Source organism: Notolepis coatsorum (assembly GCF_963971535.1).
Source record: "Notolepis coatsorum genome assembly, chromosome: 13".
NCBI lineage: Eukaryota > Metazoa > Chordata > Actinopteri > Aulopiformes > Paralepididae > Notolepis > Notolepis coatsorum.
Genome location: NC_140177.1, coordinates 127,979,017 through 128,267,374, shown reverse-complemented (window position 1 = coordinate 128,267,374; position 288,358 = coordinate 127,979,017). Strand labels below are relative to the sequence as shown.

Below are 288,358 nucleotides of genomic sequence, written 5' to 3'. Positions count from 1 at the left end.
AATATCGAGCATCCCTAAAATTAAGACATCATCCGCGTATAATGCTATCTTATGCTCCGTTTCTTTTATATTAATACCTGTTATATTGGGGTCTTTCCTAATTGCTTGGGCTAGCGGTTCAATGAAAATCGCGAACAGGGCGGGGCTACATGGACAACCTTGGCGTGTAGGGCGATCGGATTTGTTAACCGACCGTTTACTTTTATTCTCGCTGTGGGTCTTGTATATAGTGTTTTAAAACACCTAATTGAATCTTCCTTGAATCCTAACCTTTCTAGTACCAAGAATAAATAGTCCCAGCTCACACAATCAAACGCTTTTTCCGCGTCCAGACTTAATAAGGCAGAATAAACGTTGGTTTGTTTAATCTGATTCATAATATGTAGTGTTCGTCTTAAAGGGGAACTATCTTATAAATGGCCTTTTTGAGTGTTTAGCATTGTTTCCTAGCTATGTGAACTTATATTAATATGATCTATGTCTCAAAATTCTCATATTGGCGCATTCTTCCAATTCTCCTCTCACAATATTCACCCTCACTGAACTGAGTCGTTTGAAAATGTGCCTATATGTGATGTCATATAGTCACTGCTGCATGTTAATGTTCAGGCGAACACGGCCACACACAGTGGTTTAGGTGGCACCTGCAGCTGCGGCTGCAAAACAGCTCGAAATCTTGAGGTAGAAAAATGCTGTTTTTGAGGACTTGATTAGAAATACAAAACAATGAATAAAAAAAATATATATATTACAGAGGTGTTCCATAGACTCACAGGAATTGTGTAAAAGTGCCCAAATTGTTATGGTTTGTAACCGACCCCAATCGCACAACACAAGACAGGTATGATGGTTTGCCAAGAAACAGATATTTATTGAGAGACAGGGAAAAAAGGGCACTGTCCCTTTAAGGGAGAACACAAATACAGGAATATAACAAGAGGGGAAAACTAGGTGCCTTTAAGAGGCGGGCAGGAAAAGGGTACACTAAGGGAAGGTTAATGAACGCTAGGGGAAACATTAAAGGAACGCTAGGGGAAGGTTAAGGAAACAGAGGAACTAGAGACTAGGAGATGTCGGGACAAGGAGAGCTAGGGAACAGGAGAACTGGGGACTAGGAGAACTAGGGACAAGGAACTAGGTGGAACTAGAAGGGGAGAACTTGGGACCAGGAACTAGGTGGAACTAGAAGGGGAGAACTAGGGACAGAGGGGACTGAGGCCCGCGGAGGCGGGCTGGGGAACAGGGAGGAACTGGGGACTGGTGGGAAAACATCTGGGCCGCTCTGCAGAACAGAGGAGAGGGTTAATATTCAAAAGGGAACAAACAGAGCAGATGCAGAACAGTCCAAATAAGCAAAGTAACAAAGTAATAATATCTTCGTGTGACAAACACACAGGGGGAGATGTAATGTCCAAAAATACTATCTAAGTGAGAACAAAAACAGAGTGGGAGATGAAATGTCCAAACTACTAACTAAGTGAGAACTAAAGGAGGCAATACGCTGGGTGAGTGACATCACAATCAAAACTCACCCAGGCGTATGCGTAATGGTACAGGAACAGCAGCGAGACGGGGGCAAGAGGCATTACGCTGGGAGAGTGACATCACAATCAAAACTCACCCAGGCGTATGCGTAATGGTACAGGAAACGCAGCGGGAAGGGGGCAAGGGGCATTACGCTGGGAGAGTGACATCACAATCAAAACTCACCCAGGCGTATGCGTAATGGTACAGGAAACGCAGCGGGAAGGGGGCAAGGGGCATTACGCTGGGTGAGTGACATCACAATCAAAACTCACCCAGGCGTATGCGTAATGGTACAGGGACAGCAGCGGGAAGGGGGCAAGGGGCATTACGCTGGGTGAGTGACATCACAATCAAAACTCACCCAGGCGTATGCGTAATGGTACAGGGACAGCAGCGGGGCGAGGGCATCGCCACCGGGTGGCTGGCTGTCCGAGCCGAGGAACAGAGTGCTGGAACAGTGGCGGTGGCGAGGGTGTCGTCCACCGGGTAGCCGACTGTCGGAGCCGAGGAACAGAGTGCTGGAACAGTGGCGGTGGCGAGGGTGTCGTCCACCGGGTAGCCGCTGTCGGAGCCGAGGAACAGAGTGCTGGAACAGTGGCGGTGGCGAGGGTGTCGTCCACCGGGTAGCCGACTGTCGGAGCCGAGGAACAGAGTGCTGGAACAGTGGCGGTGGCGAGGGTGTCGTCCACCGGGTAGCCGCTGTCGGAGCCGAGGAACAGAGTGCTGGGACAGTGGCGGTGGCGAGGGTGTCGTCCACCGGGTAGCCGCTGTCGGAGCCGAGGAACAGAGTGCTGGAACAGTGGCGGTGGCGAGGGTGTCGTCCACCGGGTAGCCGCTGTCGGAGCCGAGGAACAGAGTGGCGCGCCACACCTTGGTGTGCGCGTCGGAACCGAGAGACGCATCGGGGTGCGTCTGCGAGGAGGAGTGTGCCAAGCACGAGGATCTTTGGAAAATGCGCGTTGGAGACTGGAGAGCGTGCCAAGCCCTTGAAGATGCGCGTTGCGCGCTGGTGACTGGAGAGCGTGCCAAGCTCGAAGGTCTGGAAGATGCGCGTCTGCGCTGGTCTGGAGAGCGTGCCAAGCTCGAAGGTCTGGTAGATGCGCGTCTGCGCTGGTCTGGAGAGCGTGCCAAGCTCGAAGGTCTGGTAGATGCGCGTCTGCGCGCTGAGGTCTGGAGTGGAACACTGGAATACCTCCCGTAGAGGATTAGAGAGCGCAGTACAGTGTCTCCCTCCAGGCAAACGGCGACAGGTGGCGAAGGCTTGAGCGCATCTGGCGCGCTGGTCTGGAGTGGAACACTGGAATACCTCCCGTAGAGGATTAGAGAGCGCAGTACAATGTCTCCCTCCAGGCAAACGGCGACAGGTGGCCAAAGCTTGCACCTCGTCTCACGCCGGGCGCTGGTCTGGATGTGCGTCAGGACGACAGCTGCGCGGGGGGTCTGAAGTGGATGACTGGGATGCCTCCCGTGGAAGTCTAGGGAGCGCAGACCAGTCCCACTCTCAGGCAACGGCGACAGCAGGCGAAGGCTGGAGCATACATCTCTACGCCGGAGAATCAATACAGCATAGGCAGAACAGAGGACCTCCCGAAAGAGTCTAGATGTTTGAGAATATGATACGGCATGTTTACAACACGACCCCACCCCGAAACGAGGGGAAGTGCCCTGGTATTTAAAGCCCACAGGGGAACTAATTAGCCTGCCACCACAGGTGCGAGAGGTAATTGATAATCGAACAGGTGTGGCCACTGAGAGTAAAGAACGAGAGGGTGGGGGCTAGAGAGAGTGAGTAGGGAATTCCTAACAGTAGGCTTAAAGAAGACAGAGAAAGTTGGAGAGCAGCGGACAAAACCTCACACAAATAGTGAAAGAAATAGTAAAATAGTTCCCCTTTAAGTTATCCTGGGTTTGGCGACCAGATATAAATCCAGTTTGGTCGGTGCTTATTAGGTCTGGCAAAAACTGTTCTAATCTTTTTGTAATAATGGAGGCGTACACCTTATAATCCAAATTAAGGATCGATATTGGTCTAAACGAACTACATAATTCCTTATCTTTACCCTCCTTGGGAAGTACTGTTATAGTCGCCTCCCTCCAGGAGGGAGGGGGGATGCCCTCTCTAAGAGTGTAGTTAAATGAGGCCACCAGCAATGGCATGATCTCCTGGCGAAAAGCTTTGTACCATTCTGCTGGAAGGCCGTCACTACCTGGCGATTTGTTAGTTTTAAGATTATATATTGTCCTGTCTAACTCCTCTATAGTGATTTCTGCAGTCATAATTTTGTTCTGCATTTTGCCAATTGAGGGCAGGTCAAGAGACCTCAGGAATGCAATAGTGGCTTCACTATCTATTTGTGCTGGTTGTGTATATAGGTTTTTGTAGTATGATTCAAAGGCCTTCTCTATATCTCCCAAATTACTGGACACTACTCCAGTTAAGGGATCTTTAATCTTATTAATTGTATTTTGTGTCTGTTGCTTTCGCAACCTTCTGGCCAATAATCTAGTAGCCTTTGGGCCTGATTCATAATATGTTTGATGTAAAAATCTAGATTTTTTCTAAATGTCATCTTTATAGACTTCGTCAATCAATTTTCTTGTTTCCCTAATTTGCTGTAGCAGCTGACTAGTTGGAGTATTTTTATGCTGTTGCTCTATAGATGTCAATTTTTGGATTAGATCCTGATATTTGCGCTCTTTCGTCTTCTTCAGTGTTGCTGTGATGGCAATCATTTCCCCCCTTAGCACAGCTTTTGCGGCATCCCAAACAATCACTGGATTAACCTCACCATTGTCATTAATCTCTATATATGTTTTTAATTCTGTCCTAATACTTTCAACAATTGTTTTGTTGTTCAATATTCCTGTGTTAAGCCTCCATAGTGTGTTCCTTGGCCTACTATCCAAGTGTAAAGTCATATAGACTGCAGAGTGGTCTGATATGTCAGTAGTTCCCAAAGTACAATCCCTTATCCTATGTCTATCACCTCTAAACATAAAAAGATAGTCAATTCTTGAATAAACAGAGTGAGGAACAGAATAGTGGGTGTAGTCTCTCTCAGACGGGTGGAGATCTCGCCATACATCAAACATTCCTAAGTCTGTGAGTGAAGCATTAATTATTTTTGTCTGTGGAGTCCTGTTCACCCTATGGCTTGTAGTGTCCAGCTCACGACTAAGAATAGTATTAAAATCTCCCCCACAGATTAGTATCCCCTCAGACTCCGCTGCTATCAGACCAAATATGAATTTATAGAAACCTTTGTTGCTCCCCGGTGGGGCATATACATTCAGCAGCGTAACCAAGTTGCCCTCTAATTTGCATTTTATCATTACATAGCGTCCTTCCTTATCATTAGTTTCTGTCATAAGTTCAAAATGTAATGAGTTAGGAATTAGTATAGAAACACCTCGTTTATGACCCGATCTAAACGAGCTATAGAACGTATTCCTATATCCATATTTCTTGAGTTTCTCGTGCTCCATCTGAGAGAGATGAGTTTCTTGCAAAAAGATAATTTGAGCTTTTTCACGTTTCAATTTGGTTATGACTTTGCTCCGTTTAACTGGGTTAACCAGACCATTTACATTTATAGATACCACCTTAAAGTTTCTACTCATCTGTGCTTTAACAACTTAAACCTGACACTGTCAACCCGGAATTCACACATTACTAAACATGAACAGTTAGACATATACACATAGAGAACAGGTGTAACATTAACAAAAACAATACTTGGCTTCCAAAAACAGACGTTCGCTGGCCATCCCATGGCTTAGGTCCCGTTGGGGTTGGGGGGATAGACTCCACTCAAGTGCAGGCCCCCGCAGAAAAAAAGGAGCTATAAAATAAAAGAGAAAGTGCCTAGTCTACCTACAGCGTGCCTGAGTGACTCTCGTCGGTCTTTCAATAATCAAGTGGAGTCTGTTAAACTATAAAAAAGGGAGACTAATAGTCATCCAGTCATTTGGGTCAAGGGGCTATTCAGCGTTCACGTGAATAGCTTACAGCTAGTCCGCATTAGATCCAACAAAAACTCGGAACGTCTAACGTTAAGCGAGTCAAAACAACACAATACAGCCCATAGTCCTTAGACATATTCGGGCAGTTTACTCACGTCACGTTGAATTAACTCACCAGTCTTATTATGCTATGTATTTCTCACCCTGAGATTTATTTGCTGGTGGTACATTGAAAGTCCTGCAGTCTGTTCTTTGCTCGTTGGGCTATTCCTCTCTCCCTCTCGCTTGCGTCTCCCGGGTGTCTCTCCTTCTTTCCAGCGCGCTGCCACGGTTGTCCTCGCTGTAGTCGCTCGTCCTGGTCTGTTCTAGCAGCGCGGGGGGCTGGCTCCTCCACAACGACTCCTCTCTTCTTCAGATCCTGTGCGGCTTCCTCGGCGCTGTCATATGTGCGTGTGCCGGAGTCCCAGTGGATTCGGATCTTAGCGAGGGGTGTCTGGAACCGAATCCCGTTTACTTTCAGTGCCCTTTTGATGCCGCCATATTCTCTTCTCCTCTGCATCACCGCCGTCGCGTAGTCATGGTCAAACGAAAAGCGTTTGCCCTCGATCTCGATCTTCTTCTGCCAGGCTTTACTGATGACCATCTCTTTGGTAGTGAATTGGAGGAAGTTTATTATAATCGACCTAGGTGGTGCATCGGGTCCTGGCTTTTGAGCCAATGCTCTATGGGCCCGCTGGATCTGCAGGTCGGTATCTGTCGGTAGTGAGAGCTCAGCTCTTAGCAGCTTATCAATAAACTCCGGGAGAGGGCAGTCTTTTTCCGTTCCCTCCGGTACGTTATAGATGCGCATATTTGTTCTTCTGGACCTCCCTTCCATGTCCGTTAGCGCTTCTTGCATGGCTCTCTGCTGTTCCAAAGACATGAAGAGTGTTTCCTTGACTGTCATATTCCATGTTTCTGTTTCTCCGATGCGCACCTCTGCCTCGTGTATTCTGGTGCTTTGTGCTTTGGCCTGTAGTGCGTTAGCTCTCAGTTCTTGATTAATTTCCTTTTTAAAATCTTTGAGTTCTGTCATCAGTTCTGTCTTTAATTCTTCTTGTGTCGTTTTCAAGTCGTTCTTCAGTTCTGTCTTAAGGTCGCGTATCTCTCTGCTAATGTTGGCAAGTCCCTCTTGAATTGTTTCAGTCGTGTTTTCACCGCCGCCATCTTCACCCATGTTAGTTGATCTTACTTTGTCCATCTCGCCGTTTTCGTCGTCTTTCTCCTGTTTTTTACAATTCCTTCGACTCCTTCGACTCATAGTTTATGTCCTCTCACTCATTTCAGAGTATTTCATTATTGTTTTAGCTTTTCTTTTGAATTTGGAGAGGTTATCTTAATCGACCGTCGGGAGCTACAACTTCAAGCAGCCATCTCGTGTGCCTCTCCCTACGGCAGTGGGCCCACATGTTTGATTTCCTTTGAGTGTGATAACGTGTTGGTTCTTTAATAATAATTCCCATTTAATTAACCCTTTCCCTGTGGGGAGGTTACAGACCTGGTGCATCATAAGTAAAGCCTTAGAGAGGTATTATTCTTGCCATATAATTAAAGGCTGATAGAGGTATTATACATGGTACTAACCCAGATGTGGGTGATGAGTCGAGCACATTGGAATATATTATCCCTGGTACCGAATAGTACCAACTAACATAAAGGCTTAAATGGGGTTCTGTGTGCGTGTCCATTCCTGTGCCCAGTATTAGCCATTTTACATTTACATTTAGTCATTTAGCTGACGCTTTTATCCAAAGCGACTTACAAGTTCTGTGCGACAAGACAGCAAGAAGGGTATAACTCTATCAGCTGAGTAACAATGTTCATCAAAGTGTTGCGTGTTACAGTGTAGGTTAGTTTATTAGGACAAGTGCATGACATTAAGGTTAGTCGGGGGTTAGATTTTTTTTTTTTTTTTTTTTTTTATCATTTCAGATAATGGTTGAAGAAGTGAGTCTTTAGTCGACGGCGAAAGATTGGACGGGATTCGGCTGTCCTAACTGGGATGGGTAGTTCATTCCACCATTGTGGGGCAAGGACTGAGAATAGGCGGCTTCTCTTTGATGACCCTCCGGGAGCTTGGATAGGAGTAGATCTGAGGCGGCCAGAAGACGCAGAGCGTAGGGGTCTTGAGGGTGTGTAGTTAGAGACCATTGACCGGATTTTGGTGTGGGTAACGTTGCTGCAATTAACCCCTTCCTATTCCACCTTTCCCTTCTTACTGTAAGGTTTCTAGTGTCACTGAGGGAGGGTACTGCTTGCGGGGGGAACCAAGTTATTTATTTACAATTCAGTCACTAGGTGTGGGAGGGTTAAAGGAGTAATTGGGGGAAGTGAGAGCGTGTTGGGGAGTACTGCTGACCGCCCTGGAAGGGAGAGGAAGACCAGAGTACCAGACCAGGTTGGTAAATCCCAGGCCCCATTCACTCCCACTGCCAGCCTCCAGTTGATGCTCCAGACCCAAAGACGGAGGTGCAGTCAGACAGAGATCTACTGTGTCTCGCTACCCAGTGGCTGTGCACACCCGTTCCCACGAAGCAGGGATAATCCACCCTGCTACATTTGGCGTCACGAACAGGATACACATCCTACTCCACTCCCTCGTACGTGACGACCAAGAGACCTAAGATGTCGGAGGGCGACACCCCGAAGCCGGAGGTCAGAGCCGGGCCGTCCCGGGCAGAGCAACGAGACGACCCACCGGCCCCTCTCAAAGAGGAAGGAGGGGAAGCCGAGACGGTGCAGACCGTGGCCGCAGAAGTGGAGTTCCTAAGGGGTCAACTCCAAGACCAGGCGGGCGTCCTGGACCACCAGCACGAACACCTGGAGCAGGCCAGGCGCCAAGAGTCGCTTGCCTTGGCACAGGCCATGATCCAACAGCTCCCTCCAGCGCCCCTCCCGGTGGTGTACGTCCAACGAGAGCGGAAGTGCAGCGAATTTGGAGGTGAAAAAGAGAGGGGGGAACTGCCTGTGGAAGACTGGATCCAGGCAATGAGGACCCATCTCTGTGCCAGTCGAGTGCCCGCGGAGGAACAAGCGGAGGAACAAGCGGAGGTCGTACAGCTTCACCTCAAAGGCGAAGCAGATGGTACGCTTCCTGACGGAGGGAACTGTCCCCGACACTGAAGCCTTGTTCTCGCTCCTCGAAGAAATCTATGGGGACAAGGTCCCGGTCAGCGTTCGCCTGGGGGAGTTCTTTGACCGAAGACAGGCCGCCGGCGAGACTGTGCGCCAGTTCGCCTATGACCTGCAGGAGAGGATCCGTCGCCTATGACGTCGGGCGCCTGCACAGGTCGCCGACGCCGCCGCCCTGCTGCAGGAGCGGTTTGTGGTGGGCCTCAGAGACGAGGCCCTGAGGAGAGAAATGCGGAAGTACATGAGGGAGGACGGGACGCGGCCGTTTCCCCAGGTGCTGAAGGCGGCGATCGATTGGTCGGAGGACGAGCTGGTCCTCCCCTCCGACAAGAGTGCCCCCGGGGTTTAGTCCACGCCGCGGCCGCAGAGGGACGAGAGGCCCCGCTGAGCGTTGACACACTGCAGGAAGCTATTAAGCAGCTCAAGGCAGGACAGGAGCGGCTAGGTGCGCGCCAGGAGCAACTATTCCAAGCCTTCCAACAGGAACGTGACGCGCCCCGGAGAGGCGCCACCGGACGGCGACGCCGGGATGACGTGACCGCCGCCACGCGGGAACCACCCCGCCGAGACGGAGAGGGCAGGCTGATCTGCTATGCCTGCAATCAGCCGGGCCACATCAGCAGGGATTGCCCACGCCCAGCCTCTACTCCCACCCCCGAAGCTCCGGGCCCGTCAGGGTACCGACCCGGACCACGAAGGGCAGTTGACGCCGTCGTAACCGGAGTCGCCGACTCGGCCGCGGAGGGCACCGAGACGGGGAGTGCCTCACCCTAGACGTCCAGATCGACGGGGTCGAGACCCGCTGCCTCTTCGACACAGGCGCCGAAGTCACCACCATGAATGAGAGCCACTTCCGAAGACACTTCCCGCGGTCAAGGTTGACCCCCTCCAACTGGATCACCCTCATCGCCGCCAACGGGTTGGAGATCCCAGTGGTGGGGTGTCTCTACGCCGAGGTGAAGTGCCTAGATATGACATTTACGGGTAAATGCATATTCATACTAAAGGACGATCTTGCCCGAGTGGCCCCAGGAGACGCCGTCCAGGGACTTCTGGGCATGAACGTGCTCGGCGGGGTAGACGGCCTGTTCAAAGGGATCAAGGGGATGTGCCTGGCGAGCCGAAGACGAGTCGACGCTAGGAGCATCGCCATCCGCCGTGTGGTCGCCGCCATGGCCCAAGAAGCCAGAGAGTGTACCGCCCCGGGAAGAATGGGGTACGTCAAAGTGGCCGGCAGAGAGCTGGTGGTCATTCCCCCGCACAGCGAAGTGATCGTCTCAGGCCGCTGCGAGACGACGGCGGGGATGCGGCGTCCCGTGATGCTAGAGAACACGCAGAGTGCCAACCTGCCCCCCGGACTACTGGTGGCGAACGTGGTGGCATACGCCCGACAGGGAAGAGTGCCTGTGCGGGTGTTGAACCCGACTGACGTCGAGATGGTGCTCAGACCCCGGTCCAGGCTGGCGGAGCTCCACTTCCCCCGTCAAGTGCGGCCTAAAGAGAGGGTGACCGTGGAGGAAGTAGACGGAGGCGTCCGAGTGACGGCGATTGAGGCTCAAGACAGCCCGCCAGAGGTACAGCTGTACGGGAGGATCCGAGGGCTTGCCGTGCCCGTACAGGCGAACCTGCAGGATCTCACGCCGGCCCAAGTGAGCCGACTAAATCAAGTATTGGAGAAACACAAGGCGGTGTTCTCCGTAGACGACGGAGACTACGGTTACACGACCACGGTCACTCACTACGTCCCCACTGGTAACGCACCCCCCGGTCAAGCAACGGCACCGCCAAATACCGCCCCACGTGTTTCAAGAAGTAAAGCGGCACGTACAAGACCTGGTGGACCAGGGTGTGCTGGTAGAGAGCTGCAGTCCGTGGGCGTCTCCAGCCGTGATCGTCATAAAGAAGGACGGCTCCGTGTGGTTCTGCTGTGACTACCGCCGTCTCAATAACGTGACGCACCGAGATGCGTATCCCCTACCTCGTATCGAGGAGTCCCTAGACGCCTTGGGGCAGGCCAAGATCTTCTCCTCGCTCGACATCACCGCCGGCTACTTCCAGGTGGCGGTGAAAGAAGAAGATCAAGAGAAGACGGCCGTCACGACGCCCTTCGGCCTCTACCAGTGGACCCGTATGCTCTTCGGCTTGTGTAACGCACCCGCAACCCTCCAGCGGTTGATGACCGCCGTGCTGGGGGACCTGGCCTTTGACGTCCTGCTTGTCTATTTAGACGACGTCTTAGTGTTCGCCAGTGACTTCGAGAGCCATTGCCAGAAGTTGGACCTGGTGTTTGGACGGCTGCGGGAGCATGGGCTCAAACTCAAGCCCCGAAAGTGCTTTCTTCTGAAGACCGAGGTCAAGTTCCTGGGACACGTCGTCTCCGCAGCCGGCATACAGGTCGACACCGACAAGGTGAAGGTGTTGGAGGACTGGCCGGCGCCACGATCAGCGAAGGAAGTAAGGCAGGTGATCGGGTTCCTGTCCTATTATCGGCGGTTCGTGCCCCGCTTCGCCCCGGTGGCCCAGCCACTGCATGCCCTGATGGGGAAGGAAAAGAAGGGGTTCGCTAAAGGCCGGCCCGAGGCCTTCAAGTGGACTCCGCAGTGTCAGACGGCCTTCGATCATCTGCGGGAGTGCCTCTTGATGCCTCCGGTGCTGGCCTACCCCAACCTCCAGCTCCCCTTCATAGTGACCACAGACGGGAGTTACTTGGGACTGGGAGCGGTACTAAGTCAGAAACAAGAGGGCGTGGAGAGAGTCATCGCCTTTGCGAGCCGAGGTCTGCGTGGGTCCAAAAGGAATGACCAAAATTACAGTGCATTCAAGCTGGAACTCCTCGCCCTGAAGTGGGCAGTCACTGAGAAGTTCCGAGACCTCTTGATGTACGCCCAGTTCACCGTGATCACCGACCACAACCCGCTGAAGCACCTCGGCACGGCCAACCTGGGAGCAGTGGAGCAGCGCTGGAACGCTCAGCTCGCGGAGTACGACTTCGTGGTACAATACAAGCCTGGTCGACTCAACCAGAACGCCGACGCCCTGTCTCGCATGCCGATGCGGTCAGAGCCTGAAGTGGAGGACACCGAGAAAGACTTCCTAACAATACCCGCGACCGGCACTCACACCCGCCAGGGTCTACCGGAACGACGCCCTTCGGCCTCTACCAGTGGACCCGTATGCTCTTCGGCTTGTGTAACGCACCCGCAACCCTCCAGCGGTTGATGACCGCCGTGCTGGGGGACCTGGCCTTTGACGTCCTGCTTGTCTATTTAGACGACGTCTTAGTGTTCGCCAGTGACTTCGAGAGCCATTGCCAGAAGTTGGACCTGGTGTTTGGACGGCTGCGGGAGCATGGGCTCAAACTCAAGCCCCGAAAGTGCTTTCTTCTGAAGACCGAGGTCAAGTTCCTGGGACACGTCGTCTCCGCAGCCGGCATACAGGTCGACACCGACAAGGTGAAGGTGTTGGAGGACTGGCCGGCGCCACGATCAGCGAAGGAAGTAAGGCAGGTGATCGGGTTCCTGTCCTATTATCGGCGGTTCGTGCCCCGCTTCGCCCCGGTGGCCCAGCCACTGCATGCCCTGATGGGGAAGGAAAAGAAGGGGTTCGCTAAAGGCCGGCCCGAGGCCTTCAAGTGGACTCCGCAGTGTCAGACGGCCTTCGATCATCTGCGGGAGTGCCTCTTGATGCCTCCGGTGCTGGCCTACCCCAACCTCCAGCTCCCCTTCATAGTGACCACAGACAGGAGTTACTTGGGACTGGGAGCGGTACTAAGTCAGAAACAAGAGGGCGTGGAGAGAGTCATCGCCTTTGCGAGCCGAGGTCTGCGTGGGTCCAAAAGGAATGACCAAAATTACAGTGCATTCAAGCTGGAACTCCTTGCCCTGAAGTGGGCAGTCACTGAGAAGTTCCGAGACCTCTTGATGTACGCCCAGTTAACCGTGATCACCGACCACAACCCGCTGAAGCACCTCGGCACGGCCAACCTGGGAGCAGTGGAGCAGCGCTGGAACGCTCAGCTCGCGGAGTACGACTTCGTGGTACAATACAAGCCTGGTCGACTCAACCAGAACGCCGACGCCCTGTCTCGCATGCCGATGCGGTCAGAGCCTGAAGTGGAGGACACCGAGAAAGACTTCCTAACAATACCCGCGACCGGCACTCACACCCGCCAGGGTCTACCGGAACGGACCGCCTCATTGTGCACCCCCGCCTCAGTCGCCCGCGATGGCTATGTCATGGTCCCAGCGGAGGAAGTACGGGCCCTGCTGGGTCCCGAGAGACCGACCGAGACGTGGGAGGTCCCAAGTGTCAGTGCACGTCTGATAGCGGCACAGAAGGGGAACAGCGGATATGACTGGGCGGAAATGCGGCAGCTACAGGCGGGCGATCCCGAGTTGGGTCCCGTGTGGCAGGCGGTGACACAGGGAGTCCCTCCCACTAAAGTACAGTTGAAAGAAGGAGACCCGAAACTCTGCAAGTTATACGGGCAGTGGGAGCGGTTCCGTCTGCACCAACAAGTACTGTTTCGACACGTCAGTGATCCCCGCGACAGGGAGGAGGTTCTGCAGCTGGTGGTGCCCACGGCCCTGCGACGGAGGATCTACGAGACCCAACATGAGGATGGGGGACACTACGGGGGGCGAGGGACGGTGGACCTGATGAGGCGAAGTTATTACTGGATCGGAATGGCGGAGGAGGTGAAGAGATGGGTGAAGCAATGCAAGCGATGTGCATTAGCCCGGGACGTGTTTCCTAAAGCCCAGGCCCTGATGACCTGCACCAACGTGACGGCACCCATGGAGGTCCTTGCCATGGACTTTACCGTGTTGGAAAGGTCGGCGGGTGGCTACGAGAACGTACTGGTGCTGACTGATATGTTCACCAGATTCACTATTGCCATACTGACCAAAGATCAGACGGCGAAGACCACCGCCGCCGCCATCATCAAGCACTGGTTTGTGTATTACGGCTGCCCTGCCCGACTCCATGCCGACCAGGGGCGAAATTTCGAGTCGAGCGTCATCAAGGAGCTCTGCCGACTGTACGGAATATCCAAAAGCCGCACCACGCCTTACCATCCTCAGGGGAATGGGCAATGTGAGAGGTTCAATCGGACTATGCATGACATGCTGCGTAGTCTGCCTGCAGAGAAGAAGCGAGACTGGAAGGAGCACCTACCCGAGTTGGTACTTACGTACAACTGCCACGTGCACTCCTCCACGGGATACTCCCCCTTCTACCTGCTCTTCGGAAGAGACGCCAGAATGCCCCGAGATGTCCTGGGGGGCAGAGACATCATCAAGGAGGGGGCGGAGGACCTAGACGAGTGGGTACAGAGTCACCACGAACGACTAAAGGCCGCCGCGGAGGCCGCCGAGGCCACGGCGAAGCAGGCGTCTCATCGACGCAAGAGGATTTATGACAGGAAGAGCAGAGGTGCACTCCTGCGGGCCGGGGACCGGGTCCTGATACGTGACCACCGAACCCGGGGCCGTAATAAGATACAGGACAAGTGGGAGCCTACGTCTTATGTGGTGGTGAAGCAGAGCCACGAAGGGACACCCGTGTTCACAGTCAGGCCCGAAGCAGGGGGTCCAGAAAGGACCGTGCATCGAGACCAGCTCAAGACCTGTCCTTTCCCGGCCTCCGACCCGGAAGCGAGGGCGAGGGCCCCTCGACAGACCCCTGGGGCACTGCGGAGCTCGTCCGAATCAGACAGCGGAGCTGCTTTCGAGTGCCATCGGGAACCGCATCCTAGGGCGTGTAACCACCCCAGGCCCTTGCGGGACACCCTTGAAGAGGCAGTGGACGCCGAGTCAGAGGCGGAGTCGACCCCCTCAGGAGAGGATGGGGAAGACGGCGGAGACGGAGTCGAAGAGGAGGCTGCTGGCGGTCCACCGATGGCCCTGGAGGGCGAGGCTGTGGTCAATGACCCGCCAACGGGCACGGAAGAATCCGACACGGAGTCGGAGGTGGGGGAAGTGGAACCCCCCCGGCCCCAGAGAAGCACCAGAGGTCGGCTACCCGCTCGGTATCGCCAGGACTACGTGCTCAAGAGTGTGTTTGTTGAACAGTGTGTCCAACTCATGAAGGAGTGTGTGAAACTGTTAGCATAATGTGTGATTGGCGATCTATCTGTGAAACTGTTGGTCTCAGGACCGTTTTCATGCATGCGTTGGTTGGTGTTTCATTGAGTTAACTTGCAGGGGACTTAGCAAGTTCAAAGTGGGGGGAAATGTAGCACCCTGAAAATATGGCTATTATTCAGAAGTGCTGACTTGCCTTTTATCTCCCCTGGTGCACCAAGACATACTAACTAGTTTCCATTAATATTCTCTCGGACAATGACGCGGGCTTCTCCTTTTCTACCGGCTGGAATATGGATTATAAGCAGTATCACTGGATCATATTCACCCATCCAGTTTTCCCTGTGTGGCTAGTTGGCGACCAGCAGGGGGCGGTGGCAGGCAGTGAGCATACGAGAGCGACGGGGGAGGAAGCAGGTGAATGGAGACGGAAGAAAGAGAACGAGCCTCTTCGAGTTTGGACTTTGATGTGATCAGACGTGTCTCGACAGAGCCCCCGTTGTGGAGCACACGGGCGAACGTATTGAACTTGAGTATATTACGTTACGGGTTATCCTAGAAGAGTAACCGTAGTGGAGCGTTGCATGTTTTCCCCACTGAATAACCCTAGTGATACAACGAGTTATCCTAGAAGAAGTGCGGTATAACCAAGTGTGGTTTAAGTTAAAGATATTCCCTCTAGTGAGGTGCCCCGCCAGCGTGGCCTGAAGAGGACCGGTGTTTAGAGACACCCTGCGTCATTATATATCACGGCTAGCAGGAGGGCTGTTTGGGACCCAGAGAGTAGCTTCAGTGTAAGGTAGGGCAAGTGTATGGCTGCGCGTCTATCCAGCACCGGCCGTCAACAACCAGTCTTCGCCGGCGTGGATGTCTGCTCTGCACCGGCGGTCTTCAGCCCAGCACGGGAGTTCTTCCCGTCCAGCAGAGGCGCCATCATCCAGCACACGCTCACAGCCCGCTACTGCTTCCTCTGCTCCAGCCCCGCTTGCTAGTGCCCGTGACGAGAGCGTTCGACGCCATCTTGCTACCCCGAACAGTGGGGGCGCGGTGAGGACGCCATCTTGGTTGAGTACATCAGAGCGCCAGTGCGCCGGATCTTATTGCACAGTACACAGTGTAATGCGGCCTACGGGCGAAGCTAATGGTTGCTAACTACAGTTCATAGGGGTACCCCATATACATTCTATGTCGGCATTAGTATAGGACTCTTGTTTTGGTACAGTGGGCCCACATTTTTTATTTCCTTTGAGTGTGATAACGTGTTGGTTCTTTAATAATAATTCCCATTTAATTAACCCTTTCCCTGTGGGGAGGTTACAGACCTGGTGCATCATAAGTAAAGCCTTAGAGAGGTATTATTCTTGCCATATAATTAAAGGCTGATAGAGGTATTATACATGGTACTAACCCAGACGTGGGTGATGAGTCGAGCACATTGGAATATATTATCCCTGGTACTGACCCAGAGGTGGGTGTAAATAAGAGTCTATAAGGTCTTGAGTTACAAACGGAGTAATAGTAGGACTTCATTCTATTTGACCATTCTTATTAAATCCTTGTAACCGAATAGTATCAACTAACATAAAGGCTTAAATGGGGTTCTGTGTGCGTGTCCATTCCTGTGCCCAGTATTAGCCATTTTGGTGTGGGTATCGTTGCTGCAATTAACCCCTTCCTATTCCACCTTTCCCTTCTTACTGTAAGGTTTCTAGTGTCACTGAGGGAGGGTACTGCTTGCGGGGGGAACCAAGTTATTTATTTACAATTCAGTCACTAGGTGTGGGAGGGTTAAAGGAGTAATTGGCGGAAGTGAGAGCGTGTTGGGGAGTACTGCTGACCGCCCTGGAAGGGAGAGGAAGACCAGAGTACCAGACCAGGTTGGTAAATCCCGGGCCCCATTCACTCCCACTGCCAGCCTCCAGTTGATGCTCCAGACCCAAAGACGGAGGTGCAGTCAGACAGAGATCTACTGTGTCTCGCTACCCAGTGGCTGTGCACACCCGTTCCCACGAAGCAGGGATAATCCACCCTGCTACATATGCATGTGGTGCAATCTCTTTAATAATAGATACATATAAAGTGTGTTAAGGTGAATAAAGTGAGTGGTAAGGTGAGTGTTTGTTAAAAGTGAGTGTGTATATGTGGATGTTTGTGCAGTGTGTGTAGATGATGGGTTGTTACATAGTGTCATTGTCATTGAGCATCCTGATGGCCTGGGGATAGAAGCTCCTTCTGAGTCTCTCTGTACTGGCCATGAGTCTCCGGTAGCGCTTGCATGACCGCAGCAGTTCAAAGAGGCAGTTGTTTGGGTGACTAGAGTCTTTGATTATTCTCTTAGCCTTGGCCCTGCAACGCTTGTTATAAACGTCCTGGAGAGTGGGAAGCCCACCTCCAATTGTGCGCTCGTCTGAACGGGCCACTCTCTGTAGTCTGCTGCGGTCTTGTGCGGTGCTATTCCCAAACCAGGAGGTGATGTTACCAGTCAGGATGCTCTCTATTGTGCATGAGTAGAAGTTCTTGAGGATCTTCTGACTCATTTTGAACTTCCCTAGGCGCCTAAGGAAGTAGAGGCGTTGCCGTGCCTTCTTCACTACACTGTCAATGTGTGTGGTCCATGTCAAGTCCTCGGATATGTGGACACCGAGGTACAGTCGATACTGAGGGGGCTGTAGTCCCTGGCCCTCGACCTCCTAAAGTCCACAATCATCTCTTTCGTTTGGCTGACGTTCAGGGAGAGGCTGTTCTCCTGAGATCATCACGCCAGGTCCTCTACCTCTTCCAGGTAGGCCCTCTCGTTGTTTGCAGAGATCAGGCCTGTAGTATCTTAATAGAAGAGACCGTGGTAGTGCTCAGTTGTGCTTTATTCACAGTTGGGTATTTGATAAGTGCTTGCATAAGCCTCGGTCAGATTGATAACCCCATAACTCATTGGTCCGCATCTCAACATCAAGCAGCGTCCTGCGACGTCTGTGATGTCCAGGACTCAATGCGTCCACAAACTGGCAGGGGTTAAACCCAACCGACCTAAGCCCACACACGCACCACTCCGTCCCCTCCAGTCAAGCGGTTGATTGATTGGAGTTGCGGAGTATTTTTATTTTATTTTGCACTGAGAAGGACTTTTCCTATTCATAGGATGTCCATTTCACTTATTCGGTTACACGTATTATCACTGTATGGCTTTACTTGATAATCACATTTATACAGAACCCACCTTTAGTCCATATACATATACATTTTTCTCCTTAGGCCTCCGTCTGGATAAAGCCACACTTCTAAAGTTTTTTACATCATAAATCAGGAACATTACGGGACCGAGTGGTTGTCGGCTGGTTAAAGGGTCGCTTCTAAAGTCTTTTCATCATAAATCATAAAGCAATGGGTAAAGTTACAATGCAAACACATTTCAATGCTTACCCGTCCGTCTTTCAGTTAGAAGAATGGATGCAAAAAGGTGTATTATAAAAAAAAAAATGTTTTATTTAGAAAAAGCAAGTTACAGAAGGGACTTCATTGGAAATGTCCAACTTAGTTAAAAGAAGTATAAAACAAAAACATCTCATCTGACACGGATTGTGCCTGCTTGGAAAATCTTCAAATCTGCCTGAGAGGAAGTGAGTTAGCCTTTATAAAGGAATTCAACATCTCTTTGTCATTGGTTCAGATACAGTGATGCAATTTTACTAGCCAGTCAACGCACAATACGTAGGGACTAGCTCTCCTCCCATCCTACTCCACTGGGCCGTAACTTGAAAAGTAATTGTAACGTTTTTGCTGGAACAGAGCATGTCTGTTCTGCTTCCTCACTGTAAGGGTTAACTTCCTGACTCCCCTTCTTCCTCCATGGGCCTCTTTCGTTCTGAGACGAGGACGAGGCAGACTGCCGTAATATATCTTACCTAGCCCAACACATACTTCAGATATATACAGATACACTGATTGATCACACATCATATATGTATTTTGTAGTTTAAAGTATAATATGTATGTATATTTTTTAAGGCTGTCAAATATATCGCGTTAATATCGCGTTAACTCCCGATTCTATTAATGCCACAAATTTTTTTAACTCAAGATTAACTAAAAAAAAGAAAAAAAAATTTATTTTTATTTTTTTTACTAGACTTCACTCAGGTGTATTATTGATGCTCTCATTGATACTATGTTTGTTTCTGAAGTGTGTGTGTATGTGTGTGTGTGTGTGTGTGTGTGTGTGTGTGTGTGTGTGTGTGTGTGTGTGTGTGTGAGATATAGAGAGAGAGGGGGGTGAGAGAGATGAGGAAGGGGCAAAAGAGAAAAAGAGCTGGGAGAGTGTGTGTGTGAGGGAGAGAGGGGGGTGTGTGATTAATCAGCCCTTGTGTGTGTGAATGTAACAAGTTCCTAACGTTTTCTTTCCCCTATTATTTCATGCACACTTTATTCATTGTTTTAAATTATTATTTTCTTTTAAGTTATTTTGTGCATCACTCTGTTTTGAATTTGATGCAAATTTGCAATGCATGACGGTCATCCTTTTGTGTTAAATGGCTGCACAAAGCAAGCATTTGTTGACTCGCATGTTGATAAGAGTATTAAAACTTGGAACTTGAAAAAGATCTGTTTAAGGTAAAAAAAAAAAAAAATGCGATTAATTTGCGATTAATCGCGAGTTAACTATGGACAATCATGCGATTAATCGAGTTAAATATTTTAATCGTTTGACAGCACTAATATTTTTGTATTATAATGTATAAAGGGTTAACTCTTGTAGGCAGAGATTCACTCCTCTGCTCACATCCCAGCCTGTGTGTGGGTTACTCCCTTTTTTTTGCACATTCCAGAGAGAGGGACAGAGAAATGGACTCTGTGCAGCTCCATGCATTATCAAAAGGTTTCTGTTTCCCGTCTGACTGCATATTAACTGTAGTGTAGTTTTAAAGTGTATAAAGAATATACAGGTCACATACATAGCTCCAATCATACACAACAAACACAAGAACACTATATGACTTGTGGCACTTAACATGTGTTTACACATAACGTGTTTCTACTCAATTCCTTTCTGACTGGGCGTTTACCAGCCAGAAGGCCTATCACATCTAGACACATATAGTAACATATATAACCCATAAGATTTAAAACAAATATATACAATAAACTGATTGATAAACTGAAATTGATTCCATTGATTCCATTGTCCAGGAAGAATCTACAGACATTCCCCATAATCATATATAAGATCAGGATGTCATACTACCCAGTGTCACTTAGTTGGCTGTGACACTTTACACCCCCTCTGTCATCCTGGTCGGTCATTTTCCATTGTCTTAGTAGCGTCTATACCGGGGGACGAGATGGCGACTGCGGGGTCACGTGGCTGTGACTCTCCACACCCCCTCTGCCATCTTGGTACCTTGTTACCCTGGTAGCCGGCGGGAAGACTTGCATCTGTTGTTCCCTGGCTGGACGGCTCGACAGGATAGGGGTCACGTTGTTGCTTGGTATCCGGCGGGAAGACTTGCATCTGTTGTTCCCGGCCGATGCACCCAGGTTGTTGTCGTCTTGGTCATCTTGGGGTCACCCCCTCTGACCTCTTGGATCTCTCCCATAGTTTGAGGTAGGTTGAATTGTCACCCCACGGGTCCCCGAGAATTGTAGCAGCAGTCCTTTATTGAAGGGTGGTTGGCCTGGTCATGTGACCCTGTCCGTAGGCCTTGCAGGACATCACAGATACAGTCCACAGAGGACTCATTTCTTTTCTCTCTTTCAGGTCCATTCAGGGCTCTCGTCGCCCTGTAACCTGGGTCCAGGCCGATGTCTCTCTGTCCGGTCTAGGAGGTCTAGGAGGTCTGGGAGGTCTGGGAGGTATAGGAGGTCTGGGAGGTCTGGGAGGTCTAGATGAGGACCTTGAGGATGCTCTGGAGCTTGACCTATCCCGGTCTTCCTCCATTTCCGAGTTCTGACCTGAGTCAGTATATTCCTTCTTGCCATTCGCTGCGTCGTCCACTGACTCCGGGGGACCTCCCCCCGTCTAAGAATGTGGCACTGGTTCAGGTTTTGTCCCCTTTACCAGCGCACCTTTACCAGCGCACATTGTTCACAGGCCTTTCGGACTGTTATCGCTCTTTGTTTGGCTTTAGGTATGAGAATGTTGTTAGTTCTCAGGTATACCAACATCCTCTTACTTCCGGCATGTCCAAGGTTATCATATACCTGCCTGATCATGTGAGTAGCCTCGTCCTGTTAGCAATGGCTAGTTAGCCTGCTATTTGCTCCTGTTCGCAATGGCTATTTCAGCCTGCTATTCACAAAGTAGAGTTTTTTCTACTTAAGTTCTGACTTTAAGTAAGCATTTAGTTACTTCAAGTTCAAGTGACTTTAGGGCTCCCTAGCCCTGTTAGTCGCGAGTAAACGCCACTTCAAGTGGTTTCTTATGAACCCTCTCTTGTTCCAGATCTCGAGCACTTAGGAGGAGTCTTGGTTGGAGAGGATTGCTTGCTGATAAGACCAATCTTGAGTAAGGTTTTAACTCAAATTTGTAATACATTTTACTCCAGAGGCACCTGACCGCAGTTATTTCAGTTCATATTCTTTCGGCTTTTGATACCTATTCAATTAGTATAAAGCCCAACTCACGGATGTTCTAAGCCCCAGAACCTCCAATCCGTTTTGACAGACCTATAAACCAGTGACTCGGCCGCCCAAGCACCACAGCGTCCTGTATGCTGAAGCTTCCGAGTCCCCACAAATCTGATAGGCCCGTCGGATATAGAGACCCTGATGCTCGCCCTGTCCCCCCGCGTCAAGGTGCTAAGCTTGATGAGAGTTTGCAGAGTCTCAATTTTTATCCATAGGCGCTGGTGAGTGTACATCTCACGCAGCTGATATGGTTGGTACAGGTGCTAACCTACCAGATGGTAGCTGTCAGGAAATCCCCTTTGCATGAAATAGATTACAAATTCTTTCGTCCTCTTTACTCTAGTTTAGAGAAAAGACGGACATCTTTACAGTATTTGTGTTGAGAAAGCATTTTGACTTGGTCATACAGCATGCATTCCGTCCGTAACTGGTCTCGGGACCATGCTGCGCATTTGGCTGCAAGACGGTTACCCCCTGGTACACCTATGAATAGCTTTTCAAGCAGTAAGCCTGATCTTTGCCTAGGTGTTCCACGTATGACTGATTCTGCTGCAACAGTGAGAGACAAGCTCCCGTCTCGCACCTGTGGGATTAGTTTCTCCACCATATTTTCCCCTGGATCTTGACCGGGGATTCTTACTTCCATTTCCATCATTTGGGCCATTGAAGCCCCTTCGGGGACCTCCAGTCCTTTGAGGTGTCTCAAAATGCGAGCGGCCTCCGGGTCATCATAGAGAGGTGACCCATGGAAAATCTGAGCACACTTATGGATATAAGCAGCCTGGGTCTCCCCTCGAAGCATTTCTGGGGCTAGTTTTTTGAGCACTTGGGTTTTGCTTAACAATTCTTGTGCTTTGTTGCTTTCTCCATATTGGGTGCTGTCATGCAGACTCCTGCCTGTATGTGAACTCTTTCCTCTCGGTCGGTAAATGTCTCCGGGAGATTGGGCTAGTATGGAGTGAGGGCTCACTTCCGGTCGGTGTTCCTCTGTGCTGTGTCTCAGGGCTCGGATTGGGCTTATGGACGGGGCCTCGTTCAACCAGTTTCTTTCTCTCCTGGCTATTTCAGCCATGGCCCTGTCTAGCTTGTACACCTGTTCACGTAGTATGTCATAGCCTGCATGTAAGTGTGCATGCTCGTATGGTTCTGTTACCCCAGGGTGAGACAACACTTGTTCTGCCACGGGTGACCGGGCTAAGGCCTGAGCCGTTCCCCATCTCACGGGATATGCTGGCATAATATCCCCTGTTTCCTTTCCTTCCAAGTCTCCTTCACTCTCTTCAGAGACGTCCTCCAATCCTGAGCTCCAGGTCAAGCCCGAGGTTGACTGAAAGGTGGTGCCTTTCAGAGTAGGCCCCTTGCCTATAGGTCTCAGTTTGACCGGTTTCGCTCTCTTGTTTCGAGGTCTAGGAGGTTCGCCCCTCGGGTACCGAACTCTCTCCCTAGATCTTGATCGAGATGAAGACCTGGAGGATGCTCTGGAGCTTGACCTATCCCGGTCTCCCTCCATTCCTGAGTCCTGATCTAGATCAGTATACTCCTGTTTGCTACTTGCTGGGTCATCCCCTGACTCCGGGGGACGGCCTAGAAGTCTATGGATACTCCTGGCCTGAGATCGCGCAGGTTCCACCTTTTCAGGTTCGAACTGTACTGTCGGTCTCCTGGGTGTGGATGATCTCCCTCTCTCCGCTGCTCGGGAGGAGTTCTGGGAGTTGGACCTTTCTTTCCTGGGTACGGGTCCCGACCCCTTAGGGTTCGGAGGGGGAGTGAGAGGTACCAATGCAGGCTCATCGTCCTCGTCTTCCTCACCCTCCCCGGCTCTATCCACGGCCAGGGTTATTGCCTCATGGTCCCTAGGTTCCACCATGAGACGGATCTCCGTGTGCCCTGCACTCCTTAGGCTTGAGATCGCGCTGATTACGGCTTTCCCCAACCATATGCCTCTTTGGCCATATCCTCGAGACCTGCCCCACATCAGGTTTATGGCTAGTCGGTAGGGCATGTCCTTGTACCATGGCCAGCATAGATTTCCCTTTTCTGCAGTAGTTCCTTTATACGGGACACCAGTCTGTCCCAGTTTATGTGTGAGGACTTTATCTCCTTGTATTGGTCTTGGCTTAGTGTCACATGGACAATTTTCTCCGCGTGAAACACCTCATAATCACACTCTGTGATTACTGCCTTGCCTGGTTTCAGGGGCTTTTAGGTCCTTTTTTCCATTACCTGTTTCCTCAGGTTCCGGTAGTAAGAGCCTCCTGCCGTTACCATGCTGGTTTCCCATCTACCATAGTTCGTCAATGACGGTCCAGTGAAGGTGAGGATTGACCATGGTGTATCAGAGTTATCGGTCCAGACTGGGTAGTTAGTGACTGTTATGTTTGGTGATTGTCTGTGAGACCTTGTAGATGTCACTCTCACCCCTGAGTGTTCACCACAGGGAGATATATAGGTTGCTCTCGCTTGCCTCACTTCCTCGTGAACACGTGGTCCTGGGCTTATGCACTGCAGGGAGTGATCTCGCCCTGGTGTGGTTGATCCCCCCAGTGTCGGGAGGTGTCCCCTGAGTGTATATTCTCCCATTTCGTGTCCAGAGGGGGCTCTCATTGAGGGCGGAGCCCTCTTATCCATATACATGGAAGTGGGAGCAGGCAGTGTTCGGCCTGTCTCCTCATATATCCTTCCTTGTCCTGACCGGGGCCACGTAATTTGAGCCCTCTGGTCTGAGTCCTTGGTGTTCCCGAGGGACAGACTGTCCGGTTTCTGTACGCCGGCTCCTCCTGAGCTAGCGTCTCTAGCATCTGTTGTGCTAGCGTCTTCCGTGCTAGCATTTCTTGTGCTAGCTTCTCTTGAGCTAGCATCAGCTGCGCCAGCTCCTCCTGAGCTACCGTCTCTTGCACTAGCATCTGCTGTGCTAGCGTCTTCCGTGCTAGCATCTGTTGTGCTAGCTTCTCTTGAGCTAGCATCAGATGTGCTAGCATCTGTTGTGTTAGCTCCTCTTGAGCTAGCGTCTGATGTGCTAGCATCTGTTGTGCTAGCTTCTCTTGAGCTAACTCCTTCTGCGCCATCTTCTTCTGAGCTAGCGTCTGCTGTGCTAGCTTCTCTTGTGCTAGCTTCTCTTGAGCTAGCGTTGGTTGCTAGCTCCGGCTATTTAGCCTGCTGTTAGCTCCTGGCTTTGTTAGCCTGTGGTTGGCTAGTTAGCTCTTGGCTAGTTAGCCATCAATTCACTCCTGGCTCGTTAGCCGATGGTGAGCTAGTTAGCTTCCGTCTGGCTAGTTCCAGCTCATCTCCAGTTAGCTCTGGCTTGTTAGCCGTCAATTCCCTCTTGGCTTGTTAGCCTGTGGGGAGCTAGTTAGCTTGCATTCCTGTGAACGGCCGTTTTGGCAGCGTGTCACGTAGCCTTGGGCTAGGTAGCCATCCAGTTAGCATTCAGGTAACTTGTGGCTAGTTAGCCTGCATTCCTGTGAACGCGCCGTTTTGGCAGCGTGTCACGTAGCCTTGGGCTAGGTAGCCATCCAGTTAGCATTCAGTTAGCTTGTGGCTAGTTAGCCTGCATTCCTGTGAACGGCCGTTTTGGCAGCGTGTCACGTAGCCTTGGGCTAGGTAGCCATCCAGTTAGCATTCAGTTAGCTTGTGGCTAGTTAGCCTGCATTCCTGTGAACGGCCGTTTTGGCAGCGTGTCACGTAGCCTTGGGCTAGGTAGCCATCCAGTTAGCATTCAGTTAGCTTGTGGCTAGTTAGCCTGCATTCCTGTGAACGGCCATTTTGGCAGCGTGTCACGTAGCCTTGGGCTAGGTAGCCATCCAGTTAGCATTCAGTTAGCTTGTGGCTAGTTAGCCTGCATTCCTGTGAACGCGCCGTTTTGGCAGCGTGTCACGTAGCCTTGGGCTAGGTAGCCATCCAGTTAGCATTCAGTTAGCTTGTGGCTAGTTAGCTTGCATTCCTGTGAACGGCCGTTTTGGCAGCGTGTCACGTAGCCTCGGGCTAGGTAGCCATCCAGTTAGCATTCAGTTAGCTTGTGGCTAGTTAGCCTGCATTCCTGTGAACGGCCGTTTTGGCAGCGTGTCACGTAGCCTTTGGGCTAGGTAGCCATCCAGTTAGCATTCAGTTAGCTTGTGGCTAGTTAGCCTGCATTCCTGTGAACGGCCGTTTTGGCAGCGTGTCACGTAGCCTTGGGCTAGGTAGCCATCCAGTTAGCATTTAGCTCGTTCCTGGCTTGTCAGCCTGCATTCCTGTGAACGGCCGTTTTGGCAGCGTGTCACGTAGCCTTTGGGCTAGGTAGCCATCCAGTTAGCATTCAGTTAGCTTGTGGCTAGTTAGCCTGCATTCCTGTGAACGGCCGTTTTGGCAGCGTGTCACGTAGCCTTGGGCTAGGTAGCCATCCAGTTAGCATTTAGCTCGTTCCTGGCTTGTCAGCCTGCATTCCTGTGAACGGCCGTTTTGGCTGCGTGTCACGTAGCCTCGGGCTAGGTAGCCATCCAGTTAGCATTCAGCTAGCTTGTGGCTAGTTAGCCTGCATTCCTGTGAACGGCCGTTTTGGCAGCGTGTCACGTAGCCTTGGGCTAGGTAGCCATCCAGTTAGCATTCAGTTAGCTTGTGGCTAGTTAGCTCTTGTCTGGCTAGGGCCAGTTCACTTCCTGTGGGCAAAGCACGAAATTATGTTGCACTTGTAACTCCCCCCAGAGCTCTATAAACATTACGTTACCCTTTAGTTGTGAGTAAACGTTGCTTTAATCACAAAGATAGAGCTTTCTATTCATTTGTGATATCCCCGAGTAGAGCTTTCCACTCGAGTCGCCAGTAGAGCTTTCTACTTGAATTTTTTGTCAAATCTGTAATTAATTTTCGGCCGTTAGCACCTATTCAGTTAGTATAAATGCCCAACGTAGGGACGCCATGATAAGTGCTCGCATAAGCCTCGGTCAGATTGATAACCCCATAACTCATTGGTCCGCATCTATACATTTTTCTCCTTAGGCCTCCGTCTGGATAAAGCCACACTTCTAAAGTTTTTTACATCATAAATCAGGAACATTACGGGACCGAGTGGTTGTCGGCTGGTTAAAGGGTTGCTTCTAAAGTCTTTTAATCATAAATCATAAAGCAATGGGTAAAGTTACAATGCAAACACATTTCAATGCTTACCCGTCCGTCTTTCAGTTAGAAGAATGGATGCAAAAAGGTGTATTATAAAAAAAAAACTGTTTTATTTAGAAAAAGCAAGTTACAGAAGGGACTTCATTGGAAATGTCCAACTTAGTTAAAAGAAGTATAAAACAAAAACATCTCATCTGACACGGCTTGTGCCTGCTTGGAAAATCTTCAAATCTGCCTGAGAGGAAGTGAGTTAGCCTTTATAAAGGAATTCAACATCTCTTTGTCATTGGTTCAGATACAGTGATGCAATTTTACTAGCCAGTCAACGCACAATACGTAGGGACTAGCTCTCCTCCCATCCTACTCCACTGGGCCGTAACTTGAAAAGTAATTGTAACGTTTTTGCTGGAACAGAGCATGTCTGTTCTGCTTCCTCACTGTAAGGGTTAACTTCCTGACTCCCCTTCTTCCTCCATGGGCCTCTTTCGTTCTGAGACGAGGACGAGGCAGACTGCCGTAATATATCTTACCTAGCCCAACACATACTTCAGATATATACAGATACACTGATTGATCACACATCATATATGTATTTTGTAGTTTAAAGTATAATATGTATGTATATTTTTGTATTATAATGTATAAAGGGTTAACTCTTGTAGGCAGAGATTCACTCCTCTGCTCACATCCCAGCCTGTGTGTGGGTTACTCCCTTTTTTTTGCACATTCCAGAGAGAGGGACAGAGAAATGGACTCTGTGCAGCTCCATGCATTATCAAAAGGTTTCTGTTTCCCGTCTGACTGCATATTAACTGTAGTGTAGTTTTAAAGTGTATAAAGAATATACAGGTCACATACATAGCTCCAATCATACACAACAAACACAAGAACACTATATGATTTGTGGCACTTAACATGTGTTTACACTAGGGATGTCCGATATTATCGGCCGACCGATATTATCGGCCGATATCGGCAGTAAAATGTGATATCGGAAAATATCGGTATCGGTAAAAAAAAAAAAAAAAAAACAATAACAATATTTGTTATATATATATCCAGTGAAATTATTAGTTACCTGAAATTATTCAGTTTTTTGGGGGGAGAAACCCTGCATATATCGGTATCGGTTGATATCGGTATCGGAAATTAAGAGTTGGACAATATCGGAATATCGGTATCGGTAAAAAAGCCAATATCGAGCATCCTTAGTTTACACATAACGTGTTTCTACTCAATTCCTTTCTGACTGGGCGTTTACCAGCCAGAAGGCCTATCACATCTAGACACATATAGTAACATATATAACCCATAAGATTTAAAACAAATATATACAATAAACTGATTGATAAACTGAAATTGATTCCATTGATTCCATTGTCCAGGAAGAATCTACAGACATTCCCCATAATCATATATAAGATCAGGATGTCATACTACCCAGTGTCACTTAGTTGGCTGTGACACTTTACAGTATTCATACAGGTAAACAGTGAACCGCAGCCAGTCCCTCTGGCTGCTACCTTATTCTGACACAGAGCGCTCCGGGGCGCCTCTGGTTCATGTAACAGTAACCAATGATAAGCAAGACACGTGACACCTTAACATCAGGGGAGTTGTAGTCCTACACTACACTACACTCCTCCCCTACCCTGATTCCTGAGATTACAGATCTACAGATCTAATCTGTCTGGGGGTTTTGCATTTCGTTTTGGTCTACTACTTCCCCTGACCTGAGGACCATCAGGCCCTAGTATTACTCGCTCTTCCGTTTCAGGCTGTGGTAACTTAGTTGACACCATTTGATTCACATGTCTTTTACATACTTTGTTCTGAACCTCAACCATGTATGTAACCGGGCCTAATGGCCTCACAATCCTCCCATGAACCCACTTTTCTCCTTCCCCTCCCCCATAGTTTTTCACCAACACCCGCTGGTGAGGTTGAAATTATTGGACCCTCTTCTGCGGTCCCTCCGGACTCCGCTGTGTGCTCTGTTGTCCCGTCTCTGCACCGCTGGGCTGTATCAGCGACAGTCTCGTTCTCAGTTTCCGTCCCAAGAACAGTTCTGCCGGTGTTTTACCCGTCACACAATGGGGGGTGCTCCTGTAACAAAACAAAAAGTCTTGAATAGAGTGCTGCGTTGTGATACTCTGACTCTTTGCTTTTTCCAGCGCCTTTTTCAGATTCTGCACCAGGCGCTCTGCAGCCCCATTAGAGGCAGGGTGGTACGGCGGCGACCGTGTGTGTTTCACCCCATTGTTCCTGAGAAAGTCCTGAAATCACACAATCACTCTCTACAGACAGTTCTGTACGTCTCACCCAGTATGGTTTTAGTTCCTCCTCCGTGACATGCTTAGGCCACCCTTTCTGTGTGAAATCTTTCACTGTTCTCATTACTGCATCACTCTTGGTGTGCTCTGCGATCTCTCTAGCAGAGATAGGGATCTCATCTAAGAACGAGACTCTGAAGTCCGGGCTACACTCTTGTGCCTCTGCCTGCATCGGTAACCTAGATAATGCATCCGCATTCCCATGTGTCAGGGCGGCCTTATACTGAATATCGTACTGGTAGGCTGCTAGAATTAGGGCCCATCTCTGCAGTCTTGCTGCTGCTAATGTGGGAACACCTGTCTTAGGTCCTAAGATCTTGACCAGTGGCTGATGGTCTGTACAGAGGGTAAATTTTCGACCATACAAATATTCATGGAACTTTTTTACTCCAAAAATTATACTGAGGGCCTCCTTCTCTATTTGCGCATAATTTACCTCTGCCTTGGACAAGGTCCGCGAGGCATATGCTATTGGCTGCTCACTGCCATCTGATAGCTTGTGTGATATCACCGCCCCTATCCCGTATGGGGAAGCGTCACAGGCCATTATCACTGGTAACTGGGGGTCAAAATGCGCTAGCACTGGTGCTGCTGTCAGCATCTTCTTGGTTCTCTCAAAAGCCTCTTGACGCTGCTTTTACCAGACCCATTCCTGTCCTTTCTGTAGTAGTTCTGTCATAGGTTTTATCTGAGTAGATAAAGAAGGCATAGTAGGTTAACAAAGACAGAAACGCCCTCAACTCTGTGGTGTTTTTGGGCACCAGGGCCTTTTCGATGGCCTCCGTTTTCTCCTGAAGGGGGTGTAACCCCTGTGCATCTATGCGATAGCCCAAATAGCACACACTGTCCTGAAAGAAAGCACACTTTCCCTTGTTTACTCTCAGCCCATATTGATCCAACCTCTGCAGTACCCTTTCTAGGTTTTTCATATGACTGTCTGTGTCATTGCCTGTCACCAATATGTCGTCTAGAAAACAGACTACCCCATCTAACCCTTGCAGCACTTGATCCATTGTTCGTTGAAATATGGCTGGAGCGCTGGCTACCCCATAAGGCAAGCGATTGTATCTGTACAACCCTTTTGGTGTGTTGATTGTTAAGTATTTCTTGCTCTCCTCTTCTAATTCCATCTGCTGATATGCCTGTGTCAAATCTAGCTTTGTAAAATGTTTCCCTCCTGCCAACTTGGCAAATAAGTCTTGTGTTCTGGGAAGAGGATATTGATCTACATCCAGAAATGGATTTACTGTTTCTTTGTAGTCCCCACATATGCGAACCGTGTTGTCTCTCTTTGGAATATTCACTATGGGTGCTGCCCACTCACTGTGTGGCACTGGAGAAATAACCCCTTGCTTCTCCAAGTCATCTAGCTGTTTGTTTACAGCTTCCCTCAAAGCATAAGGAACAGACCTGGCTTTGCAAAACCTAGGTTTTGCATGTGGGGACACATACATTTTAGCCTTAACCCCTGTCACTTTACCCAAACCATTGCCAAATACCTGCGTATATGTCTGACACAGGGACTCCACCGGATCCCCTATCCTTGACCTTAGACCAGTCTAGGTTTAATGGTCTTATCCAATTACGACCCATGAGTGCAGGACCCCGCCCCCTGGCTACCACTAAGGGTAACTGCAACTTCTGTTCCCCACTCTCAACTGTGACCATTATCTTCCCCATTAGCTCCAATGGCTCATCTGTGTACGTTTTCAACTTAGTCATACATGGAAGTAATGTTAAATTTTTTAACTTGGCATGGTACATACTGTCTGATATGACTGACAACGCGGCACCTGTATCCACCTCCATACATATTTTCTGATCATTACATTTCTCCAACACATTGTATGGTTTCTCATACTCACAATCCATATTAGGTCGGACTGTATACAGTCCCATTTGAGTCTGTTCTTCTGAACCGGACCCATACTCTGCCTGTTCATGTTCAGTCTCTGAGATCATGTTGACTCCTCCTCCTCGCCCGCCTCTGTGCTGGGCCGCGCGCGTTGCTCTCCCTCGCTGATCTTGTCTGTTGAATTGGCCCCTCTTCCTGGCCCCTCTTCCTGCAAGCCCTCTCCAGATGCCCTGTCGTCTTGCAAAACCGAAACTGGAAATCCTTGTAGCGACAATCTCCCGCCGAATGTCCTCTCCTGTTGCAGCGGTTACATTCCGACGCATTGCCGCTCCTCTGCTCTGTTCCTGCTCCCGGTGGTCGCCGTCCTCCCGTAGCGCCTTCCCGTTGTCCTCCCGTCATCTCCACTCTGTCGGCTCTGAACTGCGGCTCTGGCACAAACCTTTTCATGCTGACCACGGTGCATTCATAGTTGTTGGTGATCTCCAGCGTCTTGGTCCACACTAGGACCCCGTCACAAGCTGCATTCAGCAGCTTACTGCGCAGATCGTTACTTGTGATACCGCAGATAAACTGGTCACGAAGCTGCTCTTCCATTGATGTTCCAAACGCACACCAAGAAGCCAATCCTTTCAATGCCGCCACATATTCCGTGAGCGATTCACCAGAGAGCTGTTTGCGATTTCTGAACGTATACCTCTCTGCTAGCACATTCTTCTTCGGTGAAAAATAGGCTCTCACTGCCGTTAAAAAGTCCTTCAAGTCCACGTCGCCTGGCCTGTCCGGCGCCACCAAATCCTTGAGCAATGTAAACGTTTTAGCTCCTACCACGGAGAGAAACACAGCCCTTTGCCGGCCTGCCGCTATGTTGTTTGCGATGAAAAACTGCTGAAGTCTCTCTTCATAGGCTTCAAATGTCTCTATCGTCTCATCAAACACCAGTCCCGTTTCTAGACTGTACAGCGCCATTCCTTTTTGCACTTCCCCGCCACGAGTTTCAAGAGAAAAAAAAACGTGGAAGCTAGCTTGACTATTATTCTTTCTTCGGCTGCAAGCCTACAACCTCTATTTCCGAGGTGGACACAAACGTGTGTTTTCCTTTATCCTCGTCGCCACTGTAGTATCTTAATAGAAGAGACTGTGGTAGTGCTCAGTTGTGCTTTATTCACAGTTGGGTATTCATACAGGTAAACAGTGAACCGCAGCCAGTCCCTCTGGCTGCTACCTTATTCTGACACAGAGCGCTCCGGGGCGCCTCTGGTTCACGTAACAGTAACCAATGATAAGCAAGACATGTGACACCTTAACATCAGGGGAGTTGTAGTCCTACACTACACTACAAGGCCCACCACGACTGTGTCGTCGGCAAACTAAGTAAACTAACTAATAAGTTGCAGGTTGAAAAGGCCCTCAGATCTGAACCTGGCTTGCTGATAACAAACTATCATTACACCTGGGTAAAACAGAATCCATTGGGCGCCCTTGTGGCGCACCGCATAGTGCCTCGCACACCTACGCGGCCATCCCAGGTTCGCCTCCGGCTCCCGGCGATATTTGTCGCATGTCCTCCCCACATCTTCTCCCGTTCTCCCTCTCCTCTGTCGGCCTTGTATGGCCTATAAAAGCTGTAAAAATGCTAAAATAAATCTTTAAAAAAAACATAATCCATTCTCTTTGGATCAAATAGCAAACTCAGCAAGGCCAACAGCTTATCTGTTACAGTGGGTGACAATATTGTCACAAGGAAAGATGAAATTACCTACCTGGGTTCCATCCTAGAGGCAAATCTTTCCTGTGACAAAATGGCATCCAATGTAATAAAAAAAAGTCAACCAACAAACAAGATTCCTGTACCGGATCTCCTCTCTGGTAAACAAGAATACCTTGAAGACTCTAACAGGAGCACTCATTCAAGGGTACTATGACTATGCTTGCACCTCATGGTACCAAAGCACCTCAAAAGCCCTAAAAACAAGGCTACAAACATCACAAAACAAACTGGTCAGACTACTGCTTGACCTTACTCCTAAAACCCACCTTACCCCTGCCCATTTTGACAACCTAGGATGGCTTAGAGTAGACGACAGAGTACAGCAACTTGCAATGGGCCTGGTCTACAAGATACACTACACCACTAAGATACCCATGTACATGTCGAAATACTTCCCAAAGGTCAGTGAATTCCACGACCACAACACCAGAGGGAGTTCCACAAATCATGTTCAACCCACATTCGGCTCAAACAAGGGCCTAAACACGTTACATATCGTATAGCTTACACTCTGTGCCTACTGGAATATATCCCATATCAGTCTATATACTGAATACATTTCTCCACATGTACCTATACACACCCATCCGCCTGGCCACACCCCCATCCGCTCCTCTACATAAGCAGGGGTGTGGCCATACTAACAGCTCCTTCCATATTTTTCACCACTGCGAGTGTCTGTATACACCACTTGAGTTTAGTGTAAAATGGTTACGTTGAAGAGAAGGAGCTGCGTTGACATTATGTTTTCTCTCTCACAATTTTTCGAGGAAATACAGCGATAATGTCTTCGCCACCGGAGTGTCTAGAAGATGATGATCATTCTGACCTCCATTGGAGCTTCGTAGTAGGGGCTCGCGTCGCTGAGCAATCCCCGCCGGCATTACCTCCGGCTCTGCAGTTGGACACTTTGCTTGGGAGGCGCTCTGCAGTGTGAGGGCTGGCGGCCTCTCTGGGGCGGGGGATGTTTTTGCAACACGGGCGCCAGGTGTGTTGGTTGTGGGGGGAACAGCTACACAGCTTACGAAGGTCCTGCTCCAGGCTGGTATCCTTTTTTCGCTGCCTCTTAGCGGCGTGGAGAGGGTTCTGGTTTGATGCCCACGTTAACATGAGCTCCTCATCGGGAGCTTTGTTTACCTGGGACCGTGATTCCGAATCTGTGGTTCAATTCCCCGGGTCTCTGGACAAACGGATACCCTCTGTCGCCGCGCTGGCCCCGTTTTTTTCAAATAAATGAAAAGCACCCGGTGCGAGGGAGGTGAGCTTGGTGTTTCATTATGAGAATATCTCCATGCTCAAGTTGGCTATAATCCACGATGGACTTGTTGCCGGCACCGCTATGGTAAACACCGTTCAGTGTCTGAAGTGTTGGCCTGTATTGCTTTCTCACGTTGTACTGTTGTTCAGTGGTAGCTGCTTAGCTTGCTTCTTAGCCGGGTTGAGCTAACTGTTAGCCAGTTAGCTGTTTAGCTACGACGTTAGCTGCCCGTTACGTTCGCTCGGCTGGGAACGTTAGCTTGATGCTATCAGTTAGCCTAGAGTTAGCTGTTAGCTTGTTTGGGCGGTGGGTCCCGGAATTCCCCCCGCCATAGAGTATGTCACTGGGTGTGTTTCTATTGGTTGTGAGACTTCCGTGAGTTATTTTCAGGCTCCATGTTGTGGACCTCTGTTATGCTTGGTGGCTCCCTCTGTGATGTTTTAGATCGACACGCGTACCTACCCCCCTCCTGGGACTGGGGATGGCGGCGTGATTAGGACATGGGACTGGTTCTGGTCACGCCGGACCAGGTCAGTTAACCCGTTGTCCGCCGGGGGCGCAGATCTGCTGTTCTGGTACCCTGAGGAACTTGTGCTTTTTCGGGGGGAAAATGCCGGGTCGGCCCGGGCGTTGCAGGGTTTGATGTTATGGAGGTGTTCGTTGTTATGTCACTGCGTGTTATCCTTCACTGTTGCTTGGTCCATATTGTGTTGTACCTTGCGCTGTGCTAAAGGAGCCTGGTCCTTCTCCATTCTTTTTTCGCCCCTCTCTTCTCCTGCTTGACAGGGCTGGGAGGGGGCTGTCGAGGTGGTTCTTGTACCCCTCTGGCATCCCTGTGTACATCCCGGTCCGCCGGGCCCAGGTCCGGACTTGTTCTCGTCTGAGACACTGTGAGACACTGTGTATACTCGCAGTTGTGTTTTGGAGTTTTTTCTTGGGGGGGGTATAGGAACAACCGCCTCCTGTTAGGTGGTGGTTGGTTTCCAGGTGTGTTGGTAGCGGAGTCGACTCTCGGGTTAGGCCGGGCTTGACCCCGTCTGCCTGCGAGTGTGCCCCCGCACCTTTCATGACGTCTGCCAATCGTGTCTGCCTCTAAAGGGTCTGGGTTTTTTGTGGAGGCTGCGACATGGTGCACAGCATACCATACGCCCCTTCCACCGGGGTTTTGTTTTCGGCAGACCGCTTTGGCGCCTGTCTAGTCCGCAGTGCTCCAGGCTCAGGTCGAGTCTTTTTGACCTGTTACCTGGATTGAGGGATCAACCTCTTTGGGGGTTGTCTCCCCGGTGCGCTGCCTGGTCCCGCTGTGGGTGTAGCCTCTTGAGTGCTTCAGGGCGGCGTGCTGTAGGGGGGAAGGGGCTGCTCTTGGATGGGCCCTGTCCGATACGCTGGCGATGTGGGGGGTGGTGTCACTAGTGACCGCCTGGTGGGGTCTCGATGCTGCGGCGTTGTTGGCCTCACCAGGCCCCCTTTTTCCGGGGGGTCCTGACCCTTCCTGGGGCTGGGTCCTCCTTCGCACTCCGCTGCTACGGCCTTGCCACAGGGTTGGGTTTTTGCCCTTGACCCTGTGATATTAGGGGTTGTGACCGGGGTTTTGTTTCTTCCCGTTCGTTCCCTAGTGGCATGTGGGTTGCGCGTTTGTGTAGTCGTGGGTTCTTCTGTGGGAAGGTAAGTCCCACGGTCTGCTCACCCTGTGCGTTTGAGTTGCTAAACCCTCTTCGCACAGTCGGATCCGATTCCCTCCCGTCCTCCACTAGGGGGTCCGGGGGCTCGGGTCCTCCCCGGTTCTGATGGTTGTGGGGTGCCTCAGCGGGTACATTTGTCGAGCTTCCGCTCTGCTCAGCTCCTGTATTCCAGTAGGCGCAGAGCATAAGCTATACGATATATAACATACGGTTATCCTATAACCATAGTTATATGAGTAATAGCGGCGCTCTGTGGTCTTTGCCTTGGTGGTGAAAGACTTGGGAAGGAGCTGTTAGTATGGCCACACCCCTGCTTATGTAGAAGAGCGGATGGGGGTGTGGCCAGGCGGATGGGTGTGTATATGTAGCAGAGTGGATTATCCCTGCTTTGTGGGAACGGTTGCTGGCAGTCACAAGGTAGCTGGACGCAGTAGAGCTCCGTCTGACTGCACCCTCGTCTTTGGGCCTGGAGCGTCAAACTGGGGCCCGGTAGTGGGAGTGAATGGGGCCCGGGATTTACCAACCTGGTTTGGTACTCTGGTCTTCCTCGCCTCTCCGGGGCGGTCAGCAGTACTCCCCAACTCGCTCTCACTTCCCTCAATACCTCCGTTAACCCTCCCACACCTAGTGACTGATATGCCTAAATAGATTCGTTCCTCCCGCAAGCAGTACCCTCCCTCGACGACCACTAGAGACCTTAATGACTGGAAGGAGAAAGGGTTAAATAATAATAATATTACCCGCATCAAAAAGGGTTAGGGTTAGACTCAATAATGGACACGCACACACACAATTCCCGTCTTAGTTCGTTTAGTGTTACTTATACTGGGCAGTGACAAGTATTACTGGCAGTGAGTCAAATGGCATATACTATCATTATTCCTAATTACTAATAATTATAATAATAACACATATAACACTTATACAATAATACCTTCCTCTAAGGCTTTACATATTACGGCAGCATTAATGTACCCCAGGAAGAAACAGCTTTAACGAGACGGGAAATTAAGAGGCATGACCATACACGTTATTACACTCAAAAGAAATGAAAAGGTGGGCCCACTGTACCTAACAAAAGTCCTAAACTAATGCCGGCATGTAATGTTTATGGGGTACCCCTATGAACTGTGGTTAGCAACCATTAGCTTCGCCCGTAGGCCGCGACACACTGTGTACTGTGCAATAGGATCCTGAGCACCGAAGCCCTAATGTACTCAACCAAGATGGCGGCCTCGCCGCACCACCGCTGTCCGGGTGGTAAGATGGCGTCGAACGCTCTCGTCACGGGTGCTAGCAAGCAGGGTGGGACAGAGGGAGCAGTAGCGGGCTGAGAGCGCGTGCTGGGTGATGGCGACCTCTGCTGGACGGGACGACTCCCGTGCTGGGCTGAAGACAGCCAGTGCAGAGCAGATGCAGAACGCCGGCGAAGACGGCTGCTGACGGCCGGTGCTGGGTCGACGCGCGACAATACTCTGGCCCTACCTTAACTGAAGCTACTCTGTGGGTCCCAGACAGCCCTCCTGCTAGCCGCAACATACAATGACGCAGGGTGCCTCTAAACACCGGTCCTCTTCAAGCCACGCTGGCTGGGCACCTCACTGGAGGGAATATCTTTAACATAAGCCAACACTTGGCTATACCGCTTGTCTTCTAGGATAACTCGTAGTATCACTAGGGTTGTTCAGTGGGGACATGCAACACGCTACTACGCTTATATTTCTAGTATAACCCGTAATATACTCAAGTTCAATACGTTCACCCGTGTGGTCCACAACGGGGCTCTGTCAAGACACGACCGACCAGATCCAAGTCCAATGTCGAAGAGGCTGGCTCGCCTCACTTCCGTTCCCGTTGACTTGCTTCTCCTGCTGTGTCTCTCTCGTGCGCTCTGCCTGCCACCGCCGCCCCCTGCTGGTACCGCCAACTAGCCCCACAGGAAGCACTGGGTGGAAAGAATATGCTTCAGTTCACTGTTTATAATCCATATTCCAGCCGGTGAGAGAAGGAGAAACCTGCGTCATTGTTCGAGGGAATATCAATGGAAACTAGTTAATATGTCTTTGTGCACAAAGGGGAGATAAAAGGCAAGTCAGCACTTCTGAATAATAGCCACATATTCAGGGTGCTACATATAGGTACATGTGGAGAAATGTATTCAGTATATAGACTGATATGGGATATATTCCAGTAGGCGCAGAGCGCCGCTATTACTCATATAACTATGGTTATAGGATAACCGTATGTTTCGCAATTATGCCACAATAATGTGGAACGCCCTACCACAGCCGTAAAATAATGTGAATCCCTACCCACCTTCAAAATCGTTCTAAAAAAGCACCTACGGGAGGCCGTAATTCGAAACTGGCCCCTGTAAATGTGCAACCCCCCCCCCACCCAATGTACAGTTTCCTCCCCCTCAAATGTATATATTCTCTTTTAGAAACTCTGTCTGTAAATAAACAGTACTGTATATTTGTATATATTGTATGTCATAGATGTCTGGATGTAACAGTACTGTATATCTGTATGTTGTGTATGTCATAATAAATGTTATGAATTGAAAATGGGGGACCCTGATGTAAACAAGAAGAAAGTCTTTCTCTGGTCTGCATCCCCTTAACAATTGTGTGTATTGAGCCGTACTGTATTGTACCCATTCTTACTTACTTACTTATCCTCTTCGTCCCGGTTGGGGCATAAGGCCGGAATCATACACTGCCACTGAATCCTGTCTCGTGCTTTGGCCTGTGCTTCGTCCCAGGAAAGACCCATCTCCTTCAGCTTCATCATCACTGTCCTTCGCCAGGTGTTCTTTGGTCTACCCCTCTTTCTCTTCCCAACTGGGGTCCATCTCAAGGCAACTTTGGGTACCCATTCTGCAATCTGTTAATACAATTTTCAATCAATCAATCAATCAATCAATCAATCAATCAATCAATCAATCAATCAATCAATCAATCAATCAATCAAGAGGATGGTTAGGGTTAGGAATTTACCATAGGGGGGGGTTAAGATAAAACCAAATGACCATCCAAATGAATCTTTTCCTGAATGATATATTGTTAGTGGCATACATAGATAATTGTTTTAAAAATACTTTTAAAAGACCCAATGAACAATTATCTATAGAAGATAGGAAAAAATCTTCATATGATGAGAGATCAAGCCCTTTGTTGGGGCACAACTCATATCATTTGAATGCCCCCAAAATGTTGTGGCTTGAAGCACACAGTTGGATGTACTATTGGGAAGTAGTTACTAATGTAAACGTTAGACACTGGCAGTATATCACATTGTCCTGACTAGCATAAAATGTAGTCACTAGCATAAAGGTTAGCCAATCGTGGGACAGTGAGTGGAAGGGGGTGTGTCTTCTTACTTATACTTGCTCTGCTTCTCATTTTCTGTTCAGTTGTCATTCGATTTAGCTGGAACAGGGGTCAGCAACCTTTACTATCAAAAGAGCCACTTTCCCCCCCTCCCACAAAATAAAATGCTCAGGGAGCCGCACAACCTATTTACCCTTAAAATGAAGATAACACAGTGTATTTAAGCATTACATCACGCGCAGGAGTGGGTTGTGAAAATTAGACCATGCCTAGGGGTGGTCGTTAGACCCCCCTAGGCATAGTCTAATTTTCACAACCCACGACTACAAGTGGTGTAATGCTTTTATACAACTGGCACATTCATCCAACCTTATTGCTATACAATAAACACACATTAATTGAAGATTTATTGAAAAAACCATTCGCCAGAAAAAGTAGTTCCCAAAAAAAAAAAGAGAAGTTGCCTCCATGTGGAAGCAGCTCGGAAGTGCATCCAACTGTTCTCAGTAGGACGTCCAACAAACTAACACATCCAACTGTCTCTCAACTAAGACATCCAACAAACTAACACATCCAACTGTCTCTCAACTAGGCATCCAACAAACTAACACATCCAACTGTCTCTCAACTAAGACATCCAACAAACTAACACATCCAACTGTCTCTCAACTAGGCATCCAACAAACTAACACATCCAACTTTTCTTTAGTTTTTAACCTACTTTCTATAGAACTTCATTTTTAGATGCTTCTATAGAAAGTAGGTAAAACAAATTAAAAAAAGTTTTCTTTGCCCTATAGGAACTTTTTTTTTATTACATTTTTTTTGTAAACCTACTTTCTATAGAAGCAGCTGCAGGGAGGTGCGCTGTTTTAAGTGAGCATGGGTTATTGAATTCATTGATTGATTGATTGCTAATTTTATTACTGTCCGCCTTGTTTCCAACTGGTTAAGTTTAGGCCCTCTTTCGAATTTGGTTAAGGTTAGAGTTTGGAATCAGGGCTGGTGGTCTATCGCCCTGCTCTAAAGACAAACTCTAACCTTAACCAACTTCGAAAGAGGGCCTAAACTTAACCAGTTGGAAACAAGGCGGTCAGTAATAAAATTAGCAATCAATCAATCAATCAATTCAATAGTCCACGCGCACTTAAAACAGCGCACCTCCCAGGGCGGTCAGGTGGCGTAACGGAGATTGCGTTCGTCACCAACCCTGGAGCGGCTGGATTCGCCTGTTCAAATCCAGCTCACAGCTCCGGGGTTGTCACCAGCTTGGCTGGCCGTTCACACTAATACAATTGGCTGTATTAGAGGGTGGGAAAGCTGGCGGGGTGGGTCCGGGTCGTTGTAAACAGCGACTCCTACAGTTCGGTCGGGGCGCCTGCTCACCCTCTCAGTGAGAGTCCGCGCTGCCAGGTGAAAAGAAGCGGTTGATTGGCTAGACGTGTGTCGGAGGAAGCACGTGGTAGCCTCCACTCTCCCAGACCGACTGTGGGGGGTAAGTGCGCAGCGACCAGGAAGGGGATTGGGAATTGGCATAACGACTAACATTGGGATGGGAGAAAATCGGAGGAAAAAGGAGGGGGAAAAAGATAATAAAAATAAAAAAAATAAAACAGCGCACCTCCCAGCTGCTTCTATAGAAAGATTTTTTTTTTTTTTTTTTTTGCAATTAATCAATCAATCAATTCGCACGATTTTTATTTTGTTCCACAATGACTCATGACCCATCAATTACATCATCCAACATTGTTTAAGCAACTAAGACATTCGCCGTGACAGAATAATTTTCCATTTAGTCGTTATGACGCTATCAACATATCCATTCGTAAAGATTATTGTCCGCCATCTTGTTTTTTTCTAAAGAGTCGCACGGCGGAGTGATAGTAATTCGGTTGTGGGCGGGTCCTAGGACCAAGAGCGTGGGATTATGAAAAATAACTATGTGTAAATTGACTGTTTCAGCCAATCAGAATCGAGAAATTTGCATGCCGTTGTATAAAACGTTTTATATATCCCCAAGCATACCCCACATTTAGCATAAAACACCTGACAATTGCATACCCAAAGTAATTTGCGATTTATTATACTTTATACTTATAGCACACAGTTTGTTGCATTAATGGGATTATAAAGCAACAAAAAGAAAAAATTTGACTTTTTATTGCTGTTTTTACCTGTTATAACAAAGGAAAACGATAGGTTATGTAGATAACCTAGTTATATTAGTATTGGCTAAGCGTCCCGCTCTGAGCCTTACGAGATACTCCTATCTCCTGTGATACCTAATGTATCTCCCACGAACAAAAACACATGCACCCCACCTGTATGGGGCCCCGCCCCTTATGGTGGCACCGCCCATATAACCATGACCCTGGTCATGAAACACCCTTCCTCGCCAAAACCCGTCCCAGGAAAAGATCCCTCAAGAGGGAACTCAGGGCGCGCAGAGCGGGACGCTTAGCCAATACTAATATAACTAGGTTATCTACATAACCTATCGTTATATTTCGTATTGCATCGCGTCCCGCTCTGAGCCTTACGAGATAATGGGGAAGAGCGGGCGCGAGACCCGACAGATGTACCCCCTGAGGACCCGTAAGCCCACATCAAGGGGTGCGGGGAGCCCTGTCACCCCATCCTTCCTAACGAAGGGGGGGCGCAGTCAACTCCACCTGAATGCGAACAAGAGGGAGCCAGAACCCCTTGAACACACCGTACAGGCGGAACCACGTGTGACTCAACACACTGCGGCCCATACCCATACACTCCTGCTACCCGACCAAAGGACGGGAAGCAGGAAAGGCCACAGACCCCAGAACCGCCTGGGAGACAGAACCCCCGGTCATGTCCATGAGGAAAAACCTTACAAAGGAGCCCGGGGAGGACCATGAAGCTGCAGCACAGATGGCCTCCACCGAGGCCCCACCCAGGAGAGCGGCAGAGGCAGCCACCCCACGAGTGGAGTGCGCCCTGACGCCCCCAGGGGGATCCTGCCCAGCCAGCGTGTAGCAGAGGGTAACACCCTCGCACAACCAATGGGACAGGCGCTGCTCCGACAGTGCCTTACCAGCACGAGCCCCACCGTAACAGACAAAAAGCTGGTCGGTAACCCTGAAATCCTGAGTACGGCTGAGGTAAATCCCCAAGCACGGACTGGACATGACAGGTGAAGGCCCGCATCTAACTCACCAGTGTGAGGAGGAGGACGAAACGCCTGAACCACAATATCCCGGGAGCGGAAGGAACTCCGGATATTCTTAGGCACGAAAGCAGGATTAGGTCGCAGAGTGACACCGCAATCGGTCCGAAAAGACAGGCACTCTGGATGTACCGAGAGAGCACAGAGCTCACCTACGCGTTTAGCGGAAGTGACAGCCAGAAGGAACGCGGTCCTGAAGGACAGCTGTCCCAACGGCGCCCGCTCGAGCGGCTCAAACGGGGCCAAGGACAACCGACCGAGGACCAATTGAAGATCCCAAGTCGGAGCCAAGGAGCGTTGCACCGGCTTAACGCGTCGAGCGCCAAGCAGGAAACGCTTCACAAGAGGGTGGCTGAACAAGACATCCCCTCAAACCCCTCATGATAGGAGGATATAGCTGCTGCATATACCCTCACCGTCGAAGCCGACAGTCTATCAAGGAGAGACTGGAGGTAACTAAGGACAGCAACCAGGGGGCAGGAGACTGAGTCCTGGCCCCCCGCCTTACACCACACTTGGAACATACGTCATCTGCCCGCGTAAGCGCGACAGTGGAGGGAGCATGCGCATTCCAGATGGTAACACCATCAGGATCAAGAACCTGCGCCCCTCAACGTACCCGTCCCAACAACTGACCTAACAGATGTATGGCGGCACGGCATCGGTCCCAGACCTGCCTGGCCATGTCCAGACGCAATCCTCACCCGTCAGGATGTGGGGAGCCCTTAGGCCGCGCAGATGGAGGACGCCCATAGCCAGCCGCCCGCCGCCTGGTGCAGACAGGGGGAGCGTACTCCTCCCTGTCTGTCGATACACGACACTGACGTCGTATCGTCCGTCCTGATCAACACCATTTGTGGACCAGAAGGACCGCTTTCAACACCAACACATTGAACGTAGCGCAGACCGGGCAGCATGGTTTGCCAGCTGCCCCCTACTGCGTTGGCCCGACGCATCACCAGCGAGGGAGGCGTCGGTGAAAACGCGACGTGAGACAGCGCCGTAACCGTCCTAGGACGGAACCTCCCGAGCGTGTTGACAACACGCTCTGAGATGGATGCACATAGCCCTCCAACCGTTGACTGGGAAGAGGAATACTCTACATCCAGTCTACAGCAACCCCAGGCTGGTAGAGACCTGCCTGGTACGAGACCTGACGATCCACCTTGACCGCGAAGGACCAGAACGTCATCAGGGCAGATCCGTAACCCCGGATGACGCAGAGGCCCCAGTGCGGCCTCCACGCACTTGGTGAAGATGCGGGGAGCCAGAGAAAACCGAACGGCAGCCTCTGGTACTCATACGCTAACCCTGCAAAGGAAGCGTAGGTAAGCCCTAGGATGGAAGATCGGGGATGCGCATACGCATCCTACAGGTCTATGGAGGAGAACCAGACCCCCACCTGACAGTGTTCAACAGGTAGGAGACGATCCAAAAAATGCTGAACCTTCCCATGGGACAGGTCCAGCCTGGGTCTTACACCCCTCCCTCCCGACTTCTCGGGCAGAGAACACCGGGAGGAGAACGCCACGACGATGGCTTGCTTCGTCCACAGAGATTGGATCTCGTCGACCAGAGCTGTCCCTGCTGGAGACCCCGACAACAGGGTCTGTACCAAACCTGAAAACGGGTGGGGTTGTGTAAACACAAGTCCCCGCCTCACCATTCTCTCCATCTACCTCGACATATGGTACTGCCGTAGTCATATGTGACGACACTCCCAACGCACCCGCCGTCACGTGGCGCAGGTCCGCCAGGAACTGTAGATAGTTGGCCCGGTCCCCCCCGCTGTGCGAAGACAACCCTGGAATCGTGCGAGGAGCGCGTTCCGTGTCGGAACACCTGACCCTGACACCACCCACGAGGCAATCGCACCCAAGGGGGAACCCAGACAGAAAAAGGGCCTGTCTGATACGGGGGGCTTCCGATCAAAAAAGCCCCCCCACTGAACACCCCTCCAGAACATGCTGAAGGAGTTGTTCTGCAGCCGGACATGCAAGGTGTAAGGCCCCCATGGGTTCCTACACACCGTAGCCCTGCAGTGATATCACTACCACCCCAAACCATGTGAGCTGCGACCACTTGCCAATATTCCAGGAGTGGGAGCACCAACATGATACCTGGCCTGGCGAAGGCGAGGCCGGGGAAGCCCGCACTGTGTGCCTCAAAAGGTTTCGAGCCCCCCTGCTGACAACACTTAAGTTGACAGACGTAACACCAGGCTCAACCAACACAGTTCAAGGTGTGGGAGCCGCTTGACAGCACAACATTCTCACGGACAGACCCAGGCTCAGCCATCAACTGGGTGTCAGCCCCTGTCTCCATGAGAAGCGAAGAATGGGGCCGCATACGCTTCAAGAAGGTTCGCGGCCCGCAGCCAAAGGAACACACCCAGAGCCCCGCTTCTGAGGGTAACAGAAAGCGGACTGAGCGGGGAGCGGGCTGCTCGCGGCAAAATGACGACGGAGTGGTTTACCAACACCGAAATCACCCAAAATGGCCGATCCCTCGGCCGCCAAGACTGTCGGCCTCGCGATACCCTGTCGATTCTCCAACCAGGGCACCACTGGCGGGGGAAACATGGCCGCCTGTCGAGGGCCCCGTCATCGCCGCTGACGAGGCCGTGCTCTCTCTTCTTCTGGCTGCGCGGTGTGAGGCGGTGTAGGGCCTAGGACAATACCGCCCGCGCTCCAGCAGAAGACCAAAATCCCCTGCGGAGAGGGGAACCCTGAGCGGTTATAGCTTGCGGCTGGGTCAAAGCTAATAACGTCAACAACCTTGCGCGATGTGTCGACGTCGGCCGGCCCTCAAGGCCCCTCCACCAGACACCATTTCTTTAATAGAAAAAACACCAATTCGAACACAGTTCTAATCGTTGCCAATTCCATACCGTGGCGGTACAAGCCTTAACAGCCCACCAGCCACTCGCCAGGCCGACCCATGGTGTCGGCCGGGCGGGGCATTGTTTCAATATATCAAAAACAAAGGACTGACGTTAACATGGAGCACCAGTGGTGATTGCAAACAGCACCCTCCACTGTGGTGTGGACCATGAAAAGGTTAAATGAATAAAAGAGCTAAACCACAAAAACTGTAGAATGAGCAAACCCATACACACAAAGTTTAAGGGGAGACGGACCAGACCCGTCTTCATTCAAAATATTCACAACAGAACACCAGCCCTAGTTTAGCCCATTTACCAAAAAAGGTAAACAAAGCCCCCCCCCCCGCACTACTCCCCCAGTATACCGATTGACCGTCAGTATGAATGGTTTGAGAGGAGAGAAAGCTGTAGCAAGACAGACCTTCTCATAGCAGAGTGACAAAATGAAACAATAGCCCCCTACACAGGGCCGCCCCAGGAGATGGGGGCCCTCGCGTCTAAAACGCACAGGGCCTCACATTTCTCCCAAGCGGCCCTGCCCTTATACTACTGCAGCCTAACGCCAGGCAATGTGGAACCCAAGACAACAATTGCCTGTGCACAGACACGCAACATGTTTACCATGTCGGCTGGACCCATAGCCCCACTACCCGACGCCAACCCAGATGGGAACACCGTTCAACAAACCCTGCCGGAACACAAGGTAATACCTGGCTAGAACCTAGCCACGACCTACCCCGTTGTCAACCCATTTACCCGAAAAAGGTAAATAGAACTCAAAACCCCACAACAGCTACCGACTGACCTTCATTGATGAACCGGGCAAGAGGCGGGAGAGTGACAACATCTCACGGCGGAGACATTAAAACAGCATAGCAATTAGCAGTAGTGATAGCATGCGGCAGTAGCGATAGCATGTTAGCATAGCTTTAGATGTTTTAGCAGCACGCCCAAGACAGCTTGGAAACCGTTCCCTGCAGAGAACGTTCACCAAACCATCTTGCCCCTGGCGCCAACACACAACAAGGTTGTGTTAACAACACAAACCAGCATTACTAACACTAATACCCATGCCTGAAGACACAGGGCCTACCTGAGTACAAGCTGGCCCGACAGCCAGCCTTGTACAGCTGAACCTCGATGTGCAGTCATCAAACGAGGAACATCACAGGCCCGTCGTGTCGCCGAAAACATGCGTCGAAGATGCCAGGGGCCAGCAACCTCCGGTAAGCTTCCAACATTATTAATCTTCCTTAATCTTTTCATTCCGCTAGCTCGTATGGTGCACGCATCCAATACGCTGGGACGAAAATAGAGGAAGGGTGTTTCATGACCAGGGTCATGGTTATATGGGCGGTGCCACCATAAGGGGCGGGGCCCCATACAGGTGGGGTGCATGTGTTTTTGTTCGTGGGAGATACATTAGGTATCACAGGAGATAGGAGTATCTCGTAAGGCTCAGAGCGGGACGCGATGCAATACGAAATATAACCTCAAACTCTTATGAAGAGGAGAAAGAATACTGGCTGTGTAGACCTATTTTTAAATAAAACACAGAAGAGGAGACAAAACACTGGTGTCTGTAGACCGACTTTGAAATAAAACCCTGAACTATTCAGGTATATTTGAGTCCTTCCCTTATTTGTGGAACATTTATAAAATAAAACGTAGTCCACTTTGAAAAAAAGACTACCATGTGTAGACCTACTTTGAAATAAAACACAGAAAAGGAGAAAAAACACTGGCATCTGTAGACCTACTTTGAAATAAAACCCTGAACTATGCAGCTCTATTAGAGTCCTTCCCTTATTTGTGGAAAATCTATAAAATAAAAAGTAAATTTTTCGTTGTTCGCAAATTTTGCACCACATATCAGGCATACAGGTATAAGCCTGCATCGTTAGTCGTGAATTAATCTGTCCACGCTGAATTAAACCCTCTATTTTCCTCAGATTTTCCTTTTTTTGGATTTATCCATGGTTAGCTTACTGGGGGGTCGGAAACTCAAGATTAGTCACTTGCAGACGGCAGGGAGAGGCACGGGATGTGACATACTGTATATTTTAGTTGATGAAATATTTTTGTTGACTAAATATCTTAGTTGATGAAATATTTTTTCATTTCAGTGTCACAGTATGACATCGATCTCCAAAATAATAATAAAAAAAATTTAATATTTGACACAATTCCATTCATTGTGCTAAGCTATAGGCACACAGCCCTGTGGAATCCCGGTGTTAGGCCTTTACCATAGACAGAGGATGGTTGGAGTTAGACCTTCACCATAGGGGATGGTTAGGGTTAGGTTCAGGGTGGAATAGGTGAGATTGTCAAGTATCCAGTTGCAGACGGAGGGCTTGCTGTCGAGGTCCTTGGTTTTCACAAGGTCACAGTCTGGAGATGAGTTCGGAGGGGATGATGGTGTTGAGCGCTGAGCTAAAGTTGATGAACAGCGTTCTCACGTAGGTGTTGCTGTCGTTTAGGCGGGAGAGGGCGGAGGGTAGCGCTGAATAAAACTTTGCTATATATTATTTCAGTTGGTGAACAAAGAACTGATAGACTTGACACTTTAGAAGGCAAACATGTTTGGCAGTCAGGATTTATTTACCACCGTCAAGAAAATTGTTGACATAAAAGCAAATGGGCTACAAAAACGGCATCCTCAAACACAATGCAAAAGAATTACATCACATTCAACTTAAATGTCAGTAACTTAGCCACACAAAATACAATTTCCACACTCATAAACGTGTATGGGGTGGGGTGGGGTGCACTGTGTACACTCAATGAAAATGTGTTATTTGATATGTTCTTCACATAAAATGTGCCAAAAAATCATTAACACTTTAATCGCCGAAGACGCTGGGCAGCGTCTTTCCCCGCCATGCTTATTCTGCCGAAGACGCTGGGCATCGTCTTTGATATCAATATTTCAAAAATCTGTGATCGAAATCATATTTCTCCCCCGGAGACATGATATGTACTGTTGAGCCCCTCTCAACTCTCCAACGGTTCAAGAGCGCCATCTGGTGGCCGATCGGCGGATTGCCAGGGCGGAAACAGGAAATGAAAGCTGGTGCTCATTTCAATTCGGTCCGATCACTCGGTAATAGTCTCAGGACTCGAGCTGATCACAACGGATAGCAATCCGTTACCAATAACTCGATAAACAACATGATTTGGACGTATATACTATTATAAAACCTGGAAATGGATCGGATATTTCTACATCCCATAATAGGAATATTTCAGTTCCACGCTCCAGCGTTATTTTTCAACGCGTTCGATACTAACTGCTCTAATGATCATATCACCCACACTAGATGAATGATATAACGTTGGCCACGGAATTATAAACGACCCCCCGCCCATCCGGTCAACATCAGATCATACTTAGTAACTCCTAGAAGCACGTCCAGTTGATTTTTTTTTTTATCTCGCACAGATTCCTATCAAACTGTATTTCATCATCAATATAATGCATTTGGGGCTATAAATCAAGTTCTGGAGAAAGCTGCAGAAAACGATAAAAACACTTATACTTTTGACCGTATTTTAGTATGAATATGTGAATGAAAAAGTATAACGTTGCTACATCCTGAACAATAGATATAGGACGTTGAATGGGCCATAGTAATGTCAATTTAGCAATACAATTAAAAAAATTATAGCCCTGCAAAGAAGGGGAACTTCTCCATGTTAAATAGGGCTGGCGAGGGATGGTAAATTATGAATTTAACCCTGGCGATCAAAGTGTTAATTGTATAACTTCTCTTTTAGTGAACATTGAAAACGGATACCACAGACCCAAACACCACACAAGGGGACAACATTTTGAGAAATTAGCTTACCGTCTTCTCCAGAGAGAGACAAGAAGATAGATACCAGTTTCCCCTCTGTGCGTTCACTAGAAAGCTATCTGGCTGCACATTAGCCTAGCTTAGCACAATGATTTGATTTGATTTGATATTTTTTATTTTCGTGTCTTACATACAGATGTATGCCCAGCCCATATGGGCTTACAAGACACATAACAATAAGTATATAATAATATACTTTACCAATTACTTAACAAATGACATAGACCAACATGGCCATAAAAAAAAGAAAAATACAAGAAAATACAATAAAACGTAATAATACTCAATGTAAATAAACAGAAAAACAAGGTGAATTCAAATACAATTATATAGGATACAGTGTGTTTTGTCTCAGGTGCCATGCCTTCTCCAAAAATCCTGCAAAACCGAAGATGTCCTCCACAAAAAAACAACTCAACATACAGCTCTCAGACTGCCAAAACAAATCTGGGTTTACAATTTGAATTTTTTCAAATAAAGCCCTCCTCAAAGTGGTGTACAAAGGGCAATAAAAAACAAAATGATATTCATCCTCCACCACTCCCAGATCACACAGAACACACAACCGCTCCTCCTCAGGTTTACCCTGGAATCTACCCACTTCCCACAATGAATGGAAGCAGACAGTAGCCTAGGCATTGTCCAACTAACACCTCTCCCGAAGGCTACTGGTATCTATCTCCTTGTCTCTCTCTGGAGGAGACGGTAAGCAAATTTCCCCAAAATGTTGGCGTGTTCCTTTAAACAAAAATCCAGATTAGGCCCTGTAACAGGGCCTCAGCAGTCTGGCATCCTCTCGGGGTGGGCCGACTGGCAGGTGCTGGGCGGGGTGAAGATGGCAGGGTCGCTAATGCCCAGCTGGAGGTCGAAGAAGCGTGTAGAGGTGGTGACGCTGAGGTTCCGGGTGTAGGTCTCGTGCACCGGGTAGCAGTCCTTCAGCGTGTACACGCCTACCCACGCCTCGTCTGGGGGAGAGAGGTGTACCATTACATAGAGATATGATATGGTTTACCATCTATTGTTTACGTTTACATTTACATTTAGTCATTTATCTGAACGCTTTTATCCAAAGCGACTTACAAGTTCTGTACGACAAGTCATCAGGAAGTTCAAGTTTTTCCAAGTTCAAGTTTCTTTATTAGTTGTCATACAGAAGTACAGAATACTTTTATACAAAATGCTTCTTTCTGTTTCGCTCCAGAGACTGTGCTAGACAAAAATAGATAATAAAATAAGTATAGCAAGTATAAAATAGAAGTCAAGTACGTAGACAAAAATGTTCAGTATATACATATGTAGCAGGGTGGATTATCCCTGCTTAGTGGGAACGGTTGCTGGCAGTCACAAGGTAGCTGGACACAGTAGAGCTCCGTCTGACTGCACCCTCGTCTTTGGGCCTGGAGCGTCAAACTGGGACCCGGTAGTGGGAGGGAATGGGGCCCGGGGTTTACCAACCTGGTTTGGTACTCTGGTCTTCCTCGCCTCTCCGGGGCGGTCAGCAGTACTCCCCAACTCGCTCTCACTTCCCTGTTTACCTCTGTGGACCCTCCCACACCTAGTGACTGATATGCATAAATAGATTTGCTCCCCCCGCAAGCAGTACCCTCCCTTGACGACCACTAGAGACCTTAATGACTGGGAGGAGAAAGGGTCAAATAATAATAATATCACCCGCATCCAAAGGGTTAGGGTTAGACTCAATAACGGACACGCACACACAACAATTCCTGTCTTAGTTCGTTTAGTATTACTTATACAGGGCAGTGACAAGTACTACTGGCAATGAGTCAAATGGCATACACTATCATTACTCCTAATTACTAATAATTAGAGTAATAACATATATAGCACTTATACAATAATACCTTCGACCCCAAGAAGAAACAGTTTGAACGAGACGGGCAATTAAGAGGCATGGCCATACACGTTATTACGCTCAAAAGAAATGAAAAATGTGGGCCCACTGTACCAGAACAAAAGTCCTATGCTAATGCCGGCATGTAATGTTTGGGGTACCCCTTATGAACTGTAGTTAGCAACCATTAGCGTCGCCCGCAGGCTGCACCACACTGTGTAATAGATCCGGAGCATTGATGCTCAATTGTACTCAACCCAAAATGGCGGCCGCGCCGCACCACCACCGTCCGGGTGGCAAGATGGCGTCGAACGCTCTCGTCGCGGGTGCTAGCAGGCGGGGCTGGAGCAGGGGCAGTAGTGAGCTGAGAGCGTGTGCTGGGTGTTGGCGACCTCTGCCGGTCGGGACGCGTGAATATTAAAGGCAACCAACTTGTGTTCAGCTTTTCGTTCAGCGTTTCTCTGATTGGCCACACGGCCAATCAATCAATCCACTAGCACACGCCCTTGCGGCAAGAGAGACGCGGCAGGAGCGCTGGTCGAACCAGCGGTGTTCTGTTGTGTGACTGTACTACAGCGGTGTTCTGTTGTGTGACTGTACTAAACTCTTCCACCACATGACCGACATTTGACATACAGTACACCTCCTATCTATGTTGGGATTATGTTTGGTCATGACAAAACAATAAAAATCGCTACTGTTAGTAATGCTGCCACCACCCACTTCAATGACAGAGCTCTCATATTTGCGAATGCATAAACTATATCTTAAATTATGGCGATGTGTCTAATATGGCTGTCGCGAAGTCATTGATAAGCGACAGCCATATTAGACACATAGCCATAATTTAAGATATAGTTTATGCATTCGCAAAATATGAGAGCGCGCCGCTGTCATTGAAGGGCTTCCTACAACAGAGCACCGCCGCTGCTGCTGCTGAAGCTGTATCAAGCCGGCGGCGGCGCACGGAAGCCGGGGATAAACCACCGCGTCGCCCCGCTGGCGCTTCAGGCTCAGCAGCCCCCACGGGCGAAATAACATATAACGTTACAGTTCCACACTGATGTACAGTGAGTGTCTAATATGGCTGTCGCGAAGTCATGCCTCTCCCTCTGAAAGCCCATCCACGCTGTGTATCATAGAGACATAGAGCACTGGGTTTTATCACTGGAGATATATTTCTCACTCACCATTGTATTTTGCGCCATCTGACAATATCATAATGATGTGTTTTCTATATTATATCCACAATCATTCATCTAAAAAATTGTATGGGCTTTGATTAAACATGTAACCTACACCTACTGTAACTTACTGTACCTCTGCTTCCTACAGCACAGCAGGTAATGGCGTTAATCAATGGAACGCGAAACATAATAACGTTACGCTTTCTAGTTCAGCGCATTTCATAACTGTATGGGCTTTGTTTATACACGAGTGAATCTGGTAGTTGGTTGTTAAAAACCCGAAACATAATAACGTTACGCTTTCTAGTTCAGCGCATTTCATAACTGTATGGGCTTTGTTTATACACGAGTGAATCTGGTAGTTGGTTGTTAAAAACGCGAAACATAATAACGTTACGCTTCTAGTTCAGCGCATTTCATAACTGTATGGGCTTTGTTTATACACGATTGAAACAGCAGCCCAACACAAGTGCGTTGGAACAGCAGCCCATGGTACACAAGTTGGTTGCCCGCGCTGCCGCTCGCTTGCGCTCCTTGGATTTCATTTGGGACGTGGGACGACTGCGCTTGCCTGCGCGTGGGGGCGCGGCCAATCAGAGAAAAGCCGAACACAAGTTGGTTGCCTTTAATATTCACGCGGTCGGGACGGCCTCCCGTGTCGGCCTGAAGACAGCCGGTGTAGAACGGTTGTAGACAGCCGGTGCAGAGTCGACGGCGCGCATCCATAAACTCGCCCTCACTCACACTGAAGCTACACTCTGGGTCCCAAACAGCCCACCTGCTACACGATTATACTGTGGCGCAACGTGGTTGACTATACCACCGGTCGTCTTCAGCGCCTCGCGCTAGGGTTGCACTGGAGTCGATATAGCCGTTAGCCGCATGCTATTTATACCGTCACACTGCTACTATAACCCGATAACTATGGACGTCAGTCCTGGGGCTCAGTCTCTCTTACTCACGCACTATCACGGATACTCTTATGATAACCCGTCGCTCGCTTCGGCGGGGCTCTCCGGTGGTTCTTTAACGGGGCTATTCCAAAGCACCTCCCGTTGTAGCTGCGACCGTTCACGGCGACATCCCAAGCCGAAGAGATCTTCCGGTTCTTCCTTCCTCCAGGTGACTCCCTCTGTCAGCCACCGCCCCCTGCTGGTACCGCCTACTAGTCACACAGGAAAAAGGACTGGGTGGATCGAATATGAATCAATTTCTGCTTATAATCCATATCCCAGTGAGTAGAACAAGGAGGAACCTGCGTCATTGTTCGTGAGAATATCAATGGAAACTAGTCAACATGACTTTGTGCACAAAGGGGAGATAAAAGGCAAGTCAGCACATCTGAATAATAGCCATATTTTCAGGTTGCTACATTTCCCCCCACTTTGAACTTGCTAAGTCCTCTGCAAGTTAACTCAATGAAACACCAACCAACGCATGCATGAAAACGGTCCTGAAACCAACAGTTTCACCATGGGCGGCGGGTGTATAAGGCTGGGGCAGGCTGTGCCTTCCCAGACCAGTCGACACATTATTTTTATTTATTAAAAATAAAAAAAATAAAAATAAAAAAATTAGCCTTTATTTTTTTCCCTGTGTGTGGGGGGGCTGGGGTCCGTGGGGGGGCTGGGGTCCGTCAATGGATAGGTGTGGTGACACTTAACATTCCAGACGGCCTGAATACACTGAAGACTGGCAGGAGCACTCATTCAAGGGTACTATGACTATGCTTGCACCTCATGGTACCAAAGCACCTCAAAGGCACACTAAGGGCCCTTTCTCACTCACTCTATTCGTTTCTATTTCGTTCCGTTCTGCCCGTTCCGAGATCTGATCCGAACTCCCCCCCCCCCTCTAGTTTGTGTACACACTTCAGTCTGGGTGCGCTCTGGGTTTTGTTTACGGTTTGCGTTTTGAGCTTGTAAGCTTGCCGTAGTCGATGATGTCACGCTCGAAATGTAAACACAGGAAGTGTTAACACGGAGACTGGAGAATGGATGTTGATATAAAGAAACAAATAACTAATAAATATGAAGTTATATTTGAACCTCTGTTGTCAAGCCTTGTCAATATAACCCACCCCCCTTTTCTCACGAATGGAACTCTGTTGTAGAGTCCGCTTTTGATCATTTTGCAGCGTTAACAATAACGCTAAGCTAACGGCTACCGCTAGTTAGCTTTATAACCTTTTACTAGTAACATTGCTCGCATCGATTATATTGAATGTCATTGATCTACTGGTCGACCACGGCCGACTGGTTGGGCACCACTGGTCTATAGAAATAAATGCATTGAACAATGTATAGACATAGCAATGGCAAACAAAATTGCCAGGCCTAACCGCCCCCACTCAGCGCGCACCTGAGACCACCTATTTCAGCGGTCCAGGTTCAGCGCCCCCGGGGACGAATCAGCGGGGGGCGGGGACGGGGGACAGCGTTCTCACTCAGACAGACACACCCTTTTCTGATGCGAGCCGGCTCTGATTCGACACAGAGCAGTGAGTGGGAAACCACCCTAAGGAGAATAGGCTGGTTTTCAACACAGTTACATTTTTCAGGAACACTGTCTTTTCATCTCAACCTGTTTTCTTATACAAAAAATTGTCAGATGCAGTCAGGTTCATTCTTATTTTACTAGGTCAGCTGATAATGGACAGATTATGTTACCACGTCCAAAATCAAATGCTTTAAAGAGGACTGTTGTTTATCGTGCCATCAATCATTGGAATAACTGCCCACTGAACATAAGTAAATTGAATAGTAAAGTGTCTTTCAAATACCACCTGAGAATGCACTACTTAAATATGTGAGCAAAATATTCTGATTCTAATGAGGTCTACAATGTTTTACTGTTTTTAGATTATCATTGTTAATTGTGATTGTCATATGTATCTCATGTTGTTATGTTTTGTGTTGTCTTTCTGTGTGGACCCCAGGAAGACTAGCTCTGGGGTCGGCTGACCGTCAATAGGTGGACACTTAACATTCCAGACGGCCCTGCAGGCAGGAGCCCCCACCCACCCCCACTTCAAAACATGGTTAAAAAATAACTTGTCAACAACATCCCTGCAGAACTCTAACACCATAATGCTTGCCTGTACCTAATATGCATAGCTGTCAACATTTCGATTTGAAAAAACATGCAGGTTTTAGCCACGCCCCTTCTCCTGGCCCCACCCCCCCAGCCCGCCCCCTCCCACCCGGCCCCGCCCCCTCCCAATGGAGCTGCCTCGTCGCTGCTGGTCAAAACCGGTATTATTTTGTTTTCCTACTGTGTAGAGTGTAAATGCTATAAAAATACAGTAAATTACCTTTTATCAAAATATTAACCATTAAATAAAGGTTGTAATCTGTAAATGCATTTGATTTTACTGTAATTTGACAGTATTTGGAAACCATAGATGCCAGACATTTAGTTTTCTTGCAGCTTTTTTTCTTACAGTCTACAGTCAGTGAATCCTAAATCTCCACTAGGCAACCACTTAAAGTTATCAGTCCAACAAGGACTGGGTGAACTAGTTGCTACATTAAATTAATCAGATACCTGGTTGAAAGTGAAATGCTGTGAACATCCCTGCATTAAGTGTAAGACAAATTCAGTATAAATTCAGTTTATGTAGTAGTAGCATTAACATGTTCATATTTATTGAAATCTTACAATTCATACATAAATGTTATGATGAATTGAAAATGGGGGAAGAAGTCTTTCTCTGGTCTGCATCCCCTTAACAATTGTGTATTGCACAATACTGTATTGTACCCATCTGTTAAAGTTAGCAATCAATCAATGTATTACCAGTGTCTTTATACCTTCATCACTGTAGGCTACATATTAATACGACAACTCAAGAAGAATCAAGAGGTTTATTTGTCACATACAGTGAAATGCAGGTGGTCACGCCCGCATTGATTGTGCAAAATGCAAAAAAATATAGGTAACAGGATATGCATGATAAAAAAAGACATGCCATGTTCCTGAAAAAGCTATAAAAAATACCTATGGTCATTAATTTAGCAGTGGGAAATGGGAATATCATTTTTGGAACAGTGTGTGTGTCTATTATGTCTGTGTAGTATGTCTGTATTGAGCCGTACTGTATTGTACCCATTCTGCAATCTGTTAAAGGGGAACTCCAACATTTTGGGAAATTAGCTTATTTAACATCTTCCCTGGAGTTAGACAAGAAGATACATACCTTTTTTGTCTCTGTGCGTGCATTTAGCTTTTGGGAATAGACGCTCCGTTAGCATAGCTTAGCTTCATCACTGGAAGTGAGGCAGGACAGTAGCCTTACAGTGCCTTACAGTGTATTGCAAGGTCTGACATTGACCAAACTTGATATGCATGACCTTGGTGGGCTCTAGGTCAACTCCTGAAAAGGGGGTCAATGTCAGACCTTGCAATCAAAAGTTAGGGGGCGCACTGAAATTATGGCAAGGGTTATTAGCCCCCTAACTTTTGATTGCAAAGTCTGACATTGACCCCCTTTTCAGGAGTTGACCTAGAGCCCACCAAGGTCATGCATATCAAGTTTGGTCAATGTCAGACCTTGCAATACACTGTAAGGCACTGTAAGGCTACTGTCCTGCCTCACTTCCAGTGATGAAGCTAAGCTATGCTAACGGAGCGTCTATTCCCAAAAGCTAAATGCACGCACAGAGACAAAAAAGGTATGTATCTTCTTGTCTAACTCCAGGGAAGATGTTAAATAAACTAATTTCCCAAAATGTTGGAGTTCCCCTTTAAATAAAGTTTTCATTCATTCTACAGAGAAAAATGATAGAAAAAAAGCCAATGCGATTTTGTGTTTTTCCTCAATATCTCTGCAATGCCTGCGAGTTACCAGTAACTGTATTTGTCATACCATGACAATTCACGACAACTTTTAAAACGGATCAATTTATTTATATGTATAAATCGCATTCAGGAAATTGGGCGTCAGTGGAGGAATGGGAGGAGGGGACAGTGGAGGCGCAGAGGCGCAAACGGCTGTTAGTGTTCACCAACCAACACATTTACACATTCCTGCATTTGTATTGTTTTATCCACAGAATATTTGCAAACCTTTTGTTCCAGAGACAAAAGCCACAGAGTGGGCAATCAAGAGACACTGGCTAAGTTGATTTGACACGCTCGGTCCGCGGCCGCCTCGGTGCGTCAGTCTACTCAATCCCCTGAGCTCTGAGCTTTATCCGGTCGCGTCGCTGTCTTCTTCTGGTCGCAACGGTCTGACTTCCTGTGATAACGGTCTAATCTACACTGCTGCCACCTGTCGTCACGGAGGAGAATTGCACCCATTTTGTAAAACAAATAATAATAATAATAATAATAAGTACAAAATACGTACCAATCCGTGAGCCGTGAAGAGGCCGTGCAGAGGCCGAAAAAACAGGAGAATCCCGATAAAACCGTGAGTGTTGACAGCTATGCCTAATATGTAGAATTATTGTTTGTTTGTACATTGTCTGTACATGTCTGATGTAAATATTTAGCATTTATATATAAATAATATATGTGGGCATACTGCAGAATTAGGCAGCCTGTCTGTGTGTGTGGGGGGGGGGGGGGGGGGGGTCGCCCGACGGAGGTGTCAATGGGTAGGTGTGGTGATACAGTTGACATTCCAGACTGCATCCAGTACTGTCTGTACCAATCACGTCGCACGCACCCGTTTGTATAAACATCTGAATTCGAATGCATTCGCCAGTTGGTTCCAGGTCACAGCACACAGCAACGGCTGCACAAATGCAAAATGGATATACGTAATTGCCTACGATGCCAAGACAAAACGTCGCATATTGCTGCATTGAGGTAAGACTGATTGATTGAAATCATATTGAATGCCTTAATTTGAACACATAATTTGCACTACAGTATATCTCACGAAAGGGGATAGGCTCGCTGTAGTCTAGTGTGTGGGTGTGTATAAATTCAGGACCATGGACAGTAATTCATTTGTGTCACCACCCCCCCCCCCCCCCCCCCCCATTCTCGCCCCATTACAGAAACACAGACGAAAGACGAGAAGAGAGACAGTCAGACTGGCGAAGAGAACGCGCAGCCCGTTACTGATTTAATTTGCAAATAAAATTTGCAATATTGACTGCAACTGCAACTACTGATATTATTAGTATTTCATAATAACCTACATGTCTGGTCTTAAAGGAAGGAGGAAAGTAAAAGTCACTTTAAGCAAGGAACAGATGTGGTTCATCTTGGAAAGTTTATTTAGATAAGTATAATGACGGAGTTAAAATTATATATTGTATAATAGTGTATATAGGAACCAGTGCCGTCTCAGGAATTTAGCATGTCTATTTTTATCATGCACATTATGTCTTCTTAATACCGTTTTTATTTTATTATTGTATTTTGCACAATCGATGACCACCCGCATTTCACATGACATTTCCCTGAATAAACCTCTTGATTCTCTAATAAATGTCCTTGAATTTGAAACAAACCTTGTTGTGTTGTTATTATATATCCTTTCTAATACTATTGCAATTGTATAGTTAGTTCATATTTCATGATCAGTGAACCGTTAATCATATTGGATGTCGCATTTATCTGCATTAAGGTAAGACAATGGTTAATATATTATTGGATGCCTTCATTTGAACACTTAATTTGCACTATATATAAATGAGTGGGGCTCGCTGTAGTATAGCCTAGTAGTGTGTGTGTGTATATGAAATCAGAACCCCTGGACAGTTTGCGTGCAACCAAAAATAAAAGGGGGCGTTCCTTTAAGAGCCTACCCTGCCCTAAAGCGCACGCGCCGCCTATGAGTTTCACACATAGATCGACAATCACACATTATGCTAACAGTTTCACACACCTTGTCTCATTAACACACCTTAGCACATAGTCCTGGAAATACCGAACGAGTGGCTGACCTCTGTCATTCAGCTGGGGCCGGGTTCGTTCGACCCCCCTTGCGTCTGACTGTCAGATTCGTCAGTCCCTGCCGGCAGGTCATCGGCCACGGCTTCGCCCTCCGAGGCCTCCGATAGGCCGCCAGCGGCGCCCTCTTCGCCCCTCGTCTTTGCCGTCCTCTCCCGAGGGGTCCGACTCCACCTCTCCTCCCTCGTCCGGCGCGTCTTCAGCGACGACCCGAGGGGTCACCACCGGGTAGGGCGTAGGTTCCCCCCTGGACTTTCGGTCGTGGATGCGCTTCGCTGTGGCTCCCGCGGCCTCCGCTGCAGCCTTCCGTCGCTCCTCCTCCGTAGGTACAGCCTCTGGTTCTGACCGCATCGGGATGCACGACCGGGCGCCAGCGCTTCCGTTGGGCCGGCCTCAGTGGTGTCGAATCCTACGGCACGCTACCACACCTCCCCCCTCAGACCATGGTCTGGCGGTCGCCAGGTCGGACGACCCGCCTGCTGCTGTGTGGGTGGCGCCCTGTACTGGTGGGAGAGGAACCTCACCGCCCGGTGCTTCCGTTGGGCGTGATTCTCCCATTGCGCGGGGGCACTCGCGACAGATATGGCCGGGCTGTTGACAGGTGTAGCAGATCAGTCTCCCATCCTTGCTCCGGCGGGGTAGTCTGCGCGGGGTAGAGGGCACGTCGCCCCTCCGTCGGCTTCCGGCGAAGCCTCTCTGGGGTGTGTCTCGCTCCTGTTGAAACGCCTGGAAGAGCTGCTCCATGCGCGCGCCCAACTGCTCCTGGCCGGCGAAGAGCTGTCGGATGGACTCCTGTAGTGCGGCTATGTCCAGAGGTGGCTCGCACCTCTTCACGGCGATGCCGTGTATCACGCCCCGGGCGGCACCCCTCGCGGGGGGCAGGACCACCTCCTCTTCGGACCAGTCGGTCGCCGCCTTCAGTACCTGGGGAAACGGCCGCGTCCCGTCCTCCCTCAGGTACTTCCGCATTTCTCGCCTCAGGGTCTCGTCTCGGAGGCCCCCCACAAACTGTTCCGGCAACAGGGCGGCGGCGGCGGTGACCTGGTTGGGCGCCCGACGTCGTAGGCGACGAATCCTCTCTAGCAGGTCGTAGGCGAATTGTCTCACAGTCTCCCCGGCGGCCTGCCTCCGGTCGTAAAACTCCCCCAGGCGGACACAGACAGGGACCTTGTCTCCATAGGTCTCTTCGAGGAGCGCGAACAAGGCTTCTGTGTCGGGGGCGGTTCCCTCTGTCAGGAGGCGCACCGTCTGCTTCGCCTCGCCTTTGAGGTGGAGCTGTACGACCTCTGCTTGTTCCTCCGTGGGCACTCGACTGGCACGGAGATGGGTCCTCATTGCCTGGATCCAGTCCTCCACAGGCAGTTCCCCCTTCTCTTTTTCACCTCCAAACTCGCAGCAATTCCGCTCTCGTTGGACGTACACGGTGGAGGGGCCGGTGCGGGGTTCGCGACCGTACCGGTCGAGAGCGACCCGATTCTTCTCAAGGGCTCGGTCCAGCATGCCGGCTTGTGTGTGGGCTTTGTTCGCCAGGGCCCCCACCTCTGCGGTCAGTTCCTCCATGCGTTCGGCCTCCTCTTTCTTTACCTCGGCGGCGGCGTCCTGGCCGTCTCGTTGCTCCTTTAGGGCCGCCCGAGTGTAGCGCTTCTCTTGGAGTGCCTGTTCGATCAACTCCTTCATCGCTTCGGCTTGCTGCTTTAGTAGTGCCGCCTGAGCCCGACACTCCTCCTGCAGCTCCTCAAACTTCGCCGCCATCTCCTGCGCGGCGTGGGTCTCCCCTTTGGGCATCGTGGGTCTCTCTACGGGTCCCGGTCAAGGGAGTAAGTTAGGATGTTGATCCTGTTCGTGACGCCAAATGTAGCAGGGTGGATTATCCCTGCTTAGTGGGAACGGTTGCTGGCAGTCACAAGGTAGCTGGACACAGTAGAGCTCCGTCTGACTGCACCCTCGTCTTTGGGCCTGGAGCGTCAAACTGGGACCCGGTAGTGGGAGTGAATGGGGCCCGGGGTTTACCAACCTGGTTTGGTACTCTGGTCTTCCTCGCCTCTCCGGGGTGGTCAGCAGTACTCCCCAACTCGCTCTCACTTCCCTGTTTACCTCTGTGGACCCTCCCACACCTAGTGACTGATATGCATAAATAGATTCGCTCCCCCCGCAAGCAGTACCCTCCCTCGACGACCACTAGAGACCTTAATGACTGGGAGGAGAAAGGGTCAAATAATAATAATATCACCCGCATCCAAAGGGTTAGGGTTAGACTCAATAACGGACACGCACACACAACAATTCCCATCTTAGTTCGTTTAGTATTACTTATACAGGGCAGTGACAAGTACTACTGGCAATGAGTCAAATGGCATACACTATCATTACTCCTAATTACTAATAATTAGAGTAATAACATATATAGCACTTATACAATAATACCTTCGACCCCAAGAAGAAACAGTTTGAACGAGACGGGCAATTAAGAGGCATGGCCATACACGTTATTACGCTCAAAAGAAATGAAAAATGTGGGCCCACTGTACCAGAACAAAAGTCCTATGCTAATGCCGGCATGTAATGTTTGGGGTACCCCTTATGAACTGTAGTTAGCAACCATTAGCGTCGCCCGCAGGCTGCACCACACTGTGTAATAGATACGGAGCATTGATGCTCAATTGTACTCAACCCAAAATGGCGGCCGCGCCGCACCACCACCGTCCGGGTGGCAAGATGGCGTCGAACGCTCTCGTCGCGGGTGCTAGCAGGCGGGGCTGGAGCAGGGGCAGTAGTGAGCTGAGAGCGTGTGCTGGGTGTTGGCGACCTCTGCCGGTCGGGACGGCCTCCCGTGTCGGCCTGAAGACAGCCGGTGTAGAACGGTTGTAGACAGCCGGTGCAGAGTCGACGGCGCGCATCCATAAACTCGCCCTCACTCACACTGAAGCTACACTCTGGGTCCCAAACAGCCCACCTGCTACACGATTATACTGTGGCGCAACGTGGTTGACTATACCACCGGTCGTCTTCAGCGCCTCGCGCTAGGGTTGCACTGGAGTCGATATAGCCGTTAGCCGCATGCTATTTATTCCGTCACACTGCTACTATAACCCGATAACTATGGACGTCAGTCCTGGGGCTCAGTCTCTCTTACTCACGCACTATCACAGATACTCTTATGATAACCCGTCGCTCGCTCCGGCGGGGCTCTCCGGTGGTTCTTTAACGGGGCTATTCCAAAGCACCTCCCGTTGTAGCTGCGACCGTTCACGGCGACATCCCAAGCCGAAGAGATCTTCCGGTTCTTCCTTCCTCCAGGTGACTCCCTCTGTCAGCCACCGCCCCCTGCTGGTACCGCCTACTAGTCACACAGGAAAAAGGACTGGGTGGATCGAATATGAATCAATTTCTGCTTATAATCCATATCCCAGTGAGTAGAACAAGGAGGAGCCTGCGTCATTGTTCGTGAGAATATCAATGGAAACTAGTCAACATGTCTTTGTGCACAAAGGGGAGATAAAGGCAAGTCAGCACATCTGAATAATAGCCATATTTTCAGGTTGCTACACATAGCTCTATGTAGAGTAGAAGTAACTGAGTTACCATACAATATACTATACAGTGCAAAGCAGAAGTGGGATGAGGTACAATTTAGGTACAATATAATTTACAGTAAGGTGTAATGAGGTATGGGTTGTAGTGCAAATTCTTTATCGATAAATATAAAGTGTGCTTAGGTGTACTAAAGTGGTTAAAGTGGGTGCTGCAGTGAGTTGTATGTTTAAAGTGAGTGTGTGCGTGTGGATGTGTGTGCTGTGAGTGCATTTGATGGTTGTTACATAGTGTTATTGTTCGTTGAGCATCCTGATGGCCTGGGGATAGAAGCTTCTTCGGAGTCTTTCTGTGCTTGCCATGAGACTCCTGTATCGCTTGCCTGACCGCAGCAGTTCAAAGAGGCAGTTGTTTGGGTGGCTCGAGTCTTTGATAATTCTCTTATACCGCTTGTTGTAAATGCCCTGGAGAGTGGGAAGCCCCCCTCCAATTGTGCGTTCGGCTGAGCGGGCCACTCTCTGTAGTCTGCTACGGTCTTGTGCGGTGCTATTCCCAAACCAGGAGGTGATATTGCCAGTCAGTATGCTCTCTATTGTGCATGAGTAGAAGTTCTTAAGGATCTTCTGACTGACTTGGAACTTCCTTAGGCGTCTGAGGAAGTAGAGGCATTGCCGTGCCTTCTTCACAACACTGTCAATGTGTGAGGTCCATGTCAAGTCCTCGGATATGTGGACTCCGAGGTACTTAAAACTGTTCACTCTCTCAACCGGTGCCCCGTCGATGCTGAGGAGGCTGTAGTCCCTGACCCCCGACCTCCTAAAGTCCACAATCACCTCCTTTGTTTTGCTGACGTTCAGGGAGAGGCTGTTCTCTTGACACCATCCCGCTAGAACCTTGAGCTCCTCCAGGTAGGCCCTCTAGTCATTTGCAGAGATCAGGCCCACCACTACTGTGTCGTCAACAAATTTGATGATTGTGTTGTTGTTCCGCTGTGCCACACAGTCATGTGTGTACAGGGAGTAGAGGAGGGGACTCAGAACACAGCCCTGGGGGGCCCCTATGTTGAGAGTGATAGATGAGGTGCAGTTGCCTGCTCTCACCACCTGGGGTCTGCCCGTCAGGAAGTCCAAGACCCACTGGCAGAGGTCATAGTTCAAGCCCAGGTCCCTGAGCTTGGCTATGAGTTTGGAGGAGACTATGGTATTGAATGCTGAGCTGTAGTCGATGAACAGCATTCTCACATAGTTCCCCTGCCTCTTGTCCAGGTGTGATGCTGCTGTGTGCAGCACATGGGCTATGGCGTCCTCCGTGGACCTGTTGGGGCGGTATGCAAATTGCAGGGGGTCCAGGTTGATGGGGAGGGAGGAGCAGATCAAATCAAAATCAAATCAAATTTATTTATAGGGCCCGACAACACACGTTAATGTCCCCATGGGCCGTACAGGTCTTCTTTAAACAAGTCAAGAAGACAACATAACAATAAGTCAAGAACAGAACAAGAACACTAGATGAATGCAAATAAATGAAAGAATGCAAGCACTCCCAGACATACCCCACGCGAAGGTAAGGAAAAACTCACTAAAACCTAACAATAGGGAAAAAAAGCTCCACAGGCAATGTGGAGGAGAGAAACCTTAGAAGGGCCGTTCAAGGGGGGATCTCCCTTCTTAGATGTCGGTGATAGTAGTGTTGCAGACGGACAGTTGGTAAGCATGCACTCATGTGTGTGGTGAAACACAGATGAGTGCATGCAATAGCAACTGTACATTTTGAAAAATTAAAGATAGAGCTAATAGCGATAGCAACTGAACATTTTGAAAGATTAAAGATAGAGTTGATAGCGGATCTATTTGAGGCACAGGGGCGGCGCAAGAGGGTCACGTCCTCCCCGTCTTAGTCACGGGACATTCAACACTCCGGTCGTTGCTCAGGGACAGCCGGAGACAGGGGGAAGGGGGGTGGCGCAGAGAGGGTCGCGAACTCCCCGACATCATCGCGGGACATCCGGCACTCCGGTCACCACTACGAGACCTCCGAAGACAGGGGGGCACGCAGAGGGGGTCGCAATCTCCCGGCCTTCGTCACGGGACGTCCAACACTCCGGTCAACACTCCAGGACAGCAAGTCATAGGAAGACAGGGAGACGGGACAGGCGTTAGACAGCTCATGAGATTGTAGTAGGCGGATGTAGCCCTTCACTAGCTTCTCAAAGCACTTCATGGCTATGGAGGTGAGAGCTACAGGGCGGTAGTCGTTGAGGCAAGCAGGCTTGGATTTCTTGGGTACAGGGATAATAGTGGACTTCTTCAGACAGGTGGGGATGATAGCCTGTTCCAAGGACAGGTTAAATATGTCAGTGAATACTGGGGCCAGTTGGTCGGCACAGACTTTTAGGACGCGGCCGGGCATACCGTCCGGTCCTGCTGCCTTCCTGATATTCACTTTCTTGAAGGTCCTCCTCACCTCATGTTCTGTTAACCTGAACACTGAGTCTCCATCAGCAATGTCCCCCCCCTCCATTGCAGTGGATTGTAGGCTGGTGCTGTTATTCCCAGCCTCAAACCTCACATAGAAGGTATTGAGATCATTTGCTAGGGAGATGTCACTGTTCAGCTTGAGGGAGGTGCCTTTGTAATCTGTCATCGTTCTGAGGCCCTGCCACATAGCTCTAGAGTCAGCCTGTTCATATTGAAGTTCAATTTTATCCCTGTAGCGCCTCTTTGCTTCTTTCACTGCCCTTCTCACGTTGCATGTCGCCACCTTGTGGTCATTCATGTTGCCTGCCACAAGCCCGGCGTTGTAGGATGAGGTACGTGCTTTCAGAGCCTCACAGACCGATTTGTCTACCCAGGGCTTTTGGTTTGGGTAAACTCCAATTGTGGTAGTGGGGATTGTTTCTTCCACCAAAGTACTGACAAAGTCCAGCACTGTCTCCGTGTAGTCATTAATGTTATCTGTGTTGTCACACAGGGGGTCCCCCAAGGCTCAGTCCTTGGCCCCCTGCTCTTCATCTGCTACATTCTCCCCCTTGGTCACATCATCCGTAAATACCACCTCAACTTCCACTGTTACGCTGACGACACTAGGGCTGTCTTAAATGCTTCGAAGCTTCGAACGTTCGATTCGATGGCACAAGCTTCGAACATTAAAAAAAAATCGAAGTAAAAAAAAAAAAAAAAAAATCAATTTTTTTTTTTTACTTCGATTTGTGTGTGTGTAGGTGTGTGTGTGTGTGTGTGTGTGTGTGTGTGTGTGTGTGTGTGTGTGTGTGTGTGTGTGTGTGTGTGTGTGTGTGAACTACCCATCCCAGTTAGGACAGCCGAATCCCGTCCAATCTTTCGCCGTCGACTAAAGACTCACTTCTTCAACCATTATCTGAAATGATAAAGAAATTAAAAAAAAAATCTAACCGTGACTAACCTTACTGTCATGCACTTGTCCTAATAAACTAACCTACACTGTAACACGCAACACTTTGATGAACATTGTTACTCAGCTGATAAGAGTTGTACCCTTCTTGCTGTCTTGTCGTACAGAACTTGTAAGTCGCTTTGGATAAAAGCGTCAGCTAAATGACTAAATGTAAGTGTGTGTGTGTGTGTGTGTGTGTGTGTGTGTGTGTGTGTGTGTGTGTAGGTGTGTGTGTAGGTGTGTGTGTGTGTGTGTGTGTGTGTGCGCGCACCTTGTAGAATTCAACACATAAGAAAGAAAGATACTGGGATGAATAAACAAAATAGGAAATAAAATGTAGAAATGCATGCAATACATAAATAAATATGAATCTCCATATATGAAATATAACATTTAGATAAGGTGCTACTGAGATGTTTTGGTGAGTTCTTTGTTTTTTTGTGGAAGTTGCCCTTCTTAAAAATGAACATGAACATTCACTGATAATTGGTCTGTAGTGGAGTCTACAAGGTCTACATTGCCAGACCATGTAGAATCCGGACCTTGTAGACTGACATAATTCTGTGCATAGTTTAGTCTACACAGGCCATATTTCAAATAATCAAAATCTTACTTCATTCATCTTAAACATTCTTGATTTGGGGGATTGGTAGTTCCCATGAAATCTGAAGTTGTTCAAACGACAACAGCGATCCACCTTGAATTAAATCACACAGCCGAGTGAAACCTTGTTGGATGAGTCAGTCACGAAAGGGGCTACTTAATTAATTAATCCAACCCACTTTATTTATAGAGCACATTTAAAAACAACAACGTTTACGAAAGTGCTGTACAAGTCCCACAACATAAGATAAAAAAATATATATATATTAAAAAAATAATATTAAAAAAAAAAAAAAAAAAATCGAAGCTTCGAATTAAAATCGAAGCTCGGCCCCGAAGCTTCGATTGCCAAAAAAAGCTTCGAAGGTCAGCCCTAGACGACACCCAAATCTACATCAGTACACAATCCCCCCACAGCCCACCCCTCAGTCACATCGAATCATGCATCACCGAACTCCAAACTTGGATGACCCACAACTTCCTCAAACTGAACAGTGACAAGACTGAACTTCTCATCATTGGCACCAAAACCACCCTCACCAGATCCGGACCCATCACACTCACCATCAACGACTCCACCATCACCCCCTCCCCCCTAGTCCGTAACCTTGGTGTCCTCCTTGACCCCACCCTCTCACTTGACCCCCACGTCCGCTCCATCGTAAAAATATCCTACTTTCACCTCCGCAACATCGCAAAAATCTGTCACTGCCTCTCCCCCCCCGCTGCTGAATCCCTCATTCACGCCTTCATCTCCTCCCGCCTGGACTACTGCAACTCCCTCCTCACTGGTATCACCTCCCGCTCCCTCCATAAACTGCAAATGGTCCAAAATTCAGCCGCCCGCCTCCTCACTAACACCCGGTCCCGCGAACACATCAATCCTGTCCTCCACTCCCTCCACTGGCTCCCGATCAAACACCGCATTAACTTTAAAACACTACTCCTCACCTTCAAAGCCCTCCACAGCCTGGCCCCCCCCTACCTGACTGATCTCCTTCTCCCCTACCGCCCCACCCGTTCCCTCTGGTCCTCCTCCACTGCCTCCCTCACTGTCCCGACATCCAAGCTTAAAAACTTCGGAGATCGGGCCTTCTCTCGCACTGCACCCCGACTCTGGAACTCCCTCCCCCAGTCCATCAGAGACTCCCCTACACTCTCCACCTTCAAAGCTCGCCTCAAAACCCACCTGTTCTCCCTTGCCTTCAACCCCCCCACCCCTAAACCCCCCCCTCCCCTCCAACCTGATTGATATCTGTTCCCCCCATGGTCTCATGTTCCCTTTGTTTTTGTTTCTTTGTTGTTTTTGTTTTTGTTTCTTTGCTTTCATTTCTTTGTTTGTACCCCTGCTCCCGACTACTGTCAGCGACTTCGGGTTATTGAGAAGCGCTATATAAATTAAATTAATTATTATTATTATTATTATCTCGGAACACCCCCCAGTCTGTACACTCAAGTGCAGCCTGTAGCGTTTCCTCTGATCCCACAGTCCATTTCTGCACCTCTCACGAGACTACCGGAGCGTGTTTAAGACTTTGTTTATATTTTGGGAGGAGGAAGATAGCGTTATGATCAGATTTGCCGAAACCACTGGCAGAATGAGATTTGTAACCACATTTAAATTGCGAGTAACAATGGTCTAAAATATTACCGCCTCTGGTGTTACAAGTCACATGCTGGTAGAAGTCTGGCAATACTCTTCTCAGATTGGCGCTATTGAAATCACCCACAACCACAATAGCAGCGTCAATATTCGCTGCTTGGATTCTATTTACCTCATTGTGTAGCTTGGAGAGCGCGTCGCCTGTGTTTGCTTGTGGTGGAATATACACTCCGATCAAGATGATCGACGTTAACTCTCTCGGGAGAAAGAAAGGCCGGCACTTGATGGATATATACTCCAGATTGGGGGAGCAGTGGTTCGAAAGCTCCTTCACGTTGCCTGGATCGCTCCAATTGTTGTTCAACATGAAGGCTATTCCACCACCCCGCTGTTTTACGGATTCTTCTGTCCGATCCTTGCTGTGAATGAAGAAGTGATCTGCCGGGTGGATAGCGTGGTCTGGGACGTCCGGCGTCAACCACGTCTCGATGAAGCAGAGAACGTTACAGTCTCTAATGTCTCTTTGGAATTGAATCCTTGCTCTAATGTCGTCCAGTTTATTGTCTATTGATTGTACATTGGCTAGCAATATACTGGGCAGTGGCGTTCTGTGCCGCCTGGCTCGCAGTCTGTTTCGGACACCGGCTCTCCTTCCTCGTCGCCTGGATCCTTTGTTGTTGCGTGGGTCGAGGTATGGTCCTGATGTTCTCAAGATCTCAGCAGGCCATTGTTGTTGTTCGGAGAGCCGATCCAGAGAGCAATCCAGTTGGTAAGTTTCCCGTAATCCAATGTCTATGAGTGACTGACGGTCATACACATTAAATGCACCTACAGTTGGTACAAACAAAAAACTCTTAAAACTATAAATATTAACAAAAGTAAGCACAGTCTCGACGGAGCGCACAGAGAGGCAGCCGGTCTTAGCAGCGCCATCTTATGGTGACGAGGGCGGGCACGAGGAAGGGCACAACTCTATCAGCTGAGTAACAATGTTCATCAAAGTGTTGAGTGCTACAGTGTAGGCTAGTTTATTAGGACAAGTGCATGACAGTAAGGTTATATATATATTCTTTTTTTTTTTCATTTCAGATAATGGTTGAAGAAGTGCGTCTTTAGTCGACGGCGAAAGATTGGACGGGTTTTGGCTGTCCTAACTGGGGTGGGCAGTTCATTCCACCATTGTGGGGCAAGGACTGAGAAAAGGCGGCTTCTCCTTGATGTCTACTGTTTGATGTACTGAATGTATGGAGTGATGCAGTACATACAGTATATTCTACCGTCTACTGTTTGATGTACATAGTACTAAATGTCTAGAGTGATGCATACTGTCTATTGTTTGATATAGTACCAAATGTCTAGAGAGTGATGCATATAGTCTACTTTCTACTGTTTGATTATACATACTAAATGTCTAGAGTGATGCATATATTCTACTGTTTGATACATAGTACTAAATGTATAGAGACTTGGCGCCTGTCAGCTCCCCACATTTTTGTCTATTTCTCTACTATTTATTGTTTCTCTCACAACTTTCTTTCCTTACTTTTGATTGATTTAACAACGGATGTGGGTGTACGTCGTTTTTTTGCTATTGTAAATAACTTGCAGCCAGCTAGATGTTATTTTAATATTTTCTTTTGTTGGTAGTTTATAATTGAGTGGCAACCCATTTTCTATTGTTATTTCTGTTGTGCATTTTGGCATTCTAGTCCCCTGTTACACCTTAACCCTTTCACTGCCACACTACAGAAGGTTAACCCTTTACTATCACACTACCGACGGTTACCGTTGGTAGTGTGATAGTAAAGGGTTAACCTTCTGTAGTGTGGCAGTGAAAGGGTTAACCTGCTGTTGTGTGGCAGTGAAAGGGTTAACCTTCTGTGTATTGTCACAGTGAAAGGGTTAACAGTTTGGTAGTGCGGCAGTGAAAGGGTTAATCTGTTGCGTTACTGTGTTGGGAATTTAAAGAATCCAAGTCCAGGTAGATTTCCTCAACCTGCGATATTGTTCCCCCCCATAACTTGATCCAGACTTACGCTTGCGAGCCGGCTTCCGGTCGGACCACTCCTGCACCTCGATCATGTCCCCGGGGCCGCCGATGAAGTACTGGTCTTCGAAGGTGGAGTTGGCCGGGATGTCAAACGGGTCCCAGGCCTCCGTCAGCGTGACCTTGGAACACTGCTTTGTCTTCTGCTCGATCTGAAACATCACGCCGCTCTGATACAGGTAGATGTACTCAAAGAACCTGGAAGGAGGAGAGAGGATTCAGACCCAAAAACAACTGAGACATCTGCTGTCATCAGGGTTCGAAATTAACGGGGGCTCGGGGCAAAATGCCCTTGAAAATGGACAAAATGCCCCCGAATATCAGTTAAGGGGGGCAGAAAATGCCCCCGACAGTTTACTAATTATATATATAATTATATATATGATCTACAGTGCGAGCATTTCCCTTGTATTTGGCCCTAATAATATGTGTGTGAGCGCCACCCGGAAAAATCATTTACTCGAGACGAGTGACGATTACAAAACAGCTCCGCTGTTATAATAGTCCCACATTACACAAGGCGCATAAACGTCCAATCACAGTAGCGCCCGAAAACAAAGTCACGGTACCGGCTTAGGCAAGTTATACATTCAGAATCAGACAACGCAAAAAAATCAGCCAGCCATGAAGCCCATTCATTTTTATTTTGAGCAAAAGATAGACGAGGAGAAAGAGAGGAATCCGGCTGACATGGCTTTTGAAGTGATATTCGCACGTGTTTTTGCGGGTCCAGTCCCCACGGTATGTTGACAGAATTCGCAAAACACCTTATCGACTGAAGCATAAAAGTCATTAGGATACTGCTCTGCTCTGAATTTAGGGCTTAGTGGGGAATTTCTTCCGACGTTAACGTTAACGACGCACCGAAGCAGCTAGACCATTTCTCCGTGTTGTGTGTAACACGCAGCGGTCCCCGCCTCCTCCCTCCTTGCAACAAACGTTCCACCCAAAAACGGAATTTCTATTTCATAATGAATTAAATAATTGTATAAAGAATTTTCAATGTTCTGTCATCTAATAATATATTCCATTACCTTTCCTATCTGTATCAAAGTCAAAATGTTGGTATCATAACAACACTACAACATACAAAAGCAGCTTGACAACCGATATCCTTTGCGTTTGATTGATTGAAAACTTTATTAACAGATTGCAGAATGGGTACAATACAGTACAGCTCAATACACACAAGTTAAGGGGATGCAGACCAGAGAAAGACTTTCGTCTTGTTTACATCAGGGTCCCCCATTTTCAATTCATAGTGTGCACACGCACAGTATAATAATGCATGAGATAAATAGTTAATAAACTCTGTGTTACTTGAACAATTTTCACTGTGCTCCTAAATTTCTTTGTGTGCTCCTAAATTTTTATTTAGATTTTATTTATTAACATTTTATTTAGGAGCACATGTGCTCCTTGGGAAAAAGGTTAGCGTAGAGCCCTATATATGGAGACATTAACATTACATTATCAAACATAGGGACGAAGACTGTAAAAAAAAGTGTCAACAATGTTTTATAATCCTTATGTTAATTTTCATCATAAAAATTCAGTGCCCCCGAAATACAAAAAAAAGCCCCCGAAAAGCAATTAAGGGGGGCAAAAAAAGCCCTTGAAAAAAAATGTTAATTTCTAACCCTGGCTGTCATGGAGTCTGCACTTAACCCTTTCACTACCACACTACCAAAGGGTTAAAGGAAGATGGCAACATTATGGGAAATGTGCTTACCATCTTCTCCAGAGTCAGACAAGGAGATACCAGATTTCTTCTCGGTGCGTTCAGAGCTATCTATCAAGCTAGCCTAGCTTAGCATAAATGTATGGAAGCGGAAGCCTAGTTTAGCATTATGACGAACCAGAGGTTTATCACATAAAGGGAGTCAACACACGTGATAACAATTGAACAAAGAGTTTATTTAATCCTATCTAAACAAATAATAATCGAATTAAACAACAAAGGTATATATCAGAATGGACAGAGGTTCCAAGTTGGTTCACTTGGTGGTAGGTACAACCTGTCCTGTTTGATGGGGTAAGCAGATGGGAGAAGCAGACAGAAGGGATTAGACAGGGGAACATATATACTGGTTCTGTATCGTTAGTGGCTTAGCTTGGCATCACTACTGCACTATCTCGCGTACGTGCACGCGTACTGAATAAACCACAAATGTACCTCTAATACCAGTATTAGTCTGACCACACCCCACATCAGCTTACCTTCATAAGCAGGTGTGTGGTCACCTGCTCTCCTCCTTCTCGCTTTCACCACAAGGAAGAAGTGCCTCGGTAGATCCCCACACTTGACACCATGATGGAAGAAATTGGATTAGGAACAGCTTTGGGAAACAAGGATACGTTGACATCATATCTTTATTTTCTCTCTCACTATTTTCGAGAAAATACGGCGATATTGTCTTCGTACTGGAGGGTCTGGAAGATGATGATCATTCTAAAAACCCTCCACCGGTTTTCGTATTGGGAGCACGCCGCTGCATGCTTCTCAACTGCAGTTCCTTGCTGTGTTTGTTGGGGTGAAACCTGTCAGGCCACAGCTGAACTGTCGGACATGCCGCTGTTGTGAGAAGCGGTGCGTTCCAGGTTGGGTGAGTAGTGTTTGCTGGCGGGCTCCACTTGTCTGTTAGTGCTATGGGGGCTACTTGACAAAGTTTATGGAAACCGGCCCCAGACTGGGGTCCCTTGTTCAGCCACCTAGGCGACAGAAGGCCTTGGTCTGGAGACCATTATAGTTTTAACTAGTGGGCCGCGACCATTGACACTGGTGATCCCTGTGTGTTCTGGACGAGTGGATTCTCTCTGTCACCGTGTTAAGGCCCCATCTTTCATATCCAAATGAGAGTATTCCTTCACGAGGGGATATGTGCATGTAATGTGCGATAGCGGCAGATTCATGTTCAATGTCAGCTACACAGGCCAGTTGGTACTGTGCTGATCCGTCGGATGTGGTAATGTCACCGTTGTGAAGCGGTGTGGACATCTTGTTTTCTCTTTTCTCTTAAAAAGTGAGGAGAGGTTCAGAACGGCGGCCTGTCTGGGTGAGTGTTATGTCATTGTTTACATGTTCATAGCTTACGGTTAGCCGGTCAGCTGTTAACTGCTGCGTTAGCCTGCTGGATCGCTGCATGGCCTGCTTAAGGCCTACTATTAGCCAGTCGGCTGTTAGCTGCGGGGCTAGCATGTCGTGGTCGCTAGGTGACGTTAGCTTGCTGCTATGGCCATGGCCTGGCGCGGGGTAGCTTAGCTTCTCGCGCGCCGCCGGGAGCTCGCTTCTGATCGCGTGCGTCGTTAGATTGGCGTCTCGCGAGCAGAAGCAATAGCACCCGAACGGTTGGAGCAGCCGTTAGCTTGATGCTATTCTGTTGAACGTGCTTTGATTTTAACATGTTTTACACTCTTGACCACGACGTCATCCTTGACAGGGGATGTTCGTCGACCCTGCCCTGAGCCTGGACGGGGATTGCGTCAACAAAGAGGACTGTAGCGACTGGTTGGAGCGGCGACGCTGCCCGGATCGAACAACACAGGACGGCTGTGTTCTACGGTGTCTTGTGACTGCACTTCGCTGATCTGCGTTCCGGGTAGGTACGGGGTTGGCCAGACCTCATAACACGTCTTCTGGTTTTACTTTGCTAAATGTATTGTGAATAACGGTGTTTTTCCCAAAACGTGTGTTGCTGCAATGCATTTAGGATACGTTGCGGGTTGTGTGTGAGCTGTTTTTGTCACTGGCAGTTAGCTTCTCCGTGCAAACGGGATGTAATGATCTGGTTGTTGTGTGAGTAACACGACCGTGTACTCACAACTAAGGTAACTAACCTATGAAGCTATGCTTGGTGACAAGTGAGTAAAAGAATATTCTTTCTCAGACTGTAATGACAATGAACAGTGTGTTCACACATTAACAGGTTTTCCTGTTGGGGGCGGAGCTGAGCGATCATGGAGTAGACGTGTTTTCACATGAGCTCCCTTCTACCGTGCTGAATATACGTTTCTCCCCATTAGTCTTTATTTTATTTTTATTTGTTTTTTATCTGTTTGCTAGGTCGTCGTGTTTAGTATACATTCATCAACTTTTTTCGACTTTCTACGATGGCGGGGGTGGAAACCAGAGCCATGAAAGAATTAGGCACGACACCGACACCGCCGAGCATGGCCGTACCGTCTCCCGCTGTCGGGGAGTTAAGCGAAGCTGTGCTCTTGGTCATGACCAAGCTACACGCAGACTCTGAGACACGCATCGCTGAAGCACAGAAGAAAGTACACGCAGACTCTGAGGCACGCATCGCTGAAGCACAGAAGCAAGTGCTGGCGGATTTCTGTATCAGCCTCCGTCGTGAGATATCAGAAGAAATACGGCTGGCGGTAGTCCCGCTGACAGACAAGATGGAGACGATTCACGCTGCCTCATCGGCTAATGCTAACGAACTAGCCATGCTAACGACGGAGGTATCATCACAGTGTGAGAAGATGGCGGGTCTTGAATCCGCCCTGCTGGCTAGGCAGGCTGAAGTCAACAAACTACAGTCGGCGATGGAGGAGATGCAGTCCCGGGATAGACGCCACAACGTCAGGATTGTTGGAGTACCGGAGACCAGCGGTGAAGGCTGTCTCTCTGAGACCATGCCCGAACTGCTGCAGAAGATACTAGGGACGGACGTCCTCCCCTCGCCTCCTATCTGTGAGTCGGCCTATAGAGCGGGCAGGTTTTCTCCCGGCGTGAACAAAGAACCGAGGCCCATCATAGTCAAGCTGAACAGACTCCAACAGAGAGAAATCATCATGCGGTCGGCTCGTACCAGAAGGGGTACTCTGAGGTTTGGCGATCACAAAGTGGCCATTTTCGAGGACTTTACACCGGAGGTTCAAGCTCAGAGAGCCGAGTACAAGGTGGTCCTGACTAAGCTATGGAGACTAGGCCTGAGGCCCACGTTATTCGCTCCCGCGAAACTATCTGTGTTGGAGAAGGTCGGTGGTCAGCGTTTGTTTTGGTCGTTGGCTAAAGCGAAGGAATATCTCGCGAAGACACCCGAGTCTGTTGCTTGATATCTATGGAGGGTGAGTGACTTGGCGGTTTGGGCCTATATACATTGATTAGGTCGACTATTCACAAACACTTGCTGTCATGCCCAGACATGCTAACTGTCCTCTGCCCATCCAACTAGCGGGGCTTCCCAATGACTTCTGTTACTTGCTAAAGCTGACCTCATGGTCGTACTTGTGTATCGCCTCTTTGGAAGCTAACGAGCTAGCTGAACAATGTACATAGTAGGCTAACGTGCTATCCGGATTCGTCACTAGCTTACGCGCTAGCCTCGGGCTAGCCAGCGGGCTTCGACTATGGTCTGCGCTGAGACATTCGTTAATGGTTACGTATTTTGGTTGCTGTTGCTGTTCAAAGGGACATTGGTTTGCACAGTTCAAGAGTGACCGAGTCCCTAACTAACTTCTGGTATGCTTTTTATTTTTATATCCAGGTTGTTTTGAGCTTTGGTGATCCAAAGTAGATGCCAAGGTCGGTTGAATATGCATAAACAATATTTGATAACAGGTTGGGTCGGGTATGGCTTGCACTTAATGGCTATATGGTTATATGGCTTGCACTCTAGCCATTACCCTCTCTTCCTTTTTTTTTTTTTCTTTCTTTCCTATTGTCGCTGTTTTTATGTCATCTATATGCGCGATTTAAATGTGATCCGGTTCTACCTTGGACTAACTACTGACTCGCCTTAATTTTGTTTTGAATTTTCCGTGAGGCACTTATGCTATAACGTTGATACATTAATATGCAGACTCCAGGGTAGATGGTTACAGGTTGATGCTGAGTAATTGTATAATAATTAGTGTCGCTGTTTTAAGGGCAATTGAATGAGCAATTAACCTGTGACCCGAACCTGCCTTGGACTATCGGCTGGGATGCTTTAATTTAATTTTGTATTGAATTTTCCTATATGTTTTAATGGCATTTGAATGAGCAATTTAAATGTGATCCGGTTCTACCTTGGACTAACTACTGACTCGCCTTAATTTTGTTTTGAATTTTCCGTGAGGCACTTATGCTATAACGTTGATACATTAATATGCAGACTCCAGGGTAGATGGTTACAGGTTGATGCTGAGTAATTATATAATAATGGCTAATTTTTCCATTATAGCTGTCATGTTAGGGCCAAGGTTCATGTTGGCTCTCGAACGAATATACATAAATATGTGATAACAGGCTGGGTCAAGTTTAACTTTGCTTGCACTTTAGCCATAACCCTCTTTTTCCTTTTCCTATTATTGTCGATTCTTACATAGGTTATGTCATGTCAGCCGTTGTGCCTGATCAGAGGGACTGCTTCAGGGGTGCACTTTAACCATAACCCCTTTTTTCCCTTTCTTATTTTTGTCATTGTTTAATTGACATTGTTCACACAATTTTGCACAATTAACCTGTGACCCGATCCTGCCTTAGACTATCGGCTGGGATGCTTTAATTTAATTTTGTTTTGAATTTTCCTGTACCCATTTGGGCCATAACATTGCGACGTTGAAGCGCAGATTCGGAAATAGATGGTTGCAGGTTGATGTGGAGTTATTATTTAATAATGGCTATTTTTACCATTATGGTTGTCTTATGTTAGGGCCAGTGCTCAGGTGGTTTTCGACCGATATCTTTATTGAATTTAATTTTTATTATTATTTGTGTTTATTGGACTAGTGGGGGTTTACTCAGGGGTTTAACTAGAGGGGGGTGGGAGTGGGAAGCGTCTTATTGATCCATGTCTCTAGTGGGAAGTGATAGGAAGATGACCATCCTCAGTGGGTGGGGCATAGGGTGGGGATTGGAGAGTGGGTATAGAGGAACTTATAGTAGGACGGGTGGGTTAGGGTTTAGAGTAGAAGGGGGGGGGGCTGTAGCTGGGGTGGTATTTTTATGTGTTCTATGTACTGTTGTCTTATATATGTGTAAGTGTTCCTCCTCTGAACTCCTGGGATTGACCGTCCGGGCCCGCCGGGATCGGCACCTCTGTACTCAGCCTGGCTGCACGGGTATGTTCTCTACGCACTTATACAAGCTCGACCATGGCTAAATTGAATATTTTAATTTGGAACGCAGGAGGGCTTAACGCCCCACACAAGCGTGCCAGTGTCCTTTGGCTATTGAAGAGGAGAAATATTGACCTTGCTCTCCTTAGTGAGACGCATTTAATGGTAGGTGACGTGTCAAGACTGGCAAATCGGCAATATCACGTTATCTCCGCATCCTCAGCCGATGATAAGACGAAAGGAGTAGTCATAGTTACAAGACGTAACCTTGATATCAAAATCTTGGATGTATGGTCGGACACGGAGGGAAGGATTACTATAGCAAAAGTTGAATTCTTGCATAGGAAGATGGCTATAATAGCATTGTATGCTCCTAACACATTTGATTCAGCGTTCTATAATACAATCACGAAGAATATGTTGGAACTTAATGGATACGCTCTCATTGTGGGTGGCGATTTTAATGCGTGCTGGGATGCGGAGATGGATAGGTCTGGGCCCTCTGAAACGAGCGACCAGAAACGGGCCTCTAAGGCCCTCAGGATGTGGGCCAAAGACACGGGGCTCTCAGACCTCTGGCGCTTATGCAACCCCACCCTCAGAGATTACTCTCACCTGTCAGCCAGACACAAAAGCTTCTCTCGAATTGACTATGCATTCGCGTCCCCTAATATGTTTGATAGTTTCGATGTCTCATTGGTTCCCTTGGCTCTCTCAGACCACAAGGGGATTTTCCTTACGGCAACCTTTGGCAGGCTCTCCGCAAGAGCTCCCAGATGGCGTTTTAATTCGACCTTGCTAAAGAACGATGACTTCTGTTCTGAGTTCAGGAGTAAACTAGCAGAATTTTTGCAGATCAACGTTGGCACAGTAGAAGACCCTAGGGTCCTGTGGAACGCATTGAAAGGATTCATCAGGGGTCATGTCACACTATTTGCCTCCAATTTGCGAAAATCCCGGTCAAAAAAGCTAGAAGGACTGGAATCATTATATGCGGACCTATACGCATCCTTGCAAACTGACTATAATGAACGACTAAACACACAACGTAAGATAGTCAAAAAAGAAATAAACTCCATACTTAAACAACAGTCTGAGTTTTTGATACATAGGACAAGACAAAATTACTATTTTCACGGCTCCAGACCTAGCCATCTATTGGCAATGAAAATACGCTCAAATGATCATTTCTCAGATATCCCCTCGATTAGGACGAGCCAGGGTGCAGTCACTACTGATTCGAAAAAGATCAATGACACTTTTAAAGAGTTTTACTCACAGTTATATAGCTCAGAGGGTAATCTGGATGACTCTAGATTTGAATCGTTCATCGGCGGGCTTGAGATACCCCACATTTCTGAGGAAGAGGCCAAGGAACTGGGGAGACCGATTACTCTCGTAGAATTGAGGGAGACTATTGTTGAAATGCAGAGGGGTAAGGCGCCAGGCTGGGATGGTATTCCACCCGAAGTGTATTTAGCTTTCTGGGACCAACTGGGTCCATTGATGCTCGATATGATCAATTACGCTATCGAACAAGGGGAGTTCTCAAGAGATGTCAATATGGCGTTGATTTCTTTACTTCTCAAAAAGGACAAAGATCCCAATGATTGTGGTAGCTATAGACCCTTGAGTCTTCTCGGGGCCGATTTAAAGGTGTTTGCCAAGGTGCTGGCCCGTCGCCTGCAGAGATTTATGCCTGTATTGGTACACTGCGATCAAACTGGTTTTATCCCGGGGCGTCTGGCTGCAGATAATCTTAGGAGGCTGTTGCATGTAATCGATAACAGTAAAGACAATACAACTCCATCCACAGTTCTGTCTTTGGATGCCATGAAGGCGTTTGACAGACTTGAGTGGTCATACCTGTGGAAGGTACTTGAGGTCATGGGTCTTGGAAAGAGTTTTATTCATATGATTAAAGTCCTGTATGCCTCGCCGTCTGCGATGATACTGACAGGCAAAAACTGTTCCACACTCTTTCCAGTCTCCAGATCTTCTAGACAGGGTTGCCCTCTGAGCCCGGGACTGTTCGCGCTTTCCCTCGAACCTTTGGCCCAATTTATTAGGCAATCGGAGGACATCGTCCCCATAATGGTCAACAATACTCCACACAAAATTGCTCTCTATGCGGATGACCTGCTGATTTTCATGGACGACCCCTCCCGGTCGGCCACAAAATTATTGAGGATAATCGACGACTTTGGTAAATTGTCAGGTTTTAAGATTAACTGGAACAAATCAGCCTGCCTACCTCTTAATGAACTGGCCAAGGCGGTACGACTACCAGCTGATATCCCCATAGTAGAACATTTTAAATACCTGGGCATAGAGATATTCCCCACGCTGAACCAAACTACTAAGTACAACTTCACGGGTACTTATGATAAAATACGCCAGGATCTAGACAGGTGGTCGTCCCTTCCTAACTCCTTACAAGCCCGGGCTTCCATAATCAAAATGAACATCCTGCCTAGGATAAATTTTATTAGCTCAATGCTCCCCCTGCCCCCTCCAATAGACCACTGGCGCAAGGTACAATCGATGGTATCTAAGTTTGTCTGGAATAACAAACGCCCGAGAATCAAAAGGGCTACTACTCAACGTAGGAAACAAGATGGGGGCCTCGCAATCCCTGATTTTAAACTTTATTTCTGGTCCTTTTCACTGAGACCTCTGATGTGCTGGCTAGACCCTGTAGAGGCTGTATCGTGGCGCTCCTTAGAAGCGGCGGCGGTGTCTCCGCTAAGATTGCAGGATGTAGTGTACTCCACTGTCTCTATTGCGAAATGCCGGCTGAGGTATGGACCGATCATAACTCACGTGATCCAAACGTGGCGTAATGTACAGAGGTCGTGTGGGGTTAAATGCCCTTGGCACCTGGACTCTCCAATTTTTAATAACCAGCAATTACTTGTTGGACACAAGCCGGTTAATATTCCTCAATGGCAAAGGAGGGGAGTGCATACTCTGGAGGATATTTATGATAAGAACGGCCTCCGTGCGTTTCAGGACTTAAGAGAATTTTATGATCTTCCCGGCGAGTCCTTCTTTCTTTACCTTCAACTAAGGTCAGCACTGAGGGCGCATGGCGTACCGTGGGCTCAAGCCTTGCACCCACACCCCTTCCTCAGGCTCATAGTGGACAGGACGACATCCAGAGGGTTTGTCTCCGACTTTTATACGCTCTTAATTCAATCCACGTATAAAAATTTATCATTGGATACAATCTGGCGTGTGGATATCCCGGAGTTGGACCCCGAGTTTGACTGGGATGATGTTTGGGCAAATGTGGCATTATCTTCCCGCAACCCCAATCACCAGCAAATTAATTTTAATTATATTCATAGGACCTATCTTACACCTAGGAAGCTATTTGCTATGGGACTGATAACCGACTCTCGGTGCACTTTGTGCTCTCAAAAGGCCACTGGCACTTATATGCATATGTATTGGGATTGCCCACCAGTGGCCCGCTTCTGGAGGTCAATAACGGACAAACTTTCAGATCTGTGTGGCTTAACTATCCCATTCTCAGCTGTTACGCTACTCCTGAACGATATAACGACACTACCCGCGTCCGTACAACTGAAAAGGGTTGTCCTAGCGGGCGTCACAGCAGCGAAGAAGCTAATAGCAATGAGATGGAAGGAGCCTGAGAAGCTTACAATGATTAACTGGTCCCTAACTCTATTGGATGTGATTTATCTTGAGATATCCACAGCCCGGGTGATTGGGGTGGGGCAGGCTGGAATTGACCTGTGGTTCGCAGCAGCTGAGAAGGTAAAGACCGCAGTGTGCGGCTGAGCGGGGTTGGGGTGCGTGTTCGGGTGAGTCCGGCGGTCTCTTGGGAGGGGGAGGAGGAAGTGTTTTTGTCTGTCTTGTCCCTTGTCTTGTCATCTTGAGTTTAGCTGGGGATATTATGGGGGGGCAGCTATTTAACTAGTTCTTCACTGTTTGGCCACTTTTACACGGTCTCTGTGAGTCTATGGAACACCTACAGGTTTTTGTTTTTTCATGAAGGTTCATTGCTCTGGTTTCAGGTCGTGTTCCCCCAAAAAATGGTCCTTGTGGTGGGTTGGAGATGTACGTTTTATTAATATGGGGTCACACGGCCGGGAATCGGGACTGAACACTGGGAAAGACCATTTATTAGATAGTACCCCTTGGAATTAATTTAGTAGGTTGAACTCTGGTTTCTTTTCTTTTGTCTGTATAATTGTTAGTCATTATTATTATTGTTTTTGTTATTTTCTTGTGAAGTTCTATGTATTGTGATTGTGGTTAATGTGTTGTCTTGTTTCGTGAGAATGTCAATAAAAAAATTTGATCAAAAAAAAAAAACAGGTTTTCCTGTTTTAACTGGCCGTATTGAGGGTAAAATAGGAGGATTGTGTTTTCCCCCCCGGTTCCCTGGGGACTTTATCACCTCCTATCAGACATGTTGTGCATTAATTGTGTCTTTTGTGTGGTAGGGATACGATGTAACTCTTAGCTTGATTGCTGAGGTTGTGCTAAATCTGCTGGAGAAACTTATTTCCTAAAGGGAAATTGGTTTGGTTGCTGTCATGTGTGCTTAGCAAGGCCTGTGGTCGATACTAATCAAGAATGATGTATTCTCTCATTGTGAAAAAAACGGCGTTCCTCTGTTGAGTGTTTTTGCCATTTTTTGTAGGTGATGATGGGTTGTGTGTGTCATGTGACCTACAACTGGGTTGTACTGGCCACAGAAGCACATGTGTATGTTGGACCGGGGTTCTTAGAGCCCTCTCTATTCTGTGTTTTTCCTTAGTAAAAATCAGATGGCAGGTTAGCTCATGCGCTGTGTGGAGCTGTGAAACGCTTCATAGAGCTGACTATGACTGTGTCATATTCTCTTTTTGTCGTTACGTCGTATCATGGGTGTGGGGTCGTAAAGGGGTGAACTGGTAACCTTTCCTCTCCCCATTGTTCTGTCGGTCAGGGGTACACCCCCTGTCCTTCAAGGTTCCCGTCACGTGGCGGTTCGGCACGTTACGGGGGGGGGGGGGGGGGGGGGGGGAGGGACTTCCTGGTCCCACGGCCTGGTATATTGGGCGTGTGCACCGCAGGAATTCCCCCGCCATAGAGTACGTCACCGTGCGCGTCTCTGTTGGTAGGACTTCCGTGTGCTGTTCAGGTCCATGTGATGGATCTGTTTTCAGGGGGGGTGGTCAGGGCTCCTCCTCACCAAGCGCCTATTCAGGCCTTCTGTGAGTTCGGACTCCTTCTTCCATGTGAGGAAGCCTCCATCAGAGTACAGAGCCTTCCTCCTCAGATTGTCAAAGTGAGTGGACCCTCTAGAAGGGTCCTTTTCTATTGTATGTATATTCGATTCAATTCGTTTATTGAGTGTGTATGGGTTGAGTGCCTCTTCCCCGGAGGCCCTAAAACCAGTTTTTTACATGGCTCAAGGTGCAATATATTCTTTTCAATCTGTACAGCTCGCGTGGGAAGTCTCTCTGGGGATCCCCGTCTCTTCCTATGGGAGGGTGGTGGGATGTAAAAATGTGAAATTTTTTTACCCCGGCTGTGTAGACTGGGATACATACTGTTGATGCTTCCTTCTTTCTATTCCAGAAGTGTTGGAGTTAGGGAGTGTCACACCCCTCTTGTCGTTCCCCTGGGCGCCTTGGGGATTCAATGACAGGTCTAAATAGCCTGTTCATTGATGGGGGTGTGTCCCGACGCACGTATAGTGCTAGCTCGCTGTAAACAGGCGATTGACTGGCACGCCTTGGTTGCTTGTGGTTGAAACAGCGTTTTTATAAAGCAACTGAGATGGGGGTTTTTCCTCTTCCGACGACCACATCCCATGACCTGGGTGGGTTGTCGACGGATTCTCGTTCATGTCTGGGGGATGATGACGGGATGGATCTGAACATATGTAGTGGGGTCTCACGCCCTTGGGGTGGGCCACCAGGCGCGGTTCGTCCGAACGTCTGGGTGGCGCCTTCTTTTCATGTTAAGATCAACACGCATATCTGCCCTTCTCCTGGAGTAGGCATGTCGGCGTGGTTAGGGCACGGGACTGGTTCTGGTCACGCTGGTCCAGATCAGTTGAACCCGTTGTCCGCCGGGGATGCAGATCTGCTGTTCTGGTACCCTGAGGGACTTGGGCTTTTTTCAGGGGGAAAAATGCCGGGTCGGTCTGGGTGTCACAGGGTTAAGCGCTATGGGGACCCTGGTTGGGTATGTTTTTACTCAGCACTGTCGTCATGGCTTACAGCCATGCCATTCTGTACGCGCTCGATCTCGTCGGATCTCGGCCGCTACACAGGTTGGTCCTGGTTAGTACTTGGTTGGGAGACCGCCGGGGAATACCAGGTACGGTGTGCTTAGGGGCTGGTTCTCCATTATTTTTCGCTCCTCTCTCACGCATGGCGAAGAGGGGCCTGTGGGGGTGGTTTTTTGACCTCCTCTGGTGACCCTGTGCTTCCCGTACCGCCAGGCCCGGTCCGAAGTGATGTTTGCGACCCGTAGGCCTGGGTTAACCCTTTTTGGAAACTGAAACACTTGTACTGCGGTATAGCCGGTGTATGCCCGCAGGTGTGTTTTGGAGTTTTTTCTTGAGGGGTTATAGGAACAACCACCGCATTGGGTAACACCGAGGTGGTTGATTCCCTGGTGTGTTGGAGCAGTGTCAACTCCCGGGTTCACCGTTTGAGGGTGCCCCTGCACGTTCATGACGTCTGCCAATCGTGTCAGCCTTCTCTGCCTCGACCCCTCTGGGTGGGGGTTTTTAAATGGAGGCTTGGTCATGCAACACCGCCAGCTTACGCTCCTTCCGCCGGGGCGGCTGTGTTCAGCTGTCCCCTCTGGCGCCTGTCTCGTCCGCAGTCTCCAGGCTAGGGTTAACAGCCTGTTGCCTGGTTTTTCCCCGGTGCGCTGCCTGCTTCCGTTGGTTAACCTTTTTGTGTGCTTACGGCCATGCTGACTGCCTGTTCTGCAGGGTCAGTGTGCCAGGCGGTGTACTATTGGGGGGACGGGGCCCGCTCGGCTTACGGCCATACCAACCTGAACACGCCCGATCTCGTCCGATCTCGGAAGCTAAGCAGGTTCTGGCCTGGTTAGTACTTGGATGGGATTCCGCCTGGGAATACCAGGTGCAGTAACTGAGGGGCCTTTGTCCGAATACGCTGGCGATGTGGGGGGCGGGGCACTACGTGCCCACCTGGTGGGGTCTTGATGCTGGCATCATGGACTTCTCCGGGCCCCCATTCCAGGGAGTCCAGTCCTTTTGGTGGGTCTGGGTCTTCCTTCGCGCTCCGCTGCTACGGCCTTGCCACGGGGTTGGGTTTGCCCTTGGCCCCGTGATTCTGGGGGCAGTAACGAGGTTGTTCCTCCGTTCGTTCCCGGGTGGCATGCGGGTTGTGCGTGTGTGTAGTCGTGGGGTCAGGCCACGGTCTGCTCACCCTGTGCGTTGAGTTGCTTGGGTGCCTCTTCGCACGGTCGGGTCCGTCGCCTTCCCGTGAAGCCTCTAATAGGGGGGATACCCTCCATTAGGGGGGGTCGGGGGGGCTCGGCCCTCCCTGTTCTGATGGTTTTGGGGGGCTGTCAGCGGGGTGTATTTGTCAGCCAAGTGGCTCCGCTTGGCCTCCCTTGTGCAGTAGTGATGCCAAGCTAAGCCACTAACGATACAGAACGATAGGTTATGACTATAACCAAGTTCTGTTAGTTAGGGGCGATGCTTGGCATCAGACGGCCGCTGCAGCCCTTGTCCTCACCTTGTGGTGAAAGCTTGGGAAGGAGGAGAGCAGGTGACCACACACCTGCTTATGAAGGTAAGCTGATGAGGGGTGTGGTCAGACTAATACTGGTATTAGAGGTACATTTGTGGTTTATTCAGTACGCGTGCACGTACGCGAGATAGTGCAGTAGTGATGCCAAGCATCGCCCCTAACTAACAGAACTTGGTTATAGTCATAACCTATCGTTGTGCAGGCAGCTCTCTGCACTGCACAGGTGCTTCAAATTGGGGTAACGACCTACCCACTCCACCCTGCTCTCTGAGTCAGAAGACTCCCCATTTGCAGGTGAAGTGGGGGTTGTCACTAGAGCTGCCGCGGTATTGATTATTTCCTTACCGCACAAATTTGCAAAATATTTCCTACCGCCGCGGTTTTTACCGCACGCACACAAAAAATAAAAATAAAAAGTTTGAATGCATTTTTTTTTTAGTAGTAGTCTACTCTTTATAGCATATAGCCTGCCTCTAGTCTAAATGTCTATCTTTAGAGGATGACTTTGCAGCATGAATATTGTTTGGGATTCGGCAAGCACGCATTCGTTATTAAAAGTGAAACACGGATTCGAAGTCTCCCCTCTGGTCGTGCGCCGTTCACTAGGTGTCGCGGGCAGGAGTGGTAGCGGCGCGCCCGCCGGTTACCCCCCCGACCCTTTCTTCTTATTATTATTATAACGTTACTACTTATGATTACAAAGGCATTCGATTTGTGGCATTAACGTTAGTATAGTTACACGTTCGTATTTACCGGACCATAGCAAGGCAAGCGTTACTAAATTAATATCTAAGTTCCTTTCTTTGCTCAGAGCGTGCCGAGTTGTACCCATTCTGCGGTCTGTTAATAAAGTTTTCAATCAGACAAGTGTATAGAACGAAGGGCTTTTATTATAACATTTCGTTGCAGTAAAATCATTATGCCTCGTTCCCTGAGGAGCGACGGCAATCCACTCCGGTCTCCGGTGGGAGCTAACGTACTATTAGCCGTGTTGTGACTGAGCTCTGATCAATGGCTCATGGCTGAGATTCAGGAAGTAAAAGCACTTCGCGTATCTCTTCTGACCAATCTGTGGTCTGCAGTGTTTCATGTGACTTTTCTGGTACCCAATAGGGTCGCTTGGAATCTCGACAGAGAAGTAGGGTATATCTGCAGAGCCGCAAGCCCAACGAGAGCGTAATAATAATAATAATATAATAAAAAACAGCGGTGATGCCGGTATTCAGCCCAACGCTGCGGTGGGCATGATGTAACAGCGATACCGCGGTAATACCGATACCGCGGCAGCTCTAGTTGTCACAGCATAAATGTATGGCAGCGGAAGCCTAGCGTAAAACTCCAGGAGAGGTGCTTTCGGCACACAGCTATAGGCTAGCTGGTCCGTATCCAGTTACATTCATTTGTGTCAAGTCAAGTGTTCCTTTATTAATCCCCTTTCTGGAAATTCAAGTGTCATAGCAGCATGGGGGTACAGGTAGGATAGGTAGTGTTGTGAAGGATCAGATTAAACCGAATATATATATTTATTTATGGATATATATTTAATAGTATTTGTATATCGTTTGATATCCCTTGTATATTCCTTGTACATATACACTGAATATCCCTTTAGTCTACTAACAGCCCATAATAGTTTCATTCTCTCATTGGACGAGAACTTGGCGCCAGCAGCCAAGCCCCTTGGTTCAAGTTCAATCGTGCCGACGAACATGTCGTTACTAGCCCGGTTCCGCGTAGGAATACGTCTGGCGAAATACGAATGGTACTATTTGTTCACAGCGCATATATATATGGCGCAAGTAAAGTAGAACTTTCTTTTAGTCCCTTAGCCCTTAGTTCTTTACCCTCCAACCTAGTGGCAAGACGTTAAGCCTCACCCACGATACACGTGTGGTGCAGTATGGTCAACTTGGCCTCAGAATGGCATTGAGACATCGTGTGGATTAATAGTTGAATTGTCATAGTTTGGCACTATACCGTCGAGTGGGACGTATTTCTATTAAGTTAATAATAGTCTATTATGTATGGTGCATCGTTCGGTTAGAGTTATACAGTGAGTAGTACCCCCATCGTTTCCTCGCGTTATCTAGAGTCTTAACCAGGCTGGGCAGACCACGTGTGGTGCTTTCATCCGAGGAGTTCTGGGCTAGGACGAGTGGACCTGCACATTGGATTACCTTACCCGGACGACGGCGAGCCCTACACGGCTTGGATTATCTACTTGCTTTGGGTGCTTTGATTTATGCCATGGATAACAGCCAACACTGGTGAGTGTTGGAACTACCCCCCGAGAGGAGTCCAGGTGAGACGGCGCTCTACCCCGAGTGAGGTCGCCTCACGTCTCTTCGTTGTGGACCGGCAGCTACCGTCTACAAGAGGGCCCAACTGTATTCATCTGTGGACCAAGGTTCTGTGGGCACCGTGTTCAGCACTCTGAATTCTCCCAAGAAATCGTTGGCCAGATGGGATATCGCCGGCGGCTCTCCTAACCCCCCCCCCCTACTGACTTACAACCAGCAGGACCCCCCTTTAGTATATCCAGCTATAATCATTAAGTACCATCGCTATAGTTCCCTAAAGAACCAGGTTGTATACTTGCTTCCTGCGTAACCAGAGATTGGACATTCAATGTTGATTTGCCTACGAATACTCATTTGCCTTACAAGTGCATTCAAATCATAAATGTCATTAAGTGAACGTTGTATATACCCTTTGCTATATATTAAATATTCGACTTATACATTTGTGTGGACTTGGTTTCATGGTGGGAAAGTGTTCATCATATCTATATCATGTACTGTGTGGCCAGTAGTTAAAGTACATAAAGCGGTAGTGGTTTAATGATACCATACTTATCAATACAGTCAGGGAATTGTACCCCTCAGTTAAAATTGGTCCTTCGAGCCGGAGGGTAACTAGTGTAATATTAATATAGTGTTATTAATATTGAAATGGCCTATGATGAACACTCCACGAAACGGTCCTCCTAACGTAGAACGCCCGCGGCGCAGACGACAGACACCTCAGTACTTAGAGGATTACGCTGTCAGTCAACTACCTAGCCTTCGACAAACAGTAAACGCGGTAAAAGTAGAAAGTAAAATTATGTCTGACCTTAACGACCAGGTTACCCCGACCACAGAGGCCCTAGTGGGTTCTAATGTAACTGACCAAGCTCACGGTGGGGACCAGGAGGGAGCTGACATGCCTTTACCCCCCGCCAATACCGAAGAAGTAGTCCCCGACCAGCCCCGGGAGGAAGACAACCCTACAGAGAGAGAACTCTGCACGGAACAAGATGAGGAGAGCGCCGAGGAGATAGAGCTCCAGGACTCCCCAACGAGTACAGCCAGGAGCGGCTCACCTCTACAACCGTCTTCCCCCAGCGAAGCGGAGAGGATGCTATCACAGGCGTTCCTCGTCAGCCTGACAGCCTCTACCGAACGCGATCGACTCCAGGGTGAACGCGATCGACTTCAGGGTGAACGCGATCGACTCCAGACGCAGCAACGGAGCGAAGAAGAGCGCATACGCCTGGAGATGAGACGCCTTCAGACGGAAGAGAATATGGCAAGAGACCGAGCAGACACCCAGCGCGCCGCTGACGGTGCCCAAAGAGAGGCAGAGCGCGACCTCGCTCTCATCCAGCGCGAAACCGAGCGCGACAGACTACAGGGCAAGCGCGACAGACTACAAGCGCAGCTAATGGAGCAGCTGATCACCAAGGCAACACCCTCTCCCTCCGCCAGGGGTTCAAGGAACTCGTCGAGACAACAGTCAAGGGCAGCATCCCCTAACCGAGCAAGCGACCCTGAACTTGACCAACAGACCAAGCCTATACCCCCCGCAAACCCCCTTCCCCGACCGGTCCAAGCGAGACCCAGCTACAAGGAAGGAGCGGCATACACTGCGGAGAAGCTAAATAAACGACTACAGGATCTAGAGGACCTGATAGAAGAAGAAGAGGGAGAGGAGGAGAACCAAGCCCGACGACAGCACAGTACTCCACCGGACCAGGAGGTCCAGTACAGCCCAGGCTATACCCCCGCGGCGCTGCGCTACAGACCCCCGACTCTATTCACGGGTGAGCATGACGCACGACCAGCCCCGAGGAATAGCACCTGGACCAGCGGGCCATGGTACCCTGCCGGTACCAGCCCACAGAGAGGCGCAAGAGGAGACTCGCCTAGGAGGCCTCTCCCCCAACGCTCGCCGATGTATCAGCCATCCACGGCGTCATACATTGGCACACCGACGTTTCCAGACTTCACCTATGAGAATCGAGCACAGTACACGGAGCTCCGGATGTGCTTAGAGACAATGATGGTGGATGTCGCTGATGAACGCCACAAGTATGCAATATTACTGAAGCACCTGAAAGTACCCCGAGCGCACAATATAGCGCTAGCCTATGCCACCTCTACGACCCCATACACCGCGGCTCTAGCAGCGCTGGACCAGAGATATGGACGTATATGGGATTACGTAATCCAAGAGATAAGGCATATTGACCGCCTACCCCCAGCAACAGACAATCGCTCATTAGACGACCTGTCTATAAAAGTGCAGTCCCTGGTAGGGATGCTGGGAGCGCAACGAGAAAAGGGTATGCACGAGCTATACGCCAACTCTAACGTCGAGAGGATTTTAGAGAAGCTGCCACCCGCCAGACAAGAGCGCTTCAGGCGGCAGAGAGACCACCGTGATCCTAACGGTCCCGAACCATCCCTCCTCGATCTAGCCGACTTCCTGGCGAGAGAAGTCAGCAGCCTACGACTGGATACGTTCGTGCGGAGCACACCAAGCTCCAGAGAGGGACCCAGGAGAATAAACGATGGAAGAAGATCGGTGACTGTCATGCACCAATCAGAATCAGTACCGAGCAGTAAGAACCACAGTACCCCCTCGAGAAAAGAGAAGTGGAAGATGGTGTGCCCGTACTGCGAGAAGGAACACTGGCTGTCACAATGTGACCTGTTCACAAAGATGAATGCAGAAGAAGTGAGTCAATGGATAAAGTCCAACAGGCGCTGTTACCGATGTGCGCGCAGTCACATGGCAGCCGAGTGCCGCCTAAAGAAGAGGTGCAGTCGGTGTGACGGAGCCCACCTAGATGTCCTACACGACAGTAACAGAAGAAAGCCTGCACCTGCACCATCGAGCAGCACAAAGGCAAGTGTCATGTACATTGACCCCGCCAGCAGCAGCGGCGCCCAAGTGCTCTTAAAGGTAGTCCGTGTAACATTGAGCTACCAAGATAAAGTCATGGACACTTACGCCGTCCTTGATGACGGGTCAGAGAAGACCCTTCTGCTCGCGTCCGCTGCGGCCCAGCTGGGACTGCGGGGGAGCGAGAACCAAATGACGATTCGGACAATAAGAAGAGATTTAAAGACGATAAAAGGCGAGAATGTCTCCTTCACTATCGCAGCAAGCGGGCAGCTAGAGCGACGGTATAGGATTACAAATGCTTTCACCAGCCAAGAAATAGGACTATCACAGTACACCTACCCCATCGCCAAACTGATGGATAAATATGTGCACCTGCGTCAACTACCTATCCCGCTCATAGACGGCGCCACCCCGACCCTGCTGATAGGCTCCGACCATGCAGACCTCATAGTCCCGATAGACCGGGTCCATACAGGACCCAGAGGCTGTCCTGCAGCAGTCGAGACCCGCCTAGGATGGACATTACAAGGCCCCCTCGCTAAATCTCTTAACCGAACAGCAGCCACTAGCTGCCTCCACTCCAGAGTGACAGAAGAAGACACCACTCTCCTGCAGCATGTCGAGAGGCTATGGACACTAGAGACAATGCCCTTTAAGAACGAAAAGAAAGACATTCGTTCTAAAGAAGACATTTACGACATAAACCTCCTCGAGCAAGGGACAAAGAGAGTCACAGTCGGCGGAGTGATGAGATACGCAACTCCACTCCTGAGGCGAGAGGGAATGCCCACCTTTCACGCCACGAAAGAAGCTACGGAGCGGTATCTATTGAACACAGAGCGGCGCCTAGCCAAAGACCCCGCTCAAGAGAGTGTGTACCGCGCTGAGATTGAGAAGCTAATCACAGCGAGACACGTAATGAAGATTGACATTAAAGAGGCCGATCAGATGACCGAATCATGGTACGTGCCGCACCACAAGGTCCACCACAACGGCAAGGATCACATTGTGTTTAACTGCAGCTACCAGATCGGATCCCAGAATCTGAATAAAGAGCTCTTGCCCGGCCCCACACTCGGCCCCTCTCTACTAGGCGTGCTACTACGCTTCCGCCAGGACAAGGTGGCTATCAGCGGGGATATCAAAGGGATGTTCCTGCAGGTGAGACTAGTGGAGGAAGACAAGCCCCTGCTGCGGTTCCTATGGAGAGAGAGGATCGGAGATGAGCACCCCGCCATCTATCAATGGGAAGTCCTCCCTTTCGGAACTACATGCAGCCCGTGCTGTGCTACATTTGCACTACAGAAACACGTCGCAGAGGACCCAGCAGCAGATGAAGAGGTCCGACACAGTGTGAAGAACAGTTTCTACGTGGACAACTGTTTACAAAGCGTTTCGACTCAAGAAGAAGCCGAGGCTCTCCTACTCAAGCTACGCGCCTCTCTGATCAAAGGCGGCTTTGATCTCAGGCAGTGGGCCAGCAGCGACCCGCACGTATTGCGCAGCCTCTCCCCCGCGGACAAGGCTGCCAGCAGCGAGACCTGGATGGCAACCATCCCAGGAGAAGCCCAAGAAATGACACTAGGATTAGTCTGGCGCTTCAAAACAGACTCGCTCCACTATAGACACAAACCCCTGACCACGGAGCAGGGAAGGTCGACGGCGATACCGACCACCAGACGGAGTGTGTACAGAACACTCGCCAGACAATATGACCCGTTGGGATGTATTCTACCTTACACCACCAGGGCAAAGATGATTGTACGAGCACTATGGGACAAGGACCAGGGCTGGGACGACCCAATACCCGCACCCCTTGCCTCCACATGGAGAGAGTGGGAGACGGAACTCCGCTCACTCCCAGGCGTCAATATACGCCGCAGCTACTTCCCACCCACAGTGAGGCCAGAGACATGCAAGATGGATCTACACGTCTTCAGCGACGCCTCCGAAGTAGCCTATGGATCAGTGGCCTACTTGCGTGCCCAAGAGAAGGGAGGAGAGATACACACCGCCTTCATCCTGGCTCGCTCAAGAATAGCCCCACGAAAGCAACAATCTATCCCGCGTCTAGAGCTCTGCGCAGCCCTAGCAGGAGCGCATCTAGCCACGTTAATCCAACGTGAACTCACCATTCCGGTGCACAGAACAATCTTGTGGTCAGATTCCACGACAGTACTCACATGGATCAAGTCTGATTCATGCAGATACAAGGTCTTCGTGGGAGTCAGAGTCACAGAGATTCAAGAGTTAACAGAAGCAGCGAGCTGGCGGTATGTGGACACCAAACACAACCCAGCTGACGTCATCACCCGGGGAATGTCCCTAGATGACCTCACCCGTCACAACATCTACAGTGACGGACCAGAGTTCCTCAAGCTCCCGGAAGGAGAGTGGCCTACGCCCACCCCACGGGAGGCGAGTAAAGAGGAGGCTGAGAACAAGAAACCTATGTTCTGTGGACTGAGCACAGTCGCCTCCACAGACCCCAACATAGATGATTGCCTCACCCTACAGAGTGCGCAACTAAAGACATTTCTGTGGCACCACCCAGAGATTCAGCCCACTGCCGACATTTCAGCAGCTGACTACGAAGAAGCAGAACTTCTTCTACTACAACGAGCCCAGAGAGACTCGTTCCCCGACGAGCTAGACTGTCTACAGGGAGGAAAGCCCGTCCCATCAGACAGCAGATTGCTCCACCTGGCACCCGAGAGCGACGCCCATAATCTCATCAGAGTGGGTGGTCGTCTGCGGAGGGCCCCCAATCTACCGGATGACGTTAAGTACCCGATAGTCTTGAACAGCCGACACAAGGTCACAGAGCTGATCATAAAGAAATACGACGAGGATGTACACCACGCAGGAGCAGAGAGAGTCTTCGCGGAGATCAGACGTCGCTATTGGATACTTCAAGGAAGAGAAGCAGTGCGACGCTTCCAGCGAACCTGTCTAGACTGCCGAAAGTGGCGCGCGCAGCCCAGCATACCCCGGATGGCTGACCTACCTCCCTGTCGCCTCCGACTCGGCGACAAGCCATTCCACTCCACAGGCATGGACTGTTTTGGCCCGTTGTATATAAAGAAAGGAAAGGAAGAGGAACCGAGAAGCGGTGGGGTATTGTATTCAAATGCATGACCACCAGAGCGATACGTATCGAACTCCTTCCAACCATGAGCACAGACTCATTCCTTATGGCCTTCAGAAGATTCACATCACGGAAAGGAAAACCGTCTACATTGTTGTCTGATCACGGGACAAACTTCAAAGGCGGAGAAAGAGAGCTGAGAGAGAGCTTCCAAGCTATGGGCCCAGAACTTAAGACCCACCTCGCTCCATCCCAGATTGACTTCCAGTTTAATCCCCCGAACGCACCCCACTTCGGTGGAACCTGGGAACGAGAAGTACGTTCTATAAAGACAGCCCTGTACGCCGTGCTTGGGGCTCAGACTGTAGCGGAAGAAGTCCTAATGACAGTCCTCACGGAGATCGAGGGAGTATTGAACTCCAAGCCCCTCGGCTACGTCTCCAGTGATATAGCAGATGTCAACCCAGTCACCCCCAACACACTCTTGATGGGGCGGCTGGACCCCGCGCTACCCCAGACAATGTACAGGCCTGAAGAAGCGAACGGCCGAAGAATGTGGAGGTACAGTCAAGTACTAGCTGACAAGTTTTGGAACAGCTTTCTACTCCACTACCTACCGTCTCTACAGACCCGCCAGAAGTGGGTAAAAGAGAGAGACAATTTGACAGAAGGAACAGTCGTCATGATTATCGACCAGTCACTACCCAGAGCTATGTGGCCGGCTGGCCGCGTAAGCAAAGTGATCACCGGTGCCGATGGCAAGGTCCGAGCAGCTGAGGTGCTCGTCCAAGGGCGAACTTACACACGACCCGTGGCGAGGCTAATAGAACTGCCCAGACTCCCAGACACTATCGATGACGACCATGACCCCACGACTTTGTGAGTTGACTGACCCTTACAGCGGACCTTGAGTGGTAGACAGTGCGGTTAATCTGTCTCTGCTTAGCTAATTAGGTGGGACTAATTAGGGGGCGGCTGTTGTGAAGGATCAGATTAAACCGAATATATATATTTATTTATGGATATATATTTAATAGTATTTGTATATCGTTTGATATCCCTTGTATATTCCTTGTACATATACACTGAATATCCCTTTAGTCTACTAACAGCCCATAATAGTTTCATTCTCTCATTGGACGAGAACTTGGCGCCAGCAGCCAAGCCCCTTGGTTCAAGTTCAATCGTGCCGACGAACATGTCGTTACTAGCCCGGTTCCGCGTAGGAATACGTCTGGCGAAATACGAATGGTACTATTTGTTCACAGCGCATATATATATGGTGCAAGTAAAGTAGAACTTTCTTTTAGTCCCTTAGCCCTTAGTTCTTTACCCTCCAACCTAGTGGCAAGACGTTAAGCCTCACCCACGATACACGTGTGGTGCAGTATGGTCAACTTGGCCTCAGAATGGCATTGAGACATCGTGTGGATTAATAGTTGAATTGTCATAGTTTGGCACTATACCGTCGAGTGGGACGTATTTCTATTAAGTTAATAATAGTCTATTATGTATGGTGCATCGTTCGGTTAGAGTTATACAGTGAGTAGTACCCCCATCGTTTCCTCGCGTTATCTAGAGTCTTAACAAGGCTGGGCAGACCACGTGTGGTGCTTTCATCCGAGGAGTTCTGGGCTAGGACGAGTGGACCTGCACATTGGATTACCTTACCCGGACGACGGCGAGCCCTACACGGCTTGGATTATCTACTTGCTTTGGGTGCTTTGATTTATGCCATGGATAACAGCCAACACTGGTGAGTGTTGGAACTACCCCCCGAGAGGAGTCCAGGTGAGACGGCGCTCTACCCCGAGTGAGGTCGCCTCACGTCTCTTCGTTGTGGACCGGCAGCTACCGTCTACAAGAGGGCCCAACTGTATTCATCTGTGGACCAAGGTTCTGTGGGCACCGTGTTCAGCACTCTGAATTCTCCCAAGAAATCGTTGGCCAGATGGGATATCGCCGGCGGCTCTCCTAACCCCCCCCCCCCTACTGACTTACAACCAGCAGGACCCCCCTTTAGTATATCCAGCTATAATCATTAAGTACCATCGCTATAGTTCCCTAAAGAACCAGGTTGTATACTTGCTTCCTGCGTAACCAGAGATTGGACATTCAATGTTGATTTGCCTACGAATACTAATTTGCCTTACAAGTGCATTCAAATCATAAATGTCATTAAGTGAACGTTGTATATACCCTTTGCTATATATTAAATATTCGACTTATACATTTGTGTGGACTTGGTTTCATGGTGGGAAAGTGTTCATCATATCTATATCATGTACTGTGTGGCCAGTAGTTAAAGTACATAAAGCGGTAGTGGTTTAATGATACCATACTTATCAATACAGTCAGGGAATTGTACCCCTCAGTTACAGGTAGTATACAGATTGTCATTTGTGCAAATGTTGTCACCTTAGCAGCACCATGAAATCTGAGTTGCATGTGTCATCATCATCATCTTCGTTTTACGTCCCTATTTTCCCACTACAGTGAGGTTGGACAGGCGTCGATGACTCCACGCCACTGGGCACGGTTTCGTGCCATGTCTACATTTATCTCCAGATCCCTCATATCATTCTGATTCTCCACACATCCCCTCCACATCTGCTTCGGTCTCCCTCTCTGCCTCCGCCCATCCACAATCATCTCCTCCACCCCTCTCAACATCCCCCCTCCTCCGATCTTCTCACATGTCCAACCACCTGAGACGTCCATATCTCACCTTGAAAGCAATTTCCCTGACACCACAGACCTCATCCATCTCGGCACTGGTCCTCCTATCCTGCCATCTGACTAGTGTGTGATGTCACCAATAGATTCAACCCATCATGGTCCAATGTGTGGTAGCTTTATCTTCAGCAGATGGAGAAATCTGAGTAGGTGTTGACATGTCTTGAAAGAATATAAGCTGCTGACTTGGAATTCCTGGTAAATATCAATGGGTGCTTGTTGTCAATTTGCATATTCAAAGCTTGCATTCCACACGTTGGAAACCCAACTCCTCCAGTTAGCCACAAAACGAATGTTGTTAGGTTAACAGAGCCAAAGTTAAAAAGCACTTAAACATACTTGACAATAGGGCTGCAACTAATGACTAATTTGGTAGTCGACTAATCTGTCGATTATTTTTTCGATTAGTCGACTAATCGAAAACCAATTATGTAAAAAAAGAAAAAAATATATATAATTTTTTTATTTTTTTTTTAACTACCTATCTTTGTGAAAGTGGCTTCTCAGCTCTGGTCCAGCTGAAGACAGAGCAGAGGAACAGATTGGACATTGAGTATGACCTCAGAGTTGCTTGTCTACCATCACCCCAGACTTTGAGACTCTTGTCAGGACCAAACAACAACATCATAACATGATGATCCCATAGCAAATTAAAATAATGACTCATGAAACATTTGAATTTGGATCTTAAGCCACTTTAAATGAAAATGTATTTGAAGAACAATACAGCAATCACTCATAACAAGATAAATAAATTAAATAATACAAATTAAAGTGGAAGTGTACTTTAAATAACTAAAAAAATTATAATAAAAAAGAAAAATAACTAGCAGCATCTGCCCCCAGCACCGCGGCTGATGGGGCTGTAACTTGGTCCAGGACCAGGAGGGTGACGTGGAACAGCTGTAAGGGGAGAGGGGGATGAGTCAGATCAGACAGACTTCTAGGTCTTTTGTTTGCTGTGTGTGAGAGGAGTCCGTGTGTGTATGTGTGTATGTGTGTGTGTCTTACTCTGATCGCTGTGTGAGTGAGAGGAGTGTGTGTACTGTGTAATTTGTGTGTGTGTCTTACTCTGATCGCTGTGTGTGAGTGAGACTGAGGAGTGTGAATCTGTGTGTGTCTTACTCTGATTGCTGTGTGTGAGAGAGAGGAGTGTGAATGTGTGTGTGTCTTACTCTGATCGCTGTGTGTGAGTGAGAGGAGTGTGTATGTGTGTGTGTCTTACTCTGATCGTTGTGTGTGAGTGAGAGGAGTGTGTATGTGTGTGTCTTACTCTGATCGCTGTGTGTGAGTGAGAGGAGTGCGTGTGTAATGTATTGTGTGTCTAGTCTGATCATCATCTCCTGCAGGGGAACAATGTTTTCAATGTCCAAAATTTGCTATGGGATCATCATGTTATGATGTTGTCTGGAACCCTGAGAAGCCACTCTCACAAAGATAGGTAGTGCACAAAAAAAAAAAAAAAAAAACGTTTTTTTTTAATGACTAATCGACGCAACAATTTCTCGTCATCGATTATGTCGACTAATTGTTGCAGCCCTACTTGACAACAAACGTCTTTGTTTTGACTGCACTGTAGAGTAGGTTGATGTGTTTAATCCAGGGCTTGTACAGACTGGAGTGTGGCCCTACTGCCTTAGTTTTAGTTACATTTACATTTTTACATTTTGTCATTTAGCTGACGCTTTTATCCAAAGCGACTTACAAGTTCTGTACGACAAGTCAGCAGGAAGGGTCTCTTTCAGCTGAGTAACAATGATCAAACTGTACTGAAACTTGGGTGCTGAAGTATTGAGTGCATAGACATAAGACATTATAGCAGGAGGAGTGCATGGTAGTATAGGACAGTAAGAAGGTTAGTGTTTTTTAGTTAGCTATAGTTTTGTGGCTAACTAACCAGAGCTATGGGTATCCCGTATGAAGAAAAGCATGGATTGACTCTACTGGTCGAAGGAAATAAAGCTAGGTCCAACATTCTAAACGTATTTTTTATTTTATTTTCCATCCAAACCCCCACGGATCCAGTGAAGCTTTTCAGAGGCCAACAGACGGCTATGATGGGCAACTCCCAGGTGTGAATATATGGGACAGATTTGATTATATTAATGTTATTAATTAATCAATGTATTGTTTTGTCTGATGGGGGGACATGGAACATCTTTCAATCCTGTGCCGCCCGTTCCACCTCCCCCGGGAGTTTACCGCGGTCATCATGACCGCCGTATATATACCCCCACAGGCGAATACTGGCAAAGCGCTGGGGGAACTACATGATCACCTAAACAGTCACCAGATCAAACACCCGGACGCGGCGATGATAGTGGCTGGCGATTTCAACCAGGTGAACCTGAAGAAAGTGATGCCGTCCTTTTTTCAGCACATCGCCTGCTCCACCAGAGGGAGGAACACACTCGACCACTGTTATTCCCCGTTCAGAGCCGGCTACAAGGCGGTAGCAGCTCCGCCATTAACGGGGTCTTCAAGCTCGAGCGATCATGACTCCATCTTGCTATTCCCCGCCTACAAACAAAGATCACGTGACGCCGTCGTGTCACGTGAGACAAAGAAGTGGACTGACGAATCAGAGGCCACGCTCCAGGACGTGTTAGCAGACACGGATTGGGATATGTTCCAAGGCAGCGCCAGTGACGTCAGCGAGCTCGCAGACACAGTGGTGAGCTATATAACAACAATAGCTGATGGTATTGTCCCCATGAAAAAGGTGCGGGTTTTCCCAAACCAGAAACCGTGGGTGGACAGTACTATTAGAGCAGCTCTGAACTCTCGCACCACCGCTTACAACCTGGGCAGAGAGTCAGGAAACATGGAGGAGTATAAGGCTTCAGTCTATACTCTATGCAAGGCTGTTAAACTTGCTAAGAGGACATATGCTGACAAACTGGAGACACAAATGGCACAAAACGACACAAGAGGCTTATGGCGGGGACTGAAGACAATAACTGACTACAAAGTCAGCGCCCCCTCAATGGGGAGCGACGACGCCTCCCTCGCGGACAAGCTCAACTCTTTCTACGCTCGATTTGGTGTAGACAGTGGCGCTGCTAGCTCTCCGGCTAGTGACGTCACTGGCGCGCCGGCTGTTGTGGAGGGGGGGGGGGCAACCGCGGGGGGGCGGGGACGCTCTCTCGTTGTCGGAACACAGTGTGAGAAGAGCATTTATGCAGGTGAACACCAGGAAGGCTGCTGGCCCAGATGGTATAACAGGACGCATACTTAAGTCCTGTGCCAACCAGCTAGCCCCGGTGTTCACCGCCATATTTAATCAATCCCTGGCGGAGTCAGTGGTCCCTGCCTGCTTCAAGATGTCTACCATCATCCCTGTACCGAAGAAACCCTCCCCAACATGTCCAAATGACTACAGACCGGTGGCACTCACCTCTGTGGTCATGAAATGTTTCGAGAGGCTGGTCAAGGACCACATTTGTGCCTCCCTCCCCAGTGATATGGACCCTATGCAATTTGCATACAGGACAAACAGGTCCACTGACGACGCAGTCTCCCAGGTACTGCACAGCACCCTCTCTCACCTTGACCGTCAGAAGGGGGGCTATGTGAGACTGTTGTTCATTGACTACAGCTCAGCGTTCAACACCATAGTCCCCACCAGACTGGTGGACAAGCTGATCGAGCTGGGTCTGAGCTCCGCCCTGAGCGCCTGGGTACTGGACTTTCTGAGCGAAAGACCCCAGGCGGTCAGGGTGGGGGGTCAGACCTCCAACACCATCACCCTGAGCATCGGGTCCCCCCAGGGCTGTGTTCTGAGCCCCCTACTCACTCTACACACACGATTGTGTGGCCAAGTTCAGCTCCAACTCCATAGTGAAGTTCGCAGACGACATGGTGGTGGTGGGGCTGATCTCGGACAACGACGAGAAGGCCTACCGGGAGGAGGTTGAGGTACTGGAACGCTGGTGCCAGGACAACAGCCTGCTCCTGAACATTGGTAAAACCAAGGAGCTGATCGTGGATTATAGGAGAGGACAGCAGGAGACACACACACCACTGAGGATTAACGGGGCTACCGTGGACAGGGTGAGCAGCTTTAAGTACCTGGGGGTCCACATCTCAGAGGATCTGACATGGTCAACACACATAGACACAGTAGTAAAGAAGGCGAAGCAGCGCCTCTACCACCTGAGACAGTTAAGGAAGTTCAGAGTATCGGGGAAGATACTCCAGTCCTTCTACTCAGGAGCTGTAGAGAGCATCTTGACCGGAAACATCACTGCCTGGTATGGAAACAGCACGGCACAGGACAAGAAGGCCCTACAGAGAGTGGTGCGCTCAGCCGAGCGTACCACGGGTATTGCACTACCTCCCCTGCAGGTTCTATACAACAAGAGGTGCAAATCCAGAGCCTGCAGAATAATGAAAGACCCCCACCACCCCAATAACAGCCTGTTCCAGCTGCTGAGGTCTGGCAGACGCCTGCGAACCCCAGCTACTAGGACAGAGAGGCTTAGGCTCAGCTTCTTCCCCCAGGCCATCAGAGCCTTGAACAATGAACATTGAGTGCCACAGAACACTGAACTATCCACACACAAGCACACATGAGCACACACACGACACGCACGCTGTGCACTAGCAGCCACTTTAACACTTTAACATGAGCGGGCACACACTCATGCCGCACTCACCCACACTTATTGCCAAAAGGAAAGGCCACTTTAAATTAGTATAGCAACAGTAACAGTGTATTGCACTACCAAAGCTACCTAGCATGTCCTATATGCTCTGTAAATAACTATGTACAGATCAGGGTTTCCGTTAGAAAAAATTGTTGCCGGCCTCAGTGTCCGGTAGATTTCAATCTACCGGTCAAATGAGAGAAATTCCGGTCAGAGTTTATTGAGCTTAAAAACAATTGATAGGCAAAAGAATGACAACAAAACAAAAGAATGACATCATCAAGGCATGTAGATTTATAATATTTTTACTTAAAACTAGGCTACTTTTGCGTATAAAGTCATTATATTCCAAATAAAATAAGTCCAGAGACTCGTGCTGCTGCCGACATTAAATCAAATAGGTGTCTGTGGGCAGTCGCCCGACATTAATAAACAGTCTGTTATAATCACATTTTTATGAGCTAACGAATTCAGTTATATTGGACATTTGTATTAATTATATCAAGCGAAGAACTGAGAAATTTGGCAGAGAGAGACGGCAACATTATCGTGGGTTTGCGTGACGACTCTCTCCACCTCGCAACGACTTATTTGCAAAGAGTATGGCGCTGCAGAGCAGCTGATTCAGCGGTTATTGGCTCTTTTCTGGGGACCGCACAGCAGCGCCCCCCACCCAACATTGAATTGAAAATGGCTGAATTGGAGTACTGCTGGAATACTGCATTGTGCTGCTGCTGCTCCGGCTCTGCAGCTTCACAAAAGTTCGCACACCCAGCACTAAGCTCTCGCTGACAACGTCGTTGTCATTATTAGAAGCAACGAGGAAACAAATGTAATGATCGTTTCGTTCATCGCATAGGCTATTTAATTTTAGCCTATTTTAATACAATTCAAATAATCAAATTGTGCTTAGACTCAGGGAATTATTTTCACCGGACATTAAGACCGGAGAGATTAAATATGTCGGACTTCAACAGATTTTGCCGGTCAAATACCGGTAATTACCGGCTAACGGAAAAGCTTCACTGGATCCGTGGGGGTTTGGACGGAAAATAAAATAAAAAATATGTTTAGAATGTTGGACCTAGCCTTATTTCCTTCGACCAGTAGAGTCCAGGGTTCGAAATTAACGGGGGCTTGGGGCATAATGCCCTTGAAAATGGACAAAATGCCCTCGAAAATCAGTTAAGGAGGGCACTTAATGCCCCCGACAGTTTACTAATTATATATATATATTTATCCGGTAATGGAGCGTCTGTGGGAGTACGGTTCAGATGACGCGCAAATAAAAAAAAATCATTTGGCGGAGCCGGTGTTCTGCACTGGCTGCAGGCAGCCAGCTGCCAGTCAGTTTGTGTAAAAATGGCACGCACAATATAAATCAATCTTCATTACGACTTTAAAAACATAGCCATTAACATTACATATGCCTACACACATCTTGCCATAGCGTTAGGAGTTTGTAAACACAACGCACGTTTTAACTATGGTAGCCCGACGCAGCCCGCAAGCTAATACTGTAGTCAATGAAATGTCACCGTAGCTACTAGCTACTGTAGCAGAGGAGGAAATGGGAGTCTGAGAGGCGGGGTGTTTAAAGACAATGATAGGCGTTTATTCAACATCCAAGAAGGCTAACATACAACTGTGTTTTACTAACTCCAAACGGGACTATTGCCGCTTTTCCACTGCATGTTGATGTTAGAACGTCTCCTCCTAACGTTACCGGAGCTGATAACATTGTCTGGGCTGGTGGTCCGTGACGCTAAAATGTCCGTGGGGGACCCGGCGCCAACCCATAGATAGTTCCAACTCACCGAATTACGTAATCCACCACAGTTGCACTCAATATTTAAATAATGTTAGTCTAAATAAATGTAGACAGAAACATAATAATTTCAAGCAGAAAACGAATCTTTCCATTAAGAACTGACAATCAGGGAATTTAAACATGGTTGACATTGTTTTTGTGTGTTTATATTAAAGAAAGGAAAGTCTAGTGCTGGCTGAGCATATTGTTTGTTTGCACTAAGTTAATACTTTGACAAATGTAGCCTATATTTTTCAGTCAGTTCGGTCTTTGTGTGCCAAACATTATTAAAGGCTGTAAACACTGTAAACCTTTTATTTTATTTTTAATAAATGAGAAGCATGTTTAGATTTGAGTGTTTAATAAAAATTAACATATATCGAACTGAAAACCGTGACCCCAAAATCGTGATACGAACCAAACCGTCCCATTTTGTGAACCGTCCCACCCCTACCGTTTATCATAAAAATGCAGTGCCCCCGAAATACAAAAAAAAGCCCCCGAAAATCAATTAAGGGGGGCAAAAAAAGCCCTTGAAAAAAAATGTTAATTTCTAACCCTGGTAGAGTCAATCCATGCTTTTCTTCATACGGGATACCCATAGCTCTGGTTAGTTAGCCACAAAACTATAGCTAACTAAAAAACACTAACCTTCTTACTGTCCTATACTACCATGCACTCTTCCTGCTATAATGTCTTATGTCTATGCACTCAATACTTCAGCACCCAAGTTTCAGTACAGTTTGATCATTGTTACTCAGCTGAAAGAGACCCTTCCTGCTGACTTGTCGTACAGAACTTGTAAGTCGCTTTGGATAAAAGCGTCAGCTAAATGACAAAATGTAAAAATGTAAATGTAACTAAAACTAAGGCAGTAGGGCCACACTCCAGTCTGTACAAGCCCTGGATTAAACACATCAACCTACTCTACAGTGCAGTCAAAACAAAGACGTTTGTTGTCAAGTAGGGCTGCAACAATTAGTCGACATAATCGACGACGTCGATTATAAAAAATCGTTGACGAGAAATTGTTGTGTCGATTAGTCATTAAAAAAAAAAAAAAAAAAAAAAACTTTATTTATTTATTTATTTTGTGCACTACCTATCTTTGTGAGAGTGGCTTCTCAGGGTTCCAGACAACATCATAACATGATGATCCCATAGCAAATTTTGGACATTGAAAACATTGTTCCCCTGCAGGAGATGATGATCAGACTAGACACACAATACATTACACACGCACTCCTCTCACTCACACACAGCGATCAGAGTAAGACACACACATACACACTCCTCTCACTCACACACAACGATCAGAGTAAGACACACACACATACACACTCCTCTCACTCACAGCGATCAGAGTAAGACACACACACATTCACACTCCTCTCTCTCACACACAGCAATCAGAGTAAGACACACACAGATTCACACTCCTCTCACTCACACACAGCGATCAGAGTAAGACACACACACAAATTACACAGTACACACTACACACACTCCTCTCACTCACACAGCGATCAGAGTAAGACACACACATATACACACACGGACTCCTCTCACACACAGCAAACAAAAGACCTAGAAGTCTGTCTGATCTGACTCATCCCCCTCTCCCCTTACAGCTGTTCCACGTCACCCTCCTGGTCCTGGACCAAGTTACAGCCCCATCAGCCGCGGTACTACAGATACCGAGATGTCACACCATGTTACCTGTTACCTGTTATTGCACAATGTTGTTTTTATTGGATTCTATTATATGTTGTACCACTGTATTGCACATCGTTGCGGGCAAGACCACCCGCATTTCATTGTATACTTGTATGCCGTGACAAATAAAACTCTTGACTTGACTTGACTTGTATACAGTAGCCTACATATATTTGATAATGCATCACTGAGCACAGGGTGACAGTACCATCTTCCTGGACTTACATTTCTTTTTAAGTTTACTTTTAAACCGGCATTGTACAATTTTACACTTCTACTGTACACTTACTGTATATTTCTGTATATTTTTACTGTATATTTTATATTAGAATGTATATATAGGAAATGTATATCCCAGACCGTATTTTATTCTTAGGCTTATTTTTATTCTTATTTGTGACTTTTGCTTTTGTATAGCTAAATGTTTACCATTCACTGTGAGCGATTTGTAGTGCCAAATTTCCCTCGGGATGAATAAAGTATTTATATTCTATTCTATTCTAATGGTGTTGCCTAAGATGCTATTCAAAGGTGTCACCCTGCTGACTCATTGATCAATAGCCTGTAATAGTACATTTATATCATATTCTGTATTGGTAAATGGTATCACACTCGAATATCATTATGAATTAGGCCTATTGTCATTGCAGGGATACAATGTAATGAGAGATTCAAATGAGATTAAACCAGAAATAATTAGAGAATAAGTGAATATCTCAAAATTATTGATGTTGCGGACTCACCAGCAGAAATTGAGTCAAAGCAACAACGATTGCCTCTTTGTGATGTTTACCAGACTATTTCAATTTGGTTTGATTGAATTGATTGATTGAAAAGTTTATTAACAGATTGCAGAATGGGTACAGTACAGCTCAATACATACAATTGGGGGATGCAGACCAGAGAAAGACTTTCGTCTTGTTTACATCAGGGTCCCCCATTTTCAATTCATCATAACAATGACACACACGACATACAGATAGACAGTACTGCTACATCTATACATTTATGACATACCAGATTTGCAAATACAGTACTGTTTGAGATACAAAAAGTGTCCGTAAAATTGTGTATATACATTTGACGTAGAAACTGTACATTGGAGGAGGTTGGGTAGGTGGGGTGGGGTTGGGTGGGTGGGGGGGGGGGGGGGTACTGGAATTGATTGATGATGGCGTAACAAACAGTCAAGGGTACTACGACTATGCTTGCACCTCATGGTACCAAAGCACCTCAAAGGCGCTAAAAACAAAATTACAAACATCTCAAAACAAACTGGTCAGACTACTGCTTGACCTTACTCCTAGAACCCACCTCACCCCTGCCCACTTTGACAACCTAGGATGGCTTAGAGTAGACGACAGAGTACAGCAACTTGCAATGGGCCTGGTCTACAAGATACACTACACGACCAAGGTACCCATGTACATGACAAAATACTTCCCAAAGGTCAGTGAATACCACGATCACAACACCAGAGGGAGCTCCACAAATCATGTTAAACCCAGATTCGGCTCAAACAAGGGACTAAACACGTTTCGCAATTATGCCACATCAATGTGGAACGCCCTACCCAAAGCTGTAAAGGAATGTGAATCACTACCCACTTTCAAAAACACTCTCAAAAAACACCTAAGGGAGACTGCAACTCGAAACTGGCCCCTGTAAATGTCCGAACACAACCCCCTCCAATGTACAGTAAATTACCAAGTATGGTCTAAGTCTTGTCAATAATCCAATGTACAGTTTTGTTTGTACAGTTGTACAGTGTCCCCCACCCACCCCTCCTACCAACCCCCCCCCCCCCCCCCCACTCCTACCCAACCCCCCCCCCCCCCCACCCACCCAACCACCTCCAATGTACAGTCCCCCCCCACCTACCCAATCCAATGTACAGTTTCTACGTCAAATGTATATACTCTTTTTTTTCTTGACTCTTTTTGTATCACAAACAGTACTGTAATTGCAAATCTGGTATGTCATAAATGTATAGATGTAGCAGTACTGTCTATCTGTATGTCATGTATGTCATATATGTTACGATTAATTGAAAATGGGGGACCCTGATGTAAACAAGACGAAAGTCTTTCTCTGGTCTGCATCCCCTTAACAATTGTATGTATTGAGCTGTACTGTACTGTACCCATTCTGCAATCTGTTAATAAAGTTTTCAATCAATCAATCAATCAATCAATCAAAGCACATTGCTTTGCGGATTAAAATATAAGAATTGATTGATTGATTGAAAACTTTATTAACAGATTGCAGAATGGGTACAGTGCAGTACAGCTCAATACATACAATTGTTAAGGGGATGCAGACCAGAGAAAGACTTTCGTCTTGTTTACATCAGGGTCCCCCATTTTCAATTAATCATAATAAATAAACCGAATTATTCACAATATATAAAGACAAACCAAAACTTACTTCTGACACGGGGTGTGTTTTTTATTCTCCTGGAAGATCCTTATCCTCTGGTTCTCCGCGTCATAAGACACCGCGGACCGTGCGTTTCTCCCGGTGCTGTGGTCGTATTGCACCGACCTGCCCTCCCACTGCAGGGGCGCCAGGCAGGGCGGGGCCGGGGGGGCCGCATCTGCTCTGGGGTGGGCAAAAGCAGGTACCACCGCCGCGGTGAAACATATAAACAAAAGCCGTAACATGGATGTTAGCTTGGTGATATTAAGATAATATGTCAACAAGGGCCTCTGCAGCTGCTTCTGTTTTCTGCGCGTCGGCGGTTGATGATGACACACCCATAGAGATCCCTTTGTATGCAACACGCAGCCGCATTGCCAGCCTACGAGCGCTGGTAGAAATGTTCCCTTACGTTTTTTATTTCATGAATTAGTTGCATGGACGACTTGTCCTGGCCTGGACATGTGTTGTGAGTCCACTAAAAGACGCAAATGAGATCTAGTTGTAGTGTAATTTTCCGTTCACATTTCAGTCACTTTTTATCAAGTGGTCTATATATTTAGTCTGCAAATACCTGCATGTAAATCCTTTTTACATACCTGGCTGCTATATCTGTTTATATCCTTAACCTACTCTTATTAGTTATGCCGCTGGCCAGTATGACTTACTACCAGTGTTTATTTTTCTTTCTTATTTTTTGAATACCTGTATAACCTGTATCACCGTACATAATACTATAACACTGTACATAAATCTGATTAGCGCTATTACTCATTAGTACTCATTTATATACTCTTTGTTGCACTCAGGTTAGATGCCAACTTATTTTCGTTGTAGGCTACCTACTGTACTTGTGCTGTACGATGACAATACATTTGAATCTAATCTATTGGATCATGCCATATCACGGCATGTGCCTTTTGTTTTATATGCCAATGCCTATAATACTTCTATATACCTGCATTAGTTTAATATTCCGTTACGCGGCGCGCCTATTGCTTATTAACAGCGGAGGAGTGCTGCCGAGTGCTTCCGCGTTTTCCCTGATTGGCTGCAACACGCCCCGCGGCAGGCGCGGCAGCCGCGGAGCGGCAGAGCTCGGAGCGGCAGAGCTTGAAGCATTATGTAGCCGTAATCCGCCATGATTTTCATTCGAAGCTTAGCTCACCTGGCAGCGCTGCGGTCCTGCGATCCTGCGGTCCGTTGGTGACAAGTTTGAATCCCATCAATTTTTTTTTTTTTTTTTTTAACATGTATTCTTTCGCCAGTTGAATGAATGAATGAATGAAAACTTTATTTAACAGATTGCAGAATGGGTACAATACAGTACGGCTCAATACATACAATTGTTAAGGGGATGCAGACCTGAGAAAGACGTTTGTCTTGTTTCCATCAGGGTCCCCCATTTTCAATTCATATAGACATTTATGACATACACAACATACATGACATTTATGGCATAGGGACATATAGGTATTTAGTACTGATACATTTGTGACATAAGCGGTATTCAAATATACAGTACTGTTACCCCTAGATCCTGACAGAGTATATACATATGATGGGGAGGGGACTGTACATTAGGAGGGGGTGGGTGGGTGGGAGGGAAATATACATACGGCGGGGAGGGAATATATACATGCGGTGGGGAGGAGACTGTCTATTAGGAGGTGGTGGGGGTTTTGGGCATTTACGGTGGCCAGTTTCGAATTGCAGCCTCCCGTAGGTGCTCTTTAAGAGCGGTTTTGAATGTGGGCAGGGATTCACATTCCTTTACAGCTTTGGGTAGGGCGTTCCACATTGTTGTGGCATAATTGCGAAACGTGTTTAGTCCCTTGTTTGAGCCGAATCTGGGTTTAACATGATTTGTTGAGCTTCCTCTGGTGTAGTGGTTGTGGTATTCACTGATCTTTGGGAAGTATTTTGACATGTACATGGGCACCCCGGTCGTATAGTGTATCTTGTAGACCAGGCCCATTGCAAGTTGCTGTACTCTGTCGTCTACTCTAAGCCATCCTAGGTTGTCAAAGTGGGCAGGGGTGAGGTGGGTTCTGGGGTTCAGGTCAAGTAGTAGTCTGACCAGTTTGTTTTGTGATGTTTGTAATTTTGTTTTAAGCGCCTTTGAGGTGCTTTGGTACCATGAGGTGCACGCATAGTCATAGTACCCTTGAATGAGTGCTCCTGCCAGAGTCTTCAGGGTATTCTTGTTTACCAGAGAGGAGATCCGGTACAAGAATCTAGTTCGTTGGTTGACTTTTTTTATTACATTGGATGCCATTTTGTCACAGGAAAGATTTGCCTCTAGGATGGAACCGAGGTAGGTAATTTCGTCTTTCCTTGTGACAATATTGTTACCCACTGTAACTGAGAAGCCGTCGGTCTTGCTGAGTTTGTTATTTGAACCGAAGAGAATGGACTCTGTTTTGCCCATGTGTAATGATAGTTTGTTATCAGCGAGCCATATGCAGATTTTGCCTAGTTCCGTGCTGAGGGTTTTTTCAACCTGCAACTTGTTCTTGTCAGAGACCAGCAGGGCTGAGTCGTCCGCAAACAGGAACAAGTTGCAGTCACAGGCTGACGACATGTCATTTGCATAAATTAGGAAGAGTAGCGGTCCTAGTATGCTTCCTTGTGGAACACCACAGCTCACTGTGAGGGGGGGGGGATAGAGTACCGTTTACCTCTACCATCTGTTCTCTCCCCTCCAGGTAGGATTGCATCCAGCTCACTGATAAGCTATCAAAACCAATTGCTTTTAGCTTGTCCATTAGAATGGAGTGATTGACAGTGTCGAAGGCCTTTTGTAGGTCCAGCATGACCATGCCGCAGTATTTGCCCGCGTCCACCTCTTGTTTGATGTGGTCGTTCAAATAGAGGAGGCATGTGTCAGTGGAGTGGGACGTTCTGAAGCCAGATTGGAATTCGTAGATTCGATTTTTTTCCGCCAGGTAATTTCTTTGACCTGTTCGTAGACTATTTTCTCCATGACTTTCGAGGTGGAGGTAAGAATAGAAACAGGGCGGTAGTTGCCTGGGTCTAATTTGCTGCCCTTTTTGTGCAGAGGGGTCACTCTCGCAATTTTGAAGTCCTTGGGGACGTGCCCCTGTTTTATAGAGAGGTTTATTATGTAATATGTGAGTGATGACTGGGGTGATGGCGGCTGCTGCGTCTCTGAGGAATTTGGAGGGGATGTTGTCATGGCCAGTGGCCTTGTTAGGTTGGAGGGCGTTCAATTTTTTTAGTACCTCATCGGTTGTTACCATTTCAAGTTTGAAGTCGTCTTTGTGGACCCCTAGGTTTTTGTAGTATGCTACTATGTGTTCTACCCCATAATGCCCTGAGTGGGAGGGTAGTTTGTTTACCAGTGTTGTGGCTATGTTTGTGAAGAAGATGTTTAAGTAATTGGCTACATCCAGCTTGTCTGTGATGAGCGTGTTGTCCGTCTTTATGTTTATGTTTGAGAATCTGGTTTTAAGTTTTTTACTGCAGCCTAGTTGATTATTGAGTAATTTCCAAAGTTTGCGGGGTTTGTTTTTGTTTTCCTCAGTTTTGTCGTTGATGACATTTTTTTTGCGGTTCTGATCATGGTGTTTACGTCATTTCTTAGTCTGTTTCTTTGAATTTTTTGTTCAACCACGTGGGCTTGGAGTTCACTGTTTGAGCTTTTGGAAAGCTTTGTCTGACTTTTATGAAGTTCAGAGCATTTTTTGTCTCTGGTTTTCATAGCGGCCAGTATTTCAGTGTGCATCCATGCCTCAGCGCGATTTTTAACCCTGGTGGTTCTTATGGGTGCCATGTTGTTGAGTATTGCTGTGAATTTGGTTTTGAATCCAAGCCATGTTTCTTCAACCTGTGTACCACTGAGTTCATCTGACCAGTCCAAGCTCCCCAGTTCTAGGTTAAAGGCCTCTCTAGAGTAAGTTTTGAGGTCTCTAGATGTGACTGTTTTGTGACAGCCGGCCTTCTGTTTTAGCTTTTTGCGGGTACAGAAAATCATATAATGATCACTTAACCCGCATGCTATCACCCCTTTATTGGAGATCATTGACTTGCCAGAGGTCAAAATGAGGTCAATGGTGGTTTGTGTCGAATCGCATACCCTTGTGGGTTGGGTGATTAGCTGGCTGAAACCGTGCAGATCAGAAAATCTACTGAAGGCCTTGAAGACGGGTGCTGCTTTACGCAGCATATCCGTGTTCCAGTCCCCAATAAGAATTTTTTCTACCCCCTCCACCCCAGCTAAACACCCATCAAGTGTGTCATAAAAGCCACTCTGTTCTGGTGGTCTATAGATTGTGCCTACTAGTACTGGTTTCGCCCTGTCTAATAAGATTTCAATCCAAACAGTTTCAATTTCATCATGGTTAAGGTCAGTACGGTTGATGTATTTGGTATCCTTGTGTATATACACACACACACACAAGGTTAGGCATGGTTAAGGTTAAGGTTAGGCATTGTTTCGGAGTTGGTTAAGGTTAGAAGGGTTAAGTTTAGGCGCTGTTAAGGAGCTGGTTAAGGTTAGAGTTTGTCTTAGAGAATGGCAATATTCTTTCTATGGTTAAGGTTAAGGTTAGGCATGGTTAAGGTTAAGGTTAGGCATTGTTTCGGAGTTGGTTAAGGTTAGAAGGGTTAAGTTTAGGCGCTGTTAAGGAGCTGGTTAAGGTTAGCGTTTGTCTTAGAGAATGGCAATAGACAGCCTATTTCCGCACTGCCGCTCTCTCGCGCTGCCGCGGGTCACATGGTCACATTGTCACATTCTTGCACTTCTCCGCTGTTAAAAAGCAACACGCATCCGGCGCAGGCTTTTATAGTGCGTCTGTTTTTCCACATTTTCAATAGGGTCCAGCTGCAGACTCGGAGCCTCGGTCCAGATTGGTACTTCCGCCCTGCCACAGGACTATTAGTCCTGTGACAGGGCTATGCGCTGATTGGCGGAAAGTACGGAAGTATCTCGAAGTACGTCTGACGTATCTCGAATTACGTCTGACGTTTCTCTACGTTTAGCGAACATTAAACGTTGTATTCATAAAATAATATAAAATCAGCAGCATGGGGAGGGCCGGGGGGAGGGGAGGTACAGGTAGTAGAAGACATAGAGGTACAGGTCACATAATTATAGTACAGTGGAGAAGTAAAAATAGAATAAAAAGGCAGTGTAAACAATATACAATATTATTAACTCTAATAAGCCGTGGGTCTGCATTGTATAGAGCGGATCCCCCGGCCGTATTCAAGCGCTGGAGCGCTTTGCGATGGATCAAACTGTATTAATATAGTAGTTGGCTAGTTGCGCGCTTCTGGCCACCTCCCGCAGTGCGCGCATACACACATACTGTCTGTAGCTATACAGTACGTGCAAAATTAATTGTCAAGAGCCAATCGCACAGGTTGCCTCATCTCATCTGGCTCTGCAAATATATCTAGAGTCTGAATATCATATATACTGTAGCCTGCTGATGATCTCTCTCGAGTCAAATCCATTCTGAGAACGGAATGCAGTGCCCGCGACGAGGGTCTTGATTGATTGATTGATTGATTGATTGAAAATTTTATTAACAGATCATGCTGGACCTACAAAAGGCCTTTGACACTGTCAATCACTCCATTCTTGATTGAACATTTTATTAACAGATTGCAGAATGGGTACAGTACAGTACAGCTCAATACACACAATTGTTAAGGGGATGCAGACCAGAGAAAGACTTTCGCCTTGGGGGGGGGGTCGGGTAGGAGGGGTGGGGGACACTGTACAACTGTACAAGCAAAACTGTACATTGGAATATTGACAAAACCATACTTGGTCATTTACTGTACATTGGAGGGGGTTGGGTTACAACACAGGAGCAGAGTATAAACAACAGTACAGGAATGAGAAACAGTACTGTACTGTTGTTTATACTCTGCTCCTGCTGTGTTGTAACCCAACCCCCTCCAATGTACAGTAAATGACCAAGTATGGTTGTCAATATTCCAATGTACAGTTTTGCTTGTACAGTTGTACAGTGTCCCCCCCCCACCCACCCCTCCTACCCGACCCCCCCCCCCCCCCCCCCCCCCAACCACCTCCAATGTACAGTCCCCCCCCCCCACCTACCCAACCTCCTCCAATGTACAGTTTCTACGTCAAATGTATATACTCTCTTTTCTGGACTCTTTTTGTATCACAAACAATACTGTATTTGCAAATCTGGTATGTCATAAATGTATAGATGTAGCAGTACTGTCTATCTGTATGTCGTGTATGTCATATGTTATGATGAATTGAAAATGGGGGACCCTGATGTAAACAAGACAAAAGTATTTCTCTGGTCTGCATCCCCTTAACAATTGTGTGTATTGAGCTGTACTGTACCCATTCTGCAATCTGTTAATAAAATGTTCAATCAAGAATGGAGTGATTGACAGTGTCAAAGGCCTTTTGTAGGTCCAGCATGATCTGTTAATACAATTTTCAATCAATCAATCAATCAATCAATCAATCAATCAATCAATCAATCAATCAAGACCCTCGTCGCGGGCACTGCATTCCGTTCTCAGAATGGATTTGACTCGAGAGAGATCATCAGCAGGCTATATATGATATTCAGACTCTAGATCTATTTGCAGAGCCAGATGAGATGAGGCAACCTGTGCGATTGGCTCTTGACAATTAATTTTGCACGTACTGTATAGCTACAGACAGTATGAACTCAAACTCAAACTAGAAAGAAACAGACTAAGAAATGACGTAAACTCCATGATCAAAACTGCTAAAAAAAAATTCATCAATGACAAAACCGAGGAAAACAAAAATAAACCACGTGAACTTTGGAAATTACTCAACAATCAACTAGGCTGCAGTAAAAAACTCAAAACCAGGTTCTCAAACATAAACATAAAGACGGACAACACGCTCATCACAGACAAGCTGGATGTAGCCAATTACTTAAACACTTTCTTCACAAACATAGCCACAACACTGGTAAACAAACTACCCTCCCACTCAGGGCAGTATGGGGTAGAACACATAGTAGCATACTACAAGAACCTAGGCGTCCACAAAGACGACTTCAAACTGGAAATGGTAACTACAGATGAGGTACTCAAAAAACTGAGCGCCCTCCAACCAAACAAGGCCACTGGCCATGACAACATCCCCTCCAAATTCCTCAGAGACTCAGCAGCAGCCATCACCCCAGTCATCACACACATAATAAACCTCTCCATAAAACAGGGACACGTCCCCAAGGACTTCAAAATTGCGAGAGTAACACCCCTGCACAAAAAGGGCAGCAAATTAGACCCGGGTAACTACCGCCCTGTTTCTATCCTTACATCCATCTCGAAAGTCATGGAAAAAATAGTATACGAACAGATCGAAAAGTACCTCGCGGAAAAAAATCGAATCTACGAATTCCAATCTGGCTTCAGAACATCCCACTCCACTGACACATGCCTTCTCTACTTGAACGACCACATCAAACAAGAGGTGGACGCGGGCAAATACTGCGGCATGGTCATGCTGGACCTACAAAAGGCCTTCGACACTGTCAATCACACCATTCTGATTGACAAGCTAAAAGCAATTGGTTTTGATAGTTTATCAGTGAGCTGGATACAATCCTACCTGGAGGGGAGGGAACAGATGGTGGAAGTAAACGGTACCCTATCCCCCCCCCTCACAGTGAGCTGTGGTGTTCCACAAGGAAGCATACTAGGACCGCTACTATTCCTAATTTATGCAAATGACATGTCGTCAGCTTGTGACTGCAACTTGTTCCTGTTTGCGGACGACTCAGCCCTGCTGGTCTCTGACAAGAGCAAGTTACAGGTTGAAAAAGCCCTCAGCTCGGAACTAGGCAAAATCTGCATATGGCTCGCCGACAACAAACTATCATTACACATGGGCAAAACAGAGTCCATTCTCTTCGGTTCAAATAACAAACTCAGCAAGACCGACGGCTTCTCGGTTACAGTGGGTGACAATATTATCACAAGGAAAGATGAAATTACCTACCTGGGTTCCATCCTAGAGGCTAATCTTTCCTGTGACAAAATGGCATCCAATGTAATAAAAAAAGTCAACCAACGAACGCGATTCTTGTACCGGATCTCCTCTCTGGTAAACAAGAATACCCTGAAGACTCTAGCAGGAGCACTCATTCAAGGGTACTACGACTATGCTTGCACCTCACGGTACCAAAGCACCTCAAAGGCACTAAAAAACGAATTACAAACATCTCAAAACAAGCTAGTCAGACTACTACTTGACCTGACTCCTAGAACCCACCTCACCCCTGCCCACTTTGACAACCTAGGATGGCTTAGAGTAGACGACAGAGTACAGCAACTTGCAATGGGCCTGGTCTACAAGATACACTACGCGACCAAGGTACCCATGTACATGTCAAAATACTTCCCAAAGGTCAGTGAATACCACGATCACAACACCAGAGGGAGCTCCACAAATCATGTAAAACCCAGATTCGGCTCAAACAAGGGACTAAACACGTTTCGCAATTATGCCACATCAATGTGGAACGCTCTGCCTAAAGCTGTAAAGGAATGTGAATCACTACCCACTTTCAAAAACACTCTCAAAAAACACCTACGTGAGACTGCAATTCGAAACTGGCCCCTACAAATGTCCTAACCTAGTTGTACAGTAAATGACCAAGTAAGGCTTTGTCAATATTCCAATGTACAGTGTAAAATGTGTGTGTGTCCCCTACCCCCCCCCCCCCCCCCCCCACCTCCAATGTACAGCCCTCACCCACCCACCCCACCCAACCAACCTCCTCCAATGTACAGTTTCTACGCCAAATGTATATACACTCCTTTTCTGGACACTTTTGTATCACAAACAGTACTGTATTTGCAAATCTGATATGTCATAAATGTATAGATGTAGCAGTACTGTCTATCTGTATGTCATGTATGTCATATATGTTATGATGAATTGAAAATGGGGGACCCTGATGTAAACAAGACGAAAGTCTTTCTCTGGTCTGCATCCCCTTAACAATTGTATGTATTGAGCTGTACTGTACTGTACCCATTCTGCAAATCTGTTAATAAACTTTTCAATCAATGTGTGTATGCGCGCACTGCGGGAGGTGGCCAGAAGCGCGCAACTAGCCAACTACTATATTAATACAGTTTGATCCATCGCAAAGCGCTCCAGCGCTTGAATACGTATATTTTATATATTTTAATATTTTGCAGAACACCGGGGGATCCGCTCTATACAATGCAGACCCACGCTTATTAGAGTTAATAATATTGTATATTGTTTACACTGCCTTTTTATTCTATTTTTACTTCTCCACTGTACTATAATTATGTGACCTGTACCTCTATGTCTTCTACTACCTGTACCTCCCCTCCCCCCGGCCCTCCCCATGCTGCTGATTTTATATTATTTTATGAATACAACGTTTAATGTTCGCTAAACGTAGAGAAACGTCAGACGTAATTCGAGATACGTCAGACGTACTTCGAGATACTTCCGTACTTTCCGCCAATCAGCGCATAGCCCTGTCACAGGACGGGCGGAAGTACCAATCTGGACCGAGGCTCCGAGGCTGCAGCTCGACCGCGTCTACCTCTTTCGGTCCGCGGTCGCATTTTCCCTGGACTTCACGCGGCGCAGATTGATGACGTCGCATCATCATCAAAAACATGGCGAAGAAACAGCGTGGGGAGGAGATGTCCTCGATTTCAAAGACGGCGTATAGTGGAAACATGATGGACACGCTTGACTCGAGTGACGAGGAGGCTCCAGAAGAGGTGACCTTCGAAGAGTCCAAGGCGTCCGCGCTGCGCAGCATGAGAGACGCGCTGGAGACCGCGAAGAGGTAACTCACGGTGACGCGAGATGTTGCCCATGCAAGCTGATCAGAGGAACTCATTCAAATAACACAATACACACTCTTCTGCTTACAGAGACAGGGAACTGCTGAAGGAAAAGAGGAGGAAAAGGCAGGAGCTATTTCAGGAACAGAAGGTGTGTGTGGTCTGTGTCTGTCTGTCTGTGTCTCTCTCTCTGTCTGTATGTCTCTCTGTGTGTGTGCATGTGAGAGTGTCTGTCTGTCTGTCTGTCTGTCTGTCTCTCTGTCTGTATGTCTCTCTGTGTGTGTGCATGTGAGAGTGTCTGTCTGTCTGTCTGTCTGTCTGTCTGTCTGTGTGTCTCTCTCTCTGTCTGTATGTCTCTCTGTGTGTGTGCATGTGAGAGTGTCTGTCTGTCTGTCTGTGTGTCTCTCTCTCTGTCTGTATGTCTCTCTGTGTGTGTGCATGTGAGCGTGTGTGTCTCTGTCTGGTCTGTCTGTCTCTCTCTCTGTATGTCTCTCTCTCTGTGCATGTGAGAGTGTCTGTCTCTCTCTCTGTATGTCTCTCTCTGTGCATGTGAGAGTGTGTCTCTCTCTCTCTCTCTCTCTCTCTCTCTCTCTCTGTGTGTGATGTGAGAGAGTGTGTGAGAGAGACTGACTGGCTGGTTGCAAATGTATGAACCAGCGGATTAGGAAGAAAACACTTAAATTGTGTGGAAAAGAGAGCTGGTTTTCTGGTTAGGGTCAAGGAATAATAAACTGTTTGTATAGCACCTCTCACACAATATTTGCAGCCCAAAGTGCTTCACATCAGTAAAATATACATACAACGACACAATAAAAGCAATACAGACGATAACAATATTGATAAGAGCCAATACAACACTGTTTAGTGTTACTTCCTGTTTGATACTCGCACAGTTTAAAACCTGTCTTTCTCCCCTGGTTTATCTTGGTTCTGTAGAAGGGTGGATTATCCCTGCTTGTGGGAGTAGTAGTACACAGACACTGGGTAGTAGGATACTATAGTATTGGACCTATATGTACCCCCGTCTTTGGCCTGGAACGTCGTTCTGGAGGGCTTGCAGCTGGGGTGGATGGGGCCCTTTAAGCAGTACCCTTCCTTGACCACCTGTATAGACCCCTCAAATGCTATTCTATGAATGGGGTGTAAGGGTTAAATAATTATGCAGTCACAATATTTACCCAGGGGTTAGAATAGCAAATGGAAGAAACAGACACACAGACAATGCTCCCAATAAGGTCTACTTTACTGAAGCCTGGGCAGGTTATCAATTACAATTAACACTTTCCATTTATTCATACATGGCACCGGGTGCTCTCACTGTTAATGTAGGGGAAGCTCTTCCCACCATAGGCACCGCGTGCTGAATACATTAATAACACCCCGCTTGTACTAGGGGAACCCAGGCATAAAGTAGAGAAACATTGGGAATTCAAATAACCAAATAATCAGAATAACAAAAATAAAACCAAGTAAATGTGGGCCCACGTTACCAAAATAAAACCTAACCTAAGCCGGCTTAAATTGTTTGGGGTACCCCTTTAGACACTGGTTGTTAGCGTTCACTTGAATGGATGTTGCTGTTGATACACGAGGTACCGGTAGTACTTAGCCAAGATGGCGGACCCACTCTTGTCACCACTCGTCCAGGGGACAAGATGGCGTCGGCGATCCCGCGAGCACAGCCAGCGAGCTGGGCGAACAGCATAGGCAGTGGTTAGCTGGAGGAGCGTGCTGGATGGCGTCCTCTGCTGGTGGGAAGAGGCGTCCTCTGTACCATCTGGGGGACGTCCACTGCTGGCTGTTGCTTGCTGCTGGGTTTCCGGAAAATTGTTGCCGGTCTCAGTGTCCGGTAGATTTAAATCTACCGGTGAAATGAGAGAAATTCCGGTCAGAGTTTATTGAGCTTAAAAATAATTGACATCCTCAAGGCATGTAGATTTATAATATTTTAACTTAAAACTAGGCTACTGCTACTTTTGCGTATACAATCATTATATTCCAAATAAAATAAGTCCAGAGACTCCGTGCTGCTGCCGACTTTAAATCAAATAGGTGTCTGTGGGCAGTCGCCCGACATTAATACAGTATACAATAATAAACAGCAGTCTGTTATAATCACATTTTTATGAGCTAACTAATATAACTAACCGTTATATTGGACATTTGTATTAATTATATCAAGCGAAGAACTGAGAAATTTGGCAGAGAGAGACGGCAACATTATCGTGGGTTTGCGTGATGACTCCCTCCACCTCGCAACGACTTATTTGCAAAGAGTATGGCGCTGCAGAGCAGCAGATTCAGCTGTTTTTTGGCTCTATCTGGGGACCGCTCAACAGCGCCCCCACCCAACAGCTGAATTGCCAATGGCTGAATTGGAGTACTGCACTGTGCCGCTGCTGCTCTGGCTCTGCAGCTACACATGCACTCGCAAAACCCAGCACTAAGCTCTCGCTGACAACATTATTATACCTGCTTGGTGAAGCAACGATGAAACAAATGTAATGATTGTTTCGTTCATCGCATAGGCTATTTAATTTTAGCCTATTTTAATACAATTCAAATAATCAAATTGTGCTTGGAGGGAATTATTTTCACCGGACATTAAGACCGGAGAGATTAAATATGTCGGACTTCAACAGATTTTGCCGGTCAAATACCGGTAATTACCGGCTAACGGAAACGCTGGCTGTCGCGCGAGCTAATACTGTTGCTACCCTAAACACAGCTAAGCTTCGGGTCTGGATGCACCCTCCTGCTATATCGGTTGTACTACTAACGCAACGTGGCTGGCTATACCACCGGTCTTCAGCGCCGCGCGCCCGGTAGTCTACTGAAGTCAGACGGAGCCGCTAGCAGCATGCTAATAACTACTAACTAATAACTACTATAACCCGCTAGCGATAGACGTTAGTCCTTCGGTTCTGTATCTCTTACTCGCACACTATCGCTGGTACTTCTAGGATAACCCGTCACTAGCAAGTACTTCTCATCACCCGTTGCTCGTTCCAACGGGGCTCTCTTCTTATCACCCGTCGCTCGTTCCGACGGGGCTCTCCAACAACGGGGCTCGTTTGAGCACCCGCCCACTGTAACTGCGACTGATCACGGTCAAGTCCACTGCCGAAGAGAGCTTCCTGGTACTCTCGCTCCCAGGTAACTCCCTCTTCCTCGTTGCTTTCCTCTCTCCTCCGCTCCACCTGCCACCACTGCCACTCCGCCCCCTGCTGGCAACCTCCACTGATCCCACTTTAGGACCGCTCCAGAAAGGGAAAAAGGGCTTCAATGTTATTGTTAGTGATTCATACTGAAGCCGGAGAAGAGTAGCACCTCACCTCGTCGTTAGACTGGGCGAGCTATCCAAAAGAACACTGTTAATCACACGTTATACACACACAGGGAAAGTAACAGTTAGTTAGCACTTCTGAATACTTTGTAGAATATTCAGGCTGCTACAGTTCTATGGTAAAATAGTAGTATAAGTAGTAGCACAAACGACAACAATAATCACAGTGTGTTTGAGTGAGTGTAAAGTGGCAGAATGTCTCCGTGTCTAATTTTTTTTGGCAGGCCGGTAAAGACTGCATTACAGTAATCAAGTTAGCTTGAAGGCATGGATCAGCTTTTCAGGAATCTATACATCTCTTTATGTACATTTTGAATATATCTTATTGGTTATGGTTAGGCATGTATTGCAGAAGGTAAACGTTATAGGGGCTGGGGAATGATTTTTATTCAGTGTGTGAGAGAAAGAGATGCTGAGTGAGTAGCCTCATTGCTGTGTTCCTCTTTGCAGAAAAAAAGACTGTTGCCTGCTGACATTCTAGAGGAAATCGATGCACCCTCTTTAAAGTAGGTTCCCCACACCAACTCACTCAAGTCATTCAGTTTTCATGTAATATCGCCACCCCCACCCCCTCGATACAGCTTAGATATGGCTTAGAGTAGACGACAGAGTACAGCAACTTGCAATGGGCCTGGTCTACGAGATACACTACGCGACCAAGGTACCCATGTACATGTCAAAATACTTCCCAAAGGTCAGTGAATACCACGATCACAACACCAGAGGGAGCTCCACAAATCATGTTAAACCCAGATTCGGCTCAAACAAGGGACTAAACACGTTTCGCAATTATGCCACATCAATGTGGAACGCCCTACCTAAAGCTGTAAAGGAATGTGAATCACTACCCACTTTCAAAAACACTCTCAAAAAACACCTACGTGAGACTGCAATTCGAAACTGGCCCCTACAAATGTCCTAACCTAGTTGTACAGTAAATGACCAAGTAAGGCTTTGTCAATATTCCAATGTACAGTGTAAAATGTGTGTGTGTCCCCTACCCAAACCCCCCCCCCCCCCCAACCTCCAATGTACAGCCCTCACCCACCCACCCAACCCCACCCCACCCAACCAACCTCCTCCAATGTACAGTTTCTACGCCAAATGTATATACACTCCTTTTCTGGACACTTTTGTATCACAAACAGTACTGTATTTGCAAATCTGATATGTCATAATGTATAGATGGAGCAGTACTGTCTATCTGTATGTCATATATGTCATATATGTTATGATGAATTGAAAATGGGGGACCCTGATGTAAACAAGACGAAAGTCTTTCTCTGGTCTGCATCCCCTTAACAATTGTATGTATTGAGCTGTACTGTACTGTACCCATTCTGCAATCTGTTAATACACTTTTCAATCAATCAATCAATCAGCACCGTTGCTAGTGTTTAATTTAAGCGTTGTATTTTGTTTTTCTAGGACGCAGAAGCTGTCTGAAGACCAAGGTAAACGTTGCCTTCCCTACATTTAAGATAAGATGATCCCCTTGGAGAAATTCGGGAACATGCCAACATTATGGGAAATACACTTACCGTCTTCTCCAGAGTTACCTCTTTGTGTGTTCAGTAGAAAGCTATCTGGCTGCAAGCTAGCCTAGCTTAGCACACATGAGGCGGATACGGATCGGCTAGCCTAGCTTAGCACACATGAGGCGGATACGGATCGGCTAGCCTAGCTTAGCACACATGAGGCGGATACGGATCGGCTAGCCTAGCTTAGCACACATGAGGCGGATACGGATCGGCTAGCCTAGCTTAGCACACATGAGGCGGATACGGATCGGCTAGCCTAGCTTAGCACACATGAGGCGGATACGGATCGGCTAGCCTAGCTTAGCACACATGAGGCGGATACGGATCGGCTAGCCTAGCTTAGCACACATGAGGCGGATACGGATCGGCTAGCCTAGCTTAGCACACATGAGGCGGATACGGATCGGCTAGCCTAGCTTAGCACACATGAGGCGGATACGGACCGGCTAGCCTAGCTTAGCACACATGAGGCGGATACGGATCGGCTAGCCTAGCTTAGCACACATGAGGCGGATACGGATCGGCTAGCCTAGCTTAGCACACATGAGGCGGATACGGATCGGCTAGCCTAGCTTAGCACACATGAGGCGGATACGGATCGGCTAGCCTAGCTTAGCACACATGAGGCGGATACGGATCGGCTAGCCTAGCTTAGCACACATGAGGCGGATACGGATCGGCTAGCCTAGCTTAGCACACATGAGGCGGATACGGACCGGCTAGCCTAGCTTAGCACACATGAGGCGGATACGGATCGGCTAGCCTAGCTTAGCACACATGAGGCGGATACGGATCGGCTAGCCTAGCTGTGGGCCAAAAACGCCTCTTCTGGATTTTTAAGTTAGGTTAGCTGATCCGTTTCCATTCATTTGTGCAAGCTAGCTAGCAGCCAGATAGCTTTCTACTGACGCACAGAGAGGTTGGTATCTATCTTGTCTGACCTGCTCTTAGCTAGATGTTTAATATTGAACTGTAGTGTCTCCTCTCTCTTAGCTAGATGTTTAATATTGAACTGTAGTGTCTTCTCTCTCTTAGCTAGATGTTTAATATTGAACTGTAGTGTCTTCTCCTCTCTCTCTTAGCTAGATGTTTAATATTGAACTGTAGTGTCTTCTCCTCTCTCTCTTAGCTAGATGTTTAATATTGAACTGCAGTGTCTCCTCTCTCTTAGCTAGATGTTTAATATTGAACTGTAGTGTCTTCTCTCTCTTAGCTAGATGTTTAATATTGAACTGTAGTGTCTTCTCCTCTCTCTCTTAGCTAGATGTTTAATATTGAACTGTAGTGTCTTCTCCTCTCTCTCTTAGCTAGATGTTTAATATTGAACTGTAGTGTCTTCTCCTGCTCTTAGCTAGATGTTTAATATTGAACTGCAGTGTCTTCTCTCTCTTAGCTAGATGTTTAATATTGAACTGTAGTGTCTTCTCCTCTCTCTCTTAGCTAGATGTTTAATATTGAACTGTAGTGTCTTCTCTCTCTTAGCTAGATGTTTAATATTGAACTGCAGTGTCTTCTCTCTCTTAGCTAGATGTTTAATATTGAACTGCAGTGTCTTCTCCTGCTCTTAGCTAGATGTTTAATATTGAACTGTAGTGTCTCCTCTCTCTCTTAGCTAGATGTTTAATATTGAACTGTAGTGTCTCCTCTCTCTTAGCTAGATGTTTAATATTGAACTGCAGTGTCTCCTCTCTCTTAGCTAGATGTTTAATATTGAACTGTAGTGTCTTCTCTCTCTTAGCTAGATGTTTAATATTGAACTGCAGTGTCTTCTCTCTCTTAGCTAGATGTTTAATATTGAACTGTAGTGTCTCCTCCTCTCTCTTAGCTAGATGTTTAATATTGAACTGTAGTGTCTCCTCCTCTCTCTTAGCTAGATGTTTAATGTTGAACTGTAGTGTCTTCTCCTCTCTCTTAGCTAGATGTTTAATATTGAACTGTAGTGTCTCCTCTCTCTCTTAGCTAGATGTTTAATATTGAACTGCAGTGTCTCCTCTCTCTTAGCTAGATGTTTAATATTGAACTGCAGTGTCTCCTCTCTCTTAGCTAGATGTTTAATATTGAACTGTAGTGTCTTCTCTCTCTTAGCTAGATGTTTAATATTGAACTGTAGTGTCTTCTCTCTCTTAGCTAGATGTTTAATATTGAACTGTAGTGTCTTCTCTCTCTTAGCTAGATGTTTAATATTGAACTGCAGTGTCTTCTCCTGCTCTTAGCTAGATGTTTAATATTGAACTGCAGTGTCTTCTCTCTCTTAGCTAGATGTTTAATATTGAACTGTAGTGTCTTCTCTCTCTTAGCTAGATGTTTAATATTGAACTGTAGTGTCTTCTCTCTCTTAGCTAGATGTTTAATATTAGGGATGCACCGAAATTTCGGCTACTGAAAGTTTTCGGCCGAAAGAGTTTTTTCACCGAAAATATAATACAGAAACAACCTGTAACCTAACGCGTGTTGTTGTGATGCTGTCGGGAGTCGCGCTGTTTCTATGTAAACTCTGCGCGCAACGCGTCCAATAAATGCGTCTTTAACATCCTTATTTACTATATGCCCGTCGCGGTTAATCACCGAGTGATCTAATATGCATATTATTCAGAGCGAGAGGGGGGGGGGGGGGGGGGGGATAGTGTTTCTCACATTGACGCTGTCTGTCGTTGATAATATAATCTTTCTCGAGCATACACGTCGCGCGTCTACTGTGCCGAGTCAAGAGAGCACATTCAACTGGGGACTAGAAAGGTGCGCTCAGTACAGCACAGATGTCCGCCGCGGCAGCCAGAGAAAATATGGAATTAATGTGCTGTATGCATTCAGAAGTGCTGAATAAATGTTTTATGGACCCATAATAGTGATTATTTATTATTTAAGTTAAGTTTAGCCATAATCATATATTTTTCCATAATCATAATGTTCCACAACATTGGTAAAAAAAAATTCTATTCTATGAATCATTTTCGGCCTTTCGGCATTCGGTTTTCGGCCAACTGTTTTCTATTTTCGGTATCGGTTTCGGCCAAGAATTTCCCATTCGGTGCATCCCTATTTAATATTGAACTGCAGTGTCTTCTCTCTCTTAGCTAGATGTTTAATATTGAACTGTAGTGTCTTCTCTCTCTTAGCTAGATGTTTAATATTGAACTGTAGTGTCTTCTCTCTCTTAGCTAGATGTTTAATATTGAACTGTAGTGTCTTCTCTCTCTTAGCTAGATGTTTAATATTGAACTGTAGTGTCTTCTCCTGCTCTTAGCTAGATGTTTAATATTGAACTGCAGTGTCTCCTCTCTCTTAGCTAGATGTTTAATATTGAACTGTAGTGTCTTCTCTCTCTTAGCTAGATGTTTAATATTGAACTGTAGTGTCTTCTCCTCTCTCTTAGCTAGATGTTTAATATTGAACTGTAGTGTCTTCTCCTCTCTCTTAGCTAGATGTTTAATATTTAACTGTAGTGTCTTCTCCTGCTCTTAGCTAGATGTTTAATATTGAACTGTAGTGTCTTCTCTCTCTTAGCTAGATGTTTAATATTGAACTGTAGTGGTCTTATCTCTCTTAGCTAGATGTTTAATATTGAACTGCAGTGTCTTCTCCTGCTCTTAGCTAGATGTTTAATATTGAACTGTAGTGTCTTCTCCTGCTCTTAGCTAGATGTTTAATATTGAACTGTAGTGGTCTTCTCCTGCTCTTAGCTAGATGTTTAATATTGAACTGTAGTGTCTCCTCCTCTCTCTTAGCTAGATGTTTAATATTGAACTGTAGTGTCTTCTCTCTCTTAGCTAGATGTTTAATATTGAACTGTAGTGTCTCCTCCTCTCTCTTAGCTAGATGTTTAATATTGAACTGTAGTGTCTTCTCCTGCTCTTAGCTAGATGTTTTTTTTTTAAAGATTTATTTTTTGGCGTTTTATCGCTTTATTACTACTGGGCAGTCCAGTAGGGAGAGACAGAGGAGAAATGGGAGACAGAGTGGGGGGAAGACATTCTGGAAATAACGACGGATTCGAGAATCGAACCCGGGTCGCCCGTGTCGCGGCTGAGCGCGCTATGTGGTTCGCCACTGGGGCGCCCAGCTAGATGTTTAATATTGAACTGTAGTGGTCTTCTCCTGCTCTTAGCTAGATGTTTAATATTGAACTGTAGTGTCTCCTCCTTTCTCTTAGCTAGATGTTTAATATTGAACTGTAGTGGTCTTCTCCTCTCTCTTAGCTAGATGTTTAATATTGAACTGTAGTGTCTTCTCCTCTCTCTTAGCTAGATGTTTAATATTGAACTGTAGTGTCTTCTCCTCTCTCAGCTAGATGTTTAATATTGAACTGTAGTGTCTTCTCTCTCTTAGCTAGATGTTTAATATTGAACTGTAGTGTCTTCTCCTCTCTCTTAGCTAGATGTTTAATATTGAACTGTAGTGTCTTCTCCTGCTCTTAGCTAGATGTTTAATATTGAACTGTAGTGGTCTTCTCCTCTCTCTTAGCTAGATGTTTAATATTGAACTGTAGTGTCTTCTCCTCTCTCTTAGCTAGATGTTTAATATTGAACTGTAGTGTCTTCTCCTCTCTCTTAGCTAGATGTTTAATATTGAACTGTAGTGTCTTCTCCTCTCTCAGCTAGATGTTTAATATTGAACTGTAGTGTCTTCTCTCTCTTAGCTAGATGTTTAATATTGAACTGTAGTGTCTCCTCCTCTCTCTTAGCTAGATGTTTAATATTGAACTGTAGTGGTCTTCTCCTGCTCTTAGCTAGATGTTTAATATTGAACTGTAGTGTCTCCTCTCTCTCTTAGCTAGATGTTTAATATTGAACTGTAGTGTCTTCTCCTGCTCTTAGCTAGATGTTTAATATTGAACTGCAGTGTCTTCTCCTCTCTCTTAGCTAGATGTTTAATATTGAACTGTAGTGTCTCCTCTCTCTCTTAGCTAGATGTTTAATATTGAACTGTAGTGTCTTCTCCTCTCTCTTAGCTAGATGTTTAATATTGAACTTCAGTGTCTTCTCCTCTCTCTTAGCTAGATGTTTAATATTGAACTTCAGTGTCTTCTCCTCTCTCTTAGCTAGATGTTTAATATTGAACTGCAGTGTCTCCTCTCTCTTAGCTAGATGTTTAATATTGAACTGTAGTGTCTCCTCTCTCTTAGCTAGATGTTTAATATTGAACTGTAGTGTCTCCTCCTCTCTCTTAGCTAGATGTTTAATATTGAACTGTAGTGTCTTCTCCTGCTCTTAGCTAGATGTTTAATATTGAACTGTAGTGTCTCCTCCTCTCTCTTAGCTAGATGTTTAATATTGAACTGTAGTGGTCTTCTCCTGCTCTTAGCTAGATGTTTAATATTGAACTGTAGTGTCTTCTCCTCTCTCTTAGCTAGATGTTTAATATTGAACTGCAGTGTCTCCTCTCTCTTAGCTAGATGTTTAATATTGAACTGTAGTGTCTTCTTCTCTCTCTTAGCTAGATGTGTAATATTGAACTGTAGTGTCTTCTCCTGCTCTTAGCTAGATGTTTAATATTGAACTGTAGTGTCTCCTCCTCTCTCTTAGCTAGATGTTTAATATTGAACTGTAGTGTCTTCTCCTCTCTCTTAGCTAGATGTTTAATATTGAACTGTAGTGTCTTCTCCTCTCTCTTAGCTAGATGTTTAATATTGAACTGTAGTGTCTTCTCCTGCTCTTAGCTAGATGTTTAATATTGAACTGTAGTGTCTCCTCTCTCTCTTAGCTAGATGTTTAATATTGAACTGTAGTGTCTTCTCCTGCTCTTAGCTAGATGTTTAATATTGAACTGTAGTGGTCTTCTCCTCTCTCTTAGCTAGATGTTTAATATTGAACTGTAGTGTCTTCTCCTCTCTCTTAGCTAGATGTTTAATATTGAACTGTAGTGTCTTCTTCTCTCTCTTAGCTAGATGTTTAATATTGAACTGTAGTGGTATTCTCCTGCTCTTAGCTAGATGTTTAATATTGAACTGTAGTGTCTTCTCTTGCTCTTAGCTAGATGTTTAATATTGAACTGTAGTGTCTTCTCCTCTCTTAGCTAGATGTTTAATATTGAACTGTAGTGTCTCCTCCTCTCTCTTAGCTAGATGTTTAATATTGAACTGTAGTGTCTTCTCCTCTCTCTTAGCTAGATGTTTAATATTGAACTGTAGTGTCTTCTCCTGCTCTTAGCTAGATGTTTAATATTGAACTGTAGTGTCTCCTCCTCTCTCTTAGCTAGATGTTTAATATTGAACTGTAGTGTATTCTCCTGCTCTTAGCTAGATGTTTAATATTGAACTGTAGTGGTCTTCTCCTGCTCTTAGCTAGATGTTTAATATTGAACTGTAGTGTCTTCTCTCTCTTAGCTAGATGTTTAATATTGAACTGCAGTGTCTCCTCTCTCTTAGCTAGATGTTTAATATTGAACTGTAGTGTCTTCTCCTCTCTCTTAGCTAGATGTTTAATATTGAACTGCAGTGTCTTCTCCTGCTCTTAGCTAGATGTTTAATATTGAACTGTAGTGTCTTCTCTCTCTTAGCTAGATGTTTAATATTGAACTGTAGTGTCTTCTCCTCTCTCTTAGCTAGATGTTTAATATTGAACTGTAGTGTCTTCTCCTCTCTCTTAGCTAGATGTTTAATATTGAACTGTAGTGGTATTCTCCTGCTCTTAGCTAGATGTTTAATATTGAACTGTAGTGTCTTCTCTTGCTCTTAGCTAGATGTTTAATATTGAACTGTAGTGTCTTCTCCTGCTCTTAGCTAGATGTTTAATATTGAACTGTAGTGGTCTTCTCCTCTCTCTTAGCTAGATGTTTAATATTGAACTGTAGTGTCTTCTCCTGCTCTTAGCTAGATGTTTAATATTGAACTGTAGTGTCTCCTCCTCTCTCTTAGCTAGATGTTTAATATTGAACTGTAGTGTCTTCTCCTGCTCTTAGCTAGATGTTTAATATTGAACTGTAGTGTCTCCTCCTCTCTCTTAGCTAGATGTTTAATATTGAAACATAGTGGCCTTCTCCTGCTCTTAGCTATAGATGTTTAATATTGCTGAAGTGGAGGCATGTATCCCTGCCTGTAGGCCTGAGTTACAGATATTTTTGTAATTATTAGTTACTATTTATAAAAATATATTTAGTTTGTTTTTATTGTATTTATTTATATATAAAGAAAACGTGTGCTCAATATTTATTTATTTTGAGTCATGACTTTTTTTTTACCCTTTATGTTTTTAAAGGTGTGAGGGAAGTAGGTGCCCTGGAATGGGGGGTTAGGAGATCTTGGGTGGGGAGGGCTGTTGAACTGGGGCAGTATGGGGGCTGGTAGGATGGGGACGTATGTGGGTGTATGTCTAATTTTCGATAACATTTTTATAATGTACGTTAATTTAAAAACATGTCAATAAACGAATGTAAAAATATTTAAATAATAAAATACAAAACTAACTAACAATCCTGTTTTTATAAACATGTCTGCTGTGAATAAGGTCTGAAAATGTCACGGCACTCGTCCTGTTCTCATTCATCACTGACTCTAGCCTGCGTTTTCCACCCAGCCGAGGAAAAGGCACCGGAGGGAGACGAGAAGGACGAAAAAGAGGACTCTGAGGAAGGAGACGAGACCAAGAAAAATAAACTGAAAATGCAGAATGTCCGCAAGTAAGTGAATCCACTTTTATTTATATTTTAATGTATTTATTCATTTTTGACAGTCAATACAGGAGACCCTGTAAATAAGATAACAATCAGTGGGTCTCATTCTCGAACGAAGTTACGACAAAATATTTCGTCTTAGCCAGATTTCGGCCTATTTAAGACATATTAGGGCTGGGAGTCTTCAAATTTTCCTGAGATCTTATTTGAGAGCAGATCTAAGAGTGCTGAGGAGCACACTTAAATATGCTCTCAGCCCACGATCAAATCTCATGATTGATTGACTAATTTAAAATGTTATTATAACTTGACAGACTGTGTTCTCATAGTGATTCCTTCACGTCAACGCTACAGGCCTCCTTGGAATTAATTACTTAATCATAATTAAAATAAATATGACAATATTTGTACGATAAGAAATTACGAATTTGATGTCGTAAAAATAAATAATATGGATTCATCTGATCACAGGGCAGCTGGATTAACCATATCTGAACCAGCTATTTTGGACAAATAATTACTCGTATATTCAAACACAATTATGCAATTATTGTGAAATGATTGAAAATAATAATAATTTAATGCCTTCTGTGGAATTTGTATTTCTTATTTGTTACACATCTGTTTTTAATGATTAATTATATACATTTGAAAGAATGCAGGTCAACATGCAATGTATCCCATTGATTGGTATACAATGGGACAGACCTTTGTTTGATTGATTGATTGAAAACTTTATTAACAGATTGCAGAATGGGTACAGTACAGCTCAATTACATAAGGGGATGCCAGAGAGAGAATTTCGTCTTGTTTACATCAGGGTCCCCCATTTTCAATTCATCATAATATATGACACACATGACAGACAGTACTGCTACATCTATACATTTATGACATACCAGATTTGCAAATACAGTACTGTTTGTGATACAAAAAGAGTCCAGAAAAGAGAGTACATTTGACGTAGAAACTGTTGGAGGAGGTTGGGTAGGAGGGGTGGTTGGGGGACACTGTACAAGCAAAACTGTACATTGGAATATTGACAACCATACTTGGTCATTTACTGTACATTGGAGGGGGTTGATATAGCTATAAACCTGCATTTCTTCGAATATATCATTAATCAATTAAACTTATATTGAAATACACTATATATAGCCTACACCAACACTGAAATGACAGTGGATAAATAAATAAGAACTAAAGCTAATCGGTGGAAATAGACTGCATTAATATTCCATAACAAGTCTTGTGTGCGCCTACGAATGAACAGTAGCCTATAGGTTTATGGAATAATAAGCCATATACTGCGTTCATTCATTACGCCCGCCGTAGGCTATATATTATATTATATGTCATTCATTCATTCATATACAGTACTGCGCGCGCGCGTGTGTGTGTCTGTGTGTGCGCGCGCTGCGGCAGGTGTGTACCGCGAGCTGTATATGATGCCAATACATTAATCTAATCTAGTTTTGATGGGCGCAAGCGTGATTACGAAACCTAGCCGCATTTCTCGGAGACGCTCTCTGATTGGCACTGACTGACGCTAGGTTTCGTAATCAAGCGGCTCGCAAAGCACTTCCGCCATTCCATTTCACACAACTGCGTCACTAGTTGCCTTGTTATAAGGAACTATGGAGGCGGTGTTCTGTATGCAAATGAGCTGAACGGGAACGCGCTTTGGAGTTTACGACAGAATGCCATTCTCCAAGCAGATATCAGATCATATAATTTCTGCCACCGTTTCAGCCACTTAAGACATATCTCCAGCACGTTCAGGACTCAGAGTGTACTTGTCATAGATTATGTCTCAGTGGTTCCAAGATAAGTCTTCCAGAATATATCTTTGGAAAATTTTCGGGAATGAGACCCAGTGTGTTTATATATATATATATATTAGGGCTGTCAGTTTATCGCGTTAATTAGATTAATTAATTACACAGCAAATTATCACTCTATTATTTTTATTTTTTTAAATATTTTTTAATCTCGTTAATTCCATAAGAACGTAGAATACACATTTACAGATTTTTTTTTAATATGGTCCATTTGCATGTTCTTGGTATCTGATTCTAGGGACATCTGGATCTCAGGGAATGTATTCCCAGTGTCAGAAATACTGTGTCTGTTACTAGGCTTGAGTAAATTGTAATGAACCAAATGAGAATATCAATAAAAAATCTTATCTTTGACTGAATAACACCATGCTAAAATTGACCAGACCTGAAAAATCTAAGCAAATGAATAAATGGAAGATGATTAAACGGAAGGTTTTGTAGATATAGTACTGTATTCTGCCATCCGGACACATGCCATTTGAAATATGATTATAGAATATCAGGCCTAAAATGTTTATGCGATTAAAATGCATTAATTAGATAAATAAATGACAAATCCTGTAATTAGATACATTTTTTTTAATCGCCTGACAGCACTAATATATATACAGTGTTTCCCACAGGATTTTCAGAGACAATGGGGGGTGAATCTGGTGCACTTTGAGAGCAAAATAAAGAGGCTAGATCTATGATGAACTTTGTGCTCAAAACACAAAGTCGACTAGACTAGTGCTTTCCAATCCTCTCCTCGAAGCACCCCAGCCGTTCAATGTATTTGTTAAATTCCACCACCAGCACACCTGATTCAACTTAACTAGCCCTTTATTAGTCAGGTGTTAGGTGTTAATCAGGTGTGCTGGTGGTGGAATTTAACAAATACATGGAACGGCTGGGGTGCCTCGAGGAGAGGTTTGGGAACCACGGGCCGCCACAGTCTAGGTAATTAATGGGAAACCCTGATATGTGTGTGTGTGCTACTACTTCCAACCTCAGCCATCTGTACAATAGTGAGACATTAACTGAATGTTTGAGCTGGATCCAGGCTAGTTTGCATTGCATGTTCTATTCTATATTGTATTCCAAATAGCTTAATCTTCACTAATGATGAATTTTTTTTCTTTTTATATTTAGGTAATAGTAATAATAAAAAAAATCTTTCTCTGCATTATTATCATCAAGTATCCAGTTGTTATAGTGTAAGGTTTGGCTACTTAAAATCATTGAATGTACAGAGCGAGAGAAAGAGGGAGCGAGTGAGTCTCAGGCTCAGCCTCCCAATCCTCCCTGTTGGAACAAACTATCAATCGCAACTCAAATTAAACGTAATGTCGCCCAGAGGACTGCTCCGCTATGAGCTTCTCCAGGGTTAGTTTAACTGGTCCAGAGGACTGCTCCACTGTGAGCTGCTCCAGGGTTAGTTTAACTGGTCCAGAGGACTGCTCCACTGTGAGCTGCTCCAGGGTTAGTTTAACTGGTCCAGAGGACTGCTCCACTGTGAGCTTCTCCAGGGTTAGTTTAACTGGTCCAGAGGACTGCTCCACTGTGAGCTGCTCCGGGGTTAGTTTAACTGGTCCAGAGGACTGCTCCGCTATGAGCTTCTCCAGGGTTAGTTTAACTGGTCCAGAGGACTGCTCCGCTATGAGCTGCTCCAGGGTTAGTTTAACTGGTCCAGAGGACTGCTCCGCTATGAGCTGCTCCAGGGTTAGTTTAACTGGTCCAGAGGACTGCTCCGCTATGAGCTTCTCCAGGGTTAGTTTAACTGGTCCAGAGGACTGCTCCACTGTGAGCTGCTCCGGGGTTAGTTTAACTGGTCCAGAGGACTGCTCCACTGTGAGCTGCTCCAGGGTTAGTTTAACTGGTCCAGAGGACTGCTCCACTGTGAGCTGCTCCAGGGTTAGTTTAACTGGTCCAGAGGACTGCTCCGCTGTGAGCTGCTCCAGGGTTAGTTTAACTGGTCCAGAGGACTGCTCCACTGTGAGCTGCTCCGGGGTTAGTTTAACTGGTCCAGAGGACTGCTCCGCTGTGAGCTGCTCCAGGGTTAGTTTAACTGGTCCAGAGGACTGCTCCACTGTGAGCTGCTCCAGGGTTAGTTTAACTGGTCCAGAGGACTGCTCCACTGTGAGCTGCTCCAGGGTCAGTTTAACTGGTCCAGAGGACTGCTCCACTGTGAGCTGCTCCAGGGTTAGTTTAACTGGTCCAGAGGACTGCTCCGCTATGAGCTGCTCCAGGGTTAGTTTAACTGGTCCAGAGGACTGCTCCACTGTGAGCTGCTCCAGGGTTAGTTTAACTGGTCCAGAGGACTGCTCCACTGTGAGCTGCTCCAGGGTTAGTTTAACTGGTTTCTTAGTTAACATTAGCAGCTAACGTTATCGTCTGCTCTGTGGCTGTTACAGAGAGTAAAGTACTGAAAAAAATATACCGTCGGGTACAGGTTTTGATTCCCAGGTACCGGTTCAAATGTGTACGGCACCCAACCCTAGCGCACACAATTATTAAGACTTAATAATAATAATAATACATTTGAATTGTATAGCGCTTCTCAGGAACCCGAAGTCGCTGACAATAGGCAGAGAAAAACAAACAAACAAAAGGAACATAAGACCACGGGGGAAACAGGGAAAACAGCATGAGATACACAGAAACGTAAAGCCACAATAACAAACATCAAAACAGGTTGATGGGGGGGCGGGGGGGGGGGGGGGGGGTTTAAGGTTGGGGAAGGTTGAAGGCTAGGGAGAACAGGTGGGTTTTGAGGCGGGATTTGAAGGTGGAGAGTGAGGGGGAGTCTCTGATGGACTGAGGGAGGGAGTTCCAGAGGCGAGGTGCAGTGTGAGAAGGTCGCCAACGTTTTTTAGTTTGGATGACGGGACAGTGACTGAAGCAGTGGAGGAGGACCGGAGGGAACTGGTGGGGCGGTAAGGAAGAAGGAGATCAGACTGGTGGGGGGGGGGGCAGGCTATGGAGGGCTTTGAATGTGAGGAGTAGTGTTTTGAAGTTGATGAATTTAGTATTAATAATTAATAGTATATTTAGTTGTCTCCTGCAGTCTGAGGGGTTAGTTACTAACTGCAGTCTGGTCCCTGTCTCCTGCAGTCTGGAGGTTACTAACTGCAGTCTGGTCTGTCTCCTGCAGTCTGGAGGGTTAGTTACTAACTGCAGTCTGGTCTGTCTCCTGCAGTCTGGAGGGTTAGTTACTAACTGCAGTCTGGAGGGTTAGTTACTAACTGCAGTCTGGAGGGTTAGTTACTAACTGCAGTCTGGTCTCTCCTGCAGCCTGAAGGGGAACTACACAGTGATGAGCGTGACGGAGCCACCAGCTGCCTTCTCCCAGCAGCAAGCCGCCCTCGACTTCCTCCAGAGCAGACTCTACGGACCAGGGACTGGGAGGACCACAAGTAAGAATCAGCACACAGCCACAGACACACTCTGTAGACACCTGGCTATCAGCACAGACACTCTGTAGACACTTGGCTATCAGCACAGACACACTCTGTAGACACCTGGCTATCAGCACAGACACACTCTGTAGACACCTGGCTATCAGCACAGACACACTCTGTAGACACCTGGCTATCAGCACAGACACACTCTGTAGACACTTGGCTATCAGCACAGACACACTCTGTAGACACCTGGCTATCAGCACAGACACACTCTGTAGACACCTGGCTATCAGCACAGACACACTCTGTAGACACCTGGCTATCAGCACAGACACACTCTGTAGACACCTGGCTATCAGCACAGACACACTCTGTAGACACCTGGCTATCAGCACAGACACACTCTGTAGACACCTGGCTATCAGCACAGACACACTCTGTAGGCACCTGGCTATCAGCACAGACACACTCTGTAGACACCTGGCTATCAGCACAGACACTCTGTAGACACCTGGCTATCAGCACAGACACACTCTGTAGACACCTGGCTATCAGCACAGACACACTCTGTAGACACCTGGCTATCAGCACAGACACTCTGTAGACACCTGGCTATCAGCACAGACACACTCTGTAGACACCTGGCTATCAGCACAGACACACTCTGTAGACACCTGGCTATCAGCACAGACACTCTGTAGACACCTGGCTATCAGCACAGACACACTCTGTAGACACCTGGGCCCTCATTTATCAATGGTGCGTACGCACAGATATGTGCGTAACCCATGCGTACGATCATTTCTAAGCAAAGTGTGTGACTTATCAATTTGAACGTGTGCTTGACTTTGTGCGTATATTTACACACAGCTCTGATCATGCGTACCTGGTGCCCGGTGGTAGAATATTATTATTGCAACGCGGAAATAAGCTTCCGTGCATTAGTTCCAACACTGGCGCGTGTTCTGTATGAACCGTAATTCATTATAGTTCATTGTAAAATAGCGACAGTAGTGTAATTATAACGGGCTCACGCGCGAACAAGAGGTTGGCCTGCTTGTTTGGCACGGGGGGGGGGGGGGCAGACGCAGAACACCCACCTCCAAACGCGATTAAATATTGTTTCAAATAAAAAGAGAAATACTATTATTTTGTGTCATGTTTCCAAATAAGATTGGTCACAACGAAATGCTTTCTACTTCAATTTGTTGGTTAGAATAGATGACCTCCGTTGAAACTTCACTGAGACTAACAGTCTATTTGTGAGCTCCCGCACAGATGTGATAATAATAATAATAATAATAGCTTCATTTTATATAGCACCTTTCAAGAGACCCAAGGTCGCTTTACATAGATATGGGGGGGAATAACAAAGTAACAAACATAGTGGACAGACGCAACATATAAATATGATGATGGGATTCAAGTTCGCGTTTTTATTGATCACATAGGCAGGCTATACATAGGCTACATGGCACGGTCCATCGTGATATTGGAGATGGATCGAGCAATAGACTGTTACTGTCTGGTACCACCCATGTAGCTGTCAAAGCTCCATCACAAATGCAGTTATGTGAATAGAAAGGTTCTTGTATATGCTCTCGTATTATTGTTTATATAGGCAATACCGACATCAAAATAGATTGTATGCCTCATATGCAGGTAGAAAATTTACGGAAAATCTGTTGCGATTTGGAATGAAATTGACTGAGAACTTTAATCCCTGGGTATTAATCGAACGAAACGAAGAAAAAGCAGTCATATTCCAGCATGGTTATTAATGACACCAATGGCAAACAGTGGTTAACGGTCTTTATTAGTGTTTGCGCTGCCCTGAGGCAGCAATGGTCTTTAGGAAGTTAATAGATGTCTGTCAGCCTGTCGCGTATTTCTCCCAGGCGTTCGGTCGGCTTAGTCCACTTTTCCACATTTCATGGGGGTGTTCATTACCATATATGGTTAATTATGGGCGGTGCTATATGCAAAAACGTAAAACCGTGCACGAGCGTAGGTGTGTAGAACCTGTGTACGCACGTGTGATAAATCCCGATTGTCTACAGTCAGCACAGACACACTCTGTAGAGACACTTGGCTATCAGCACAGACACTACAGATGGATAAGGAGGTTGTTGACCTCAATGATGAACTTAAGAGTGTTCCAGAGACCTCTAAAACTAATGTTGAATTGATGGCTAGATATCCGACAGAAAGGTAAGTGGAGTTGATTACTACTACTATGCTTTGTTGGATATGAGTGAATTTCTGATGAATAAATAAAGAAACTATGGAAAGTATTAGGAAGATCTTGCCTATTGTCAATAAAATGTCAAACTAAATGAATGTGTGCAAAACAATCTTTGGATGTGTGATATTATGTCCAAAATAAATCGGCAATGCCCCTTTATATATATATATAATATACACATGGTATGTTCCTCCTGTGCCAGGACAGTTTAGCCCTAATAAGCTAGACATGGGAGAGAACCTGGGGCTGCTCCATAGACAGTGATTGGTCAATAGCCCCTGACAGCGGTGAATTATTTTTCGATAACTGACCGCTGCCATGGGCAACGCGCAATAATCACCGGTGATTATTGCTTTTTGCAGCTGGAGCAATCAAGCCCACTGACACACACTGCATCAGTGCAATCAGACACACCTGCCGGCTGCCGGCGATAATAATAATCACTTTATTTGGGCTGACTGAGCCACAGAACAACTGCGTCTGCATTTGATCTCGTCTTGTCGATGGTGTAAAATGAATTAGGTATATTGTTAGTAAGTTAGTCATGTAATAAGTCATGTAATAAGCGGGATAATGTATAGCTGTACTGACGTTTAGAACACCTCGGCGAGGCGCCTCGGTATTCTAAACTCCGTGTCGGTCAATTATTTTGCGACAATGTATTGATAGTGTGTGCAACTGGGTCAGATCCACAGGGGTTCTGCTGAAGGCGTTACAGCGCAAAGGAAGCCATGTCCAAACAAAAATCACTCTACGTTCGCTGTTACTCTCATCTTGAAATGATTTTTTTTTATTTGACTCCTTTTGTCTGCACCTGGTTCTCATCTATTTATCACTGTGCGCAAAGCAATTCACAAAAGTAATTTCCTAATCCGATTACCGTAGTTTGTACCTGATCTGTGATCAATACAATTAGATTTTGAACTGTGCTCCAATCAGGATATCAGTCAAACGTCAGTGAAATCATCTGCTGTGGTTCAGAAACGCATTGGATCGTGGAGCTCTTGATGCCTTGGAGGCAGATTCCTTGGATCTTTAAGACCAAAAGTGTCACAGATGCTAAGCCTTTTTGCATAGATTGAACTGGTCTTATACAAAGTGCCATGCCTGTGAGCCACCACTAGGGGGCAGTGGCTAAGTGACTGATTTACTGATTAATCAATTAATTGCTTTGCATCTAAAAACACATGGTCTGGTCTCGGACCTAATTTGTCTCCGTCTTGTCTTGGTCTCTCATTATCTGTTTGTATAACAGGTCATATATTTCAAGCGGTAACGAGTTGATTTTCTAGTAAAAACAAAACGTATTGAGCTTGATTTCATGGCTCTTCTTGTGTCTCGTTCCCACTCGCTCCTTGCAGGTAATGAGCTCCTCTCCCTGGAGAACAAGAGGTGTCGCACTAAAGGCGCTGCAGTGCAGTTTGTCAAGAAGGACTGGGGTGAGTATGAGATAATTGAGTGGCGGACTGGCCATCGGGACGTTCGGGACGAATCCCGATGGGCCGGGACCAAAGTGGGCTGGTCCAAAAAAAAAAAAAAAAAAAAAAAAAAAAAAAAATACTTTTTTTTATTTTTATTTTTTTTTACTTTTTTACTTTTTTTTTTTTTGGCCAGTGTGTGGGCCAGTGTGTGGGCCACTAATGTGGGCCGATGTGTGGGCCAGTGTGTGGGCCAGTGTGTGGGCCAGTGTGTGAGTCGGTGTGTGGGCCACTAATGTGGGCCAGTGTGTGGGCCGGTGTGTGGGCCAGTGTGTGAGTCGGTGTGTGGGCCACTAATGTGGGCCAGTGTGTGGGCCAGTATGTGGGCCGGTGTGTGGGCCGGTGTGTGGGCCAGTATGTGGGCCAGTCTGTGGGCCGGTGTGTGGGCCAGTGTGTGAGTCGGTGTGTGGGCCACTAATGTGGGCCAGTGTGTGGGCCGGTGTGTGGGCCAGTATGTGGGCCGGTGTGTGGGCCGGTGTGTGGGCCAGTATGTGGGCCGGTGTGTGGGCCAGTGTGTGGGCCGGTGTGTGGGCCAGTGTGTGGGCCAGTGTGTGGGCCACTAATGTGGGCCGGTGTGTGGGCCGGTGTAGTGTGTGGGCCGGTGTAGTGTGTGGGCCAGTGTGTGGGCCATATGTGGGCCGGTGTGTGGGCCATTATGTGGGCCGGTGTGTGGGCCAGTGTGTGGGCCGGCAATAAAACAATAAACAAGTTGCATAAACTAAATCGGATTAAAAATGATCACAGTTCTGGTTTGCCTTAAGATGCAGTTTAAGATGGGTCTTGAACATGGAGTATGTAGGGCACTCTCTAATCACAACTGGCAGGCTATTCCAGTAGTTACCACTTTTAACAGAGAACACAGTTTTTGCAATGGTATACCGAAAAGGCACCTTACAGTCCCCTCTACTGATGGCCCTGGTGGTAATGCCAGTGTCTGCTTTCTGTTGGATGAACTCATTCAATGGGGGAGGGGCAAGTCCATGCAGAACCTTGTACATGAAGCAAGTATATTTGAAAACTTGGAAATTCTCGAAACTTAGCATGTTATGTTTTTCTAAAACATTACAGTGATGAAATGAAATTGGTTTCCTATCAAATACTTTTATGGCTTTTTTGTAGAGTAATTATATTGGTGTAAGAGTAGTGACATATGAAAGAGACCAGTTGATAAAACAGTAGGCCTACTCGATGTGTGATAAAATCATTGAATGCAGAAACATCCTTGAACAGGGCCTGATCTGCCTGAAGTTTTCGATGTTAAACTTGACTGTTTGTCACTTTATTCACATGACTTTTTGAAGGTCAATGTAGAGTCCAATGTGACCCCAAGATACTTGAATGAATGTACAATGTCCAGCTCCGCCTCTCCCAGAAACACATTAGAGTGAGTGACCTCTACTGGTGACTTTGTGAACATCATACACACTGTTTTCTTGGTGTTAAGTGAAAGACATGCTTTTGTTAGCCAGTCTTGAATGAGACATGAGACATCAGTGAATGAGATTCACGTTTCCTCCCAACCGCGAGTAGGCCTAGAAGCGCAGAAATGGAGAATGCAAAAAAAAGAAAGGGTGGAGCTGAAAAAGCTAGAATTAAAAAACTAAAATTGCTAGTAAAAGACGCAGAACAATGTTCTAAAATTACAGACATGTTTACCCGCTGCTGCTGCTAATGATGATGAAGTTCAAGTGGAAGGAACCAACAGTAACATGACAGGTGCATGCAGTAGCCTAGTGCATATTCTACTGTTGGTGTCTGCCGGTTCATGAGGGCTAGCTAGCCTATACTAGCTCTTGCAGTGATTTCAGTCATTCTATTACAAGACAATGTGCTTTCCGTATTCCTGATTCCTTACAGCACGTGGACGTAAATAGTTGTGACTCGTGACGTTTTTTCTCGGACTAAAAGTTTAGTTAGCAATGTTAGGACTAGTGCCCACCACAGCATCAGAAGCTAAAGTGCTAACCTAGAGAGCCAATCAGAACCTAGGACGGGCTGCAAATTAATCGGCTACTAATATTATAATAGTAAATACTAAAATAAAATACTATTATGTTCCCTTCCAAATTTTCATGTTGATATAATATTGGTAATCTAATTGATTGAATTGATTAGTTGCCATTTTACATGCTTAAATAAGATGTACCTTAGAATTCCCAACTGTCCCATGTTCTCGATCTGTATATGATTAGTCTCATCTACATGTTTGTAAATAACCACAGCTAACTAGCTTAAGCTAACAACTAGGTCAACTACTACCCTGTAGTTAAACATATGTGATTGCATATAACAGCTAACTGCTACAGCTAAGTTGGTAGTTAGCCTATTCCATTAATGTTGAATCTATTTATGAGGGTTGTTGATGGTGGTTGGCGCTGATTAGCAGACATGATTCCGTCAGTCTGCCACAGGGCAGCTGTGTTTGCTGATGCTGCTCACAACCACCAGTAGTGTATGACTGTGTGAATGCTTGATGGTTTCTGTGAAGCGCTTTGTGGAACAATGCTGATATACAGTTAAGAATGAGTAATTCGCTTTTGGTTTTTAAGAAAAATTTGTAAAGCTATTTTTGAAAACTACAGGGGTGAATAATACTGTTTTCTTTTGCTATTTTCTTTTAGAATACTGTTTTGGAGTCTTAATTTTTTTAATTTTTGTTTTTTTTTATCCACTTTTTCTCCCATTTTCTACATTTTCTCCCATCCCAATTTCGTATCATCCAATTCAACCCTCCCCTGTCACGAACGCGGTTTCTTGCCTCCCACAAGCCGGCTGCAATGTGGACTAAGTCATACATAGCACAAGTCCCCTCCGGTACTTGAGGTAACAGCAGTCGCATCTTTTCACCTGCGCAGCTCGATCTCTCAGTGGCGAGGAGTAACGCGTGGGAGGCTCACGCTGCCCCCGACACTTCCTGATTCTACTGCGCAGGCACACCAACCGACCTGTAGGAGTCGCTGTCCACAACGCCCAATCCCCACCCATCAGTTTCCCACCCCCTAATACGGCCAATGTGTATTAGTATGAACGACCAGCTAAACTGAAAGCAATGTGGAGCGCTGGGCTCGAACAGGCGAGCCCAGCGTCTCCAGTATTTGTGGCGAGCGCCTTGCCCACTACGCCACGTAGCCGCCAATTTTTTTAATTTTTTGTTAAGAATATAGGACAGGCATATATAAGCATTATGCTTCAGTCTGTACCTTTTCAGTCACTGTAAAATCAAATATTGTTAAATGATGGGGTATATTGTATTGTGTGAGATGATGACTGAATAAACTACTACTACTACTACTACTACTACTTTGGGTGTTTTCAAAAGGCTGAAAAACGCTGTATGAATTCAAGCCATTATTATTGATTGCTGATGTTCTTCTTATGCAGTTGACTCTGAGGAGAGAGAGAGAGAGAGAGAGAGAGAGAGAGAGAAAAAACAGGCTCTTGGAATGGGTGTCTGGGAGGAAGTGGGGGGTCTTTCAATGTTGATTAAACGGCAAGCAACTAATGTCATGAGTGCCAAATTAAAGGACAATAAATCCAATCTAACTGAAATTGTGTAGCACAGACCTTTCAATTAGGGATGCTCGATATTGGCTTTTTTACCGATACCGATATACCGATATTGTCCAACTCTTAATTTCCGATACCGATATCAACCGATATCAACATATGCAGGGTTTCCCGCCCCAAGAAATGGAATAATTTCAGGTAATTAACATTACATATCTCTTGTTGTGGAATTAACACAACATTATGCATACTTTTGACAATAAATAAAATCAGAATTGGTTCTTACTTGCTTGCCTGGGTAAATAAAGGTTATAGAAATGTAAATAAAATATTATTTCTTTAAAACCGATACAGATATTTTTCGATATCACATTTTAATGCCGATATCGGCCGATAATATCGGTAGGCCGATAATATCGGACATCCCTACTTTCTATGGATCAAAACCTCAATATTATTATGGTGTAGTTAATACTTCATGTATCCTTAATCCCTAGGCTAATGAGGCACTAAGATGTTAGTAAAAAAAAACATATGCCAATGACGGGAAGTAACGGTATATGTATGTGTGTGTCTGTGTGTGTGTGTGTGTGCACTGTGCATGAGTGCACATCTAGGGGCGGTGTGTAGATTTGGTCTCCCTGATGTTGACTCCTCTGGACAAGTGTTTCATAACGCCCGTTGTGTGGGCCGGTTTCGGGGCCGGTGCGTGGGCCGGTGCGTGGGCCGGTGCGTGGGCCGGTGTGTGGGCTGGTGCGTCTGAATGTCCCGGGCTGAATTTGTGTCCCAGTCCGCCACTGAAAGTGACTTATGTGTATGATTTTCAACCCTTTCTGAAATGCTGAAACAAACTAAATAGATCTATTGCACATAATGTAGCGTTGAAAAGTTGAATTTATGGTAAGAGGTTTACGGTTTCCATGGCAATGCACGTGGTCAGACCAATACCTGGAAAACAAGTATGACTCATCTATTCATATTCATGCAATTGAAATGGTCTGGACTCCATTTACAATAATTTTTATAGTCCCTCCACCAAACTATATCGCTTGTATGTTAGCCTTACTACTATATTTAATATGCTAGCCCTACTATATTTAATATGCTAGCCTTACTACTCTATTTCATATGCTAGCCCTACTATATTTAATATGCTAGCCTTACTACTATATTTAATATACTAGCCCTACTACTATATTTAATATGCTAGCCTTACTACTATATTTAATATGCTAGCCTTACTACTATATTTCATATGCTAGCCCTACTATATTTAATATGCTAGCCCTACTACTATATTTAATATACTAGCCCTACTACTATATTTAATATAATATACTAGCCCTACTACTACATTTAATATGCTAGCCTTACTATTTCATATGCTAGCCTTACTACTATATTTAATATGCTAGCCCTTACTATTTCATATGCTAGCCTTACTACTATATTTAATATGCTAGCCCTACTACTATATTATTATGCTAGCCTTACTATATTTAATATGCTATCCGTACTACATTTAATATGCTAGCCTTACTACTATATTTAATATACTAGCCCTACTACTATATTTAATATGCTAGCCTTACTACTATATTTCATATGCTAGCCCTACTATATTTAATATGCTAGCCCTACTACTATATTTAATATACTAGCCCTACTACTATATTTAATATAATATACTAGCCCTACTACTATATTTAATATGCTAGCCTTACTATTTCATATGCTAGCCTTACTACTATATTTAATATGCTAGCCCTTACTATTTCATATGCTAGCCTTACTACTATATTTAATATGCTAGCCCTACTACTATATTATTATGCTAGCCTTACTATATTTAATATGCTATCCGTACTACATTTAATATGCTAGCCCTACTACTATATTTCATATGATAGCCCTACTACTATATTTAATATGCTAGCCTTACTACTATATTTAATATGCTAGCCCTACTATATTTCACATGCTAGCCTTACTACTATATTTAATATGCTAGCCTTACTACTATATTTAATATGATATGCTAGTCCTACTACTATATTTAACTGCAGTCCATTTACCAAAGAGCCACATGATAGAGATGTACTTCTTGGATCAGGTGAAATAGAAGAGGGGTAGAGGTCTGGCAGGGTGGTGAAATAGAAGAGGGCTAGAGGTCTGGCAGGGTGGTGAAATAGAAGAGGGGTAGAGGTATGGCATGGTGGTGAAATAGAAGAGGGGTAGAGGTATGGCATGGTGGTGAAATAGAAGAGGGCTAGAGGTCTGGCAGGGTGGTGAAATAGAAGAGGGCTAGAGGGTAGAGGTCTGGCAGGGTGGTGAAATAGAAGAGGGGTAGAGGTCTGGCAGGGTGGTGAAATAGAAGAGGGCTAGAGGTCTGGCATGGTGGTGAAATAGAAGAGGGCTAGAGGTCTGGCATGGTGGTGAAATAGAAGAGGGCTAGAGGTCTGGCAGGGTGGTGAAATAGAAGAGGGGTAGAGGTCTGGCAGGGTGGTGAAATAGAAGAGGGGTAGAGGTCTGGCAGGGTGGTGAAATAGAAGAGGGGTAGAGGTCTGGCATGGTGGTGAAATAGAAGAGGGGTAGAGGTCTGGCCTGGTGTTTAGAGACCATCCCAGGTTCAATCCCCCACCACAGCCAAAGTGTTCTTGAGCAAGGCACTGAACCCCGACCTGCTCTGCAAATGGCTGACTTTGTGCTCTGACCCTCAGGTGAAATGCATACATGTGGTTCTGTGATATGTGAAGAAATACATTTCTAATTACAGGGTTTGCAATATAATATAACTGTGGTTGCATGTTTAAATAATGTTTGTACATGTTGTTCAACTCACTTTCAATTCAGGAAGTGGATTTTCTTTCAAATGATAAAAGCTTTTGACTCGACAACTAAATCAGAATGAATGTCCCGTCATCGGGAGGTAGACGGCAATTTGTTTACATTTAGAATTGATAGAATTGAAGGTGAATCGAATCCAACCTCGGTTGGAACAATGTTGCACATAGCTCCACGCCACCTCAGACTGCTTTGAGTCGTGAGGGAGATGTGGCTTTACAAGATGAGTGCTCTAAACCCCCCCCAAAACAGGCAAAACACCAGTACCGGTATTCATTACGCTGTGTCCAATTTCTAACACCGTCTGTTGTCTTCCAGCCTTCAAGGAGAAGGAGAAAGCAGAGAAGCTTAAGAAGCGTTGGATCCAAAGCCAGAAGATGACATCCTCCTGACTCTCTGGACTCCACGATGCCCTCCTCTCCTCCTGACTCTCTGGACTCCACGATGCCCTCCTCTTCCACCACCTCTCAGATCTGGACGTGTAACGAGGCTCATAAGATTTGTGTGGATAGTAGTAGGCCGGGCCATAGCTTACACTTATCCAGACCCGTTAGAAACTCTTGAGGTTCATGCCTGGGGACATTTTGATTGACATAACAAGGAAACTGCATGGTCGAAAAATCAGGTCTGAATCTCGGTTGTTAAAAGAACCCAGGGCACCTATCGCAGAGTAGGGGGTTCCCCTCCCCGACGTTCCTGGCCTAAAATTCCAAATCAGGTCTCTGACATCAAGGCCACCTAATCATCCCTCCAACCTTAATTGGCTGTCAAGCCTTGTCTCCTGAGCCGTTCAGCCATTGTGATGTGTGCCTGGTGCCAGTGTATGGCAGCCATTGAGCCTGCGTAGCCCAAGGAGACAATTTCCACTATATTGTAAAAACGCTTTGAGTGTCTAGAAAAGCATTATATAAACTCAATGATCATTAATTTCTAAGGCTTAAAAATGCATAAGAACTGAATAAATATTTGTACGTGGCAAATACATGTTAAAATAAATTTATTTGTAAGAAGAAATACTTGTATTTAAGGTTTTATTTATCAATGTCATTACAACTGTTTTGTGTTACTCAACTCACTTAGTCCAGCAGGACAAGTTTTCATATTCAAAGTGCAAACCACAATCAATTTGAACTCGAAACAGGATTTGAGAGAAGAAAATATAAATATGAACAAACTACGAAAAAGAAAATATACTGTATATATCTTTTTAAGTTGTAAAGTGAATGTTAACATGTTTTAGTTGGACTTTAAAATAAACGTTGCCACTGGGGCACTGTATTAAGTATGGCTGGCCCAAAGAATAATGCCACCATTACAATGGTGTTGCAGCCATGATGGAACATGCACACCAAGATCTTAAAGAACACGCCAACATTTTGGGAAATTAGCTTACCGTCTTCAGAGAGACGAGATGGATACTAGTTCTGTGCGTTCAGTAGAAAGCTATCTGGCTGCATGTTAGCCTAGCACAATGAATGGAAGCGGACATGGCCGGGTAGCCTTCGGGAAAGGCGTTAGTTGGACAATGCCTAGGCTAACCGGCCATGTCTGCTTCCATTCATTGTGCTAAGCTAGGCTAACATGCAGCCAGATAGCTTACTGAACGCACAGAGAACTGGTATCTATCTTCTTGTCTCTCTGGAGAAGACTAAGCTAATTACCCCAAATGTTGGTGTTCTTTTGAGTCACCAAGGCACCAAAGTTGGATTAACAATTCCATGTACGAATAAATGAAAATGGCTGCCAAAAAAAAAACGACCCAAATTGGTTGAGAAGAGATTGCTGAAAAAAATAAACTAGGGTTTTCATGTTGACCAGTTAAGTGTAATTGGGATCAAAAACCTTTAGCTGTTCCATCAGTGGTCCGACAACTGTGGTACGCAGCATTTCAGACAAGTGCTAGCATTATGTTTTTTATATATACATTTATATAGCACTTTTATCCAAAGCGCTTTACAATTTGTTCCTCACATTCACACACCGATGGCGGAGGCAACCATGCAAGGTGCCAACCTGCACATCGAGCAATTAGGGGTTAAGTGTCTTTCTCAAGGACACTTCAACACACCGGGAAACTTCAGACTACCAGACAAGCCACTGTCACCGCTACAAGATGGATTCGGTACATCTCGTCAAGGACTCTGCCTTGGCGTTACCCAGGGTTCCCAGACATTGCAAAATGAAATTCAAGGACTAAGTATTTTTCCAAGCACAAATTTTCATTTAAAAGGATACAATTCAGTTTAAAATAGTTTATAGAAAAAGAAAAAGAAAAACTGATCCAATATTTATGGCTTAATCCCATTTCTGACAGTTACACCTTATTAAAAAAAATATATTTCTCGATTCAGAATTTTTATCATGAACTTTCAATGCAAATGGTTGATATGAATTTCAAGGCGTTTTTAGGCTGTTTTCAAGAAGTTCCAGGCCTTTGCTTTATTTTTTTATCAAGCACTTCAAGGACCTTGTGCGAACCCTGGTTACCAGTTTCCTCTGTAGTGTCAAAGCACAAAACACAGTTGCCAATGTAGTCTTCCAAGAAGTATTTGGTTCTTTATTGTAGATGTCATGGCCACAGTGCAGAGTTGACAACACGGTTTTCCTTTGTTGATGCGTTGAGCACTAACAGTAGCAGTAGGCCAGAGAAAAGGAGTCAGTAAACCAAAACGAGTAGGATGAAAAAGTTTGCCTCTACTTTGAGGGGGTGGGGGTGGATGTACATAACAAAATCTCAAATCAATGGAGCTAAACAAGACGGGTAACGTTGAGGGCTTTTCACACCTGAACGCTAGCTCAGCAGTAGTAACACAAGTAGATTGAAGCAACATGGTACCGCGGGGTGAGCCTGGTCCAACGGGAGCTAGCTTTTCACCCACGTGGGTTCGTTATGGTCATGCATTTCCTCAGTATTTCAAGCTTTGTAGACACGACTCCCGGTTAATTCCTATCTCAGAACCCCCCACCCCCTGCTTGTGTGTCTTTTTTGTGTTGTCCTTTTCACTTCACACGCACACCTGAGTTTAGCCCAAGGGTAGCTCTCAAATTTTGGGTTTTGCACACCCAATATTAAATCAAAAACTCAAACTTGAGCTTGGTATGGAGGCCAACCCGCTGCGGTCGTTAGTAACCCAGGGCTCGACACGGGTCCACTGGGTCTTAGCGTTTTAAACCAAGGAGGGAGGGGAGGGGGGAAAAAGGGGCATTTTGGCTCCTGAGTTCTTGGTCGATAAAGGATCAGCATAGACATCGATACGAAAATAAAAACCACAACACATTTTTGCATCAAACCTGTTGTGCAGCTTGAGGATTAGCAGAGGGTGGGTGCACTTACCCAGGGGTCTGCTCTTAAAACCAACCAGGGGGGTTACCCAGGGGTCTGCTCTTAAAACCAACCAGGGGGGGTTACCCAGGGGTCTGCTCTTAAAACCAACCAGAGGAGGGGGGGGGGGGGTTACCCAGGGGTCTGCTCTTAAAACCAACCAGAGGAGGGGGGGGGGGTTACCCAGGGGTCTGCTCTTAAAACCAACCAGGGGGGGTTACCCAGGGGTCTGCTCTTAAAACCAACCAGAGGAGGGGGGGGGGGGTTACCCAGGGGTCTGCTCTTAAAACCAACCAGAGGAGGGGGGGGGTTACCCAGGGGTCTGCTCTTAAAACCAACCAGGGGGGTTACCCAGGGGTCTGCTCTTAAAACCAACCAGGGGGGGTTACCCAGGGGTCTGCTCTTAAAACCAACCAGAGGGGGGGGGGGGGGTTACCCAGGGGTCTGCTCTTAAAACCAACCAGAGGAGGGGGGGGGGGGTTACCCAGGGGTCTGCTCTTAAAACCAACCAGGGGAGGGGGGGGGTTACCCAGGGTCTGCTCTTAAAACAAACCAGGGGGGGTTACCCAGGGTCTGCTCTTAAAACCAACCAGGGGGGGGTTACCCAGGGGTCTGCTCTTAAAACCAACCAGAGGGGGGGGGGGGGGGGGGTCTGCTCTTATAACCAACCAGAGGATCTTTTTAAAAACGTTAAAAACAGACGATGAACTACCAGCACACGGTAAGGTCCGCGCTGTCGGCAAGAAGTGTTAAGGGTAGTCTTCTTTTATTTTTCTTTCCTTTTTTTTCAATCATTTATTTTTGATAACTAAATACCTCACTCTATTGATATATCTTTTTTTTTATTATTTATTCATAAATGTTAACATGTACACACAAGCTCACTGGTAAAGATTGGTGGGATCAGGACCCTTTATTATTTCTGTAGAATCGCTCAGTGGCGATCAACAAATTTACTGTGAATGCAGGGAATAATAATAAAATAATCTGCACCATGCCTGTAAACCCAGAAAAATAAAAGCCTAGTAACAACCCCCCCCCCCCCCCCCCCCACCTTTTGCCCCAATTTCTAATTTTTTTTTCTTTTTTTTTTAAAACAAGATTAAAAACAAAAAAGGTGGCAAATTATATATATATTTTTTTAGACATTAAGTCAAGACTGCAGATTTCGTCTCTGGCTTCTTCAAAGTCCCGAGTCCACACACACTTCTCCAACATCCTTATTTTTTTATTTTTTTTGGAGTCGCCACTTTCCATCCTTTTGCAACAGCAGAGGCTGCGGCTCGCTGCAGTGAACCTCTGTGTTGATGAGGGCGCTCGCTGCAGTGAACCTCGGTGTTGGTGAGGGCGCTCGCTGCAGTGAACCTCGGTGTTGATGAGGGCGCTCGCTGCAGTGAACCTCGGTGTTGATGAGGGCGCTTGCTGCAGTGAACCTCGGTGTTGGTGAGGGCGCTCGCTGCAGTGAACCTCGGTGTTGATGAGGGCGCTTGCTGCAGTGAACCTCGGTGTTGATGAGGGCGCTTGCTGCAGTGAACCTCGGTGTTGATGAGGGCGCTTGCTGCAGTGAACCTCGGTGTTGATGAGGGCGCTTGCTGCAGTGAACCTCGGTGTTGGTGAGGGCGCTCGCTGCAGTGAACCTCTGTGTTGATGAGGGCGCTCGCTGCAGTGAACCTCTGTGTTGATGAGGGCGCTCGCTGCAGTGAACCTCTGTGTTGATGAGGGCGCTCGCTGCAGTGAACCTCGGTGTTGGTGAGGGCGCTTGCTGCAGTGAACCTCGGTGTTGGTGAGGGCGCTCGCTGCAGTGAACCTCGGTGTTGGTGAGGGCGCTCGCTGCAGTGAACCTCGGTGTTGGTGAGGGCGCTCGCTGCAGTGAACCTCTGCGTTGGTGAGGGCGCTCGCTGCAGTGAACCTCTGCGTTGGTGAGGGTGCTCTGCGAGTCGGGGGAAGGGACTAAAAGAAACCAGCCAGAGCAGGTTATTTCAGTCCTGGGTTCCGTATTTGGCCCTGCCATTGCGTGTTTTGCTTGTTTGTGTACTTATATATTGGTTAATCAGGGCTCTCTTTTATAACAGGCGACCACGTTAAAGGGTGGTCAGCGATGGAGGTCTTTGTGTTGACCAGTTTGTTTTGTTTGTGTCAGTCAGTCCTCCCCGGGTTCTTAGAGGGGGTCAACTAAGAACCCCCCAGGTGCGTTGGAACGGGGGCCATGTTGTGATCAGAGGGTATCTGCTACGCTTGGCTAGCTTTCCCACTGTCAAATTGTTTAATGTTAATGATGCAAGACCAGCCTTCTTACTGGCTGTTTGAGTTTCATGAGGCTAGCCAGGGTCAGAGGTCATCCATATTTATGGATGAGGCTAGCCAAGGTCAGAGGTGTATATTTATGGATGATGGGGAGGTGGTGTGTGTTTGTCCCCCAAAGGCTCTGTCCAGAATCACCCCATTAGCACCCCCCCCCCCTTATTTCAATCATTTAATCTGTATAATCGAGACGGCACACTAGCGAGATGGTAAACATTCTAAACATCTCCCTCCAACTAAAGTTACAACACAAATTAAACAGGTGGGAGGGGCTTATTCTGGACAGTCCGTCAGAGTGAGTGAGTGTGTATACGTGTGTTTGTGTGGTGTATAGAGGGCTAGTGCAGGTAATTGTCCACAGACGCAAAGGCGCAGGAGCCGCTGCCCGAGCGGGCCATGATAGCCAGGCACTGGGCGGCTTGACCCACCGCTTGGGCCAGGGGGGGCTGCTTGGGCAGGTTGTGGGTCTCTGTTGGGTGGGAGGAGAAAGAGAGAGGATGGATAAATAGAGAGGGAGGATAAATAGAGAGGGGGGAGGAGAGAGGGTGGAGGAGAGAGAGGGTGGAGAGAGAGAGGGTGGAGAGAGAGAGGGTGGAGGAGAGAGGGTGGAGAGAGAGGGTGGAGAGAGAGAGGGTGGAGAGAGAGAGGGTGGAGAGAGAGAGGGTGGAGGAGAGAGGGTGGAGAGAGAGGGTGGAGAGAGAGAGGGTGGAGAGAGAGATGGGGTGGAGAGAGATGGGGTGGAGAGAGAGATGGGGTGGAGAGAGAGATGGGGTGGAGAGAGAGATGGGGTGGAGAGAGAGATGGGGTGGAGAGAGATGGGTGGAGAGAGATGGGTGGAGACAGGGAGATGGGGGGGGGGGGAAAGAGGGGGTGGAGAGAGAGAGAGAGCAGTCAGCAATGACAGATTTTTTTTTTAATTGTAGATAAAAAGAAAATGTCTGTACTTTGACAATCAGGAGTAGAGGTGCGATGGATCCGTGAGGGATGAAGCACGACACGCTCGCTCCCTGTTGAAGACTCTTCACACTAGGGCTGGGAAGTATGGGAACCCGTTTGGAATCTTTCAAATACTTCACACATTAATCTTCATTATATCTTCATCTAAAATAAATTTTCTGATAAAGCATGATATGATTGAAGGAAACTACAAATAGTTTGAATATATTTGGATTATTTACTAAAATACAATGATTAAACATGAAATATCATTGTGTGTATAAGTATGTGAACCCTTGGGATCCAGCAGCTATGGCTTCAACTAAACCTTTCCCAGACCTTTAAGAGTTGAACACTAGTCTCTTGCAATGTGCTTTGATGGATTTTGGTTAGTTTATCATTGAACTCCCTCTATTAACTGACATTTTAGAGATTCCTCACACAAATAGCTCACTACAAGTTCTACAGTATTTCAAAGTGTCCCAAAGGTCCCAGTGTCATCTCAGACCATCCATAATGCTACATGTCTTCTCATTTAGCCATTATTACGTATATCCGCTTGAATATTTAGGATTTTTGCCTTGCTGCATAACTCCTTTGGCATGGCTACAAGTCACAGAGCACATGGCCTGTCATTCCTCTGTAGAATTTGAAAGTAAAAATATAGAATTCACTGACTCACCAGGACAAGAGGCTATAAAGCAGCCCATAGAAATGACACTCCCATCACCATGCATAATAGAGGTATGGTTATAATGGTGAATGACAATGCAATGACAATTTGAATAAGACACCACTTCAAAATGATTGTTTTTGCCCAAAAAATACACTTTTTTTTAATCAACTTTTGATCTGTTGGTCCAGAAGATATTCTTCCAGTGGAAGCATTTTGAATGGACATGAGTCAGAACCTGATCGTTTGCCATAACAAGGTGTTATTCACATTTTCTTTATTAACTTTAATTAAAAATATACACTATATCTATCTATACATATATATATCTACACTAGGGATGTCCGATATTATCGGCCGATATCGGCATTAAAATGTGATATCGGAAAATATCTGTATCGTTTTTCAATTTTTTTGCATTTCTATAACCTTTACCCAGGCAAGCAAGTAAGAACAAATTCTGATTTTATTTATTGTCAAAAGTATGCATAATGTTGTGTTAATTCCACAACAAGAGATATGTAATGTTAATTACCTGAAATTATTCCATTTGGGGGGGGGGGGGGACCCTGCATATATCGGTATCGGAAATTAAGAGTTGGACAATATCGGTATAGGTAAAAAAGCCAATATCGAGCATCCCTAATCTACACTATATCTCCATCACATATATGAATATCTTTATGTTAATAAAGAAAACGTGAATAACACCTTGCAGCAGTATTAAAAAAAAAGTATAAGTTTAAGAAATAGGATATTTAATTCAAAATGAGAATTGTTTTAAAATAACAAAATGGACACGTCATATTAAATTGTAATTTATACTGGAAAATAAAATACTGTCACCGTTATACCATCAAAACTAAGAAACCTATTGTGATATAGGTTGGCCCCCAATTCATACAAAAAGACAGTAGCTCTTCATTCCTCAAGGTTTAACCCTTTGTTGTGTGGTAGTGAAAGGGTTAACCTTCTGTACTGTAGCAGTGAAAAGGGTTAACCATTTGGTAGTGAAAGGGTTAACACATCATTTCCCAAATCATTCAAAACATTATTTTCTTAATTTGCTTTCGACAGAATCAACAAAGCAAAATAATGTATATGAACTAAAGGTGGGTTCTAGCCACAGGCCTACCTAGTATTGCACTGTAATGTATGCACTAAAGGTGGGTTCTACCCACAGGCCTACCTAGTATTGCACTGTAATGTATGAACTAAAGGTGGGTTCTAGCCACAGGCCTACCTAGTATTGCACTGTAATGTATGCACTAAAGGTGGGTTCTACCCACAGGCCTACCTAGTATTGCACTGTAATGTATGCACTAAAGGTGGGTTCTAGCCACAGGTCTACCTAGTATTATAATGTATGCACTAAAGGTGGGTTCTAGCCACAGGCCTACCTAGTATTGCACTGTAATGTATGCACTAAAGGTGGGTTCTACCCACAGGCCTACCTAGTATTGCACTGCAATGTATGCACTAAAGGTGGGTTCTAGCCACATGCCTACCTAGTATTGCACTGTAATGTATGCACTAAAGGTGGGTTCTACCCACAGGCCTACCTAGTATTATAATGTATGTATGCACTAAAGGTGGGTTCTAGCCACAGGCCTACCTAGTATTGCACTGTAATGTATGAACTAAAGGTGGGTTCTAGCCACAGGCCTACCTAGTATTGCACTGTAATGTAATGTATGCACTAAAGGTGGGTTCTAGCCACATGCCTACCTAGTATTGCACTGTAATGTATGCACTAAAGGTGGGTTCTAGCCACAGGCCTACCTAGTATTGCACTGTAATGTATGCACTAAAGGTGGGTTCTACCCACAGGCCTACCTAGTATTGCACTGTAATGTATGCACTAAAGGTGGGTTCTGCCCACAGGCCTACCTAGTATTGCACTGTAATGTATGCACTAAAGGTGGGTTCTACCCACAGGCCTACCTAGTACCTAGTATTGCACTGTAATGTATGCACTAAAGGTGGGTTCTAGCCACAGGCCTACCTAGTATTATAATGTATGCACTAAAGGTGGGTTCTAGCCACAGGCCTACCTAGTATTGCACTGTAATGTAATGTATGCACTAAAGGTGGGTTCTAGCCACAGGCCTACCTAGTATTGCACTGTTGAGTGTGGAGCAGACAGGCTCCCTCTGGATGGAGTCCAGCTGGTAGCCCACCGGGCTGCTCCAGGGGTCCGAGTAGGCCAGCAGACTGAACGCTTCCTGCAGCCAAAGGAAACAACATGGGGTTAATTAAAACAGTAATAAGAGCAGCAGTAGCAGCAGTAGCAGGTTAAAAACTACCTGACTTGTAGTAGGGGTGGGGAAATCAATATCTTGCGATATTTTGCAATAAATATTATTGAATGAGGTGAACAGACTGAAAACATTATCTTATTAGATAAAAACAGATAATGTATATATCAGGGATGTCCCGATCCGATCACGTGATCGGGATCGGGGTAGATCACGTGATTTTCAGAGGATCGGGATAAAAAATAAAATAAAATCGGGAGTGAAAATAAATAAATAAACATTTTATTTTATTCAACAAACATGACCATGTTCACATCTTAAACTCATACTGAGGCCTTAGTTTTGGTTTTAAATTACATATCATTCATTTATTTATTTATTGTCACACAGTACAGAGCAGAAGAATTTGCCAAAACAAACGCATTTCCTTTGATTTACACCGTCGCACGACAGTGACGTGTGCCGAAAATAGCAGACCTACAAGCTCACAACGCGTCGCTCCCGAAACACCGGCAGGTCCACCTGATAACTCGTAACACCTGAGCAGCTAGACAAAATGTCAGAAGTTTGGAAACATTTTAAAATTGAAACCGAAGCCAGTCCAATAGCCAGTTGCAATGTTTGCAAGGCGGACGTTCCGCGCGCGTTCAACGTTATGTGACTAGAGCGAGCAAAGGAATGGGGGGTGGCTGGTGCTCTGCCAAACAGCTGTGTTGAATGCCTCGCTTGAATGAAGAACGTTCACCTGGATAACGTCAACATTCGCTTTGTGAGGATTATTAGTCAGCGTTTCAGACCAAAATGGAGCAAATCATTACGTAAGTCGAACACTGTGAATGTATACTAATGTGCAAACAGATTGAAACTTTGAATATTTCTCGTATGGTGAATATAATGCGAGCCGCCGCGCTCGACTGGGGCTATTGAGGCAAGTTCAGGCAACAGAGGGGCTTGTCTCGCTTCGCCAGTTCCTGACAAATGAGTCAAATTGGCTACTAATGTGAAAGATCGGATCGGGAAAGATCGGTATCGACAGATACTCAAAATCACATGATCGGGAGCAAGAAAATGCGATCGGGACATCCCTAGTATATATATATTAGTGCTGTCAATCGATTAAAATATTTAATCTGATTAAGCGCATGATTGTCCATAGTTAACTTTTTTGTATTTAATTTTTTTATTATTTTTTAAACAAACATAAACAAACATGACAACACACGATAAGATATACAAGCATTAGTTGACAGTGCACATCCAATGAAATCACATTTTAGTTAACACTTTGGCTGCCATGGGTTAAATTCATTATCAACTGTAGGTTGCCGGCTCTATTTGTCTATAGAGAAAGTCCCCTTCTTTGCAGGGCTATAACTTTTTAAATTCTATTGCTACATTGCCATTATTAGGGCCCATTCAAAGTCCTATATGTATTGTTCATTGTGTAGCAACGTTAAACTTTTTCATTCACATATTCATAGTAAAGTATGGTCTAATGCAGGGGTGGCCAACCCGCGGCTCGCGAGCCGCATGCGGCTCTTTGCCCGTCAATGTGCGGCTCTTCCATCCATAAATTTTTTTTTAAAAAAATTAAAATTTTTTTTTATGTCACTCATTCCATAAGGACGTAGAATAAACATTTACAATTTTTTTTTTAAATGGTCCATTTGCATGTTCTTGGTATCTGAATCTAGGGACATATATGGATCAGTGTCAGAAATAGTGTGTCTGTTACTAGGCTTGAGTAAATTGTAATGAACCAGAGGAGAATATCAATTCTATTTAAATTTTTTTTTATCTTTGACTGTAAATAACACCATGCTAAAATTGACCAGACCTGAAAAATCTAAGCAAATGAATAAAGGGAAGATGATTAAACAGGTTTGTAGATACAGTACTGAATTCTGCCATCTTTTTTATAATGTAAATTTCTCCACCATTTTTCATCATATTGCAACACCGTTTTTTGCAAGACGTTCACAGAAAGGTAGAGAAACTAACTGCGTTCTGTTTTATGGCAATAACGTTCAGGTTTGTGGGAGATAATCCGAAAAAATAAGAGAAATTAAAAAGTAAATCCAGAAGTCAGATGATTGACAGGGGCTGGTGTGAGCTGGGTAGGGTAGTTTTTCGAAATTTGAAAGCCCTGAGTCTCTTCCTTCAAAAGACTACACTCACTTTTGGCTGTGCCACTTCCTCCTGTCAATATGCGCCGGTTTCCGACTCAATGCCCTGAGATTTCTATAATCTTATATTTCACTAATAACAGTTAAAATAATTGGTAAACAAACGTAATGCTGAAAATACACTTTTACTGTATATCTCGGGCTTAAGAGGTTAACCCTGTGAGGCCCAAATTAAAAAGAAATTAGCAACTTCAGAGGCCAGAGGGTGGGACATATAAACACATTTACTATCAAATAGCATTGTGAGGCTGAACAACAGGACCAATTGACTATACATGTGCTTAAAGGGGAACTATCTTATAAATGGCTTTTTTCAGTGTTTACCATTGTTTCTTAGCTATGTGGACTTATATTAATAGGATATATGTCTCTAATTCTCATATTGGCGAATTCTTCCAATTCTCCTCTCACAATATTCACCCTCACTGAACTGAGTCATCTGAAAATGTGCATATCTGTGATGTCAGAGATTTCTCAGCTGCATAATAATGTGGCAGTTGATGTGGCAGTTGGCACCAGGCCACACAGTGGTTGGAGCCCAGCCTCAAAACGGCTTAAGATCTTGAGGTAGAAAAATGCGGTTTTTAGTACTTGATTAGAAATACAAAACAATGCATTTTTTTTGAAAAAAACCTAGGTGTTCCATAGACACAGGAATTGTGTAAAAGTGCCCAAATAGTGAAAGAAAGTCAAATAGTTCCCCTTTAACATTTTTTAAATAAACATTATTTTTTTAAATGGCTAAAAGTGATTTTGTAATTTTGCAACTGTGGGTCTCACAGGGTACTTTTAACCCTGTGAGGCCCAAATAAAAAAGACATTAGCAACTTCAGAGGCCAGAGGGTGAGACCTATAAACCCATGAAGGGTGCCGTGACTGAAAAAAAAGGTTGAGAAACGCTGGTATATGGTGTGGCTCTTTGTGGTACCACAGTAATTTTTGTGGCTCTTAGTCTCTGACTGGTTGGCCACCCCTGGTCTAATGTATAAGTATGTTTTCATCTCTTTCTGCAGCTTTCTCCAGAACGTGATCTATAGCCCCAAATACATTATATTGATGATGCAATACAGTTTTATGGCAATCAGCGCGATATAAAAAATTCCAACTAGACGTACTTCTAGAAGTTACTACACGTCATCTGATGTTGACCGGATGGGCTAGGGGGCGTTTATAATTCCGTGGGCAGCGTTATACCAATCATCTAATGTGGGTCAAATGTTGATAATAGCAGTTAGTATCGAAGACGGTAACTTTACACGCTAAAACTCACCCCAGTCTCTGCGTGCCGTTGGGCGATCATCGTAGAGTAGAAATTGTATCATTATGGGATGTAGATTTACCCGGTCCATCTCCAGCTTGTATAATGGTATATACGTCCAAATCATGTTGTTTATCGAGTTATTGGCAATCGATCGCTGTGTATTGTGACGAGCTAGAATGCCGGGACCTATAGCGAGTGCCCGGAAGTAATACGGCCGTCCAGCACAACCTCTATGGCACTTCCTGTTAAGCGATTGCGCCGATCGGCCACCAGATGGCGCTCCTGAACCGCCAGAGAGCTCAGTGGGTCCTCCTGGTGGATCTCAGGCCAGCGGAGGGGACATATGAATCCGATCCCAGATTTTTGAAATATTGATATTAAAGACGCTGTAAAGTGTCTTCGGCAACTTGAGCATGGCCGGGAATGACGTGTTTAAGCGTTTCCCGGCACCCAAAGTGTTAATTGTCATATATAGGATATACCCTTAATACCTGTTATCTAAAAACCTACACACATATGCTCCAGCTCGTACCCCCCCCTCCCGGACCCCCCATTGGATAATCCATCCATTTTCCCTCGCTCCTAACCAGACATTACCATTATATGCTAGCTTTTATTTTCTCCACCACTTCTAACCACAATGTCATTTTGGATTCATTGAGACCTAAAATTCTTGCTGTAGATATTTCTTGATAGATCACATCGAGATATGTATCCATAGTTAACTTGCGATTAATCGCAAATTAATCGCATTTCCTTAATTTTTTTTTATAAACAGATCTTTTTCAAGTTCCAAGTTTTAATACTCTTATCAACATGAGTCAACAAATGCTTGCTTTATGCAGCCATTTAACACAAAAGGTCATATGACCCTCATGCATTGCAAATTTGCATCAAATTAAAAACAGAGTGATGCACAAAATAACTTAAAAGAAAATAATTTAAAACAATGAATAAAGTGTGCATGAAATAATACGGGAAAGAAAACCCACACAAGGGCTGAGTTCTCTCTCACACACACACACACACACACACACACACACACACACACACACTTTGAGTCAGAAACAAACATAGTATGAAAAAGATCTATTCTCTTATTTCCTCATCAGCGATCACGCACACATAGACACATCACATATAGGGCAAACGCTGAGATCTCAGCGAATACAACTCTGATTATCCCAAGACTGGTAAAATAGATTCCTTACCTCAGATCAGATGTTCTCCAAAAAGATCATTCCAATTCCTGATCGCCATTCCAAATATCGATCACGTTTATTGATTGAGTATTGGCTGCTGTAAATATATATTCCAGGCTGATTCCCGTCCCGCGATGACTTCCATGTTGAGCAGACTGCTCTCCAGTACAAGGAACCAGCTGGCTCCGCCTCTACATATCCCAGATCAGTCTAAGCGACTGACCTGCAGTTACACAGGGATAGACGATAGGGGGCGTTTTTTTAATTTATTTTTTTTTCATTCTGAGCTCCTGTAGGGGCTGCTGTACCAACGGGAGACTCGGTTGATGAAATATGATTTCAGATCGATAATAAAACGATATTTGTCGTCGTGGGCACTCAGTGGGGGGCCTAATAAAACGAGGTAGGTCGTCCATGGCACTGAAAGTGTTAATATATATATATTTTTTTATTGTAGATGTTAACCGTTTTGCATTTGAAAAAGGTAATACATCTAAATATTGTGATATTGTATCACGACAGTATGGTGATAATATCACATTGTGGGCCTCTGGTGACTCCCCCCCCCCTGGCTTGTAGTTGTGGCGCCCCCCCTGGCTTGTGGTTGTGGTGACCCCCCCCCCCCCCCCCCCCCTGGCTTGTAGTTGTGGTGACCCCCCCCCCCTGGCTTGTAGTTGTGGTGACCCCCCCCCCCCCTGGCTTGTAGTTGTGGTGACCCCCCCCCCCCCCCACCCACCCTGTCTCTAGTGTCTTCCCCACCCTGGGTCTAGTGGTGGTGTCTTCCCCACCCTGTCTCTAGTGGTGGTGTCTTCCCCACCCTGTCTCTAGTGTCTTCCCCACCCTGTCTCTAGTGGTGGTGTCTTCCCCACCCTATCTCTAGTGTCTTCCCCACCCTGTCTCTAGTGTCTTCCCCACCCTGTCTCTAGTGTCTTCCCCACCCTGTCTCTAGTGGTGGTGTCTTCCCCACCCTGTCTCTAGTGTCTTCCCCACCCTGTCTCTAGTGTCTTCCCCACCCTGGGTTTAGTGGTGGTGACTTCCCCACCCTGTCTCTAGTGTCTTCCCCACCCTGTCTCTAGTGTCTTCCCCACCCTGGGTCTAGTGGTACAGTGGGTCTAGTGTCTTCCCCGCCCTGGGTCTAGTGGTGGTGTCTTCCCCACCCTGTCTCTAGTGTCTTCCCCGCCCTGGGTCTAGTGGTGGTGTCTTCCCCACCCTGTCTCTAGTGTCTTCCCCACCCTGTCTCTAGTGTCTTCCCCACCCTGTCTCTAGTGTCTTCCCCGCCCTGGGTCTAGTGGTGACTTCCCCACCCTGTCTCTAGTGTCTTCCCCACCCTGTCTCTAGTGTCTTCCCCACCCTGTCTCTAGTCTCTAGTGTCTTCCCCACCCTGTCTCTAGTGTCTTCCCCACCCTGTCTCTAGTGGTGGTGTCTTCCCCACCCTGTCTCTAGTGTCTTCCCCACCCTGGGTCTAGTGGTGGTGTCTTCCCCACCCTGTCTCTAGTGTCTTCCCCACCCTGTCTCTAGTGTCTTCCCCACCCTGTCTCTAGTGTCTTCCCCACCCTGTCTCTAGTGTCTTCCCCACCCTGTCTCTAGTGGTGGTGTCTTCCCCACCCTGTCTCTAGTGTCTTCCCCACCCTGTCTCTAGTGGTGGTGTCTTCCCCACCCTGGGTTTAGTGGTGGTGACATCCCCACCCTGTCTCTAGTGTCTTCCCCGCCCTGTCTCTAGTGTCTTCCCCACCCTGTCTCTAGTGGTGGTGTCTTCCCCACCCTGTCTCTAGTGTCTTCCCCACCATGTCTCTAGTGGTGGTGTCTTCCCCACCCTGTCTCTAGTGTCTTCCCCACCCTGTCTCTAGTGGTGGTGTCTTCCCCACCCTGTCTCTAGTGGTGGTGTATTCCCCACCCTGTCTCTAGTGTCTTCCCCACCCTGGGTTTAGTGGTGGTGACTTCCCCACCCTGTCTCTAGTGTCTTCCCCACCCCGTCTCTAGTGTCTTCCCCACCCTGTCTCTAGTGTCTTCCCCACCCTGTCTCTAGTGTCTTCCCCACCCTGTCTCTAGTGGTGGTGTCTTCCCCACCCTGTCTCTAGTGGTGGTGTCTTCCCCACCCTGTCTCTAGTGTCTTCCCCACCCTGTCTCTAGTGTCTTCCCCACCCTGTCTCTAGTGGTGGTGTCTTCCCCACCCTGTCTCTAGTGTCTTCCCCACCCTGTCTCTAGTGGTGGTGTCTTCCCCACCCTGGGTTTAGTGGTGGTGACATCCCCACCCTGTCTCTAGTGTCTTCCCCGCCCTGTCTCTAGTGTCTTCCCCACCCTGTCTCTAGTGGTGGTGTCTTCCCCACCCTGTCTCTAGTGTCTTCCCCACCCTGTGTCTAGTGTCTTCCCCACCCTGTCTCTAGAGTCTTCCCCACCCTGTCTCTAGTGTCTTCCCCACCCTGTCTCTAGTGTCTTCCCCACCCTGGGTTTAGTGGTGGTGACTTCCCCACCCTGTCTCTAGTGTCTTCCCCACCCTGTCTCTAGTGTCTTCCCCGCCCTGTCTCTAGTGTCTTCCCCACCCTGTCTCTAGTGGTGGTGTCTTCCCCACCCTGTCTCTAGTGTCTTCCCCACCCTGTCTCTAGTGGTGGTGTCTTCCCAACCCTGTCTCTAGTGTCTTCCCCACCCTGTCTCTAGTGTCTTCCCCACCCTGGGTTTAGTGGTGGTGTCTTCCCCACCTTGTCTCCAGTGTCTTCCCCACCCTGTCTCTAGTGTCTTCCCCACCCTGTCTCTAGTGGTGGTGTCTTCCCCACCCTGTCTCTAGTGTCTTCCCCACCCTGTCTCTAGTGGTGGTGTCTTCCCCACCCTGTCTCTAGTGTCTTCCCCACCCTGTCTCTAGTGTCTTCCCCATCCTGTCTCTAGTGTCTTCCCCACCCTGTCTCTAGTGGTGGTGTCTTCCCCACCCTGTCTCTAGTGTCTTCCCCACCCTGTCTCTAGTGTCTTCCCCACCCTGTCTCTAGTGGTGGTGTCTTCCCCACCCTGTCTCTAGTGTCTTCCCCACCCTGTCTCTAGTGTCTTCCCCACCCTGTCTCTAGTGGTGGTGTCTTCCCCACCCTGTCTCTAGTGGTGGTGTCTTCCCCACCCTGTCTCTAGTGTCTCTCCCCACCCTGTCTCTAGTGTCTTCCCCACCCTGGGTCTAGTGGTGGTGTCTTCCCCACCCTGTCTCTAGTGTCTTCCCCACCCTGGGTCTAGTGGTACAGTGGGTCTAGTGTCTTCCCCACCCTGTCTCTAGTGTCTTCCCCACCCTGTGTCTAGTGTCTTCCCCGCCCTGGGTCTAGTGGTGGTGTCTTCCCCACCCTGTCTCTAGTGTCTTCCCCACCCTGGGTCTAGTGGTACAGTGGGTCTAGTGTCTTCCCCACCCTGTGTCTAGTGGTGGTGTCTTCCCCACCCTGTCTCTAGTGTCTTCCCCACCCTGTCTCTAGTGTCTTCCCCGCCCTGGGTCTAGTGGTGACTTCCCCACCCTGTCTCTAGTGTCTTCCCCACCCTGGGTCTAGTGGTGGTGTCTTCCCCACCCTGTCTCTAGTGTCTTCCCCACCCTGTCTCTAGTGGTGGTGTCTTCCCCACCCTGTCTCTAGTGTCTTCCCCACCCTGTCTCTAGTGGTGGTGTCTTCCCCACCCTGTCTCTAGTGTCTTCCCCACCCTGTCTCTAGTGTCTTCCCCACCCTGGGTTTAGTGGTGGTGACTTCCCCACCCTGTCTCTAGTGTCTTCCCCACCCTGTCTCTAGTGTCTTCCCCACCCTGGGTCTAGTGGTACAGTGGGTCTAGTGTCTTCCCCGCCCTGGGTCTAGTGGTGGTGTCTTCCCCACCCTGTCTCTAGTGTCTTCCCCACCCTGTCTCTAGTGTCTTCCCCACCCTGTCTCTATTGGTGGTGTCTTCCCCACCCTGTCTCTGGTGTCTTCCCCACCCTGTCTCTAGTGTCTTCCCCACCCTGGGTTTAGTGGTGGTGACATCCCCACCTTGTCTCTAGTGTCTTCCCCACCCTGTCTCTAGTGTCTTCCCCACCCCGTCTCTAGTGTCTTCCCCACCCTGTCTCTAGTGGTGGTGTCTTCCCCACCCTGTCTCTAGTGTCTTCCCCACCCTGTCTCTAGTGTCTTCCCCATCCTGTCTCTAGTGGTGGTGTCTTCCCCACCCTGTCTCTAGTGTCTTCCCCACCCTGTCTCTAGTGGTGGTGTCTTCCCCACCCTGTCTCTAGTGTCTTCCCCACCCCGTCTCTAGTGTCTTCCCCACCCTGTCTCTAGTGGTGGTGTCTTCCCCACCCTGTCTCTAGTGTCTTCCCCACCCTGTCTCTAGTGTCTTCCCCACCCTGTCTCTAGTGGTGGTGTCTTCCCCACCCTGTCTCTAGTGTCTTCCTCACCCAGTCTCTAGTGTCTTCCCCACCCTGTCTCTAGTGGTGGTGTCTTCCCCACCCTGTCTCTAGTGTCTTCCCCACCCTGTCTCTAGTGTCTTCCCCACCCTGTCTCTAGTGGTGGTGTCTTCCCCACCCTGTCTCTAGTGGTGGTGTCTTCCCCACCCTGTCTCTAGTGTCTTCCCCACCATGTCTCTAGTGGTGGTGTCTTCCCCACCCTGTCTCTAGTGTCTTCCCCACCCTGTCTCTAGTGGTGGTGTCTTCCCCACCCTGTCTCTAGTGTCTTCCCCACCCTGTCTCTAGTGGTGGTGTCTTCCCCACCCTGTCTCTAGTGTCTTCCCCACCCTGTCTCTAGTGGTGGTGTCTTCCCCACCCTGTCTCTAGTGTCTTCCCCACCCTGTCTCTAGTGGTGGTGTCTTCCCCACCCTGTCTCTAGTGTCTTCCCCACCCTGGGTTTAGTGGTGGTGACTTCCCCACCCTGTCTCTAGTGTCTTCCCCACCCTGGGTCTAGTGGTGGTGTCTTCCCCACCCTGTCTCTAGTGTCTTCCCCACCCTGTCTCTAGTGGTGGTGTCTTCCCCACCCTGTCTCTAGTGTCTTCCCCACCCCGTCTCTAGTGGTGGTGTCTTCCCCACCCTGTCTCTAGTGTCTTCCCCACCCTGTCTCTAGTGTCTTCCCCACCCTGTCTCTAGTGTCTTCCCCACCCTGGGTTTAGTGGTGGTGACTTCCCCACCCTGTCTCTAGTGTCTTCCCCACCCTGTCTCTAGTGTCTTCCCCACCATGTCTCTAGTGTCTTCCCCACCCTGTCTCTAGTGTCTTCCCCACCCTGTCTCTAGTGGTGGTGTCTTCCCCACCCTGTCTCTAGTGTCTTCCCCACCCTGTCTCTAGTGGTGGTGTCTTCCCCACCCTGTCTCTAGTGTCTTCCCCACCCTGTCTCTAGTGTCTTCCCCACCCTGTCTCTAGTGGTGGTGACTTCCCCACCCTGTCTCTAGTGTCTTCCCCACCCTGGGTCTAGTGGTACAGTGGGTCTAGTGTCTTCCCCGCCCTGGGTCTAGTGGTGGTGTCTTCCCCACCCTGTCTCTAGTGTCTTCCCCACCCTGTCTCTAGTGTCTTCCCCGCCCTGTCTCTAGTGTCTTCCCCGCCCTGTCTCTAGTGGTGGTGTCTTCCCCACCCTGTCTCTAGTGTCTTCCCCACCCTGTCTCTAGTGGTGGTGTCTTCCCCACCCTGTCTCTAGTGTCTTCCCCACCCTGTCTCTAGTGGTGGTGTCTTCCCAACCCTGTCTCTAGTGTCTTCCCCACCCTGTCTCTAGTGGTGGTGTCTTCCCCACCCTGTCTCTAGTGTCTTCCCCACCCTGTCTCTAGTGGTGGTGTCTTCCCCACCCTGTCTCTAGTGTCTTCCCCATCCTGTGTCTAGTGGTGGTGTCTTCCCCACCCTGTCTCTAGTGTCTTCCCCACCCTGTCTCTAGTGTCTTCCCCGCCCTGTCTCTAGTGTCTTCCCCACCCTGTCTCTAGTGGTGGTGTCTTCCCCACCCTGTCTCTAGTGTCTTCCCCACCCTGTCTCTAGTGGTGGTGTCTTCCCCACCCTGTCTCTAGTGTCTTCCCCACCCTGTCTCTAGTGGTGGTGTCTTCCCAACCCTGTCTCTAGTGTCTTCCCCACCCTGTCTCTAGTGTCTTCCCCACCCTGGGTTTAGTGGTGGTGTCTTCCCCACCCTGTCTCCAGTGTCTTCCCCACCCTGTCTCTAGTGTCTTCCCCACCCTGTCTCTAGTGTCTTCCCCACCCTGGGTTTAGTGGTGGTGACTTCCCCACCCTGTCTCTAGTGTCTTCCCCACCCTGGGTCTAGTGGTACAGTGGGTCTAGTGTCTTCCCCGCCCTGGGTCTAGTGGTGTTGTCTTCCCCACCCTGTCTCTAGTGTCTTCCCCACCCTGTCTCTAGTGTCTTCCCGACCCCGTCTCTAGTGGTGGTGTCTTCCCCACCCTGTCTCTAGTGTCTTCCCCACCCTGTCTCGTGTCTTCCCCACCCTGGGTTTAGTGGTGGTGTCTTCCCCACCCTGTCTCTAGTGTCTTCCCCACCCCGTCTCTAGTGTCTTCCCCACCCTGTCTCTAGTGGCGGTGTCTTCCCCACCCTGTCTCTAGTGTCTTCCCCACCCTGTCTCTAGTGTCTTCCCCATCCTGTCTCTAGTGGTGGTGTCTTCCCCACCCTGTCTCTAGTGTCTTCCCCACCCTGTCTCTAGTGGTGGTGTCTTCCCCATCCTGTCTCTAGTGTCTTCCCCACCCTGTCTCTAGTGTCTTCCCCACCCTGTCTCTAGTGGTGGTGTCTTCCCCACCCTGTCTCTAGTGTCTTCCCCACCCCGTCTCTAGTGTCTTCCCCACCCTGTCTCTAGTGGTGGTGTCTTCCCCACCCTGTGTCTAGTGTCTTCCCCACCCTGTCTCTAGTGTCTTCCCCACCATGTCTCTAGTGGTGGTGTCTTCCCCACCCCGTCTCTAGTGTCTTCCCCACCCTGTCTCTAGTGGTGGTGTCTTCCCCACCCTGTCTCTAGTGGTGGTGTCTTCCCCACCCTGTCTCTAGTGTCTTCCCCACCCTGTCTCTAGTGGTGGTGTCTTCCCCACCCTGTCTCTAGTGGTGGTGTATTCCCCACCCTGTCTCTAGTGTCTTCCCCACCCTGTCTCTAGTGTCTTCCCCACCCTGGGTCTAGTGGTGGTGACTTCCCCACCCTGTCTCTAGTGTCTTCCCCACCCTGGGTCTAGTGGTGGTGACTTCCCCACCCTGTCTCTAGTGTCTTCCCCACCCTGTCTCTAGTGTCTTCCCCACCCTGGGTCTAGTGGTACAGTGGGTCTAGTGTCTTCCCCATCCTGTGTCTAGTGGTGGTGTCTTCCCCACCCTGTCTCTAGTGTCTTCCCCATCCTGTGTCTAGTGGTGGTGTCTTCCCCACCCTGTCTCTAGTGTCTTCCCCATCCTGTGTCTAGTGGTGGTGTCTTCCCCACCCTGTCTCTAGTGTCTTCCCCACCCTGTCTCTAGTGTCTTCCCCACCCTGGGTCTAGTGGTGGTGTCTTCCCCACCCTGTCTCTAGTGTCTTCCCCACCCTGGGTCTAGTGGTGGTGACTTCCCCACCCTGTCTCTAGTGTCTTCCCCACCCTGGGTCTAGTGGTACAGTGTGTCTAGTGTCTTCCCCATCCTGTGTCTAGTGGTGGTGTCTTCCCCACCCTGTCTCTAGTGTCTTCCCCACCCTGTGTCTAGTGTCTTCCCCGCCCTGGGTCTAGTGGTGGTGTCTTCCCCACCCTGTCTCTAGTGTCTTCCCCACCCTGTCTCTAGTGTCTTCCCCACCCTGTCTCTAGTGTCTTCCCCACCCTGTCTCTAGTGTCTTCCCCACCCTGTCTCTAGTGTCTTCCCCACCCTGTGTCTAGTGTCTTCCCCACCCTGTCTCTAGTGTCTTCCCCACCCTGTGTCTAGTGGTGGTGTCTTCCCCACCCTGTCTCTAGTGCAGGGTTTCCGTTAGAAAAAATTGTTGCCGGTCTCCGTGACCTGCAAGATTTCAATCTACCGGACAAATGAGATTAATTCCGGTCATAGTTTATTGAGCTTTAAAACAATTGATAGGCAGGCTATATAAAGAATGTCATCCTCAAGGCATGTAGATTTATAATATTATTACTTAAAACTAGGCTACTTTTGCGTATAAAGTCATTAATATATTCCAAATAAAATAAGTCCCTCGATACTCCGTGCTGCTGCTGACTTGAAATAAAATAGACCGCGTATGTGGGCAGTCGGTCCGACACTAAACAGCAGTCTGTTATAATCACATTTTTATGAGCTAACGAATTCCGTTATATTGGACATTTGTATTAATTATATCAAGCGAAGAACTGAGAAAGCAGAGAGACGGCAACATTATCGTGGTTTGCGTGACGACTCTCTCCACCTCGCAACGACTTATTTGCAAAGAGTATGGCGCTGCAGAGCAGCTGATTCAGCTGTTATTGGCTCTTTTCTGGGAACCGCACAGCAGCACCCCCCACCCAACATTGGCTGAAAATGGCTGAATTGGAGTACTGCTGGAATACTGCATTGTGCTGCTGCTGCTCCGGCTCTGCAGCTTCACAAAAGTTCGCACACCCAGCACTAAGCTCTCGCTGACAACGTCGTTGTCATTATTAGAAGCAACGAGGAAACAAATGTAATGATCGTTTCGTTCATCGCATAGGCTATTTAATTTTAGCCTATTTTAATACAATTCAAATAATCAAATTGTGCTTATACTCAGGGAATTATTTTCACCGGACATTAAGACCGGAGAGATTAAATATGTCGGACTTCAACAGATTTTGCCGGTCAAATACCGGTAATTACCGGCTAACGGAAACGCTGCTCTAGTGTCTTCCCCACCCGGTCTCTAGTGTCTTCCCCGCCCTGGGTCTAGTATCTTCCCCGCCCTGGGTCTAGTGATACAGTGGGTCTAGTGTCTTCCCCACCCTGTGTCTAGTGGTGGTGTCTTCCCCACCCTGGGTCTAGTGGTGCAGTGGGTAGTTACCTTCAGCATCTTCTTGTTGGCAGAGTTCTTGCCACACTCGCGGCGGAGTTGCTCGCTCATGCTCTGGAGCTCCCGGCCGAAGTGGATCATCCGCTCGATGGCCGCCTGGCTCCCTCCACACAGCTGCCTCTTGGACTGGGCTGACTCCACCTCTGTGGCCGATCACATGGCAAAAAGAGCCATGAATTACCATGACTATTCCATGACCAAGATGTGCCCCAAGTTTATGTTTAACTCTTTGTCGTGTGGCAGTGAAAGGGTTAACCTTCTGTATTGTCGCAGTGACAGGGTTAACCTTTTGGTAGTGAAAGGGTTAAAGAGGGAAGTCAGTGTCAAGTTTTAAACTGTGGATACGAAACGGAAGGTAAAGACGAATTTGAACTGTTAAAACAGTAATCCAGAACAATTTTATTGCACTGTAAAAACAAAACTCAGATTTTATAGTATGTCTGCACTTTATGTGCTCATTTCATCATTCATGTCTTTTCTATTCTACTAAAACTGAATCAAACCATAAACAAAGTGGCCTGTTGGGATGTTAGATCCTCATGTGAAAAACTGATTTTATATTTTACTTATTTTTACTTTTATATCCCACTATCCGCTGGGTGCATACTATGACCTTTATCATGTTTTGTAACAGATTACAGAAATTCAAGAAGCCTATTGGAACGTGAGGTTCCGATATGATGTGTGAAAAGTGAATCTTCGTTCTGGAATCAAACTTCAGAATGTCATCATTCAAAAGGGACCAGGCTCATGCATGTGCTATAAGTATAAAGTATGTTGTTTTGGTTTGCAAAAAAAGTATGCAGTCCTCAATTAGTCCTAATTATTATTAAATGTCACCTTTTGCCGTCGTCGTGAGAAGGAAGGACTCACCCATCTCCGCCTCGCAGTCCTCAGGCCCGGCGCTGTGTTTCACACTGCCGTTGAGGAAACCGTTGGAAGATTCTGTTACTCCGTTGGTGAAGTGATCCACCTCCATATCCACCTCGTTACTGAAATAACAGGAAAACACATTGAGCGTCTACATGATCCTATAATTAAGCTACAATATCCTCAGGTGGAGTTATGCTAAATAGTGGTTTTTGGTTATAAACGGATGACAAAAGGGGTAAAATGGACAACAAATGAATTTTACATTGACTTATTAACCAGGCAGGTCTTAGGACCAGGTCTATTATTAACCAGACAGGTCTTAGGACCATCATGTGACTCCCCAGGTCTATTATTAACCAGACAGGTCTTAGGACCATCATGTGACTCCCCAGGTCCATTATTAACCAGGCAGGTCTTAGGACCAGGTCTATTATTAACCAGGCAGGTCTTAGGACCAGGTCTATTATTAACCAGACAGGTCTTAGGACCATCATGTGACTCCCCAGGTCTATTATTAACCAGACAGGTCTTAGGACCATCATGTGACTCCCCAGGTCCATTATTAACCAGGCAGGTCTTAGGACCAGGTCTATTATTAACCAGGCAGGTCTTAGGACCAGGTCTATTATTAACCAGGCAGGTCTTAGGACCAGGTCTATTATTAACCAGGCAGGTCTTAGGACCAGGTCTATTATTAACCAGGCAGGTCTTAGGACCAGGTTTATTATTAACCAGGCAGGTCTTAGGACCAGGTCTATTATTAACCAGGCAGGTCTTAGGACCAGGTCTATTATTAACCAGACAGGTCTTAGGACCAGGTCTATTATTAACCAGGCAGGTCTTAGGACCATCATGTGACTCCCCAGGTCTATTATTGTACACAGTCTTATGAGGTGTTTAAGTACCTGGTGTTGGCCGGTTGGCTGCGGCTGCTGTTAAGGCTGGCATCAGTGGCTGGGAGGGCGGGGCCGGGGGGGCAGGGCTTGTGACTGTGAGGGGAGGTGCTGCTGTGGCTCTTGCTGGATGACACACCATTACAGCAGTTGCTGTCATACCCTTGGAGACACAGACAGTGATGCTTCACACTCAGTGATATGCCCAAAATGGAACCTTTCTACCAATGTTGAGTCATTCAGATTTATGAATATCATGTGAATACAATTTATATGGATATTATGTGAATACCAATGTTGATTTATGATTTATGTTGACCTGAAGGATGATAGATCTTAGATAGAATACATACAGACCCTCATCTGCACCTTTGATTACTGCTTATTTTTATCTTTACTGTAGTTTTATCGTCTATATTTATCTGCCTGTGTGTGTCTGCAAGACTGTTGCTAATGTCTTCGATTGACGCTGAACAGTCTAGACAGTATTTACTGTGTGTTTTTCAAAGGGCAGTAATCAAACAAGGATTTAATAATAATTCAATATTTAACAGTATTAATACTAACCATCACTATACCGTGGGTCATCATTAAAACCGGTAACCATTTCATCCCTAGTGCTCTTTGGGTGCAGTTAACGTAGAACTACGTTTCTGTCGCCCGACGGTTGAGTGCCGGAAACGTAGATCTACGTTTTTCTCACGGTATTTCTTTTATTCGCTATTGCCATTAATAATTCAGCGGGGCACCTTGTGCATACTGTTCTTAATGTGTCTGAGCTCGCAGACGGTCTTATACCGCCCTCTAACGCCTTTGGCAGCTATTGCACTCCCATTAGAAACGGTGTAGTTTCTTTTCTCTACGGAGCTGCGGCGTGGGGGCGGCAAAACACGCGCTTGTAGGGATGGCTTGGACAACTGACCCCGCCCGCCCGTTCATGTGCAATGCCCAATAACGTCGGATAGACAGGATCACTGTGGATAACTGGAATGGCGATCAAATAATTGGATACTTTTTTTTGCATTACATCAGAGACCAGGTAAGGACATTTCTTTCTACCGTGATTGAAGCTGTCTGTGTGTGCTGTGTGTGGCTGTTTACCGTTGGGTGCAGGAGGGGGGGGGGGGGGGGGGGGGGGAGCGCTGCGCTCCAGGGCCCATTTCATGTATGCACGAGGAGACATAATGATAATCTAGCGTTGATTTCAGGAAGATTCGATGATCAGGCGAAAAATGACAACGTGTTTATTGAATTACACAAAAACGCTGTTTTCGCGTCTTTTTCCTGGAATTACTCAAAGCACCCAAACTATATTCATATTCAAAACGGTATAAAACGGAAATGTACGGATGAAAAAATTATCAGTTTTTTTCACGTTGACTGGAAGTAGGGCTGCAACTAACAATTATTTTGGTAGTCGACTAATCTAACGATTATTTCTGTCACACCCTCCATCTCTGCTTCCTGTGGGCGCGGCTCCTTGGCTCTTAGCAGACTTCTTAGCTTAACATAACAGACCGACAGTAAGTTTGGGGGAACTAATGGGATAACTGGGGTTGCAACAAAAGTGCAACTAGGGCTAAAAACACAATGAAATAAAATAATAATAATAAATATATATCCTTCTTAGCAAACTTCTTAGCTTAACATCCCAGGGAACTAATGGGATAACTGGGGATGTTGTTTGCTCCTGACAAGAGTCACAAAGTCTGGGGTGATGGTAGACAAAGCAACTCTGAGGTCATGCTCAATGTCCAATCTGTTCCTCTGCTTTGTCTTCAGCTGGACCAGAGCTGAGAAGCCACTTTCACAAAGATAGGTAGTGCAAAAAAAAATTATAATCATTAAAAAAAAAAAATTAATTCACAACGCATCGACGCAAAAATTCGGCGCAGACGAGTTTTTATGATAGACATCGTCGATTATGTCAACTAATCATTGCAGCCCTAACTGGAAGCAACTCACTGACAATCTACGGCATTATTAGACCCATAGCTATAATATAAAATATAGGTTTTGCTCTACAAACAAGGTGCACGTTTACATGGGGTTAATGGACGGCAAGGCCAGATGCACTTCCCGGAAGGGGCGTGGCACTCATTGTGTTAAGCCAGTACTGGCAGAGAAAAAATAATTGGGAGCAATTCCTACTGACTGCAGATCAAGCAGGACTGGTGTAGCTGTGATTCATACGGACTGAGACCCAGCAGGACTGGTGTAGCTGTGAACTCATAAGTTCGTTGGGGTACACCTGAACAATAAACTGGACTGGTCGGATAACACAGAGGCCCTCTACAGGAAGGGACAGAGCAGGCTGTTCTTCCTGAGGAGACTCAGGTCCTTCAACGTGTGCAATAGACTGCTGCAGTCATTTTTACCAGTCTGTAGTGGCCAGCGTCCTCTTCTATGCTGTGGCATGCTGGGGAGGCTACATCAACTCAAGGGACACCAACAAGCTCAACAAGCTGGTGAGGAAGGCTAGCTCCGTGGTGGGAGTCGAGCTACCTAGACTAGAGGTGATGGCAGAGAGGGGGATGAGAAGGAAGCTGGCTGCCATCATGGAGAACCCCTACCCGAGCCACAGACTCATAAACCCCCCCCCCCCCCCCCCGGACACTCAACTAACTGCCTCGGACAGTCCTTCATACCAGCGGCCATCAAGCTCCACAACAGTGGGCAGGGACTAGCGGCCTCCAGGCTCCACAACAGGGGGCAGCGACTGCTGCCAGACATTGACCTAGGACTAATAGGAACCCAAGGAGGACAATAACACTACCGTAAGCATACTGCACCTTATGTGGATACTGTGATACTGTGAATAATGTATATTTCAGTAGATAGTAAATTGACCTAGGACTAATAGGAACCCAAGGAGGACAATAACACTACCTTAAGCATACTGCACCTTATGTGGATACTGTGATACTGTGAATAATGTATATTTCAGTAGATAGTAAATTGACCTAGGACTAATAGGAACCCAAGGAGGACAATTACACTACCTTATGCATACTGCACCTTATGTGACACTGTGAATACTGTGAATATATTTTTCAGTTAGTTAGATAGTAAATTATATTGACCTATTTGTTTACACTGCTTGTGTTGTTTTTACTGACTGCAGACCAAGCAGGACTGGTGTAGCTGTGATTCCTACTGACTGCAGACCAAGCAAGACTGGTGTAGCTGTGATTCCTACTGACTGCAGACCAAGCTGGACTGGTGTAGCTGTAATTCCTACTGACTGCAGACCAAGCTGGACTGGTGTAGATGTCATCGGCAAAAAGTGGTTGTTTCCTATGTGTGTCGCCCATTGCATGCGTGTGCCGCTGTATGACTATGTGGCAATGTGTGCAATGAATAAAGACTAGTTTAATCTTAATTCCTACTGACTGCAGACCAAGCAGGTGTACCTGTGAGATAGGCTGGGGGCCCGCTGGCCTTGTTGTGGCTGGGGCTGCTGAAGGGTCGAGGGGAGCCTGGATAGCTGTCCTGGGACTTGGGGCTCCGGCCGCCCAGGCACCGCACCTCGCTGTCCGTCCCGTTCACCATCTCTATGAACTGTCTGACCCTGGAGGGAGGGAAGCATGTTTCATGAACCCTTTCACTGCGACAACTTTCACTACCACACGACAACGTGTTAACCCTTTCACAACCACACTACAGAAGGTTAACCCTTTCACTACCCAGGGCTCTACAGTGCAAGCATTTCACTTGCATTTGCCCCTAAAAATATGTGTGTGAACCGGAAAAAAAATTTACTTGCAGTGTGCGCGTGAAGGTTACAACCTCAGTAGTGCTTTTTTTGCTCCGCTGCTAATCGTTCAAAAACTACAAGTCCCACATTCCACAAGCCAGATAAACGTTCCAATCACAGTCGAGTTTCCTGTGGTGACGCGGCTGGTTTCAAGCGAGAGAAAGGACATGAGAACACAGTACACGCTGGAAAAGAAAGTAAAGTTAATAATTGTGTTAATTTGACCACTAGTACTAGTTTTATAGGTACGTTAAATTTGGCAATGATAGAACTTCAAAAGTGCGGTATGGCGCCATTTTATTGTTGTCACGTTGCTCTCGTGGAGCTAGTTATTTTGGGAAAGAAAATCAAATGTATTATTTTATGCTGTACAGTAGGTACACAAGATATGCAGTGACCAGAAGACTACAACTGTATTGTTTTATGCGTCTTCTCCAGGTATGTGGCTCCATGCATATTGTAAATGTTAATTAATTTATCTGGTAACTCTATATGCACTATGGCATTTCCTGCTATGTTTAGTGTTATGTAAGTTTAGTGTAAGAGTTTAATTGTGTCATTTTGACACAATAAAGTTTTCAGCCATACACATGTTTAGACTGTAGCTTGTATACTGTGTCACAAGCTATATGATCACCGTTTAGTACACGGTTTCATAAAGTAAATGTTATTGAGGCATTACAAAAGAAAAGAGCAGTATTGTATCTCTCTGCTGAGGGTATACAAGATGTGCAGTGACCAGAAGACTACAACCGTGTTGTTTTATGAGTCTTCTGCAGAAATAAATGGTGAAAAGCAGTTCTGAGTCGCTCTTCTATCTCTGGCTAGATGAGAACCGTTACACAACCGTTTATTAACGTTTGAAACTGTGCAAAACATAATAAGTACACACAATAATCAAAGAATGGTATTGTGACACCTTACATGATTTAATTAAATACATTTTGCCAACAGGTCTATCTGTATGTATTTAATTATAGATAGTTTGTGTAGCAGGGTTGTGTATAGCAGGATTGTGTTTGTATGTGTCATTTTGGTATGAATCTTGCTCTTCCTAAAGTGAATATGCTGCGCTCGATGACGAGAAAGAAATCGGGACCTCTAAACCCTGGTCACGGCCATGGTAACAGATCGTAATTGATCTGTGATCACGGTTTTGGCACACATGTGATTATTAGCTAAATGTTACCATCATTGTCAGCTATATCGCATGATATTTTCCACCATTGTTTAACACATTGACCGCCAGCAGCAGGGGGCGCTGATACCCCATTCATCGCCAGGTCTTTATTCAATGGATATAGTTTTAGACTGACATTTGTGAGTGCTTAAAATATATCTTATATTATATCTATGGGTCTAATAACGCTGTCGGGTCTCAGTGAGTTGCTTCTAGTCAACATGCCCGAGACGGATTGTTTTTTCATCCGTACATCTCCGTTTTAAATGGAGTATGGTTTGGGTGTTTTTCAGTAATTCCAGGAAAAAGGCGAGAAAAATGCATTTTACTGTAATCCAGTCACCACGTTGTAATTTTTCGGCTGATTATCTAATCATCCTGAAATCAACCCTAGATTATCACTATTATGTCTCCTCGTCCATACATGAAATGACCGTCGTAGCAAGGGGCTCGCCCCCCCTCCCTACCCAATGGTAAACAGCCATACACTGTCCACACAGATAGCTGTGATCGGGGTAGAAACAAATGTCAGATCAACGATCAAATTCATATATGATGTTCTTACCTTGTATCTGATGTAATGCAAAAGAGATAATCCAAATATCTGATCGCAATTCCAAATAATGCTTGTGGAGGTCCGCACCACACTACCGACCGTTTCACAATGAGGGGCGGCTCAGATCGCCTCCTAAAACAGGTATTCAGGTCTTGCTCGAAAAAGAGATCTTTGATCTCAAGTGACTACCTGGTCAAATAAAAAAATAAAAACACCATCCCATTTTGAATGAGATGCAATAGCGCCGCCTGGCAGTAGAGGGGGGTGTTGACCGTCTGCCAGCTCAGACAGGCTCTGAAGGAGATACCAGATGTTGCAGCTATGAATTATGAATAGATATAGCAAATAAACGAAATAACAATCCCAAAAACGAGTTAACTCGTTTCTGGAGCTCAACGCATGGCGGCCAATAACGAGTTAACTCGTTTATAGCGCAGAATGTGTTAAGTCTGCTGTTTGGGCGCATTGCAGATTTAGTTTTGTCCATCATAGAGATAAATTAAACAGTGAGAATTGTGCACCGCAAAGCTATGTGATCGCGACCAGCGCTCGTGACCACATGTCGGGAGTGATAGCGCAAATCACCAGATTCTTTTTTCTTTTCCTTTAGTTAATTTTTTTTTACATTATCACAGTTTGAATGTTTAAGAACGTATTTACTATAAAAGCTAAGAGTTTTATATAATTTCTTTGTTTAAAAAAGGCTGTTTCAGTGTGACTTTTGTCATTGCATGGGGGCAGAGTTAAATTTGCATGCAAATCAAGACTAGTGCTTTCGTTGGTCCTCAGAATTTCGAACGACGCACATAAATAAACACATGGCCTCTGTTGATGTTAATGTTGAGCCGACGCCCAGACGCTGACGCAGCAATTGGGAGGTGTAGTCTGACGTCACTTTGGACCGCCCGCGAGGTCCACCTGTTTAGGGATTTATCATTGGGAAAATGGATTATCGGCTATTGTAACAATTCTGCCTCATGAACATTGGAAAGCTTTCCATTTTTGCACAAAATTAGTTGCCTTCCATCACTAACATTAACACTTTGATTACCACTGGTGAACATGGTAAAATGCCACCACCCACTTCAATGATAGCGTTGTGAACGCATAATCTCTTTCTTAAATTATGGCTATGTGTCTAATCTGCCCGTCGTTTATCAATGACTTGTTTGCAGTCAACATTGTCGAAAAGGATTTAATTTTTATTTTTTTTATATAATCGGTTCATTTCAGTTTTATAGAATTTTGAAAAGCCCTAGTTTTTCAGGAAAATATATAGATTCCGTGATAAACGGCATTTACTGGAATATTCTGGCATACACAAAAACGTTGTAATTTTTCAAATAAACGCTAGATTATCGATAGTCTATGTGTACTTATGCACGCTATAGAAGCGGGCTGAAATATCGATTCTCTCATTTCCTGATCAGCGCGCACACACAGACACACACATATGGGACACGTTGATATCTGTGAAAAAAACTCTGATTACCCCAAAACTGGTAAAATAGATTCCTTACCTCAGATCAGATTAAGTTATCCAAAAAGATTATTCCAATTCCTGATCGCCATTCCAAATATCGATCGCGTTTATTGATTCAGCGTTGGGTACTGTAAATATATATTCCACGCGTTTTCCGGGCCGGCGATCAACTTGGGTCTCTTCGTTGGCTTGACGGAAAAGTTAAATGAGGAATAAAATCGGCAATAAAAAATAATATGACAAACAAACGCTATATGTCGTTGGCGGCACTCAACTGGCGGCATGAACTAACGACTTATAGCGTCGTTGGCATCCAAAGTGTTAAGCATTTTTGGTTGAAATAAAATTCGACATAATTATTTTACGATTAATTGCGAATATTTTCATGTTGAGCTATAGATTGTGGATGAATACACACAGAAAGGTACACCATGCAAATGTTCATGCTTTATTTGTTTTAAACTAGACGATTTAGAAATGGGCAAATACGTTGCAATTTCAAGCGAGGTGGACCGGCCGGAAACAGCAATGACGTAACCACTACACATCCCTTATTGATCCATCAGATTTAATGAACGAGTATGTGACGGGGTCCTTTTTCTCTCCCCTCCAAACTCACACAAATGAGGGCGTAGTCGGAATAAAATATGATGGTGTTGTTTTATTGCCCAGCCTCCAAGGTGCAGAGGTGACATTTCAAAACAAGTGACATAAGCAAACCAACAAAATAACAAAAGTACTACCTGGTCCATCAGATGCGCTCCACAATAACGTCATATTGATAGACGACACTTACTTCACGGCACTTACCTAGTTACTCATTTTGCAACCGTTATCTGGTGAAGCACCGACACAGACAAACAGACTAACAAACACTCACAGCGCTTCCCTCAGTCACCTTCAGTGTAACTGATGCAGGGCAAGAACCAACCTCCTTGGGCACGCAGCCCTCATGAACACCTGGCCTCCTCCCCCTCCACAGGTGGCACGCATAATTAATTAACAAGACTAAACAACAACCCAATAAATAAATATATGTATGAATGTATATATGAATGCATGGTAATATGTATGAATGCATGTATGATAAGATTAATGAATATGTATGCATGTTTGATTATACATATGAATGTATATATGATGAGTGAATGCACGTATGTATGGTAAGATGAATGTATGTATGTATGATAATGTATATGAAGGTGTATATGATAATGAGTGAATGTATGTATGTTTAATAATGTATATGAAGGTATATGATAATATGAAATTAATGATGGGGGGGGGGGGGGGGGGGGGGGGTTGCAGTTCTCAGTCCAATCTGATCCAGTCTCCAATCTGATTTGAGTCCAATGATGAATGTTTGGTGTGTGTATGTGTGCGTGCTGCTCGGAGTCCAATGATGAATGTTTGGTGTGTGTATGTGTGTATGTGTGTATGTGTGTATGTGTGTATGTGTGTATGTGTGTATGTGTGCGTGCCGCTCGGAGCCGCTCCGTCACAGAGTGTGTGTATGTGTGCTGCCGCTCGGAGCCGCTCCGTCACAGAGTGTGTGTATGTGTGCTGCCGCTCGGAGCCGCTCCGTCACAGAGTGTGTGTATGTGTGGAGCTGCTCGGAGCCGCTCCGTCACAGAGTGTGTGTATGTGTGGAGCTGCTCGGAGCCGCTCCGTCACAGAGTGTGTGTATGTGTGGAGCTGCTCGGAGCCGCTCCGTCACAGAGTGTGTGTATGTGTGGAGCTGCTCGGAGCCGCTCCGTCACAGAGTGTGTGTGTGTGTGCGTGCTGCTCGGAGCCGCTCCGTCACAGAGTGTGTGTGTGTGTGGAGCTGCTCGGAGCCGCTCCGTCACAGAGTGTGTGTATGTGTGGAGCTGCTCGGAGCCGCTCCGTCACAGAGTGTGTGTATGTGTGGAGCTGCTCGGAGCCGCTCCGTCACAGAGTGTGTGTGTGTGTGCGTGCTGCTCGGAGCCGCTCCGTCACAGAGTGTGTGTATGTGTGGAGCTGCTCGGAGCCGCTCCGTCACAGAGTGTGTGTGTGTGTGCGTGCTGCTCGGAGCCGCTCCGTCACAGAGTGTGTGTATGTGTGGAGCTGCTCGGAGCCGCTCCGTCACAGAGTGTGTGTATGTGTGGAGCTGCTCGGAGCCGCTCCGTCACAGAGTGTGTGTATGTGTGGAGCTGCTCGGAGCCGCTCCGTCACAGAGTGTGTGTATGTGTGGTGCTGCTCGGAGCCGCTCCGTCACAGAGTGTGTGTGTGTGTGCGTGCTGCTCGGAGCCGCTCCGTCACAGAGTGTGTGTGTGTGTGCGTGCTGCTCGGAGCCGCTCCGTCACAGAGGACATATTGGACTTTGTTAATCGTGACTCTGACTCTGCCTCTGATGGTTCCTCTGATGACGAAGAAAACTAGATTTTCGACCCAATAAACAGCTGTTCTGAAGTGGAGGAGGACGACTCCGTAAGTGGGGCCATTGGACGGGCCATTCAACTGAATATTCAACTGTCGGAAGAATTGAACTACAAAAGCAGGATGGACACAGCGGCATTGACACCAAGAGAAAGGGACATGAGTCTTTTAGCGATCATTCGAACATGCATGAATGATAACAATAAACTTCTACTCATTTTATTCCCTTCTCTTTTACTTTATACCTTTTTTATGTCCCTTAGGGACTTGTAGCTTGTGGTTCAGCTTGTATAGCAAAGAAGTACTTTTGAGTCACTGACGGATGACAGCTAATCCAGTGGGGGAGTGGCTAGGGAAGTGGTTAGGGGTGGATTTATCGTTCACACCTAGTACCCGACTGCCAAGGTGTTAGAAATGCAGCCAAAGAAGAATGGCAGGGGGAACTCTGTATCGATTTATCAGTCACTATTATGGAAAAGGAGTTTGTCTGTAGTACAACTCTGCTCAGTTAATAGTAGACACCAGCTGATCCAATTTAAAGTCGCACATCGTCTCCACTACTCTACCTGTCTGTTTCACCACTGTGTGACAGGTATTAGAGGGCACACTTTCTTAAGTTATGCCTTCTGGTTCTGCCCCTCACTAACAGGACTCTGGGCCAGAATATTTGACTGGTACTCCAAGGCCTCTGTCCCGTGCTGCGGGTGGTGTCGGCATTCGTGCCGTCATCATACAGTGGCAGGAGTTGGCCGGGATTGACGTGCCAGGACGGCTTGTACTCAACCCATTGCTAAGAAATGTCTGGCCCCATGTGGCGTGGGGCTGTAATGTAACCCTTTGCCTGGAAGCGTGGGAAGGGGACTAAATAACAGACCAACTCCACAGACTGCTTGGGCCAATCACATACACAGCCGTAATAAATGATTACAGAATCCGAAACCAGAACAAAGCAATCTCACCTGAATAAGAGTGAGATGGAGAGCTCTGGTGGACGCCCTATGCCCCCCAACGGGGTAAAGAGGATTAAGTCAAGTCACTCCAAGGCCTACAAGATAACTACAGCCGGGTGACTGGTGCTCCAAGGCCTAAAGATAACTCTACAGCCAGGCAGAGCTGGTGCTCTAAGGCCTAAAGATAACTCTACAGCCAGGCAGAGCTGGTGCTCTAAGGCCTAAAGATAACTCTACAACCAGGCAGAGCTGGTGCTCTAAGGCCTAAAGATAACTCTACAGCCAGGCAGAGCTGGTGCTCCAAGGCCTAAAGATAACTCTACAACCAGGCAGAGCTGGTGCTCTAAGGCCTAAAGATAACTCTACAGCCAGGCAGAGCTGGTGCTCTAAGGCCTAAAGATAACTCTACAGCTGGGGGCAGAGCTGGTGCTCTAAGGCCTAAATATAACTCTACAGCTGGGGGCAGAGCTGGTGCTCCAAGGCCTAAAGATAACTCTACAGCCAGGCAGAGCTGGTGCTCTAAGGCCTAAAGATAACTCTACAGCCAGGCAGAGCTGGTGCTCTAAGGCCTAAAGATAACTCTACAGCCAGGCAGAGCTGGTGCTCTAAGGCCTAAAGATAACTCTACAGCTGGGGGCAGAGCTGGTGCTCCAAGGCCTAAAGATAACTCTACAACCAGGCAGAGCTGGTGCTCTAAGGCCTAAAGATAACTCTACAGCTGGGGGCAGAGCTGGTGCTCCAAGGCCTAAAGATAACTCTACAACCAGGCAGAGCTGGTGCTCTAAGGCCTAAAGATAACTCTACAGCTGGGGGCAGAGCTGGTGCTCTAAGGCCTAAAGATAACTCTACAACCAGGCAGAGCTGGTGCTCTAAGGCCTAAAGATAACTCTACAGCTGGGGGCAGAGCTGGTGCTCTAAGGCCTAAAGATAACTCTACAACCAGGCAGAGCTGGTGCTCTAAGGCCTAAAGATAACTCTACAACCAGGCAGAGCTGGTGCTCTAAGGCCTAAAGATAACTCTACAACCAGGCAGAGCTGGTGCTCTAAGGCCTAAAGATAACTCTACAGCTGGGGGCAGAGCTGGTGCTCCAAGGCCTAAAGATAACTCTACAACCAGGCAGAGCTGGTGCTCTAAGGCCTAAAGATAACTCTACAACCAGGCAGAGCTGGTGCTCTAAGGCCTAAAGATAACTCTACAACCAGGCAGAGCTGGTGCTCTAAGGCCTAAAGATAACTCTACAACCAGGCAGAGCTGGTGCTCTAAGGCCTAAAGATAACTCTACAGTCAGGCAGAGCTGGTGCTCTAAGGCCTAAAGATAACTCTACAGCTGGGGGCAGAGCTGGTGCTCTAAGGCCTAAAGATAACTCTACAACCAGGCAGAGCTGGTGCTCTAAGGCCTAAAGATAACTCTACAACCAGGCAGAGCTGGTGCTCTAAGGCCTAAAGATAACTCTACAACCAGGCAGAGCTGGTGCTCTAAGGCCTAAAGATAACTCTACAGCCAGGCAGAGCTGGTGCTCTAAGGCCTAAAGATAACTCTACAGCCAGGCAGAGCTGGTGCTCTAAGGCCTAAATATAACTCTACAACCAGGCAGAGCTGGTGCTCTAAGGCCTAAAGATAACTCTACAACCGGGGGCAGAGCTGGTGCTCTAAGGCCTAAAGATAACTCTACAGTCAGGCAGAGCTGGTGCTCTAAGGCCTAAAGATAACTCTACAACCAGGCAGAGCTGGTGCTCTAAGGCCTAAAGATAACTCTACAGCCAGGCAGAGCTGGTGCTCTAAGGCCTAAATATAACTCTACAACCGGGGGCAGAGCTGGTGCTCTAAGGCCTAAAGATAACTCTACAGTCAGGCAGAGCTGGTGCTCTAAGGCCTAAAGATAACTCTACAGTCAGGCAGAGCTGGTGCTCTAAGGCCTAAAGATAACTATACAGCCAGGCAGAGCTGGTGCTCTAAGGCCTAAAGATAATTCTACAGCCGGGGGCAGAGCTTGTTCTCTAAGGCCATGTTTAGACGGAGAGAGTCTGAACAGAAACCGCAAAAGTCGTCTTGCGGTCTCACTTTTAATGTTGCGTTTAGACTAGTGTTTTGGGATGGAATTCTGCGTGCAGACGAGGCTGTAAAGACTTGAGACGGGGCGGCTACGTGGCGTAGTGGGCAAGGCGCTCGCCACGAATGCGGAGACGCTGGGCTTGCCTGTTCGAGCCCAGCGCTCCACATTGCTTTCAGTTTAGCTGGTCGTTCATACTAATACACATTGGCCGTATTAGGGGGTGGGAAACTGATGGGTGGGGATCGGGCGTTGTGGACAGCGACTCCTACAGGTCGGTTGGTGCGCCTGCGCAGTAGAATCAGGAAGTGTCGGGGGCAGCGTGAGCCTCCCACGCGTTACTCCTCGCCACTGAGAGATCGAGCTGCGCAGGTGAAAAGATGCGACTGCTGTTACCTCAAGTACCGGAGGGGACTTGTGCTATGTATGACTTAGTCCACATTGCAGCCGGCTTGTGGGAGGCAAGAAACAGCGTTCGTGACAGGGGAGGGTTGAATTGGATGATACGAAATTGGGATGGGAGAAAAATATAGAAAATGGGAGAAAAAGTGGATAAAAAAAAAAAAAAAAGACTCGAGACGACGGAGCCCCGCTATCACACGATTGGCGCAGATGTCACATGACCAGAAACGTCAGTGGCCAATCAGATGGTGCAAACCGAATGCGGAAGTGCAACTCCGTTAGGGCGGCGTGTTGAGACAACCAGACGTGCTGTGAAGACCCGCCCTACTCTGCCTCTGATTCGCAGACTGTGGGTGGGGGAATGTGATTGGACCAAAGCAGAGTCACTCACAGACAGTGGCTCCAGTCACTAATAGTTGCGATAGCCGCGGGACTGATTCTTGTGTATTTAAAAGTACTGCCAATGTAGCCTTCAGGTGATCGCCATGGATAGAATCAGACATGCTTTGTTTACGCTTCTAGGCTACTAGCGCATGCCTGTGATGTAAGCAGTACGCAATGAGAGCCTTGAGAACCCTTTCGTCATAGTTTTATGCGGTTTGACTGTTCAGATGATAGCGCGAAGGTTTATCGTTTCTAGGATTTCCACCCAGGAAGGTGGTCTCACTTTTTTGCGCAAAAACGCTGTTGCCGTATAAACAAAAGGCACATTCGAAGAAATATTTTGCCGGTTTCACCCGTGAGCGTTCCCGTCTAAACATGGCCTAAGGCCTACAGATAATTCTACAGCCGGGGGCAGAGCTCACCATCTTCGGCTGCTCTGAGTCCTCTCTGAACCTTCCTGCAGCTGTGCAACAGTCTCTGACACTGGGGACAATGGTTGCTAAGAAACTCATTCTGGAGGAGTGGAAGTCCTCCTCAGCACCTTCTTTCCAACAGTGGATGGTGGACATGACCTGTTATACGGATGGAGACTTAGGTTCCTGAGAACAGATTCACTTAAGAAGTTTTCAATGATCTGGGACCCGTTCTATCTCGATGAGGTTAGAGGTGGCGGGTGACTCGCCCGTCGGTCTCTCATGGTCCCCCTGTGTCGGACCCCAAACACAATATTTAAGCACCCTATAAGCATGATTTCATCATGAATCATCAATTTATTAAATTAGTCCTGTGTAACAGTGTTAGCAGCAATATGGCTGGTTCTTTTGTTCTTTTTCTTCTATGTTATTCTCCTCTCCTTTGCCTTCTTGTACTTTTCTTTTTTTCTTTCTTGTTATTGACTCTTGTTGATGTGTTTTGAACATGATATCTATCCTTGTCCATCTAAAATGTTGTCGTTAGTGTTTGCCTTGTCTGATCTTGTTTTATGTTCTTTTTCTTGACCATGTTTACATGTATTACGTTCATATTTTATTATAGACATTGATGGGACGGGAGTGGAACTTTATACGAGCCCCAATGTGCAAAATAAATAAACGAAAAACACTATACGGCTGGCAATCGTGTTGTAATATTGAATGTTAATAATATATTAAAAAATATATATATTATGTTATTTTTTTCTGTCCGAGTGTGTTTGTTTGTATATTGTTCTGAAACATATCAAATTAAATATATTAAAAAAGAAAAAAAAAGAAATGCAGCCAAAACTTTAGATTGGATTTTCTCTGGTCGGAGACTTGAGGTTTAACTAGATTAAAATAAGCATATCTTCACATGTTTCAATCTATGACACATCACTTGAAAGCTTACATTGTGTACTTTCACAATTTGTACAAATCTGGAAAATGACGATGGAGACATGTGGTCACAAGCGCTGGACGCGGTCACATAATGCAAACGTGAATGATCTCAGTTAACGGTCCGTTACTAGCAGATCCGGGAAGGCAACAGCCCCACAGAGTAATTAGCGTTACACAAAGCAACCTCTGCCTCTAGATATCGACAGGGCAAAATCCATAATCAAAGCCTTAATGTTGTTATTTATAGCAAACTATGCAGTCATGGGTAATTAGTCATTTCAGTGCACGTCAAGCGACAACGTTATGTTGTTTCCTTTCATAGTCACTCCAGCAACCAGGTCATTTCAGTGCACGTCAAGCGACAACGTTATGTTGTTTCCTTTCAGAGTCACTCCAGCAACCAGGTCATTTCCAAACGTGAACAGACACAAAGCAGAGTTAACAACACAGAGGGATAGACCTCCAGAGCAAGTTACCAGACTGTCTCTCTTTCCTTACACTATAGTCTACACTACTAGGTAGGGCTGACCTTCCAATTTTCTTTCGGCATTCGAAGCTTCGGGACAGATTCGATTTTAATTCAAAGCTTCGAGATAAAAAAGAAATAAAATAAAGATTATTATTCTTTTTTAATGTTGTGGAACTTGTACAGCACTTGTCAACTTTGTTGTTTTTAAATGTGCTCTATAAATAGTGGATTGGATTAGATTAATTAATTAAATTAATAATGAGTCGGGAGCTGCGCTGCCTGGGCGGCTGCTCTCCGTTACACAGCCAACAACATTACATTACCGGTACATAATTATGTTGCAACCTTCATCTATAAAGCAAACAATTATATAAGTAAGGGATAATGTATAACGATAACGAGGTCATTGTCGCAAAATAATTGACCGACACTGAGTTCTAGAAAGGCAGTGAAGGTAAATTATTTTGCGACAATGACCGAGTATAGCTATACATTATCCCGCTTATTATATGGATAACTTACTAACAATATACCTAATTCATTTTACACCATCGACAAGACGAGATCAAATGCAGACGCAGTTGTTCTGTTCTGTGGCTCCGCTGTCATCGCCGGCAGGTGTGTGGTCTGATTGCACTGATAATGGTAATGCTTAGCTTTCGTGACTGCGACCAAAATGCTTGATTGTGATTGGTCAATAGCTCTCAGTTACCCGTATCAGCGGTCATTATTGCGCGTTGCCCATGACAGCGGTCAGTTATCGAGAAATAATTGACCACCGTCAGGGGCAACCGAGCGCTATTGACTAATCACAATCAAGCATTTTGGCGAATGTGAAAACGCCATGTAATAAATATTTATATGTACCGGTAGTTAAGAGACAAAGGCAGAATTCGACGTAATTTTTTATTAAGACATGTTTTTATATGAGTCGGGACACTATAAAAAATACTATAGAGAATTCTCAGTGCTGTAAAGTTTAAAGTTTAAACCTTTTTAAATCTTAGACAAACGAAACACTTTGCTTTCATGAAATATGCAGTCATTTGAGGCTTTATAAAAGCAGCACAATGAACACAAATCTGTCAGTGCCGAGTCCGACCTCATCTTAAAATAACAAATGGCGCTTGTTGTAGTTAACAAAGAGAGGCAGAGTTGATTTTGCAGGTAAAAAAATAAAAAAGCTTTTGTTTTGAATTTTATTTTCCCATTCGAATCCCATGCCCATCGAACAAAGCTATTTCAAGTATTTAAGACAGCCCTACTACTAGGTCTACACTACTAGGTCTACACTATAGTCTAGTCTACACTATAGTCTACACTACTAGGTCTACACTACTAGGTATACACTATAGCAGGGGTGGGCAATTATTTTTCCCGGGGGGCCGAATGAGCAACTGAAAATATGTTGGGAGGGCCGGGCCAAAATTCCAAACTCAATTATGCATAATATACATTTTATTTCTATATAAAAAGCAGTGAATGGCATTGTTTTGACCCCTGGTAAGAGTGTATGTTATTATTTGGCAATTAAAAGGTGAGGTTAGCTTTCAAAAATATCATTTATTCAAAATAGAATTTATTTCCAAAATGATAAACAAAATGTGAAACATTAATAACAAAAAGCATTTGGAGTTTCATATACTATTGAAACAAGGGTTTTCTTAGCTTTCTAAAGACATCACATCTTATAGCCAAAATAAACAAGACATGTCACTGAACTGTGTAAAGAAGTGTCCCAGTTTTGTAGCCTTTTTTTTTTTTTTTTTACTTTACATGCCTATATTAAACATTTAATGTTTTCAGAACTGTGCAAAAAAAATATCAAGTGTCCCATTTCACTTGTTATAATTCCACATTTGAGTGTTCTTCAGTTATTTTTTTTTCATTCAGTGTGAGAAATCCAGTCTCTGTTGAGCTTCAAAACAAGTCCATCAAAGTCAGGTTGCATGTCTGAGGTGGAGATGCGAAGCACAGCTGCCAGATGTTCATCAGTGAGAGGGGATCTGTACCTGGACTTGGTAAACGTCATGACTGAGAATGTTGAGGGAGAACCAACATCTTCTGAGCATGTCTCCTCATGTTTGGAAAGTTCTCCTCCTTGAGAGCAGAGTAGAACTCTAGCAGCGATGCTGACTTAAAGTGCTCTTTCAGTAGTGAATCAGACTGCAGGTCAATGAGTTCAAGCTGAACAACTATCAACAACTAGGAAACCAGCTGCATTTCATCCTCAACCTTTTTGAAATCTTGAAAACACCTTGAAAATTCATCATGCAGTGCTCCCAACATGGATGAGTACCTGTGCCGGTGATCAGCTGATGGTTTGACTTCTTTCAGGGTTTTCATGTGTTTGAGATTGTTGCTGCCTAGTTGCCTTGAAATTAATTGCAACTTTGTCATGAAGGCTTTCACATGGCTATGAATTTCATGAGCAAAAATGCCCTTGCCCTGCAGTTGTGTGTTCAGTAGGGATGGGTAACGTTCACATTTGAACCAATACGGTACCGGTACCTGTGAATCGATACCGGTACCAAATGGTACCTTTTTTCTGTACTTTAGTCTCTAAAAATGTAATCTACCTACCTCAGTTGTAAAAAAAAAAATCCAAACTTCAAATAACCACACTTTCGACCGTTTTCGGCTTGCCCCGACTGCTTTGTTGTTTAATCTAAGTCAAATCCTAGGTAAGCGTATATTGTGCGTGTGAACGTTGACATGAAAAAAAAAAAAGTAAAAAAAAAAATCTTTTTTTCTAATCATCATGTAATCTTTCGCGGGCCGGTCAGAATCATCCTGCGGGCCGTACAATGCCCAGGTCTGCACTATAGGCTACACTACTAGGTCTACACTATAGTCTACACACTACTAGGTCTACACCAGGGGTAGGCAACCCTAGGCACGCATGCCTGCATAGGCACAGGGGGCAGCATTAAAAATAAATAAGATTTAATTTTTTTTTCTTTTAAATATTATAGTGAAATATTTTGCACTGTTGTCGCATTTATCTTGTTGAAATCCTCCCACAGGTTCCTTTTACTACCACATATTTAATCAAGACCCTTTATTTGTTTATTATTTCAATTTAGCTGGAAATACATTGCTACATCATTCAGTAACATTTGCAGAGCCTTATAACAAAAACATTATTACGGTCACCATTGTGACCAGTGGGATTAATCAACAAATTGTATTATTTATTTTTCTATTTCATTGAACATTGCACATGTTAAGCCATTTTTTTTACTCAAAATGTGAGTATTACCAAGTCAACTTGTGTTCTTAAAACAATGACAATAAACATAGTTTTATTAGGTTGAAATAATGTGGTTGTGTACTTATTTTTCTGTTGACTTATTATGGGTTGAAAACTGAAAACCTTAATGCACAGTAACTGAACTAAATATTTTTAAGTTCTGGTAACTTATTATTTTTTTTTTTACAGTGTAGTCTTGCGATCAATCAAAACTTATTTACACGATATACCTCACATTCACATTTGCCGTTAGTCGACTATTATCATTATCATTATCATTCCATTTGGGCTGTGGGGGGTGCTTAACACATTCCTGGCCAACCACGTATATATACGTGTTTGGGAGGCGTGTATGCCTTCTACAACAGAACTGCGTTTCCGCGTTAGAGTTTTGCGCTCTGATTGGCCAGGTCATGTGACATGTGCGCCAATCGTGGGACAGCAAGTTCTGCGCCTATTTCCAGGTCTAACAGTCTACAAACTACCTGGCGTTCTATCGCCATGCTCCAAGACAAACTCTAACCTTAACCAACTTCGAAAGAGTGCCTAAGCTTAACCATCGGAATCAGGGCAGGCGTTCAGCTATAAAACAGGAACATATTGATGAAAAAAAACTCTCTTTATGGCATATTGAAGGGAAGGTTTATACTGTCAATTGACAATGGACACATAGCAATAATATAAAATATAGATTTAGCTCTACAAACAACCTCACGCACAGTGAAAACTTGTAATGAAAAGCTGGCCTCATAGAGTGGGGCCCGTCTAATCCCAATGGCCCCGAATGTGTTAATGTCTGAAGGAGTTGACTGAAGGCTTCTTGTCCTCTGCAAAAGCATGCAATTGGTCCACTGATGGATACATCTTGATATTCGTCTAGTCTAGTGTGTTCATTAGATGGGTGAAATCCTCTGTCAGTGCCTCTGTGCCTGTTTTCTTAGGTAGTTAGCCTCTGGTATGCGTGCCATTAGCGTTAGCCACGCTTCTAGGCCTCTTTTCTTTTGGAAAGAATGATACAAAAAAATATTATAATTTTTTGTTTTTGTATTAGACTAAGAGGTTGGCAGTCGACTACAGCTCATTTCGACCGATTAGTAGACTATTCGACTAATAGGAGTCAGCCCCTATAGTCTACACTACTAGGTCTACACCAGGGGTTCCCAAACTTTTCAGGCCGCGACCCCCAAATAACGGTGTCAGAGAGCCGCGACCCCCACTATTATAGGAGGATTTAATTTTTATTTTTTTTATTATATATATATTTTATTTTATATAAATGGAAATGTATGGTTGAAACATGCAAACGTTCAAAAGCACACACACTAATAAGCATTGGAGGCTTTTAACCAGGGCCGGACTGGGGAAATCATTCAGGCCAGGAAATATAGTGCAAAATATAGCCCCAGTCAGGCCACTTTTTAAGCAGGGGGTCTGGGGGTCCCCCACCAGGAATTTTTTTGTTACAAAGACTTCATTTCCTGCATTCTGGTGCAGGAATTTTTTTATTTGTACCCTTTAAATGCCAGTGTTTGTGATGGCATCACAAATTATTGTTAAAAAACAGGCTAGCATATTTTCAGTTTTTTTGTAATGTCAGATTGAAAAAAAAAATCTTTTATTCAACTTCAGCCCTGATCATAACACCACATATTCATTTTATAATTCTAACCCTTTAAATGCCAGTGTGTGTGATGGCATATATTTGCAATATATCAAATGCAAAGTAGATTTTTCTGGGTGGGATTATTACAGGCTAGCATGTGTTAATGATTAGCAACAACAGTTTTTTGTAAGGGTCCCTCCTCCACCAATCACATGCGGCTCCCTTTGTGTGTGTGTGAGAGCAAGAGAGAGAGAGAGATTTTTTATTTTACCTTTATTTTACCAGGTAGTCACTTGAGATCAAACTTGTGTGAGTTGCAGTGATCTCCTGGTTGTTCCCCACCTAGGTTATCTAACTATTGCGCTGCTGCAACTAGAAACACTGGTCTGGCCTGCATAAAAAAATATACATATATTTTTTTCAATCATCTAGCTACGGATGAGGCACTGGGTCTTATGTACACTACTATACAATGCTATACTATACAATCTACAGTTATACTATGTGTCCTTATGCTAGCTTGCTATATCCATCTATTTACTATACAAGAACCACTCCCGTTCTTGTTTTTAAAGTGACCTTTCATTGTGTACAGTGACCGTTGAGTATGAGCGTGTGCAGCATGTGTGTGTTCATGCTAAGGTGACTGCTAGTGTGTGAGCTAGGGGTGTAACGGTACGTGTATTCGTCCCGCAAATTTACGGTACGGCCGTCACGGTGCGGTACATCCAGCCATACGGTGAATACGTCTCAGATGACAAGCGGACAGAATAACAACAGCGCGCACTGACATCTGCACTCTGCTCTCCCCTCCACCTCACCTGTTTACTACAGCCTATTTGTCCCTAAAACAAAACCATGATGAATTAATAAAATGTTTAACACAGCAGGGTGGGTCATTACAATTTTGCAGTTTTTTTGTCTTCTTGTTCGCCCAATAATGTTAACCAAAAGACACACACGTCAACCTTTTCCGGCGGACCGCGGAGTCTCACAGCTGATCGGAGAAAAAATAAAAGCACAACATACCACCAGATCATCTGAGCTCCTCTCCAGTTGCTGCTATTAAATCCTAAATATTGATAATCCTCTGCCATTGTTGTGTAACATGTCATCTGTTCTCTAGTCTTCTTCAGTCTCGGCTTCACGTGAAGTTAAATTCTCTCTATAAGTGAAAGTGAAACTAAGTTGTTGTTAAAGGTAAGTAAGTAAGTAAGTAAGTAAGTAAGTATTTATAAAGCACCTTTCATACATGTCATGTAGCTCAAAGTGCTGTACACAAATATAGGCATATATAACGATAAAAGCAATAAAGTCACAGTGATCAGTTAAGATCAATGTTTAAAAAAAAAAATAATAATAATAATAACGTAAAAATGAAAATAACGTAAAAATGAAAACAGTCATTTGCTTACCAGTTTGGGAGAACAGGTCCGCACAAACATGTCCGCTCAGTAGCAACCGGAAGTGCACTAAACCAATGCACTTGTACGGTAGGTAGCAATGTTTAGCTCTTATAACGCTAGTGTAGTTACGTTTTTATCAGTGGTCAGAGTTGGGTCCACAGGACTTTTCCAAGTCCCATGGATCCATCAGTGGCCGTGTATTGTGTGCGTATGTACCCGTTCCCTCATGTGGTCAGTGGCCAGAGTTGGGTCCACAGGACTTATCCAAGCCCCATGGATCCATCAGTGGCCGCGTATTGTGTGCGTATGTACCCGTTCCCTCATCTAAAGAGTTGGGTCCACAAGACTTTTCCAAGCCTTACGGATCCATCAGTGGTCGTGTATTGTGTGCGTATGTACCCGTTCCTTCATCTAAAAAGTTGGGTCCACAAGGCTTATCCTAGCCTCATGGATCCATCAGGTTTTTCCAAGCCATAACTATTTGTAAGCTAGACTGTATAGGTACGTTTTTAATTTTCCTTTAAAAATGTGTATGGAGCTGGCGTTTCTGATGTGTGTTCCATAGTTTTGGGGCATAGTTGGCAAATGCCATACTTCCTATCCTCTTTTGGTTTCTGGGCGTGTCTAGTAAACCTGTAGTGGATGACCGTAGCGTTCTTGAGGGCAGATAACAGTAGGCAATTAATTTACTTGTGGATGCCTGAACACAGAATTACACCAGTATCACTGACTACTACGGCAAGCCTATAGATTATTATTATATTTAATAATAATAATTAAAAATATGTAATAATAATTATAAATATTTTTTTCCTGTTGTACCGAAATCGTACCGAACAGTGACCTCAATACCGAGGTACGTACCGAACCGTGGCTTCTGTGTATCGTTACACCCCTAGTGTGAGCGTATACAGTGTGTGTGTTGCGTGTGTGCTCATGTGTGCTTGTGTGTGGAGAGTTCAGTGTTCAGGACTCTGATGGCCTGGGGGAAGAAGCTGAGCCGAAGTCTCTCTGTCCTAGTTGCTGGTGTTCGCAGGCATTTGCCTGACCGCAGCAGCTTGAACAGGCTGGGGTGGTGAGGGTCTTTCATTATTCTGCAGGCTCTGGATTTGCACCTCTTGTTATATAAGACCTGCAGGGGTGGTAGTGCAATAACCGTAGTACGCTCAGCTGAGTGCACCACTCTCTGTAGGGCCTTCTTGTCCTGTGCCGTGCTGTTTCCATACCAGGCAGTGATGTTTCCAGTCAAGATGCTCTCTACAGCTCCGGAGGAGAAGGACTGGAGTATCTTCCCCGATACTCTGAACTTCCTTAACTGTCTCAGGTGGTAGAGGCACTGCTTCGCCTTCTTTACGACTGAGTCTATGTGTGTTGTCCATGTCAGGTCCTCTGAGATGTGGACCCCCAGGTACTTGAAGCTGCTCACCCTGTCCACGGTAGCTCCGTTTATCCTCAGTGGTGTGTGTGTCCCCTGCTGTGTTCTCCTAAAATCCACGATCAGCTCCTTGGTTTTACCAATGTTCAGGAGCAGGCTGTTGTCTTGGCACCAGCGTTCCAACCTCCTCCCGGTAGGCCTTCTCGTCGTCAGAGATCAGCCCCACCACCACTGTGTCGTCCGCAAACTTCACTATGGACCCCCACTTCCCACCCCTAATTCTCATATTATAAATATAATTTAAGGTTCCTAGTCTCTCAAACGCACACAAACTCCTCCAGTAAGCTGACATCCAGGTCGACGGTCATTGCGAAAAGGAAAAGGCCCTGTGACTTACTTGAGCATGAAGAGGAGGTCCGGGTTCCTCTCCAGCAGGCTGGGGTACAGCTGCTGGGTGGTCTCGATGGCCTCGCCCATCCTGCCAGACAGCACCAGCTTCTGGATCTCTGTGAGGGTGTCAGAACCGGACATTTATCACACGCAGATCTCTCTGCATTATACTGGACTGAATCGAAATATTAAATAATAAAAAATAATATTAATAAGAAATATTTTTAAAACGGGTATTAATCTGATGCTACATCTAAAAAAAAAATAGCTAAGATAACCATTAACGAGCATATCATCAAGTAATTTTGTAGGTCAGAAACATGCAACCCATGTACAACCCAGGCAACAGATCGTTGGTGTTTTTTATTTTACCCCCAGCAAGTTAAATAAATATTAAATATTCACAAATGAGTCAATTCACGAATGAGATTGATAAACAATATATAATTTTTATTTTTTATATATAAACCTTGTTCTGGTGAAACTGTATTCAAGTTTTGAAGGCCTGATCTGTAATTTACAGTTTGTCCATATAGGCTATAATGCACATACCGGTAGATTCTGGAAAGGTTTAAAGGTTTTTTTGTTTGTGAAATACTTCTATGGTAGGGATTGCATTGCATGTATGTTTTTATATTGTATGTACTGTATGTTTGGCACCAAGACAAATCCCAATCAACCATGTGTTGAAATGGTAATAAAGTTTTCTATCTATCTATCTTTCATTAGTGGGATGACTGTAAATAACTCATGTACATATGCCCTACTTTGTTTACTTGTTTTATTGCACAATGTCGTTCTATTGGATTCTTATTATATATTACTATTGTATTATGCACATCGTTGCGGGCAAGACCCCCCGCATTTCATTGTATACTTGTATGCCGTGACAAATAAAACTCTTGACTTGACCTACTGAATGATTCTTTAACATTTAGTGTAACTAAGGGCGGCTAGGTGGTGTAGTGGGCAAGGCACTCGCCACCAGTGTGGAGACGCTAGGATTCGCGTGTTAGAATCCAGCTCTCCACATTGTTTTTCAGTTTGGCTGGTCGTCCGCAGTAATACACATTGGCCGTATTACGGGGAGGGAAAACTGAAGGGTGGGGATCGAACGTTGTGAACAAGCGACTCCTACAAGTCGGTTGGTGCGCCTGCGCAGTAGAATCAGGAAGTGTCGGGGGCAGCGTGAGCCTCCCACGCGTTACTCCTCGACACAGAGATCGAGCTGCGCAGGTGAAAAGATGCGACTGCTGTTACCTCAAGTACCGGAGGGGACTTGTGCTATGTATGACTTAGTCCACATTGCAGCCGGCTTGTGGGAGGCAAGAAACAGCGTTCGTGACAGGGGAGGGTTGAATTGGATGATACGAAATTGGGATGGGAGAAAATATAGAAAAATGGGAGAAAAAGTGGATCAAAAAAAAAAAAACATTTAGTGTAACTGATCAGTATTTCCATGATCCATCATGTCTCTGCGTGATTGACTAGTTGTTTAAAAAGGTAGAATATGTAATGCCGACTTCTAGCAAAGGAGCCCCGCTTGGTACTGCCCTTAGTTAAAATGTTGTCACCTACAAATCCCTTCACTCCCTTGCCCCCCGGTACCTAGCGGACCTCCTCCTCCGTCGGTCCCAAAGCCTTCTGTTGCCGCACCCACCCTCTGGAACTCCCTCCAAACATCCGCAACATCCCGGCACTCTTTCAAATCCCAACTCAAAACTCACCTCACCAAATTTATAAATGACTGATTTCCCTCTTTTCTTTTTTACTTTGTTGTTACTTTGTTCCTCTGATCTCCTTCCCCTTAGTTGCCCCCTCCACTGTTAAGTGCCTTGGGTCTCATGAAAGGCGCTATATCAGGGGTGGCCAACCCGCGGCTCGCAAGCCGCATGCGGCTCTTTGCCCGTCAATGTGCGGCTCTTCCATCCATTTTTTTTTTATGTCACTCATTCCATAAGGACGTAGAATAAACATTTAATTTTTTTTTTTTAATGTCCATTTGCATGTTCTTGGTATCTGAATCTAGGGACATATATGGATCAGTGTCAGAAATAGTGTTAGTCTGTTACTAGGCTTGAGTAAATTGTAATGAACCAAAAGGAGAATATCAATTCTATTTAAAATTTTTTTATCTTTGACTGTGAATAACACCATGCTAAAATTGACCAGACCTGAAAAATCTAAGCAAATGAATAAAGGGAAGATGATTAAACAGAAGGTTTTGTAGATACAGTACTGAATTCTGCTATCTTTTTTATAATGTAAATTTCTCCACCATTTTTCATCGTATTGCAACACCGTTTTTGCAAAACGTTCACAGAAAGGTAGAGAAACTAACTGCGTTCTGTTTTATGGCAACAACGTTCAGGTTTGTGGGAGATAATCCCAAAAAATAAGAGAAATAAAAAAGTGAATCCAGAAGTCAGATGATTGACAGGGGCTGGTGTGAGCTGGGTAGGGTAGTTTTTCGAAATTCGAAAGCCCTGAGTCTCTTCCTTCAAAAGACTACACTCACTTTTGGCTGTGCCACTTCCTCCTGTCAATATGCGCCGGTTTCCGACTCAATGCCCTGAGATTTCTATAATCTTATATTTCACTAATAACTAACAATAAAATAATTGGTAAACAAACGTAATGCTGAAAATATACACTTTTACTGTATATCTCGGGCTTAAGAGGTTAACCCTGTGAGGCCAAAATTAAAAAGACTAGCAACTTCAGAGGCCAGAGGGTGGGACATATAAACACATTTACTATTAAATAGCATTGTGAGGCTGAACAATAGGACCAAAAATGTACTATACATGTGCTTAACATTTTTAAATGGCTAAAAGTGATTTTGTAATTTTGCAACCGTGGGTCTCACAGGGTACTTTTAACCCTGTGAGGCCCAAATAAAAAAGACATTAGCAACTTCAGAGGCCAGAGGGTGAGACCTATAAACACATGAAGGGTGCCGTGACTGAAAAAAAAGTTGAGAAACGCTGGTATATGGTGTGGCTCTTTGTGGTACCAGTCATTTTTGTGGCTTAGTCTCTGACTGGTTGGCCACCCCTGCGCTATATAAATCCAAGAAATTATTATTGTTTTGGTTTATTATGTGTGGGTTGGAGTTAGGGAGGAGGAGTCACTATGGCTAGCCACACCTCCGCTTTGCCAAGAGAGGTCTGGAGAAATTCACATCAACCAACTGACACATCAAAACCAAAAATGTAAACCCAAGTGCAATACCAAGCAGGGCGCTTTTGCCTGGAGGTGGCCGTTTGATGGCATTACAGATTATAACTTTAACTGTTCCCAGTGACTCACTCTGCCGGTTCTTGATGGAGGCCAGCTCCTCGTGCACGGCCTGGTCGGTGGACTTGGCGAAGGCCTCTGCTGTGGCACAGTAGCTGTGGTGGACCAGGTAGGAGGCCACCATCCTGAGGGGACAAAACATGGACAAGTCAGTATACACTTTAAATTCCAGGGCTCTTGGCACCTAGAAGTGGCATTTTTTTTTTTTTTCTTTTTTACTTGAACTTGAGGACTGCATACTTTTTTTGCAAAGCTTAGTTTTATACTTATTATAGCACATGCATGAGCCTGGTCTCTTTTGAAAGATAACATTCTGAAGTTACTAATGCAAAAAAGGAAAATCACTTTTAGTGCTAATGAAATAGAGTAACCGAGGTCTGAACTAGAGTTGAACTTGTGTACAAAATTTTTTGTAGTGGTTGCAATATAATAAAATAAAAGATATAAGCTGGATTTTTTTTTTATAAAAATCCGTCAGAAATGAGTCTTTTAGAGAGATCCGGGTAAACAGTGTGACAAAAAAAAAAAAAGCTCTCCAAAATCCATTTCCTCATCCACTGCCGTTCATTCTGAAGTGTGACTGACTTCTGGTCTTTGCTTGTCAACTTTCACCTAGATCCCTTATTCGCACCCCCCCATGTGGGGCATCATTGGAAAGCTACACTCATTGGCTATAACGCTGACCAATCCTTTTCGCCATCAGCAGATGATTGGCAGTTCTGGAGCGTCGGGAGTCCGGGGTGGTCATCTGATGTGCCGCTAGGGCTGGGCGATATGGCCTAAATATGATATCACGATATTTTCTGACCTTTCGGCGATACACGATACACATCGCGATGTTTTTATTTTTTTCCCCAAACAATTCATTATGAGGCTTACCAAGAATGTATTTTGAGTTTGCAAGCTAACATTAAAGACAAAATAAAATACCCATGCATTTAGCATTTTTATATTATATATTAGATTTAGATTATTGGATTAGATTATATATTGCATATATTTAGCAATGAGATATTATATGATTTAGATATGAAATATGATTAATTGAAAATGGGGGACCCTGATGTAAACAAGACGAAAGTCTTTCTCTGGTCTGCATCCCCTTAACAATTATATGTATTGAGCTGTACTGTACCCATTCTGCAATATGTTAATAAAGTTTGAAATCAATCAATCAATCAATAGCATTTTAGCATTTTTATGAAACTACTGTATATTTGTATGTCTCTAAATGTTTTGATGAATTGAAAATAGAGGACCCTTATGTAAAAAAGTCGAAAGTCTTTTTCTGGTCTTCATCCTCCAGTCAGTCCACTGTTGTTGTATTGAGCTGTACTGTATTGTACCCATTCTGCAATCGTTAATAACGTTTTCATTCATTCAATCGTTCAGCCGGCAACAGAATAATTTTGATTGACAGTCGAGTCTGCCAATTACGTCACACCGCTTGCACCCGCCCTGCTGTTCTTAGCACCAATCGGCAAGCGCTATGCGTTTTTTACTTTCCGCTCTGTCCGCAATTGATTTTGACGAGAGCTCAGCTCAACGACACCAACAGCTCCCCGCGGCCGACGAGTGATTACCAGCGCACCGCAGCATGACTTAAACGAGGCATAATGATTTTACTGCAACGAATGTTATAATAAAAGCCTTTCCATACATCTGTCTGATTGAAAACTTTATTAACAGACCGCAGAATGGGCACGCACAACTCAGCACGGGCTGAGATATGAACAGTAATGTTTGCTATCTATGTCGTCATCGGACGTTGCTATGTTTGGGTAAATACGCTGATGTTATTGAACGTGTAACTATATAACGTTAATGCCACAAAACGAATGCATTTGTTAATAATAAGTAGTAACTTTGATGCAGTAGTGTGTGTGGGGGGCGGCGTTGTTCAAACGTTTGAACGGGTGTGGACCAGATTGACGCGGCACAATCCTCTTGGGCAAAACATCACGATATCCACGATACGTTAAAAAAGTGTATCGTTAATGAACTGTACCCGATATTTATATAATATCGTCATATCACCCAGCCCTATGTGCCGCGCGTAAAAAGACGCTCGCCTGACATATCGCCATGTAACTCACGAACCGAGGCACGGATTTGGTCGAGTCAGGTGGCGTTCGAACGGCAACAAATAGATCTTTCGAACGGTAATTTACATGTTCGGCGAAAAATGCAGCCCGAGCTGCTAGACACGCGCAAAGTGCTGTGACTTTGTGCGTTCCGCCCACAGGCATGTCGGCCCGAATACGGTACCCCACCTGTTAATAGGCTAACTAAATTATTTCTCCATCTTCCTGGAACTGTTCCGAAATACGATCATACAAGCCATCCTGAAATTTATGTGGATAGTTCAAAATGTTCAATCTTTGTTTTTCTACATTTGACTAATTACAATGTGATATTTTAAGAAAATCCTCTCCCTAAGTGGATTCAACCAAAACCCTGATTCAGACATATACAAACCGTACTCAACACACACACACGCAAGCCCCACTTCATATCCACCAATCTGTTGCCATGAGCTTAAAAACTTCCTACTTTTTCTAAATCCCCAAAAGGTCATGAACAGACTTTTCTGCGGATCAGGGCCAATGACCCTACCCCCCCTCTCCTTCTCCCTCTCTCAGCCCCAATCCCAATCAAATGGAGATTAATCCATTCCACAACAACGTAATCATAGCAAAACAAAAGAGGGAACTAATCCCATTTACAATGACGGGAAATGTAGTTATTTTCGTTCTCACTTCTGAATCATGGACTGCCACTCTCCCTCGCGCTCTCCGATGGGGAAGCGGTCGATCTGGGACTGAATCTTGGTCCTCCACTCGCGCATGTAGTCCTCGATGTCGAAGACGAAGGGGTGCTGGCCGAAGTTGGCGTCCACCACCTCCCCAGGGGTCTGGAGCCCCACTGTAGGGTAGAGGTTGGGCTGGGCACAAAACAAGAGCGTTAGGTTCCCTAGACAGGGTTCCTACAGGTTCCATTTTTATTTTAATAAACCTTTATTTAACCAGGAAGTCCCATTGAGATACAAGATCTCTTTTGCAAGGGAAACCTGGCCAAGATAACAGCAATAACATTTACAATACATCACACAGCAATAAAATGTGTGATACATCACACAAGAACATAATAAAAGTGCATGTATACAATACATCACATGTAAACACAACACAGAATACTCTACATGATAGTAAAAGTGTATAGTATAATACAGGGTAATACAGTATGTTTGCAGTTTTGTAGTTTTGCAGCTGGGACCAGACTACAGAAAGCTGCGACCTGCAGGTTCCAGACACAGGGTTCCTGCAGGTTCCATAGACAGGGTTCCTGCAGGTTCCATAGACACAGGGTTCCTGCAGGTTCCATAGACACAGGGTTCCTGCAGGTTCCATAGACAGGGTTCCTGCAGGTTCCATAGACACAGGGTTCCTGCAGGTTCCATAGACACAGGGTTCCTGCAGGTTCCATAGACACAGGGTTCCTGCAGGTTCCATAGACACAGGGTTCCTGCAGGTTCCATAGACACAGGGTTCCTGCAGGTTCCATAGAGAGCGGGTTCCGACAGGTTCCATAGACAGGGTTCCTGCAGGTTCCATAGACAGGGTTCCTGCAGGTTCCATAGACAGGGTTCCTGCAGGTTCCATAGACAGGGTTCCTGCAGGTTCCATAGACAGGGTTCCTGCAGGTTCCATAGACAGGGTTCCTGCAGGTTCCATAGACACAGGGTTCCTGCAGGTTCCATAGACACAGGGTTCCTGCAGGTTCCAGACAGAGGGTTCCTGCAGGTTCCATAGACAAAGGGTTCCTGCAGGTTCTATAGACACAGGGTTCCTGCAGGTTCTATAGACACAGGGTTCCTGCAGGTTCCATACACAGGGTTCCTGCAGGTTCCATAGAGAGGGTTCCTGCAGGTTCCATAGAGAGCAGGTTCCTGACAGGGTTCCTGCAGGTTCTAGACAGGGTTCCTGCAGGTTCTAGACAGGGTTCCTGCAGGTTCCATAGACAGGGTTCCTGCAGGTTCTAGACAGGGTTCCTGCAGGTTCCATAGACAGGGTTCCTGCAGGTTCCATAGACACAGGATTCCTGCAGGTTCCATAGACAGGGTTCCTGCAGGTTCCATAGACACAGGATTCCTGCAGGTTCCATAGACACAGGGTTCCTGCAGGTTCTATAGACAGGGTTCCTGCAGGTTCAATACAGGGTTGCTGCAGGTTCCATAGACACAGGATTCCTGCAGGTTCCATAGACACAGGGTTCCTGCAGGTTCTATAGACAGGGTTCCTGCAGGTTCCATACAGGGTTGCTGCAGGTTCCATAGACAGAGGGTTCCTGCAGGTTCTATAGACACAGGGTTCCTGCAGGTTCTATAGACAGGGTTCCTGCAGGTTCCATAGACAGGGTTCCTGCATGTTTCAACAAGTTACATTCAAAGGAACACGCCAACATTTGGGGAAATCAGCTTACCGTCTTCTCCAGAGAGACAAGAAGATAGACACCAGTTTCCTCTCTGTGCGTTCAGTAGAAAGTTTATCGGGCTGCACATTAGCCTAGCACAGCACAATGAATGGAAGCGGACATGGCCGGTTAGCCTTCGGGAGAGGTGTTAGTTGGACAATGCCTAGGCTAACCTCTAGGCAAGAAGCCCTGCTTAGTATTACAAAACTACTTTTATGCTTTGGTTGGAGTTTAGTAACTTATTATACTGTGAATTTCTCCAGACCTCTCTTGGCAGAGCCTGAGGTGTGGTCAGCACTGCAGTAGTAACCCCTCCCCTATACCCACTGAAATCATCCACACATGAGATTGTAAACAAAGCGCAATACCATGTCATCTTTTGAGGTCACCGTTTGATGACATCACAGATTCTACCTTTAAAATGTTTATTTGTTTACTTAAAAAATCACTGCAAGAATCTATATTTTGATGATTGAATACCAATTCTAATCTCTACATTCTAATCTCTACATTCAGATTGCATAAAATGAGTAACTAGTAACCGAGTCACCTTTTCTTTTTACTGTGTAGTGTGTACACAGAGGTATTTTCTATATACGATGATATTGTTTCTTACATTTTGACTATTATAAAAATCCCAATATTTATATTGCAGTGTTTACAGTAATGCAATGTATTAAATAACCCCCGTGTTGGGATATGTATTGTATTGCCAGATTCTTGCCAATACACACCCTGGTGATGAGCCTTTGATTGATCAGCAGATGTAGAGAAGGTGACACTAGGTGGGGTTCTACTCCAGAGCTACGTTCTGTATCACGGCCCAATAACCAGACAGGTCAGCCGCGTGCACGCAGCAGAAAGTGAAAGGTCAGCCGCGTGCACGCAGCAGAAAGTGAAAGGTCAGCCGCGTGCACGCAGCAGAAAGTGAAAGGTCAGCCGCGTGCACGCAGCAGAAAGTGAAAGGTCAGCCGCGTGCACGCAGCAGAAAGTGAAAGGTCAGCCGCGTGCACGCAGCAGAAAGTGAAAGGTCAGCCGCGTGCACGCAGCAGAAAGTGAAAGGTCAGCCGCGTGCACGCAGCAGAAAGTGAAAGGTCAGCCGCGTGCACGCAGCAGAAAGTGAAAGGTCAGCCGCGTGCACGCAGCAGAAAGTGAAAGGTCAGCCGTGTGCACGCAGCAGAAAGTGAAAGGTCAGCCGCGTGCACGCAGCAGAAAGTGAAAGGTCAGCCGTGTGCACGCAGCAGAAAGTGAAAGGTCAGCCGTGTGCACGCAGCAGAAAGTGAAAGGTCAGCCGTGTGCACGCAGCAGAAAGTGAAAGGTCAGCCGTGTGCACGCAGCAGAAAGTGAAAGGTCAGCCGTGTGCACGCAGCAGAAAGTGAAAGGTCAGCCGTGTGCACGCAGCAGAAAGTGACGCACATCACAGAACACACTCTGGACGATAACCACGATAACCAATAACCAGACAGGTCAGCCGTGTGCACGCAGCAGAAAGTGACGCACATCACAGAACACACTCTGGACGATAACCACGATAACCAATAACCAGACAGGTCAGCCGTGTGCACGCAGCAGAAAGTGACGCACATCACAGAACACACTCTGGACGATAACCACGATAACCAATAACCAGACAGGTCAGCCGTGTGCACGCAGCAGAAAGTGACGCACATCACAGAACACACTCTGGACGATAACCACGATAACCAATAACCAGACAGGTCAGCCGTGTGCACGCAGCAGAAAGTGACGCACATCACAGAACACACTCTGGACGATAACCACGATAACCAATAACCAGACAGGTCAGCCGTGTGCACGCAGCAGAAAGTGACGCACATCACAGAACACACTCTGGACGATAACCACGATAACCAATAACCAGACAGGTCAGCCGTGTGCACGCAGCAGAAAGTGACGCACATCACAGAACACACTCTGGACGATAACCACGATAACCAATAACCAGACAGGTCAGCCGCGTGCACGCAGAAAGGTCAGCCGTGTGCACGCAGAAAGGTCAGCCGTGTGCACGCAGAAAGGTCAGCCGTGTGCACGCAGAACAGACAGGTCAGCCGTGTGCACGCAGAAAGTGACGCACATCACAGAACACACTCTGGACGATAACCACGATAACCAATAACCAGAAGGTCAGCCGTGTGCACGACGCAGAAAGTGAAAGGTCAGCCGTGTGCACGACGCAGAAAGTGAAAGGTCAGCCGTGTGCACGACGCAGAAAGTGACGCACATCACAGAACACACTCTGGACCAATATGAATGCCGGCCCACGGCCAAGTCTGTTTTCCTACTCAATGGATTATTTTTTAGCTGTAAGTCTCTTATCCCCCCCCCCCACTGAACAACCAGGCTACTAAGCAGGGACACAAAAAAGAAGGATAGAAAACGGTACAACCGTTGCCCTCAAAGCAAACAGGGTGTCCTCATATCTCAACTAAAGCAAACATGTTGCCCTCATACAGTCAGGTCCATAAACATTTTGGCTATGTAAACATTTATGAGGGCATTCACATCCAAATCAGGTGAACAGTGTAGGAATTACAACCCTGCCCCCCTTTAAAAAGGGGACCAAAAGTATTTGTACAAACTAACAATCATAAAATCAAATCACTTTTAATATTTGGTTGGAAATTCTTTGCAGTCAATGAAGCCATAGACATCACAATGGGTTTCGTCCCTGGTGATGCTCTGCCTCTACTGCAAGTCTTCAGTTCCTGCTTGTTCTTAGGGCATTTTACCTTCAGTTGTCTTCAGCAAGTGAAATGCATGCTCAATTGGATTCGGGTCAGGTGATTGACTTGGCCATTGCATAACATTCCACTTCTTTGCCTTGGAAAAACTGTTCTTGCTTTTGCAGAATGCTTCAGGTCATTGTCCATCTGCACAGTGAAGCGCCGTCCAATGGGTTCTGAAGCATTTGGCTGAATATGAGCAGATAATAATATTATTGCCCGAAACACTTCAGAATTCATCCTGCTGCTTTTGTCAGCAGTTGCATCAATAAATACAAGGGAACCAGTTCCATTGGCAGCCAATACATGGCCACACCACAGCACTACCACCACCATGCTGATGATATGGTGCTTTGGATCATGAGCAGTTCCTTTCCTTTTCCATACTCTCCATCATTCTGGTACAAGTTGTTCTTGGTCTCATCTTTCCATAATATGTTGTTCCAGAACTGTACAGGCTTTTTTTTTTTTTTTTTTTATAAAACATGTTTTCTTTGGCAAACTCTAATCTGGTCTTCCTGTTTTTGAGGCTCACCAATGGTTTCTATCTTGTGGTGAACCCTCTGTAATCACTGTGGTGAAGACTTCTCCTGATTGTTGACTTTGGCACAAATACGCCAACCTCTTACTGAAGGGCTTTTCTTCTTCACCAGGGAAATAATTATTCTGTCATCCACCACAGTTGTTTTTCCATAGTCTTCCGGGTCTTTTGGTGTTGCCGAGCTCACCAGTGTGCTCTTTTTTAAGAATGTACCAAACAGTTGACTTGGCCACACCTAATGTATTTGCTGATGAGTTTGTTGTTCAGCCTAATGATGGCTTCTTGCTCCGCTGATAGTGAAGCTCTTTGGACCTCAGAGGGTTGACGGCAACAGATTCCAAATACCACACTTGAAATAATTCTAGACCTTTTATCTGCTCCTTGTGAATGAAATAATGAGGGAATAACACACACCCGACATGGAAAAGCTAGCAGCCAATTGTCTATTACTTTTAGTCTCTTAAAAAGGGGGAGGCACATGTAGAAATTGTTGCAATTCCTGATTTGGATGTAAATACCCTCAAATGAAGGCTAAAATTCTGCACTTAAAAACACATCTTGATTGCATGTTGCCCTCATGTTTCAACTAAAGCGAACGTGTTGCCCTCATATCTCAACTAAAGCAAACATGTTGTCCTCATATATCAAACTAAAGCTTGAATTCCAGTAGAATTAATGTCCGTTTGGCAGCATTACTTGTGGGAGTATAATAAAAAGCCTGAGAACAGACATCGAGGGAGACGGGCTTAACAAATGAGCTGAAGGGCCAAATTAACTGGTGCGAAACGGGGTGACTTTAGTTTTAAAAGAGGCAAAACGTGATTGAATGACCATACAAGTCTTTTCGACATGTGGCTTTCAAGTAATTCCAAGTTCTTTTCTGCCGATTCACCAGAATTGCATAGGCTTTCCATGCATCTTAACCACCACATAGACCCATGAAAGTCACCACAGCTACTGGTGACCGACTCTCTGTGCACTCTGAGGGCCACTGGCACTTTTATATGCACATGTTTTGGGATTGCCCACCAGTAGCTTGTTTTTGGAAATCCATAATGACTAAACTTTCAAACATATGTAACCTAATAATCCCACTTACGGGAGCAACAGGAAGGAAATGTCTAATGTCTTTTATTTTTACTCTGTATTTTGTATTTATTATTATTTCTGTTATCGTTATTGCAGTATCTTGTGTTTTATTGTATTATGTTTAGTTTGTTTTGATAAAAAAGGAAAATAAAAAAGATTCGATAAAAAAAAAGTCACCACATCTGACTAACATGCCAACATCTGAGGTGCATTTATTTTCTTTATAAATGTGCTTTTGTCCCCTGAAGTAATATGGCGTCTAAAAAGGAAGAGGAATTCTTCCTCAGATACTGTATTATATGGCAAAACCGTTCAGAAAATAAGTGACGCATAAGATGTTAGCATGGCATTTTTGTAAAATGTGCTCAATTTCACAGGAAGCCGCAGTGGTGAATAAGCAGACAAAAAAAATGTCAGTAATGGTAAAATATTATGAATGATGATTTTTGTATCACAGTAAGAATGATGGGAAACGCACATGTCCATAAACCTGGTATGGTTTTCTTTCTATAAGTACCAACAGCAGTGCTACATGACACTTACCGGTAGATCTGTGAAGGCAATACCTGTAGAACGAGAGAGAGAGAGAAATTAGTGAAATTGGCAGCATTCCCCGAGAGGAATATTTATCTCAGGAATCGTCAGGATAACTAGTTTCGGCTTAACATTTCTCTTTTAAGTACAGTCAAAGGGTACCAAAACAAACTTAGGCAAATGTCATGTCCATATTTGTTATATGACCATTCTAATGCTTAATTTGAGCTATATAGCATTTCCCTGTTACCTAACATAGCATACATCAGACCGGAACATCTGCATACTTCAGCTATTTCCACGGCCGAGCCTACAGACACCTTTCCTATTGACCGCCATCGTATTTGAATGAATGATTTTTACTTCAGTATTTTTTATTTTTTTTTGTAGTAGTAGTAGTAGTAGTAGTAGTAGTAGGTAGGGCTGAGGCCAAACGTTCGAACCTTCGTTCGTTACGTTGGCATTCGAATTCTAAATCAATGTGTCTATTCATTCTGTTTAAACCAGGGGTCTCAAACTCAATTTACCTGGGGGCCGCTGGAGGTAGAGTCTGGGTGAGGCTGGGCCGCATCAAATATTCCACAAAAAAAGGGTTTCAAGTATTCCAAAAAAAAGTACAACTGATCCAATCTTCTCAATCTGTAGCAATAACATTTCAGAACATGAACAGTTCTTCAGAACATGAACGGTTCTTCAGAACATAGGCTTCTCAGTGGTGTCAGTGGACTCATCCACAGCTATGGAAATGCACTGTGCATTTTTTTTATTCCATCACAAAGCTGTTTAATCAAATCACCAGCCAGTATTTCAGTTATTCTGGTTGCTGTGCGATCTGAGGGGGATTTGCTTTCGTTTGCCTTCAAACATGGTCTCTTCAGGCATACATTATTTTATTATGTATGCATCAGAGAGAGAGAATGGCTTCTTGCCACTGAGTGAGGACTTGGTTGCTTTTTCTCGTTGTGACATAGATTTAACAATAATTCTGCTTGCAGCTTGATATGATTTCATTCCATTTATTTTATTTTTGTGGTTCTTAGCACTGAATTTTGAGGAAAGGTTGCATTAAAATAACCGTTTTGTTTCGTAGTGGCGTTTCAAATTGCCACCCTTCACAAGAGCTACCGTTTCTTGGCATATTAGTCACATTGGTTTGGTGCTGGGACTCAGGATGAATGCATATTTTTCAGTCCATTCACCTTTGAATTGCAGTCGACTTTTCTTTTACTGACCATCTTTGAACATGCCATATTTTTCTGCTGGCTGCCTCTGCCTGCTGGCGAAACTAGGCTAATAGCTACATTTATCTCACAGAGATAAAACTGGGAGCGAGGCGACTGTAGATGCGCTGTCAACTCTGCTCTGACAGACCCGCCCTACTCTGCATCTGATTCACAGACTGTGGGTGAGGGGGGAAAACGCTGACGGGACACTGACTGTGATTGGACCAGAGCAGAGTACAGAGACACAGAGTGGCAGTGCAGCCGGACATGCAGAGCACTGCTCGCAGAGGAGATAGCGAGGATGCATTTGCCTTCCACTTTACTTGGTATCACTCCGGAACCACGTTTCAACCAAGTCACTAACGTAACGTTGCTGTCATGAGCCCTATGGTAGCCTACAAGTGATAAAATAAATAAAACTTCCAACTCTCGCGCAACGACTCGGCAAAGAGTTGCGCGCGGGCCGCACTAACACTAAACTTTGATGTCAAGTAGGGGGCCGCAAAATATCATCCGGCGGGCCGCAATTGGCCCGCGAGTTTGAGACCCCTGGTTTAAACCAATGGGGTTTTTCTTCACAGTAGCAGATACAGATTAGGCTACAGCTACACTAATATTATAGTATTTAGTTATATTCATTAACCCTTTTCCCGCCAATCACGTCGTACGACGGGTTTCAAGTTCATGCGAATTCTGCCAATAACGGCGTACGACGTGTTTAAAGTTCATATTTCATATTTTCGCCATGGTATTCATATTTCATCCACGGAGCCTTGTCATATGCTGTGTGAGCCATCACAACTCTGCAACGCTTCAATACTGCCACCTGGTGGCTGATCGGCGAGTTGCAACCGGAAGTCGATCTCTTGGGTTCCCGGTGCGTCTCACTATTCCGTCCGGGCACTCGTTTATCGTCCCTGGACTCAATACACACACCGTGGATATCGATCCGTTGCCATAACTCAATAATCCACATGATTTGGGCGTATATTAGTATTATACGAACCGGAACTGGATCGCATCGATCCACATCACATAACTGGGATCCGTTTGCTCCACTCTCATCGCCCAACGCTATGAGGAAGCTGACGTAAGTTTCAGCGTTTTTCTTTATCATTTTCGATACAAACTGCTCTGATCTATATATCACCCATACTACATAAATCATTTAACGTCAGTCACGGAATTATAAACGACCCCCCCCCCCCTCCGTTCACCCGCGGATGATCAGTCATAACGTTTAGGACCATGTACAGTTGACATTTTTAATATAACGTTGATCGGTATCAAACGGCATTTGATTTTTTTTTTAGGTTTATCTTTTTTTATTGGAAGAATTAGTACATTTATACATTTCAGTTATCCAAATTATACAACTTCCATTTCCTTCCCCATTCCTATCCCCTAATCCCACCCATCCCACCCAGTGAGGGCGACAACAAACATACATGTAAAAAAAATAAGAAATAAAATAAAAATAAAAAATATAGAAATTTAAATAATTAAACAAAAGTACAGATGTGGCAGACAAAGCTACGCAAAAAAAAGAAAAGAAAAAAAGGAAAATTAAAAGAAAGCAAAAGGGAAAAAAAAAAATATATATATAATAATAATATATAATATAAATGATACTCTCCATTTTGGTAGCGTGATTTCCAGATGGTGAAACAAATAAAATGGAAAGTAGATTTAACACCCTTAGCAGACCACCACAATGCCATCTCCCCAGCCATGCGTGGGCTAGCAGTGTCATGAAGGTAGATAGGGGGAGGAGGGGGGTCATGGGGTCCCAAGTTTGGGTGGAGTCATTTGGGTTTTGAAATGAGATGGGAAGGGCTGCCATGTTTTGTGGAAGATATCTGTGTGGCCCTGTGTTGTAAATCTGATTTTCTCTATATGTATAAGAGACATGACATCTGTTAGAAAGGATCAGATTAAACCGAATATATATATTTATTGATTGATATATATTGCATAATATTTGTATATCGTTTGATATCCCTTGTATATTCCTTGTACATATACACGGAATATCCCTTTAGCCTAGTACAGACCATAATATTTCATTCTCCTATTGGACAGCGGTCCACAGGCGCCAAGGCCATGCCTCCAGAGTCAGGTTCAAAGCCACCGTCAAGACATGTCTGTACATGCCCGGCCTTGCCCAAGAATACGAGACAGAAATGAGGTTGGCACTAGATTGTTCGCCGTGCATATAAATATGGCGCAGGTGAATACAGAAGTATGTTACCCAATAAGTTGAAGCCTCACCCACGATACTCCGTGCGGTGAAGTATGGCCTGTTTGGCCCCAAATAAGAGCATTGAGACCGCGTGCGAATTAATAACTGAATTGTCAGAGTTTGGCGCTATACCGTCGAGTGCGACATATTTCTATTAAGTCAGTAATAGTCTATTTGTGTATAGTGTATCGTGCGGCTAAAGTTCTACAGTGACCAGCATCACCAACGCTTCCTCGTATCAGCTAGAGAGCTTATCCAGGCTGGGCTGCTTTCATGGCGCTTTCACCCGAGGAGCCCTAGACGAGAACCGTGTGGACATGTACACTGGATTAATCTACCCGACGACTACATAGCCCTTTGCGGCTGGATTATATTTGCTTTTGGTCCTGTGATTAATGGAGCGGAGAATTGCCGACGCCTACACGTGTGTGGGATTTACCCTGTGAGGAGCCACGTCGAGTCTGCGCCTCAGAGAGCCTGAGGCAGGCTAGCTTTCTTCCCTGTGGATCTACAGGCTACGGAGAACAGCTGTATTCGTCTGTGGATCAAGATCTTATTGCACCGTCTCCCGTACTCGGAGTCTCCTTATCATCGTTGACCCAGACTCTACTACCGACAGATCCTCTACCCCTGCTGGCTTACAACCGCGGGGACCCTTCCAGTATCTCCCGCTATATATTACTAGTGCACCATAGATATAATTCCCTAAGATTCAGGTTGTATAATTACCTCCTGCGTAACCAGAGAATGGACATTCATTATTGATTTGCCTACGCACATTCCTTTGCCTTATAAGTGCATCCAAAGTAAAATAGAGAAGTATATTATGTACCTTTTGCTGCAATAAATACTTAATTACAACTTTGTGTGGAACCGATTCATTGTGGGAAGTGTTCATCATATTTATATATCATGTACTGTATGGCCAGTAATTAAAGTACATAAGACGGTAGTGGTTTAATGATACCATACTTATCAATACAGTCAGGGATTTGTACCCCTCAGTTACAACATCCCTCATCCAGTGTAAGTGTGAAGGGGGAGTGGCTGCCTTCCAGTTGAATAGGATGAGGCGTCTGGCAATGAGTGAGGCAAAGGCCATGGCATTGGATTGCCCAATAGATATTGCAGTGTTTTCCGGTGTTAAACCAAATAGTGCAATAAGAGGGCATGGGTCAATATTCATAAAAAATATATCTGAGTAAGATTTAAAAATGGAAGTCCAGAAAGGGGCCATTTACATTTAGTCATTTAGCTGACGCTTTTATCCAAAGCGACTTACAAGTTCTGTGCGACAAGACAGCAAGAAGGGTATAACTCTATCAGCTGAGTAACAATGTTCATCAAAGTGTTGCGTGTTACAGTGTAGGTTAGTTTATTAGGACAAGTGCATGACAGGTTAGTCAGGGTTAGATTTTTTTTTTTTCAGTACTGGACAATGCCAAAACATATGAATAAGTGAGCCAGGGGCTTGGTGGCACCGGTCGCATGTGGGATCCATGCCTGGATTTATCTTCGCCAGTCTAGTCTTTGACCAATATAGACGGTGGAGGAGCTTGAACTGTATCAGTGAATGGCGGGCACATATTGAAAAAGAGTGTATTCGGGCAAGAGCGTTTTCCCATTCTTTGTCTGTAAATTGATGATTTAGATCGGACTCCCAGTTTTGTCTTATAGCCAATACTGAGGAGGGTAGGGATAGGGATATGATGTTATATAGTTTAGATATTGAGCCTTTGATTACAGCCTTCACCTCCAAGATGCGATCAATCAAAGTTTTTGGAGGTGTACGGGGGAACTGGTCAAATTTGCTCTTAACAAAATCACGTATCTGTAGATATCTGAAAAAATTTGTTTTTGGTAAGTTAAACTTTAGGGACAGTTGTGTGAAAGACATAAATGAACTGTCTTGGTACAAATCATAAATGTTCAGAATGCCATTCTTAAACCAGTTGCTGAAGGTTTCATCCACCATAGAGGGAGGGAAAAGGAATTTTTTGTGGACAGGTGACGACGGTGACATAGCGTGGAGACCAAAGTGTTTTCTGAACTGGGACCAGATCCGGAGGGAGTGTTGTACTAAGAGGTTGTTGGTGTACTGGGCGGTTGTGACTGGGAGCGGAGAGCAAACTAAGGATTGTAAGGATGTTCTAGAACAAGATGCCCTTTCCATGTCCACCCATGCCGGTACCCACTGACAGAGTCCGTAATGGGAATGACTCCAATAAAGAATGCTGTGAATATTTGCAGCCCAATAGTAGACCAAGAAATTTGGTAGTGCGAAGCCTCCCTGCGATTTAGGCTTCTGGAGGGCCATTTTATTTATTCGGACTGGGCGTTTATTCCAAATAAAATCTGATATTGCCTTATCGAGGGCTTTGAAAAATGACTTTGGAATGAAGGTTGGAATATTTTGAAATAAGTACAGAATTTTCGGTAATGTGTTCATTTTCACAGTGTTCACTCTGCCAACAAGTGATAAAGGAAGTGATGAGCATCTGATGAAATCCTGCTTGGTGCGCTCCAGTAGAGGGGTGAAGTTGGACGCTATGAGATTAGAATGTTTATGTGTTATCGTTATGCCCAGGTAACGGAAGCTGCTTGGGGAAAGCTTGAAGGGGAACCTAGAGGGGGGGATATTTCTAGCTAAGGAGTTTATGGGGAAGAGTTCACTATTTTTTTTTTTTATAAACAACGTTTTTTATTCAAAGATTACATTTACATTCATATCTTGCATACAGATGTCATGTCCTTTGTTGTTTCCTTACTGAATATCCCTCCCTCCCGCCCCACCCAGAAAAATAAAAAAGACAGTACAAAAGTAAATAAATACATACAAAATAAAACAAGACAAATACAAAATGTGACATTAGGATCCACTTTAACACTTTGGTTGCCTAAGGTTAAATTAATGATATACCATAGATTGCCAGCGCTATTTGTCTATGGAGAAAGTCCCCTTCTTTGCAGGGCTATAACTTTTTAAATTCTATTGCTACATTGCCATTATTAGGGCCCATTCAAAGTCCTATATGTATTGTTCATTGTGTAGCAACGTTAAACTTTTTCATTCACATATTCATAGTAAAGTATGGTCTAATGTATAAGTATGTTTTCATCTCTTTCTGCAGCTTTCTCCAGAACGTGATATATAGCCCCAAATGCATTATATTGATGATGAAATACAGTTTGATGGCAATCAGCGCGATATAAAAAATTCCAACTAGACGTACTTCTAGAAGTTACTACACGTCATCTGATGTTGACCGGATGGGCGAGGGGGCGTTTATAATTCCGTGGGCAGCGTTATACCAATCATCTAATGTGGGTCAAATGTTGATAATATCAGTTATTATCGAAGACGGTAACGTTACACGCTGAAACTCACCCCAGTCTCCGCGCGCCGTTGGGGCGATCATCGTCGAGTAGAAATTTTATCATTATGGGATATATTATTACCCGGTCCATCTCCAGCTTGTATAATGGTATATACGTCCAAATCATGTTGTTTATCGAGTTATTGGCAATCGATCGCTATGTAGTGTGACGAGCTAGAGTGCCGGAACCTATCCCGAGTGGCCGGAAGCAATACGGACATCTAGCACAACCTCTACTGCGCTTCCTGTTAAGCGGTTGCGCGATCGGCCACCAGATGGCGCTCCTGAACCGCCAGAGAGCTCAGTGGGTCCTGCTGGTGTATCTCAGGCCAGCGGAGGGACATTATGAATCCGATCGCAGATTTTTGAAATATTGATATAAAGACGACGTACAGCGTCCCCCGGCAACTTTAGCATGGCCAGCAAAGACGTCTAAAGACGGCTCCCGGCAGTCAAAGTGTTAACAGCAATATGGTACTCTTAAAGGATAAGTATATTTGCTATGGATATAATGAAACATAAGTGCAACTCCAGGTCCGATACACAAGCCAGGTCGTATGACCCTAAATACGTGAGGTGGGAGATTAAATAAATACACGCCTACTGTCCCCAACAACCCCAATCAACAGGTAAGCCCACTCAGTGAAAACTGTCCCCCCCCCTACATGGCACTCGACATAACTTCAGTCAGGAGGAAACGGAACTTCAGTCAGGAGGAAACGGATCTATTCTATCTACATATGAGATTAGCGGTTGCCAATGTGTGTAGAATTTATCAGCTGATCCTCGAATTGTAAATTTAATTTTTTCCAGTTTTAGGAATGACATCACATCATTCAGCCATAATCTGGATGATGGGGGAGGTTCTGCTATCCAATGCAAGAGTATCCTCCTGCGGGCAATCAGTGAGGCAAAGGACACTACATTGTATTGTTTTTTGGTCAAGATCACATCCTCCTCGGGGATCCCAAAGATAGCAATTTGGGGGCAGGGCACTATAGTAATCTCCAGTACCTCCGAGATGGTATCAAAAAAGAACTTCCAGAATGTTATCAGTTTCGAGCAGGACCAGAACATGTGGGTTAGATCCCCTGGTGACTGTGCACATCTGTTACAGTTGTCTGTCACATTGGGATATATTTTAGCCAATCTGGCATTGCTATAATGGACTCTGTGAAGGACCTTAAACTGAATAAGGCCAAGTCTGGCACAGGAGGAAGAGGTATTAACTCCCTCTAGTGCGTCCCCCCACCATTCATCCGAGAAGGCTACCCCTAGTTCAGTCTCCCACCCCGTCCTAATCCTGTTTATGGCCGTGTCTTTTCTAGGTATGGTATCATAGAGATATGAAACATGGCCCCTATCCATACTAGCCGAGTGTCGAAAACGCTCCACACCTGATGGAGGGGGCAACTGTGGAAACGTAGGGGAATGGGTCCTCACAAAATGCCGAATCTGGAAATATCTAAACCGGTCAGAGTGAGGTAAGTTATATGTGTCACATAGGTCCCCAAATTCTGCAAATACACCATCTATGTATAAGTCACTCAAAGTGATTAGTCCCTCTTTCTTCCATCTAGCGAACCCAGAGTCCAGTGTAGCAGGTAAGAAAAGGTGGTTATTACAGATGGGTGCTGACATAGAGAGCTTAGTCCACCCGCATATCTTTCTCATCTGGGCCCATATCTTTAATGTGGAAACAACAATTGGGTTCTTACTATATTTTGTTGGTGATAGTGGCATTTCACCACAAGCTAAAGCTTGAAGGGAAGATGTTGGGCAAGAACTGGCCTCAAGTTGACCCCAGCTGCTGTCCGGTTCACTCGTCCACAAGACAATTTTGTGAAGATTGGCGGCCCAGTAATAGAACATGAAATTAGGTAGGCCCATTCCTCCCTGACTCCTATCCCTTTGCAGCAAGGATAATTTTATTCTTGGTGTTTTGCCCTCCCAGATAAATGAAGAGATCATCTTATCCAGATCAAGAAAAAATGCTTTGGGGAGAAATAAGGGGAGACTTTGGAATAAGTATAAATATCTGGGTAATACATTCATTTTAATGGAATGTACTCTGCCAGCTAAGGACAGGGGTAAGCCATTCCACCTCTGTAAGTCAGCCTTTACCTTTGTTGTTAATGTGGTAAAGTTTTGTTTTCGAAGAGAGCAAAGAGATTGGGAGATGTTAATGCCCAGGTACTTAAAACCAGTATCCGCTATCTGGAAAGATGGAAGGCGATGGGAAATATTCCGGGCGAGATCATTAATTGGGAAGCATTCACTTTTCTGTACGTTTAATTTGTAGCCAGAAAAGCTTCCAAAAACCTTTAGAAGAGAAAATATTTGGGATACCGGCCATTGGGTCTGATATGTAGAGCAATAGATCGTCTGCATAAAGAGATACTTTATGCTCGCTACCTCCCCTCCTAATGCCAGAGAACAGGGATTCATTCAGCTCTAAGAGCTATGGACAGGGGTTCAATGGCCGCCGCAAAAATCAATGGAGACAGTGGGCACCCTTGGCGTGTCCCACGTGTGAGTGGGAAGGGCTTAGAACTGAAGCCATTAGTTGTGACACATGCCTGGGGGGCGGTGTACAGTAAGCGTATCCACGCCAACATTTCTTCCCCAAATCCAAACTGTTTTAATGTAAAGAACAAATAGTCCCACTCCACTCTATCGAAGGCTTTTTCCGCGTCCAGAGAAACCACTACCTCCGGGACTATTTGAGAGCTTGGTAGTCCAATAATGCTTAACAGTCTACGAATATTTGTAAAGGAATGGCGGTTCTTTATAAAGCCTGTCTGGTCCTCAGATATTACTGTGGGGAGAACAGCCTCTAGTCTACATGCCAACGCTTTAGCTAATATTTTATTGTCCACATTAAGAAGAGACACAGCTCGATAAGAGGAGCAGTTTATGGGGTCTTTATCCTTCTTAAGGCGAGACACTGCAGGTGAATAGTCAAATATAATTTTTTTGTTGATTTTGAGATTTTGTTATATTTTGCTTCCTAAACATGTCTTCTATGAAACTAGTGACAATAAAATGTCAATAACACACATTTAGTTGTTTATTTTACATCATTTTGCCTTATTGCATCCATAAATGTGCACATATTTAATGGGGAAGTGCCTCATTTGCATATATAAACATACATTTCAGAAAACTTGCAATATATTTTTTCTTAGTTTATATGTACATAACAAATTGGGAAAGTTTCATAGTGATATCTATTAAAATATTTTTTTCCTATTAGGGGGTACTACACTGTACTACACTGTTTGTAGCGTGTGTGTAGTTCTGTTCAGTTCAATAACATCATTATTATTATTATTCAGTTATCAGGCATGTGTTTAGGTTGTCTATTACTAATGGTTTGATTAGGTATTGTGTTTGTAAATATCTGTTTAAAAAAAAAAAGTATGGCATTTTACAATACAGAACTTTGAAGGCGTTTTCCCAAAAATGAGTTTTAAGAGTTTTTCCTCATATTCTGAGCCAGAAATCTCCACTTCAGTAGCACTCACATACACCAAACCTTCCAGTTCTATTCATATCTATGTTCTGAAGGTATTTACAGAAGGGTTTGTTGATATCGCATTCATACCCTGATTTATATCACATTTTATTCCTAAAAACATGGCGAAATATGGAATTTTACCATAAAAATGGACTGAATGGAGTATTTTCTGATTTATGGAGTGATAAAAAGAGATATCCAAAATCCCCTCTGTAATAACCTTTGGCTCTAATATGTCAACAAAATGAAACTATAATTTTGAAAATGGCTTTATCCAATGTTCAGATTTCTGTCCTGGAATTATATGCAAATTAGTGCATATTTAAGTAGATCATGCCTCATTTGCATATTTAAACATACAATTTCAGAAAACTTGTAATACATTAAAGTCTTGTCTTAATATAAGTAATCAACTGGGGAAGTTTCATTGTGATATCTATTAGTTAATTTTTTTACCCTATTCACCTGCAGTGTCTCCCCTTAAGGAGTAAAGAGATGGAGGCCTGCGTGAGAGTAGGTGGCAGAGTACCCTTCTGTAATGAGTCATCAAACATCTCTAATAATAAAGGGGCCAATTGATTTGAAAATTTCTTAAAGAATTCTACAGGGTAGCCATCTGGGCCTGGAGATTTTCCGCTCTGCATCTTTTTAATAGCTGCAGCAACCTCACTTAGTTGTAGCGATCGGTCTAAGTCCTGACAATCTTCTGGAGAAATTTTGGGAATAACTTGGCCTGAAAAGAAATCTAGCATTACAGAGGTGTCTTTGGGCGCTTCAGATGTGTAGAGCTGTGAATAGAATGACACAAATGCGTCATTAATTTGTTTAGGATCCGTTGTTAGTGAATCTGAACTATCGCGAATCTGTGGTATTAGTTGTGAGGCTGATCTGCTCTTCAGCCGTTGGGCCAGGAAGAGTTCACTCTTGTTTAAGTTTAATTTATAGCCAGAAAAAACACCAAACTCGTGTAGTATATGAAGGACACGTGGAAGTGTGGCCGCTGGATCCGCGATATACAGCAGGACATCGTCCGCATATAGCGAGATTCTTTGTTCCTGTCCATTTCTAATGATGCCTTGGACATGGTGGTCCATGCGAAAGGCAATAGCTAGTGGCTCGATCGCTAGCGCAAATAGTAGCGGGGAGAGAGGGCAACCCTGTCTTGTACCGCGTTGTAGGGGGAAATATTCCGAAGTTACATCATTTGTTCGAACTGATGCCACTGGAGAGGAGTATAAAAGTTTGACCCAGGACACAAATTTCTCACCGAAACCGAATTTCTGCAAAGTATAGAATAAGTAGTCCCATTCAACCCTGTCAAAGGCCTTCTCTGCGTCTAGCGCAACAACGACCTCTGCAACGGGAGACTCGGTGGAAGAGTAAATTATATTCATAAGGCGCCGCAGGTTGAAAAAAGCCATTCTATCCTTCACAAAACCAGACTGATCTGGATGGATAATACTTGGTATAACGGATTCCAGTCGTCGAGCGAGTACCTTTGCCAAGATCTTTGCTTCATTGTTGAGGAGAGAAATAGGACGATATGAGCCAGTCTTTCGGGTCCTTATCTTTTTTTAAGAGCAGGGATATTGAGGCTTGGTAGAGTCGGAGGAAGTGAGCAGGTTTGAAATGATTCCTCAAACATAGAAGCCATAATGGGACATAACTGGGTGGAATATTTTTTTAGGAATTCCACTGGGAACCCGTCTGGGCCTGGGCTTTTCCCACTCTGCATCATAGTTAAAGCCTGTTGAATTTCATCAGCGCTAATGGGCTCTTCCAAAAGAGTCATTGAATCATTGTCTATGACTGGTATATCCAAATCTGCGAAGAAACTATTCATGAGAGAGGGGTCTTTAGGGGAATCAGAGGTATATAGTGAAGAATAAAATGTTTTGAATTGACCATTTATTTCCAATGGGTCCGTATAGATCTCTCCAGTGGCAGAGTTAATTTGCGTGATCAAGTTCTGAGCGGTGCGGTGTTTTAGCTGTAGTGCCAGTACTTTACTAGGTTTGTCACCAAATTCAAAAAAGGACTGGCGTGATTTGAGTAGAAGCTGCTCAGCATGACTGGTGGAAAGGAGGTTAAATTCCGTCTGTAGAGTCACTCTTTCATTATAAAGTGAAGGTGTCGGAGAGACTGAATATGAATAATCCAATTTAATAATTTAGTCTGAAAGTTCAGCGCATCTGCTTTTGCGCAGTTTATTACGTCGAGCACAGTTAGAAATAATTTCTCCACGGAGGAAAGCTTTAAGAGCTTCCCAAATGATGGACATAGACATGCCAGGGGTAGAATTTACCTCAATAAAAAATTTGATCTTAGTGGACAGGAACGACGAGAATGAGTCCTCAGATAGCAATAGTGGATTAAGTCTCCACGGCCTGAATGATGGACATTTGTCCGGGAATGCTAGCTCTAAGATTATTGCTGCATGGTCTGAAATAACAATGCTATCGTAAGAGCAGGAACGCACTTGAGATAGAAATATGTTGTCGATAAACAAATAATCAATTCGAGAATATGTATGATGAACTGGTGAAAAGAAAGAGTACTGTTTGGTGGTGGGGTGAAGGAAGCGCCAGACATCTGAAATGCCGTATTGCTTCAGGAAGGACACTATGGCTCTAGCAGTCTGAGATTGTGGAGCTGGATTAGATGATCGATCTAATGCTGGGTTAAGAGCACAATTAAAGTCACCTCCCATAATCAGTTGATTAGAGTTCAGGTCGGGGAGTGAAGAGATAAGTTTATTGATGAAATGCGTGTCACCAAAATTGGGAGCATATACGTTGACTAGGACTACCTTTGTGGAATAGAGAGTTCCTGAAACTATAATGAATCTGCCATTAGGGTCAGAGATCACATCAGATGAAGTAAATGGTGTGTTTTTGTTAATCAGAATGGCTGTTCCTCTGGCTTTGCTCTGAATTTGATAATCTAATATATGCATTTATGTCTATATCTCACATTCTAGGAAATACTGCAGAAAACGATAAAAACATTTATACTCTAGACCAGGGGTAGGCAACCCTAGGCATGCGTGCCTGCATAGGCACGCGGGGCATTTTCATAGGCACAGGGGGCAGCATTAATATATATATTTTTTTTTGAAATATTATAGTGAAATATTTTGCACTGTTGTTGCATTTATCTTGTTGAAATCCTCCCACAGGTTCTTTTTACTAGCACATATTTAATTGAGACCCTTTATTTGTTTATTATTTCAATTTAGCTGGAAATACATTGCTACATCATTCAGTAACATTTGCAGAGCCTTATAACAAAAACATTATTACGGTCACCATTGTGACCAGTGGGATTAATCAACAAATTGTATTATTTATTTTTCTATTTCATTGAACATGTTAAAAGCCATTTTTTTATTCAAAATGTGAGTATTACCAAGTCAACTTGTGTTCTTAAAACAATGACAATAAACATAGTTTTATTAGGTTGAAATAATATGGTTGTGTACTTATTTTTCTGTTAACTTATTATGGATTGAAAACTGAAAACCTTAATGCAAGTAACTGCAAAGTAACTGAACTCAATATTTTTAAGTTCTGGTAACTTATTATTATTATTTTTTTACAGTGTAGTCTTGCGATCAATCAAAACTTATTTACACAATATACCTCACATTCACCCTCCATTCACATCCTGGTGTTGTCCTGGTGTTCTCCATTAGGCCTGTAGGTGGAGCTATGACAGCACACGTACAGTACACACACACCGATGGTGTGTGATGTGTCCAAAAACGTATGGGCAAATGTGAGTGAAATGGTCGCACTGTATGCAGCTGTTTGTCTGCATTGCATTCCCCCCCCCCCAGATTTAGGGTTGATACAACCATCATAATAATAACAATAATGATGTAATAATGTAAAAATTATTAAAAATACCTGATTATGAGAAAAAAAATTACGATGCATGGAATATTGTTGAGGCACACTAGTTACAACTATATTTCAAACAGGCACTCCATGTCAAAAAGGTTGCTGACCCCTGCTCTAGACTGTATTTTAGTATGAATGTGTGAATGAAAAAGTAAAACGTTCCTACATCCTGAACGATAGTTCTGTTTCGTATTAGCTCTCGCTCGGCGTCACTCTCTGCACTGTCCTCGCACACGTGCACACGCACTGAATAAAAGACCACAATGTACCTTTAATCCCAATATTTGTCTGACCACACCCCTATCAGCTTACCCATATAAGCAGGGGTGGGGCCACCCACTCGCCTCCTTCTCGCTTTCACCACAAGGAAGAAGTGCCTCGGTAGATCCCCACACTTGACGTGATGTGATGGAAGAAGAAGTAGGAGAAGAGTTGAGAAACAAGGATACGTTGACATCATATCTTTATTTTCTCTCTCACTATTTGAGAAAATACGGCGATATTGTCTTCGTACTGGAGTGTCTGGAAGATGATGATCATTCTAAAAATCCTCCACCGGTTTTCGTATTGGGAGTTCGTGCCGCTACATGCTTTTCCAACTGCAGTCCTTGCTGTGTGCTGGTGCGGTAAAGGCACAGCTGGGCTGTAGGACGCGCCGCTGTTGTGAGAAGCGGTGGGTTCCTGGTTTTGGTGAGTTATGTTTTGCTGGCAGGCTCCACTTGTCTGTTAGTGCTATGGGGGCTAATTGACAATGTTTATGAAAACCGGCCCCAGGCTAGGGTCCTTTGTTCAGCCTCTTAGGCGACAGAAGACCTTGGTCTGAAGCCCATTATAGTTTTAACTAGTGGGCCGCGACCATTAACACTGGTGATCCCTGTGTTTTCTGGACGAGTGGTTATCTCTCTGTCACCGTGTAGCCCCTTCTTTCATATCCAAATGAGAGTATTCCTTCACGAGGAGATATGGGCATAGATGTTCGATAGCGGAAGATCTATGTTCAAGTCAGCTACACAGGCCAGTTTGGGTATTGTGCTGGCTCCGTCGGGTGTTGGTAAAATCACCGTTGTAAAGCTGTGTTGACATCTTGTTTCTCTTTTCTCTTAAAAAGTGAGGAGGGTTTCAGAACGGCGGCCTGTCTGGGTGAGTGTTATATCATTGTGTACAAGTTCAGGTGATAGCTGCTTAGCTTACGTGCTAGTGGTGGCCTACTGTTAGCCAGTCAGCTGTTAGCTGCGGCGCTAGCCTGCTGTAATCACTAGGTGGCCTACTAGGTTAGGCTGGGGAACGTTAGCTTGCTGCTATCGGCCTAGGTCCAGCGCGGGGTGGCTCGCGGTTCCCGACTCTCTCTCCCTCCCTCATGGGGAGAGGCGGGGGGGATTCGAAGCTACTCTCTGGTCGCGCGCACCGTTCGCTCGGCGTCTCGCGGGCGGGGGCGGTAGCGTCCGACGGTTAGGGCGGCCATTAGCTTAATGCTACTCTGTTGAACGTGCTTTGATTATAACATGTTTTACACTCTTGACTACGACGTCATCTTTGACAGGGGATGTTCGTCGACCCTGCCCTGAGCCAGGACGGCAAGGATTGCGTCAACAAAGAGGACCGTAGCGACGGGTTGGAGCGGCGACGCTGCCCAGTTCGAACAACACAGGACGGCTGTGTTTTCTACGGGGCCTTGAGACTGCACTTCGCTGATCTACGCGCCGGGTAGGACAAAGGTTTGGCCAGACCTTATACGCGTCTTCTGGCTTTACCTTCTACATGTTTTGTAAATAACGCTGTTTTCCAAAAACGTGTGTTGCTGCAATACATTTGGGATACGACGCAAGTTGTGTGAACTGTCTTGTCACTGGTAATTAGCTTCTCCGTGCAAATCGGGTTGTTGTTACAGATGTGAAAATGATCTGGTTGTTGTGTGAGAAACATCGTGTGTTTATATGTACCGTGTACTCACAACTAAGGGGTAACTAACCTATGAAGCTATGCTTAGTGACAAATGAGTAAAGAATATTCTTTTCTCAGCCTGTGATGACAATGAACAGTGTGTTCACATATTAACAGGTTTTCCTGTTTTAACTGGCCGTATTAAGGGTAAAGTAGGAGGATTGTGTTTCCCCCCGGTTCCCTGGGGACTTGTTCATCCTCCTATCAGACATGTTGTTGCACTACATTGTGTCTTTGTGTGGTAGGGATGCGATGTAACCCTTAGCTTGATTGCTGAGGTTGTGCCAAGACTGCTGGAGAATCTTTATTTTCCTAGAAGAAAAGATTGTTTGGTCGCTTTCGTGTGTGCTTAGCAAGGCCTGTGGCCGATACTAATCGAGAATTGTGTATTCTCTCATTATGGAAAACGGCGTTCCTCTGTAGAGTGTTTTCGCCATTTTTTTGTAGGTGATGATGGTTGTGTGTGTCATGTGACCTACAACTGGGTTGGACTGGCCACAGAAGCACATGTGTAAGTTTGGACCGGGGCTCTTAGAGAGCCCTCTCTATTCTGCGTTTTTTTTCCTTAGTAAAAATCAGATAGCAGGTTAGCTCATGCGCTGTGTGAAGCTGTCAAACGCTTCATAGAGCCGACTATGACTGTCATATTCTCTTTTTGTCATTACATCGTATCATGGGTGTGGGGTCGTAAAGGGGTGAACTGGTAACCTTTCCTCTCCCCCTTTTTTCTGTTGGTCAGGGGTACACCCCCTGTCCTTCAAGGTTCCTGTCACGTTGCGGTTCGGCACGTTACTGGGTGAGGGGGGGGGGGGGGGGGGGGGAGTTTCCTGGTCCCACGGCCTGGAATATTGGGCGTGTGCACCGCAGAAATTCCCCCGCCATAGAGTACTTCACCGTGCGCGTCTCTGTTGGTAGGATTTCCGTGTGCTGTTCAGGTCCATTTCTCGGGGGGGGTGGTCAGGGCTCCTCCTCACCAAGCGCCTATTCGGGCCTTCTGTGAGTTCGGACTCCTCCTTCCATGTGAGGGAGCCTCCTTCAGAGTACAGAGCCTCCTCCTCAGATTGTCAAGGTGAGTGGACCCTCTAGAAGGTGTCCTATTCTATTGTGTATGTATTCGATTCAATTCGATTATTGAGTGTGTATGGGTTCAGTGCCTCTTCCCCGGAGAGCCCTAAAACCAAATTTTTTTACATGGCTCAAGGTGCAATATATTCTTTTCAATCTGTACAGCTCGCGTGGGAAGTCTCTCTGGGGATTCCCGTCTCCTTCCTATGGGAGGGTGGTGGGATGTAAAAATGTGAATTTTTTTTACCCCCGGCTGTGTAGACTGGGATACATACTGTTGGTGCTTCCTTCTTTTCTATTCAAAAAGTGTTGGAGTTAGGAAGTGTCACACCCCTCTTGTCGTTCCCCTGGGCGCCTTGGGGAGTCAATGACCGGTCTAAATATGTTCATTGATGTGGGTGTGTCCCGACGCACGTATAGTGCTAGCTCGCTGTAAAGAGGCGACTGACTGGCACGCCTTGGTTGCTTGGGGTTAAAACGGCGTTTTTATAAAGCAACTGGGATGGGGGTTTTTCCTCTTCCGACGACCACATCCCACGACCTGGGTTGGTTATCGACGGATTCTCGTTCATGTCTGGGGGATGATGACGGAATGGATCTGAACATATGTAGAGGGGTCTCACGCCCTGGGGGTGGGCCACCAGGCGCGGTTCGCCCGAATGTCTGGGTGGCGCCTTCTTTTCATGTTAAGATCGACACGCATATCTGCCCTTTCTCCTGGAGTAGGCATGTCGGCGTGGTTAGGGCACGGGACTGGTTCTGGTCACGCTGGTCCGGATCAGTTGAACCCGTTGTCCGCCGGGGATGCAGATCTGCTGTTCTGGTACCCTGAGGGACTTGGGCTTTTTTCAGGGGGAAAAATGCCAGGTTGGTCCGGGTGTCACAGGGTTAAGCACTATGGAGACCCTGGTTGGGTACGTTTTTTACTCAGCACTGTCGTAATGGCTTACGGCCATGCCAACCTGTACACGCTCGATCTCGTCAGATCTCGGCCGCTACACAGGTTGGTCCTGGTTAGTACTTGGTTGGGAGACCGCCTGGGAATACCAAGTACGGTGTGCTTAGGGGCGGGTTCTCCATTCTTTTTCGCTCCTCTCTCACGCATGGCGAAGAGGGGCCTGTTGGGGTGGTTTTTGACCTCCTCTAGTGACCCTGTGCTTCCCGTATCGCCAGGCCCGGTCCGAAGTAATGTTTCGTCGACTCGTAGGCCTGGGTTAACCCTTTTTTGAAAACTGAAACACTTGTACTGCGGTATAGCCGGTGTATACCCGCAGGTGTGTTTGAGTTTTTCTTGAGGGGTTATAGGAACAACCACCGCATTGGGTAACACCAAGGTGGTTGATTCCCTGGTGTGTTGGAGCAGTGTCAACTCCCGGGTTCACCGTTTGAGGGTGCCCCTGCACGTTCATGACGTCTGCCAATCGTGTCAGCCTTCTCTGCCTCAACCCCTCTGGGTGGGGGTTTTTAAATGGAGGCTTGGTCATGCAACACCGCCAGCTTACGCTCCTTCTGCCGGGGCGGCTGTGTTCAGCTGTCCCCTCTGGCGCCTTTCTCCGAATACGCTGGCGATGTGGGGGGCGGGGTCACTAAGTGCCCACCTGGTGGGGTCTTGATGCTGGCATCATGGACTCCTCCGGGCCCCCGTTCCAGGGGGTCCAGTCGCTTTGGTGGGTCTGGGTCTTCCTTCGCGCTCCGCTGCTACGGCCTTGCCACGGGGTTGGGTTTGCCCTTGACCCCGTGATTCTGGGGGCAGTAACGAGGTCGTTTCCTCCGTTCGTTCCCGGGTGGCGTGCGGGTTGTGCGTGTGTGTAGTCGTGGGGTCAAGCCACGGTCTGCTCACCCTGTGCGTTGAGTTGCTTGAGTGCCTCTTCGCACGGTCGGGTCCGTCGCCCTCCCATGAAGCCCCCAATAGGGGGGGTGCCCTCCATTAGGGTGGGTCGGGGGGGCTCGGCCCTCCCTGTTCTGATGGTTGTGGGGGGCTTTCAGCGGGGTGTATTTGTCGGCCGATGGCTCTCGCTCGGCCTCCCTTGTGCAGGTTTGAACCAGCGTTTCCGTTAGCCGGTAATTACCGGTATTTGACCGGCAAAATCTGTTGAAGTCTGACATATTTAATCTCTCCGGTCTTAATGTCCGGTGAAAATAATTCCCTCTAAGCACAATTTGATTATTTGAATTGTATTAAAATAGGCTAAAATTAAATAGCCTATGCGATGAACGAAACAATCATTACATTTGTTTCATCGTTGCTTCACCAAGCAGGTATAAATGACACCGCTGTGTCAGCGGGAACTTGCTGCTAGATTTGCGACTGCATGCAGCTGCAGAGCCGCAGAATCCACCATAACCCACCCATCTGTACCGGCAGAGTGCAGTACTCCAATTCAGCCATTGGCAATTCAGCTGTTGGGTGGGGGGCGCTGTTGAGCGGTCCCAAGATGGAGCCTGAATACAGCTGAATCTGCTGCTCTGCAGCGCCATACTCCCGTAAATAAGTTGTTGGGAGGTGGAGAGAGTCATCACGCAACCAACCACGATAATGTTGCCGTCTCTGCCAAATTTCTCAGTTCTTCGCTTGATATAATTAATACAAATGTCCAATATAACGGAATTCGTTAGCTCATAAAAATGTGATTATAACAGACTGCTGTTTATTAATGTCGGGCGACTGCCCACAGACACCCATTTGATTTAAAGTCTGCAGCAGCACGGAGTCTCGGGACTTATTTTATTTGGAATATAATGACTATACGCAAAAGTAGCCTAGTTTTAAGTTAAAATATTATAAATCTTGAGGATGTCATTCTTTATATAGCCTACCTATCAATTGTTTTAAGCTCAATAAACTCTGACCGGAATTTCTCTTATTTGACCGGTAGATTTAAATCTACTGGACCCTGAGACCGGCAACAATTTTTTCTAACGGAAACCCTGGTTCGAACGTCCGTTCGAAAAACCCTGACGAATTTCGAATCCCAAAAACAGACTTCGGGGACAGCCTTAGTAGTAGGACATTTATTAAAAAGAAAATGACCGAAAAGGTGTAGGCTGAAGCCGAGGCTTATAATTGCCTAACGTTTTAACATTACATTATTAACAAAAAAACAAACCTAATTCAGTACATAATTTAGCAAAAACAAAAAGGTTACACAAGTTTCATAGTCTTATATACAAAACACACATTTATTTATATATATTTTTTTGTTATGATTCTAGTACAGTTATGTTATAATAAAATATAATTAGGATAATAATAAGGTTTTATTTTTATGCATCACCTTATATTTGAATAATTTCTTAAATAAAAATAAACACTAACCCATGTATATCGAACTACACATTTTTTATTTGTTGTCAGTTATACCATCGTTTTACCCCTTTAACAGATATACATCGACTTTTTATATTTGTCCTTGCCTTTGTGATATTGAAGACACAAGTTCCCCTGAGTTTATACCGGCTCTCTCTAGTTTGGAACAACTCCTGAATGCAGCTTGGAAGTGAGTGGTTATGTGCTTTATACATTAGTATTGCACTGCTAAGATCAACAAGATCTTCCAATTTTAAAAGGTAGTCTGCATAAAGACGTGAAGAGACCATCGGACCACTGCTCTGCCAACCTGGAGTATACTGTATATCCATCAAGTTAGAGACTATCGGACCACTGCTCTGCCAACCTGGAGGTCTGTATATCCATCAAGTAAGAGACTATCGGACCACTGCTCGGCCAACCTGGAGTATACTGTATATCCATCAAGTGTCGTCCATCCTTCATCCCGAGAGAATAACTTCCCACGGAGTCAAGATAAAAACGATGGTCCGTGAACTCAGAACACGCTCCAAGCTGCACTCGATTGCACAGACTGGGGCGTGTGTTTTGTGAGAGCTAAGGCTGAGACGATATGCCATTTGGAAGAATAGATTAATCGGGACAATATTATTGATAAATATCGATGTTCTACTTTTTTCTTACAAAAGAAAGAAACTATTATTTAACGTTAGTTTGTGTGTGTGTGTGTGTCACGTGCACTCACTGTAGTTTTTGCGATGCTGTAGTTGGCCCACGACACACAAACTAACGTTAAATATTTTTTTTTCTTTTTTAAGAAAAGTATTTTAAACTTTATTCATTTTTATTTTACACATGCAAAAAAAAATACATAAGTGACGCCACTTATCGATTTCACGCAGTTATGGATAAATGGATAAGTGGCCTCAGCCTTAGTGAGCACAGACAACATCCATGATTACACTGAAACAGTGCTAAACTTTGTTGGTACTCTGGTAGAAGAAATAGTCCCCTCCACCACAATCAGAGTTTTCCCAAAGCAAAAGCCTTGGGCAGACAAATCGGTTCCCGAAGCTCTGAATGTGCCTCAGCCTACAACGCCGGGCTCGTGACGGGCAACATGGAAGAGCACAAGGCGGCGCGCTACAACCTACGGAGAACAGTGATAGAGGCAAAGGGGCGGTACAGGGATAAGGTGGAGATTCAGTTTGAACAGGCTGATTCCAGAGGTATGTGGCAGGGCCTCAGAACGATGACGGACTATAAAGGCACCGCCCCCCATGCTGAACACTGATGCCTCCTTGGCAAATGAGCTCAATACTTTCTATGCACGCTTTGAAGTTGTAAATTCCAACAACAGCCTACAGGCCACTACAATAGAAAGTAGAGCCACTGCCGATGGAGACTCAAGTGTTCAGGTTAACAGAGCATGAGGTGAGGAGGACGTTTAAGAAAGTGAATACCAGGAAAGCAGCAGGACTGGATGGCATCCCCGGACACAACCTAAAAGTCTGTGCCCCGGTATTCACAAACATATTCAACCTGTCCTTAGAACAGTCGCTCATCCCCACCTGTTTGAAAAAGTCCACGATTGTCCCTGGCCTGTACCCAAAAAACCCATGCCCACTTGCCTCAATGACTATCGCCCTGTAGCTCTCACTTCCATAGCCATGAAGTGCACATCTGTTCCTCCCTCCCCAACACCTTGGACCCCCTGCAATTTGCATATCGCCCCAACAGGTCCACGGAGGGCGCCATAGCCCATGTGCTGCACACAGCAGCATCACACCTGGACAAGAGGCAGGGGAACTATGTGATAATGCTATTCACTGACTACAGCTCAGCATTCAACACCATAGTCCCCCCCAAGCTCGTCGTCAAGCACAGAGACCTGGGCTTGGACTATGACCTCTGCCAGTGAGTCTTGGACTTCCTGACAGGAAGACCCCAAGTGGTGAGAGCAGGTAAATGCACCTCTTCATCCATCACTCTCAACACAGGTGCCCCCCAGGGCTGTGTTCTGAGCCCCCTCCTCTCACTTTACACACATGACTGTGGGACAAAGCACAACAGCAACAATCATCAAGTTTGCTGACGACACAACCTGATCTCTGCAAACAACGAGAGGGCCGACCTGGGAGACGTGGACAAACTGGCGCTGTGGTGCCAGGAGAACAGCATCTCCCTGAACGTCAGCAAAACCAAGAACCGAGTGTGGACTTTAGGAGGTCTGGGGCAAGGAACTACGTACAGCCCCCTCAGCATCTATGGGGCACCAGTCGAGAGAGTGAACAACTTCAAGTACCTCAGAGTCCACATATCCGACCACACACACACTAGACAGTGTAGTGAAGAAGGCACAGCAGCGCATCTACTTCCTTCGGCACCTAAGGAAGTTCAAAGTGAGTCAGAAGATCCTTAAAAACGTCTACTAGGGGCGACAGTGGCTCAGGAGGTAGAGCAGTAGTCTGGTAATCCAGAGATTCCCAGTTCGATTCCCGCTCCTCCCGGGCAGCGTGTCAAAGTGTCCTTGAGCAAGACACTTAACCCCTAATTGCTCCCGATGTGCAGGTTGGCACCTTACATGGTTGCCTCAGCCATCGGTGTATGAATGTGTGAGTGAATGGGTAAATGTGAGGAACAAATTGTAAAGCGCTTTGGATCTAAATGCAGGCAGCCATTTACCATTCTACTAATGCACAATAGAGAGCATCCTGACTGGTAACATCACCTCCTGGTTTGGGAATAGCACCGCACACGACCGCAGCTGACTGCAGAGAGTAGAGTGGCTCCATCAAACGAACGCAGAATTGGAGGTGGGCTTCCCACTCTCCAGGACATTTACACCAGGCGTTGCAGGGCCAAGGCTAAGATAATAGTCAAAGACTCTAGCCACCCAAACAACTGCCTCTTTGCACTGCTGTGGTCAGGAAAGCGATACCGGAGTCTCATGGCCAGTACAGAGAGACTCAAAGTAGCTTCTATCCCCAGGGCACAGGAGTTCAACACTTGTAATCCCTATTGATTGATTGATTGACAATTTTAATTAACAGATTGCAGAATGGGTACAGTACAGCTCAATACACACAATTGTTAAGGGGATGCAGACCAGAGAAAGACTTTCGTCTTGTTTACATCAGGGTCCCCCATTTTCAATTCATAAAGAGTTGAAATGAATGAATCCAAATCTGAACTCCTGGGCCCAGGCCATCAGGATGCTCAATGGCTCTATACAACACTAACCCATCCATCTACATTCATTGCACTCACTTTAAACATTCACTTAGACACTTTAAACACTACACCATTATTTGATCTATTTATTACTAAAAGATTTGCACTACATCTACCCAGGGCTGGACTGGGACCAAAAATCGGCCCTGGCATTTTTGGCCCAGACCGGCCCACCATAGTCGGTCGGACACCACCCGACAGTACACCATCCTTGCAGTCCCCTTAAATATGCGTACCTACTGTACTATTCCCCCAAACCAATACAAAGCTGGGTAGTATTAAGTGCCATGGACAAGTGGACCAGTGCAAGTGGACCAGTGTACTCACTCGCTCTTGGCTGAATCTTGTTTTGGGTGGTGATGTAAAACACCTGCATCATAGCAGGCTCAGGATGGGCAAAGTAGTCTATAACCTGTTCCTCCCTGTCTCTCTCCTCCACAACCTGGCTTGACTAGATATAAGGAGAGAGAGATGATTACAATTAACTGGAACATTCAGTTCCAGAATTGTTGGAATTCCCTGACAAAGATGTGCAAAAAGCTGTACAATTTAAACAATACCATACTGGTAATGAGCAAATAGTTGTTTATTCAATGAATGCATGGAGCTGTTCCATCTTATTTCATATGATACCAACTACTCAGTTCATACAGATTTTAAGTATTCAAATATCAATGATGAATATTGCATAAGGTTTACACAGTTAATAGATCACCTTCTTGTTTTATATTCATGTTCAGAGAGGAGTAATAGTTAGATCTTTGTATGTGATTTATATGGCAATTAAATCAATGGTGTGCTTGTTTGTTTGGAGAGTTTGACCTACAGTTAATGTGCCTACCACGTGAAGGTGCATGATCAATGGACAGCACAAAAACAATTTGTGTAGGTGGAGACTAGAGCTACCACAGTAATAAGTTATAAGAGTAAGTAATCCATACCATATATATCCTAATAGTTACCTTATTACCATACTTGGCTGAAAATAAACTTTGCTGCCTGTTGTGAATGTGTTTTTCCCGGTAAGCTAATACATAAGTAGGCATACATTTTTGCAGTTGAGCAAAAAGTAGCAGCCGAGTAGGCTATATGTGCTGTGTTTTTATGTCTTCCATCGAGGACCACCTTGGAAATAAGTGTTTTAATGAATGCTTTTAGGTGATATCCTCAGGAATACAAATTGGTCAAGATAATTTGTTTTTATGATGAGTTTTTAATTTCCAAATACAAATCAAATTAAAAAAAGCAGTTTTTGCAGTTGAGCTACAGGTGTTGTATATTATACAGCCTTTTCATGCATCTTTATCAAGGGAACCCTTATCCTAATGATTTTTTAAATAATATTATGATGATACGATATGGACCTAGTAGTTGGGTCATCTCTGGCACTTCGTTTCTCAATGGATTTGTCATCTAGGAGGGTTAACACTTTGACTGCCATGAAACGTGTTTTGACGTCATTGCTGGCCATGCTCAAGTTGCCGGGGGACGCTGTACAGCGTCCTTATATCAATATTTCAAAAATCTGCGATCGGATTCATATGTCCCCTCCGCTGGCCTGAGATCCACCAGCAGGACCCACTGAGCTCTCTGGCGGTTCAGGAGCGCCATCTGGTGGCCGATCGGCGCAATCGCTTTAACAGGAAGTGGCATAGAGGTTGTGCTACGTCCGTAGTACTTCCGGGTGCTCGCTATAGGTCCCGCGACTCTGGCTCGTCACGCTACACAGTGATCGATTGCCAATAACTCGATAAACAACATGATTTGGACGTATATACCATTATACAAGCTGGAGATGGACCGGGTAAATTTACATCCCATAATGATAAGATTTCAACTCTACGATGATCGCCCAACGGCGCGCGGAGACTGGGGTGAGTTTGAGCGTGTAACGTTACCGTCTTCGATACTAACTGCTATTATCAACATTTGACCCACATTAGATGATTGGTATAACGCTGCCCACGGAATTATAAACGGCCCCTAGCCCATCCGGTCAACATCAGATGACGTGTAGTAACTTCTAGAAGTACGTCTAGTTGTAATTTTTTATATCGCGCTGATTGCCATAAAACTGTATTGCATCATCAATATAATGTATTTGGGGCTATATATCACGTTCTGGAGAAAGCTGCAGAAAGAGATGAAAACACTTATACATTAGACCATACTTTACTATGAATATGTGAATGAAAAAGTTTAACGTTGCTACACAATGAACAATACATATAGGACTTTGAATGGGCCCTAATAATGGCAATGTAACAATAGAATTTAAAAAGTTATAGCCCTGCAAAGAAGGGGACTTTCTCCATAGACAAATAGCGCTGGCAATCTATGGTATATCATGAATTTAACCTTAGGCAACCAAAGTGTTAATAAACTAATTTAGCTGGGGTCTATTTTTTAAAAAGGCGGGGGAAATTTGTGAGAGACCAAAATCCAAAATGGCTGCCGTGGAAATTAACTTTAATGGTTTGACCTACAATGATCCACAATACATGGTACCAGCCCCCTCTCGGTCATGTACCAGCCCCCTCAGTCATGTACCAGCCAGCCCCCTCTCAGTCATGTACCAGCCCCCTCTCAGTCATGTACCAGCCAGCCCCCTCTCAGTCATGTACCAGCCAGCCCCCTCTCAGTCCTGTATACCAGCCCCCTCTCAGTCATGTACCAGTCCCCTCTCAGTCCTGTATACCAGCCCCCTCTCAGTCCTGTATACCAGCCCCCTCTCAGTCATGTACCAGCCCCATCTCAGTCATGTACCAGCCAGCCCCCTCAGTCATGTACCAGCCCCCTCTCAGTCATGTACCAGCCAGCCCCCTCTCAGTCATGTACCAGCCTCCCGTCATGTATACCAGCCCCCTCTCAGTCATGTATACCAGCCCCCTCTCAGTCATGTACCACAGCCCCATCTCAGTCATGTACCAGCCCCATCTCAGTCATGTACCAGCCCCCATCTCAGTCATGTACCAGCCCCCCTCTCAGTCATGTACCAGCCTCCCGTCATGTATACCAGCCCCCTCTCAGTCATGTATACCAGCCCCCTCTCAGTCATGTACCAGCCCCCCTCTCAGTCATGTACCTGCACGACTGGCAGGGGGGTGCTTAGTAAGAGATGCGATTGGGCCAGCCCAGTGTCAATCAGTACCAATGGGCCGCTTTATTTATTCTTTTAACTTTCTACTGTATGAAATACAATCTCAGGGGGCATTTCACTGTAATCTACATTATATGTGACGAATAAAACAAAACTTGAACTACTTTCCAACACTGGCCGTCATTCCCTCCGTTGTGAAAAGTTAGGTTTGATAAATTTTCAGTAAAGCTCCTTCAGTCTTCCCCTGTGGTATTTCTAGTCTTCCCCTGTGGTATTTCTATTGTACTAAGAAGCAATGACCATTTCTGGGCCTCGATAGCCTTTGGCGTGATTTATATCCCTGATTTATATCCCTGTGTTTTGTCCTAAAGTTGTTAATAATAATAATAAATAGGGGTGCACGATATTGATTTTTTGAACTTGATACCAATAACTTTCTGCTCCTCAAGGTCGATACCGATAATATATATATTTATTGCATTATATATATATTTTCTTTTATGCAATTCCTGTAGTTTTGACCCAACCAGATTTATCATGACATGAGCGTTACTACTATGAACAAAACAAAGCCAAGAGAACAGTTGACTCTTCAAATAAAGTGACTATATTTATTTTTCCAATCTATCATCAATTATCAAATAGGATCGATGCAACGTAAAAAGATCAATACATATTGCGATACTTATTTTGAAAATCCCCCGGTGAGCATATCCGCCGGGCCGCAACAACAACATTAGCTCAGCTCAGCGTGTGTAGACGTTAGACAGCATTGCTTCAGAGTCCGCCTAGTTTGCGACCCAAAATAAGTGCCCATTGTTTTTTCCCCCATAAGGGGTCAAATGCATCTAACATGCTTTCCATCCTCGCCATTCCTTTATGCCCACGTTGCGTTAAATACCGAAATTAACGTTGCGTTAGCGTAAGCTAACTAAGCTAAGCTGATAGAACAGCAGAGGTCCACTAGGGACTGGGAAGGAGGGGGGTTACTGCATTCTCGAGATAGCCCCACTACCAGGATCTGGCCGGTACTGCACCTTCTGACTCCCAATATGCCTTTTCCAGCCAAAATACAGCGCTGTGACAGTGAATAGAATATTAATAACGAGAAAAGAAAAGAAAAACGAACCAAAAACAGTGAACAGGAGGTCTATTTGTATTAAAAACAATATTGTTTTTCATTTAAATGTCTGGAAGAGCTCAAAAATAAAAATGTCAAATGATATTTCCATTGCCTTTTTTTGTTGATTTAAATGTTACTGATTGTGTTAATTGGGCATATAATCTCATATCGATCGCAGGCACCTGAATCGAATCGTATCGTGGCAGACTTTGTGATATCGGAAAATATCGTATCGTTGTCCAAAGAATCGATATCGTATCGTATCGTGATGAAACTGGTAATTCCCACCCCCAATAGGAGAGGAGACTGTTGTGGTCTTGGTCCATGAAACAACTATTACTTGGCATTTATAGGACAGCACGCCTAAAAAAGAATTAAATAAACCAAACAAATCATCTCTGTCAAAAGTCTTAAATTTTGCAAACGCCTCGTCAAACTGCAAGTGTGTTGGTAAAAGACTACACGCCGCCGGTTCCTATGCAGCTGGCTTTGGATTAGCTTAGCCTTTAGCTGCTCGCGCGTCGTCGGATTTTAATACACCATCGTAGCGGTGGTGATGTTCAGGTGACTTATGTTGGATGTGTTATAGCTTGTTGCCCCTTTCCCTCCTCGTGGAACTTCTGCATTTGTTACAAATAGCACGCAAACTGTTCCTCTGAAACTTTGAAAAAGTCCGACGACGACATCTTTGTTTACCATCTGTGCTGCTTCTGAAACTTACGTGACTACGTCACAGCCAGCATGAGAAAGGGAGCGCTAAATTTGTGAAAAACTCCCTCTTCCTAAACCACACGCTATCAGTCGTACCACAGTACTAGCAAAACGGGAGGAGCCTACAGAGAAAACAAACACCCTTCATCCCAATCCACCCACACCGGATTTCTTTTAACAAAAAAAATTATATATTATCGGATCAATAATGTTATCGGGTTTATCGGGATGAGGTCATAATTGCCGATATCGGCCCGATAATTACCGTGCATCCCTAATAATAAACGTAGTTAATGAACAAATGGCATCAAAATTCAGTGCAGGTGACGCATTGCCGGTGTGATGTATAGTATATAGGTCACCATCAGATGAGAACATCCTGGCTATGGTAATCCCATTATAAATTATAGACAGAGTTAAACCTTTCTCTACCACACTACCAAAGGGTTAACCCTTTCACTGTGACAATACAGAAGGTTAACCCTTTTACTGCTATACGACAAAGGGTTAACCCTTTCACCAGCCAGTAGTGTGGTAGTGAAAGGGTTAAGGGTTTCCACAGAAATCACATGAGACATTGGCTCAAAATGGCTTCCACCTAAAATGTCAACATCACAAATATGTTCCTTCTTCTCCCCCAACATCTGAACTAAGTTACCTAAGCTGTGGCCATTCTTTGTGTAGAAGCAGGTGTTGTTGATGAGGTTGACGCAGCAGCCAATCACGTCACCGGTTGTAAACGTGGGCCCGTAGGGCTGCCCGGTGCCGGAGGAGCAGAAGGAGTGGCCGTCGTCTCCATGGTAACCATACGAGTGCTTGTCCCAACCTGAGAAAGAGGTTCGGCGGTTATAAAAAATTATACAACCATATAGTGTCGTCTGTAAGTAGTGAGATTGTTGTCGTTTTTGGCTCTGCTGCACATTGGATTTGAAATGGAACAAGGATTGAGGTTTAAGTGCATAGACTTAATTTCAGTGACATTTTCCACAGTAGAATTGGGATATGAAAAAAAGTCACTGGCATGGCGCCCATCTACTTTTGCTTATAGTAACAAGGGGGATTATTTACATTTTCTTTGAACCGTCAGGGACTGACAAAATAAAACTCAACTACACAAGTCAACTACATATCCCATACTGAGTGTTTGAATGTTCTAAGATAAGATGCTCCTTTATTAAGCCCCTGGGAGAAATTCCGGGTCATATCAGCATATGGGGATGGGGAGGGGAGGTACAGGCAGGGTAATATAAATTAAAATAGAAAATATGAGAATAAAAAATAAAAAGGTGAGTGTCTGGTCAGCCGGACAGCTGACAATGAGAATATCAACAATAACATATATGCACAGCTCCTGGTCCATACAGATTATATCCTAAGTCCACCCCATGTGCAAATATATATATATATATATATATATAAGATAAGATAAGATAAGATATTCCTTTATTGATCCCCTTGGGAGAAATTCAGGCATCATAGCAGCATGGGGGAGGGGAGGTACAGGTAGTAGAAGCATACAGGTACAGGTATGAATTATAGTACAGTGGAGATATAGCAAACTAGGTCTACCCTGTGCAATACTCCATACTACTAAGTATTAAATTATACTTGGTATAAATAAACAGATTAAGATTATCAATAAATATAAAATATGCGTATATGTTATGTACCAGGAGCCTGATCACTCCTGTGTCACTGTGCAGGCAGGCCTGATCACTCCTGTGTCACGGGGCATGCAGGTGAGGGCTGCCAATTAGCCAATTAGTGCCGATTGGTTACCTGCTGGGAGCTTTAAAGCCAGCACACATAACACACATGCAGTGTCTGTGCTTAGAGAAAAGAGCTGTCAGGTTCTTCCAGTCCTTGTCCGTTGGGTTTACATTAGTACTTTAGTTTACATTTACATTAATGGTTCCTTGATATAGTAGCACTTTGAGTTAGAGCACAGGGTTTTGGTGTTGGTTGCACATAGGTTGCGTGCCCATGAGCCAGGGTCGTAACAGTTGGGCGCTCGTCCGGGATCTTTTACCCCTAGAAATTTGTTTGGTGTTTTTTTTTTGTGTTACACAGGGTGTCATGGTATTATGGTTTGGGTGGTGTTCGTTACATATGGTGTAACGTGGGGGCTGAGCCATTTCATCAAACAGGTGAGTATGCCGTATTTGTTTGTAATTTGATGTGACTACTTATGCTGTTAAAATATATAGTTTAGTGGGCACCATAGGGACATTATTTTCTGGTTGTTGGTTAGCGTCCTGTGCACCACATACTCCTGGGGCAGTCAGGGAAGGGATTAGCACCATCTGCTTGTCTGGTACCGTATCATGTACTGGACGGGTGGATGGTCAAGTATGATCTTTGACTGGTAGCAGGTGTGGTTGAAGATGGTTAGGTCTACAGGGCATTAGTTTAAGGGTAGGTAGAATAGGGCGGCCAGAAAACACAGGTAGTGTGGTAGGGCTTGATTTAGTGTTTCTTAGGGTAGACATGTGGTGGGCCGGTTTTGACTGCAGTTTAGACGTAGAAGCATATATGTAGTCATATCAGGTTAGAAGGCGCACCCGTTTGGGATCGTTTGTTGGATTTATTTTGTTTGTTTGAGTGTTTGGTGAGCATACCTGGTAGCACCTAACACCCTGCGTGTATGACACGTCTATTTAGGGTGGGTGTTTTTTTTTTTTTTTTGCAACCTAGAAAGGTGCGCTCCGTAGAGCTCACATTTACACCGCGTTCCCTTCTGGTTGTTATTATTGGCATTTAGCATTCTTCAGTGGTTCTTCAGTGGTTCTTCATGGTTTCAGTGGTTCTTCGTGGTTCTTCAGTGGTTCGTTGGGGGGGGGGGGTCTTCGTGGTTCGTTAGTGGTTCTTTGTGACTGAGGTAGGGTGTGTAGCTTGGGGTGGCTGGTTCAGTGACAATGGCTTCCATCAGGGACTTTGTTGATCGCCCGTCTCATGACTTGTTAGAGAAGTTTTCCAAAGAACAACTGCTAGAACTTGCTGTACACTACAGGGTGGAGCTTTCTGCAGGGGAGAAACGTTTGAAGCCGTCTGCCTTGAGTGCGTTAAGGGTGTTACTCGTTAGGGAGCAGGTGCTTGAGGAGAGGGTGGAGGAGCCTCCTTCGTCTGGCGCGTCTCCGCTATTACCTGGTGTAGAGGGTGAGTGGAGGATAAGGGAGTTGGAGTTTAAGGAAAGGCAGCTAGAGCGAGAGGAGAGAGGAGCGTGAGCTTAAGGAGAGGCGTGAGGAGCGTGAGTTTAAGGAGAAACAAATGTTGTTGGAGCACGAGCGTGCACAGAAGGAGCTTGAATATAAGCATGCTGCCTTGCAGGCGGGTGCTCTGCATCCAGAGTCACGTTCCGGTTTTGATGTAGGCAGGAATATTAGGATGGTACCTCCATTTTTTGAGAAAGACGTGGAAAGATATTTTCCCCTTTTTGAACGGGTGGCAACCACATTGAAGTGGCCTGATACCGCCTGGACACTGCTGCTGCAATGTGTTTTAGTTGGTAGGGCACAGGAAGCCTACACTGCTCTGTCCCTTGAACAAAGCGCTGATTATGAGCTGGTTAAAGCTTCCATTTTGAGGGCGTATGAGTTGGTCCCCGAGGCCTATCGTCAGCGTTTTAGAGGTTATCGCAGGTCGGAGGGGCAGTCTTATGTTGAATTTGGAAGGGAGAAGGAGAACCTGTTCGACAGGTGGTGCACTTCTCAGAAGGCAGTCAAGAGAGCAGCTTAGGCAGTTGATTCTCCTAGAGGAATTTAAAAGGTGTTCCTGATACCGTTTCCACACATCTAAATGAGCGTAAGGTATCGAAGATAGGCGACGCCGCTGTCTTCACTGATGAGTTTGTGTTGACACACAAGTCTGTGTTTTTGGAGGACTACCATGTTGAGTCCGGGGATAGGCGTCCTGTTCAGGGGGGGGCGTTTCCCAAAACCTGTGTCTGCTGGTCAGTTAACTTCACCTCCTAGGCGGGGTGGTTCTGCTGGTGCATTCCCAGAAGGGATTATCTGTTTCTACTGTAAAGAACCTGGTCATATCGTTGCTGGGTGCCCGGTGCTTGAGCAGAAAAATGTCAGAACCGTGGCTCTGGTAGAAACCATATGCAGAACGCCTATGCCAACGTTAGATGGGGATGGGGAAAGTATCAAACGTGTGGACAAAGAGCTCGAGGGTTCCTCAAGGTTTATGATGAATGGATTTGTTTCCCTGACTAATGCACTAGAGTCCAAACAGGCTATAACAATTTGGAGAGATACCGGTGCTTTTCAGTCCCTCATTCTGGCGGGGGTTTTGTCGTTTTCAGAAAACTCTTCTTTGCATTCCGGTGTCGTTGTTCGGGGCTTTGGGGGTGGATTTGTGGATGCACCTTTGCATGAGGTCACGCTCAATTCTCCCTTAGTATCAGGCAATGTTGTTGTGGGGGTATGTTCTCACATTCCCATAAAGGGGGTGTCCTTCATTCTAGGGAATGATTTGGCTGGTGACAAAGTGTTGGCTACTCCGGTTGTAACTCCCATTCCTGTGGTTTCTGAGGTCCCTAATGAGCTGGCACAGAAACATCCAGGAGTGTTTCCTGTGTGTGCTGTGGCTCGGGAAATGTCAAAGGACAAAAGTGATGTTGTTGATACTTCGACTTGGGACATTACACTTAGTGACACATTCTTTGTTGAATTAAAATGTGTACCTGTTGAGAATTTTGGAAAGCACACTGTGGATCTACCTCTGCATAATGATTCTCTTGATTGCGGCTTTGTGTTAGGCCCGGTGGTGAAACCAGAGTTGACATGCGTGCCGGAGAAGCATGTGGCAGGAGATGGTATGGCAGCGCAGTGTCTCAGGGTCTTCCCAGCCTGTATGGTGGCTGAGGCCACGAACGAATTGGAGGAGGAGTGTGGGAAGGATGCTATGAGAGGTGCTGTTGTTTCATGTGACACCGTTCTAGTTGGAGAGGCTACTGAGCCTGACTTAGGCTGCCAGCCTTCCCACAGTAGCTCTATTGTCCCTAATGTTTCACTTGTGGGCAGGGATGGTCCCAGTATGTCAGTTTTTTTTTTGATCCACTTTTTCTCCCATTTTTCTATATTTTCTCCCATCCCAATTTCGTATCATCCAATTCAACCCTCCCCTGTCACGAACGCTGTTTCTTGCCTCCCACAAGCCGGCTGCAATGTGGACTAAGTCATACATAGCACAAGTCCCCTCCGGTACTTGAGGTAACAGCAGTCGCATCTTTTCACCTGCGCAGCTCGTTCTCTCAGTGTCGAGGAGTAACGCGTGGGAGGCTCACGCTGCCCCCGACACTTCCTGATTCTACTGCGCAGGCGCACCAACCGACTTGTAGGAGTCGCTTGTTCACAACGTTCGATCCCCACCCTTCAGTTTTCCCTCCCCGTAATACGGCCAATGTGTATTACTGCGGACGACCAGCTAAACTGAAAACAATGAGGAGAGCTGGATTCGAACACGCGAATCCTAGCGTCTCCACACTGGTGGCGAGTGCCTTGCCCACTACACCACCTAGCCGCCCGGTCCCAGTATGTCAGTTGATGATTCTGACATTGATCCACATGTCCACACTGATTTTCTGCCCTGCACTAGGTGTGATGGTCAACCTAGTTACCTGTGTCCTGTGGAGCAGGAGCCGCCTTCGCGACCTGGTCTGTTGAGTGGCAGCTATTTTGATTTTGATCAGGACAATCTTATTTTGGGCGACGCCATTTTAGATGGTGTTCCAGACGTTTTTGTGACTGTCGTACTGCCATGTTCCAGGTACGGTGGCGCTGTACCTGAGGTGGTACATCCTACTCTGGATGTTCATGGTTTGCAGTATCCTGGACTGCCAGTGCCAGGTGGGATGGATATGGGCGCGGTGGTGGTATCAGTGATCTATGGTTTTTGTTTTGCTGTGTTCTGTTCTGTTGAGCGCAGTTCTCAGGTTGATTTTGTTTTGCAGTCTATTTTTGACAGGTCGGTATCAGTGGAGGGGACTGTTGAAAGGGAGCATACAAAACGGTTGGTGGTCGTGTTCGACAGGGGCCGACCCGCTATCACTGTTGTGGTGGTGGCCCTGACAACTAATGGGTCACAGTTTTTTTTGTTTTTTTTTTGTTTATGGGTTGTTGTGTGGTGGTTGCCTCTGGGGCAACCAGTTTGGTGGGGGAGGTGTTATGTACCAGGAGCCTGATCACTCCTGTGTCACTGTGCAGGCAGGCCTGATCACTCCTGTGTCACGGGGCATGCAGGTGAGGGCTGCCAATTAGCGCTGATTGGTTACCTGCTGGGAGCTTTAAAGCCAGCACACATAACACACATGCAGTGTCTGTGCTTAGAGAAAAGAGCTGTCAGGTTCTTCCAGTCCTTGTCCGTTGAGTTTACATTAGTACTTTAGTTTACATTTACATTAATGGTTCCTTGATATAGTAGCACTTTGAGTTAGAGCACAGGGTTTTGGTGTTGGTTGCACATAGGTTGCGTGCCCATGAGCCAGGGTCGTAACAGTATACAAATAATAAGGCTGACACACTGTAGGTACTCCGTTATGGAATTTGTAATGTCCTTCCACCGCTTGCTTTTTCTGGTCATACGGAAAGCCACTGGAAAATGACTCAGCTAGCGATTCTCGTGTCTGCATCAGACAACAACTCTCGCTCGACATCGCTTGCAGATAATAGTTTTCGGCTCAAGGTCCAAATTTCTAAACTCAAACCACGTCCAAATGATGGACGAAGGACCTTTGTTTGTTTAAGTTTATTCATTTATTTTATTTAGCTTTTATTTAAACAGGTAAAATCACATCAAGACCGAGGTCTCATTTACAAGGGCGACCTGTTCAGACAGCAGCTCATACAACAGTTACAAGTGTAAACAGCAACAGTACACTCAGTCAAAGTGCTAAAGAGGGGGTGGAGAAAGAATTCAGCCTTAGAAACAAGAGCAGAACAGAGAAGCTCTCCAAGATACTTAACATTAATTTAAAACTCGCTAGGGCAGGGGTGGCCAACCCACGGCTCGCGAGCCGCATGTGGCTCTTTGCCCGTCAATGTGTGGCTCTTCCATCCATAATTTTTTTTTTATTAACTCATTCCATAAGGACGTAGAATAAACATTTACAGATTTTTTTTTAAATGGTCCATTTGCATGTTCTTGGTATCTGAATCTAGGGACATCTATGGATCTAAGTATTGTATTCCCAGTGTCTGTTACTAGGCTTGAGTCAATTGTAATGAACCAAAGAAGAATATCAATTCTATTTAAAAAATAATAATAATTTATCTTCGACTGTGAATAACACCATGCTAAAATTTACCAGACCTGAAAAATCAAAGCAAATTAATAAAGGGAATACCCATTCTCCGCCACCACTTTGATTCGTCCTAATCCCTTCTCTGCCAGCTCTATTTGTCTATGGATATGTTCACCTACTTTGCAGGGCTATAACTTTTTTAATTGTATTGCTAAATTGACATTACTATGGCCCATTCAACATCGATTAGCTATTGTTCAGGGTGTAGGAACGTTTAACTTTTTCATTCACACATTCATATAAAAATACTGTCTAGAGCAGTGGTTCTCAACTGGTCTAGCCTCGGGACCCAACATTTTCCTTAGTCATTAAGTCGCGACCCAAAATTTTTAACCACTATGATTTATGTAAAAAAAAAATTGCAGTAATACGCAATCTTTCAAAACATGAAATAAACAAAAAAGTGCAACTATTGCTAAAAACCCAATGAAATAAAAGAATAATAAATATTATATGCTTCTTAGCAGATTTCTTAGCTTAACATAACAGACCTAAGTTTGGGGGAACTAATGGGATAACTGGGGTTGCAACAAAAGTGCAACTAGGGCTAAAAACCCAATGAAATTAAATAATAATAATAAATAATTATGCTTCTTAGCAGACTTCTTAGCTTAACATAACAGACCTAAGTTTGGGGGAACTAATGGGATAACTGGGATTGCAAGAAAAGTGCAACTAGGGCTAAAAACCCAATGAAATAAAATAATAATAAATAATATGCTTCTTAGCAGATTTCTTAGCTTAACATAACAGACATACGTTAGGGGGAACTAATGGGATAACTGGGGTTGCAACAAAAGTGCAACTAAGGGCTAAAAACACAATGAAATAAAATAATAATAAATAATATATCCTTCTTAGCAGACTTCTTAGCTTAACATCCCAGGGAACTAATGGGATAACTGGGGATGTTGTTTGCTCCTGACAAGAGTCTCAACGTCTGGGGTGATGGTAGACAAAGCAACTCTGAGGTCATGCTCAATGTCCAATCTGTTCCTCCGCTTTGTCTTCAGCTGGACCAGAGCTGAGAAGCCACTTTCATAAAGTTAGGTAGTGAAAAAATAAATGAAAAAAAAGTAATACATTTTTTTTTCACACATCCGCGACCCACTCAAAATGGCCCCGCGACCCACCAGTTGAGAAACACTGGTCTAGAGTATAAATGTTTTTTTTGTGTGTGTTTTTTTATTATTATTTTTTAAACAAACATGACACACGATTAGATATACAAGCATTGTAAAACAGTGTACATCAGTTAACTCATCATTTTGATAAATGTCTTATACAAGATATACCCCTAATACCTGCTATCTATTCCCCTACACACATATGCTCCTGCTCGCACCCCCCGCCCTGGACCCCCCCCATGGATAATCCATCCATTATCCTTCGCTCCTAACCAAACACTACCATTAAATGCTAGCTTTTATTCTCTCCACCACTTCTAACCACATTGTCAATTTGGATTCATTGAGACCCAAAATTCTTGCTGTAGATATTTCTAGATAAATCACATCGAGATATGTAAGAATCCAGACCTTTCGGCAAATTTTTTCCGGTTGAAACCATCGTGATGCTATCAGTTTTTTAGCCACTGTAATACCAGATAAAACCAATCTCTTTTGTTGTATAGGTACTGCATATTCAAAAACATCATTCAGCAGTAATATAGAGGGGTGTACAGGTATATTCAGAATTAAGAGATTTGATAATTGCTGGGTCACTTCTTCCCAGAATATCTTAACTGGTGGGCAGTCCCAATACATGTGCATAAATGTCCCCTCGTCCCCATTTGTACATAAGGAGCATTTGGAGTCTTGTTTAAGACCCATTCTGTTCAGTCTTATAGGAGTCAAGTATGTCCTATGAATATAGTTAAGATTGATTTGTTGATGGTCCGGGTTCCTTGATGCAAGTCGAACATTTGCCCAGGCTTCTTGCCAATCAAAATCTTTTTCTAGGTCTGGTATATCCCTCCTCCAAACAAAATATGTTTTTATAGTTTTCTGCAGTAATTCATAGAACGTGAGATATAGCCATTTATGCATATATTACATCATCAAATGCAGTTTGCTAGCGATTGACGTCGGATTAAAATTTTCAATTGTACAAGGTCCTAAACGTCATGACTCATCATCTGCTGGTGACCGGAGAGGGGGGGGGGGGTCGTTTATAATGCAATGAGCGACATTAAATGAATCATGTAGTATGGGTGATATGTTGATCATAGCAGTTTGTATGGATAATAATAGACGAACCATTTCCGGGTTGTATAATAATATATACGTCCAAATAACGTTGTTTATTGAGTTATGGCAACTGATCGATTATCCAGTGTGTCAAGATGGAGTCCCGCAAGTGATCGCGAGTGGCGGACGGAATAGGGGGGGACACCAAGCACTTCCGGCCCCACTTCCCCACTTCCAATTTGGCGATCGGCCACCATGTGGCGATATTGAACCGTTGGAGAGTTGAGTGGAGATCCCCAGCACCAGTCAATGATCAGTCTGTGAAATATGAATGCCATGACAGATTTTTGAAATATTGATCTCGATGACATCGTAATCTGTCATTGGCAGATTAAGCATGGCGAGGAATGACATCTGAATCAGTCATTGGCGAAAGATGGGTTAAACAGAAGGTTTTGTAGATACAGTACTGAATTCGGCAATATTTTTTATACTGTAAATTTCTCCATTTTTCATCATATTGCAACACCGTTTAGACATTCACAGAAAGGTAGAGAAACTAACTGCGTTCTGTTTTATGGCAATAACATTCAGGTTTGTGTGAGATAATCCCAAAAAATAAAGAGAAATAAAAAAGTAAATCCAGAAGTCAGATGATTGACAGGGGCTGGCGTGAGCTGGGTAGGGTCGTTTTTCTAAATTCAAAAGCCCTGAGGCCATGGTTACACGTTTTTGTTGCTGAATGATTACGTTTGCTGTCCAAGTTAAAAAGAAATGCCGTTTTGGCAGGAAAACGCGGTGTCCTACTGGCAACGCTGAAAAGGTGGTTCCGTTTTGGATACCCGCCAAAACTCGCCGACAATGGTGCCATGTAATCTTGTGAGCCGGATACGGCGCTGTTGTTGCCCAATGCCCATGCGCAGTAGATACCCGCACGTAGGGCTGCAACGATTAGTCGACGACGTCGATCATAAAAACTCGGCGACGCAGAATTTTTGCGTCGATTAGTCATATATAATTTTTTTTTTTATTAAATAAAAATTATATATACTTTTTTTTTTGCACTACCTATCTTTGTGAAAGTGGCTTCTCAGCTCTGGTCCAGCTGAAGACAAAGCAGAGGAACAGATTGGACATTGAGCATGACCTCAGAGTTGCTTTGTCTACCATCACCCCAGACTTTGACTCTTGTCAGGAGCAAACAACATCCCCAGTTATCCCATTAGTTCCCTGGGATGTTAAGCTAAGAAGTCTGCTATATATTTTTTTAGTTATTTAAACACTTCCACTTTAATTTGTATTATTTAATTTATTTATCTTGTTATATTGTTCAAATACATTTTGATTTAAAGTTGCTTAAGATCCAAATTCAAATGTTTCATGAGTATGTTAAAGGGGAACTATCTTATAAATGGCCTTTGAGTGTTTAGCATTGTTTCCTAGCTATGTGAACTTATATTAATATGATCTATGTCTCTAATTCTCATATTGGCGCATTCTTCCAATTCTCCTCTCACAATATTCACCCTCACTGAACTGAGTCATCTGAAAATGTGCTGATTTGTGATGTCAGAGAGACTCAGCTGCATGATAATGTGGCTGTGTGGCATCAGGCTCATGATGCGCTGCACACAGTGGTTGGAGCCCAGGCTCAAAACGGCTTAAGATCTTGAGGTAGAAAAATGCTGTTTTTGAGGACTTGATTAGAAATACAAAACAATGAATAAAAGAAATTACAGAGGTGTTCCATAGACTCACAGGAATTGTGTAAAAGTGCCCAAATAGTGAAAGAAATAGTAAAATAGTTCCCCTTTAAGTTAACTGTTAAGGCAGAGGGACTGGACAACAGGGTGACATTCACAGGTGTGCAGACTTGAGCATGTGAGGTAAAACATGCATTGGAGAAGGAGCCATGCCCACAGGAAGCAGAGATTGAGGGTGTGACAAAAATAATCGTTAGATTAGTCGACTAATCGAATGACAAAAATAATCGTTAGATTAGTCGATTACCAAAATAATCGTTAGTTGCAGCCCTACCGCATGGTTATTTTCAGTGTTTACAGCAGAGCTGTACCAAGTAGCTGCGGCTACCAACGTGTTGTCAAGTTATTGTTACCACGCAAGAGTCGACTGCATGAGCAGCTCAGAGCTCCTCTTTCAACATAAGCATTAAACAAAATGGCCCAGTCATCTATTCACTTTTGTTTAATACATGAGGCGTTGTCTAATGTTATCTAGCTACTGATAGCTCCTGATATCAACGTCTGATATCATCAGTTTGGTGCTGGCTGGCTAGAGTCGCTCATGAGCTAACGTTAGCTACCTAGCTAACGTTACTTTCAGACCCTGTTAGCTGCGGCTACCAACAACGTCGTGTTGTCAAGTTATTGTTATAAGGAGCCCAGTCCAAGCTACAACAGTCTGCATTCCCTTTTGTTAAATAACGTTTACATCCATTCATTCTGCTAGCATTGACGTTACCACGCTGCTAGCCACAATGCTATACTGTTATACTGGCATATTCCAATCACGTTAGCACGTAAGCTAACGGAATCTGCGATCTTTTTGTGAGACTGAGGCTGCGGTTACACTAACGGCCAGTTTTCATTTCGTTTTCAGGGTCAGTTTCGCTTTTCAGAACGCAACGTAATGGCAGGCAAGTTAGACATAGTTTTTGCCTCCTGAGCACAGTGATGTACCGTACTTTTCGCACTATAAGCCGCACCTGACTATAAGCCGCAGCAGCTAAATTGAATGATGTGTACATATATAAGCCGCACTGGACTATAAGCCGCATGTGTTTTTAATGTTTAATTACCATATGTAAGGAGTGGAGCCTGCGGCTTCATTTAACTCAACACGGGAAACCTCACCCAGCCCGGACACGGAAAGGATTGACAGATTGATTGCTCTTTCTCGATTCTGTGAGTGGTGGTGCATGGCCGTTCTTATATTGAGCTTTAAATTCCCACCTCTACAGAGAATGACTCCCATTGGGACACAATACTGTCGGACAAATAACATTAACTCATTTACAAGTTGTATTAAGTTTAGCAAATAAGGGAACAGATAAATAACATTTCAATGCAGTAAAAAAAGCAATATTTCGATTTTCGGGTTTTGTCCACATATAAGCCGCACCGTTATATAAGCCGCAGGGTCGAAAAATGGGGGAAAAAAGTACGGTATATACATGTAGTACAATGCCAAAGCAGTAGGTGGCGATGTAGTTCGAACATGAAGGCAATTTTCAACCAATCAGAAAAGTTGAATGTGCCAATACACTTCCTGCTAAAAATCAACAACCCACCATCTTTAAATGCCTTGTGTGAGCCATTTAGCCAACGTAGCATTTATTTTTCAGCAAAGAAAGTGCAATAAACAAAACGGATACAGTCACTGTGTTCTGCCTCTCATTTGTTGATGAAACAAAACTAACATCAACACAATTGACCACCAAGAGCGGAGTTTAGTCTCACAAAAAGATTGTCGCCGATTTTGTTAGCTTACGTGCTAACGTGATTGGCATATGCCATTATAACAGTATAGCATTGTGGCTAGCAGCTTGGTAACGTTAATGCTAGCAGAATGAATGGATGTAAACTTTATTTAACAGATTGCAGAATGGGTACAATAAAATACGGCTCAATACAAACAATTGTTAAGGGAATGCAGACTGTTGTAGCTTGGACTGGGCTCCTTATAACAATAACTTGACAACACATGGTAATAGAGTTAAGATATACAGGTATGGGCAGGGTAATAGAGTTAAGATATACAGGTATGGGCAGGGTAATAGTTAAGATATACAGGTATGGGCAGGGTAATAGTTAAGATACGGTATACAGGTATGGGCAGGGTAATAGAGTTAATATATACAGGTATGGGCAGGGTAATAGTTAAGATACGGTATACAGGTATGGGCAGGGTAATAGAGTTAAGATATACAGGTATGGGCAGGGTAATAGTTAAGATATACAGGTATGGGCAGGGTATGGGCAGGGTAATAGAGTTAATATATACAGGTATGGGCAGGGTAATAGGAAGGTTAATGCCAAGCACACCCAGAAACTGAAACCGAAAGTTTGATGTGGGGATTTGAATGGCTTGCAGCAGAATAATACAGTAACGTTAGCAAAAATATATACAACTTAGTGGTTTTCACATGGATTAATCACCTATGCCTAGTGACTTTCAAAACAACCTTCAATTACTTTCCACCCCTTTTCAACACCAATGGCAGTGTGAATGGTTTTTATTAAGGTAAGCGTTAGGTAAGCCGAGATCAGCTAAAAACACACTGTAGGCTATACACCTACAAACACAAATGCCAGATGTTCCATGGACACAACCAAATGAACACTCTTGCTCTTTGTCACGCACGTAATGTATCCCAAGGCACGTATCATGCAGACAATACAGGCCCACGCATGAGGAGACACCCACGCAAAAGATAATAATAAATAATACACACAATGACAATACTGTTGTATTGTTAGAACTTTGTAAAGAAACTCAGTGTTAAGAGCGATGCACTGCTCTGTTGTATGTTAGAACTTTGTAAAGAAACGCAAAGTCTGTGTTCTATTTTATCATTTTTAGTATTGCCTATTTTTAAACTGAATCAACCCGCACGTTTTTACTCTGTCTATTCTATTACTGAATGAAACCGTAAACAGAGAGGCCTATTGGGATGCTAGATCCTAATGTGAAAAACTGTGATTTACCTTACCTTGCTACCTCTATCTTTTTCATGCTCACTTATGCCTGTATTTTTTACTGCTGTGAAGCACTTTGAAATGCAATTTCTGTATGAAAAGTGCTATACAAATAAAGCTATTATTAATACTGACAGAGGGTTGAAGCACAAATACAAGAATGTCAAAGACCATGGTGGTCCACACACACACAGTCAACTTACCTGGGAGTCTGTTCATGTTGACACCCTGAGCGGAGAGGCCAATGCCCATATACCTGGAGAACAGATAGACACAGGCTGATAATCAAAGACAACACTCCACCGAAAAGGCAGAGTAGAGTCGAGTAGGTACCATGCAGTGGAAAAGGGGCATATTAGGTTACTCCATAGATACATTTAACACTTCACATCTCCATTAGGTTACTCCATAGATACATTTAACACTCCACTGCTCTATTAAGTTACTCCATAGATACATTTAACACTCCACTGCTCCATTAAGTTACTCCATAGATACATTTAACACGTCACCGCTCCATTAGGTTGCTCCATAGATACATTTAAAGTCCCCATGAAATGGCTAGCAGAATGCCATTTGATTCTGTATATTTATGAGTTTCCTGTGAAAACAGGAAGCTATGGAGGGACTTGTTGCAGATAGTGATTGGCGTTTAAAGTAGCCAATAGTGCTGAATGTGCGTTAGGGTTGGCCATTAGCTAGCAAGCAAATGTTTAACAAGGCAGAATGCCAGCTTAGTTACAATGTGCTGTAGATGTCATTCTAGAAAGCATCTCATTGGCTGCTACATTTGTAAACGCCCCATGTGCAGGATGACACGTCAACATTTTTTATCGCTTTCCAGTAATAATACTACACAACTACTGCTCCATTAGGTTAATCTATACATACATTTAACACTGCTCCATTAGGTTACTACATAGATACATATTAGTCCATAAAGGCGGCTGGGTGGCGCAGCGGACATTGCGCTTGTCACCAACGCAAGAGACACCGGGTTCGACTCCGGCTGTCGGCGTTGCCACCGGCTTGGGCCGGCCGTCATACTAACTCAATTGGCAGAGTCAGCGGGTGGAAGTCGATGGGTGGTAATCTGGACGTGTTGGGGGACGCCTGCACAGCAGAGACAGGAAATGGCAGGGGTAGTGTGAGCCTCCCACACGTTACACCTCGCCAATGAGAGTCCGCGCTGGCAGGTGAAAAGATGTGACGGGCTGCCTCCACGTATATCGGAGGGGACATGTGATGCAAGGCTTCTATCCTCCCTACAACCGACCAGTGGGGGGCATATGCGAGCAACGTTCAATACAGGGGAGGGAGAATTGGGATGGGGAGAAAAATCTGAAAAAAAAGTATACAAAAAAAAGATTAGTCCATAGATACATTGGTCTGTAAGAAATTAGAATCTGTAATGCTGTCAAACGACATCTAAGAGCCCTGCTTGTTATTGGACTTTATTTAATTGTTTTGGTCTGATGTGAGAGTTGGGAGATGAGTGGGTATAGAGGAGAGGAGGCTCTGCCAAGAGAAGTCTGGAGAAATTCACAGTATAATAATTTACATGTCAGACCAAAACAAAAAAAGGAAACAAAGTGCAGTACCAAGTGAGGCTATTTTGCCTAGAGGTCGCCGTTTGCATTATAGATCTACCTTTCACTACCACACTACCAAAGGGTTAACCCTTTCACTGCGACAATACAGAAGGTCAACCCTTTCACTACCACGCGACAAAGGGTTAACCCTTTCTAGGGATGCCCCGATCACGTTTTTTTGCCACCGATACCGATCACCGATCGTCGTGAGCCATATCGGCCGATACCGATTGTTTTTGATTAAAAAGAAATTAAAAATTATTTTTTATAAAATATATATATTATATAATTAGACTTGTACTTGTATTATCTGCGAGACATCGCCACCACGCAACAAGTCAAAATGCTCGCCATCTGCAAACAGCTCCACTGTCTGTGTACTCTAGTAGCCTCCAGCTCCAAAAAGGATTCTCCGGCGCTGCAGCTGGACCCTATTGGTAACGTTACGGTTATTTGGTCATTTCACATTCAGCAAGCCCTCAGCTCCAATACGCATTGAATCAATGTTATAAGACATTGATATCAAGAGCTATCTATAGCTACTGCTAGCCGGCTAGATGACGTTAAGACAGAACTTTAGTTCAATAGGACATTTCGTTTTGAACAGAGAACTAACGTCAGCTAACGCAAGCTAACGCAAGCTAACGGAGATATCAACATGGACTACTAGACTTCCTGGGGCATTTGTTGATATCCGGAGCTATCAGTAGCTAGCCGGCTAAATACCGTTAGACAATGCCTACTAAAAGTGAATAGTTGATTGGGTCATTTTGTTTAAACAGTAACGATAGCTAGGTAGCTAACGTTAGCTCAGGTCGAATGCAGAGGAGCCGCCTCCTCTGTTTACAAACTCTACACGGGTGCGGGCGGAGCTATGGAGCAGCGGCAGTTTGCAGGTCCTGTGCGTCTGAGACAGACAGCGAATGAGAAGTCCACTTGATCAGTTTCCGCGATCGGCGAATATGAGTCATTATCGGAATTCCCCGATCGCATATTTATACTGATTATCGGCCGATACCGATCGCTGGCCGATCGATCGGGGCATCCCTAACCCTTTCACAACCACACTACAGAAGGTTCTGTATTGTGGTAGTGAAAGGATTAACCTTCTGTAGTGTGGTTGTGAAAGGGTTAAGACATTGTGTTGAGGAAATCAAAAGGAGCACAATTAATTATACGAGTATCCTCATGATGCATCGTGCATGTCCTACCAAACACAGCTCAGCTCATTATGTACGGTCGTCCTTTAACAACCTGTTTGATTAGGCATCCGTTTGCCTACTAAGTAGGCTTGGGCGGTATGACGGTATACCAGGATATTTCGAGATCCCGCCGGTATGATTCTCAATACCGTGACGTCACAGACTGCTATTTTACACTGACACGGAGTTGGATTGTAGTGCACAGCACGCGCCAGCAGAGGGTTATGTGGCTATCGTTCTGGGACTGGGAGCTAACGTTATAGTAGTCTGGTGCGGGCTAACTGGCTACCGTTCTGGGACTGGGAGCTAACGTTATAGTAGTCTGGTGCGGGCTAACTGGCTACCGTTATAGTAGTCTGGTGCGGGCTAACTGGCTACCGTTCTGGGACTGGGAGCTAACGTTATAGTAGTACCTTGCTGGTGCGAGCTAACTGGCTACCGTTCTGGGACTGGGAGCTAACGTTATAGTAGTACCTTGCTGGTGCGAGCTAACTGGCTACCGTTCTGGGACTGGGAGCTAACGTTATAGTAGTACATGGCTGGTGCGGGCTAACTGACTACCGTTCCGTGATTTGTTTACTTGGTAACACGGTCCCCCCCCCCCCCCCCCCCCCCCCCCCGCTGATGAAAATCTAGTGCTAACGTTAAGCTCTCAGAATGGTAGCAGTCCTCCCGCAGCATCGAGTGCCAACGTTAAACTCTCAGAATGGTAGCAGTTAGCCCGCAGCATCGAGTGCTAACGTTAAGCTCTCAGAATGGTAGCAGTTAGCCCGCAGCATCCTACATACAACAACAACACACACCATCGTCACACCGCTTTACGGTATTTTCACAGCACTGTCGCAACATTACCGTAAAGCGTGAACACCGTTGAATACCGTCATATACCGGGGTATTATGTCAGCAAGGTATGACTGTATGAAAAAAATTATACCGCCCAAGCCTACTACTAAGATGTCTGTGGTGATGATGTAATGTAACACTTATAACAATGCTTTATTTATAACAAAGATTTATTTAGCATAGTCTATACCATAACTCAAAAACAGATTGCACATATTCATTTAAGTTTTCAGCCAGACTCAGTGATTTAGGTTGCTAACAAAGCAATATCGTTTCACGTTAAACTTCCATAGTATAGGTTTAGTCTAGTTAGTTAGTCTACATAAATGGGCAAGTAGCAAATCTCATACAATTCTAATTTACTCCCTAGTTTACTCCTAGACAGGTACTGAATTAAGTACGGTCTCAAAACCTGTATTGAATTCAAAGTATGCAAACTGTATCAGTATCATATATGATATGATATATAGCTAAAGAAAACAAAATCACACAATATTATAGAAATAAATCTAAAACATTTCAGTGATCAAGCTTTCCTATTTGATCTACTCAACAGTGACACCTTTTTAGACAGCATCTGAAAACACATCTTTTTAACTTGGCTTTTAACTGTATTTAGTATATTCCTTTAGTTTTAATCATTTTATTTAACTATTTTTCTTCTTTCTATTTGTTTTATTGCTTGTGATATGCAATTTGTCTACAGAGTCATGCATTTTATTATTAATTTGTAAAAAATAAATTGTGTGTTTTCAAAGCAATCTGGGCTGCTTTCTATTGAATGAAGGGTGCTTTATAAAGTTTATTATTATTATTTGTATTGATATTGTGCGTTGCACCATTCAAGAAATTTACACCTGAGCCATCATTGCTATTCAAAGAAAGGAATAGAGCCTGGGCTCTTGCCAGCCGCTCTGGGGATCCATCCTGTTGGTTATCTTTTAGACAGGTTAGAAACAAATGTACATCATCCATCTAGAATGCGAAATCAAGCTATTATTTTGATTTAATCACAAGTTCATTTTGGAAAGCGGTAAAATCTAGTAAATCCAAGGCTACTAGAATTGCCACTGCCTACAGAGGTCAAATATAATGACTGTTTGATAACTGAAGGTAAAGAGATTTGCCTGGCCTTCAACAACCATTTCGCCCAAGCTGGACATTTGTTTAATGAAGTAGACTGTGAGCATGGTGAAGGGCCTCCTCCTGGTGACTGCTATGAGCAGAATGAAGGGCCTGCCACCACATTTCTCTTTGAGACTATTACCCCTAATTAGGGATGGGAATCGAAAACTAATTGGCCGATGCCTGGAACCGTGTGCCTCCCGTGACTTTCGATTCCCTTATCGCTGCCAGGTTTTCAAAACAACGTTAGCGTTAGCATGTAGCCATGGCAGACTTATTTGATTCCTTAAGGGCTCGAAATTGCCTGGATTTTGGTAATATGCTCCCGAAATGCTCCCGCTGTTTGGCTACTTCTATGTGCAGTGAAAACTACTTGAATGCTTTAGAACATAGTCATTGATTTAGGTCAGGGTGAGCTAAAATTAGCCGCAGAGCTAACGCTATTTAACGTGAGCTAACGCTATTTAATCAAGCTCACAAAGAGAGATAAACAGCTGACAGCGGATAGTACAGGTACAAATACAATAAAGCAGCAGGTGGGGGCTGTTGTGTAAACCTTGTACTCTTTAGTTCAGGGGTTCCCAAACTTTTCAGGCCAGGGCCCAGAAAATAAGGCGTCAGAGAGCCGCGGCCCAATGCACATCGTCTGGCTTTTATTTAATTTTTTTTGCCAGGCGACCGATTTTTTAAGCCAAATATCACTTCAATCCTATTAAGTTAGTTCAAGTTAGTTATTCATTTATATGTGCTATTTATGAGAGGGCTAACTTGTTGCAAAATAATAATGATAATAATAATAGCCTCATTAAAATACTATTGTTGTTTCGGTTGTTTTCAGCGTTTTATGTGCATAATCTGTTATTTAGTTTGAAATGTTCGTTGAAATAAGTAGATTTTTCGTTTGTTTATTTATTAAGTTAATATAAAACCATATAGGTAGTCACATTTTAGAATACAATAGAATAGAATTTTAGAATACAACTAGAAACACTGTCCTGGCCTGCTTCTAAGTTCAGTGGCCTGACAAAAAAAAGAAAAAAAAAAAAGAAAAAAAATTTAAATCATCTCGCGGCCCACCCGTGGCTGCTCGCGGCCCACCTTTGGGTCGCGACCCCGACTTTGGGAACCACTGCTTAGTTCACATAATAAGAGCCGCAGTGTTTGTTTACAAGTCTACACTGTAAGCCATGGTGGTGCAACATACAAATGTGTCCGTGTAGCAACACAAGCCAATACCTTAGGACAGGGGCCCGGGGAGGGAGCTCCGTCTCTGTGTGTGTGTGTCTCTCTCTGTGTGTGTGTGTGTGTGTGTGTGTGTGACTCTGTGTGACTCTGTGTGTGTGTGTGTGTGTGTGTGTGTGACTCTGTGTGACTCTGTGTGTGTGTGTGTGCGTGTGTGTGTGTGTGTGTGTGTGAGACAGAAGTCGGAGGAATAACGACCTGTTATTCAATAGATTAAATTAGTTTAAGAATAAAAAAATAAATACATTTTAAGAGAATCTCAAATACATTATTTTATTTAAGTGTAGGCTATAGTTAATGTTTTATTTTTTACAGTTTTTGTATTTTTCTGACATGGGGGCTCAACAATAAATGACAATCAGAAATGTCAAGTTGCATGTTGTTATTCTAACCAGCTTAGACCCCTACGCTCTGCATCTTCTGGCCGCCTCAGACCTACTCCTATCCAAGCTCCGGGAGGGTCATCAAAGAGAAGTCGCCTATTCTCAGTCCTTGCCCCACAATGGTGGAATGAACTACCCACCCCAGTTAGGACAGCCGAATCACGTCCAATCTTTCGCCGTCGACTAAAGACGCACTTCTTCAACCATTATCTGAATAAAAAAAAATATATCTAACCCTAACTAACCGTACTGTCATGCACTTGTCCTAATAAACTAACCTACACTGTAGCACTCAACACTTTGATGAACATTGTTGCTCAGCTGATAGAGTTGTGCCCTTCCTGATGGCTTGTCGTACAGAACTTGTAAGTCGCTTTGGATAAAAGCGTCAGCTAAATGACTAAATGTAAATGTAAATGTAGTTCTGTTGCATTTCCAATTTATTTATGTAAATTATAAATTGATCAGGTATCGATAAAGAATCGAATCGATAAGCAGAATCGATAATGGAATCGTATCGATAAAATCCTATCAATTCCCATCCCTACCCCTAATGCAGTTTATAATATGTTGGTGTCTAAGAAAGTCGACTGGGGCTGGCGAGGACAACTTGGACCCTTTCTTTCTTAAATTAGCTGCTCCAGTAATCACAGAGCAAATAGCATATATTTTAATCTCTCTACATCAACAGGCACAGTTCCCAGTATTTGGGAAACGGCCCATGTCTCTCCTTTGCATAAAAGGTGGAGACAGAACTGACCTGAACAATTATCGTCCAATTTCAAAGTTGTCCTGCTTAGATAAAATCCTGGAATCATTAGTGAATAACCAACTCAAAACATTTCTCTCTAGCCACTGTTCTAAGTCGCCATCAATCTGGTTTCAGCGCTAACCACAGTACAATCTCAGCTACCATTTTAGTTATAAATGATCGTTTCTGCATTAGACAAAAGGAAACATTTTGCTGCCCTATTTATAGATCTGTCCAAAGCATTCGATACTGTTGATCATTCTCTTCTGTTGAATAGACTTTACAGTATTGGTTTTGATGGAATTGTTTGCGGTTGGTTCCAGAGCTATTTATCAGGCAGAAACCAATGTGTGAAAGTGGGGAAAACCCAGTGAGAATTATTACCAGTTACAAAAGGTGTTCCACAAGGATCAATCATAGGCCCCGTTTTATTTACTATTTGTATGAATGATATTATTTTGTCCTTGAAGGGCTGTTATATACAGAGAATTGACGGATGGCATTACTGTCCGTTGGTTTATTTTTAAATTAGAACCTAACGTCAACTCTGTCTGTCCAACAAATGGATACTAGTCATTGAAAATGAATTAAAAACAGATTTAGACAGACAAACAGCAGATCAATGTAGCTGTATAAGATCAAAGTAAGCTCCTTACAGATAGAGCGTAATTTAGTAAAATGTCCAGTGTCGTGTGTCATCATGCGTTTATTATTCCGACCAATACTGGATTTTTGGGGCCGGTGCAGATATTTGAGAGTAAAATAATTCCGATATCGATACATTCGCACACATTTTTCAACAACACTCTTCCAACGACACCTTGGTCATAAGCTTCCTTACCCATCTCGACCTTTGCTGATTATCTTCACCTCGAAGTAATAGACCCCACAGGCAGCCGGGATGGGGTGAGTGGCTCGTACGGATGCCGCATCTTTCGGAGTCTTCCCATGCCCTGGGGGGGAAGCGATGACATGGAAGACACAGCAATAAGTATGGGCGACTTGTAAGTAGGGGTGCACCGATATATCGGTCGGGTATCGGTATCAGCCGATAAGTGCCTTGTTGACTGCCATCGGCCTATAAACTCAAATTTGCCGATGGCAGTGGCCGATAAATATCCGTCAATTTGTGTCGTGTCAATCTGGTCCACACGTTTCAGTCAAGCAAACTGCACAACCCCGCCCCCACACTCTACTGCATCAAAGTTACTTATGATTAACAAAGGCATTAGTTTTGTGGCATTAACGTTATATTTCATTTCAACCTTTATTTAAAATCGTAAGCATCTGAGGTTTCCCTCATTTACAGAAACGACGATTGTACAGTACATAATAAAAACAATATTCACAGAAATTTAAACACCAGAGTAAAACAAATTAAAAACGTTTAAAAATCATTTTAAAATATCAACTAAAACAGTTACAGGTAGTCACACAATGGTCTGAAATCATACATTTAAACATTCCAAGGGAAGGGAGAACCTCCAATTTTAGCGTGAGTTGAAGGACATTCCATGAGTTAGAGGCATCAAAGGAAAAGGCTGACTTCCCTAGCTCAGAACAAATCTGAGGAACCCTAAGAACCATCCAGTCATTCGATCGAGTTGAATAGGTTCCAATATTCCAATTTAACAGTGAGGAGATATAAACAGGTTGTTTACCAATAAGGGCTTTAAAAATGAATAAATACCAGTGTTTGTTGCGCCTTTCTGCAAGAGAAGGCCAACCCACCCTATCATACAGGACACAATGGTGAGTATCATATCTGTCACCAGTTATAAATCTGAGAGCTGAGTGATATGCAGAATCCAGAGGTTTAAGAGTTGATGCCTATAAATTACATCACCATAGTCCAAAACTGATAAGAAGACTGATTCCACAATTGTTTTTCTACTAAATAGAGGAAAATTGGATCCGTTTCTGTACAGGAAACCAATTTTCTGTCGCAGTTTAGTGGCAAGATTTTCCACATGGAACTTAAATGTTAATTTCTCGTCAAGCCACAGGCCAAGATATTTATACTCAGTGACTCTCTCTATACAAGAGCCACTGACAGTAGATATCCTCACATCATCAAGGTTAATATTCCTTGCTCTTGAAAATAACATAAACTTTGTCTTACTAGCATTAAGAACCAATTTAAGACTAGTAAGGGCATCCTGTAGAGCATAAAAGGAAAGTTGCAATTTCTCAAAGGCCAGCTGTACAGAGTCTGCAATACAGTACACAATTGTGTCATCAGCATACAGATGGGCATGACATCCATACAAAGAAGAAACAATATCATTAATATAAATTGTAAAAAGGACAGGACCCAAAACTGAACCTTGTGGCACACCTTTAGTCATGGCCAAGAATTCAGATTGTGCTTGACCTAACTTCACACACTGCCGCCTAGAAGATAGATAATCCTGAAACCAGACACAGGCATTATCATCCAACCCAATGTTAGATAGTTTCTTTAGAAGTAAGTAGTGATCAACTGTGTCAAATGCTTTTGATAAGTCAACAAAGAGGGCAGCACAATGTTTCTTCTTATCTAATGCTGAAATAATGTCATTTGTAACCAAAGTGATGGCTGATGTTGTACTATGTTTGGCTCTAAAACCAGATTGTTGAGAGCTAAGTATGGAGTTAGTTGAAAGGTAATATTTGAGTTGTTTACTTACTAGTGTTTACATATATAGTTACATGTTCAATAACATCAGCGTATTTACCCGACCATAGCAAGCATTACTCATTCATATCTCTCACTTCCTTCCTTTGCTCAGAGAGCCCGTACTGAATTGTACCCATTCTGCAATCTGTTAAAGTTTTCAATCAGACAAATGTATAGAAAAGCTTTTATTATAACATTCGTTGCAGTAAAATCATTATGCCTCGTTTAGTACTCCTGCGGAGCGCTGGTAGTCTACTCGTGGGCCGCGGCGAGCTAACGTTATTAGCTACGGTAAGTTTGTTGTGGTTCTCTCGTGAAGATCAATGGCGGACTTCCCGGAAGTAAAAAACAAATAAGCGCTTGCCGATTGGTGGTAAGAACAGCAGGAGGTGGGTGCAAGCGGTGTGACGTAATTGGCAGAATCGACTGTCAATCAAAATTGTTCTGTTGTACCTGACACGACACATGCATTGCAAACTCAGATTATGGAGATATTACTGGAGAACATGGAGCTTTGTTTGAGAGATAGTCAGTGCTGTCTCTTAAACTCTTAAAACTCATACATTTTTTAGTCAAGTTAAGGTATTGTATGACTCAGACTTCAGCAATAATCATGAGCATTATAAAATATATAAAAAACACACATGGCATGATGGAATACCATAAACATATTTTTTTTTTTTATCCACTTTTTCTCCCATTTTCTATATTTTTCTCCCATCCCAATTTCGTGTCATCCAATTCAATCCTCCCCTGTCACAAACGCTGTTTCTTGCCTCCCACAAGCCGGCTGCAATGTGGACTAAGTCATACATAGCACAAGTCCCCTCCGGTACTTGAGGTATCTTTTCACCTGCGCAGCTCGATCTCTCAGTGGCGAGGAGTAACGCGTGGGAGGCTCACGCTGCCCCCGACACTTCCTGATTCTACTGCGCAGGCGCACCAACCGACCTGTAGGAGTCGATGTCCACAACACCCGATCCCCACCCATCAGTTTCCCACCCCCTAATACGGCCAATGTGTATTAGTATGAATGACCAGCTAAACTGAAAGCAATGTGGAGCGCTGGGCTCGAACAGGCAAGCCCAGCGTCTCAGTCATTCGTGGCGAGCGCCTTGCCCACTACGCCACGTAGCCGCCCTACCATAAACATATTTCTTGAGGTTTCCTTTTTTAAGTAAGTAAAGAGCCTATGTTCATATCGGTGAGCACAATTTGTAACACAAAAAGAGAGACGTGTAGCCTATTTATTTATTTAATATTTTATTTATTCATTTTATTATTATTATTTTATTTGTTGCCATGCCTAAAATAATAGTCAAGCATAGGGCTAAAACATTTTCATAAATATAATTTGTTGTTATATGGTTATAATAAAAGCGTTTCTATACATTTGTCTGATTGATTGAAAACTTTAAACCCTTAGGGGTCACGCTGGAGCTTTGAACCCGTCGGCGGACAACAAAAGAATTAGAATCCCTCTTAAATTCTTGCTAGATGGTATGATTGTAATAATCTCCATTTGCGATAAGAACTACATCGCGTCAGGAAACGCACATACATGGACGCGCGCACACACAAACAGCGCATAGGTGTTAATCACTGAGTGATCTAATATGCATATTCTTCAGCGCGAGAGGGGGGGGGGGGGGGTTGTGTTTCTCACTGTCTGTCGTTGATAATATAATCTGAAGAGGTCCTGCATTATTATTATTATCATTCTCGAGAATACACGGGACCCGACGGAACGTTAATTTATGTATTAAAAGTAGTCTAACATGCTTTTCATACTCGCCCGTGTATATACCCACGTCGCGCTAAAACAACATAACTACTGTATGGCAGAGACAGAGTGCGTGTGTGTACGAGTTATGAGTTATCTCGCAGTTCATTCAAGCGCGCATCACGGTGATGACAGCTCTCTAGAGTAGAAAGGTGCGCTCACAGGGGCGTAGCTGGAGATTCTGTGCCCCATGAAAGAATCAATTTGTGGGCCCCCAATCTATTAAAAAATGTGGGGCCCCCAATCTATAAAAAAATTTGGGGCATTTGCTGGGCCCTTGGAATCATCCTAACCCCCCCCCCCCCCCCCAGCTACTCGCCTGCACACACACACTCTCTCTCTCTCTCTCTCAAACAGAGAAATCAAAAGAAATCAGTACATTACAGAAGGAATAGCTGGGAATCCATTCCTTGTGCCGTCAGAACCATCTAGAAGGAATACTACATCCTTTCTGGCAGTGTCATGATCAACTATAACGGTGGTTGGTACAGTACTGTAAATACCATCCGAGTAGAGTAGAAAGTAGAGAGGTGAAGACCTGTTCTCTCTCTCTCTCTCTCTCTCTCTCATTTACATTTACATTTACATTTAGTCATTTAGCTGACGCTTTTATCCAAAGCGACTTACAAGTTCTGTACGACAAGCCATCAGGAAGGGCACAACTCTATCAGCTGAGCAACAATGTTCATCAAAGTGTTGAGTGCTACAGTATAGGTTAGTTTATTAGGACAAGTGCATGACAGTACGGTTAGTTAGGGTTAGATTTTTTTTTTTTTTTTTTTTTTTTTTTTGCTGCCACACGTGCTGTCAGGGTCAAACCAGTCTGGATTGATGTTGTAGTCTGAAAAAATGCCAGGAAATGCTCAGAGAATTGTTGCATATATAGAACACAAATGTTCTAGAATGTTCGATTATGACATCATACTGTGACGTACTCCTCCTGTAGTGTGAAAAAACATGCATTCTCATAAATATTACGATCAAATCTATGATGAGGGAAGGAGTGTAGTTCCCTTATCATTAGCTGAATTCACTGAATTCTCTTCAGAGGCTCCTGCTGCAAATTGGTAATGACTGTACCAGAATGTTTGATAGGACATTGATTGAAAACTATCGTCTCAAATTTGACAATTGATGGCTTATTTTGAAGGTATGAATCTGTAATTTTACATTATGTAACAAAAAAAAAGAGAATATTCTGAGAAGGTGGAGCTAGAAACTCTAGACCTCAGGGGGTTAACAGATTGCAAAATGGGTGAAATACAGTACAGCTCAATACAACAACAGTGCTAAGACTGGAGGATGAAGACCAGAAAAAGACTTTCGGCTTTTTTACATAAGGGTCCTCCATTTTCAATTCATCAAAACATTTAGAGACATAAAAATATACAGTAGTTTCATAATATTTTTTATTTTTTTGCCACAAATATCGGTATCGGCCGATTGTGTTAGTTGAACAATCGGTATCGGCCGCAAATTTTCATATCGGTGCATCCCTACTTGTAAGTATTAGGGATGCCCCGATCGATCGGCCAGCGATTGGTATCGGCCGATATTCAGTATAAATATGAGATTGGGGAATTCCGATAAAGCTTTCTAGTCGCCGATTGCGAAAACCGATCAATGGCGCAAAAAACATGAGCCTATTCTCAGCAGAGTTGTCATTGTCGCATGTTATCTAACCTAAAACATGTCGGAGGTGTGGAACTATTACAAAGTATCTGAGACAGATGCAACAAATGCCATTTACAATGTATGCCAGGATAAAAGACAGTCCATCACCCAGAGAAGCATGGAGAGTTCATTAAGCTTACCGCAGAGAGTACAAAGAACCAAAACGGCCGCTAACACAAACCACTTTAGAGAGCACCCGTGAGTATTAGGCTTGGGCGGTATGACTTTTTTCATACCGTTATACCTTGATTACCTAATACCCCGGTATACGGTATATGACGGTATGACTTTCATTATCATCAGCGGGGGGGGGGGGGGGGGGGGGGGGGGGGTGGCAGCCCGTGTTACTAGAGCTGCCGCGATTACCGCATTACCGCGGTATCGCTGTTACATCACGGCCACCGCAGAGTAGGCTGAATACCGCATCACCGCTGTTTTTTATAATAATAATAATAAAGTACCCTCCTCTCGTTGGGCTTGCGGCTCTGCAGATATACCCTACTCCTCTATCGAGGTTCCAAGCGACCCTATTGGGTACCAGAAAAGTCACGTGAAACATTGCAGACCACTGATTGGTCAGAAGAGAGACGCGTCACACGTTGGAGCGTCCTGCAGTTTTTTACGTCCTGAATGTCAGCCATTGATCAGAGCTCATCACAATACGGCTAATAACGTTAGCTTTAGCTCCCCGCCGGAGTGGACTACCATCGCTCCTCAGGAGTACTAAACGAGACATAATGATTTTACTGTCTGCAACGAATGTTATAATAAAAGCCCTTCGTTCTATACACTTGTCTGATTGAAAACTTTTTAAACTTTATTAACAGGACTCTAACCCTCTCTCGGGAAGATGGCATTTAAGAAAGTATCTGCTGTTAAAATGACACAAACATTTGTTTTGTGGCATTAACGTTATATAGTTAGTGTTACACGTTCAATAACAAGCATATTATTTACCCGAAGATAGCAGTAAACAAGGCATTACTCTGTTAGTCCGTTCATAGCCGAGTTCCATTCCGTTGCTCATTCCGTACCAAACTACCCATTCTGCAATCTGTTAATAAAGTTTTCAACCAGACAAATGTATAGAAAGGCTTTGTTTTATTATAACATTTGTTGCAGTAAAATCATTATGTCTCATTTGGTCATGCTGTGGAGCGCTGGTCGGCGGGCCGGGCAGCTAACGTATTCGCTCTCGCAAACAGAACAATGGCGGCATGCCGAAAGTAGAAAATGAATAAACGCTTGCCGATTGGTGGTAAGGACAGCAGGAGGTGGGTGCTAGCGGTGTGGCGTAATTGGCCGAATCGACTGTCAATCAAAATGGTTCCATTGCATTGGTTGAAAGCTCTGGTTGAGAGAATAGTATCCCGCTGCAGGCCGCCAGAATGGTTCCATTGCATTGGTTGAAAGCTCTGGTTGAGAAAATAGTATCCCTCTGCAGGCCGCCAGACGATACTGGGAGAGAGATAGTGATACCATAAATGATGTTTCCTTTTTTTAAGTAAGTAAAGAGGCCTACAAATGCAAACACAGTAGTTTCTTTTTTTTGAACTTTCTTTTATTTTGTGTCATAATGAACATCACATTGCATTAATCATACAGTATAATATACTTGATTCACATAGTCAATGACATTTGTTACTCAGGCTCTTCCCTCTTATTCAATTTGTTTTCAAAGTATTCAGCGTAATCAAAATAAGCTGTATAATCCGAGTACGCCTCATAAACAACCCAGAGGGGAGGGATTTTTACAATATATTTTTTTTTGGGATTTTTTGTAGGATAAGAAACGAAGAAATAAATAGAAAAATAAATTTAGCAAAAAGGAAAAAAAAATTAACAGAAAAAAAAGAACAAAAAAAGAAAAAGAAAAAAAGAGAGGGCGTCAGGAGGGTCAGACTCATGCTAGTGTATCTCCAGGTACAAGGTTACAAGTGACCATCTCTGCATAAACCAGGGTTAGAAATTAACATTTTTTTTCAAGGGCTTTTTTTGCCCCCCTTAATTGATTTTCGGGGGCTTTTTTTTGTATTTCGGGGGCACTGAATTTTTATGATGAAAATTAACATAAGGATTATAAAACATTGTTGACACTTTTTTTTACAGTCTTCGTCCCTATGTTTGATAATGTAATGTTAATGTCTCCATATATAGGGCTCTACGCTAACCTTTTTCCCAAGGAGCACATGTGCTCCTAAATAAAATGTTAATAAATAAAATCTAAATAAAAATTTAGGAGCACACAAAGAAATTTAGGAGCACAGTGCAAATTGTTCAAGTAACACAGAGTTTATTAACTATTTATCTCATGCATTATTATACTGTGCGTGTGCACACTATGAATTGAAAATGGGGGACCCTGATGTAAACAAGACGAAAGTCTTTCTCTGGTCTGCATCCCCTTAACTTGTGTGTATTGAGCTGTACTGTATTGTACCCATTCTGCAATCTGTTAATAAAGTTTTCAATCAATCAAACGCAAAGGATATCGGTTGTCAAGCTGCTTTTGTATGTTGTAGTGTTGTTATGATACCAACATTTTGACTTTGATACAGATAGGAAAGGTAATGGAATATATTATTAGATGACAGAACATTGAAAATTCTTTATACAATTATTTAATTCATTATGAAATAGAAATTCCGTTTTTGGGTGGAACGTTTGTTGCAAGGAGGGAGGAGGCGGGGACCGCTGCGTGTTACACACAACACGGAGAAATGGTCTAGCTGCTTCGGTGCGTCGTTAACGTTAACGTCGGAAGAAATTCCCCACTAAGCCCTAAATTCAGAGCAGAGCAGTATCCTAATGACTTTTATGCTTCAGTCGATAAGGTGTTTTGCGAATTCTGTCAACATACCGTGGGTACTGGACCCGCAAAAACACGTGCGAATATCACTTCAAAAGCCATGTCAGCCGGATTCCTCTCTTTCTCCTCGTCTCTCTTTTGCTCAAAATAAAAATGAATGGGCTTCATGGCTGGCTGATTTTTTTGCGTTGTCTGATTCTGAATGTATAACTTGCCTAAGCCGGTACCGTGACTTTGTTTTCGGGCGCTACTGTGATTGGACGTTTATGCGCCTTGTGTAATGTGGGACTATTATAACAGCGGAGCTGTTTTGTAATCGTCACTCGTCTCGAGTAAATGATTTTTCCGGGTGGCGCACACACACATATTATTAGGGCCAAATACAAGGGAAATGCTCGCACTGTAGATCATATATATAATTATATATATAATTAGTAAACTGTCGGGGGCATTTTCTGCCCCCCTTAACTGATATTCGGGGGCATTTTGTCCATTTTCAAGGGCATTTTGCCCCGAGCCCCCGTTAATTTCGAACCCTGGCATAAACATATCTTTTTTCAGTTGCAATTGAGCAGTCATTTCTTCCATTGTATACATCTGTCTCAGTCTCTTGGTCCATTGTTTGATTGTCGGTGGTTGATTTTGTAGCCATGCCATAGTTATCATTTTCCTTGCAGTATCACTCTCAAGATGTATAACGTATCTCCATAGTATGTGCCTTTCGGTATACATCCCAAGATATAGTACGATGGATTCAGAGGTAAGTCAAGATCTAGAATGGTTTTAATCTCATTTTTGATATTCACCCAAAATGTCTGCACCCTTGGACAGTCCCAGAAAATATGTGTATGATCTCCGATCATTCCACATCCTCTCCAACATAGTGGTGAGGACCCACCAGCAAATCCGGAGAACTTGAGGAGTCCTAAAGTACCTGACCTTGACCTTCCAGTCAAACTCCTTCCACATTGGGCTATTTGTGATTTTATGATTGCTTGAATGGCTGTCCTCCCATTCTTCATTTTCTATGATCACATTAGCTTCCAACTCCCATTTTTCTTTAATATAGGTGGTGTCTCCTGGATCGTCTAGTTGTAACATGTTGTAAATATTGGATATCTGCTTTCTTTCCATCAAGTTTTTTTCTATTGTGTTAATAAAGTACCGCTCCACATTTGTTGGTGGTCTCTTAATTGCTTCCCACTCACTGTGAGTCATTACATAGTGTCTTATTTGAAAGTATCTAAACAAGTCTTTCGAAGGTAGATCAAAACATTGCTGTAGCTGTGCAAACGATTTAAAACAGTCTCCTTCCATTAATTGATCGATAGTAACCAGGCCCAAATCCGCCCATTTTTTAAAACCCCCATCCTCCATAGCTGGCCGGAATTCTGTATTGTCTGCTATTGGCATGGCCCTAGATATTGATTGTGGACCTCCCCCCTTTTTCCTTACACTTTCCCATACCTTTAATGTATTTGTAATCCATTTGTTACCAATCTTAATTTTTTTCCAGTATGCTTTCCCCAGGAATATTATGGATCTGAGAGGAGTCTTTGGAATTTAGTTTTGCTCAATCTGTACCCATCCGGAATCTAGGTCCTTTTGTATCCAATGCACAAGTATGCATAATTGAGCTGCCCAGTAGTAGTTTCTTAGGTTTGGCAGACCAAGACCACCCTTGTTCTTTGGCAAACAGTGTTTTAAGCCTTACTCTAGGTTTTTTCCTCTGCCAGATAAATTTGGATAGGAGTTTATCTAACCTTTTAAAGGTAGTGGCAGGAATTGGTATAGGTAGAGACTGGAAGAGAAAAATAAGTCTAGGTAGCACATTCATTCGAATTGATTCTATTCTTCCCACTAGGGAGAGAGGTCAAATGTCCCATCTGGCCATGTCTGATTTGATTTGTACAATCAACTTTTCGTAGTTTGCTTGATATAACTGATTGCTGCTGGGAGTCAAAATTATTCCTAAATACCTGAATCCGTCTCTAGCCCAATGGAAGGGTGCTACAGGCCTGTACGCTGCGATGATATGATCGCGAATTGCCCCTTTAATTGGCCGTTGCGATTGGTAAATATTATCTTGGGGCGGGCTTGCGAGTAGTGCTTTCAAGCCTTGCATTCGCATTTCACTCGTAAATTATCCAAGGCGTGTGATGACGCCACTCACGCGAGCTGTCAGTGCGACACAATGTCGTGGTGCTATGAAAGAATCTGTCGGCAATGATGAATGAACTTACTGCGATCACCGATAGCCTGAGTGAAAAAAAAGATTTGCGTGGAGTGAATCTGGGTCACGCTATATACTTGGAACTTGTAGTCTATCGTGCGATTAAAGACCATGTCCCTATCTGCGTAGTCTATACATCCAACACCAAATCCCATAATTCCTAGCAAAACGAAACTGAATGTGGGCTCTCTTCCTTTAAATAATAATATGGCTCTTGCTCCGCAAGAACAACGGAGTGGATAATGGATATCAGTCAATTTTATGACAACCACGTCCGATGTGGAGAGATGATAAGATGATGATGATTGACGTGATGATGTGATGATTGATTGACGGGGACACGGAAACTTAACGTTCAGGATCAGCCATGCATTACGTGAGTACCCCACTATTAGGACGTGAAATACTGTCTACTTAAATTGACACCGCGGATCAATAAAGTATCAACCTATCTATCTAATAATGAGACGATATGCAAATAATATAATACTAATAATTGTCGGTTCCCCGTATATGAAATGAAATGACTGCTGGTAAAATCACTGTTTATTTCTCGTTTTGCATAGTATTACATTCCACTTCTATAAACAATCAAAGTCCTACCGTAAGAGCCTCATACGGGTCAATTAAACCTTTTTTATTAGTCTTTCCTTCGAGCTAAGTTGGACTGAACATTTCACTGTCAAAAGCGCAAATGTAAACAAGGTTGCGTCGCAACACGGTTTTCAAAATAAAGGTCACATATACAAATACCTCTCAATTCTTATTAAAAAAAGTCCTGGATATACATAAACATTAATTGGCATAGATCTCTATAAACGGCCCAACACATTGATCACTTTAGGCACACACTGAAACCAGTAACATCACAAATATGAAGCAGGTAATTACCCATACAAATAATAAACCTTTCATGAGGTTATTTACAATAATAATAATTCATTTGATTTCTAAAGCACTTTTCATTGTGAAACAAATGTATGCAGAGTTTCTTCTCCTCCTGATTAATGGTGTGTGTGTGTTGTGATGATCTCATTCAAGGAGCACTACACAAGCGCGCGCACACACACACACAGTTTGTTGTTTTTGTTCTATTAGTGATTTACACACTCTCAGTTGGTTCATTATAAAAGATACAAACCTGAAAACAAACGCACTTAAATGTTAAATAAAAGGACCACAGTAATGAGGCAGGAGGAACATATATTTTTTAATAATGGTAAAATTGTTATTAAAAAATGTGCCCCTAAAAAATATTTTTTGCCCCTAAATTTCTCATTTAGGGGCAAGTGTGCCCCTAGTGAAAAAGCTTAGCGTACAGCCCTGTGCTATACTATTCAGATGTGTTGGCCATGTTCCCACTATCATCATGGCTTCTGATTTGGTCTCATTTATCTTATAACCCGACAGTTCGCCGTAATTTCTTAAATCCATCATTATGTTTGGAATTGATTCTAAAGGGTTTTTGATATAAAGTAAAATGTCATCAGCAAATAGCGAGATCTTGTGTGTAATGCCTTTTTGGTCATCTATTCCCTGTATCCGAGGGTTTGATCTAATCATCTCCGCTAGTGGCTCTATGCCAATCGCGAATAGTAACGGAGACAAAACGTCTCCTTGGCGTGTCCCTCTCTGTATCTCAAAGAAGTGAGAGCAGTGACCATTCACCCTTACTCTAGAGTTAGGATTTTTATATAAACATTTTATCCAATCTATAAATGTGTTATTGAATCCCATACCTTTCAATGTTAGTTCACGGTACAGCCAATCAACTCTATCAAATGCCTTCTCGGCATCTAAGCCGAGAAGCATTGATTGTTCTTTTCGAGATCCAGCCACTGTTTGCAGATTTAAAGTTCTTCTGATGTTGTTAGCACCCTGTCGACCAGTGATAAAGCCAGTCTGGTCTGGGTGTATCAGTTTAATAATATGTTTCTGTATTCTTTTTTTAAGTATAGATGTCAATATCTTGAAATCGTTGCAAAGGAGACTTATGGGCCTATAGGAACTACATCTTGTGGGGTCTTTACCTTCTTTATGTATTACCGAGACAATAGCTTCTGACCAGCTTCCTGGTGGATCTCTCTCAGATAGGGCATAGTTATAAACTACACTTAATACTGGTGTTAACTGTTCAGTGAAATGTTTATAAAATTCATTTGAAAACCGATCTGTACCTGGTGATTTATTGTTCTTAAGCATCTGAATAGTTTCCCCTATCTCCTTATCCGTAATAGGGGAGGTTAGCTCATCCGCCTCATCTGGGGATAGTTTAGAAAGTTTAAGGTTATCTAAGAAGTTGTTGATTTTTTCTTTCTTGTTTTCCAATTGCTGTGCTTTGTAGAGGTCGGTATAGTAATCTGCAAATGCATTAGCAATTTCTTGCGTTTGCATTACTTCCATGTGTGTGCTGGGGTGTTTAATCTTTGGAACTATCCGACTTGACTGTATTTTGTGGAGCTGGAATGACAGTAGCTTGCTTGCCCTATTTCCCATCTCATAGTAATTCCTACCAGCAAATCTAAGGGCTCCTTCCGCTTTGTATGTCAACAGGTCATCTAGTTTGTCTGCAGGTTAGTAGAGCTTTTAAATCTTCCTCATCTCTGTTCAGTTTATGTTTCCTTTCTAGTATTTTTAACTCATTTTCTAGGTTCTGCTGTTTTTCATTTAGCTGTTTCTTTAGTGCACTTGAAATTGAGATAATTTTACCTCTCATTACAGCCTTTGCCGCGTCCCATAAAATTGATGGCGAGACATCCCCCTTATTGTTGAGATCAAAATAACTCTTCAGTTCTTCACTTATCCTCTCCCGTGTGTGAGAGTCAGACAGCATGGATACATTGAGCCTCCAATATTTAAAGATCTTATTGGTATTGAGGTTAAGTTGAAGAGTTAGAGGTCCATGATCTGAGATGGTCGCTGGTTCAATGATACATGATTCAACTTTGTCAATATCTTGCTTGGAAATACAGAAGTAATCTATCCGAGAGTAGCTACCATGGACCCCAGACCTAAAGGTAAAGTCTTTCTGCCTAGGATGGTGGAAACGCCATGCATCTGTAAGTCCAAATTCTTTTATCATTGCATTCAGTGATCTAGATTTTTTTTTTAAATGGGTCCACAATCTACAGGAAGTTTGTCTACTTTTGGAATTAGTACACAGTTGAAATCACCGGCCATAAGGATAATTCCTTTGGCGTTACCAGCCAAAAGTGAGGCTATACCTTTAAAGAAATTGGGGCAGTCTTCATTTGGTGCATATATATTTAGAAAGGTTATGATTGATCCTCCTATTGACCCCAGGACCATAACATATCTGCCCTGGTCATCTGCAATTTCCTTTTCTTTGGTAAAGTATACTGATTTGTTAAATAGAATAGCCACTCCTCTTTTTTTCCCTGTTTGACAGGACGCACTATACACCTGGCCCACCCATTCTCTCTTCAGTTTCTGGTGTTCGTTCATTGATAAGTACGTTTCTTGAATGAATGCTATAGAGCACTGCATTTTCTTAAGTTGTCCAAAAAGTTTTTTCCTCTTTATTGGGTTGTTAAGACCATTTATATTGTAACTAATACATTTAAGGCTTGTCATAATGTCATTGTATTTCGTATGTACAACATAGATCTATCTTCCCTAGTATATGAGCTTGAGGCATTTGTCAAAGAGTATACAACATAAAAAACAAAACAAAATGGTCCCCTATTCACTTGTAAGGGAAAACCTAGGGCTTCCAATTTTCCAGTAAGCTGTCTTACATAAATCTAGTGATGCACCGATGTGAAAATTGTGGCTGATACCGATAACCGATATTAATATTGCTGTTCTGGCCGATACCGATATTTACCGATGTCGATATCTCTGTATAGAAAACACTTTATGATAATCAAATAAAGCGCTATTTTCCAAAACGCATATTTTTTTTTACTTTTGTAACTTATTTTCAGAAATGACTGATATTTTGAAACTATTTAAGGCCAAAACATGTAAAAAGAAGAAAAAAAAGATTAAAAAAAATAAAAATAAAAAAATTTAATATCGGCCCTATCTTGATATCGGACCGATACCGATGTGTAAAAAAACGGCCATATCGGTAGGGATGCCCCCCGGACCCCGGTTTTAAACGGGAACCGGTTCTATATTAGAAAATACCGGAGTATTTATAAGCTCTGACGTCCTCGGTACTGCTATCGATACTCTAGAGAAATTATTATTATTATTATTATTATTATTATTATTATTATTATTTAAAAGTTGCGAACGATCCTCTCTCTGTCTCTGCACGAGAAGCGAGCCGCAGCCAGCGAGTCTCCTCGCGAGTCGCTCGCTAGTGCTACACATAGACATACGGGTCCTACATACGGGTACTCCTTAATGAAAGTGTCCCCGACGCCCCGTGCTATAGCGCTCTGCACACAGACAGCAGCTCTGCATGCACTGAGTCGTGATCATGGCGGATAGAGCGAAGCGTTCTAAAGTATGGATATACTTTACAAGGGTCAATGCCGACAATGCACGTTGCCACAAGTGCAACAAAACATTTGCCAGTAAGGGTGGCAATACGAGCAAATCAATTTATCAAAACATCTGTTGGCAAAACATGATATTAGTGTGCAGAAATGCGCGTATTCGACTGCCTTGCGCGCAGTGTTCCATCTGCATCCACTGCAGCCGTAACCGTAAGCCAAGATACGGAGTTGCCTAGGCTAATAACGAATTATTACAAATAGGCTAATAAACAAAACAATTGTTTAGCTACAAATACTACAATCTAAACTTTTTATAGATCGTCAAGCTGAGGCGTCAGCCACTATGTCCCAGGCCAGTGAGCCCAGGGCCACCACACATCCTCCTCCTCTACCTCCCTCCACCACCCAAAGTCCTTTCTCCCTAGCAGCTAGAGGAAGGATGACAGAGGATAGGGTGAACGAGTGTCACAGTTCTGTTAGCCTTTTGCATTTGTTGTTTATTATAAAAAGTCTATAATTCAGAGTCAGACACATTTAAAACATTGTTGCTGCTGTTGCTGAAGAAATTATATTAAATTATTATATTTATTTATAAAGTTATATAAAAGAACATTGCTGTTGCTGAAGAAATTATATTTATTTATAATACTTATTTATAAAGTTGTATTTATAAATAATAAAGCAATGTTGATTCTGTTCTTAATTAATTGTCTTTTTTTCTTGCAAAAAAAGAACCAAAAAGAACCGATAAGAGTATCGATAAAGTACCGAACCGTTAAGCAGTATCAATAAGAGTAGTAGTATCGATAAAATCCTAACGATACCCATCCCTACATATCGGCCGATATTATATCGGCGGCCGATATATCGTGCATCACTACATAAATCACAAATGAAATATTCTCCCGATGTTCTAGAGAGGTGTAGCTTTCTCTCTCAGGGAGCATATTGCACTAAGTGCAGAGAAGTTAACCACGAACGTATAGGGTTAACCTTTGCCTGATAACACAGGCTAAGTGTGATCCGTCTATGGCTCAGTCTCTGGCCTCAGAACCACATAAATTAAAGTAGATTTGATATATTTAAATTTTCCCAACAGGTAATTAATACTCAGGGTAAATGATAATCATATTAGTCAGCAGCATGTCCATTATTTCTTGTGTTTTACACTTATTGTAAACATTTCGTTAGTCTAATATATCTAACTGGTTTACTCATCTTTATCGTCCATGAATGATCTTAGGTCTGCGGCAGATAGTGACGTCATGGCTCCTTTCGTTCGCTGCTCTCGCCCTCTTCTTTGTGTTCGCCACCTGTCCCTTACATACGTCAAATACCGTGCACCGGTATGACTTTCATTTTACCCCGATAAAGGTATATCGGTGTGAATAAAAGGATACCGCCCAAGCCTAGTCAGAAGGGTAAAGCGATCACAAGAAAAGTCATGGAATTCATAGGGCTTTAAGTGCCATTAAGTGTAGTCAAGACGAGTACTCTGAGCCCCGTTACTCTCCCAGGCGGTCGCTGAAAGAGACAACAAGCATGCCATGAAGACCCGCCCTACTCTGCCTCTGATTCGCAGACTGTGGGTGGGGGAATGTGATTGGACCAAAGCATAGTAGACAGACACACAAGACAGTGGAGCAGTCGGACATGCACAGACGCTGCTTGTAGTGGATATAGCAGAGAATTTTTACTCGTGTGTTGACGCTGTCTCACACATAATACATAATGAAAAGTATAATTTGCAGAGACAGTTGTGGTTCGGTCCGGATCTTTGAGAATGCCTGTGTTAGACCTACAGTATAATACTGCCAGCTGCTATAACAAAACCAAAAACGATAGGTATCGACAGTAGGGATGGGTACCGAATTCGGTACTTTTGAGGTACCGAACCGAAACACGTCGGTACTACCGAGTATCGAATCAAGTGAGAAACTGAAAAAAAAAAAAAAAAAATTTTATTAAATTTTTTTTTTTTTACTTTTTTTTCTTTTCATGTCAACGTTCACATGCACAATATATGCTTACCTAGGATTTGACTTGATTCAACAACAAAGCAGTCGGAGCAATGACAAGCCGAAAACTGTCAAAATTGTAGTTATTTGAAGTTTGGATTTTTTTTTACGACTGAGGTAGGTAAATTAAATTTCTTGAGACAAAAGTACCGAAAAAAGGTACCGTTGGGTACCGGTATCGATTCACAGGTACGGTACCGGTATCGGTTCAAATGTGAAAGGTACCCATCCCTAATCGACAGTGTATCGGCCGACATGGCTCATAGATGATCTGTGGCAAAAAACGTGATCGGGCCATCCCTAGTAAGTATGAAATTATATGGCCTTTTGCTGCTGATATAACAATATATCCGCCACACTCGGTGTCCGCCAGTCGATGGCATGGACGATAGGATAGTTGTATACATTTTTGTACGAGCAGATTTTCAGACATGTCCACGAAATTAATGTCAGGAGCTCAAGATAAACGAGTGGGGATGTTATATCACTCACCATCACAAATATAAAGGACACAACCATGTCAATTAAAAAAGGAACACTGAATGAAATATATTCACAGGGCTCCAGACTACGTTTTCGGTGCTGCCAACTCTCAAGTTGGACGCACCAGCACATGATTGGTGGAAAAAGAAAGTAGTACTTTTTCTACTTCACTGACTCAGTCGTCTCTCCCTGCCTGCACTGTCATCATCATCACTCTCGTTGGCTCTCACACCCCACCAGCCTCCTCCTCCTCTCTCATTTGTTTTTAAAATAACCAGCTACAGACACCATTTCCTCAAACGTTTCTTCAACTTTCCTCAAATAGCTTTCTAAAGATCTTAGTTTTATATGATACCATGATGGTCGTTTCTCTGTAAATGTCTCATCTATTGACATGTTTATGTTATGTGTGGACCCCGCGAAGAGATGTTCTGCATCAGCTAATGGGGATCCTCCTAATAAAATCATAAATCATGAACAATGATTGCACTAGCTTAAAAAATTTGCCAAAAGGACTACAGTTGCGAATTAAACTGGCACATTTACATTAATGTTGATTAATGTGTATTGTCCTTTTTAAATAAACTGAAACTAATTCATCGTCTACGGAGCAGCTCCAGACGTCAGGTTATACTTGATGACATCACACGTTTTGGCAATCCATAGTTTTTGGATTAGGGAGAAGGCTGCTTGTTTTCACTAATATTTTTGGACCGTCTTAAAACTATAAAATCAAATCAAATGTATTTGTAAGGCCCAACAACACGCGTTAATGTCCCCATGGGCCGGACACGTCTTCTTTAAACAAGTCAAGAAGAAACGTCACAATAAATCAAGAACAAAACTAAAAACATGAAATCCAAAATAAAATGACAAATAAATAAAATGCAACACTCCCAGACATTCAACTCACAAAAAAACCTAGCAATAGGAAAAAAGATCCACAGGCAATGTGGAGGGGAGAAACCTTAGAAGGGCCGTTCAAGGGGGGGGGGGGGATCTCCCTTCTTAGAGGTCTTAGATTATTATTTATTACTATAGTAATAACATGTTTGAATAATTAAATTGGCTGTAGTTCCATTTTTCATGTAAACGAGAAAGCATATAATAATCCAACTGATGAGCCACCCGCTGAACTGCCCACTGAACTGAATAATAAAGTAAATAAAACGCTTTCATTTTCAAATATTACAGATCTCATCTTGTAAGAAATTTGGGTTAACCAAGTTGTGCTTATTATCATTATTTTAGATGCCTATTATGTTTCCATGATATTCCCATACCTCCCTCAAATAACAAAATTACCCCATATAACCATAATGATTCAGATGATGAGAGATTCTTAGATCTTTATTTGTGGAGAGTGGAGACACTATTGAGCCAAAGCAGACATACTGGATGCCAGTCATACATAGCCTGATGTTGGGGCTGGGATTAATATGCCATAGATCAATGGTTCTCAAACTTTTTCAAGGACCCCCAAACTGATGAATTGGATTCATCTCCAGGACCCTTATCTGAGAAGATCATTTTTAGATGTGATTTAGTCCGGAGTTCCATAGTTTATCATGCATGTAGGTGGGGAGAAATCTATGATCAGAATAGTCGTTCTTGTATACTCTCATTGGGCTAACTTCTAGTGAATTAAGTATTAGTGAAATTAAACTAATTTTAGACTCATTTTGCTGGGCCGGAACCCTCTCAAGGACCCCCGGGGGTCCCTGGTGCCCACTTTGAGAACCACTGCTGCTGCCACTGCTGCTGGACAGTAACACAGAGTAATGAGTGTGACTCTACAGTAGTTTGCTTTGGTGGCCTGAATAGCGTTTGTTTTAAGGGTTGTATCCAGTGTCTGCATATGAACATGACACATGTTGTATATGACACATTAATTTATTCTAGACAGAACAATCTAGTGACTCGGAAACAGGAAGGGCATGTGAAGAAGTACAAGACACAATAGTAGAAGAACACACCCAGGAAATACAAGCACACCTTATTCACATTAGCCTTTTCTAGCAGGCCCGCGTCAGAAACCTCTTGATAGCATGGCTAGGCAACTAGTCTAACCTGAATGTCAGATAAGGCATAAGGAGCTAAACAAATATATTAAATATAGGCCTACGTGTTTTGTTACCAGACACGTAACTAATTATTTACAGTATACAGCAGCTGTATGCTGGCCGCCGTGCGGCATCTGGTAATGACAAAATTATTGTTAATCCAGGTCAATTTCGGCAAAACAGCTTCATTATGTGAGTAGCCATATCAGCTTTATCAATCTTGCCGACTTTGTTTCATGGTGATTTCATATAATGACAATCGAGTTGAAATCCCCCATAGTGTGCAGCAGGCTAGTTTAATGGACAGTTCCTTAAAGCAGACAGGCTAGATGACAAGGAAGCTAGCTAACCTAGCTCAATGTGTTTTGGCTGTGGGGATATACCTCGCCAGCTGGTCGCTTTGCAAGATGTCCTCTGTCTTGTTGTTGTTTAAGCTGCTAGCATAGCATACTTTGTTTTTAGCCAGTACGGTGTTAGCCATGCTAACATTAACCCACTGACGTCAGCTGGCAAACCAGCCTAAACATCTGATCAGCTGTGTGATAAACACCCCCCTGCTCTCTTTATAGTACCTTTATAGTGTTTATAGTACCTTTATAGTGCACACGGAGGTTGTTCTGAGAGAGGCCGATGTAGCTGAACTTGTCCTTCGGGCTCCAGGAGCGAGGCAGCGGAGTCTCGGTCTCGTTGACGGCTGGATAAAGGCGTCGGAGTCGCTGGTTGAGCTCCTTCTCCTGCTCGTTCAGAGCCGAGTCCCCGTGAACAACCACAGACATGAGAAACCCACAGCCCGAGGACTGTCCAGACATGGCTACGGGACGATGTTTACTAAAGATGGCTCGTCAGTAACAACAAGCCAGAGCCACTTGTGTCAGTCAGTGTCAAGTTGTTTTTGTAACAAAGCTAGCTAGCTAGCTAGGCGAACTGGCTAACCACCTAGCTAGCCGACTAGCTAACACACAGCTAAACGTTAGCCAGCTAAGCAAAGCGATCGCTTAATAAAATGGGCTCGATTGACATTAACAAAAGCCACAAATCCAGCGACCTGGTTACAATATTGATTTGGTTACAGTGTTTGAGAGCGGATACGAGTGTCGACGTTACAAGACAAGAGGAGCAGGTCGATGTTTGGAGCAAACCGTCAGCCCTGGCGTCAGTTGAGCAGCTCGACGGAGTGAGCTCGAGCTCGGTCTTTTCTTTGTTGTCGGAGCGTCATCCACACATCTGATTGGTTTAGAGAATGTCCAGCCACTTCCTCGTGTAAGTGTCAAAAGTTACAAAGTGTGATTTTTTTAACAAAATGTAAATGTTAATATAGGAGCCAAAGCACTCATGAGTTATACCTTATTTCTATTGGCTTAGTTGCCCATGTACATGTCAAAATACTTCCCAAAGGTCAGTGAATACCACGATCACAACACCAGAGGGAGCTCCACAAATCATGTTAAACCCAGATTCGGCTCAAACAAGGGACTAAACACGTTTCGCAATTATGCCACATCAATGTGGAACGCCCTACCCAAAGCTGTAAAGGAATGTGAATCACTACCCACCTTCAAAAGCACTCTCAAAGAACACCTACGGGAGACTGCAATTCGAAACTGGCCCCTACAAATGTCTTAACCCAGTTGTACAGTAAATGACCAAGTATGGCTTTGTCAGTATTCCAATGTACAGTGTCCCCCCTACCCCAACCCCCCCCCCCCTCCAATGTACAGCCCCCACCCACCAACCCCACCCCACCCACCCAACCTCCTCCAATGTACAGTTTCTACGTCAAATGTATATACACTCTTTTTCTGGACACTTTTTGTATCACAAACAGTACTGTATTTGCAAATCTGATATGTCATAAATGTATAGATTACTGTAACTGAGGGGTACAATTCCCTGACTGTATTGAGAGTATGGTATCATTAAACCACTACTTAGTTATGTACTTTAATTACTGGCCATACAGTACACGGTATATATGGTGAACACCCACACAATAACACGGCTTAACAAAGAAAGTCATATTTAGAAGTATTTATTAGCAGAGCAGCAATAGTAGATTACAATATTGAGAATTATGAGTTGCGCTTATATGGCGAAGAACACTTAAGTAGGTCAAGAGCGTAAGTCCATGAGCATATTACGATGGGTATAATTAATACCACCTGTAGCATAAGAATTATATAAGGCACACTCGTAGTCAGCTGGAGATACTAAGGGGGGTTCCCTCCGGTTGTAAGCCAGCAGGGGAGAGGAATTGTCGGGAGCAAAAGTCTGGATCAGCGAGGAATAAAGAGACTCCAGATACAGGAGACGGTGCAATAATCCCTTGGTCCATAGACAAAGCAACAGCTATACTCCGGTATGCATAGCAGCATGGAGGAAAGCTAGCCAGCCTCTGTGGGTCCTAGAGGCGGGCTCGACGGTGCTCCTCACAGGGTAGATCCCACACAGCAGTGGGGTAGACGGTTCTCTGCTCCAGCAGCCACAGTACCAAAGCAATATAATCCAGCCGGAAAAGGCTCTGCATTCGTCGGTGTAGGTTCTCCGGTGTACATATCCACACGGTTCTCGTCTAGGACTCCTCGGATGGCGGCACGAGGGTAGGCCGCCCAGCCTGGATAAGTGCACTAGCTCGGTACGACGAACCGGTGGTAATGCTGGTCACTGTAGAACGGTAGCCGCACGATACACTATAAATAATAGACTATTACTTTATAATAGAATAGGTCGAACTCGACGATACAGCGTTAAACTCTGACACTTTAGCTATCAATTCGCACGCGGTTCTCAAGGCTCTATTTAGGGGCAAAAGGGGCCCACTTCACAGCACGTTGTATCGTGGTGAAGGCTTCAACTTGTTGGGTTAACTAACTGCTGTATCCACCTGCGACGTATTTATACGTAAGGTGAATAATCTAGTGCCAACCTCAGTTCTGTCTCGTATTACTGCGCAAACCTGGGCATGTTGAGACATGTCTTAGCGGTGGCTTTGAACTAGACATTGGGGGTATGGCCGTTGGCGCCTAGGGGGTTGCTGTCCAATAGGAGAACGAATATTATGGTCTGACCTGTACCTAGGTAAAGGGATATTCCGTGTATATGTACAAAGAATATACAAGGGATATCAGACGATATACAAATATTATACAATATATCTCAAGTAATAAATATATATATTCGGTTTAATCTGACCCTTTGTAACAGCCGCCTCCTAATTAGTCCGCACCTAATTAGATAAGCAGAGACAGATTAACCGTCTTGTCCACTACTCAATGTCCGTTGTGAGGAGTAGGGCAATTCACAAAGTCAGTGGGTCATGGTCGTCATCAAGGGAATCAGGTAGCCTTGGCAACTCTATCAGCCTCGCCACTGGTCGGGTGTATGTCCGTCCCTGGACGAGCACTTCTGCCGCTCTGACCTTTCCGTCGGCACCAGTGATCACTTTGCTTACGCGGCCGGCCGGCCACATAGCTCGGGGTAGTGACTGGTCTATAATCATGACGACTGTGCCCTCCGTCAAATTGTCTCTTTCTTTTACCCATTTCTGGCGGGTCTGTAGAGACGGTAGATAGTGGAGGAGGAAACTGTTCCAAAACTTGTCAGCCAATACTTGACTGTACCTCCACATTCTTCGGCCGTTCGCTTCCTCAGGTCTGTACACTGTCTGTGGGAGCGCGGGGTCCAGCCGCCCCATCAAGAGAGTGTTGGGGGTGACTGGGTCGACATCTGCTACATCACTTGAGACGTAACCAAGGGGCTTTGAGTTCAATACTCCCTCGATCTCTGTGAGGACTGTCGTGAGGACTTCTTCCGCCACGGTCTGGGCCCCAAGCACGGCGTACAGGGCTGTCTTTATTGAACGTACTTCTCGTTCCCAAGTTCCCCAGAAGTGAGGGGCGTTCGGGGGGTTAAACTGGAAATCAATCTGAGAGGGAGCGAGGTGGGTCTTAAGTTCTGGGCCCATAGCTTGGAAGCTCTCTCTCAGCTCTCTTTCTCCGCCTTTGAAGTTTGTCCCGTGATCAGACAATAATATAGACGGTTTTCCTTTCCGCGCTGTGAATCTCCGGAAGGCCATAAGGAATGAGTCCGTACTCATGGTTGGAAGGAGTTCTATGTGTATCGCTCGGGTGGTCATGCATTTGAATACAATACCCCACCTCTTCTCCGTCCCTCTTCCTTTCTTCACATACAGCGGGCCGAAGCAGTCCATACCGGTGGAGTGAAAGGGCTTGTCGCCGAGTCGGAGGCGACAGGGGGGTAGGTCAGCCATCCTGGGTATACTGGGCTGTGCTCGCCACTTGCGACAGTCTAGACAGGTCCGCTGGAAGCGTCGTACTGCTTCTCTTCCTTGCAGTATCCAATAGCGACGTCTGATCTCAGCGAAGACTCTCTCTGCCCCGGCGTGGTGCACGTCCTCGTCGTATTTCTTTATGATGAGCTCTGTGACCTTGTGTCGGCTGTTGAGAACTATCGGGAACTTGACGTCATCCGTTAAGTCCGGGGCCCTTCTCAGACGACCACCCACTCTGATGAGATTATGGGCGTCGCGCTCAGGGGCCAAGTGGAGCAGTCTGCTATCTGACGGGACTGGCTTTGATCCCTGCAGCCAGTCTAGCTCGTCGGGGAACGAGTCTCTTTGGGCTCGCTGTAGCAGAAGGAGTTCTGCTTCTTCGTAATTAGCTGCATTAATGTCAGTAGTGGAGGGAACCTCAGGGTGGTGCCACAGGAATGTCTTTAACTGCGCACTCTCAAGGGTAGGGCAGTCGTCTATGTTGGGATCTGTGGGGACTGGTGTGTGCGTCAACCCACAGAACATAGATTTCTTCATCTCTGCCTCCTCTTGACTAGCCTCCCGTGGGGTGGGGTTAGGCCACTCTTCTTCCGGGAGCTTGAGGAACTCGGGACCGTCACTATAGAGATTGTGACGTGTGAGGTCATCCAGGGACATTCCCCGTGTGATGACGTCTGCTGGGTTCTGTTTTGTGTCCACGTACCTCCAGCATGCTGATTCTGTTAAATCTTGGATCTCTGTGATTCTGACTCCCACGAATGAATGAATGAATGAAAACTTTATTTAACAGATTGCAGAATGGGTACAATACAGTACGGCTCAATACATACAATTGTTAAGGGGATGCAGACCTGAGAAAGACGTTTGTCTTGTTTCCATCAGGGTCCCCCATTTTCAATTCATATAGTTCGAAGACCTTGTATCTACACGAATCGGACTGGATCCATGTGAGTACGGTCATGGAGTCTGACCACAGGATTGTTCTTTGCACCGGGATGGTGAGTTCACGTTGGATTAACGTGGCGAGTTGCGCTCCTACTAGGGCTGCGCAGAGCTCTAGACGCGGGATCGATTGTTGCTTGTGGGGGGCTATTCTTGAATGAGCCAGGATGAAGGCGGTATGTATTTCTCCTCCCTCCTCTCGGGCCCGCAAGTAGGCCACCGAACCGTAGGCTACTTCGGAGGCGTCGCTGAAGACGTGCAGGTCCATCTGACACGTCTCCAGCCGCACTGTGGGTGGGAAGTAGCTGCGGCGTATGTTGACACCTGGGAGCGAGCTGAGTTCTGTTTCCCACTCTCTCCATGTGGAAGCAAGGTGGTCGGGTATGGGGTCGTCCCAGCCCTGGTCCTTGTCCCACAGCTCTCGTACAATCATCTTTGCCCTGGTGGTGTAAGGTAGAATACATCCCAACGGGTCATATTGTCTGGCGAGTGTTCTGTATACACTCCGTCTGGTGGTCGGTAGTGAAATCGACCTTCCCTGCTCCTTGGTCAGGGGTGTGTGTCTATAATGGAGCGAGTCTGTTTTGAAGCGCCAGACTAGTCCTAATGTCATTTCTTGGGCTTCACCTGGGATGGTCGCCATCCAGGTCTCGCTCCTTGCTGCCTTGTCCTCTGGGGAGAGGCTGCGCAGTACTTGAGGGTCGCTGCTGGCCCACTGCCGGAGATCAAAGCCGCCTTTGATCAGGGAGGCGCGGAGCTTGAGTAGGAGGGCCTCGGCCTCTTCTGGCGTCGAGACGCTTTGCAGACAGTTGTCCACGTAGAAACTCTTCTCTACACTTTGTCGGACCTCCTCGTCAGCTGCTGGGTCCTCTGCGACATGTTTTTGCAGTGCGAACGTAGCACAGCATGGGCTGCATGTGGTTCCGAAAGGGAGGACTTCCCATTGATAGATGGATGGTTGCTCATCCCCGATCCTCTCTCTCCATAAGAACCGCAGCAGGGGCTTGTCCTCTTCCACTAGTCGCACCTGCAGGAACATCCCTTTGATGTCACCGCTGATGGCCACCTTGTTCTGGCGGAAACGTAGCAACACGCCTAGTAGAGAGGGGCCGAGTGTTGGGCCGGGCAAGAGCTCTTTATTCAGATTTTGTAATCCGATCTGGTAGCTGCAGTTAAACACAATACGATCCTTGCCGTTGTGGTGGACCTTGTGGTGGGGCACGTACCATGATTCGGTCGTCTGATCGGCCTCTTGAATGTCAATTCTCTTTATGTGTCCCGCTGTGATTAGCTTGTCAATCTCAGCGCGGTACACAGTGGCTTGAGCGGGGTCTCTGGCTAGGCGCCGCTCGGTGTTCAGTAGATATCGCTCCGTCGCTTCTTTTGAGGCGTGGAAGGTGGGCATACCCTCTCGCCTCAGGAGTGGAGTTGCGTATCTCATCACTCCATTGACTTTGACTCTCTTTGTCCCCTGCTCGAGGAGGGCTATGGCATAAATGTCTTCCTTGGAACGAATGTGTTTCTTTTCGTTCTTAAAGGGCATTGTCTCTAGTGTCCATAGCCTCTCGACGTGCTGTAAGAGGGTGGTGTCTTCTTCTGTCACTCTGGAGTGGAGGCAGTGAGTGGCTGCTGGTCGGTTGGGAGACCTGGAGAGGGGGCCTTGTAGTGTCCATCCTAGGCGGGTCTCGACTGCTGCTGGACAGCCTCTGGGCCCAATGTGGACCCGGTCCGTCGGGACGATTAGGTGTGCGTGGTCGGATCCTATGAGCAAGGTCGGGGTGGCGCCGTCGATGAGCGGTATAGGTAGTTGACGCAGGTGCACGTATTTTTCCATCAGCTTGGAGATGGGGTAGGTGTACCGCGACAGGCCTATGTCTTGGCTGGTGAAAGCGTTAGTGATCCTATACCGCCTCTCTGGCTGCCCGCTTGCTGCGATAGTGAAGGAGACGTTCTCACCCTTTATTGTCTTCAGGTCTCTTCTTATAGTACGAATCGTCATCGTTTCTTCGCTCCCCCGCAGACCCAGCTGGGCTGCAGCGGATGCGAGGAGGAGAGTCTTTTCTGACCCGTCGTCAAGGACGGCGTAAGTGTCCATGACCTTGTCCTCGTAGCTTAATGTCACTCGGACCACCTTCAAGAGCACTCGGGAGCTCCCGCTGCTGGCGGGGTCAATATACATGACGCTTACTCTGGTGCTGCTTGGTGGTGCGGGTTTCTTCCTGTTGCTGTCATGCAAGACGTCCAAGTGGGCTCCGTCACACCGGCTGCACCTCTTCTTCAAGCGGCACTCGGCTGCCATATGGCTGCGCGCACAGCGGTAACAGCGGCGGTTGGACTTTATCCATTGACTCACCTCGTCGGCGGTCATCTTCTTGAAAGTGTCACATTGTGACAGCCAATGTTCTTTCTCGCAGTACTGGCATACAATCTTCCACTTCTCTTTCGTCGAGGGGGTGCTGTGGTTCTTGTTCCGCGGTACTGATTCGGCTTGGTGCATGACGGTCACCAGCCTGCGGTTATCGTTGGATCTCCGAGGTCCATCTCTGGGGCTTGGTCCACTCCGCACGAACGTATCCAGTCGTAGGCTGCTGACTTCTCTCGCGAGGAAGTCGGCCAGGTCTAGGAGGGATGGCTCGGGACCGTTGGGATCACGGTGGTCTCTTTGCCGCCTGAAGCGCTCTTGTCGGGCGGGAGGAAGCTTCTCTAATATCCTTTCTACATTAGAGTTAGCGTACAGTTTGTGTCTACCCTTTTCCTTTTGTGCCCCCAGCATCCCTACCAGGGATTGTACCTTGATAGAGAGGTCATCCAATGAGCGATTGTCTGTGGCTGGGGGGAGACAGTCAATATTCCTTATCTCTTGTATCACGTAGTCCCATATGCGTCCATAACGTTGGTCGAGGGCCACTAGAGCCGCGGTGTATGGGGTACTTGAGTTGGAATATGCCAGCGCTATATTATGCGCTCTGGGCACCTTCAGGTGCTTGAGGAGGATAGCATATTTGTACGTCTCATCGGGGACGTCGGACATCATAGTCTCTAAGCACATCCGTAGTTCCGTGTACTGTGCTCTGTCCTCGTGTGTAAAATCCGGGAACGTCGGTGTGCCAAGGTACGATGCCATGGATGGCTGGCACATCAGTGAGCGTTGGGGGAGAGGCCTCCTGGGCGAGTCTCCCCGTACGTGTCGTCGTGGGCTGGTACTTGGTGGGTACCAAAGCCCGGGTACCCAGGTGCTGTTCCTCGGGGCTGGCTGTGCGTCAAACTCACCCTTGAGTTGAGTCGGGGGTCTGTAACGCAGGGCCTCGGGGGTAAAGTCTGGGCTGTACTGGACCTCCTGGTCCTGTGGAGTACGATGCTGCTGGTGGGCTTGACTTTCCTCCTCTTCCTCTTCCTCTTCCTCTGCTAGGTCTTCTAGATCTTGCAGTCGTCTATTCAGTCTCTCGGCGGCATAGGCCGGTTCTTCCCGGTTGCTGGGTCTCGCATGGACCGGTCGGGGAGGGGGTTCGGAGACGTGGATAGGCTCTTTCTGTTGGCCGGGCTCCGGGTCGCTTGGTCGGGTAGGGGAAGGTGCCCTAGACCCTTGTCTTGACGATGCCCTGGAGCTCCGTGCGGAGAGAGGGGGTGTCGCCCTGGCAATCAATTGCTCCATTATCTGCGCTTGTAGTCGGTCGCGCTCTGCTTCGCGCTTGATGTGAGCGAGGTCGCGCTCTGCTTCGCGCTGGGCTTGGGCTGCGTCGCGCTGTGCATTGGCGGCGTCGCGCTGTGCATCGGCGGCGGCGCGCTGGGCATCGGCGCGGTCTCTTTCAATATTCTCTTCCGTCTGGAGGCGTCTGGTCTCCAGGCGTATGCGGTCGTCTTCACTCCTTTGCTGCGCCTGGAAGCGCTCTCGCTGGGTCGCAGAGTGTTCGCGTTCACTAAGGGCTTGCGCTTGGAGTTGCGCGTGAAGGTGCTCTCTTTGGTCTGCAGATTGTTCGCGCTCACTCAGTTGTTGAGCCTGCAGGCGTTCTCTTTCCATGGTAGAGTGTTCGCGCTCACTTAGCTGTTGCGCCCGAAGGTGCTCTTGTTCCATGGAAGAATGTTCGCGCTCGCTAAGCGTCTGTGCTTGGAGTCGATCGCGTTCAGTGGAGGCTGCCAGGGTGGCGATGAATGCCTGCGCCAGCATCTTGTCCGCCTCGCTGGGGGAAGACACTGATGGAGGTGATCGGCTTCTGACAGTGCTCGTTGGAGATCCGTTCTCCTGGCGCGCTCCGAGGAGGTCTATCTCCTGGGCGCGCTTCTCTTCTGGTAGTGGGTCGGGTTCCGTCCCTGGAGCGCTTTCTTTATCCTGGAGCTCTCCGGGGACCGTCCCGTTGACATTGTCGGGGGGTATAGTCATGTCATGTCCCTCCTGGTCCCCCCGTGAGCTTGGTCAGTTACGTTAGAACCCACTAGGGTCTCTACTGGCAAGGTCGCCTGGTCGTTAGGGTTTGACATGCTTTTACTATCCGCTTTTCCCGCATTTAACGTCTGTATAAAGCTAGGTATTAGACTGGCAGCATAGTCCTCTAGGTAAGGAGGTGGCTGACGTCTGCGCTGCGGTCGTTCTAGCTTAGGAGAGCCGTTTGTGGAGTGTTCACCGCTGGCCATGGTTAATATCAATATTATATTTAGATATTACACTGATATTCCTCCGGCTCGAAGGACCAATTGTAACTGAGGGGTACAATTCCCTGACTGTATTGAGAGTATGGTATCATTAAACCACTACTTAGTTATGTACTTTAATTACTGGCCATACAGTACACGGTATATATGGTGAACACCCACACAATAACACGGCTTAACAAAGAAAGTCATATTTAGAAGTATTTATTAGCAGAGCAGCAATAGTAGATTACAATATTGAGAATTATGAGTTGGCGGCTAGGTGGTGTAGTGGGCAAGGCACTCGCCACCAGTGTGGAGACGCTAGGATTCGCGTGTTCGAATCCAGCTCTCCACATTGTTTTCAGTTTAGCTGGTCGTCCGCAGTAATACACATTGGCCGTATTACGGGGAGGGAAAACTGAAGGGTGGGGATCGAACGTTGTGAACAAGCGACTCCTACAAGTCGGTTGGTGCGCCTGCGCAGTAGAATCAGGAAGTGTCGGGGGCAGCGTGAGCCTCCCGCGCGTTACTCCTCGACACTGAGAGATCGAGCTGCGCAGGTGAAAAGATGCGACTGCTGTTACCTCAAGTACCGGAGGGGACTTGTGCTATGTATGACTTAGTCCACATTGCAGCCGGCTTGTGGGAGGCAAGAAACAGCGTTCGTGACAGGGGAGGGTTGAATTGGATGATACGAAATTGGGATGGGAGAAAATATAGAAAAATGGGAGAAAAAGTGGATAAAAAAAAAAAAGAGAATTATGAGTTGCGCTTATATGGCGAAGAACACTTAAGTAGGTCAAGAGCGTAAGTCCATGAGCATATTACGATGGGTATAATTAATACCACCTGTAGCATAAGAATTATATAAGGCACACTTGTAGTCAGCTGGAGATACTAAGGGGGGTTCCCTCCGGTTGTAAGCCAGCAGGGGAGAGGAATTGTCGGGAGCAAAAGTCTGGATCAGCGAGGAATAAAGAGACTCCAGATACAGGAGACGGTGCAATAATCCCTTGGTCCGTAGACAAAGCAACAGCTATACTCCGGTATGCATAGCAGCATGGAGGAAAGCTAGCCAGCCTCTGTGGGTCCTAGAGGCGGGCTCGACGGTGCTCCTCACAGGGTAGATCCCACACAGCAGTGGGGTAGTTCTCTGCTCCAGCAGCCACAGTACCAAAGCAATATAATCCAGCCGGAAAAGGCTCTGCATTCGTCGGTGTAGGTTCTCCGGTGTACATATCCACACGGTTCTCGTCTAGGACTCCTCGGATGGCGGCACGAGGGTAGGCCGCCCAGCCTGGATAAGTGCACTAGCTCGGTACGACGAACCGGTGGTAATGCTGGTCACTGTAGAACAGTAGCCGCACGATACACTATAAATAATAGACTATTACTTTATAATAGAATAGGTCGAACTCGACGATACAGCGTTAAACTCTGACACTTTAGCTATCAATTCGCACGCGGTTCTCAAGGTTCTATTTAGGGGCAAAAGGGGCCCACTTCACAGCACGTTGTATCGTGGTGAAGGCTTCAACTTGTTGGGTTAACTAACTGCTGTATCCACCTGCGACGTATTTATACGTAAGGTGAATAATCTAGTGCCAACCTCAGTTCTGTCTCGTATTACTGCGCAAACCTGGGCATGTTGAGACATGTCTTAGCGGTGGCTTTGAACTAGACATTGGGGGTATGGCCGTTGGCGCCTAGGGGGTCGCTGTCCAATAGGAGAACGAATATTATGGTCTGGCCTGTACCTAGGTAAAGGGATATTCCGTGTATATGTACAAAGAATATACAAGGGATATCAGACGATATACAAATATTATACAATATATCTCAAGTAATAAATATATATATTCGGTTTAATCTGACCCTTTGTAACAATTACTGTCTATCTGTATGTCATGTATGTCATATATGTTATGATGAATTGAAAATGGGGGACCCTGATGTAAACAAGACGAAAGTCTTTCTCTGGTCTGCATCCCCTTAACAATTGTATGTATTGAGCTGTACTGTACTGTACCCATTCTGCAATCTGTTAATAAACTTTTCAATCAATCAATCAAACCTACACTGTTAAAGTCTACATTTCAGAATACAATGGGGCTTAGCTGTATATTTAGGTTATTGTATTATATGAATGTCTATGTTTATTTTTATAACCTTACATTGAAACGGCATTAGCAGTGGCGGCTCGCCACTAGGGGCGCTCGGGCGCCGCCCCCCCTCAGGCCCTACCCTGGTTATATGACAGAACAAGAAAAATACGTTTTTAGTTTTTAGTTTTATAGCCCTATAAATAATATAAACATGTTTAAAATTAATAATATTTACTCATTTTAAGTATGTTTGTGTTTCCAATGCACAATATAACGTTATTATCGCAATTAAAAAACACTCGTTTTCCAAAGCAGGAAGTGACATCACGTTTTTTTTATTTTTTTTATTTTTTCGTATTTCTCGGCCCGGGCTATACGCGATAGCGCTCTGAGTGCGCGTCACAGTTTGATCGCTGTATCCGTCACAGCCAATCAGTGCATAACGCGTTGTGCGTTGAAATATGACTATTATGTTGGAATCCGGGCGCAATTTGAAGCGGTCTAGCCAGTAGCGTCAAGAATATCTGTAGCCGCATTTCGCGAAGACGCTCTCTGATTGGCCGACGCCAGTATTTTTTTCCGTAGCAGAATTTCATAGAGACGATCTCTGATTGGCCGAATCCAATTTCTAGGTTATTCCTAGGTTGGTCGGTGGAGATAGTTGTGTTGTTGTGAGAATGATGCAGGCAGCTGTTTGTCTTAGACGAGCGTACCGTGACTGCAAGTTCTTTAGACTGTTAAGCTTAGGCACTCTTTCAAAGTTGGTTAAGGTTAGAGTTTGTCTTAGAGCATGGCGATAGAACGCCAGGTAGTTTGCAGGCTGTTCGAGGCGGAAATGGACAAAGACACAGCTCTTCACTCACACAGCTTGTTGGCTAACAACAAGCTATATGGATGCGGAGGGACAACAATGGATGGACATCAACACAGGCTGGATGGACAATGCCATGGAGTGGATATACTTTATCAACAAGCCAACAACAAGGTAGATTAGCGATCTTAACTCTAGTTTAATACATGATACGTTGTCTACTGATGCCGCATAACGTTGTAACGTTACATCTACTGCTAGCTGTTAGCTCCGTTATCTTAGCTGGCCACTTTTATAATTACTTCATGGAAACGGAGTAACGTTAACGTTTAAACGTTATGTCGAGGTCATACAATACTACAGTCGACATAAGGTTAACGTTACCCCGTTTCCATGAAGTGTTTAAATAGCAGCAATCTTGTTGAAAATGTAACTTTACTAAAATGCTCTCTCTCTCTCTCTCGCTCTCTCTCTCTCTCTCGCTCTCTCTCTCTCTCTCTCGCTCTCTCTCTCTAATTTCGCCGCATGTGGGACATAACCACTCAGACAATGAATGGTAACTTGTTTAAAATAACGAGCTTTACAAATGTGTTTATTATTGAATGGATCTGACATCATCTGAGAGAGAGAGAGAGCGAGAGAGAGAGAGAGAGCGAGAGAGAGAGAGAGCTGTGCGTGTTTGTGTTGGGCTTTTTTTACCAAAAGCGCCCCTAGTGGCGAAGTACCCACCGGCCGCCACTGGGCATTATGAATATTGATTGGATTTAGATAGTCATTGAACCATCTTATTTGTCATAATAGAACATTCTAGAACATTTGTGATGTCACAGTATGATGTCATAATCAAACATTCTAGAACATTTGTGTAACTGCAGCTATGGTTAACAGTTGGTGTGAGGTTTTGCCCGCTGCTCACCCACTCCCTCTGTTCCTTTAAGATTTTCGGTTAATTAATTGCATTCTCCTCTCCACACGCTTCTTCCTGTAGATGCCTTTTGATTGGTGCTCCCCCA

At 45.5% G+C, this 288,358-nt stretch overlaps 3 protein-coding genes across 6 annotated transcripts; 1 reads left to right on the top strand and 2 right to left on the bottom strand.

Moving 5' to 3' along the window:
• Positions 1 to 47,353: 47,353 nt before the first annotated feature.
• epdr1 (ependymin related 1) lies at positions 47,354 to 106,485 on the bottom strand. The gene is made up of 3 exons (XM_084326801.1): positions 106,185 to 106,485; positions 69,766 to 69,974; positions 47,354 to 49,595 (listed from the first exon to the last, which is right to left on the bottom strand). Exons 1-3 carry the CDS (start codon positions 106,418 to 106,420, stop codon positions 49,408 to 49,410), a joined length of 633 nt encoding a protein of 210 aa, XP_084182927.1. The 5' UTR covers positions 106,421 to 106,485; the 3' UTR covers positions 47,354 to 49,407.
• A 9,277-nt stretch (positions 106,486 to 115,762) lies between these two features.
• Positions 115,763 to 144,810, top strand: nol7 (nucleolar protein 7). 2 transcript variants are annotated; one of them, XM_084326836.1, is made up of 8 exons: positions 115,763 to 116,011; positions 116,100 to 116,160; positions 119,806 to 119,861; positions 120,784 to 120,809; positions 128,390 to 128,510; positions 133,619 to 133,740; positions 137,335 to 137,412; positions 144,121 to 144,810. In XM_084326836.1, exons 1-8 carry the CDS (start codon positions 115,836 to 115,838, stop codon positions 144,192 to 144,194), a joined length of 714 nt encoding a protein of 237 aa, XP_084182962.1. In that variant the 5' UTR covers positions 115,763 to 115,835; the 3' UTR covers positions 144,195 to 144,810. The 2 variants fall into 2 exon arrangements, with proteins under 2 accessions (XP_084182962.1, XP_084182963.1); XM_084326837.1 differs by having other exon boundaries at positions 115,767 to 116,011; positions 128,408 to 128,510.
• Positions 144,811 to 147,262: 2,452 nt separating this feature from the next.
• Positions 147,263 to 275,755, bottom strand: ranbp9 (RAN binding protein 9). Of its 3 annotated transcripts, none has more exons than XR_014620441.1 (16): positions 275,163 to 275,755; positions 255,221 to 255,332; positions 247,445 to 247,497; positions 233,687 to 233,854; positions 204,314 to 204,336; positions 197,680 to 197,864; positions 194,933 to 195,045; positions 191,628 to 191,736; positions 172,019 to 172,176; positions 168,618 to 168,768; positions 167,713 to 167,831; positions 166,831 to 166,982; positions 153,148 to 153,259; positions 148,796 to 149,894; positions 148,490 to 148,557; positions 147,263 to 148,421 (listed from the first exon to the last, which is right to left on the bottom strand). XR_014620441.1 is itself a non-coding variant. In XM_084328032.1 (14 exons), the coding sequence occupies exons 1-14, from the start codon at positions 275,377 to 275,379 to the stop codon at positions 149,764 to 149,766; spliced, it is 1,803 nt and encodes a 600-aa protein (XP_084184158.1). In that variant the 5' UTR covers positions 275,380 to 275,755; the 3' UTR covers positions 147,264 to 149,763. The 3 variants fall into 3 exon arrangements, 1 of the variants encoding a protein (XP_084184158.1); XR_014620442.1 differs by having other exon boundaries at positions 147,264 to 148,421; positions 148,490 to 148,523; positions 148,762 to 149,894; XM_084328032.1 differs by having other exon boundaries at positions 147,264 to 149,894.
• Between the last annotated feature and the right edge of the window lie 12,603 nt (positions 275,756 to 288,358).

Excerpts from the sequence above, each read along its gene's own strand:
- epdr1 (XM_084326801.1), bottom strand. The coding sequence starts at position 106,420 with ATGTTACGGCTTTTGTTTATATGTTTCACCGCGGCGGTGGTACCTGCT. Across the intron at positions 69,975-106,184 it reads AAACACACCCCGTGTCAGAA|GTTCTTTGAGTACATCTACC; the intron begins GTAAGTTTTGGT and ends TCCTCCTTCCAG. Across the intron at positions 49,596-69,765 it reads CCGGAAGCCGGCTCGCAAGC|ACGAGGCGTGGGTAGGCGTG; the intron begins GTAAGTCTGGAT and ends TCTCTCCCCCAG.
- nol7 (XM_084326836.1), top strand. The coding sequence starts at position 115,836 with ATGGCGAAGAAACAGCGTGGGGAGGAGATGTCCTCGATTTCAAAGACG. Across the intron at positions 120,810-128,389 it reads GAAGCTGTCTGAAGACCAAG|CCTGCGTTTTCCACCCAGCC; the intron begins GTAAACGTTGCC and ends CACTGACTCTAG. Across the intron at positions 133,741-137,334 it reads AGGGACTGGGAGGACCACAA|GTAATGAGCTCCTCTCCCTG; the intron begins GTAAGAATCAGC and ends CGCTCCTTGCAG.
- ranbp9 (XM_084328032.1), bottom strand. The coding sequence starts at position 275,379 with ATGTCTGGACAGTCCTCGGGCTGTGGGTTTCTCATGTCTGTGGTTGTT. Across the intron at positions 255,333-275,162 it reads CCTCCGTGTGCACTATAAAG|GGCATGGGAAGACTCCGAAA; the intron begins GTACTATAAACA and ends CTTCCCCCCCAG. Across the intron at positions 153,260-166,830 it reads CCAACAAGAAGATGCTGAAG|GAAGCGTTCAGTCTGCTGGC; the intron begins GTAACTACCCAC and ends CTTTGGCTGCAG.